Below are 288,358 nucleotides of genomic sequence, written 5' to 3'. Positions count from 1 at the left end.
TCTTTACTTATTTGAGCAGTTCTTGACATAATACTGTATGGATTACTACAGTTGTGGTGTTGAATAGGGATAATTACTGTATTTTTATTATTTACTGTTTGATCCTAGACGCATTAAGAAGGCAAGAAATTGCACTAATTACCTTTTGACGAGACACCTGTAAATCGAAAAGCATTCCAGGTGACGACCTCATGAAGCCGGTTAAGATAATGCCAATAGTGTGTAAAGCGTCATCAAGGTAAAAGCTGGATACGTTGAAAAATCTCAAATATGAAACACATTTTGATTTTTTAACACGTTTTTTTGTTACCACATAAACAAAACACGTCTATCTATCCATCTATCCATGTTTCAAATTTCAGATGTCAGATTTTTCACACAGTCATACAGTAATTGTTCAGTTTTAATAGGGAATGCCTTTCAGACAACCTTGGCCCATCAGTCCTGAGCTGCTGAGAGACCGGAGGAGAGGATGGATAGGTAGAAGGGGCTGTGCTTGATTGTGCCTTGATGTATGCATGGTGACTGGGAGTACATGACAGCTGAAATACAAGCAGTGGGGGATTCTGGGTAAAAAAAAAAAGAGAGAGAGAGGGGGATATCCATAGATGTTGCGTTCTGGGAGACCCAGTGACAGTAATAGTGGGTCACTGACCTGTGAAGGACTATTTCTGCATCCTTGAGAGAAAAGGAAAGGAAAAGTGAGCAAGAGAGGACAGAGTTGTGTAAACTATTCAAATAGGTGAACTATTTTATTTCACATTTCAGTTAACATTTTAATACATTTATCTATCATTGCCATAACTCTGAGTAATTTTTCAATTCAGAAAAATTCTTTAAAAAAAAAAAAGGATTTTTCCCCAACCGTCACATAAATCAATTGCTGAAATCAAGCAAACGGCCTTCAACCCAAACACAGCCGCAGAAGAATGTTATTCTTGAAAATATATACACTTCAAACCGCAACATAAATGACTGAAAGTATAACTGCCTGGAAGCAGCAATTTGCCTCGAGTCAGTTGAGTCATCCTTACCTCACAAGTGTTCGAAGAGATTTGAGAGTGGGTTGAAAAGGTCAGGGATGGACTTGATGTGTGGTGGTGAATCTGAAAACGCTTGTGGTGGGACAGCAACCAGCCAGGATTGTTTGTTTCCATGCCAATGTGATTGAAAGCACAAGGCGGGAGGCTGATCGGACACTGCAGTGTTAATCTACCCCTGCAGGCAAGATGGAGTGCGAGACACTGGTGGTGATTCGCCAAGATGGAGTATTTACACCTAGAGGCAAGGTCCACTGGGTCGGTGCTAAACTCTAATCATGCAGTATAGAGCTTAGAGCACGCTTGGGCAAACTATGGCCCGCCAGCTGGTTTAATTCAGCCTGTCAATACAGGTACAGTATACTGTCTTGCAGCAAGTCGATAGTTCCACTTAGCATAAGCGAGATTTAAGCCCATACACTCAAAGTGGTATTCGCTTCAAATGTGCACAAAGCATCAGAATCAGAAAAGGCTTTATTGCCAAGTAATTGCTGCAACTACAAGGAATTTGGCATTGAGTTAAGGTGCTCAATAAATAAATGCTAAATAAAGACAGTATTCTAAGATGTTAAGAAATAAGAACTAAATAAACAAGATAAGCTAAGATAAAATAAATAAACAACTGCAGATAAACAAATGTGCAAATTAGGTAAACAATAAGATAAAGTAAACAAATGTGACCCCTCACCGAATCCAGGGACGCATGTCGGCCGAAACGAATCCGAGATAATCTCAAAAGAAGCATTTTTTTTTTTAAATTTGTGATTTTTGTTTTTTTCCATCATGTGCAAGTTGAGATCTTGAAGAATGCAATCAGTATTTCAGATAATAAATTGTTTTGTTGGAAAAGCATACATTTTTTGTTGCAAATTGTCTCGTTTTTGTCAGGACTGTAGCCTGCTGGGGGGTGTGGGTAAATTACCATATGGGCCATTCACATGATGATTTAAGTCATTTGGTTTTTTTTTTCCGCGAATCAGCTGTATGATCCGAGCTGAGCGCATGGCTACTTAACTGCATACAGGCGTGTGATTTCACTATGGAATGAGTTACTAAACAGAGCGCAGAGGAGGTGACACACCGCGAAGCAAACAGACACACGGTATTTACATCGGAGATAACCATTTCTAGCAAAAAAAACCGCAGCCTCGTTTTCCAGATTGAATGGAATACTTGAATGATCGGATGATACACGGACCGTTCTAGGATTAAATTCCATCGGAGGCATTGGTGTGTGCAAGGCGCCGTTTCTCTTTCTGATGGGGTGAGTTTATTAATCTAAGGGTGTGTGGTTATTTTTGCATGTAACGGAGAGTGTTGTGGTTTGGTTAAGCCTAGGTCACAACCGGACGTACAATTTTTTGGCCGTGTGATTTTTGGCGTTTCCCAAATCGCTGCGGTTTTTTTTGTTTGTTCACGGAGAAAGACGCGCGTTGGCCGTAAGTTTGTCTTGCAACCTGAAAAAAACGTAAGCGCCCGTAGAGTTTGTTTGACATGACAAAGAACCTCTGCGGCCGGTCTGCGGCTCGAAAATCAGCACATCACACGCGCGCTCTCGTGCTTTTCACACACGCGCTCTCGTGCATTTCATGCGCGCTCTCCGTGTGTTTCTTGCGTTTTTGGCATGTAGACCGGCCGTAGGAGCACATACGGCCGGTTGTGACCGAGGCTTTACATGAAACTAGTGTTGTGTTAGTTGTGTTATCATCGTGCTATCTTTCTTTCTTACGGTGTGAGTAATTTTTCAACCACAAAATGTTAAAGTATACTTTAGGACTTATTTTTGTACTTCATAATTGTGTTGGGCATACTTTGCATGGAAGGAAAATTGACGTGGTGATCTTTGTTTACATGAAAGTAGTATCGTGCTAGCTCGTAGGGGGTAGGGCTTTCCTTAATGTCATGCAAATGAGCATCATTATGTGCCCGCCCTACACCCAGAGTAGCTGAGATGGAAAACTTTGAGGGCGATTTTCTCCCTTTTCTGTTTTAAGAGGTATGCATTTTCAAAAGGCCACACATTCTTCAAATATTGTCAGATCTCCACATGGAAGGCATCACTGGAAAGCTTAGCAACTGTACTTTCTGAATCTGTCAATAACTCAAAATGCCCCCGGGCCGACATGTGTCCCTGGATTCTGTGATCTGCCACAATTGTGCAAATCAGGTAAACAACTGGGGGGCAGAGTAAATGGGGTCTCTGGTCTTGTTTATTGAGGTGGGGGGCCAGAGTGGGTCAGGAGTCTGAGGTATGAGGTTATGAGGCCAGCAGCAGTAGGAAAGAAACTGTTTCTGTGGTGTGAGCTTTTGGCCTTGATGGACCGCAGCCTCCTACCGGAGGGGAGTGTCTCAAAGAGTTTATGTCCGGGGTGGGAGGGATCAGCCACAATCTTTCCTACCTGCCTCAGTGTCCTGGCGGCGAAGAGGTCCTTAAGTGAAGGCAGGCTGCAGCTGATCACCTTCTCTGCCGAGCGAATGATACCCTGCAGTCTACAGTACCCTTGTCCCTGGCAGTGGTGGCAGTGTACCAGATGGTGATGGAGGAGGTGAGAATGGACTCAGTGATGGCTGTGTAGAAGTACACCATCATTGTCTTTGGCAGGTTGAACTTCTTTAACTGCCGCAGGAAGTACATCCTCTGCTGTGCTTTTGAGATGAGGGAGCTGATGTTCAGTTCCCACTTCAGGTCCTGGGTGATTATGGTGCCCAGGAAGCAGAAGGACTCCATAGTGTCCACTAATGAGCCACGCAGGGTGATGGGGGGGGGGGGGGGGGGGGAGGGGGGGGGGGGGGGGCTGGGTTCTTCCTGAAGTCCACAATCATTTCCATTGTTTTTGCAGCATTTAGCTCCAGGTTGTTTTGGTTGTACCAGGTCACCAAATAGTTGATCTCCCACCTGTAGGCAGGCTCGTCCTCACCAGAGATGAGTCCAAAGAGGGTAGTGTCATCCGCAAACTTCATGAGCTTGACAGACTGGTGGGTGGAGGTGCAGCTGTTTGTATACAGGGTTGTATACTGCAGTAGAGCTGGAATGAGCAGAGAAGAAAGAATGCAGCCTTGGGGGGATCCGGTACTGATTGTCTGAATGTTGGATACATGCTTCCCCAACCTCACTTGTTGCTTCTTGTCAGTCAGGAAGTCAGTGATCCACCTGCAGGTGGGGTCAGGCACATTTAGCTGGGACAGTTTGTCCTGTAGTAGAGCTGGAATGATGGTATTGAACGCAGAGCTGAAGTTCACACACAGGATCCTAGCGTAGGTTCCTGGGGAATCCAGGTGCTGAAGGATAAAGTGGAGGGCTGTGTTGACGGCATCGTAGGGTGTCCAGAAGGGGGTCTGTGATGGCTTTGAGGTGGGAGAGAACAAGGCGCTCAAAGGACTTCACCACCACAGAGGTGAGGGCGATGGGTCTGTAGTCATTTAGTCCTGTGGTTCTTGCTTTTTTGGGGATGGGTATGATGGTGGAGGACTTGAAACAAGCTGGCATGTGGCATGTCTCCAGTGAGGTGTTGAAAATGTCTGTGAACACTGGAGACAACTGGTCGGCACAGTTTCTCAGGGTGGATGGAGAGACAGAGTCAGGTCCAGCTGATTTACAGAGGTTCTGTCTCTTGAACAGTCTATTGACATCCCTTTCCAGAATGGTGAGAGGCGCGATGGGGGAGGAGGCCTTTGATGTGGACAGAGATGAGGAGGAGCAGGCTCCTGAAGAGAGGGAGGAGGTGGGGTGTTGGGGTGGAGGTAGTGATTGTGGGGGGAGGTATCAGGACTGTCCCATTGTTTTCCAAAAGAATGGGACAAGCGTATTTTCATTTCTGCCACAAACAGCATGGGTATGATTTTTATCTATGAACACTACAAAGTATAATAATCATACTTTACTTTGCAGCATATGCCCATCATTAGTTGTGGATATGCCTCATAGTGAAAACACACACATGCGCATACACGCACACACACACCAAAAGGAAGTCTATTCATTTTTATGTGAAAATGGAATATTTAGGATTTCACAATGTTTCAGGCATTACATAAGCTTATCATGTTATTATGATAATAAGGGTCCCAATGTGTGCCAAGAAAACATTCCCCACAACATTACACCACCACCAGCCTGAACTGTTGTCACACACGAGGGTGAGTCCATGGATTCATGCCCTCATGCCAATTCTGATCCTGCCATCTGCATGTCACAGGTGATATTGAGATTCATCAGACCATGTGATATTTGGGTTTTGTTTTTGTTTGTTTGGTTATTAGCTCATCCGACCAATAGGTGATGAGTTTGTGCCGTCCATCTGGTGTCATCCACAGTTCATGAAAATCGCTTCTTCTCTCTCAATTCTTCACCGATTTTTATTCTTTTTGGCAAGAAGGTTGGTCTCCCTGGGGTGCATATAGCTTCTACCCAAATTTGCATAATTGCAATTAATAATGAAGATATGGATTAATTAATCGATCCCTAACGAGCAGTTTCCACACAAATCGCTTCTTCTCCCTCCATTCTTCTCCGATTTTGATTCTTTCTGGCATGAAGGTAGGGGTACCTAGGGTGCATATAACTTCTACCCAGATTTGCTTAATTACAATTATTAATGAAGTTATGGACTAATTAAGCATTAATGAGCAGTTCAACAAAAATCACTTTTTCTCGGTCAATTCCTCGCCGTTTTGGATTCTTTCTGGTAAATAGGTCAGTATTCCTAGGGTGGATATAGCTTCTATACATAGCTTGTATATAGTGTTTATAGCTTGCAACATTTATTGCGTCACGTGGCCCACTTTAGATCGTTCCTTCTGGACTAGACGGGGCTGGACTGAGCTATACTGTCATTGATGGTCTCATCTCAACTCATCTCATCGCATTATCTCTAGCCGCTTTATCCTGTTCTACAGGGTCGCAGGCAAGCTGGAGCCTATCCCAGCTGACTACGGGCGAAAGGCGGGGTACACCCTGGACAAGTCGCCAGGTCATCACAGGGCTGACACATAGACACAGACAACCATTCACACCTACGGTCAATTTAGAGTTACCAGTTAACCTAACCTGCATGTCTTTGGACTGTGGGGGAAACCGGAGCACCCGGAGGAAACCCACGCGGACACGGGGAGAACATGCAAACTCCACACAGAAAGGCCCTCGCCGGCCACGGGGCTCGAACCCAGGACCTTCTTGCTGTGAGGCGACGGCGCTAACCACTACACTACCGTGCCACCCTACTGATGGTCTCATTTTTTTTTTTTTTAATCTTCTCCAGTCCAGTTTTGGTGAGATTTTGCTGCATCCATTGTAGCCTCGGATTCCTGTCCTTGGCTGAGTAGTGGAACTCAATGTGCATGGTCTTCTGCTGTTGTATCCCAGACACCTGAATATCTGATGCATTGTGGATTGTGACATGCCTTTCTCTTCACCACTGTTGTAAAGAGTGCTTATTGGAGTTTTTTTGAGTTGCCATAGACTTTCTATCAACTTGAACCAGTTTGGCCTTTCTCCTCTGACCTCTCTCATCAACAAATCATTTCCATCCACAGAACTAATTCATGCACAATGGAGGTGTTTTTTTTTCCCCCAGCACCATTATAGAGAACATTCTGAACCATTTCAGAAATAGTCAGAACTGTAGTCAGTGTCTGGCACCCAGTCAAAGGAACTGAAATCACATTTTCTCCATTCTGATGCCTGAAGTCAACATTAACTGGAACCTTTACCTGAATCTGCATAATTGTATGCATTGCACTGCTGCCACATGATTGATTGGGCAATGACATGAACAAGCAGGTATTCCGATGAAAGTGGCTGGTGAGTGTGTGGATGTGCTATAAATATCAAAGGATGTTTTCAAACTGAGAAAAAAAGGAAATTGTATTCCATTCATCCATCCATCCATTATCTGTAGCCGCTTATCCTGTACAGGGTCGCAGGCAAGCTGGCGCCTATCCCAGCTGATTATGGGCGAGAGGCGGGGTACACGGGCAGGCGGCACGGTGGTGTAGTGGTTAGCACTGTCGCCTCACAGCAAGAAGGTTCTGGGTTTGATCCCAGCGGCCGGCAAGGGCCTTTCTGTGTGGAGTTTGCATGTTCTCCCCGTGTTTGCGTGGGTTTCCTCCGGGTGCTCCGGTTTCCCCCACAGTCCAAAGACATGCGGTTAGGTTAATATGGGACGGCCTTGAGCTGAGGTGCCCTTGAGTGAGGCACTGAACTCCCAACTGCTCCCCGGGCGCTGTTAGCATGGCTCCCCACTGCTCTGGGTGTGTGTGTGTGTGTTCACTGCTTCAGATGGGTTAAATGCAGAGAGGACATTTCACAAGTGTGTGATGAATAAAGTTGTGCTTTCTTTCTTACACCCTGGGCAAGTCACCAGGTCATCACAGGGCTGACAAACAACCATTCACACTCACATTCACACCTACGGTCAATTTAGAGTCACCAGTTAACCTAACCTGCATGTCTTTGGACTGTGGGGGAAACCGGAGCACCCGGAGGAAACCCATGCGGACACGGGGAGAACATGCAAACTCCACACAGAAAGGCCCTCGCCGGCCACGGGGCTCGAACCCGGGCCTTCTTGCTGTGAGGCGACAGCGCTAACCGCTACACCAATAATACAAAAATTGTATTATTGTTTTAAATTAATTTGTGAAAAACCATTTTTCTCCATGTTCATACAGCATTACCATCCTTTTCAACTATGTACAAAAAAAAGAACACTTTTGCCACCTAATTTGCAGTCTGCATGCATATAAAAAAAAAACATCTTACTCACCAACGCTTTCCAAATGCTTTGTTACCTTTGAATTATCCACAGAAATGCATTCTGGTGCCTTTGATAGTGAGCAGTGAAAACAGAATCCAAGAGTAACCTGAGCTATGTAAAAAAAAAAAAAGAAATATTATGTGCTTCCGTGATTTATGAATGCACTTTGTGTGAATACAAACGTTGCCAAATCTCTTCTTTGTTATTCCCTGTGTGTCTGGAAATTGAGGAACAAATCAAACTGGTGCAGGATACACCAATGTTTACTATTGCAATATACATATATAATTCGGGGTACATTTTGCGTCTCTGAGATAAACCGTTTGTTATTTTCCACAAAAGAAATCTGTATTGAATCAGTTTTGGACAGTAATGCAAATTATGACAAACTTTCACCAATAGTGATGCTGAATGTACATTTTTGACCCAATTTATCCATAAAACATTAATTAAACGACTCCCACCCCTCCACCCATATTATTGGCTGTCTTTGACTCCTGATTCATCCATTCAACTCCAATAAACAGGAAGTGACTCAGTCGAACAATCTGGGTTTTTTTTTTTTTTGGAGCTTATTCTATTAACTGTTATAAAATCAATTGCATAGAAAGTCTATTTTCTGTATTATGTGAAATTTCAGTAATTATATATATATATATATATATATATATATATATATATATATATATATATATATATATCAGGGCTTTGAACCGGTTCAAGGAACGAAAACGAAAACCGGGAACTTTTTCTATTTCACATGGAACAGAAACGAAACCAGAAACTTTATTATTTTTTATGTTCCGGAACAGAAACGCTTATTAAAAATAATGGTAACCGGTTAATACCGGTTTTTATTTCGTTCCTCAAAGTTTCCGTAGCCTACAAATAAAAAAGCCATTCTTCTCCTGCGCAAGTTTCTATGACCCGCTGGGGTTCACTTCCTGTGTGACGTTCACTGACTGAATGGAGAGCGCGGGAGGGTGGACTACTATCACGTCTCCATGTGATAATAAGTGAATTACTGAGTGTCTGAGCAAAGAAGAGCCTGAACGATGCAACCTCCCTATTGGCTGTTTGTAAAAATGTATCAGTTGTTGCCCTTCCCACGGGAATCATCGCGGGCTCGAGAGACGAGACCTGACGAGTTAGTTCGTTGGTAGCAGAACAAAATGTCTGGACACAAATCGGGTTTTCAGAAAAGGAAAGAAAATAAACGGAGGGTCGAAAATACAAAAAAGGAGGCAGAAAATGCAAAACGAGTTTTAAGGTAGGACAAATGGTTACTTTTCTGAGGCAGCCCGCCGTGGCTGCCTGCAGGCTTATTTATTATAGCCCATTTAGTTAAAATAGTTGATATAAAATGTTTATAGTTATAGTTATGTGATGGTTGTCCTGATTTAGACTGGTGTTTTTTTTTTTGGGGGGGGGGGGTTGCGCGATGTTGCACCCGGGTCCAGATTAGGGCAGAACCGGCCCTGGCTACATTTCAGGTGTAGTTTGTTTTATGAATGTATGTACTTGCATAGATGTGTACTTGGTCTTCCAATATGGCGCCTAACAAAATCTCGCGGCACGGTGACGTCATGCGGTAGCCCTGTATAGGGCCTGACTAGCCTTTGGTAACACACTAAACGAATTATCTTTCATTTTTGGCACTTTTTCTGTTTGTGTAGATGGGAAGACATACTGAGAATCCAAATCACCAACATTTGAAATAATAATTGTTTTGAATTATTTCTTGTCTTATTTAATGAAGGTTGTAATAGAATTAGCCTACATTTGGCTTAAGCTGGATGAGACAGAGACATAACTTTATAGCCATTTGTTAAACAGCTGACAGGGAACGTAATTAACCGTTCCGGGAACGAAATTTTTTTGTTCTAACCGGTTCGGGAACGTCTATTTAATGGTGGAACCCAAAACCGGAAACGTTAAAATTCCGTTTCTGTTCGGAACGAACCAATAGGAAAAAAATTCTGGTTCAAAGCCCTGATATATATATATAATCCATCCCAGTGTTCTTGTCAACTCTGTTAACTCTTATAAAACCACATAAAATCTACAAAGAATTAATAATACGCATGACACCTACACCGAGTGATGTCACTTCCTCTGGTGGGAAACTTCAGAAAGGCAGTGAGGTATGTTCTGTTCTGTTTCTTCTGTCATTAATCTGAACAAAATGTTGAGGATTTTACACCAATACTAGATTAATTACTTGTCAAATATGTTATTGTGATATCAGAGTGACGCTCTCACTCACTCATTTAAAAAAAAAAAACAATAATATGATTAAAATCCATAAAGTTCTGTTTTTATACATGCCGTGTGGTAGCTAGTTTAAGGTTAGCGTGTGGAGTTAAGACAAAACGGTGGGGAAGGTCAACTCTGTTATCGCCAATTCTGTTAATGGATTGCCTGGTTTAAGGACAACAGAGTTGACAATGACGAACAGAGTCAACACTTGAAATGTACTCGCAATTATAGAACGGGCCGTATACATTAAGAAAGAATGTAAAGCCTCCTCTCCAAACCAAAAAAAAAAAAAATGCACACTACACAGAATAATAGTAAATAATAATGACATAAGTAGTGCAATGACAAACTAATTAGTGCGGTTGTATGCAGTTTTGTATTTATGACTGTCTGTAGTGAATTATCTGCCTCCATTACCTCAGGATAACCGAACCACCATGAGAACATTAATGAGCATCAGGAAAAGAATAAAATAACTCTAGCTAGCTTTCTAAAATACAATGCAGGAAACAAAACAGTTTGTGTTTTTATTCCCAAAGATTCAGAACTGCCACAAGTGTGATAGTGTTAGCATGCTAGCAAAAACAAAGCGCAAACAATATACACAGATGGTAAGCAGATACCTTGGATGAAGCACTCTTTCGACATGTGATAGTGTTTGAAATTTAAAAAAGAGAGGAAAAAAAACAGAAAACGCTCCTGTTCGTCACACGGCTGCTCTCTTGATTTCTCTTGTAAATTTCACAATTGGGTAACAATTTAAATTTCACAATCAAGATAAATTGTCTTACTATCATTCACTAGCTTCGTACTAAATTATAGAATAAATACAGTGCCGGGCGGCACGGTGGTGTAGTGGTTAGTGCTGTCGCCTCACAGCAAGAAGGTCCTGGGTTCGAGCCCCGTGGCCGGCGAGGGCCTTTCTGTGCGGAGTTTGCATGTTCTCCCCGTGTCCGCGTGGGTTTCCTCCGGGTGCTCCGGTTTCCCCCACAGTCCAAAGACATGCAGGTTAGGTTAACTGGTGACTCTAAATTGAGCGTAGGTGTGAATGAGAGTGTGAATGGTTGTCTGTGTCTGTGTCAGCCCTGTGATGACCTGGCGACTTGTCCAGGGTGAACCCCGCCTTTCGCCCATAGTCAGCTGGGATAGGCTCCAGCTTGCCTGCGACCCTGTAGAACAGGATAAAGTGGCTAGAGATAATGAGATGAAATACAGTGCCCTCCACAATTATTGGCACCCCTTGTAAAGATTAGTAAAAAGGTTTAGAAAAAAAAATCACCTTTTGGTGAAGATACTTTATCTCATAATGAAAAAAAAAAAATAGAAAAATCCAACCTTTAATTGAAAGATTTATTCAGAGAAAAACAAATTCCTCATCAAGAAATAATTATTTTCAACATTAAGACACCACTATTATTGGCACCCCTATAATTTATAATGAACACAATGTAACTGAAGCGTGTTTCCCATTTCAATTGTACAGCATGTTTGAGTTGATTGGAGTGTGTAGGAACTTTCAAGCTCTAATCCATGACTTCCTGATTCTTCTTCTTCTTCTTCTTCTTCTTCTTCTTTTTATTCGACCTCAGCCAAGATGCCCTGCTTAACCCTTCGCCACACCTCTCTATCAGCTATTGCGTTTGGCAGGTCATTCGCATAGATCCCAGTATCCTTCAACTTCTTTTGACGATAACAGAGTTGACGATGACTAACGCTTGAAATGTACCCGCCATTATAGAATGGGCCGTATATTTTTCATGTTGCTTTTCCATGCACCTGAATGCCAATGCATTCAAGTAACAGCTTCTTTCAGTGAACTCTCGCTGGTTGGTCACAGTAATATTTGACATCGGTTGATGAGTTGTCTAAGCAAGATCAAGGTTTCGTTCTGAATTACAATTCTGTTTTATTGCTGAAAATATGTTTTACTCTACACCCTGGAATGTTGCATTGGTAATTATTTATGAGAGAGAGAGAGAGAGAGAGAGAGAGAGAGAGGGAGGGAAGAAGACAACACCAAAACTAGTGTTAGCCAAGAAGAGAGCAGCTGATACAGCTCTGTGAAAAATAACAAAGCAAGGTAAGGCCAGCAGCTGGATATCAGGTAACCCGAACGCTAGCTGAGGTGCAGTGTATTCTTCTAATGAGGTCTCTGTAGGATGGGCTCTCAGTGAAGATGGAGTTTCGGCACATTGCCCTACCTCAGACTCCTGTACTGCATGTACCGCAGTTAATTATGACCTGAAGTACAATCCCTGAAACATGACCTGGGAACTGTATTGCTGTGGGACTGAAGCCTTTGCTAGCACTTATGAAGAAAAGTTAATTCAAATATACTAAAAGTTTGCTTGAGTTTATACGAAGTTACACACTGAGAGAGCGCTTTAGACTAAATATCAAGACTACTTTTATTCTTTTTATTTATCGAGTAAACTGATAGATACTAATATCTGTCATGCAGTAGTGTGCAAAAGTCTTAGGCACAGGTAAAGAAATGCTGTTGACCAAAAATGGCTTAAAAATAATGAAATGAAATGTTTCAACATTAAACAAATACTATAAATAGTAACCAGTAAGCCATAATAAATGAAACAAAATCAGTATTTGGTGTGAGATAATTAAATAATTATTATAAATAATTTATAATATAAATAATTTGGTGTGAGCTGTTAAATAATTAATATTGTCTTCTTTTTTATAATTTTTACTTTCTCTGCATGTTTTAAATGTACTTTAATTTTAACTTTATTCTATTTTATTCTTTATTCTATTCTGCTGGTTTCTTTTTTTTCCTCCTCCTATTTCTACTTTATTTTATTATTTTATTTCTACTATTGTTTAATTCTTATTTTCTTTTAATTCTTTTAGAATAAAAATAAAATTAGTTTATGTAATTTTATTTCTCTACTGTTTACTGTTTTTGTTTTTACTTCTGTAAAGCACATTGAACTGCCATTGTGTATGAAATGTGCTATATAAATAAACTTGCCTTGCCTTGAGATGAAATTCCCTTTGCTTTAAAATAAATAAATAAATAAATAAATAAATGTAGTTTCAGGTCCAGTGAGGTCAGTTTTATGTGGAAATGATCTGTAGGTTTTCCTGAGCATCTTACAGAACCAGCCACAGTTCTTCTGGACACTTTGACTGTCACACTCACTTCTTCATTTTACACCAAAACCCAGCAGCCTTCATTATGCTTTCTTTTTTCATCTGAAAAGTGTCTCTTATGGAAGATGCTGCTCAGATACAAACTTTTTTTTCTGTAACATTTAATTTTGAGCTGGAAAACGAACGTTTGGAACTCTAAAATGTTTTTGTAATGTTTTGACTCGATAACGTAGAAGTCATAGAATAGAAATCAATAACCAAGTTTGTATGAAAAAAATAGGGTGCCTCAGACTTTTGCACATGTACAACGAGATTGAGTGGAATAACTGTTTTATTCTATCCGCACTCACTGGATTTTGAGAAACGGAGCATTTTTATTTTTATGTTTTGTAAATTTGATAAATAAAAATTATACAAAACATCTGACAAAATCATTTCAGCTTAGGCAGACTTCTTAAAAACCTATTGATGGCTGCACAAATTGACTTTAGTGTTTTTTTTATTTTTATTTTTTATTTTTTTTTGCAGAAAGTGCCGTCTTGCTGTCGTGCCATGGTATAGAATAGCTTTAGACATTTTTTTAATTCTTCCTTGGATATTTCAGTTCTGTAATTTTCAAACTTTGAGCTTTTGAACCAGTCAAAAATAAATTTAACAAATTTTAATACTTAAAGATAAAGAATGTAAACAAACTGGCAAAATGACAGGAGCAATTTGTGAAAAATACAATAATAATTACTGAAAAAAAGATATGTTCTTCCAATCAAATACTTTCATTCCATATTTTGTTGCTTTTTGTATTTTGGGGCTTTTGTTTTTGAGTAAAGTTTTTATTTCGTCCTCGGTTGGTTCAGCAAAACACTCTGCCATTTTGTTTTTCTCTGCTCATGGTATATGAGCTGATAGCCTAGTAGTAGAGTAGCCAATCAGAGCACATGATTGCTTATATCCAGTGAATGTGGATAGAATAATACCTAATGCTCTTGCAGTGTGTTATTAAAAATGTACTACAGAATAAATAATACATGGGAAAATAGTGAACAGGGTCGTTGTTGAGATCGTTTATATGTCAGATGCTTTTCATATGTCACTTCTGCAAATGAATTGGTGTCACGTTTCATGAGGAGGCTTCGGCTACGGTCACACTACAGCTCATGATGCTTTGTGATGGGTTATGGATGAAAATGAGGTGTTTGGTGGCCCACGCTTCGGGACGGATCCCCAAACCCAAACATCTGTGAGTATTCATTGCTTAGTTTGCTGACGAAAACATCACCACCAAGTTTCAGTGCATACAAAAAAAAAAAAAACCTCACGAAGCTCAGAGAACATTCGCTGTGCATCGCATGATTAGTGATAATGCTACCAATTTTTCATTGCCAAGTATTCTCAAACCCATCACAAGCTGTAGTGTGACCAGGGCCTTAGGGCTGGATGATGTGAGGATTTTGCACTTTCTTGCAGAGTATTGTTTGTATGGAGTAAGTTGAATGTGTCATTCTGCTGAATTCAGCTGCCAAAAAGAAATTAGAACTCAGTAAACTCATCTCATCTCATCTCATTATCTGTAGCCGCTTTATCCTGTTTTACAGGGTCGCAGGCAAGCTGGAGCCTATCCCAGCTGACTACGGGCGAAAGGCGGGGTACACCCTGGACAAGTCGCCAGGTCATCACAGGGCTGACACATAGACACAGACAACCATTCACACTCACATTCACACCTACGCTCAATTTAGAGTCACCAGTTAACCTAACCTGCATGTCTTTGGACTGTGGGGGAAACCGGAGCACCCGGAGGAAACCCACGCGGACACGGGGAGAACATGCAAACTCCACACAGAAAGGCCCTCGCCGACCACGGGGCTCGAACCCGGACCTTCTTGCTGTGAGGCGACAGCGCTAACCACTACACCACCGTGCCGCCCTCTCTCAGTAAACTCGTATGGAATTTTTTTTCTTTTTCATCCTGCCTTTAATACCATTAAAGTACATTATAATGTCAGTCTTATTACTTCTGTTTCGTGAAATCTGTCAAAGATGTGTTCTTGTGCTCATTTTCTTGGTAAGTGAGAGAGAGAGAGAGAGAGAGAGAGAGTGCAATGTAATTAACAAGAAGGAGGACAAGACCAGATTTTGGTTGAGTCAGAACCAGTCATGGACTGTAATTTAATAATGTCCAGCGTATAATGTACTAAAACCCTGTTTACAGTTCTTTATGATCAATGAGCTTACCTCTGCGCTGTACGGATGATGTAGTCCTGCTAGGAAACAGTTTATTAAGAAATGTGAGGTGGTATTCAACAAGGCCTTCAGAATTACTCATAAGAAATGTCCTCGAAGTGACTCCCTTTCCCAGTTCAAAGTAGGACCCAGGAGTCACGTTATAAAACGTCTCACCTAGACTGTAGTTAAAGCAGATACGCAGAGCCATGACCACACTTTCATTTATAAATGCCTTGAGACCTCAAGAATGGCACAGGAATAGTTTTAAGCGTTAACAATAAATCTAATATAGTAATTTTTACGATTAAAGTGATTCATATACACTACCGTTCAAAAGTTTGGGGTCACTTTGAAATGTCCTTATTTTTGAAAGAAAAGCACTGTTCTTTTCAATGAAGATCACTTTAAACTAATCAGAAATCCACTCTATACATTGCTAATGTGGTAAATGACTATGCTAGCTGCAAATGTCTGGTTTTTGGTGCAATATCTCCATAGGTGTATAGAGGCCCATTTCCAGCAACTCTCACTCCAGTGTTCTAATGGTACAATGTGTTTGCTCATTGCCTCAGAAGGCTAATGGATGATTAGAAAACCCTTGTACAATCATGTTAGCACAGCTGAAAACAGTTGAGCTCTTTAGAGAAGCTATAAAACTGACCTTCCTTTGAGCAGATTGAGTTTCTGGAGCATCACATTTGTGGGGTCGATTAAATGCTCAAAATGGCCAGAAAAATGTCTTGACTATATTTTCTATTCATTTTACAACTTATGGTGGGAAATAAAAGTGTGACTTTTCATGGAAAACACAAAATTGTCTGGGTGACCCCAAACTTTTGAACGGTAGTGTAGGTAGCGGTCTGAGTGAATGACGTTGACGTCCGTAATGTCACAGCAGGAAGTCTATCGTCTCATCGCCATTTCCGCTATACTAAAACACAGAGCTGACTGCAAGTCCGATCCTCTGTTTTGAGCTAATTTATCACCATGCCATGTAGATGTGTTGCTGCACCTGCCAGCAACACGACAGAAGGTGGATTAACGTTGCATTCATGGCCCAAGAATGTTCAAACTGCAAAGATTTGGACGCGTTTTGTGAGAAATTCATGGACACATTGGGCGTCTACGAAGTGGTCTCTCCTCTGCTCTGCACATTTTACTGAAGACTCGTACGAGACCTCTGATCTGTTGAGGAGTGTTGGCTATAAGCCCGTATTGAAAGAGAGTGCAAGTATCAAACTACAAGAAAAGTAAAGTATTTATTTTATTTATTTATTTTTAAAAGCAAAGTTCAGTTGCACCAGTTCTCCCGGAGTGAGCCGAGGGTTGTTGCTAAAACCCGGGACGGAACGGGACGTGACATATCGCTCGGGCAGTGACCTCCCCACGGTTGTTGCTAAAACCGGTGATGTCTCGTTCCGTCCCGGGTTTTGGTAATTGCCTGAGCCGAGCAGTAATGCCGGAGTACTCAATAGGGACAAAATAAAGAATGAGTGGAGCAGCCGTCTTATTACTAAACTGGATATCGCTGCCATCTCGCTCTTACGTGGAAGAAGTGAATGAACAGAGAACTGAACAAACAACTGAAAGTCTCAAAACAATCAGCCACAAGATTGGCCTTCAAGAAGCAAGAACACAGACGGGTAAGCTCCGACTCTCATCTCATCTCATCTCATCTCATTATCTGTAGCCGCTTTATCCTTCTACAGGGTTGCAGGCAAGCTGGAGCCTATCCCAGCTGACTACGGGCGAAAGGCGGGGTACACCCTGGACAAGTCGCCAGGTCATCACAGGGCTGCTCCGACTCTCATTTGGATAAAAAAACAACAAAAACATCAACACGTTGTTTACCTGCATTTAGATTAATACATGTAACTTGTATTGTGTGTTTAAGTTACCGGTATAAGATTATTTAATTTGCTTCAGAATGTGATTGTCTCAGTTCATCTGATTATTTAATTAGCCTTTTACGTTTTATCAGTGAAAATGCATGCATGTACATGTATGTTGCATAAGTTATAACACCCATCCTGTTTTAATGAGAGTCAACCCACAATCAGTGAAGTCAAATCAGTCTTAGTTGAGCAAGTCGGTAACGCTATTTCTTACTTTCACCATAAATTTTTATTTATATGACTTTGGTCTATAGCTGTCAAAGGCCTCGGCCTTAAAACCGGTTACCACAGTGACATCACGCGCTCAGGGCTGGCTGGCTCAGCAGGGCAGCTCCAAGGCCAACTTTGCGATCGATTTTAACTCCCAAAAATATATATTTTTTTATTCCCATCTATGCAGCATACAAGAGTCAAGGATGGAGATACTATCCACTCAGAAATTTATTTAAAAATAAAGGTTCTGCGTATCTGCTTTAAGCAGTTGTACTGATGGTCTCCAAGTAGCTCCGCCTACAGAGTTTGTATTGCGAAGTTGCCACTTGTAATTCCCTGCTTACAGCCAGTAAAACTGGTCCCCTATGTGTACATGTGGCTTCTGCTTATAAATAAAATAGTTTTCTGATCCCATGTCCAGACAGTGAATATAGCAGATATACATGTTATCAATTCTACTCGCCTCATCTCTTCTAAGCATCACCAAGCTGTGAGCAGCATCAGGGTTTGGAGTATTTTGGTTAACAATTTAGTTTACTGTGTTTTGTTCAAAATGCAGTGCTGTGAACTCGATCTGTTTTCAAAATAGTAAGAAAGCACTTGTTCATTAATTGTCTTGGAAGCGTTATTTAGTACTAATGAGCACATTTTGTTTCACAAGTGTAGTGTAAATATTCTAAAATTAAAAAATAAATTAAAAAAATTAAAGCGAATAGCAGAAGTTTGATATCGGCTTCTCAATTTATATCTGCCAAAAAGCTCAAAAAAACTTACAAAACCTTTCATTTGACCTTTCAGAAGGACCAAACAAAAGCTGTCATAATCAAAAGGTCAATTTTCTTAAAATAAACACCACTTACTTGATATCGAATCAGCAGCCTCGGCGAACCACGAGGTGACTTTCGTTTATATTTTTATCTGCTGATTATCTTCCGATACTACAAAGTTATAACAAGGTTTCTCTTATTCCGTTTCTGGTTCTGATTGGTTCCGAAGTTTATCAAGAAGTAGAACGGGTAATCGAACTTGATCAGGATGAGTGCTGATTAATTATGAAGTTTCGCTGTTGTTACAGTCATTCTTATAACATGATGACATCATGGCTTCGCCACTCGTTCTTGTGTACCTTTGATAACGCCAGATCAACTGTTCGTATTGTGAGATCACGATTCACCGTTCTGGTGGTTAAAATGCTTGTGCGTATGCGCAGTGCGCTATTATTACACTCATTCTTGCAACACGATGACATAGTGGCTGCTGCCTCACTTCGTCTCGATGAGGCAGTAGCCACAAAAATCCACCGAAAACACCCCTCAACTTGAAATTTCAACTCGTCAATTTAGGATATTCTTGTCAACAACTAGCTTCTTCCCCATTTACAGACTGATGTCAAATCAACATGGCCACACACACTGTAAACAGAGTAAAGTCCCATTTTGCTACTCTATAATCGTTTTCGACAGTATAGACTTTATATCCGTTATTATTCTATCCACATTCACTGGATATGAGCAATCGTGCGCTCTGATTGGCTACACTACTACTAGGATATCAGCTCATATACCGTGAGTCAAGAAAAACAAAATGGCGGAGCGTGTTACTGAACCAACTGAGAATTAAATTAAAAAACTCTCCTCGAAAACAACCCCCCCCAAAAAAAAATACAAAACAAAACAACAAAATATGGAATGAAAGTATGTGATGGTAAGAACGTATCTTTTTTTTATTTTTCAAGAATTAATATTGCTCCTAGGCGGCACGGTGGTGTAGTGGTTAGCGCTGTCGCCTCACAGCAAGAAGGTCCGGGTTCGAGCCCCGGGGCCGGCGAGGGCCTTTCTGTGTGGAGTTTGCATGTTCTCCCCGTGTCCGTGTGGGTTTCCTCCGGGTGCTCCGGTTTCCCCCACAGTCCAAAGACATGCAGGTTAGGTTAACTGGTGACTCTAAATTGAGCGTAGGTGTGAATGTGAGTGTGAATGGTTGTCTGTGTCTATGTGTCAGCCCTGTGATGACCTGGCGACTTGTCCAGGGTGTACCCCGCCTTTCACCCGTAGTCAGCTGGGATAGGCTCCAGCTTGCCTGCGACCCTGTAGAAGGATAAAGCGGCTAGAGATAATGAGATGAGATGAGTAATATTGCTCCTGTCATTTTGTTGGTTTGTTTACAATCATGATTTTGTCGGACGTTTTGTATAAAGTTTTTTATTGATTGAATTTGCAAAAAATTAAAATAAAAATGCTCTGTTTCTCAAAATCCAGTGAATGTGGATAGAATAAAACAGTTATTCCACTCAATCTCGTCATACATGGCTTATAGCCAACTTGGTGCTACGGTACATGCCTCATCAGCTATCAGCTCATGTACGACTCGATTTCATGGAATAACTGTTAAATACAGATGCAGTACTTGGTTAAATCTATAACACTGACCCTACTAATCACTGTTTTTAGAAGGTAATTATCAACATTAGAGTTATCACTAACATTAACCTGCTAGCTTGTTGTCTGCTGGCTAGCTTGTTGCTAAGTTAGTCACTGTTGTCTGACGTCGTAGCTGTGCTGCAATTTACATCCAAAATGTTACATGAAGGTGACTATAGTAGAACAACACCAGTAACCACTCAGACCTGTACGTGTGAAAGTGCAGTTAAAGGTAGACGGCCTTTCAGATTTTTCAAGTTTAAGTCATAAAAATAATTTTCCCGACACCCAATTATTTTTGTTTAGTGGATGAAAAGCTACTTGATTTGAATCACAGACTTCCAATTTTATTATTATTATTATTTTTTTTTTTTTTTTAAGAGAACAATTAATGAATTTATCTCCACGTGGCCCTGAATTCTCCGCAATTTTTTCCTGCTTCACCATGACCCAATTCAAGATACTACATCATGCATCATGTGGTGGGCTTTCCCCGTTCACGCAAGGCATTGTGGGATACACATTTGAAACAGGAGAGAAAAATGGAGGACGTGAGTGTGCGAATGAAACGGGAAAGAGCGACTACAGTAAGAGAAAGAAAGCGAGAAGAAAAGACGTTATGTTATATACGAAGGAAAGGAAACACAGGACCAAACTAATAAATATCGGCGCTCAGCGAGCACCTCGGTGTGATCAGCTGTTTGTTTAGCGACAGAATGATGGAACTGTCAGTGCATGGTTAAAGGGCACATCTTGGGTATATTTAGGAGCAAGATCAATGTAATTCTCTTATTTTATATTAAACTTTGGTCAAATATCTGTCACATTTTTTCATTTTGTGAAATTTTTTTACCTTGTGCAGTACCAGAAAAATTCAGTTGAAATCAAGCCATTTGAGGTGAATTGGTCCGCCTCTGAAGAAACTTAGCATTTGGATTTCCCGGCAAACGCTGATTTTCGTGACATCACGTACGGGACGCCTCGTTCTGAATCCTACGTCAGCACTGGTTTATACTATTTATGAGAAAACGACCTGGTGGTTTTCTGCAAATTCTTCAATGTTATCATGTAATTATTAAAATGGTTAACAGATGTATCATAGGAGGGTGTAGCAACACCAAGCTTGATGGGATTAGTACTCATCGTTTTCCAAAAGACCGGACAATGAGAGAGAAATGGGAGCGCTTCGTGCGAGGCACCCGGAAAAACTGGCAACATGCAACAGACCACAGCATCATATGCGGGGCTCGCTTCATAAAGCCCGACGACTTTGAGAACTATTTGCTTGGAAATGGGCTTCAAGAAGCAATATTCTTATGCGGCTATTGAAAAAACATATGGTCCAACAAAGGGGGGGGGGGGGGGGGGGCTCACGGGCACCCCAAGACAACCCCCCCCCCACGCCCTGACAAGTTTATTTACAAAAACCAAGATCTCCCTGACACTTTCCAAAATTTCTTTACCTACACATCAGATGTCCATTCATATCGCACAAGACATAGTACCAATAATAATCTAGTACATCACACCATCAGTTCAGCATGTCTTATAGAGGCCCTCAGCTATGGAATGAACTACCTCTCCCATTAAGATCCATATCTTTCCTCTCACTCTCTTCAAAAAACAGCTTAAAATACATTTTACCTTTTCATGGATCCTCCAGTCATCGCATCTACTCTCTGCCCTCTCCATTGCCTCACTTCTTCACTTTCGTTTATTTATTTTTTTGTTTTTTGTGTGTCCTTTTCCCATGATTATTATCCCTCCTTGATGTTTCTTTTCATTATGTACCTTGTCTCCTTATTATCCACTTACATTGTTTTTGTTTTGCATCTTGTTTCTATATTTTTCATTCTACAATGACTATTTTGTACGTTGTCTCCTTACTTTTCAAAGTTCATTTGTTAGCCATCATCATATTTATTGATGGGGTGGAACTCTTGTACAAGCACTTCGGGGTTCGTTCCCTACTTGCACCATCGTTCTTATGAGCGCTAAACAAAAAAAAAAAAAAACAGAGCTAAATAAAATGTTCCTTGACATCCCTGATTGATTCAGACTGAGTAGGTTACTAATTTCAATATCGGGAACAAACAGTACAGGTTTTAAAAAAAAATAAAGGCATCAATGCACCTCTAATTATTTTACATCTCTGTGGTCTCATGCATGTGTTCACAGAAGAAAAAAGGAAACTTTCTCCTGTTACTTCTATCCATCCATCCATCCATTATCTGTAGCCGCTTATCCTGTTCTACAGGGTCGCAGGCAAGATGGAGCCTCTTCCTGTTACTTCTATTTTTGTGTAAAATCATTCCCAGGCTTATTCATTTTAGATTCCATCAGTTACTACCGTCAGCCCTGGCAAACTGACATGCATGCGGGCATATTGTTTATTATTTCCTGCTGAGCGTTGGGGAAATAAATGTGTAAAAAGATATGAGCTGTTCATAAGTGCGAACAGTGTTTGATTTATCTTCCTGATCTATCTCATTTCTCAGGAGCACAATGTGGCAGTAACTGTAACTTCTGCCAACAACATGTATGAATGAATGAATGAATTGAATTTATTTTATTTTGAACATGTATAAAAAAATTTAACTATTTGTACATACGAAAGAAAGAAAATGAGAAAGTGACAAAAAAAATTAATAAATAAAATACATAAAGAGCTAAGACATTACAAAACACCGCACATTGTTCGAAAAAGGAGTGAGAAGAAGTACAATACTTTTTTAATTTCCCACCCCTTTTTAACTACCCCGAAATCCAAACTACATTAATACACCTATAAAAATATATATCATATATACACTTCATGAATATCTATATAAATATATAATTACACAAATAAATATATACTACATACCATATATATATATATATATATATATATATATATATATATATATATATATACTTCATAAATATTTATATAAATATTTAATTACAAAATAAATATATACCACATTCCATATATACACTTCACAAATATCTATATAAATATATAATTACAAAAAATATATACTATATACATATATACACTTCATAAATATCTATATAAATATATAATTACAAAAATAAATATCTACTACATACCTATCCCTGTAAATATGAATATAAATATATAAACTATCCCCATAAATAAATATATACCATATACTAAGTTCTAATATAACAATCAACCCTATTCTATTTATCCCTCATCATCCTCCGTTGACATACTTCCTCTTCTATATACGTGTTTAAAAATATTTTTTGTACCTTTTTTTTTAAACAGATTTATATTTGCACTTTGTTTTATTTCTGTCTCCAGTCTGTTCCATAAAGTCGCCCCACAGCTCGATACGCATATGCTTTTCATATTTGTTCGAACCTTTGGTTTTTTAAAATTTAGGTCTCCCCTTAGATTATATCCCCCCTCTCTCTCACTAAACATTCCTTGTATATTTTTTGGCAATAGGTTATTTCTCGCTTTGTACATTATTTGTGCTGTTCTGAATTTGACCAGATCCATAAATTTCAACATGTGTGATTTTATGAATAGTGAGTTTGTGTGATCTCTGTATCCTGTTTTGTTTATTGTCCTTATTGCTCTTTTCTGTATTGTACATATCGGCTGCAGAGTGGTTTTGTAGGTGTTTCCCCAGACTTCGACACAGTAAGTCAGATATGGCAAAAATAATGAGTAATATAGAGTACGCAAAGATTTGCAATCAAGAATGTTTTGTTTTCCACAGTATTGCCGAGCACTTTGCCAGTTTTGCTCGTACATATCCTACCTGAGGTTTCCAGCAGACTTTATGATCCAAAATCACACCAAGAAATTTAATTTCCTGTACCATTTCTATCTTAGTATTGTCTATTATCATATAAATATAAAATCATATCAGAAAAACAGTATCTCATTTCTAGCTAAATGTTTGCCAAAGCCGTTCATTATCATTTAGGTGGTTTATATAATTTTGATTTTGACTGTAAGGTGTACACTTTGAATCTGGCTGATCACTACACTATCTTTCTGATCAAAACTCTTACAGCGATAGGAGTACTCGTACGTCCTGTGTGCATCTATGTGTATGAGTCGAACCAAAATTATGACACACTCTGAATTTTTGAATTCTGAAGTGAACGCCTCTGAGAGTCCGGATGAATAGGAAACTGGTCTATTTCCAGAACATTCCTTTATATATATTTTTTTTCTCTCCAATTTGGTCACTCAATTCCAGTGTTGGGTGAGTTACTCGAGAAGAGTAATTAAGTACTTTTGCAAATTCCTGCCTTTAAAAAGTAATCAAATTACTTTACTGATTACGTGGTATCAAAATTACATTGCTTGTTCCATTACTTTTGATACCCCCATTTGGAAAAAGTGAAAGCTTTTGTTGTTAGCTGTCAAAAGTCAAGTCAAAGTCCCTCTCACACCAGGATCTGGTCTTCCCAGGCAGTCTCCTGTCCCAGTACTAACCAACTCTTTCAGTGCGGCGTCAATCTCCGTTTCCATAGCCCTCGACCTATTGCCTATACAGCTAGGGTTACAGTGGGGGGCAGGTTCTCTGGTAGCCGCAAGAGTTTGACTTCCCCACTCCCACCTCTATGGCAGTATGCCTTGCCAGACGGTAGTAGGTACTATTTTTATGATTGTCTTTGGTATGACCTGACCACAAGTAGAACTCGTGAGCTCCCGGTTGAGAAGTGGACACGCTAACCACTAGGCCAACTCACAGTAGATGTAAGCTGTGGTGGACACAAAGTTTACTGCTCTGAGTGTGGCCTTCAAATGAGATTCCATCATCGCATATTCGCTCTTGAGGTCGTCATCCAACATCTTTCTCTGGAGCAGCTTAGCACTGCTCTCCGTGGGTATGTTCTCTCTAGTGCATCGAAATGTGGGCGAGTCTACAGTGGAAACAGGTAATCTTCTATGATATTGTCAGTGATGAGCTTATTCACATCCTTTCCACTTAACTTCTCTCTACCACCGTTTTCTGTTCTGAAGACCAGTTATTGTTGTTTAGCCGGACTGCATGCATCTCTATCAGTGCCTGTGAAAGTGTTTTGTTGCTAGACTGATAGTTTACAACAGACGACAATGTTCTTTGCATCTCTGGTTGTCACAAATTCAAAATACAGGGTTAGTCAAAATTATGTTAACACTAATGGATTATTTTTCTCCAGAATGTGCCATGACCACTGCTGGTGTAATTGGACTCTACTTTTTGACACCCCAACAGTGATGTCAGACGTCTACTTACAGATGGTGCAGCAGTATGCCATTGATGAACTTCCACTACAGATCCGATTGGTTTCTACCATTTAAGTGTTAACATAATTTTGACTAACCCTGTAATGGCAGTACTTCCAACTTTGGAAAGCAAATTTCTCTTCCACAAGACAAGCTCATCCTCTATCATTGTGTGTCTGACCTGCTGCATATTCATGTCATAGTAAGATAGGCTATCTCGGACAAAATTCAAATCCTGTTCAGGTATCGAGGTGAGACTTGGATTAGTAACTGCAATATAATTACTGTTTTAGAAATTGTAATCCATTACATTACTCATTACTGCGGAAAGTATTCAAATTACAGTAACGAGTTACTGCCAACACTGCCCAATTCCCAGCCACCTGACAACTTTCCCCGTATCATCCAACAGCTACTAACCAAAGAGTGAGAAGGCTAATTAATGCATGCTTCCTCTGAGACATCTGAAGCCATCTCCGCCACCCCTAGAGAGCATGGCCAATTTTCCTGTCCTGACTCCTGACCACAGATGGCTGAATGTTTTGATTTCTTAACTTTTTTTCATTTGTTCATCTTCCGTAAATGTTTTATCTGGAGCCTATTCTAGGTACATGGGCAAAGGTGGGAGAATTCACCCTGTATGTGATGCCAGTCCTTTGTAGTTCTTCTCACACACACACAGACATTCGCACCTAGGAGCAATTTAGCATAGGCAATCCTTCTGTCAGTGTATTTTTGGGGAGGTGGGAGGAAATCAATCAGAGAACCCAGAGTAAACCCACGTGGAGGACATGTGAAGCTTCACACAGAGAGTAACCACAGGATCAAGATCAAAGCAGTGAGAGGGCAGTGCTATTTGTTACCCCACCATGTCACCATTTTCAAACATTCATTAAATAAAATTTAAAAAATATATATATATAATATATACACATACACACGCACGCACTACCGTTCAAAAGTTTGGGGTCACTTTGAAATGTCCTTATTTTTGAAAGAAAAGCACTGTTCTTTTCAATGAAGATCACTTTAAACTAATCAGAAATCCACTCTATACATTGCTAATGTGGGTGGCACGGTGGTGTAGTGGTTAGCGCTGTTGCCTCACAGCAAGAAGGTCCGGGTTCGAGCCCCGTGGCCAGCGAGGGCCTTTCTGTGTGGAGTTGGCATGTTCTCCCCGTGTCCGCGTGGGTTTCCTCCGGGTGCTCCGGTTTCCCCCACAGTCCAAAGACATGCAGGTTAGGTTAACTGGTGACTCTAAATTGAGCGTAGGTGTGAATGTGAGTGTGAATGGTTGTCTGTGTCTGTGTCAGCCCTGTGATGACCTGACGACTTGTCCAGGGTGTACCCCGCCTTTCGCCCGTAGTCAGCTGGGATAGGATCCAGCTTGCCTGTGACCCTGTAGAACAGGATAAAGCGGCTACAGATAATGAGATGAGATGAGGCATTGCTAATGTGGTAAATGACTATTCTAGCTGCAAATGTCTGGTTTTTGGTGCAATATCTCCATAGGTGTATAGAGGCCCATTTCCAGCAACTCTCACTCCAGTGTTCTAATGGTACAATGTGTTTGCTCATTGCCTCAGAAGGCTAATGGATGATTAGAAAACCCTTGTACAATCATGTTAGCACAGCTGAAAACAGTTGAGCTCTTTAGAGAAGCTATAAAACTGACCTTCCTTTGAGCAGATTGAGTTTCTGGAGCATCACATTTGTGGGGTCGATTAAATGCTCAAAATGGCCAGAAAAATGTCTTGACTATATTTTCTATTCATTTTACAACTTATGGTGGGAAATAAAAGTGTGACTTTTCATGGAAAACACAAAATTGTCTGGGTGACCCCAAACTTTTGAACGGTAGTATACAGAGAATGTTTTCTTTGTTGTTAAATAAACATAACACAAAGTAATAGATCATGACATCATGAACACTGTAGATTCTACCCATGGAAAAAAGCAGACACCAGTAACGGGAATATTATGCAAAAAACTAAGGAAAATTGCTTATCCAAGATCCTTGTAACACCCAACTAGCCACTTTTATCAACTGTTTTTATAACAAACCTATGGTGTGCCTGAGAGAACCGATACAATTTTAAATGGTGCTCATATGAAACTTTTACTGTGTTAAGTCCCGTATATAGTCCCCTATTGGAAACATGCAGGACCAAAGTATTGGAACAGCAAATTTATAACGGGCCATGTCTCAACAGACTAAGAAGTTATTTCAATGACATTTAATAACATTTTGTTTATCCTGAGGACTGAAAGTAAATGAAAATGTGAACAAACCTTAGCTGTAATAAGATGGCGACCACCGGCTCCAGGGACGACCCGCTGATGTAGGCATGTTACCCAGCCTGACACAAAATATTTGTAGGTATCCAAACTCTTATACGCTTTCAGATCAATACCTGTGTATGGCGATGGGTTTTTAACGACATAGGTATACAGATCATGTGGGCCGAAGTCAGGTAAAGACGAGGGCTTCGTGTACTTCCGTACGTCAGTGAACAATCCTGGTGGAAGCAGGTAAACGTCGTTCTCTAAGCCTGCTAACCTCAATTTTTGCAAATACCTCTCCCTCTGCCCGCCCTGTAAATGCCCTACGTCGCTCGATAGTGAAGGTGTTTTCTGCATCTCGCTCCTTTTTCTTTTATGTTTTTCGTTTGTCGCCTTCCTCGCATTCAAACTGATTCGAGCCGTGCCATCCAAAATGGCAGCATCACATGACTTGGTCACGTGGGTGAAATACCTCAATAGTGTGAGGTACATTGTGCACCCGAGCCACAGGTGGCGCTACACGCCCCATCGTGTTGGTACACTTCCGATTGTCGTCATGAAGAAGAGCTATTCAAGAGTATAAACAAAGTTATCAGCAGTGTTGCCAGATACTGCTGACGTTTTCCATCCCAAAACATGTTCAAATCCGCCAAAATGCACTTAAAACCGCCCAATCTGGCAACACTGGCAGTTCCGTGTTCACAAGTTCCGTGCTCAAGCTGTTAGGCTTGCTCGAACAGACTGTATGGCTACAAACTGTCCTGCGCAGACTGCTGTTTGTAAGACAACTTATTTTGCACAATTGTATATTTTTCTAAAGTCCATTTTTTGCTTACAAAAAAAAATTTTTTTTTCTTACAAAAATATTTTTCTAAAGTCCATTTTTTGCTTACAATTTAACTTATGTCTTAATAAACACACAAAAAGTTCAATTGTTTTGTTTTTATTGACATTCTTCAGATGTTGGACATCTATATATACACACACACACACAAATACAGTGACTTGTTTATGTACACAATTCACAGCTATGCAACAGCTGTACAGATGTACTTGGTGATACAGTAAGTGAGCTAAATTTTAACAGTGCAAACAATGCCACAAAAAGAAAAGATTCATGCCGTTGTCATGCCGACCGAGGCTGTTGTGTTTCCCGCTTGTGGTCTCGTCACTCGTCACTTCCGGAAGGGGCAGTGCTGAAGTAAGTAGCTCGAATATGTAGCTCAATAGGGTTTACATGCACTAAGTAGGTCGGCAGAAATCGCATAATCTAGGTCGTGTAGCTCGATTCCGAGAAATCAAGTTCGGTTCAATTTCAGCCGAATTAAGGTGTATACATGGCATTTTGAACTTCGATTTCAGTCGAGCAACGGCAGAAATTCGATTCTCTCTATGTGCATGTAAACGCACTGACTGTAACCCTAGCTGTATAGGCAAGAGGCCAAGGGCTATCAAAATGGAGATTGGTGCTGCACCCATACGCCTTAAAGAGTTGGTACTGGGACAGGAGACTGCCTGGGAAGACCAGATTCTGGCGTGAGAGGGACTTTGACTTGACTTGACACTGAAGATATTTGGGTTTGATGAGTGTTTCTGTGAATACTGAGAAATTTGTATGTTGGGTTTTGGTATAAATACTACCAAATGATAGTACCACATCCCAAGTGAAAGGTCCACAGCAGAGCTGCAATCAAATGCTTTTATATTTTTCAATATATTTCAGTATACAACACTAATCACATATATCCTTTTGTGAGACGTCAACTATGTGACAGATAGACCAGCTACAATGTGTTCCTGTAATACAATCCTGGTGGCTGTAATCCTTATGTATTCTGATCAAATGGCTTGTTGTCTGGAATTTGGCTTAATCAGTCGACATTGTTAGTGGAATTGTAGTCTTCAATGCACACTGCAGTATGCAACAGCATTAGCAATGCTAAATCTACCTTAAATTAGACGTCACATAGTTGTCAAATTTGGGGCTTTTTGGCTTGCCATGTCCATTGGTATCAACCAATTATTGTCCAGGGTCATGTGCATGAAGGGAGTGGGCTGCCATTTTGTTTCATCATACTGACTACTTACCACAGTTAATCACGCAAATGTAATCACTGTCACAGAGTTGACCCATAAAAAAGGTACGCTTCAGTTTTTACACATACCAAAAACATACCAAAAGCAGTACACACGATCGTGTGTATGAGATGATGTTCTCCCTGCCAGATAACATAAGGCAGGCGAATATTGTATCTGAGTAACCATTGCAACACTGGAGCTGAATTCAGCACCATCGCAGAGTTGACCACAAGTCCGTGGAACACCTGCTTTGGCTGAACTGCAGTTAAAATGATGAAATGCTGCATCAAGTTTAGTTTTATTTTCTTTCAACACACTCATATCCATGACATGCACAGAGGGTAATCTTGTCTGCTGGCTTTCAGTAGAGAAATAACACTGTTAGTTCAAACCATGGTTGCAGGTGGGATAAGCCAAGTTGGCCATTTTCATTCTTATTTCGATTTTTTCCAACAACTAAGAAATGTCAGAGGTCTGCTGATATTTTTTCTTTCTCCCCACAGTAGGCCCCAGGGACTTCTTGCTGTATGTAGAGGGTTTAGATCTCACCACATTACACAGGCCTAGAGATGGATCTGGGACACAAATTTCTCAGTATTCATAGAAATGTTCAAATATGAGTAGATAGATCAGAATTTCAGCATTTATTGTGACAAAGGATAAACCAACATGAAGACCAGAGAGCTGGAAAGCAAGACATTTTGAAGCTGAGAAAAGAGGGGGGAAAAATCAGAGCCACTGCACAAGCATTGGGCATAGCTAATAGAACAACTTGGAATGTCCTGAAAAAGAAAAAAAAATGGTAACAGCAAGACCTCAAACATATCAGCAAAGGAAAACAACAGCAGTTGATGACAGAAACATTGTAAGAGCTGTGGAGTAAAACCCAAAACCTCAGTCAGTGACATCACCAACAACCTCCACAGGGCAGGAATGAAGGTATAACAATCCATCATTTGAAGACTTTGAGAGCAGAAATTTTGAGTCTATGCTACAAGATGCAAACCGCTCATCAGCAGCAAGAATCAGAAGGATGGATTTGCAAAGAAATACAAAGAAGAGCCACAAAAGTTCTAGAAGCAAGATTAACCTCTACCAGCATGATGGAAAGGTTGACAGATGGAGAAAGAAAAGATCTGCTCATGAGGCAAACAATGCAAGCATATTGGTCAAGCAGGGTGGAGGTAGTGCCATGGTTGCTTCTGGAATGGACTCATAAATCTTTATTGATGATGGATAGTACTGTGCAAAAGTCTTTGCACATGCAAAGAAAATCTGTAGAGCAAAGATGCCTTGAATGAAATTAAATGTTTCTACATTAAACATACTATCAAGAACAGTGAACAGTAATAAATGCAACAAAGTGAGTACTTGGTGTGATGACCCTTTAAAAATAAATAAATATTCCATCCATCCATCCATCCATCCATCCATTTTCTTCTGCTTATCCAAAGTTGGGTCGTGGTGGCAGCAGGCTAAGCAGGGTATTCCAGGCGTCCATCTCCCCAACAACGCTTTCCAGTTACTCCTGGGGGATCCCAAGGCACTCCCAGGCCAGATGAGATATATAATCTCTCCAGCATGTTCTGGGTCTACCCCAAGGTTTCCTCCCAGTTGGATATGCCTGGTAAACCTCCAAAGGAAGGCACCCAGGAGGCATCCTAATCAGATGCCTGAACCACCTCAGCTGACTCCTTTCGATATTGAAGGAGCAGCGGCTCTACTCTGAGATCCCTCTGGATGTCTGAGCTCCTCACTCTGTCTCTAAGGATGAGCCCAGCCACCCTAAGGAGAAAGCTCATTTCAGCTGCTTGTATCTGCGATCTCATCCTTTCGGTCACTACCCAAAGCGCATGACCATAGGTGAGGGTTGGAACCTAGATTAACTGTTCGGACTGGGACTGTTTTGGCCTCTAGAGGCCGCTGTTTTTTCCTTTTCTGGTCATGTTTGTTTTGGCCTCTAGAGGTCACCACTGTGTTCTGTGTTTTGTTTTTGTCTTATTGCCTGTTTCCTGCCCCGCCCTGTCCTTAATTAGTTTGTGTATTTATACCCCTGAGTTCAGTCCTCTTGTCACGGAGTCTTTGTGCTGTTATGTTTAGCTCCAGTTTCCTCTGTACCGTGTTCCTTGTCTTTTTGGTTTTGCACTTTGCTTTTCTTTTTGGACCTAGTATTTACTGTCTTTTTGGATCTTCTGAGCGTTGGTATTTTTGCCTTTTCTTTTCTGTTTTTTTGTACTTTTGGATATTTTATTTTTCCCTTTGTCTTCTCAGCTTTGGATTATACTTTTTGTTTCTTTTGCCCTGGACTGTATATAGTGTATATAGTATAAATAAACTGTTTTTGCTACTTTCGCCTCACGCCTCTGCACTTGAGTCATTCCCCTGGTGGCCTAGTGGGGGTTTGCTGGATCATTACACCAGGGACCCAGGTTCAATTCCCAGCAAAACCCTAACATTAACTGGTAAAACGAAAGCTTTGCCTTCCGGCTCAGCTCCCTCTTCACCACGATGGACCGGTACAACACCCGCATTACTTCTGACGCTGCTCCAATCCACCTATCCATGGATCTCACACTCCATTTTACCATCATTTGTGAACAAGACCCCGAGTACTTGATCTCCTTCACTATGAAAGAGTGAAGGAAGAATAAATAATTAATAAAATGAGGAATCACAGGTACAATGAGTGCAGTTTTATAAGGAAATGAGCTGTAAGTTTTACTGAGCATCTTGCAGAACCAGCAAGTTCTTCTGAACACTTTGACTGTCACACATGCTTCTTATGTTTACCATGTAAAACCCAGCAGTCTTCATTATGTTTTTGGAAAAAGCAAATTAAAAAAATAAAACATTAACAACAGAAGAATACCAACTAGTAATGTGTCACTTGTCAAACCTGTGAACTCAAAGAAAGTGGGCCAGGATTCATCCATCCCTTCATTATCCATAACCGCTTATCCTGTGCAGGGTCACGGACACGCTGGAGCCTATCTGGGCCAGCTCTGGAACAAACACAACTCTGAGGGAAGGAAGCATTTGAGAGACGATCAGATACAGATAAACCTATGAGCTGATTGGCTGCAGGATGACACAAGGCCTGTTGTTCAAGTTTTTAATGCCTACCAAAATAAAAATACGATATGTGGGCCGAGAGTGGGAAATAAATGTATTTTCTTGTGGGAGAAAAGTATTATGTGATCTCTGCACCTATGGAGATGTCAAAATACTTTTTTTAAAATGTAAATCCTGACAGCCTGACACACAGTCACTCTGAAAGATATGGGAAAACGCATTTCAGGGTTGCTTTATATTGCAAATGCTTTGTGCTTGCCTTAGGCAGGATGAACAGCGATATGAGACATCACACTGTATATCATTTAGATGAAATGAAACTGGGAAAGGGTGAACGGTTCCTGACTGTTATCTGGAGTGAAAGACATAGACGAATGGGTTGGATCACAGGATGCCCAGTGATTTTAATCCACTCCTGAGCCAAAAAAAAAAAAATCTGAAAACCCACTAAAGATGACCAGTCTAAAGAGGAAAGCCAAAGAGGAATATATTTTCCTCTGAATGTCTGATTATATTGAGCTTCATAGTTTCTGTTGGGCATGGATTCGTTAAAGGCGTTTATTCTTTATTCAGTACGTGCTGAAGCCACAGGGTGTTGTGCGAGGAGCCGGAGGGAAACAGTAATTAAGGAAATACAAATAATTAAAAGAACACCGTGACCTTCAGGTAAATGTCACGACTCTGTGTCATATTAAAAAAAAAGAAAGAAAGAATGAAACAAAACGAACACTGTACACATTCACCAAACACTCCAGGTTGCTTCCTTGAACATCTTACCTCATTGAGTAGCTACTTAAAAAAAATAGACTTATTGAGAGAAATTATTATATAATATGAGTGAAGATGAAATTAACATACCATGACACTCCTTTACAGCATTTTCCCCCTTCTTTTGTGTGTTTTTTTTTTATTTGTAATTAATTGGCATGTGTATATTCTATATTTATTAGCTCATCTGGCCGACAGGTGATGAGTTTATGCCATAATGTGTTGTCCAGCGTCTGTCTGGCGTTGTCCACATTTCACAAAAATCACTTCTTCTCCCTCAATTCTTCACCGATGTTGATTCTTTCTGGCATGAAGGTGGGGTACCTAGGGTGCATAGAACTTCTACCCAGATTTGCTTAATCACAATTATTAATGAAGTTATGGACTAATTAAGCCTTAATGAGCAGTTCAACAAAAATCACTTCTTCTCGGTCAATTCCTCACCGTTTTGGATTCTTTCTGGTAAATAGGTCGGTGTTCCTAGGGTGGGTATCACTTCTATATATAGCTTGTATATAGTGTATATAGCTTGCAACATTTATTGTGCAAAGTGGCCCACTGTAGATCGTTCCTTCTGGACTAGACGGGGCCGGAGTGAGCTACGGTCTTGTTATAAAAAAGTAGTAATAATAAGAGAATATTGTAGACCACATTGGTAAAGGCTCTATTCAGGCACACAGCTTATCAAATGTCAAATAAGGTAGTTTTTTTTTTTTTTTACACAGATCTGGCCATAGACTGTATTTAAAAGAGTGTGCATATAGTATCTTATCTTCTGGGTGGGAATGAGGACTGAAGAGGCATGCTTAAGGGAAAGAAATGCTGAAATCTTTCTTTCTTTCTTTCTTGAGCTCCATGCTTTCAGCCCAGTGTGTGCCAACATAAAAATATGTCACTAGAAACTGAAATCACTGATAAACACACACACACACACACACACACACACGACATCATGCTGCTTAACATTGTCAGATTTTTGGCGAAATGCCATCTCTTTCTCTCTCTCTCTCTCTCTCTCTCTCTCTGGTATTCCACCTCTCACTAAAAAAACAACACATACACACACACTGGTGTAAACACTCACTTGTTACTCGCTCATTCTCCTCTACTCATCCTCTCACTCACAGCTGATATTTTACCACGCCTGTGTGTTATGATAGAAGTAAGGACTAACCAGGAGGATTAAGGAAAAAGAACGAAAGTAAGAAGAGATGAAAAGGGGAAAAACAGAAGAGAAAGAAAGAAAGAAAGAACAGACTAATGAATAAGCACAAAAAGAAAAGATGAAAGAAAAACAAGAGAAAGAAAGAAACTAGAGGAAGAAACACAAAAAGAAGAGATGAAATGAAAAATCCCAGAAGAGAGGGAGAGAGAAAGAAAGAAAGAATAGATTAAGGAATAAGCACAAAAAGAAGACGAGGTGAAAGAAAAAACAAGAGTGAGAAAGGTAGAAAGAAAGAAACTTGGCATCAAGAGAAAAATGAAGGATGTGAGTATGCGAATGAAACATGAAAGACCGACTACAGTAACGGAAAGAAAGCGAGAAGAAAAGGCGTTATGTTATATACGAAGGAAAGGAAATGCAGGACTAAACTAATAAATATGGGCGCTCAGCGAGCACCTCGGTGTGATCAGCTGTTCGTTTAGCGACAGAATGATGGAACTGTCAGTGCACGCTCAAAGGGAAACCTGTAGATGGCAGTAATGCAACACTGTGGATGCCAGCTGCCGTAAAACCCAAAAGAAGAAGAAGAAGGTAAATCTGCGCATGCGCACACGGACTTCCTCTGTCTGCTTGACTGCGCGAAGCGAGCGATTTCATGCACATTATTTGCTTTAATCCCCTCAAATTAAATAACTTCCACAATATCACAATGACCAAATTTCAGAGGGAACTAAATTTCACTGATTTTATGAAATCGAAAGGCCGTCTAGCTTTAATATGTACAGCTAAATTGGTATGGAATCAATTTTGTGCCAAAATGTTCATACAATACTTTTGAAATATCAAACAAAAACGACAAATCAAAATACAAAAAAAGTATTTTTTTTTTTAGACTGGCAAACAAATTATTCGTGTAATCGTGCAAAATATCAGTCTATTACTCTTCAGAAACCTTTTATTTTTGTTCCGCGTCTTTCTCAGTTTTGTTTGATGTAATTTATTTTGGTTGCGATTCCAGCTTTCCCGTTTGCGCTCCCTGACTTTTTGCTTGCAGTTTTGGCACAAACTTCCCGTGTGGGCGGGCTGTCCAGGAACGCATTCCCATTGGCTAACTTGTGTTTGACTGACAGCTACGCTCAGCCATTCCCTACTCGGATTTTGGCGGACTGTTTGACGAGTGACCGATCCATTGACGGTAAACAAGGATTGAGTGGACTTCAGTGGCGACTATGATCTCATCTCATCTCATTATCTCTAGCCGCTTTATCCTGTTCTACAGGGTCGCAGGCAAGCTGGAGCCTATCCCAGCTGACTACGGGCGAAAGGCGGGGTACACCCTGGACAAGTCGCCAGGTCATCACAGGGCTGACACATAGACACAGACAACCATTCACACTCACATTCACACCTACGCTCAATTTAGAGTCACCAGTTAACCTAACCTGCATGTCTTTGGACTGTGGGGGAAACCGGAGCACCCGGAGGAAACCCACGCGGACACGGGGAGAACATGCAAACTCCACACAGAAAGGCCCTCGCCGGCCACGGGGCTCGAACCCGGATCTTCTTGCTGTGAGGCGACAGCGCTAACCACTACACCACCGTGCCGCCGGCGACTATGATATTGAATTAATTCAACAAAGTGTAAATTCAATATCATAGTCGCCACTGAAGTCCACTCGATCCTTGTTTACCGTCAATGGATCGGTCACTCGTCAAACAGTCCGCCAGAATCCGAGTAGGGAATGGCTGAGCGTAGCTGTCAGTCAAACACAAGTTACCCAATGGGAATGCGTTCCTGGACAGCCCACCCACACGTGAAGTTTGTGCCAAAACTGCAAGCAAAAAGTCAGGGAGCGCAAACGAGAAAGCTGGAATCGCAACCAAAATAAATTACGTCAAACAAAACTGAGAAAGACGCAGAACAAAAATAAAAGGTTTCTGAAGAGTAATAGACTGATATTTTGCACGATTACATGAATAATTTGTTTTCCAGTCTAAAAAAAATTGACTTTTTTTGTTTTTTTGTATTTTGATTTGTCGTTTTTGTTTGATATTTCAAAAGTATTGTATGAACATTTTGGCACAAAATTGATTCCATAAATTGGCACGGAACAAAAAAAAAAGAAGGAAAAATCTGTACAAGTTCTTCATATCAGTGTGTGTAATTTGCATCTGAGTATCAGTGCTGTTGTTATGCCTGATGCAGTAAAAATCCAAAATAATCAACCCGAAGACAATAGTTTAGAGCAAATTGCTGGTATCTGATGTGGACGGTGAAAATAAAGCCATTATGTTATTGTCTTTTTTTATCTTTGAAAGATAGTGGCGTAACCTTGCTGGCACATTTCTGTCAGAAACGCCTGTGCAACGCTTATTGTATGGAAACAGATGTATGCAATTTGTGTGTGTGTGTGTGATTTATTTAACACGAATCCTGTTGTTTTGCTCTTCACTCAAGCCCAGAATGTGGGCTGGAAACTTCAAACTGCTTTGATGAATTTAATTAATCTGACACCGACTGAGAGGAGATTTACACCTGCGTGAAACAAGAGTGTTTCCTTCTGTAATTGTGCAGCACAGAAAAAATATGGTGTTCGGATGCAATTATGATAAGGATGAGAAGAAGAAAAAGCAGAACAGATGGAGAACTGGTGGAGTTACTTTTGAGAATTCTATAAATCTGAATCGTCAGGTTGATAAAACTTGTTCATGGTTTCATGTAAACTGAAATTAGAAATCAATAAGCACATGTTTAGATCAGGTGAGTTTTGCATAATTTTAATCAGAAACAGACGTTGTCCCGGTTCATATAAAACAGAACGTCCTGATCATGTCTGGTGGTCGAATGACTAAATCTAAAATTGCAGCAGTAAATATACAAGTCATGCTTCGTCCTGTGCTGCCGCTTTCTCTTGCGGCCCAGATACGTTGCAGAACCAATTACAGATATAATACGATTAGCTCTGCTGCTGTGACGCTTCCCAGGAGATTTAAAATAAACCCTCTGTGTTCATTGTTGTGTCTCTGCACACATACCCCTACACCCCCCCCCACCACCACCACACACACACACACACACACACACACAGGGAGCTTTCTGCACTTGTGAGTCACCTTCTGCTTGTATTTATGGTCTCACATAGAAGATCACGTCCCAAAAACAGTTTCTGCTCAAGTCTCGTGCTTGCTTCAGTGGATAATCTCACCGGGATGCTGTAGATTTATACCAAAGAGCTGTTACTGTAATCATAAAGACTGTGCTGAGGTCATCCCAAATCTCATAAAGTGTATTCGAGTCAAGAAGCACAAAGAAAGAAGGGCAAAAAATAAGTTGAAGAAAGAAAGAAAGAAAGAAAGAAAGAAAGAAAGAAAGAAAGAAAGAAAGAATGGAGGACTAAGTAAGAATCACAAAAAGAAGAGATATTAAAACAGAAAAGAAAGAAAGAAGGCAAAAAGAGGATTAATGAAGAATCATAAAAAGAAGGTGAAGAAGAGATGAAAGGGGAAAAACAGAATTATGGGAAAGAAAGAAAGAAAGAAAGAAAGAAAGAAAGAAAGAAAGAAAGAAAGAAGACAAAAAGGAGGATTAATGAAGGACGAAATGAAGATGAAGAAGAGATTAAAGGAAAAAAAACAGAAGAAAGTTCAATTTAAGAAAGTACAAAAAGAAGAAAAAGAGATGAAAGAAAAAAACAACAGTGAGAAAGAAAGAAAGAAAGAAAGAAAGAAAGAAAGAAAGAATCACAAAAAGAAGAGATTTAAAAACAGAAAAGAAAGAAAGAAGGCAAAAAGAGGATTAATGAAGAATCATAAAAAGAAGGTGAAGAAGAGATGAAAGGAGAAAAACAGAATTGTGGAAAAGAAAGAAAGAAGACAAAAAGGAGGATCAATGAAGCATGAAATGAAGATGAAGAAGAGATTAAAGGAAAAAACAGAAGAAAGAAAGAAAGAAAGAAAGAAAGAAAGAAAGAAAGAAAGATCAGATTAAGAAAGTACAAAAAGAAGGAAAAGAGATGAAAGAAAAAACAACAGTGAGAAAGAAAGAAAGAAAGAAAGAAAGAAAGAAGAGATAAAATGAAAAAAAAACAGAAGAGTAAGAAAGAAAGAAGGTAAAAAGAGGATTAATGAAGAATCATAAAAAGAAGGTGAAGAAGAGATGAAAGGGAAAAACAGAAGAGTCGAAAAGAAAGAAAGAAGACAAAAAAGGATTAATGAAGCACGAAATGAAGATGAAGAAGAGATTAAAGGAAAAAAACAGAAGAGAAAGAAATAAAGAAAGAACACAAAAGGGATGCTTAAGGAAAAAGAACAAAGAAGAGATGAAAGAAAAAACAGAAGCGTAAGAAAGAAAGAGCAGATTAAGAAAGTACAAAAAGAAGAAAGAGATGAAAGAAAAAAACAAGTAAGAAAGAAAGAAAGAAAGAAAGAAAGAAAGAAAGAAAGAAAGAAAGAAAGAAGAGATAAAATGGAAAAAACAGAAGAGTCAGAAAGAAAGAAGGTAAAAAGAGGATTAATGAAGAAACATAAAAAGAAGGTGAAGAAGAGATGAAAGGAAAAAAACAGAGTGGAAAAGAAAGAAAGAAAGAAAGAAAGAAAGAAAGAAAGAAAGAAGACAAAAGGGATGATTAGGGGAAAAAGAACAAAAAAGAAGAGATGAAAGAAAAAACAAGTGTGAAAAATAAAGAAAAAGAAAGCGAGGAAGGGAGGAAAGAAGGAAAGGGTGGATAAGAAATAAGTGCAAAAAGAAGAAAAAGAGATGAAAGAAAAAACAACAGTAAGAGAAAGAAAGAAATTGTGATGGTTTGGTCATTTATTTATTTTCCCTGCTGATGAAATGAAGTGTTTGATTCACACCTGTAGAAATCATCAGCCACTGCCGTCTCTCTAACGCTTTTCATTTATTTACTGCCGTTAAAATTTCACCTCACTACAAAATTAAGTAATCATCCAATTACAGACTACACCTCCTTCTCCTCCTTTTCCTCCTTTTCCAACTTTCCCTCGTTCCCCTCTCAGGTCCTGCTGTGTTGGAAATGTTGAGCTGGATAAATAAATAAGGGGGCGTAATCAGGGCCGATACCAGAATGTGCCATTTTTCCCATTTCTTTGAGGTTGTTTGTTGTTTCTTTTGTGTGTGTGTGTTTTTCTTTCTTTCATCCTTCATAAGAAATAACTGAAGGCTTAACGTTGCTTTCTTTTCCCTGGCAATAATTTGCCTCGGATCACGAGCATGAGCTACAAGCGCTGTGTTGTTACCTCGACCCCACTGGGAGCATTAGTTATAATTTAATTTTTTTATTTAGCTTTTGCCATAGGAAGATCTATCTATCTATATATCTATATATATGTACATACATCATGGCATGGGAAACCACAACAGCTTGCGCCAATTACAGTGGCCCCATTGTACCGAATCTGCATGTCTTTAAACTGTGGGGGAAACCGGAGCACCCGGAGGAAACCCACGCGGACAACATGCAAACTCTGCACAGAAAGGCCCCTGTCGGCCGTGAGGTTCGAACCCGGAACCTTCTTGCTGTGAGGCGACAGTGCTAACCACTACACCACCGTGCCGCCCAGTTAGTGCACTGTGGAGTCACACATGTTGTTCCAAGGTAAGTTTCCACACAGATACGCTACGGCGTTGGTTAATTGCACTGGGGAAATGCTAGAAAGCAAAACAAAACAAATGTGTATATTGAGGTTGAAGGCTTTTATTCAAGGTTCATGTTCAAGGTATTCCATGATATTATTTCATATATTCAGGAGAACCAACACAACACACTGTTTATTATTTTCCTGCTTTTTTTTTTTGAATATGTGCTTTAATGTAACTAAGACCCCATTCACACCTGGCATTAACATGCCTCCTGGGTGATTGGATCATAAGTGGACTGTCAAGTTAATAAAATCTGATCAATCAAAGCACACAGGCAGTGTTTATAACAGCAGATACACAAGCAGTTTCTTTCCATGTTGTAGCTTCATTCACCATCTCATCTACCTCTCAATCGTTTATCGGTCTTGTGAACAGATCACATGATTAAAACATTTAAAATATAAAGTGGAGGAGGATGGATAACATGGCAGTGTGGCATCAAGTACTGTTCAAAATGGTTCAAACCCTCATTTCCTGTCTTCTGAGATGCCTTCAATCTGCCCCAGTTGTTGCATCCTCAATGCTGCCTATTACCCATAAATCTGTACGGCAGCTCCCTCAAGCAACAAAATAAATAATTTAAAAAAAAAAGTCAGATGAAAGTTAAACAGAAAAGCAGATCCATAACAAATAAAGAGTTTGATTCCAAAACGCGATTTCAAAAAGATCAAGTTCCTGCCAAAAGAAGTTTGGCATTTGATCACTATTTGAAGTTCCATCATCTATTTTATGCACAATGTGATACGATCCGCCATGTTTCTCTGCATTGTATATCCCCTTTCTTTCCAAAACGCGACAAACGCCACTACTGGTTTTCATCAAAATCTGATATATCCGCTCGACCAATCACAGCGCACCATTCAAATACAGAAACAGTCATAGCAAGTGCTGCAGTCAAGACCAACTAAACCGAGACCAAGGTCATGACCAAGACCAGAGTGTATCAAGACCAAGACAAAACCAATTAATGCCGTAAAACCCAAAAGAAGAAGATAAACCTGCGCATGCGCACACGGACTTCCTCTGTCTGCTTGACTGTGCGAAGCGAGCGATTTCATGCACATTATTTGCTTTAATCCCCTCAAATTAAATAACTTCCCAGCCACAGAATGGCCTGATATTTTGTGAGATATTACAGAAATAAACATATATCACAATCACCACATTTCAAACGGAACTAAATTTCACCGATTTTATGAAATCGAAAGGCCGTCTAGCTTTTATATTATTATTATTATTATTATTATTATTATTATTCCAGTAGAGAATGTAGCCTAATGTTATTTCCCACTTTGAAGGCACCTGATTCAGAAACAGAAATCAGAAACACTTTTAATTGCCAGGTATGTGGACACACACGAGGAATTTGACTCCGGTTTCACTTAGCTCTCATAGTACAAAACAGATAAAAAGCGTGTACACAAAACAAACAAAAAAAGGTGCAATAGGTGCATTGTGCAAACTAATCCAGGTAAGTCAAGTATGAAATAGATAAATAAATATAAAGTATACAGTGTGCACAGAATGATGGTATACTGTAAGTGTTCAGATATTTTACGTGATATTACTGATATATGAATCTGGATTTTAGCTGTTCATCACAGAAAGGATTTCCCTTTTGGTGCAATATGGTGCATCGTGCAAAGATGAAATAGTAAATATAAGTATAAATATAATATAAGTAACAGTGAGCACAGAATGACAATATGAGTGTGCAGATATTTTACAAGTGATATTACTGATATATGAATCCGGATTGTAGCTGTTCATCACAGAGACAGCCTGAGGGAAGAAACTATTCTTGTGTCTGGTTGTTTTTGCATACAGTGATCTATATCCTTATATTCCTCCTGGGATCTAGATATGCCACTTATGAATTTAACTCTACATGCTGTACAATGTGTCCAAACTTCTAAATGTATTGTTTAGAATGAAAGATTTGTCCTTAAAAAAAAAAGTTTCCATGTAAAAATCTTACTGGGCCGAGTAACATTCCTCAGAGTTTTGTGTGTAAAATAGGGCTTATAGACAACAAGATGAATGTAATTTTGAAAAATTTGTGGTCCAATATCAGACATGGTCCAAGTTCAGATATCATCTGTGTAGAGCAACTTTCCATCTTGTTTCTAGTTATATTTCACACAGATACAAAAGAAATCAGGGGCGGCACGGTGGTGTAGTGGTTAGCACTGTTGCCTCACAGCAAGAAGGTCCGGGTTCGAGCTCCATGGCCGGCGAGGGCCTTTCTGTGTGGAGTTTGCATGTTCTCCCCGTGTCCGCGTGGGTTTCTTCCGGGTGCTCCGGTTTCCCCCACAGTCCAAAGACATGCAGGTTAGGTTAACTGGTGACTCTAAGGCCCAATCCCAATTCTAATTTCTACCCCTCCCCCTTCCCCTCCCCCTTCCCCTTGGCCCTTCCCCTTGAAACTGAGCTACAAGGGATAGGGCTTGAAATTCAACCCTTACGTATTGGGATAGCCCTTCAACGATCGCATACGTCATCGCGTACCTCCGTCAGCGTTTACGTTAGCAAAACGCGACCAAATGCGTCATTGGCTGCGACCAGCCACTACAGTCAGAGCCAGAGGCAGAACCAGAAATCTCTGCTGGCAGGGTGTGATTTGTTAACTAACACCACTGAATGGGATATCTTTGGCGCTTCGTGCACCACATCCGACAGAATGAGGTGTCAGAACACTCATGTAAACAATAAAAGCGAGAATAACAGAACAAAACGTACACAGTCAAGCAACCGAAAATAATACTCACTCCCAAAGCTTTTTAGCAGCAGCTTGGATTTCAGAAATCGCTGCTCATTCTCAGCTCGAAAGCGAATCAAGCGGCGTGTTTCCTCTGGATAACAACTTAAAACACGTAAATAATGGAGAAAATACATTTATGACAATCTTTCGCCGCAGGAACCGCCATCTTTCTGAAATCCGCATGAAATCTCGCTGAAATCCGCATGGCATTGTGGGAAATCACTCAAACCCCTTCGTTCGGAGTCAGCTCCAGGAAAATCTCCGTTTGGAGGGGTACAGAAGCCCTACCCCTTCCCCTACCCCTCCGCGTTAACTGGGATTGGGATACCCCTACCCCTTCATGTGAACGCGCAAAATGGAGGGGAAGGGCCAAGGGGTTGGTCCAAGGGGTGAAATGGGATTCGGCCTAAATTGACCGTAGGTGTGAATGTGAGTGTGAATGGTTGTCTGTGTCTATGTGTCAGCCCTGTGATGACCTGGCGACTTGTCCAGGGTGTACCCCGCCTTTCGCCCGTAGTCAGCTGGGATAGGCTCCAGCTTGCCTGTGACCCTGTAGAACAGGATAAAGCGGCTAGAGATAATGAGATGAGATGAGACAAAAGAAATCAGGGGCGGCATGGTGGTGTAGTGGTTAGCGCTGTCGCCTCACAGTGGCAGACAACACACTGTGGCAGTGGAGCATCTTCAGATCCAGTCCATGAAAATCCAAACTTTAAATAATCGTGCTCATACTTCCTTCTTTTTTTGTTTGGCCCAGACTCTGTCTCCTCACTCACTGTAGCTTTAGGTACTAAAAATCGATCCATTTTGTCTCTTGCAAAGGCTAGCTGAAGTTCGCTAAATGTCCGCAATAGTAACTTATTCTGGTTTATTTTTCCTCTCGTTGCGCCCCCCCTGAAGAACTCTGGTGCCCCCTAGGGGAGGTGCATCCCACACTTTGAAAAAGCCCTGGCGTAGCTAATACAGTCCTACCAGGTGCACGAAGATAAATCCTACACCGCCTGAACAGCCTCTGTGACAACGCTGGGATACATTGCTCCGAACACTGTACCATGGATCCACAAAGTGAGCACAGAAGCCATACATGTCAACCTATACGGAATGTCCGTATTTTATACGGATTTGATTCAATAAATGTAGTATACGGGCGTACAAATAAAGTTATACGGATTCTTTAAAAAAACGTCAATATTTATTTAGAGCTATAATCAATTCCCATGATAATAAAAGAGCGCATAACATTTACAAACGTACTGTACACCACAGACAGCCAGTAAAGAGTCTTATGAAATCGCGCGTTATCTTGTGGTAGCGAGACTTCGTTCCACTTCTGATCATGCGCACACCGCATTGCGAGAATCCCGCCAACCAGGAAGTAACATTTTGTTTGAAAAGCGTATTTCCACCTGAGCGACTTTCAACAGCGACTGAAAAGATTCTGAATGGGCACTCCGGCAAGATCAACACAGACACTTGCTGTGACATGCAGCCTCGTGAGGTATTGGTGCAGAGCGCTAAAAAAGCTGTCATGGAGTACAATTCAGAACATTAGAGTGACACTTTGTGTTTTTGTCAAACATTGGAGCTTTGTATTCATTCTGAAGGTTGATTGTTATTAATATTGAATAAAAAGTAACTGGGATATATCATTGTTAATTATCGTTCAGATTTTAGGTAAATTATTTTAATTTGCATCTTATACAGATTTTATAAGGGAAATACGGATTTTGGAGGTTGGTTATACAGGTTTGATTGACCAAAAGTTGACATGTATGAGAAGCACCACCACACAGAGTGCCAGTATGTCCAAAACCACCTGCACAACCACCACGACGCCACCGAGCTACATTGCTCGGAGCATCGCACCAAGCACAAAAGCAACACTGCACAGAGCACTGGACGACCCCAATGTTAAAAAGAGCAGCGACATCACTGCAGTCCATAGCGAGGAGCATAGGCATCACCCCCGGTGAACCAAGGCCTGAAGGGAACCAACGCCAAAACTGGGTTTTGCGCCACAAACAGCAGACAAAACACTCAAACAAAAAACAAACATCAAACTACACAAACACACAAAAAAGAAAAACAAAAGGAAAAAAAAGAAAAATGAAAAGCTCAGGTGAGAAGCGTCAGCCAAAATGCGCACAGTGTACTCTCAACCAGAAATGGGTTCTTTCTGTTAAAGGCTGTCGCTCTTCCCTGTCACCCTTCACACACACTGGTCTGGTTCTGGCCTTGACTTGATCTCGCCCTGCCATGGTCTTGGTCTTGACTTGATCTCAACCCCTGAAAGTCTTGGTCTTGTCTTGGTCTCGATACACTTTTGTCTTGGTCATGACTCGGTCTCAGTTTATGTGCTCTTGACTACAACCCTAGTTATGAATGAGCTGTATATTACAGCAGCATGGCAACAAGGCAGCAACTTTCTGTTTCGAACACACCAATGATTTGCAGGAAATTTCCAACATGAATGAAATCCAATCACATACAGTCACTGGAGATGCCTTCATCATGCCAGGTGTGAACAGGAATGAAACATGCCCTGATTTTTGAAGTTACACAGGTAACAGAACATGTGCTGTTCTGTTTGTTTGAATAGCTTCCGTTTGACGCGTCAGGTTTATCAGCTGTGAGATCTCATCACCATTTGTAAATCAAAATCGGTATCGCACAAATGATGGGTTTGTTCTTTTAATCTCAGGGCCTTCCTTCCTTCCTTCCTTCCTTGTGGATCAGAATTCAAAGAGTTTCTCGCGTGCACACACCCACACGGTACATGCATTTAGTACCAAAACATCTCTAACAGAGTCAAGGCTACTCTGTCGCTTTTGTTTTGCACGAACATTTTCATAAAGATGTTTGATAAGATGGCAGTGTCAGTTTCCCTCATGCAAGCAGTTAGCATGTAAATCATGTTCATGCACCGTAGTCAAGGCTAAGGAGATAAATTTAACTGTCACTAACACACACACACACACACACAGTTGATTCATTGTAGAGAATTAGCAGCTGTAAAAACCTCATTCACTCACATCTGATAAGGAAAATGCTGCGGATTATGTAAATATAAGATTCAAAAGGTGATGAGATGGAGCCCAACATAACGCAAACTTAACATCAGTGGCTTGTTTTATTAGAACACCACACTCCGAAAGGTTTTATTCCTCTTAAACCACAGCAGTTTGCAAATGCTGACATCTTTAATTGTTAAGCAATGACACATTTGTACATTTTATTCATTTATAGTTGCAGTTAATGTTGTGGAACTTGCAAGAGACAAGTTACGTCTTTCATTCACATGACCGCTATAAACAGTTCCAGACTCACTTTTATTCTCTCTCATGAAGTGAATCAGGAAAAACATGACAGAAAACACCACCAGATCAGCAATTAAACACATTTCCTTTTTAGTATGTTTGAATGGAGCGTCATATACAGTATAATCGTCCTTCCATAAATTGTTGCTATAGTGATTTGTCTTGCAGCTGACACTAGTGTCAGAGCTGCAGCTTTGCACCATCACGTCATCACGTGATCCCCATAGCAACAGTAACTACGCCGCCATGGCAGGGGACACGCTTGTAGTGCTTCATTCGGCCAAGTTAGTTGTTATTGATCAGTATAGGAAGGTTTTGCTGCGTTTTTGAATGTGCAATCATTTGGGATGAGAGTCAGCACCTCCAAGTCTGAGGCCATGGTTCTTTTGTCCGAAAATGGTAGCGTGCTCCCTCTGGGTTGGGAGTGAGTCATACATGTCAACCTATACGGAATGTCCGTATTTTATACGGATTTGAGTCAATAAACGTAGTATACGGGCGTACAAATAAAGTTATACGGATTCTTTAAAAAAAACTTCAATATTTATTTAGAGCTATAATCAATTCTCACGATGATAAAAGAGCACGTAACATTTACAAACGTACTGTACACCACAGACAGCCAGTAAAGAGTCTTATGAAATCGCACGTTATCTTGTGGTAGCGAGACTTCGTTCCACTTTTGATCATGCGCACACCGCATTGCGAGAATCCTGCCAACCGTGAAGTCATAGACATATAAACATAGACGCCGGCTTCTGCGTAGAATCATATGTCATCCTCGCCGCCATACTGGATGCGGCAAAGTAGCCGAGAATAAAGATGCCTCATTCATGTGCTGCGTTTAACTGTACCAACAGGTTTACCGTCCAAACGAGATCACATGGGATTACCTTTCACAGGTGAGACTGGAAAAATACTTTTCATTGTATTTGGTCATTATAACGTAATTTTACGAACAGATTTTCCTGACTTTGTGGCTAATATGAAGTCTCGTGCATAATAGCTGCTCGGTGAAACCTGTCTCCAAACAACGAAGTATTTCCTTCGTAACTACGCTGATAACACTTTGTGTTTTTGTCAAACATTGGAGCTTTGTATTCATTCTGAAGGTTTATTGTTATTAATATTGAATAAAAAGTAACTGGGATATATCATTGTTAATTATCATTCAAATTTTAGGTCAATTATTTTAATTTGCATCTTATACGGATTTTATAAGGGAAATACGGATTTTGGAGGTTGGTTATACAGGTTTGATTGACCAAAGGTTGACATGTATGGTGAGTTGCTGCCCCAAGTAATGGAGTTCAAGTATCTCAGGGTCTTGTTCATGAGTGATGGTAAATGGAGTGTGAGATGGACAGGCAGATTGGGGCGGCGTCAGCAGTAATGCAGGAGTTGTCCGTCATGGTGAAGAGAGAGCTGAGTTGACACAGGAGTTGTCTGTCCGTCATAGTGAAGAGAGAGCTGAGCCGGAAGGCAAAGTTTTGATTTACCAGTCAATCTATGTTCCAACCCTCACCTCTGGTTATGAGCTTTGGGTAGTGAAAAGGATGAGATCGCGGATACAGGCAGCTGAAATGAGCTTTCTCCGTAGGGTGGCTGGGCTCAGCCTTAGAGACAGGGTGAGGAGCTCAGACATCCAGAGGGATCTTGGAGTAGAGCCGTGGCTCCTTCATATTGAAAGTAGTCAGCTGAGGTGGTTCAGGAATCTGATGAGGATGCCTCCTGGACGCCTTCCTTTGGAGGTTTTCCGGGCATGTCCAACTGGGAGGAGATCTCAAGGTAGACCCAGAACATGCTGGAGAGATTATATATCTCATCTGGCCTGGTAGTGCCTTGGAATCCCCCAGGAGGAACTGGAAAGCATTGCTGGGTAGAGAGACGCCTGGAATACCCTGCTTAGCCTGCTGCCACTGCGACCCGACTTCAGATAAGTGGAATAAAATGGATGGATGGAAATCATTTTGAATTAAACAAAGACAGATTTTTTTTATTTGCCAAAAGTAATTCATCATCAGGGGGAAAAAAAACGAGAGATTTCGAAATGTAGAAGAGAAAAATGGCTCGCAAACATTTAGTGGGACTCTGTGTCAAATGGAGAGGTCAAAAACCCCATGGTATGCTCACTTCATTTCCATGAAGGCTATAATTAAAAATTCTTATACAGTGAAGTGAACATGAGCATCAACACAGCGGCTCGGCATTGCCTAACCTTCCCCAAAATTTAAAAAGTGCATTTATATTCAGGGATCCTTCGGCGCACGTCGTGCATGCACTTGGGACCCAGTCATTATGGGAAACACCTGATACTGATTTGAGTGCAGTCAGCATGCTGTTTTCACAGAGTCTTTGCAAGTATTGTGTCAGGTCTGCGGCGATAGACGGCTCTAAGTGCAAGAAGAGTGTTTATTAGCAGGCGTGATATTTACAAAAATAAAATGAAACCAAAAGCAGAGCCATAAATATGGATAGAAACAAACATGACAGTGATAATCATAATACTTCCCAAAGCCTCTGTGTCCTTATATGCATGTGCTGATTGCGCTCAAATCAGCATCAGGTGTTTTCCATAATGGCTTGGTCTTGTAAGCAAGCATGGCCGCTTGAGCGTGCAAAGGCATGACAGTCAAGTGTTCACCTGCTGTGTGACCACAACTTTTAGCTCGCCTGTATATCGCCATGCATCACCACCAAAACGCCTCATTATCATCAATAACCCATCACAAAGCATCGCACGCACTAGTGTGACCGTAGCCCATGTTCACTTCACTATATAAGAATGAGCACCTTGTTACACTTTGTACGTTTGTGTGCCATTTTTCACTTCTATGTTTAGAAATCTCTCCAGTTTATTTTTCCCCAATGATGAATTACTTTTGGTAAATGAAAAAATCTGATGTCTTTGTTTCATCCATACTGATCAATAACAACTAACTCGGCTGAATGAAGCACTACAAGTTGCCTCCTGTCATGGCGGGATATTCACTGTTGCTATGGGGGTCATGTGATGCTGCAAAGCCTCTATAGAAAAAAAATACAAGCGTTTAGCAGACACTCTTATCCAGAGCAATATACAACAAGTCTAACAATTTTTACCTAACTGCATGTCTTTGGACTGTGGGGGAAACCGGAGCACCTGGAGGAAACCCATGCAGATACAAGGAGAACATGCAAACTCCGCACAGAAAGGCCCGCGTTGGCCGTGAGGTTCAAACCCGGGACCTTATTGCTATGAGGCAATAGTGCTAATCACTACACCACTATGAAATGAAAATGAAAATCAATCAGATTTGAGAGTTCAGTCGCATTGTGGTTATGACAGAATACAACGATTCAGAGCAAGAAATCTATTGAATGGGTTAACACTGTTGTTGTAATGGATAATATGTGTGTGTGTGTTTGCGTGTGAAGTAGGCATATCAACCGTCCATCCATTATCCGTAACCGCTTATCCTATGCAGGGTCGCGGGCAAGCTGGAGCCTATCCCAGCTGACTACGGGCGAAAGGCGGGGTACACCCTGGACAAGTCGCCAGGTCATCACAGGGCTGACACATAGACACAGACAACCATTCACACTCACATTCACACCTACGCTCAATTTAGAGTCACCAGTTAACCTAACCTGCATGTCTTTGGACTGTGGGGGAAACCGGAGCACCCGGAGGAAACCCACGCGGACACGGGGAGAACATGCAAACTCCGCACAGAAAGGCCCCCGTTGGGCACTGGGCTCAAACCCAGAACCTTCTTGCTGTGAGGTTACAGCGCTAACCACTACACCACCGTGCCACCCATATGATAACCATGAAAGTACAAATGTGCTTTCATGTGTATTTTATCCAACCAACTTTCATAAAATAAATCAAAAGGAAATGAAGTGCTGATCAGCATGGACACCAGGCAGTCGTTTTGTCTGTAGGTGTGTTATTACTGCACAGCTGCCTGTAGTGGAGCAGATCAGCACACTAATTGCATCCATTATCACTAATTTTGGGAGACAAACCAAATGGGAAGTCATTAGCAAAGGCAATATTGTATAAAAGTCCTAAGGATTTCATATCTTCAGCACCAGTTCAGTACCTGGCCATGTGACAACATTTCAGTACATATTCAGTCATCAGACTTTCGAACTTATTTCCAGAAAGCTGATAATCAGCCTGCAAAAAAGTTATCAGTAAAACACTGTGTTTATAAAATCTCTCTCACACACACACAAACCAAACTTTTCTTCTTTTTCTTCACCCATCCAGTGTGTTCTGGGTTGGGTCCCTTTCCTAGAGTTTCTTGGATTAGTAAGTCCAGCTGGCTGGACACTCATCTGCTGCACTTGTTTTGGTCATGGACAATTTAGAGTAGCCAGTTAGCCTAATTGCATGTTTTTGGACTGCGGGGGAAACCGGAGCACCCGGAGGAAATCCATGCAGACACGAGGAGAACATGCAAACTCCACACAGAAAGGCCCCATCTGCCACTGAGCTCAAACCCAGAACCTTCTTGCTGTGAGGCAACAGTGATAACCACTACACCACCATGCAGCCCACTTGAGCCTAGGATAATACTAAATCTATACACCAAATTTCATCCAAATCCGTTCACTACTTTTTGAGTTACATTGGAAACAGACAGACTCCACACAGAAAGGCCCCTCATCAACAGTGAGGTTCAAACCCAGAACCTACACAAACTTCATCTCATCATCTCTAGCCGCTTTATCCTTCTACAGGGTCGCAGGCAAGCTGGAGCCTATCCCAGCTGACTACGGGCGAAAGGCGGGGTACACCCTGGACAAGTCGCCAGGTCATCACAGGGCTGACACATAGACACAGACAACCATTCACACTCACATTCACACCTACGGTCAATTTAGAGTCACCAGTTAACCTAACCTGCATGTCTTTGGACTGTGGGGGAAACCGGAGCACCCGGAGGAAACCCACGCGGACACGGGGAGAACATGCAAACTCCACACAGAAAGGCCCTCGCCGGCCCCGGGGCTCGAACCCGGACCTTCTTGCTGTGAGGCGACAGTGCTAACCACTACACCACCGTGCCGCCCCCTACACAAACTTTTAGCTTCATAAACATCTTATCAAGACTAGAGTCCCTAAATTGGAAAGGACGTATCTTAATTGTGTGTCAGTGTAAATTGTTCAAAGTAAATTTTTTGCTTGAAAATTTAATGTCTGGTTTCATTTTCTGGCCAAACAAATTATAAACCGGTATGTTATTAATTATCATTGTCCATGACATTGTAAAATTATTTATATTCCATAATATTAATGTATTACATTTCACAGTTATTCCACAAAATCGAGTCAGACATGAGATTTATACGTGTACGACGAGACTGAGTGGAATACCTGTTTTTATTCTATCCACATTCACTGGATTTTGAGAAATGGAGCATATTTCCTTTTATTTTTTGCAAATTCGATAAATAAAAACTGCATACAAAACGTCCGACAAAATCATTTCCGCTTAGAATGTAAACAAACTGGCGAAATGACAGGAGCAATTTGTGAAAAATGCAATAATAATAATTCTTGAAAAGAATTACCATCAAATACTTCAATTCCCTATTTTGTTGCCTTTTTTGTGTTTTTTGGGGTTTTGTTTTCAAGTACAGTTTTTATTTCGTCCTCGTTTGGTTCAGCAACATGCTCCACCATTTTGTTTTTTCTCTACTCACTGTATATGAGCGGATATCCTAATAATAGAGTAGCCAGTCAGAGTGTCTGATTGCTCATATCCAGTGAATGTGGATAGAATAATAACAATTAGCATGTTGTTAAGTAGGCATGCAACGATATATCATGCAACAATAAATCACAATCGAAATAAAAAAAGAATCACAATTATTATCAGGCTGCATATTTTTTGTTTTTTCCAAGCTGTAACTGTGTTATTTAGGCCCTTTCCACACGGCAACGGATTCAGGTGAATCCGATACAATTGTTTATCGTTTCGGCCTGGCGTCCACACGGCACCGGCGTTTTGGGTGCCCCAAAATGCAATCTTTTGAGAACGGGTCCCAGAGTGGAAAGATCTGGCAACGTTACCGTTGCGAAGTCGTCTGGATGAGTAGAACAGATTTGTTTATGATGACGTCACAACGACATGACTGTCAGTGCTTCACACCGGGTAGAAGTGTAACGAACTCGATGCGAGTTGTCAACAAATCCTATAACTTGGTTCATGAAACGCGCTTACAAAATATTTTCACTGTGAATATTTATTGTGTAATGGTGCAAAGTGAGAGAAAGAGAGAGAGAGAGAGACTCTACCCTTAGGGCAGAGTCAATCCCGCCAGCAAAAATAGGGAAAAAAAGGAGCGATCTCACCTCTTCAGATGTTGGTTTAAGTCCTACAATATATTCCTCAAAAAGGGCGTAGAAGAACAAATTAATCCATCAACGTGTAGCATTCAATTTATTCCGGACCATTAAAGATGCTGCCTTCCGCGTAGAATCATACGTCATCCTCGCCGCCATATTGGATGGGTCAAAGCCGAGAATAAAGATGCCTCATTCATGTGCTGCGTTTAACTGTACCAACAGGTTTACCGTCCAAACGAGATCACATGGGATTACCTTTCACAGATGAGACTGGAAAAATACTTTTCATTGTATTTGGTCATTATAATGTAATTTTACGAACAGATTTTTCTGACTTTGTGGCTAATATGAAGTCTCGCGCATAATAGTTTATGCGCATGCGTCCTTACTTCTTCTGTTGTTCTGGTGTCTCCGAAGGGACCGTCTTACAGTGCCCCTAGAGGTGTGGCATGTGTATTACATCGTTTTCAGCAAGCGTTGCGTTGCCATATGGACCTGATATTTTACTGATCGTTGCCCATGTGGACGCGATATTTTTTTAAATAACATCTCATTGCCGTTGTCGTGTGGATGTAGCCTTAGACAGCAGTGGACACAGTAAGGTTCAATGGCAGGAATGCACATGAGTTCACAGTAGGCGGAAGTAGCACAGCTCTAATGTCATGAAAAAACAGATCTAAAATGGGAAAGAGCTGTCTTTACAAATTATTGTTGGTCTCATCTCATCTCATCTCATTATCTCTAGCCGCTTTATCCTTCTACAGGGTCGCAGGCAAGCTGGAGCCTATCCCAGCTGACTACGGGCGAAAGGCGGGGTACACCCTGGACAAGTCGCCAGGTCATCACAGGGCTGACACATAGACACAGACAACCATTCACACTCACATTCACACCTACACTCAATTTAGAGTCACCAGTTAACCAAACCTGCATGTCTTTGGACTGTGGGGGAAACCGGAGCACCCGGAGGAAACCCACGCGGACACGGGGAGAACATGCAAACTCCACACAGAAAGGCCCTCGCCGGCCCCGGGGCTCGAACCCAGGACCTTCTTGCTGTGAGGCGACAGCGCTAACCACTACACCACCGTGCCGCCCTATTATTGTTGGTTGTTAAGAAAATGTAAAAAAAAAACAGGTTTTTTAATTATTATTTTTAAAAAAGGAATATTTAAGCTGATAAAGTATAGGGAAATAAATGTTGCATTTTTTGGTAATACATTTTTATTCATTTAATGTTTTTTTTTTAAATATCATGAATCAAATCGAATCATGAATTGGGTGAATTGTTTGTGTGCATATCATTCATTCTTCATTGTGAGAGTCAAATCTTCAGGGGATGAAATTTGTCCAGTTTAACCCTTTGGTGACTGACCCCTTGAAAATGGTTCCTCCAGGAACGATGACGTTTCAGTTGTCAAGACAACGGAAAAACTAAAATACAAGAGCATTTTGTTTTGTGCACAAGAGCATTGTGACGTATCTTTCTGTTTTTGTATTTTAGTTTTTCCGTTGTCTTGACAACTGAAAAGTCATCATTCCTGGAGGAACCATTTTCAAGGGGTCAGTCACCAAAGGATTTAACTCCACTGACAATCCTATTTATGCTGAAGTTAACATGTTACAAAAAACTTTATGTAAGGAATCAAACACTTGGGAATGTGCTGTTATAGGAAAATAATCACCAGTGGGGTGGGGTGATACAGCTTGATGTGACATGGAGTTAAAGCTAGACTGCCTTTCAGATATTTCAAGTTTAAGTCATAAAAAGAGTTTTCCACGACACCCAATTTTTTTTGTTTAATGGACCGAAAGCTACTGAATTCGAATCACAGACTTCCAATTTTATTAGATTGGGGACACTGGAATGTGGCTGTGGTAGTGGCTGATGATTTTTTTTTTTTTTAAACAGAACAATGAATGACTTTAGAGCCATGTGGCCCTAAATTCTCCGATAATTTTTCCTGCTTGACCATGACCCAGTTCAAGATACTATGTCGTGCATCACATGATGGGCTTTCCCCGTTCACGCAAGGCATTGTGGGATACAAATTTGAAACAGGAGAGAAAAATGGAGGACGTGAGTGTGCAAATGAAACATGAATGAGTGACTACAGTAACGGAAAGAAAGCGAGAAGAAAAGACGTTATGTTATATACGAAGGAAAGGAAACGCAGGACCAAACTAATAAATATGGGCGCTCAGCGAGCACCTCGGTGTGATCAGCTGTTCGTTTAGCGACAGAATGATGGAACTGTCAGTGCACGCTCAAAGGGAAACCTGTAGATGGCAGTAATGCAACACTGTGGATGCCAGCTGCCGTAAAACCCAAAAGAAGAAGAAGAAGAAGGTAAACCTGCGCATGCGCACACGGACTTCCTCTGTCTGCTTGACTGCACCAAGTGAGCGATTTCATGCACATTATTTGCTTTAATCCCCTCAAATTAAATAACTTCCCAGCCACAGAATGGCCTGATATTTTGTGAAATATTATAGAAATAAACAGATATCACAATGACCACATTTCAGACGGAACTAAATTTCACCGGTTTTATTAAAACAAAAGGCCGTCTAGCTTTAATATTACCACGGATAAATGGATTGTTTTCCAATAACAGCACATATTAAGTATTTAAATTTTCTTACAGTTTGCCAATTGTTTTGTTTGACATTTATTTACCATACTAACAATGCTAAGTATCAGAGTTCTTTTCACTTCAATGGGGCTAAAGTGTGGAACGCACTTCCGAGTAGTTTTAGAAAGGAAGTATCATTCCCTAAATTCCCTGATTGTTATAAAGCACTGACACTGTTGACTCCTTCCATAAATACTAAGAAAAAACCCCGTCTCCATTCACCTGGTGCGTCGTCTTTACAGGTCTCCATGTAAGTTGTGACTGTAGAAATGATCAGGTATCAGAATGAAAGCATTAATATAAACTTCAGCAGTCAGCACTACTGTTCATGTTGTTCTGTTCAAGGAAATTAATCAGCACTTTCTGACCAATTAGAATTAAGATTTTAACAACGCTGTCGTATAATCGATTTCAGCAATCGAGTGTAAAATTCAAAGACCATTCAGTAAAAGATGAACATTGTGTTTGTGTTTTGAGTTTCGCTTGCCAATCAATTACAGTAAATTGGCATTCAAATATACCGTAAATGAACCCTTGCATAAACAAGAACGTACTTCAGAGTGACTGCTATGACCTTGAATATTGAGGTCTAACCCAAACAAAACATGGCCCATCTGTAGCGTCCAAAGGAGATTAACCAAATTTGAAACAGTTGATAAACCCTGCGGCCCAGACGCCGCTCTGTTCGTGCTCAGGAACTGAATGGTGTTATTAGATAATGGATGAGCGTTTTATCAAAACACACACCACGTAAAGAACAGGGCAGGATGCCTCACCTCAAATCAGGACGTGAATGACAATGTGAATCTTAATGAAGAGTAGTAGCAGGAGCAATGCTTAGTAACAGACACAAGGAAGATTTTTTTTCTTTTAACTGAAGCACTTAACACGTAATGTCTCTCACACTAATTACATATATTATAGCCAAGTTTCTTTATAAGGAAACATTTCCAGTCCAAAAAATACATTTCTTTCCCAAATCCACTTCCAATCCTTGGATTTGTTTCAGGATCCATTAATGTAAATGTAATTGAACATATATCTGAACTAGTGCTGTCAAGCGATTAAAATATTTAATCGCGATTAATGTCGCAACAGTCATAGTTAACTCGCGATTAATCGCAATTTAATCGCACATTTTTGTCACATAAAAAAAACATTGTAATTATCTTATCAGCATAAAAAAGTGAATGGGCTTGCTTTGTACCAATGTTTTTTTTTTATTGCAAAGCATAACACATCTTGACACAGCCACTGCAAAGTGAAACCTAAGCTGAGCACCGGCGCGGGGCTAGCAAGAGAACCATGAGTGAAATGATCTACTGCTTGAGTTAGTCTACAACTCTAATCAGAGAGATAGGTTACACAGTGACGGTAGGCTTGACATGCTTGATTATAATATAAAGTACACTATTATATTAAGTTTAATTTGCTCGTTGATAAATATTGCATTGAATCTGATCTTTACTGTTTCAGCTCACTTAACACATTTTGTACTTTTACACTTTCTGCCTGTTGATGCGTCGCGCTGTCCAATCAGAGGCGGCCAAATTTGCATATTACAGGAAGGATTTCTGGGATAGCATTGAGTTTACAGTTCAGAGGGATCTGGCTTCTTTAGACGCTGTCTTCTTAAAACTGAATAAATATTTAAAAAGAGCCAAATGAGCCAGTCTTTTGAACGGCTGTTTTCAAAGAACGGATCACAAAGATGCGGATCCCATCAAAGAGCCATAAATCCCATCTCTACTAGCACGCCCTGCCCGTGCTGGTTCTTTGGGGAGGGCAGAGGACTCTGGCTGTGCGGGGCGTGGCATTACAGTCTAGCTGCTATCAGTTTTCTAAGCAAAGTCTCTGTTCCAAGTTCCTGGCAGTTTCAAAAGCTTATGAAAAACCTACATCATGTCACAGAGCGTTAATCTCGCGATAAAAAAATTATCGCCGTTAAAATTGAGTCAAGTTAACGCGTTAATAACGCGACATTTTTGACAGCACTAATCTGAACATACACGGTACTGTACAGAAGTCTTCGGCACGCTTTTTTTTTCATACACTTTGTTATTGATTTCTATTTTATGACGTCTACATTATTGAGTCAAAACATTACAAAAACATTTTAGAGTTCCAAACATTTGCTGGTTTTCCACCTTGTCGGCTACTGGGCTTGAACCCAGAACCTTCTTGCTGTGAGGTGACAGGGTTAACAACACCGTGCCGCCCTGTGAAAAATCAAATAAACTTAAATTTGAAATATATTTGGTTCTATGGGAATGTTGCATGTTAGTAATATAGGAAAGAGACATGATAACGTTAAAAATTAAATCTAGAAATCAAAGCTATTTTTTTTAACTACCAAACTGATCCAATTCATACAGTGTATAATACCAGTCAAAACTGTGGACACCCCTTGTAATTCAATAGTTCTAATTTATTTTTATTCAGTCAATGACACGTCATAGCTTATGATACTTCAAGCCATTTTTCTAACACTTTTTGTCTACTGCATAATTCCAGATGTTACTTCATAGTTCTGATGTCTTCAGTATTGTTCTACAATGTAGAAAATAGTCAAAACACAGAAAAACCTATGAATGAGTAGGGGGGTACAAACTTTTGACTTGTACATATAGACTTTTATTTATAATGTAGATACTATTACTACTACTACTAATCATCATCATCGACATCTGTCTTGTTTGTATCTACATCTGGTTAGCTAATCCAGCTGTAGGTCAGGCCGGATGAGCTTATGTGATCATCCATCCATTGTCCGTTGTCGTCTTCGTTGTCCGTCCAGAATTCACAAAACTCGCTACCTCCTACAGGATTGATCGGATTTCAATCAAACTCACATCCAGTGTTCCCCAGGTGGATGGGCATAAAAGTTGTCAAGATGGTGGTGCCACCTGTCATACTTACAATTTTATGGGCGTCTTGGCCGGTATGAGCTACAGCCTCATTGAGGCAGATTTTTTTTTTCCCTCCCATATTGTAATTGAAGCAGCGCTGTAACTGTCAGTGTTGTTTGTTAAACCATAATTTACTGTGTTGTATTTTTCTGCCTATGTCTTTTTTCTGCATTCATGGAGATTGGCATGTTTTACATAATGATTACTTTTTGAAACTTTTGCTTCTTTTATTTAGGCTTCCAATTTTTCCAGGAAGTACAGATGAAAATTTGCCTTTTGGATAATTCTGGTAAATTTACAGTAATGTCCATTAATGTGCATTGCTCCTGAGAAAGAAAACAAACAAACAAATAAATAAACAAAAAAAATAATTGAGTCATCTTTATTGTGTAAATTGGCCTTGGGTTTGTGAAAGGCACTATATAAATTATTATTATCGTTGTTGTTGCAGTATGAAAAATGCCATTAAATATTCTTGCACTATATTTTTCGGTAGATTGAACTTGTAGATAAAAACAGTTATTCCATGAAATCGAGTCGTACATGAGCTGATAGCCGATGAGGCACGTAGCCCCGAGTTAGCTATAATCCATGTACGACGAGATTGAGTGAAATACCTGTTTTATTTTATCCACATTCACTGGATTTTGAGAAACATAACATTTTATTTTAATTTTTTGCAAATTCGATTAATAAAAAACTTTATACAAAATGTCCGACAAAATCATTTCCGCTTAGAATGTAAACAAACCTATGAAATGACAGGAGCAATTTGTGAAAAATGCTATAATAATAATAATAATAATAATAATAATAATAATAATAATAATTCTTGAAAAATAAAAAAAAGATATGTTCTTACCATCAAATACTTTTATTCCATATTTTATTGCGTTTTTTTTTTGGGGGGGGGGTCTTCTTCTTTAGGGTTTTTTGCCATTTGGCAAACCAACTTAAAGGTCCATTACTGGGCTGGAGAGCGGAACAGGAGCTATTGGTGGTTGGGGAGGGACTATATTCTTTTAGCTATTTCTGTTTCTTTTAAATACTGGAGAACAATTTTTGGGTTTTTTTTTTGAGTGGAGTTTTTATTTCATCCTTGGTTGGTTCAGCAACATGAGCCGCCATTTTATTTTTTTTTCTACTCACAGTGTGTGTGTGTGTGTATATATATATATATATATATATATATATATAGTGTGTGTGTGTGGTCTATGTTTAGCCTCACAGTACAGTAGTCATGACATTATGGCAGCTGAGGCCATTGAAATGTCATCCTAATCAACATGCATTTAGTATTATATCAGTTCATATGCATTACGCCTCATCTAATTCATCAGTAAAATCACATTTATGATAAAAAGCAGAAGGAAATGTAATGATTGAAACAATGAAATTAGCTCTTGGTGCTTCATTACTTATGAGGTTGGATATAACATTGAGCAGAAGCTCGCTCTCTTACTGAATCCCTTTCTCAAGTCTGAGAACTGACCGAGGAAGGGTGTTTTTTTTTTTGTACTACTCCAGTCACAGGGGTTTAACAGCAACAGCTTCAACATCAAAAGAGCTCACATGCACAAACACTTCACGTACTCGTAATGAAACTCTTTCTCCAGTCACGTTACTGCTGCAATAGCTCACTAATATGTCATGAATGGTGTTCCCATTCATTGAAATGCCCAGGTCCTGATTTATATGCAGCCAGTTTAAGTTTAAGTGTTGCCACTTTGCATGAAATCTGTCTCCGTCTGCACTTTTATTTGGAACAACTGCAGCCTGGAGATGTCGTTTTGTCATGCTTCTCAGATCTAATTCACACTGAGTGAATCAGATGTCACTGTAAATCCTATGCGAAGATTAGAGGCCTGCTAACAAGCGTACAAACCCCCGCCAGCCAGGTGAGGAGGAGAAAGGGGTGGAGATGGTCAGGAAGGAGGGAGGGTCGGAGAGAAAGTGAAGAGAGAGAGAGAGAGAGAGAGAGAGTGCTATGGTGAGAGGGAGGGAATGATGAATGAGATAAGAAAAGTCATTGGTTTGTAGCCCAAAGGCAAAATGAAATCTATTCAATTTGCTTAATAAAATTAGCCTGGGCACTGACTGACTACATTATGACAGGCAATGTTTGGCTAGGCTCTCAGAAGCCAGATCACTGAGCAAGCACCTCTCCACCTGTCCATACATACACTCACGTCCTCTCACATCCACTGTACCGGAGCCGCTGCTCAAATAGCGCATGTGTGATACGGAAAGAGAACCTAAAATGGCTGAGGGAGTGGGCTTGGTGTCAGACAGCCAAGCTTCACCCTCTGCTAGCTCCCCAAAGATGACTGAACTGACCCAGGGAGAAGAAGAAGGGTACTCAGGGCCTGCTCTGACCCCGAACAGGTCTACTTCGTTTCTTCGCCGACCTTTCTGTCTGCTCCTGATGCTCATCTTGCTGGTTTTATCTTTCCTTGGCAGCTGGGCAGTGGTGCATCTCAGCCTGGGAGCTCGAGGAACACCGTTCAGGATCTCATCCGGTTACGACCAACCTGGAGAGCTAGAGACGGCGACTTACGACCCGCTCTTCATCACCAACTGCACCATGGGTAAGAAAGCTGGTTTATACTGCATGAGATTCTTGCGTTTCATCAGTTATCCTCAAGTGATTATTTTTTTTTTTTAATTGAAGCACCCAGTCATAACCTTTAACATCTTTATTATTTTAAATCTTAATGCATGCTGGAAATCATACCCAGGCTATTACTATCTATAAAGGTTAGATCTACAGTACACCATGTGGTCTTTACATTATAATGAAGAGTAACTTCATGTTTTCTTTTTAAATCTGAAAAGTGCTCTCTTCTGGAATATGCTGCTCAGATACAAACTTCTTTTTTTTTCTTTAACATTTAATTTTGTGCTGGAAAAAAAAAAAAACCCCGAACGTTTGGAACTCTGAAATGTTTTTGTACTGACTTGATAATGTTGAAGTCATAAAATAGAAATCTATAACAAAGTTTGTATGAAAAAAAATAGGAAATAGGGTGCCTAAGACTTAAACATTTTGTTTGTTTGTTTGTTTGTTTATAATATTACTCTTCTTTCCAATCATAAACATGAGAGATTATAAGCACGATTATGATGAATTATGAATATAGGCTTCATAGAAATGTTTCACGTTCTTATTGAATAAAAGCCGTCACGGTAGTGATGTAAAAACTTAATAGCACCCAGTGGACAGTAGTTCTAGCTGTAATTTAAATGGCAGGTTCATATTAATGCACTTGTTCTAATACACTAATGTTTCTAAAGTAAGAGCTAATTCAGAGACCTGCACTGGATGGAGGCCACTTTATAAGATCTAAAGCTAATAGTAATAAACCGATGGTGAAGTTTTGTGGAAGGAGATGTTTATTTAATATTTAGGTAAAAAAGTCCTGGGTGGCAACACTTTGTAACAGTCAGTAACTTTTCAGCCATTGGAGAGTCTTTAGGACTGAGGACCTTCATAGTCACCTTTTTTAGCTTGTTTTTATTCACTTCAAGCGTTTGAAAAAAGAGGCTGGTCAGGAGATGTCTCTTTATCGCTGCTATACAATAACTGATAACTGACGTAGACATGACCGTTATTTTCCTATAACAGAATTCACCATTGTGTTTTATTTCTTCCCTACTCATATAACTAATAATAATCAGTTTTCATATAAATACACGAGTTTGAAATGACAGCATGATGGCACAGTGGGTAGCTCGGGTTACTGTGTACGTTTCACATGTTCTCCTCATGTCTGCATGGTTCTGCTTCAGGTTCTCTAGTTTCCTCCACAACCTCCGAAAAACATCCCATGCAGGATTTATTCCTGCCTCAGTGCCCAGTGTCCCTGTAGACGCAAACACCATCACGATAATGAGATTGCTGAATATGATTTAAGGAATAAATACATGCTATTTTGAAGCAAGAAATGATCATGGCTCCTTTTATAAATCTTAAAAAAAAAAAAATCCATCATGTGCTTATTCATGGCTTGATACCATGTCTCTCAGACTACTGTATAAAGGAAGTCGAGACAGTGACTTGTTCTGTGACTTGCATGCCTCTGAGTACTACACTAAACACACTGAGATTATGATATTGAGTCAGTAACAAATCATGGGATTTCTCAACCAATAATTCAGCAGTTTTATTTTTACCAGTTATGAAAAACAAATATACCCAGCTGCTCTGGTTGCACAAGCCAGTCTATGCTTAGTGCCAATCCCAAGCCTGGAGAGATTGGGGAGGGTTGCGTCAGGAAGGGCATCCGGTGTAAAAAGCTATGCCAAATCAAATATGCGGATCATGATCCACTGTGGCAACCCCTAACTGGAGCAGCTGAAAGAAGAAGAAGAAGAAGAAATACAAAACCATCCTACTGAATGATTTCAAGATACTGAGCTTCAAAGTTTCAATTCAACTCTGCCTAATTGAAACTGATACAACATGTTCAGGGTTGTTTGTTTGTTTGTTTGTTTGTTTGTTTACAAAGGCTTTCACATGTAGTCATGTGCCAAATATTAAATGCATATATTTTCTTCTTTATTGAATTGCAACAGTACAATACAATGGGGGCGGCATGGTGGTGTAGTGGTTAGCGCTGTCGCCTCACAGCAAGAAGGTCCGTGTTCGAGCCCCGTGGCCGGCGAGGGCCTTTCTGTGCGGAGTTTGCATGTTCTCCCCGTGTCCGCGTGGGTTTCCTCCGGGTGCTCCGGTTTCCCCCACAGTCCAAAGACATGCAGGTCAGGTTAACTGGTGACTCTAAATTGAGCGTAGGTGTGAGTGTGAATGGTTGTCTGTGTCTATGTGTCAGCCCTGTGATGACCTGGCGACTTGTCCAGGGTGAACCCCGCCTTTCGCCCGTAGTCAGCTGGGATAGGCTCCAGCTTGCCTGCGACCCTGTAGAACAGGATAAAGCGGCTACAGATAATGAGATGAGATGAGATGAGACAATACAATGGACAGCCCAGGCAGCGATGCTGATTTCGGGTGCCATAAACACACATCGGGTCAACATTAACTTAACTTATACTTTAAGAAGAACTTGCTTACACTCAGAGTTCCAATTTCAAAGTAACACAATAATACATAAAAAAAAAAGAAAAGCCACATATCAAACATATTTATGAAACCAAACTTCACAATAGATAACATAGAAAAACATAGACATCATAACCCAATATTCACAATAAGTAACATAGACTTAGACTTTAAATGCATATATTTAGGGTCCTATATACTGTAAATTCATGGCTATCAGAAATTAAACTTTCTTAAATACACATTTTAGGGAGCGGGATTACTGGAAAGAAGAGCAATATTATAAACAAACAAACAAACTGGCAACTAAACAAACGAAACAAATAAAATGTTTAAGTCTTAGGCACCCTATTTCCTATTTTTTTTTTCATACAAACTTTGTTATAGAGTTCTGTTTTATGACTTATACATTATCGAGTCAGTACTAAAACATTTTAGAGTCCAAACGTTCGGGGGGTTCCAGCGCAAAATTAAATGTTGCAAAAAAAAAAATTGTATCCGAGCAGCGTATTCCATAAGAGAGCACTTTTCAGATTTAAAAATAAAGCATAATGAAGCCTGCTGGGTTTTGGTGTAAAATGAAGAAGTGAGTGTGACAGTCAAAGTGTCCAGAAGAACTGTGGCTGGTTCTGGAAGATGCTCAGGAAAACCTACAGATCATTTCCGCATAAAACTGCACACACTGGACCTGAGACTATAATTTTTTTTAAATTTTTTTAAAGCAAAGGGAATTTCATCTCACACCAAATACTGACTTTGATTCATTTATTATGGCTCACTGATTACGTACTGTTTACAGTATTATTTTAATGTTGAAACATTTCATTTCATTATTTTTAAGCTGTTTTTGGTCAACAGCATTTATTTACATGTGCCTAACACTTTTGCACACTACTGTATATCTGATTTTTTTTTTTCCCCAATATGCAGTCCACCATTTTGTGTTAGTAATGGGCTGAAAATGATTGCGGGTTTCGGAGTAGTGCCGGCTCTAATTATAAGCAGATTTGTAATTCTGTAATTATTTTTATTGCTGAAAAATATTGGTTGTGTTAAAAAAATTGCTGTTGATTTCAGAATTCTTGGAGGTGCATGTTTTCTTTAATTACATCGACAAATATTATACTGAAATCGGAGCTAGCAGTGTCACCTCACAGCAAGAAGGTTCCAGGTTCGAACCTCATGGCTGACGGGGGCCTTTGTGTGTGTAAGACATAAAAAATAATTATACAAATAGACAGCGAATAAATAAACAAACTCGCAAGTTTATTTATTTATTTGTTTAAACTGTATTCCATGGTTGGTTGTGGTGGCCTCCCACTCTTGAGTCAACCCTATAAAAATACAGTAGCAGTCAAAAGTCTGGACACACCTTCTAATCCAATGCTTTTCTTTATTTTTATTAATTAAAAGACACTTCTTCATGTCTTAAAGTAATGACGGATGTTGTTTCTCTTTACTTAGTTGAGCAGTTCTTGACATAATACTGTATGGATTACTACAGTTGTGGTGTTGAATAGGGATAATTACTGTATTTTTTATTATTTACTATTTACTGTTTGATCGCAAACGCATTAAGAAGGCAAGAAATTGCACTAATTAACTTTTGACGAAGCACACCTGTTAACTAAAAAGTATTCCAGGTGACAATCTCATGAAGCTGGTTAAGATAACGCCAGTAGTGTGCAAAGCATCATCAAGGGAAATGGTGGATATGACGAAGAATCTAAAACATGAAACATTTTTAACACTTCGTTGTTTACCACATAATTCCATATATGTTCCAGATGTTAGTTCATAGTTTTTATGTTTTCAGTATTGTAGTCAAAATACAGTAAAACTTACGAATGTGTAATTGTGGCCAAGCTTTTTTGACTGGTACTGTATATACTAAAGCCTCAGTCACAACCAGCCGTACGTGCTCCTACGGCCGGTCTACGTGCAAAAAACGCAAGAAACGCACGGAGGGCACACGTGAAACGTACGGAGGGCGTGCGTGTGACGTGCTGATTTTCGAGCCGTAGACTGGCCGCAGACCGGCCACAGAGGCTCTTTGTCATGTCATACAAACTCTACGGGCGCTTACGTTTTTTTTTCAGGTTGCAAGACAAACTTAGGGCCACCGTGCGTCTTTCTCCACGAACAAAAAAAAATGCAGCGATTTGGGAAACGCCAAAAATCGCACGGCCAAAAAGTCGTACGTCCGGTTGTGACCTAGGCTTAAGATAACCATAAACCCCAAAACTAACATAAGAAAAGAAATAATTCATTGCAAAACAAACAACCATTAAACATACAAACTCACAAGTACATTTCTTTCTGTTTGGATGTATCCATTTAAAATAAATTCCATACTTGGTAGTGGTGGACTCTCTCTCTCTCTCTCTCTCTCTCTCTCTCTCTATATATATATATATATATATATATATATATATATATATATATATATATATATATATATATATATATATATATTGTGGGCGGCACAGTGGTGTAGTGGTTAGCGCCGTCGCCTCACAGCAAGAAGGTCCGGGTTCGAGCCCCGTGGCTGGCGAGGGCCTTTCTGTGCGGAGTTTGCATGTTCTCCCCGTGTCCGCGTGGGTTTCCTCCGGGTGCTCCGGTTTCCCCCCCAGTCCAAAGACATGCAGGTTAGGTTAACTGGTGACTCTAAATTGAGCGTAGGTGTGAATGTGAGTGTGAATGGTTGTCTGTGTCTATGTGTCAGCCCTGTGATGACCTGGCGACTTGTCCAGGGTGTACCCCGCCTTTCGCCCGTAGTCAGCTGGGATAGGCTCCAGCTTGCCTGCGACCCTGTAGAACAGGATAAAGCGGCTAGAGATAATGAGATATATAATAAATTGTATTTAATTGGAATCGAGTCTATTATATGCTTCATCGCAGTGCTGGGTCCATTTGGTTATCTGACGGAATATTTGCAAGAGAGATCTATTATCTGTCATCCAATCATGATGAAACACTCAGTGCTTTGTCTGTGACTTGAGATACCTGAATTAAACATAACTGCTTCTGTGTCACTTCCCCATTTATTGTCTGACAAGCGCAGCTCAACATTCAAGCTCAAAGCCCCTCCATGCAAACACAGGCAAGATTTTTTTGTGTGTTTTTTCCCCCATTTTGCTTACCTTCTGCTTCTGATTCAGTAAAACACTCTATATAAAGCATCCCTTCAGACAAACCATGAAGTGCACCGTTTATGAGGCGTAAGTACACAAATGTATTGCTATAAATACTGCTAATTAAGAGCAACTTAATTTAAAGCTGTAGTAATAAAACTTTGTTGAAAAGTACACACGAGAGGCCACAGAGAAAAAAGAAGCCAAAAAAGCAAAAACAACACACACACACACACACACACACACACACACACACACAGTCATGCAAATCTCTAATTGTTCCAGGAATCTGGAGCCCATCCAGTTCTCCGTATTTGGATAATCAAATCCCACATGTCACTCTTCAGACAGTATGTACTTCCCAGAAGCACGTTGTGTACCTGCATGTCCTGGATGTTGTCCTTTTCGACTCGTCAGCATCCTGCATCAGATCGTAACAGATTGACATGCTTTATCCCTCAAGCACCTGCCACTGGAGCTCAAATTACATGTCACACAGCATGTGCTTGATGGACTGAATCTCAAAGCTCAGTCTTTAGGGGAGTAGGTACTGTATGTGTGTGTGTGTGTGTGTGTGTGTGTGTGTGTGTGTGTGTGTGTGTGTGTGTGTGTGTGTGTGATGAGGAAAGATGAGAAGTGTCGGTTCTGGTTGTTTTCTAAATTTAATGAAGTGCATATTGCATCAAGCTTTGCAGCGAAGATATGTCATCACTGTTTTGATACCATGGCTGAATTCATTAATTAAGCCTTTAATTCAGAGCATCTGATTCAATATGTTTGGGTTTGAGATATTAGCAAAGGTCCGTACACTGATCAGCCATAACATGATGACCACTGACAGGTGAAGAAGTGAATTACATTGATGATCTCATTACAGTGGCACCTGTCAAGGGGCGGGGTATATTAGGCAGCAAGAGAAGAAAACAGTTGGTTCTTGAAGTTGATGTGTTGGAAGCAGGAAAAATGAACAAGTGTAACGATCTGAGTGACTTTGACAAGGGCCAAATAGTGATGGTGAGATGACTGGGTCTGAGCATCTCCAAAATGGCACATCTTGTGGGGTGTTCCTGGTATGCAGTGGTTAGTACCGACCAAAAGTGGTCCAAGGAAGGACAACCGGTGAACCAGCAACAGGGTCGTGGGTGTCAAAGGTGCATTGATTGATTTGCATGGGGCATGAAGGCAAGCCCATATGGTCCAATCCCACAGAAGAGCTACTGTAGCACAAACTGCTAAAAAAGTTAACACTGACACTTTTCTGTTTTAGCCAATATTAACTTTTTCAGCAGTTTGGCCACATAGTGGATGATAATAACATTTACTGCTTTAAATACCGTGTGTGTACTAGTTCTATATTCACTTGGACTAAATTAATCTGAGAGATTGCTGATATCTGAACTCCTGATAGTTTTACTGGTGGAGAAGCCATGACCTAATGGTTAGAGAAGCAACTTTGGGACCAAAATATCACCGGTTTGATTCCCTGGACCAGCAGGAACGGTGTAAATGCCCTTGAGCAAGGCATCTAACCCCAAACTGCTCCCCCAGCTGTTTTGGTTATGTCGTACATCGTTCTGGATAAGAGCATTTGCTAAATGCCATTAACATAATGTAATGTAATGAACACACAGTAGAACAAAACTCATTCATCCATTACCTCTGCCAACTTTGTTGGAGGAGGTTATGGATTTGTCTTAATTTCTTTGTTTGTTTGGTGTTTGCCTGTTCCCAATGTAACTCAAAAAGTACTAGTGAACAGATTTTGATTAAATTTAGAGGACAGGTGAGCCATGGGCCAAGGAACAACTGATTAGATTTTGATGCAAATCCGGATATGTATGCAGATGCAGGATTTTTTTTTTTTTGTCTGTTTCCAACGTAACTCAAAAAGTAGTGAACGGATTGGGATGAATTTTGGTGTACAGCTTTAGTATTATCCTAGGCTCAAGTGGGTGTCATGGTGGTATAGTGGTTGGCACTGTTGCCTCACAGCAAGAAGGTTCTGGGTTCAAGCCCAGTGGCAGATGGGGCCTTTCTGTGTGGAGTTTGCATGTTCTTCCCGTGTCTGTGTGGGTTTGCTCTGGGTACTCTGGTTTCTCCCACAGTCCAAAGACATGCAGTTAGGTTAACTGGCTACTCTAAATTCTGATCAAGTTTGGAGAGTGATGGGCTCTGCCAAGTTTAAATGACCTCGACACACCAATGATGACATTTTAATAGTCCATCAGTGGTGCCCCTATGGCCCTTCCTGGCTTTGGGAAGAAGAGGTTCAAGTGATTGGATTTTAAGGTTGATAATATGTAGCTTAGCAGAGGTATGCACTCTTTGCCCCATGGGAAATTTAATATAGCCAGTTCACCTGCCAGCATGTTTTGGGAAGTGTGAAGAAACTGGACAACCAAAAAGAAACCCACACTGATCATGGATGTGGATGCAAACCTTCACACAGGCAGTAACCCGAGCTCAGGCTTGAACTAGAAACCCTATAGCTCTGAGTCAACAGTGCTACCTACCTCTGTGCCACCCAGAACAAATCTCTAGAGAGCAACATTTAAAGGTACCCAGTGACAGCCAAAACCACAAGTTGGCCTAGTGGTTAGTGTATCCACCTCTTGACCGGGAGGTTGCGAGTTCTACTTGCGGTTGGATCATACCAAAGACCATCGTAAAAATGGTACCTACTACCGTATGGCAAGGCATGCTGCAATACAGATGTGAGTGGGGAAGTCAAACTCTCATGGTTACCAGAGGGCCTGCCCTCCACTGTATAGGCGAGAGGCCGAAGGCTATAGAAATAGAGATCGGTGCCGCGCCCATAGACCTTAAAGAATTGGTTAGTACTGGAACAGGAGACTGCCTGGGAAGACCAGAGTCTGGCGTGAGAGGGACTTTGACTTTTTGAGTGACAGCCAAAGTGATTCACAATAAATAAAGTTATTCACTCATTAAATGCTTTATTAAAACACACTCTAAGTGAATATATACTTGGTTCAAACTGAAAATTGATTATTTTCCTGGAAGAGTATGTTCTGAAATACTTGACCTGACTTTATTTGGATCCACAATTAGCTTGACATTTCTGTTAGCTATTCTCCCTGTGGTCCTATACATGAAATACAATACAATATCACATGACAGACAGGGAAACTACAGAACAATCACACTAAAATACATAAAATACATAATCATACTGCAGAAATAAAAGAAAAATACAAGTTCATTCATTAACTCTCCTGTCGTGTGTTGTATTCCATTGATGAAACATACCGTAGAGGAAGCATTTCCTTTCAGCATTGGTTTTAGGTTTTGGCAGTTTGATGGAGTTTGTTGTTGTTGATCGAGTTTGGTACCGACTGTTGTTTGACTGGAAGGTGAGTTGGTTGTACAATGTTTTCGGCACTCCAGTGTGTACTATCCTACAAAATGTGGCAAAGCTCCTGTGTTGGATTCTCTCACTCACCGGTAACCAGCCTAAGATGTGTAGCATTGTTGCACTGTCTGTCTTGGTATCACATCCTAGGGCAAACCTTGCTGCTCTATTTTGCGCTACTTGGAGGCATTTGATGTTTTTAGCTGTTGTGTTTCCCCATACGGGAGAGCAGTAATCCAAGTGAGAGAGTACCAGGGTTTGTGCCAGGTCCTTTCTTATCTTAGGAGGTAGTTTGTTTCTAATCCTGTTTAGCTGACTCATGCTTGCATTACACTTCTTCACTATGTGACAGTCCCAGGTCAGGTGCTGATCTACATGTACTCCTAATAGCTTTACGGCTGGGACCTGCTCCAACTGTTGTCCCCTGAGCTCTAGTTCTAGCGGTGGTACTTTCCCTGTTCGCTTGGTTGTTCCCACTAGCATCGATTTTGTTTTCCCATTGTTCAACTTAAGCAAGTTGTTGTCGGACCATTTCGCGACATTCTCTAGGTCAAGTCCAAGTCCCTAATGTTCGAGTCCAAGTCAAGTCCAAGTCATGAAGAAAATTTCGAGTCGTGTCCAAGAACAGGACTCCAACCGCACCATTTGACGGTGGCTGTTGCTGCCTTTATGTGAAAGCGTCTCTGCTACTGTGTTGGACTAACGTTCCTGCTTGACTGCGCTATTTTAGTTAATAGGCTACAGATAAAAAGCTTGTTCATCACTCAGCAAGCCCCGCCCACTATCAACAGGGCAAATAACATGAGAGAGGATTAACACTAGCTAGTTCATCGCTCAGCAAGCAAGCCCCGCCCACTATCAACAGGGTAATGAACATAGCGTGTCACTTCCTTCTCTGGGTGGAGTCTTACCAAATGACAATTGAAGTTCAAGGTTGTCCCCGTCATCTCCTCGATAGTTCTTCTACATACCGTATGGAACACATAGCAGTGCATTTTCCCCCACTGCACGAGAATCTGTATAAACAAAGCGGACAATCCTAGGGGCGTCTCTCCAGGCATTTTAGCGCCATTAACGTTAGTTTGTTCCTGAACATGACGTATGAACAGGTGAATGTGCATTCTCTTGCACAAAATTAGTATAAAAATTAATGTAGATATAAATATCTTATGCCAAATTATTATGGCATGTTACAAAAAATAATGAAAAAATCCGAGTCCTCGTCTCCAATTTATGAGTCCGAATGCAATTAATGCACGAGTCCGAGTCCAAGTCCGAGTCATCAGTGCTCAAGTCCAAGTCAAATCACAAGTCCTTAAATTAGGGCACGAGTCGGACTTGAGTACTACAAGCCTGCTTCAACCCTTAGCAGAGGTTTAGTTTGGTTTACTTGAGCTGAAATATCCCCTTGGTAATATTAGAAAATACCCTTTTGTCTCAGTTAACCAATGTAGTATTTAGTGCCATTGTCTCTTGAAGTTTTCTTTTTCCTTAGGTTCTGGATTGTTTCATTTTACGATTCAGGTACTGATCAACTATTCATGAAATGTTAAATGACTCACCGTTTGTTTCTGTGAGTCAGGTGCATTAATACCCCCAGACAACCCTGATTTTTATCAAACTGACACCATGAAAACCATATCTGGAAGCCCGAGTCAAGTTCTGTGTGAGTTTGATGAGATCCATTTATATTCACAAGATCTCCACTCATTCTGAAGTGCATGAGTGACTGCAGTTAGCACACACAGATCCCTGATGGTGAGAAGAATGGAGAGACATTTAATCACTAATTTATGCTCCCTATTGGCCTCCTGGCTAAAGCAGGAGTGTCCCTGTGAAGTGTTTCTTCTTCTCATTTATTCAACTTGTCTTTATAATTAATCTGTCTTGTATGAAGCAAAAGGTTAAACACGTTCAACAGAAAGGATGAAGTTATACAACACAGCAGTGATTGAATAGGTTATTCTATTAGCAGTTTGGCAAAGCTGGATTTTGGAGAATGGAGATATCCAGCATAAAATATACATCATATACAAAATATACAAAATCAGAAAAAGTTGGAATCTCATCTCATTATCTCTAGCAGCTTTATCCTGTTCTACAGGGTCGCAGGCAAGCTGGAGCCTATCCCAGCTGACTACGGGCGAAAGGCGGGGTACACCCTGGACAAGTCGCCAGGTCATCACAGGGCTGACACATAGACACAGACAACCATTCACACTCACATTCACACCTACGGTCAATTTAGAGTCACCAGTTAACCTAACCTGCATGTCTTTGGACTGTGGGGGAAACCGGAGCACCCGGAGGAAACCCACGCGGACACGGGGAGAACATGCAAACTCCGCACAGAAAGGCCCTCGCCGGCCACGGGGCTCGAACCCGGACCTTCTTGCTGTGAGGCGACGGCGCTAACCACTACACCTCCTCGTTATTGTCTTTGCTTGACAAAATGACCATTTTCAATCAAATAAAATCATAGCCATGGTAATAATTTTCTTCATGAAAACATAAAAAAACCTTTCAGTCATTAAAATGTAAATGCAACTTCAAAGTACCCAGTTTCAATTTTCACTCTGAACATTTTAGTTAAGACACAGGCGCTTTATTGTTTCGGCTTAATCTGTAAGCAAAAAAAGTTACTTTGAGTTTCGAGGAAAATAATTAATGTGTGATTTTTTTTTAATTTTATGTAATTTTATTTAATTGTTATTTATTTATTTATTTATTTAATGTGTAGTTTTATTTGTACCCCAAGTCTCGTTTTTCATAGCCTGTCAGATAAAAATATTTATAGTTTGCATATACTACAGGTATGAATGTGGGCAGTACGGTGGTGTAGTGGTTAGTACCGTTGCCTCACAGCAAGAAGGTTCTGGGTTCAAGCCCAGTGGCTGATAGGGGCATTTCTGTTCTCCCTGTGGGTTTGCTCCGGTTTCCCCCACAATCCAAAGACATGTAGGTTAGACTAATTGGTGGATCTAAATTGACCGTAGATGTGAATGGTTGTTTGTCTCTATGTGTCAGTCCTGTGATGACTTGTCCAGGGTGTACCCCGCCTCTCGCCCATAGTCAGCTGGAATAGGCTCCAGCTTGCCTGTGACCTTGCACAGCATAAGTGGCTACAAATAATGGATGGATGGATGGATGGATGGATATACTATGAACGTATTAGTGTAGCCAAAAAAAGTTCTCATAAGAATTGCAAGACTTTTGGTTATTGTTCCATAATTACACCCTGTGAGCACTTCACAGTGATTTATGGATTAGATTTCTCGCCTTTTTTCTCTTAGAAACATTTACCCTTTTCAAAAAATGATAACATGAAATGAAGAAACATTGAGAATCCTAATAGTGCTCGGCTGTCGGTCAATCAGAGTCTAGCACCCTTGTAATGTATGGGTGTCAAGCGCTCTTGAAATATATGGGTGTCAAGGGCATGGTAATCGTATCTGAGAGCACCATTCACCATTCACACCTCGTTCACTCCTGCCATCAGTACAGTTTTTTTTTCCTTCTGTTGAATCTCTAGCACGTCTGGGTATAAGCCTTGAGCTTGTTGGATCTGATTTTCTACAGGGCAACCAATCTATATTCAAAAGCGTATTAGTATCTTGCAAAATGATGTGTAATATAGAGATGTATACATTTTTCAAATGCACGAGAATCATAGAAGCATGGAAAGTGTCAAAGGTAGTAATTTACCACATACCCAACAATGAATTGTGACTGGCTTTATAGGAATATCTAAAATCCGTGTTGCATATGTGTGTATTCACAGTCAACCACTAGGTTTGGACATACATTGTGCCAGCTGCCTACATGAATAACCTTCTTCATCACTTAGCCATACAGCAGAGTACATACATTTATCGGTGGCGGCAACGTCCTCCTTGTGAGAATTGAACCCCTAACCTCATGCTTCCTCATCTATTTCCCTGCCTACTAAATCAAGCAGCTCCCAGAGTCTAATACAGTGTTACACCACTGCTTCCCACCCTCACTTAGGGTACACAAGCATGGCGAGCTTTCCCCTAGCCATCAATCATCGTGCCGCAGGAGACGGTGGGAAATGAGCTGTGCCGAGGATGGACGAGCAGAGAACAGGGGTGCAAAGAAAGTCCAGTAGGGACAGCACTTAGTGGGTCTTGAGCAAAACTTGTGCAGTACTTGCTCAAGGCAATCGACAAAGGATTCACAATAAGTATTGCACAGTGAACAACCTTCTGAAACTGTGAATGATCCAGTTTCACCCCACTGCAGAATTACCCTGGCCCATTAAATAGATCGAGCTTCTTCTTAATGATGCTGTTTTTTTTTTTTTTTAAATTTGTAGACTGCTTTTAACGTTTAACTTTGACTGTTTATCGTATTCATCTTATTCTTTTTTTATGCCTTCAACCAAGTTTCAGCCGACCAAAGTTTCATTGTACTATGCGTAATGACAATAAAGGTTCATTCATTAAAGGTGCAGTCAGTGATTTTAGCAAATGTTGGATGAAACTAGTCATTTTGAAACTTACAATTCAGACAAATATAAAAGAAGAAGAAGCCTTTATTTGTCACATGTACGCTCAAGCACAGTGAGATTCCTCCTCTGCATTTAACCTATCTGAAGTAGTGAACACTTGCTCAAGGGCACTTCAGCCATGATGACAGAGGGAGGGGGAAGTGCTGTTCATTCGTTCAACTCCACTCATGTTTTTCTTGCTGGTCATGGGAATCAAACCAATGACCCTTTGAGCCCAAGGCTGCATCTCTAACCTGCAGTCCGTATAGCCCCTCCCTTTACTATTCAAAGTCAACAGTAAATGTGCAAAGTGAATGCAAGAAAATTTTTTTTTTTCAGTTGACCAGCAATATGATTAACAGACCAACACGGAGATTCTTCCTTGTCCTGATTGGTTGAATAATGGTGGTCCTCATCATTGTTTTTGTTTGAATTTTTTTTTCCTTCTGGCTTATAGATCCTATGCCACCAGATGTTTGAGATAGATAGATAGATAGATAGATAGATAGATAGATAGATAGATAGATAGATAGATAGATAGATAGATAGATAGATAGATAGATAACTTTGTCATTCACTTGTACATTCAGAATGTACATTTGAACAAAATTTCATGCCACTGGCTTCAGGCTTGTAGTTCTCGAGTCTGACTCGTGCCCTAATTTCAAGGATTTGTGACTTGACTTGGACTTGAGCACTGATGACTCAGACTTGGACTCGGACTCGCACATTAACTGCATTAGGACTCGGAAAATGGAGACGAGGACTCGGATTTTTTCTTTATTTTTTGTAACATGCCATAATAATTTGGCATAAGATATTTATATCTACATTAATTTTGTACTAATTTTGTACAAGACTGTCACACCTGTGCGCGTTGGCGCATGCATCAAATAGACTCTCAGGCGCGCTCCGGACAGCGTGCGTGCCAAGTGGACTCTCACACGCACGCCATAAACGACTCGCACTTACACAGGCTTAAGGCGCAATCAGCGTGCCGATATAAAACCTGTGAAAACACACTTACTTTGCAAAGTATTGAGTAGCATTGCTGACACATTACCGAGCCTTATTTCCTTGTTTGGTTTACTGAGCCCTGATTTCCTGTTTCTTGTCTTTGATTCTGCCGAGTCTACAATAGCCTGTTTGTGTCTCACTCGACCTACTGCCTCTTTCATCGTTTTACGATTTTGCCTGCCGTTCTGGAGTGTTTACCGTCTTCACTTGTATTAATAAACACACCTTCTGCACTTACATCCGTCTCCCAACCATCTCTGACAGAATAATTCACACTCCCTGATAAAGAGAAGCACATTCACCTGTTCATACGGCATGGTCAAGAACAAACTAATGTTAATGGCGCTGAAACAGACACCGTCAAATGGTGCGGGTGGAGTCTTGTTCTCAGACTTGACTCAGCTCAATAGTGGATTAAACTCAGATTTGACTCAGTTTTTTTTTAATGACTCAGACTTGAACACTGGGGACTCGAGACTGGACTTGGACTCGAGGTTTAGTGACTTGACTACAACACTGAGAAGAACTATCAAGAAGATGATGGGGACAACCTCGAACTTCAATCGTCATTTGGTAAGACTCCACCCAGAGAAGGAAGTGACACGCTATGTTCATTGCCCTGTTGATAGCGGGGCTTGCTTGCTGAGTGATGAACTAGCTAGTGTTAACCCTCTCTCATGTTATTTGCCCTATTGATAGTGGGCGGGGCTTGCTGAGTGATGAACAAGCTTTTTATCTGTAGCCTGTTAACTAAAATGGGGCAGTCGAGCAGGAACGTTAGTCCAACACAGTAGCAGAGATGCTTTCACATAAAGGCAGCAACAGCCACCGTCAGTGTTCACAGCGAAAGCGAGTTTTACTACCCTGAGGAAGACAAAATAAAATAAAACATTTTGGGAGAAAGCTAAAAACCTCTAACTTGCTAACGCCGAGCAAAAACATGGCTGAATCCTGAATGACTCCTATTTGTATAAATAGGGGACTACATAGGCAGCAAAATGTAGGTTTTTTTTTTCCTGCCATGGAAGTGCACTTGTATACCGAGGAGGAAGCAATTTGCATTACAGCCGTGAATGAGGATTCAAAATGGCGGCTCAGCTCGGTTTTCCCTTTCGGGCGCTCTCGTTTTCTGTTAGAATTTGGTAAAGAAAAAAATAAATATATTATTTACCAGCTTAAGGTCGGTCCATATGGTGAAATACTGTGATCTCGGCCTTGAATACTGACCTCGGCCCAGAGGGCCTCGCTGAGTACTTTCAAGACCTTGGTCACGGTATTTCACCATACGGACCTCCCAGCTGGTAAATGACATATATATATATATATATATATATATATATATATATATATATATATATATATATATATATATTGCCCACCCAAATCACTTTATAATTGGAGTCCAAAAACCTCTGAATATTAGTATACAATAGTTTGGTGGACAACAACTGGATTCTAGCAGCTGTTTATATGATGGTTAGATCTCCATCCATCCATTATCTGTAGCTGCTTATCCTGTGCAGGGTCGCAGACAAGCTGGAGCCTATCCCAGCTGACTATGGGCAAGAGGCAGGGTACACCCTGGACAAGTCGCCAGGTCATCGAAGGGCTATGGTTAGTTCTCATCTCATCTCATTATCTCTAGCCGCTTTATCCTTCTACAGGGTCGCAGGCAAGCTGGAGCCTATCCCAGCTGACTACGGGCGAAAGGCGGGGTACACCCTGGACAAGTCGCCAGGTCATCACAGGGCTGACACATAGACACAGACAACCATTCACACTCACATTCACACCTACGGCCAATTTAGAGTCACCAGGTAACCTAACCTGCATGTCTTTGGACTGTGGGGGAAACCGGAGCACCCGGAGGAAACCCACGCGGACACGGGGAGAACATGCAAACTCCACACAGAAAGGCCCTCACCGGCCACGGGGCTTGAACCCGGACCTTCTTGCTGTGAGGCAACAGCGCTAACCACTACACCACCGTGCCACCCATGGTTAGTTCTGATCCAGTAATTTTATTGGACAAGTGGCGTTCCATGAGTATAATCACACTGGGATAGTTCACTGTTTGTTTCATGCTGTTTGTCTGTGTTTGCCACATAACATCCCAATTATACTAATAGTCTGCAACACTGAAACTGTTCCTACAGTAGTGTTAGCAACATCATCATCATCATCATAGGGGAAGCCATGGCCTAATGGTTAGAGAAGCAGCTTTGGGGCCAAAACATTGTTGGTATAATTCCCTGGACTAGCAGGAATGGCTGAAGTGCCTTTAAGCAAGGCACCTAGCCCCCAAGCATAACTATGGCATCACTTGTTTTCCGCAATGCATTATGGGGGATAGCCGGGGTCGGTAGTTGAGCGATATGAAGGATGTCAGATTAATTTTATGTGAGATGAATGATTTTTCCGTGCTCTGTCATGGAAGACAATGAAATTGGTGATTTAAAGAGGTGGATAACATGTTGAGGGTTTACAGCAGGGAAATTAGAATCCAAATCAAGCTTGGTGAGAAGGTAAGAGTCTAGACCGAGTCTACCACACTGTACAACAGCAAGAAATCTCAGAATGTCTTATTTCTGAGGACATATATTACACCAGCTAAACTTTATCGAGAAAACAAGTCGATCTGAATATGGTGAATTGGCGTGGAGCAGCGCTCTTGTGGGGGATTCATGGGTGAATAATGGTCCGAGTGATAAACGAGTGATTAGTTAAATAAAACTTGATATCAGGAAACATTATAGAAAAAAAAATCTTTGGAAATCAGCTGATCTGCCTTGTCATGTTCAGTATAAATGCATTTACTTCAATAAATGCTGCTAGTGAGGTACACTGAACATTATACATACCCGAAAGAGAACCTTTGGTGGTTTGGGAGTTTTATCGGTCCGACAGGCTCGTTCGGCTGCCGAGTGCTTCAGTATGTCGAGAGGCAAAGGCCGAAGAATGCTTGTTTGTTTTATAGGCTTTGGAATATCGCTAGTTTCAAACGATGTACAGTGTTGATTGTTATAATCTTCTATAACCAAAGGCCGTTCTGCAGACCATGGAAATATTGCTGGGTCACAGTTTAAGTACGTCTTTTCCTCACCAGAGAAATGTAAGCTACAAACACTTGTCTATTTCGATTCAGTTTGAAGGTTTCCATTGCAGATTAAAATTATCCATTTCTTTCTTCTCTTCTCCTCGACTGGCAGTTGATAAAAGCTCAAATTAGGTGTTCTCTTTGTTGTGGAGACGCAGTAAGGCACACAGCAGTTCACTTTAGGTGGCATGGTTAAAACCGGTTGGACAGAACAATGTAGTGTTTAACAAAGGTGAAAGTAAACAATACGGCGGAGCTGATCCCAGGTATTGCCCATAATGCATTGCGGTAAACAAGCGATGACGTAGTTATGGGTTAGGGTCACTGCTCCCCAGGCTGCTCTAGATATGTTGTACACCACTCTGGATAACAGTGTCTGCTAAATGCCTGTAATGTAATCATCAGTGGACATGACAAACAATATATATATATATATATATATATATATATATATATATAATTTTAAATACTGTATAACTTTTGACTTAAAACATGAAAGCTCATCGGATGAAGATAAAAAGGAAGAAGAGAAGCCAATTTTACTGGAAGTAGCTTTAACAGGAATGTACAAATAGCCAGCTAGCCACATAGCTATAAAGTGACTGCAGCTTCCCTTATCAAAAAGAAGTATAGTTCAAGTTCATTTTATTAAGTATACTTAAGTAAAGTTAAAGTATATTTCCTTAAGTATACTTTTGTATACCAAGTATACTGAATGTACTTACAGTATACTTGTAAGTAAACAATCTAATACTTCGTCTCGTCTCGTCTCGTCTCGTCTTCTTCCGCTTTATCCGGGACCGGGTCGCGGAGGCAGCAGTCTAAGCAGGGAAGCCCAAACTTCCCTTTCCCCGGACACCTCGGCCAGCTCCTCGGGAAGAACACCGAGGCGTTCCCAGGCCAGCCGAGAGACATAGTCCCTCCAGCGTGTCCTGGGTCTTCCCCGGGGCCTCCTCCCGGGGGGACATGCCTGGAACACCTCCCCAGGGAGGCGTCCAGGAGGCATCCGAAAAAGATGCCCGAGCCACCTCAGCTGATTCCTCTCGATGTGGAGCAGCAGCGGCTCTACTCCGAGCTCCTCCCGAGTGACTGTGCTTCTCACCCTATCTCTAAGGGAGCGCCCAGCCACCCTGCGAAGGAAACTCATTTCGGCCGCTTGTATCCGCGATCTTGTCCTTTCGGTCATTACCCAAAGCTCATGACCATAGGTGAGAGTCGGAACGTAGATCGACCGGTAAATTGAGAGCTTCGCCTTTTGGCTCAGCTCCTTCTTCACCACAACGGACCGGTAAAGCGACCGCATCACTGCGGAGGCTGCACCGATCCGCCTGTCGATCTCACGCTCCATCCTTCCCTCACTCGTGAACAAGATCCCGAGATACTTAAACTCCTCCACTTGAGGCAGAACTTCTCCACCAACCTGGAGAGGGCAAGCCACCCTTTTCCGGTCGAGAACCATGGCCTCGGACTTGGAGGTGCTGATTCTCATCCCAGCCGCTTCACACTCGACTGCAAACCGCCCCAGTGCATGCTGAAGGTCCTGGTTTGAAGAAGCCAACAGGACAACATCATCCGCAAAAAGCAGAGATGAAATCCTGTGGTTCCCAAACAGGATTCCTTCTGGCCCCTGGCTGCGCCTAGAAATTCTGTCCATAAAAATTATGAACAGAACCGGTGACAAAGGGCAGCCCTGCCGGAGTCCAACATGCACTGGGAACAGGTCTGACTTACTGCCGGCAATGCGAACCAGACTCCTGCTCCGTTCGTATAGGGACCGGACAGCCCTTAGCAAAGAGCCCCGAACCCCATACTCCCGAAGCACCCCCCACAGAATACTACGGGGGACACGGTCGAATGCCTTCTCCAGATCCACAAAGCACATGTGGACTGGTTGGGCAAACTCCCATGAACCCTCGAGCACCCTATGAAGGGTATAGAGCTGGTCCAGTGTTCCGCGACCAGGACGAAAACCGCATTGTTCCTCCTGGATCCGAGGTTCGACTATTGGTCGAATTCTCCTCTCCAGTACCCTGGAGTAAACCTTCCCTGGGAGGCTGAGAAGTGTGATTCCCCTATAATTGGGGCACACTCTCCGGTCCCCTTTCTTAAAAAGAGGGACCACCACCCCAGTCTGCCACTCCAGAGGCACTGTCCCTGACCGCCACGCGATGTTGCAGAGGCGTGTCAACCATGACAGCCCCACAACATCCAGAGACTTGAGATACTCAGGGCGGATCTCATCCACCCCCGGTGCCTTGCCACCGAGGAGCTTGCAAACCACCTCAGTGACTTCGGCTTGGGTAATGGACGAGTCCACCTCTGAGTCATCAGCCTCAGTCTCCTCAGTGGAAGACATGACGGTGGGATTGAGGAGATCCTCAAAGTATTCCTTCCACCGCCCGACAATGTCCCCAGTCGAGGTCAACAGCTCCCCACCCGCACTGTAAACAGTGTTGGCAGAGTACTGCTTCCCCCTCCTGAGGCGCCGGACGGTTTGCCAGAATTTCTTCGAGGCCGACCGATAGTCCTTCTCCATGGCCTCCCCGAACTCCTCCCAGTTCCGAGTTTTTGCCTCCGCAACTGCCCGAGCTGCAGCACGCCTGGCCTGCCGATACCCGTCAGCTGCCTCGGGAGTCCTGGAGGTTAACATGGCCCGATAGGACTCCTTCTTCAGCTTGACGGCATCCCTTACTTCCGGTGTCCACCACCGGGTTCGGGGATTGCCGCCACGACAGGCACCGGAGACCTTGCGGCCACAGCTCCGAACAGCTGCGTCCACAATGGAGGTAGAGAACATGGTCCACTCAGACTCAATGTCCCCCGCCTCCCTCGGAAGCTGGGAAAAGCTCTCCCGGAGGTGGGAGTTAAAGACCTCCCCGACAGAGTGCTCGGCCAGACGTTCCCAGCAGACCCTCACCATACGTTTGGGCCCGCCAGGTCTGTCCAGCTTCCTCCTCCGCCAGCGGATCCAACTCACCACCAGGTGGTGATCAGTTGACAGCTCAGCCCCTCTCTTCACCCGAGTGTCCAAGACATAGGGCCGGAGATCAGATGAAACGACTACAAAGTCTATCATTGACCTCCGACCTAAGGTGTCCTGGTGCCACGTGCACTTATGGACACCCCTATGCTCGAACATGGTGTTCGTTATGGACAAACCGTGACTAGCACAGAAGTCCAATAACAAAACACCACTCGGGTTCAGATCGGGGAGGCCGTTCCTCCCAACCACGCCCCTCCAGGTGTCACTGTCATCTCCCACGTGAGCATTGAAGTCCCCCAGTAACACAATGGAGTCCCCAGTCTGAGCACTCCTCAGTACCTCTCCCAGGGACTCCAAGAAGGCCGGATACTCTATACTGCTATTTGGGCCATAGGCACAAACAACAGCAAGAGCCCTCTCCCCAATCCGAAGGCGCAGCGAGGCGACCCTCTCGTTCACTGGGGTAAACTCCAACACATGGCGGCTGAGCTGGGGAGCTATAAGCAAGCCCACACCAGCCCGCCGCCGCTCACCACGGGCGACTCCAGAGAAGTGGAGAGTCCAGCCCCTCTCGAGGAGCTGGGTTCCAGAGCCCAAGCTGTGCGTGGAGGTGAGCCCGACTATCTCTAGCCGGTACCTCTCAACCTCCCGCACAAGCTCAGGCTCTTTCCCCCCCAGCGAAGTGACATTCCATGTCCCAACAGCCAGCTGCTGTGTCCGGGGATCAGGTCGTCGAGGCCCCTGCCTTCGACTGCCACCCAATCCACATTGCACCAGTCCCCTACTGCTACCTCTGTGGGTGGTGAACCCACAGGAGGTCGGGCCCACGTCACCTCTTCGGGCTGAGCCCGGCCGGGCCCCATGGGCAAAGGCCCGGCCACCAAGCGCTCGCATACGAGCCCCAACCCCGGGCCTGGCTCCAGGGTGGGGCCCCGGCTGCGTCATCCCGGGCGACGTCACGGTCCTCGGATTTTTCTCCATAGGGGTTTTGGTGAACTGCTCTTAGTCTGGCCTGTCACCTAGGACCTGTCTGCCTTGGGAAACCCTGACAGGGGCATAATGCCCCCGACAACATAGCTCCTAGGATCATTCAAGCACACAAACCCCTCCACCACAATAAGGTGGCAGTTCAAGGAGGGGCAATCTAATACTTCTTGGGACTAAATTGGCCCATGTTTAGTTTATAAAACGTATACTTTAAGTCTAAGAGAAGTAAACTCTGAGTATACAACTAGTATTTTTTTATTTTGTACTGCAAGTATACCACAAGTAAACTTATATACTAATAGTTTACTAGTTCTATACTTGTAGTCCACTCTTTAGTTTACAAAAGCATACTTCATAGTATACTGGAAATATACTATGGGTTTACTTGTTTTATACTTCTAGTCCACTTTTTAGTTTACTAAAGTATACTCTGTAGTATACTGGAAATTTTGTTTGAATTTTTTTGAATTTATTTATTTATTTCGAACATGTATAAAAAATGTATGTAACTATTTGTACATACAAAAAAAAGAAAATGAGAAATTAAAAAATAAAATAACGTAAAGAGCTAAGACATTACAAAATACCACACATTGTTCGAAAAAGGAGTGGGAAGAAGTACAATACTTTTTTAATTTCCCACCCCTTTTTAACTACCCCAAAATCCAAACTACATTAATACACCTATAAAAATATATACCATATATACACTTCATGAATATCTATATAAATCTATGACATACCATATATACACTTCATAAATATCTATATAAATATTTAATTACGGCGGCACGTTGGTGTAGTGGTTAGCGCTGTCGCCTCACAGCAAGAAGGTCCGGGTTCGAGCCCTGTGGCCGGTGAGGGCCTTTCTGTGTGGAGTTTGCATGTTCTCCCCGTGTCCGCGTGGGTTTCCTCTGGGTGCTCCGGTTTCCCCCACAGTCCAAAGACATGCAGGTTAGGTTAACTGGTGACTCTAAATTGAGCGTAGGTGTGAATGTGAGTGTGAATGGTTGTCTGTGTCTATGTGTCAGCCCTGTGATGACCTGGCGACTTGTCCAGGGTGTACCCCGCCTTTCGCCCATAGTCAGCTGGGATAGGATCCAGCTTGCCTGCGACCCTGTAGAACAGGATAAAGCGGCTAGAGATAATGAGATGAGATGAGATATTTAATTACAAAAATAAATATCTACTACATACCTATCCCTGTAAATATAAATATAAATATATAAACTATCCCCATAAATAAATATATACCATATATACCATATACTTAGTTCTAATATAACAATCAACCCTATTCTATTTATAGATTTATCCCTCATCATCCTCCGTTGACATACTTCCTCTTCCATGTACTTGTTTAAAAATATTTTTTGTACCTTTTTTAAAGCAGATTTATATTTGCACTTTGTTTTATTTCTGTCTCCAGTCTGTTCCATAAAGTCACCCCACTGCTCGATACGCACATGCTTTTCATATTTGTTCGAACCTTTTCATTTTTTAAAATTTAGGTCTCCCCTTAGATTATATCCCCCCTCTCTCTCACTAAACATTCCTTGTATATTTTTTGGCAATAGATTATTTCTCGCTTTGTACATTATTTGTGCTGTTCTGAATTTGACCAGATCCATAAATTTCAACATGTGTGATTTTATGAATAGTGGGTTTGTGTGATCTCTGTATCCTGTTTTGTTTATTGTCCTTATTGCTCTTTTCTGTATTGTACATATCGGCTGCAGAGTGGTTTTGTAGGTGTTTCCCCAGACTTCGACACAGTAAATCAGATATGGCAAAAACAATGAGTAATATAGAGTACGCATAGATTTGCAATCGAGAATATGTTTTGTTTTCCACAGTATTGCTGAGCACTTTGCCAGTTTTGCTCGTATGTATCCTACATGAGGTTTCCAGCAGACTTTATGATCCAAAATCACACCAAGAAATTTAATTTCCTGTACCATTTCTATCTTAGTATTGTCTATTATCAATTCTACATTACAATCTATTTTGTGTCTCCCAAACAACATGATCTTTGTTTTGCTTAGATTTAATGATAATTTATTTTTGTCAAACCATAGTTTTAGTTTATTTATTTCAGTTGTGATTGTCTCCAAAGTGTGCTGCAAATTCTCACCGGAACAAAAAATATTGGTGTCGTCTGCAAACAAAACAAATTTCAGTACTTGCGAAACTCTACATGTCATTGATATATAATATGAATAACTTCGGACCTAATATTGACCCCTGTGGTACCCCACATGTAATGTTCATGAAATCAGATTTATGGTCACCTATCTGCACAAACTGTTGCCTGTTTCTTAGATAGCTCAACAGCCAGCTCCACCCAACTCCCCTAACACCACACTTTTCTAGTTTACTTAATAATATACTGTGATCAATGGTATCGAATGCTTTTTTTAGGTCCACAAATACTCCAGTTGCTATTTTTTATTGTCTATACAGTTTGTGATTTCCTCTATTCGTTCCATTTGTGCCATTGATGTTGATCTGTCCATTCTGAATTCATATTGACTGTCCATAAGGAGGTTGTGTTTTTCAATGAATTTGTCCAGTCTATCTGAAAAAAGTTTTTCGAGTATTTTGGAGAATTGGGGGAGTAAAGAAACAGGCCTGTAATTTGTGAAATGGTGTCTATCTCCGGTTTTAAACAATGGTATCACTTTTGCAATTTTCATTTTGTCTGGAAATGTACCTGATTGAAAAGATAAATTGCAGATGTGGGTGAGTGGTTTCACAATTCCCTCAATAACTGTTTTTACTGTTAACATGTCTATATCATTCCAGTCTGCAGAGGTTTTGTTTTTACATTTTCTTACAATTTGCATAATTTCTTCATCATCAGTTGCAGTTAGAAAAATTGTACTTGGATTTCTGTCCCCCATATCTTCTATGTGTTGTCTCGGGTTCCTTTATTTTTGCCGCTAAATCTGGTCCCACATTTACAAAGAATTGGTTAAAACCATTCACCACATCCTCCATATTATTTATGGTCTTGTCATTTTCAGTGTAGTATTCCGGGTAATTTGTAGTTTTGGATCCATTTCTCACAATACCATTTACCATTTACTATTGGTTTACTCGTTACACACTTCTAGTCCACTTTTTAGTTTATAAACCTATACTTTATAGCATATTGGAAATATACTATTAGTTACTGGTTATATACATCTAGTCCACTTTTTAGTTTTGAAGTTTACTGCAATTACCCTTCTAGGTCTACTGTTAGTTTTCTAGCCCGAACCCTTACCTCATACACACTACCAGTAGACAACTTAAGTGTTTTGTACCTTAAGTTACAATGAAGTTATAAAGGTAAGAATTCACAGATATATTCACAGAAGTATATCTTGATCAAAAGTTTAAGTATAAGCTTAATATACTTAGACTTTTCTATATACTTTTCAGTATAAGCCAAGTATACTTACCGTACATATAACTTTATTAACTATATCTTTGATAAGCAAATACAAAGTAAACTGAAAGTATACGCTCTTATTTTTAGTTTAAAAGAAGTATACTAGAAGCACAGTTGAATAAACTTCTTTTTTGTAAGGGTTCTCTTTGGGATTTATTTCTGTTCAGCAAAAATGAACAAAACATGACGCCATATTGTCAGTTACTTGATATCAATTTCTTGTTTAGAGAAGGATTTTGCATTCACAATCATGCTACTAAATACTAAATATCGTCATGGATGTGATTAGCTCGAGCTGAATCACAGCCATGCTGATATTCACAATAACTGCACTCTTGCTTGTGTGATATTACTTAATTAGCAGGATGTGGTATTGTGCTAGATAACGTCTGAAAGGGGAAGCATGATTAAATATTCATCAGGAGGGATTATGCATGGAGCAGGAATGAAAGGCGTTATGTTAATGCAAACAAAACCTTTAGGGACATTTCAGTGTTCTAAAGCCCCTTGACTAGATATTGGCCCCTTGGTTAAAGCCAAGTCTCTGTATACTCATGGAAATACAACCAACATTGGTTCACTATAAAAACCCAGTTCATTGATAAATAAAGACATCTGGTTTGTTAAATAGTTGGATCTGTGCCCCAGTATCACATTCAGGCTGGAAATGCCCCCGGGTTTTACAACCATTATGAAATGGCACACTTTATTGTCCTTTTGCTTTATGAGCCGTACATTTGGCTCTCATGAATTTCACAGTGAAATAATCCTTAATCCAAAACTCGCTGCACAGCTGTCATGCATATTTACCAAAACATTTTTGCTCACTGGGACAATATAAACACTGCATTTTACATGATTAAACCCTGGAGAGCCCAGTTTTTATTTGACACTTTTGCAGTCGGGCTGGAAACTAAATCGCTTGCAGCATAACACACATGATCCAGCCAAATGGTTCTTGTAAGAGCAGCCTACAAACAAATCATGATGAATTTAATTGCACGCCAAGTCGAAGTGTCTGTGATATATTTTTTATTTGCTTGTTTTTAAAATGCCACCCTCATAATTGTTAAACCTGTTGTCCCACAGTACTTAAAATAAATCAGTAGGAGCAGATCGTATGGGAAAGAACTTGGCCTGGGTGTTATGTGTTCTATGATGTGAAGAAAAACAGCCTGGAGAAACACACAAAAAAAAGCATGCCAATAAACAGGCAGAGCCATTAAACTCAACCCTTCTTTTTAACAGCTGTCGCAGCACATACGTTTACTACGTCTGTAGACACCGATGCCTTTTGGTCACCGTTTATTAGGCATCCATTTGCACGACTGGTGTTTTATTTCTTTATTTATTGTACCATTTACTCCCATGCCAAAATAACGTCGCTGTTACTAGAGATGAGGAAAAAACAATTCTGAGCATGATGCATGATTCAAAGACTTATTCACTCTTCATATAAATAAATAAATAAAGCAGTCTTAATTAGCAGGGAATGCAGGAACATCCCTGATTATTTTGCCTCTGATTTCCCCCTGCATCTTTCTCTCTTGCTCGCTCGTACTTGCTGTTCCCTTAAGCGACTCCCATGAATCATTTGCGAACCCTTCATTCTGTTTTTTATGAAGAGCAAACCATTTTCAGAAGGCAACCTTTATCTCTCTCTGTCATTACAGGTTCTGTATGATGATACTGAATATTGAAGAAGTCTAGAATGGCTCAGAGAGAATTATTAAACGCAGATGAAGCCGAAGGAGACAATTTATAGAAAGACTGTTATGGTGCGTACCACAGCTCCACATTTTTCTGTAAAATCATCAAGCGAGCTTTTTGCCTGAGATTGCTGTGCTTTAGTAACAGCGTTTAGCTGCCAATAAAGTCTCAAATTTCTTTATTTCTTTGCTCATCCGGCCGATAGGTGATGAGCTTATGCCATCGTGTGTTGTTTGTCGTCCGTCCAGCGTCGTTCATGCTTCACGAAAATCGCTTCTTCTCTCTCAATTCTTCACCGATTTTTATTCTTTTTGGCAGGATGGTGGGTCTGCTTGGGGTGCATATGGCTTCTACCCAAATTTGCATAATTGCAATTAATAATGAAGATATGGAGTAATTAATCAATTCCTAATAAGCAGTTTCCACACAAATCGCTTCTTCTCCTTCAATTCTTCACTGATTTTGATTCATTCTGGCATGAGGGTAGGGTGCATAGAACTTCTACCCAGATTTGCTTCATTACAATCATTAATGAAGTTATGGACTAATTAAGCCTTAATGCCTTAAGCAGTTCAACAAAAAAGCAGGTCAATTCCGCGCTGTTTTGGATTCTTTCTGGTAAATAGGTCCATATTCCTAGGGTGGATATCGCTTCTATATATAGCTTATATATAGTGTACAGTGGTGCTTGAAAGTTTTTGAACCCTTTAGAATTTTCTACGGTATATTTCTCCATAAATATGATCTAAAACATCATCAGATTTCCACATAAGTCCTAAAAGTAGATAAAGAGAACCCAGTTAAACAAATGAGACAAAAATATTATACTTGGTTGTTTATTTATTGAGGAAAATGATCCAATATTACATATCTGGGAGTGGCAACAGTATGTGAACCTCTAGGATTAGCAGTTAATTTGAAGGTGAAATTAGAGTCAGGTGTTTTCAATCACTGGGATGACAATCAGGTGTGAGTGGGCACCCTGTTTTATTTAAAGAACAGGAATCTATCAAAGTCTGATCTTCACAACACATGTTTGTGGAAGTGTATCATGGCACGAACAAAGGAGATTTCTGAGGACCTCAGAAAAAGCATTGTTGATGCTCATCAGGCTGGAAAAGGTTACAAAACCATCTCTAAAGAGTTTGGACTCCACCAATCCACAGTCAGACAGATTGTGTACAAATGGAGGAAATTCAAGACCATTGTTACCCTCCGCAGGAGTGGTCAACCAACAAAGATCACTCCACGAGCAAGGCGTGTAATAGTCGGCGAGGTCACACAGGACCCCAGGGTAACTTCTAAGCAACTGAAGGCCTCTCTCACATTGGCTAATGTTAATGTTCATGAGTCCACCATCAGGAGAACACTGAACAATAATGGTGTGCATGGCAGGGTTGCAAGGAGAAAGCCACTGCTCTCCAAAAAGAACATTGCTGCTGGTCTGCAGTTTGCTAAAGATCACATGGACAAGCCAGAAGGCTATTGGAAAAATGTTTTATGGATGGATGAGACCAAAATAGAACTTTTTGGTTTAAATGAGAAGCGTTATGTTTGCAGAAAGGAAAACACTGCAATCCAGCTTAAGAACCTTATCCCATCTGTGAAACATGGTGGTAGTAGTATCATGGATTGGGCCTGTTTTGCTGCATCTGGGCCAGGACGGCTTGCCATCATTGATGGAACAATGAATTCTGAATTATACCGGCGAATTCTAAAGGAAAATGTCAGGACATCTGTCCATGAACTGAATCTCAAGAGAAGGTGGGTCATGCAGCAAGACAACGACCCTAAGCACACAAGTCAATTCAAGTTTGTTTGTATAGTGCTTTTAACAATAAACATTGTTACAAAGCAGCTTTACAGAATTTGAAAGACTTAAAACATGAGCTAATTTTATCCCTACTCTATCCCCAATGAGCAAGCCTGTGCTGACGGTGGCAAGGAAAAACTCCCTCAAACGGCATGAGGAAGAAACCTCGAGAGGAACCAGACTCAAAAGGGAACCCATCCTCATTTGGGCAACAACAGACAACATGACTATAACATTAACAGTTTTAACATGAAGTCAGTTTCATTGATGTTATAAACTCTTCATTGATGGAAACTTGAGTGCAAAATAGTTCATGACAACTGCAGTCCTAAAATTAGCAAGTCAACTGTAGTCCTCAGCCATAAAAGCATTACTGTAAGTGTCCAGAGCGTCCTCCAGGTGTGACTTTCAACTGTCCACATGGGGCCGTCCTCCACAGGAGCGATGCGATGAGACTCCAACCAGACACAGGGCACCAGGATGGATCAAGCAGGTCCGAGGAGTAGAAGAGGTCAGCATCTCGATCCCAGGACTGACATGTAACTCAGAGGGACAGATTGGGGGGGGGGGAGAAAACACAGGTTGTTAGGTATGCCCAATGTCACCTGAATAATTAGGAATAGTATACATATTGCACTGAGTACAAGCAGGGACTCTGGCAACTAACTATGACAGCATAACTAAAAGGATCAAGTCAAGTTTATTTGTATAGCGCTTTTAACAATAAACATTGTCGCAAAGCAGCTTTACAGAATTTGAACGACTTAAAACATGAGCTAATTTTCTCCCTAATCTATCCCCAATGAGCAAGCCTGTGGCGACGGTGGCAAGGAAAAACTCCCTCAGACGACATGAGGAAGAAACCTCGAGAGGAACCAGACTCAAAAGGGAACCCATCCTCATTTGGGCAACAACAGACAGCCTGACTATATAATATTAACAGTTTTAACAGGTATAACCCTCAACTGGGTTACAAAAAAACAAAAGGGGAGAGCCAGAAGGTAACACAGGCATGAGGGGCCCCGGGACATAAAGCAGCAGCCACTACACCGTCAACAAACTCGAGTGAGCAAGCGAGTGGGCGACTGACAGCATCCATACATCCCAAGTCATACTACAAAAGAATGGTTAAAGAAGAATAAAGTTAATGTTTTGGAATGGCCAAGTCAAAGTCCTGACCTTAATCCAATGGAAATGTTGTGGAAGGACCTGAAGTGAGCAGTTCATGTGAGGAAACCCACCAACATCCCAGAGTTGAAGCTGTTCTGTACAGAGGAATGGGCTAAAATTCCTCCAAGCCGGTGTGCAGGACTGATCAACAGTTACTGGAAACATTTAGTTGCAGTTATTGCTGCACAAGGGGGTCACACCAGATACTGAAAGCAAAGGTTCACATACTTTTGCCACTCACAGATATGTAATATTGGATCATTTTCCTCAATAAATTAATGACCAAGTATCATATTTTTGTCTCATTTGTTTAACTGGGTTCTCTTTATCTACTTTTAGGACTTGTGTGAAAATCTGATGATGTTTTAGGTCATATTTATGCAGAACTATAGAACATTCTAAAGGGTTCACAAACTTTCAAGCACCACCGTATGTAACTTGCAACATTTATTGCACCAGGTGGCCCACTTTAGATCGTTCCTTCTGGACTAGACGGGGCCGGAGTGAGCTACACCGTCATTGACGGTCTTGTTTACTTACTTACGTTTTTATTAATCTCACTGAGCAAACACAGGCAATATCCAAGTAGCAAAGCTAAACAAAGACAGGTAAGATTTGGTACACATGCATTTAAGTTGTTTTCCTACTTAGTTTGTTTGCTCAACTCTGCACCAAGGTTCGATTTTTTTTTGTGTGTGTGACATTGTTCCTTTTCACTTTGGTTTGCTTGGTTGCACATTGTATTGATTTGTGTGAGTGTTCATTGACTCAAACATATGTGATCTCCCAAGTCCTTTTGCTTCTCATCCAGTCATCGAGACCGCCAAACCTTCAGATGGTTCACCTGACAAGGGAAATTGCACAGGCTGGCACCCCAGAGCACATTGAAGTGGGGGCTGACACTTGTGTATGTTTAAATAATGTTCTACATACTCTTCACAGGGATGGAATCAGCTCCATTCTCCATCATTTGGTTAGTCTTTCTACTTGGCCACTGGATTGTGGGTGGTAGCCAGAAAACAGGCTGATTTGAATGTTCAGCAGATTGTATAATTTGTTCCACACATGGGAAGTGACTTTGACTACCCTATCTAAGTGTGATTTGCTCTGGACATCTGTACCATTTGAAAACTTAATTGAATAGAACTGCAGATATTTCCATTGCAGTTGACAGTTTAGGCAAGGGAATTAGCCAACAGGCATGGTGAAACCTCTCAGAACTGGCAGATCAGGAACAGTCTGGTGCAATATGTGACCACAGTCTCTAGAGTACTGGCCAAGTGTTAAATGTTGCAACAGGTAAATGCCTGTATGTATATAGCCAGAAATGTTCCAGGAATTTACATACCTCTCTCAGTCTCTGCATATTAATGGCTACCAGAAAACATTTCTCATCAACACCATTGGTCTTTGGCTGCCTGCAAGTCTAGAAGACAAAGGGATATGGACCCACTGGATTATGTGCATCCTATGAGTGCTTAGTATCCTAGCATAACCAATTCTCAATAGCGTAAGGCGTTCTGCCGAACCAAAAATAAAAGACTGCCAACTTTTGCGCTTGTATTTGGACACAACATAATAAATGTTTAGATGGGTGAACTGACCAAATTTCTGCAAATTCTGGCTATATTTGAAAGTGACATTGCCACCTATGCAAACACTATCTTTCCAGTAGCTAAGAAAATGGCGTACCGAGTTCTTGATAGTTACAAGTATGTCATAGCTGCAGTGGTGAACCATGACTATTAGAGATGGGACTTCAGCTCAGCCAAAACTTAGCCAGATACCAAAAAAGCAACAGGTCAAAGGATTTTGCAAGGGATTAGTGGCAGGCTGCCAGGTCACTCTGTTGTGCGTAGCTGTCAATGTTGATTTTAAAAGTAACCAAGTAAATTACACAGGGAAATTAATACTTACGGTAAGTCCGAGTAAAAAATACTGTTGCAAGCATGCAGCATGGAAGAAGAGTCTGGAGACAGAAATCTTTGTTTCTTGGTCATTAGCCTGTGCTACTTGCTCTCAATAGATAGCCATGGCTTGACAGCTTTATTAGCATTCGCTAACACTACTGATGAATGCTACACTGGCTGGAAGGTGACTTCACTGCTGCACTGATGGCACTGACTCATGGTTAAGCTCACGCTGGCCTTCAAGCAGGCCAAGGGCGATACATTTTTGGTCCCTCCCACTATCAAGCAAAATCTGATTGGATAATTCATCTGTCACTTCCTACATAAAACACACACTGCCATGGCCTTCTGTCTTGGCAATGAAGTCCTAACCAATGAGTGAGCAGCTCTAAACTCTTCTCAGCCTAGACACAACAAACAAAACAATGTCACTGGATACCTCGATTTTAATATTTTCAGGACAGTAACCCTTTCATTTCTGTAGCAAATTTGATAGAAAATGAGGTCAAATTAGAATTAGATGAAAGAAAGAAAAAAAAAGAAAGAAATTAAAGATAACGTTTGAAATGCTGATGTTTGGGCCTTTTCAATGTAATTAAGTTTTTCAAGAAATTTTCAGGTGAAAGTATTTTTTTTCCCAGAAATCATTTTATTTTCCAGCTTCAATCACTTTTGCTGATAATCACTTTCCAAATTCAATTCAAAACACAAACGTTCAGTGCAAGAAAAATTGAAAGCTGTCAAAAACTTTCAGACGTATGGAAGCCGCGACAGGCCCTTCATATAATCTTTTTTTATTCACCTTGTTATTCCGAGATAACGACATAATTAATTCAGGATCTCGAGAAAACAACACAACTAATTTGAGATCTCGAGAAAACAAAACCGTTATTTCGAGATCTCGAGAAAACAAAACAATTATTTCATGATCTCAGCTGGATCACTGTATCTCCATTGGTAGAGACGAAGCCGGGCCAGTCTTCTGCGGCGGTGCCGCGGACTAATTTTGAAATGATCCCTTATTAAAAGACTTAATGCAATCTCTCCCTGCGTCAACCCCTGATCAAAATATTGCCTTATTAGGTGATCGATTATTCCAGACATTCTAATGACCAAAGTTGCGTCTATACAGAATGAGAAATAGCCCCAAAGTCAGCATATCACAAGTCTCTTGGCGCACCTGAATGAACCATTTCTCAGCTGTTTACTCGAGATCATGAAATAATTGTTTTGTTTTCTCGAGATCACAGAATAATTGTTTTGTTTTCTCGAGATCTCGAAATAACGGTTTTGTTTTCTCGAGATCTCGAATTAGTTGTTTTGTTTTCTCGAGATCCTGAATTAATTATGTCGTTATCTCGGGATAACAAGGTGAATAAAAAAAAGGATTATATGAAGGGCCTCTCTCGGCTTCCGTACAGACGACATGCACTGCAGTGATGAATCACTTTGAACAAAGATGTGATGAACATTGATGTTAGCAGGCAAAAAAGAAATGGTGGAAAAGTAAATGGCTTCATCTAAACCTTAGTTCAGTGAAAAAAACTCCCTTTCATAATGGAACATTTTTCATTAAAAAAATATGTTTTTATGATTGGAGATATGAAGTACCTCTGACCAGTGCAGAGTTAATCTGTGATGTCAAACAACTGAAGCAGTACCGAAATAAAACCCTATCGAGAACATGGTTCGACCGAGAACAGGTTATGTGACGATACATACGGTACATATGCCATCTCTGAAAGGAAGTCTGGTGGTGGGGTTTCATTTTGTTTGGCTTGTCTGATGTCTTCCAATGACCAGTGGGTACCAAACACACAGCACGCAGGAATTATGATTACAAGAAAAACAATTTATCATTTTCAAATTGATCAGAAAGTGCATTGTGCTTTTGTGTTTTGTTGTACTCGTTCAGTGTGGGCTTCACAGTGTCTAGTTCTCTGTCTACCAACATCAATTTCTTTGCGTTGAATTTGCTTAGAAGAAAAGAGGGCACAAGGTAACATCTTATACTCTTACAGGCTTAAAAGGAAAGTGTAGAAAAATTACACAAAGTATGTGCAGCACTCTAGTTTATACTCGGTTTCATTTTGTCAGCTGTTTTACACGTAGTCATGTATAGTTTTAAAATGAACACATTACATTACAGGCATTTAGCAGATGCTCTTATCCAGAGTGACATAGGCCTACAGCCAGGCTTGTAGTACTCGAGTCCGACTCATGCCCTAATTTTAAGGACTCGTGACTTGACTTGGACTTGAGCACTGATGACTCGGACTTGGACTCAGACTCGTGCATTAACTGCATTCAGACCTGTAAATTTGAGATGAGGACTCAAATTTTTTTATTTATTTTTTTGTAACATGCCATAATAATTTGGTGTAAAATATTTATATCTACATTATTTTTTATACTAATTTAGTGCAAGAGAATGCACATTCACCTGTTCATACGTCATGTTCAGGAACAAACTAACGTTAATGGCGCTAAAATGCCTGGAGAGACGCCCCTAGGATTGTCCGCTTTGCTTATACAGACTTCTCGTGCAGTGGGAAAAAATGCACTGCTATGTGTTCCATACTGTATGTAGAAGAACTATCGAGGAGACGACGGGGACAACCTCGGACTTCAATCGTCATTTGGTAAGACTCCACCCAGAGAAGGAAGTGACACGCTATGTTGATTGCACTGTTGATAGTGGGCGGGGCTTGCTGAGCGATGAACTAGCTAGTGTTAACCCTCTCTCATGTTATTTGTCCTGGTGATAGTGGGCGGGGCTTGCTGAGTGATGAACAAGCTTTTTATCTGTAGCCTATTAACTAAAATGGGGCAGTTGAGCAGGAACGTTAGTCCAACACAGTAGCAGAGACGCTTTCACATAAAGGCAGCAACAGCCACCATCAAATGGTGCAGTTGGAGTCTTGTTCTCAGGCTTGACTCAAAATTTTCTTTCATGACTTGACTTGGACTTGAACACTGGGGACTCAAGACTATACTTGGACTTGAGGTTTCGTGACTTGACTACAACACTGCATCCATGTCTGTGAAGATTCTCAGTCATCCAGGTCATGGTAAACTGTGGGTGGTAAAAGAGAGCAACTGGACTTGCTTGAAGATTCTTGAAGACGTTTCACCTCTCATCCGAAAGGCTTCTTCAGTTCTGTCTGACTGGTAGGGAGCATCAGGTATTTATCCTCTCATGGATGAAAAGCTCATCTAAGGTGTCATTGAGTCATCCTGTTGGTGTGGGTCAACTGGGGGCTGGTTGTGAACGGCCTCGAGAGTCGTTAGGATGATCAATGGATTGCCCGTTAGGGTGATCAATGGAATGCTGATTCTCTCTGTCCTCCTGTGAGTCACTGAAAACAGCTGGGTTTTGGTGTGCATTCAGTTGTCTGGGAAGTGCGCCAAGGACTGCATTGTAGGTGGCTGATAAATTATGTCTTAGACCCCCACCTCTGTTCAGTGATGGCCGTTCCAGGTTGACAAAAATGGCTTCTTTAACTCCTTGCTCATACCAACGATCCTCTCTGGCTAAAATGCGTACATTGCAATCCTGAAATGAGTGTCCTTTGTTGTTGAGATGAAGGTAGACAGCAGAGTCCTGGCCTGAGGAACTGGCTCTCCTGTGTTGAGCCATGCGCCTGTGAAGCGGTTGCTTTGTCTCCCCAATATACGAGTCTGTACATTCCTCACTGCACTGAATGGCATACACTACGTTGTCCTGTTTGTGTCTGGGTAGAGGGATAGAGAAGGAGCAGAATCACATCAAGAAAGCACTTCAGAACTGTGGGTATCCCAACTGGTCTTTCCTCAAGAGCAGAAAAAGGAACAGAACGGACAAGGAGGATAACAGGAACAAACGCAAGAACATTGTCATTCCCTACATTTCTGGTCTATCTGAGAAACTCAGGAGGATCTTCTACAAACACAACATTCCGGTACATTTCAGACCCAGTAACACTGAAGCAGAAACTGGTCCACCCTGAGGACAGAATACCCAGACACAAACAGGACAACGTAGTGTATGCCATTCAGTGCAGTGAGGAATGTACAGACTCGTATATTGGGGAGACAAAGCAACTGCTTCACAGGCGCATGGCTCAACACAGGAGAGCCAGTTCCTCAGGCCAGGACTCTGCTGTCTACCTTCATCTCAACAACAAAGGACACTCATTTCAGGATTGCAATGTACGCATTTTAGCCAGAGAGGATCGTCGGTATGAGCGAGGAGTTAAAGAAGCCATTTTTGTCAACCTGGAACGGCCATCACTGAACAGAGGTGGGGGTCTAAGACATAATTTATCAGCCACTTACAATGCAGTCCTTGGCACACTTCCCAGACAACTGAATGCACACCAAAACCCAACTGTTTTCAGTGACTCACAGGAGGACAGAGAGAATCAGCATTCCATTGATCACCCTAACAGGCAATCCATTGATCATCCTAACGACTCTCGAGGCCATTCACAACCAGCCCCCAGTTGACCCACACCAACAGGATGATTCAATGACACCTTAGATGAGCTTTTCATCCATGAGAGGATAAATACCTGATGCTCCCTACCAGTCAGACAGAACTGAAGAAGCCTTTCGGATGAGAGGTGAAACGTCTTCAAGAATCTTCAAGCAAGTCCAGTTGCTCTCTTTTACCACCCACAGTTTAACACTGCATCCAGTATACCCAGATCAACCTGCGGGAGCAGTTGGGGGTTAGGTGCTTTGCTCAAGGGCACTTCAGCCATTCCTGCTGGTCCAGGGAATCAAAGCAGTGACCTTTTGGTCCCACAGCTACTGCTCTAACCATTAGGCCATGGCTTCCCCATGGTTTGTTTGTTCACAATGTTCAACACAATGTGTGTAAACTGATTTCCTTTACGTAGCACACAATGTGTTAATATTATAAGTTTACACATATTTGTGTAAACCTTCCTGACACATTCACTGTATTAAAATCAGTAACTAAGTGAATGTGTCAAAATTAACTCAACAAGCGCTGTCCCAAAACTCTGACACAGTTTGTTTCCATTTTAGCACATCCTTTCTAAAAGTGTACCAAAGTGTGCAGTTCTTTGGGATATTACAGCTCCAGTTCCTTTTTTTAGGTATCCACTTCTCCAGTGGTGTGCTGTAGAGTGCTATCCGAGTGTGTGAAAATGTTTGCACTGGTGAACCATGGTTTTTGAATGGTTTAAAAGCCAGTAGTAGCTCATAGTTTATTTTCAGGATTTGTAGTTCGCTGTTCGAAATGGATGTTAGTGGGTCTGTTACTGTAACTGAAATTTCTGATGAATATTCTATAAACATTAGCACCCCTCCCCCAACCATATGTTGATCCAGTCAATGATGTATCCAAGAAAACCAATAGTCGTCTTCTGGAACTTGTAGTTTTCAAATTTGACATACTTTGTTCCTCAGCAACCTTCTGAGCACAGGACAGACATGTTGACTGTTTTCCCTGATATCTTTGTGGTGTAGCGGCACGGTGGTGTAGTGGTTAGCGCTGTCGCCTCACAGCAAGAAGGTCCGGGTTCAAGCCCCGTGGCTGGCGAGGGCCTTTCTGTGCGGAGTTTGCATGTTCTCCCCGTGTCCACGTGGGCTTGCTCCGGTTTCCCCCACAGTCCAAAGACATGCAGGTTAGGTTAACTGGTGACTCTAATGGCCCTTTTCCACTACCCTTTTTCAGCTCACTTCAGCCCGACACGGCTCGCGTTTCGACTACCTTAGAGCAGCACGACTCAGCTCGCTTCAGCCCTGCTTAGCACCCAAAACTCGCACGGTTTTGCAGTAGGGCTGAAGCGAGCCAAACCGAGCCGAGTGGGGCTAGGGGCGTGAGGAGACACTCCCCTGTGCACTGATTGGTGAGGAGGAGTGTCCTCACATGCCCACACATGCCCCGCGAGCACGCTGGGATCTGTAAACACCGTAAACCCAGAAGAAGAAGAATTACGAATTACGAGAATTTCTGAAGCCTTATGCGCCTCGCCTCATCTATACGCTCTTGCCAGTATCTGTTGGCGTTGTCGGTGACAACAAGCCACAGCACCAAGACCAGCAACACTAACGACTCCATGTTTATTGTTTACTATCCGGGTCATGAGACTACCGCTTAAAAGGTCACTGATGTCACTGTTTGCGCCGCCTAACGACATCACGTGACGTCCACCCACTTTCGCTAACTTCACCCAATGTGTCCACCCACTTCCAGCCAGCACGGTTCAGCGCGGTTGTAGTCGAAATGCAGCTCCAACAGTCCCACTCAGCTCGACTCAGCCCAACTCAGCACGGCACGGCTCAGCCCGACTCAGCCGCGTTGGTAGTGGAAAAGCGGCATAAATTGAGCGTAGGTGTGAATGTGAGTGTGAATGGTTGTCTGTGTCTATGTGTCAGCCCTGTGATGACCTGGCGACTTGTCCAGGGTGTACCCCGCCTTTCGCCCGTAGTCAGCTGGGATAGGCTCCAGCTTGCCTGCGACCCTGTAGAACAGGATAAAGCGGCTAGAGATAATGAGATGAGATCTTTGTGGTGCATCACTGATGAAGGATTTGTAAACATTGTGTTCACTGACCAGGCCATAAGTCATTATCAGATACCCATGATGCCCAGCATCATTGCGAATGCAGTTTTCCATTTGTCCCCCATTTTTATTTATGAAACAGATTTGTAGTTAGTATTTCTGAGGTTCAATTTTAATGAAGTACCTGTCCTCTCAACCCTGTTCTAAAGATGCTGGTACCAGTAGCAAGGGATACCCATGATATGGATAACCATGACATGACCATGATGTTGTTCAGTTTACTGGAATTAGTTCAAGGAGAGACAATGGATAGGTATTGCTCTGAGGAAATGTATAAGCTGATAACAAGCCTACTGCAGATTCCTAAGGTCGATGAGCATGAAAGCTTTATTTTGCTGAAAGCACCTGCCAGATTCTTGCATTCAGAAGGAATTTTCAGGACCAGGTTCACAACAGGGCTCTCGATGTGTTTTATGCAGCATAAGAGTACTAAACATGATTCATGATACATTTTGCTTCAGGCAGCATTTTCTCCTTGGACCCAAGAAATGGTGGGGTTGTGTTGCCTCAACAAAGGGAACGATGTTATTTTTTGTAGCTGTGGCGATCATGAATGACATACTATCTGAATAAAACAGGCTTGTTTTTATATTCATTTGGCTGACACACTCAGTAATCCTGCCGGAATTAAGCCTTGCAAGGTTCTTGTCATTAAAGTTGCTAGAAGCAACTGAGTCACCTGCTGCTGTTTCCCTTTCGGTCGAGGTCTGCGACCTTTTTCTCCACAATACACACAGTATCCTTTAAGCCTTTGCTCTTTTTTTCTTTCTCCCCTGTTTGATCCAGCCCACTTGCATGGCACTTTGTCGATTTCCACAGAACTTTTCCAAAATGACACCCTGCATGACTACAGATGTCAATACGAATGGCCACTTTAATGCATTATGCCAGCGTTTGGTAACAATCTTGAAATGCCATTTCTGCATGCACCTTTTTATTTAGATTTCTGTTGAAAAGTGTTTTGAGTGCTTACTCATCCCCAAAACAGCCTGCTCGTAAGGAAGGTTGGTGGCTCATTGGTGGTGCAATGCACAATGCATTCAAACCCTTTTACATTTTCCAGGTGCTCTATGATATTTCTCAATCTTTGCAATTTTGTAGATTACATTACTGGCATTTTGCAGACACTCTTATCCAGAGCGACATACAACATACCCAGAGCAGCCTAGGGGGGTCATGTGCCTTGCTCAAGGGCATTTCAGCCATTCCTGCTTTTCCAGGGAATCAAACTGGCTACCTTTTGGTTCCAAAGCTGCTTCACTAACCATTAAGCCATGGTTTCGCCCTTGAGAGCTTGTTTAGAAGGAATGCTCTGAATTCTGAGCATTGTCAGCCATGTTAAGTGCTTTCAGTGACATACTGACCCAAAGATTAAGATGTCCAGATTGTTTCACAGCACAGTTGAACTAGCTGCTCTACCTTGGATGCCATTACTTGACACTGTTAGGAGTGTATTTCAAGTTGTTGAGTCTGTATTGAAACCACAGATTACAAATGACAGACCTCTGCTTAATCCACAATGGGTGGTAAAGACACAGATTGATAATCACAGCACAGCAAACAGGAACAAAGGGAATATTCAAATAGCAAAAGTAAACAAAGGCATACAAGAGAAACAGCAATCAAAACACAACCCAGAACTTACAAAATACATTTATCAAGACTTTACAAAGTCTGTAGGCAAGTATGAGTCCTTAGATAGTAGTTGAGGTGCAGGTGTGAGTGAGCTTGAATACAGTGTCACTATTCAAGTGACAGTGCCACCTGGCAGTTTGAAGGTGTTACTGCATTCCGGCATGGATGTTAGATCTGTGTTGCGCAGTTATTTTGGATGATGATTGATTAACTGAGAGAACCTTCGAAAACTGAGGTCACAATAAATGTACAAATAGTTAGTTGAGAAACTGATGGACTTGCAGAATCTCCAGGCCTGTAATCTAGACCGTAAACTGTTTCTATTTTTTATGTTACATTTTTTGCCCATAGTTGCTTAGGCTTCACAGTGGTGTAGTGGTTAGCACTGTCGCCTCACAGCAAGAAGGTCCTGGGCTTGAGCCCAACGGCCGGCGAGGGCTTTTCTGTGTGGAGTTTGCATGTTTTCCTCATGTATGCATGGGTTTCCTCTGGGTGCTCCGGTTTCCCCCACAGTCCAAAGACATGCATCCATCCATTATCTATAGCAGCTTATCCTGTTCTGCAGGGTCGCAGGCAAGCTGGAGCCTATCCCAGCTGACTATGGGCAAGAGGTGGGGTACACCCTGGACAAGTCGCCAGGTTATCACAGGGCTAACAAAGAGACAAACAACCATTCACACTCACATTCACACCTATGGTCAATTTAGACCGTAGAACCACCAATTAATCTAACCTGCAGTGCTCTGGTTTCCTGTGGGGGAAACTGGAGCACCTGGAGGTCCTGGCTCGAACCCAAGACCTTCTTGCTGTGAGGCAACAGTGCTAACCACTACACCACCGTGCTGTCCCAAAGACATGCAGGTTAGGTTAATTGGTGGCTCTAAATTGACCATAGGTGTGAATGTGAGTGTGAATGGTTGTTTGTCTCTGTGTCAGCCCTGCGATGACCTGGCGACTTGTCCAGGGTGTACCCCGCCTCTCACCCATAGTCAGCTGGGATAGGCTCCAGCTTGCCTGCGACCCTGTAGAACAGGATAAGCGGCTACAGATAATGGATGGATGGATGGATATATCATTGCTTTTGGCAATAACATTTTCAGATTTCTAGTTTTAATCAAAACAAGTACCTTCAGTGCCTTCAATAACTACATCCTCCAAAATTGTTTTCCATCACTTTCTCTCACTTGTGCAATGTTTAGCTAAATAAATTGTCTCTCAAAATAAAATCATGTCCCCTTTGAAAGATTGGATACAATATCTCTTCACAGTAAGCTCTTCCTTTAAATCATTCCTCCTTTATCAGAGCCACAGTGGAACATTCTCTAGTGATTGTAATGATGCTATGGCTGTTTGCTGGCCAATGAACCATGGCTTGGTACAGTTAATTGAATTCCTATTTGTATTCAATCAGTTGTCCTGAGGGAGAGTGTGATCCATAGTCATTTATCTTCAACCTTTCTCCACTGTGGCTGTCTGTAGTCTTGCTTCCCCTACTCCGATATTTCCACAAATTGGAAAGCCACATAGATATTTCAGAGTGCTTTGTTAATGTGTCCATGTTTTATGCCCTCTACTGGATGTCACTTGTTACCTTTTTTCAGACATATGAAGCAGGAAATCTTTACTTATTAATATGTTAAAGTTTATTTCCTTTCTATATGGTAGACTGGGGTGGGATGGTGGTGTAGTGGTGGTGCATTGTGGTGCACTGTCGCCTCACAGCAAGAAGGTTCTGGGTTTGAGCCCAGTGGCCAACAGGGGCTTTTCTGTGCGGAGTTTGCATGTTCTCCCCGTATCCGCGTGGGTTTCCTCCGGGTGCTCCGGTTTCCCCCACAGTCCAAAGACATGCAGGTTAGGTTAACTGGTGGCTCTAAGTTGACCGTAGGTGTGAATGTGAGTGTGAATGGTTGTTTGTCTCTATGTATCAGCCCTGCGATGACCTGGTGACTTGTCCAGGGTGTACCCTGCCTCTTGCCCATAGTCAGCTGAGATAGGCTCCAGCTTGCCTGCGACCCTGCACAGGATAAGCGCTTACGGATAATGGATGGATGGATATATGGTAGACTGAGGAAAAAAATAAATTACTATGATTTATCCATTGCACACATGCGAATCTGGGTATGGTGATCTTGGTTTGCAAAAACAGATCCATCCTTTAGTTTGGCTTAGGTGAAGAGGCTACACTCTCAAAATAAAGTAGATTACTGTACCTTTAGGAGTACAATGGCTTATCACTGAATCAGTACCCTCTAAGGTATGTATTTGTACTCTTTATATACTGCCTGGGAACATATATGTACCATTTTGGCCCTAAAAAGGTACAACTAGTTACTTTGAGGTCAAATAATGAGCCATAGGGGGTACATTAGTGTAGACTGTACCTTGGGGGATGGAAATGGACTCCTACCGTACCCCTATTTCTGATAGTGTAGATGAGGCATTAACAACAAATAGGCTAATCAAGCTTCAATTCAGCAAGATGAGGTATTGATATTAGCGTGTAAAAACAGATTATAGAAATGGGATAGAATATTAAAGTTAACACTGAAATCTGCATTTATGTAGTGTACATAGACTAGTACTATAGAGTCACTTTGAAAACCTACAATCTAGCACATACGTTCTTAGAAAAACAGGTTCCATCTCGCAACAATGCTTTCACATTTGGTTTTTCTCAACCACTGCAGTTTGTTTTTTTTTTTTTTTTGACATGCAATCTTATGGGAGGTGGCCACAAGACAGGCGGAATGCCAGCGCTTAATAAAACCACTGCTACCGGAGTCTTTATGGCCACAGCGGAGTGTTTCTAAGGTTAAAAATAAGTTCAGCATTTCAAAAAAGTGATGCCAGGTCACAAGTTGGGGGGCAAGTAAGAAATAACAATGTGGATAACAGAATTATGTTAGCGAGTGAATATAAAGAGATCGAAACCATATTAAAATATTTCATTGCCAATATTCCAGTGCTGAAATATAGCTAAAGATAACAGCTTAGCTTTTTTTTTTTAGACATTTACTGGTACATGATATGACTTTTATGATAGAAGAAGAAACCTTTAAGAAGAAACCTTTATTTGTCACATGCACACTTCAAGCACAGTGAAATTCATCCTCTGCATTTAACCCATCTGAAGCAGTGAACACACACACACACCCAGAGCAGTGGGCAGCCACACCAGAGCGCCCGGGGAGCAGTCAGGGGTTCAGTACCTCGCTCAAGGGCACCTCAGCCCAAGGCCACCCCACGTCAACCTAACTGCATGTCTTTGGACTGTGGGGGAAACCGGAGCACCCGGAGGAAACCCACACAGACATGGGGAGAACATGCAAACTCCACACAGAAAGGCCCTCTCCGGCCGCTGGGTTCGAATCCGGAACCTTCTTGCTGTGAGGCGACCGTGCTAACCACTACACCACCGTGCCGCGTAGACAATACTTTAACTATGACTTTGGGTTATCTAGATATCAATCAGTTTTCTGCCTCCAAAGCGACAACAACAGCAAACTACCTCCTCATCTGTAAACCAATCTGTACTTAATCTTTATTACTGATAATAGCCATATACCGCCAGTTGGCCTACGGGTTAGTGTGTCCACCTCTTGACTGAGTTCTACTTGCGGTCAGGTCATACCAATGACCAACATAAAAACGGGACCTACTGTCCTCTGGTGAGGCACGCTGCAATAGAGATGTGAGTAGGGAGTTAAACTCTTGCAGTTGCCAGAGGACCAGCTCCCTACTGTAACCCTAGCGATGTAATAGGTGAGAGGCCGAGGGTTATAGAAATGGAGATTGGCACTGCCCAATGTGACTTAAGGGCCTGGTTAGTGCTGGGAATACCAGGTCCTAGCACAGGAAGGACTTTGACTTTTTTGACTGATTATTATCAGTCTAATCTAGGTAGCAAGTTAGGCTAGGTGCACTAGCCAGACATTTTTCAGGATAAAAAAGAACAGCACATCATGCTTTTTAATACATAGTTATGTTTATAATTGTGGAATGTCCAGGAAATATTAGTTATCACGTATATTATAGCAGTGATAAACAGGCATTTCCTCACTAGCCTCTCTCTCTCTCTCTCACATTACCATGCAGGTTCGCATGTTCGCAAACTACTTTGGAGTCTTCCATCATGAAGACTTGTGTAGGGAAAAAATTCTTAAACATGTTTACCTCTGGGTGGCACGGTTGTGTAGTGGTTAGCACTGTCGCCTCACAGCAAGAAGGTTCTGGGTTTGAGCACAGTGGCTGATGGGAGTTTGGAGTTTGCATGTTCTCCCCGTGTCCGCGTGGGTTTCCTCCGGGTGCTCCGGTTTCCCCCACAGTCCAAAGACATGCAGGTTAGGTTAACTGGTGACTCTAAATTGAGCGTAGGTGTGAATGTGAGTGTGAATGGTTGTCTGTGTCTATGTGTCAGCCCTGTGATGACCTGGCGACTTGTCCAGGGTGTACCCCGCGTCTCGCCCATAGTCAGCTGGGATAGGCTCCAGCTTGCCCGTGACACTGCACAGAATAAGCGGTTACAGATAATGGATGGATGGATGTTTACCTCTGACTCGTCCAAATCACTGACACTGGACACTCTTTCCATAAATATTTCATATATTCAGTAGCATTTTGGTATAGTTTTGTTTAATGGATTTTACTTTTTCCTTAATCCATGAAGAGCCATTCGAAGATTTTTTCCCCCCATCCAATTATCATAATGGCACCAATCACATTGCAAATTGTCGGGTAAGAAAGAAAAAAAAAACATGGATGATGATAAATGTGGGTCTTGTTACTGAGTTGAATCCATATCGATGTACGGCGCCACAACCTGGACTCCAACAAAATCACTTGAATCAAAGCTCGATGGGACATACAGTACACGCGCATGCTGCGAGCCATATTAAACATCTCATGGCGTGACCACACCACCAAAGCGCAGCTATATGGAGATTTACCCATGTGGGTCGTCCTGCGACAACATATATTAATCAACTCTGTTCAGACACGGGGTGCCAACCAACCTGTCTCCCAGCAATGATAACGGATTGTGATGGATGGCATTGGACGGGTCAAGTTTATCCAAGTTTGCTCGACCAGTGATGATGATAAGAAGGTGATTTATGATTGAGGAATCAAAAATATTTCATTGATAACATTCCAAGACTGACCTATAACTTAAGATAACTATTTATGGTATGGTATGTAATGTGACATTGCACTTTAACTGTGGCTGCATGGTTACATGAGATAATCAGTTTCTCTCACGGTTTTTGGATTATTGCTTCCTTATATAAGATGATGGGAGATATAGTGTGTGAGAATGTCTTTTGGAGAGATGAGAGAGATTTGGTAAAAGAGATAGTGTGTGTTTGTGTATGTGTCAGAAAATACACAGCGTTCAGCTTTTGTATTTACTTCTAATGAAATCTGTTATCACTGGGGTCAAGGACACTGTGGTCGACTCGAGTGTCATGATAAAATCACCTCACTATTTTTTCAAGACTTCAGGAAGTAAAAATTATCTGTGAGTTTGTTTTTCTTTTCTTTTTTCCCCTGGGTTTCCTTTATCTCATTTAGCGGTAGATGAATCTGGGTCTAAGTGCAGTTCATTTTTACAGCTACAGACGGCTGGCTAGCGTTTGCATAGATATGCAAAGCACCGGCTCTGTCTCATTGTGCTCAGTGATGCTATCAGTCACCAAAGCACATAAATCCAGGCACCTCGCTTTACCGATCTGGTTCACTGTACACAGTTTTCCTTTTGTGTCTAATATCACATGGCTAATGTAGCATTATGCAAAAATTTTAAAAACTCCTCCTTTAAAAGAGTTCTCTGTCTGGTACTGCTCTGTTATTAATGCCACACTACGGTATGCTTGCGTTACCTTTAAAGTTTGTCTCACCTTCACATAAATATGGTATAATTTGTAGTATATGGTGTATAGGACAGGAAAAGTTTTACTTCTCTCTCTCTCTCTCTCTCTCTCTGGCATTACTTAGTTGCCAGCACTTGGCAAGTAACCTTTGCTGTCATCTGTAGCTATAAAGAACCAGTGACTTTGCTTTTAAGTGCTTTTATGTTCCATTTCAATGGTGTTTCAGCTTAAGATAATGGTTGTGTATCCAGAGGCTTTTACCAATGGTGTCTGATTTACTGTATGCTTTGGCGCAGATGCTGTTGGTCAGAGAAAGCCTCGACACACTCATTTCTTACCCTTTTCTCATCACCTGCTTTTACAAGCAGTTATAAAAGCTAAATAGTGTCTCTTACGATTTTAGATTCCACAACCTTTTTTTTTTTTTCATTTTAATTTGTGTTCATATTAAATGCGGCTTAGTTATGTTGTGATATTGAGTTATGAGGGTCTCGACTGATTTTTCCCGTTTATTTATGTATTATATAATTATTTAATTCAGTGATCTACATTTATTTATTTATGTATTGATTTATTTATTATAGAAGTGCACAATTATTTTATTAATCATGTTATCTACCGGGTGGCACGGTGGTGTAGTGGTTAGCACTGTCGCCTCACAGCAAGAAGGTCCGGGTTCGAGCCCAGTGGCCGGCGAGGGCCTTTCTGTGCGGAGTTTGCATGTTCTCCCCGTGTCTGCGTGGGTTTCCTCCGGGTGCTCCGGTTTCCCCCACAGTCCAAAGACATGCAGGTTAGGTTAACTGGTGACTCTAAATTGACCGTAGGTGTGAATGTGAGTGTGAATGGTTGTCTGTGTCTATGTGTCAGCCCTGTGATGACCTGGCGACTTGTCCAGGGTGTACCCCACCTTTCGCCCGTAGTCAGCTGGGATAGGCTCCAGCTTGCCTGCGACCCTGTAGAACGGGATAAAGCGGCTAGAGATAATGAGATGAGATGTTATCTACCGACATATATATATTTACAGTGTTCTCCCCAGAGTGCTTTTGCATGTCGGGCCCGACACGCTTTAAATTTGCCGACACGCTGTGTTTTTGCTCTGACACTCGCTGAAAAATCACATCAGATTTCTACCTTGCAATGTTTGGGGCATATTTTGAAGGAAAATCAGTGTCTTGGGCTGGTTTGTTGCCATGATGCACTCAGGCAGACCGGAAATACCTCTGGGAAATCCCCAATCGTAACAAACGCACTCAATCACTTTTTTGCTGAACTGATATCCTGACACTTCAGTGCACGGGTGGGCACCCTTACACTGACGTCACATTTACTTTAGCAACCGTCGCTACCCTATGCCTGGGGGACAAGCAAACTTTGTTTGCATACTGTTCAAATACTGAAGCCAAGCGAAGATGTCTGGTGTCTGTTGCTGTTGTCTGAAGAAAGCTACAACTAAAAAAGCTCTCCTACCGGATTACTTGGATAATCTTAGTCAGAAAGAAGCAAAGAATAGATATACACAGAAATTAGAGTTTATTCGTGATTATGATCTGTATAAAATTCCTCGAAACGACTGGAGTGACGGTGCAGATTTGTGGCCTAGCATTAGCGTTCGCTACATATTGGAATATACCTTCTTTTTCCTGAAAAGTCCCAACACAGAAGAACAGTTAAAAAAAATTACAAAAGCAAGAAAACCTTCTTTGCGTAAAGAAATTTTCCCGACATCAGCTTTTGGGAACAGAATGTTGCGAAAGCCAAAGCATTTACTCTCAGAGGACTCCGACCTGAACTGTGGGCTGGATGGTATTCCCTCCCAGTCCTCCATGTCTCAACAACACCAAAGACATCTAGTTACACAGCTGTCTGCACTCCATCATTTATACAGTGATACTTATTATTGCTAAAACAATATCTGAAGTGTTTTTTTTTTGTAAAATAACAAAATATCTTGTTCTAGACTTTCAAACAACCTTGTAAGATTTTATTTTAATTTTATCTAACAGTGGATGTTACAATAATTACATTATTAATTAATAAATGCAACTAGAAAAGCACTCGGAGAGCGCAGACCTCCGCCAAGAGTCCTTTAAAAAAATTCGGGATCCAGAAGGTGATCCGGATCACCGCCAAAATTTAATGGATTGTTACTTGTGCCCAGTCACACCTCTGGAAAAAATGTCAGAGCAATCCGTTCATTACTTTTTCTGTAATGTTGCTAACAGACAAACCAACAAACAAACCAACGCTACCGAAAACATAACCTCCTTGGCGGAGGTAATAATACTCTTGACTTCTGTCTTACTGAAGCATGCTGCTTAATCAGTGTGATGATGATGATTATTATTATTAGTAGTAGTAGTCGTCGTATTTGTCTTTCCTTGCAGCTTTATCAGCCACTTCATTTCCCTTGATTTCCCTGACTCCCTTGATGTGCTGGTACCCATAAAAAAATACTGTAAGTTCCATCATTTTAATTTTATACTAGAAAAGCACTCGGAGAGCGCAGACCTCCGCCAAGAATCCTTTAAAAAAATCCAGGATCCAGATGGTGATCCGGATCACCCCCAAAATTTAATGGATTGTTACTTGTGCCCAGTCACACCTCTGGAAAAAATTCAGAGCAACCCATTCATAACTTTTTCCGTAATGTTGCTAACAAACAAACCAACGCTACCGAAAACATAACCTCCTTGGCGGAGGTAATAATTGCAGGTACTATAGTAGCAGTATTATTGCTCAAATATGTTAATTCTAAGGTGCGTTTGGTGTTTGAAGTATTAAGTAAGCGGAAGTATAAAGGGCATTTCTGCGGGAAATGCAGTCTGCAGGGGGTATTATTATTATTATTATTATTATTATTATTATTATTTTCTAACTGCAGCAGAACTCATTTAAATGTTTGGTTTGTGGTGTTCTGGCAATCGTTCAGGTAATAAAACAACATTCTTATATAATACGTTATTGTCAGATGATGACTTTATTTATTGCTCATGTGAACCCCAGGCTACAAACCACAGCATCACAGATCTCACCTTGTTGTAGCAACATTTTCAAGCATGTTAACAGTAAAAAGTGACAGTGTTCAGTCAAGACAAAACTCAGAGTCCCTCTCACGCCAGAATCTAGTCTTCCCAGGCAGTCTCCTCTCCCAGTACTAACCAACTCTTTAAGGCGTATGGGTGTGGCGCCAATCTCCGTTTCGATAGCCCTCGGCCTCTCACCTATACAACTAGGGTTACAGTGGGGGGCGAGTCCTCTGGTAACCCCAAGAGTTTGACTTTCCCAAAGCAATGGGGAGTCCCATATACGATTCGTACATTGGGGGAGTGCCTGTTAGAGAGCGCACTTGTCCTGGGCCGTCGGCATAGTGAGGTAGGGTGGCCAGTTCCTTTCCTCGCCGCCTTTAACTTCCCCAGTGTTTCCACCAGGTCCCCATTCACTGCTGGGTGGACAGGGAGCGAGCCCCAGATCCCCGTCGAGCCGAGGCTCGAACCAGGGACCATTCGCTTAGCGGTCAAGCGCTCTAACCACTTGGCCACCTGCGCTCCTTGACTTTCCCACTCACATCTGTATTGCAGCATGCCTTGCCAGACGGTAGTAGGTACCATTTTTATGAAGGTCTTTGATATGACCCGACCGCGAGTAGAACTCATGATCTCCCGGTCGAGAGGCAGACACGCTAACCACTTGCATGGTTAACTTGCGATCGACAGTGTCAGTACCACCATAAAATGCTCCTAAAAGTCATCAGATGCCACCAAATGGGCTCCCTTTTATCAAAATCTTACAGGGGAGGTCCCTCCATCAGGGTCATAGGGGAAGCTGAAGCCAATCCCAGCTGTCTTTGGGCAAGAGGCGGGGTCCACCCTGGGCAGGTCCCTAATCTATCACAGGGCTAACACAGAGATAAACAGCGATAGAGATCTTGCAGTCACATGACCGGAAAGTACACAGCCGCCATCTTGTCGGTAAAAAACACAGCTGAATACTGCTGCACTCGTGTACAGAATGGATCAATTTCAACCGACGGACTACACGGCTCATTTTTCTAATGAACAGATAACTAGATACTGTATATGTCTAAAATAAACGACCTACAGATTAGTGACCCTTATGGCTTACCGGACGTAGTTTTCACGATGATGTCAGTGGATGTTGAACTGCCAGAGGTGGAATACCCAGACATGTATAATTACCTCATTAACTTTCCCTCGCTGTTCAGTGGTGAAGCACTGTGTGCTTATAAATCTCTGGACAGTTTTCTTTACAGAAATTCAGGATTTGTCAGCGACTCAGATGTGGCATCTTGTAAACAAGAAAATAATCCTCATTGGACGGGTAAGTCACTTAAGTATTGAGTATAGCACTGACCAGCCGATTATAGAATAGAATAAGGTAATTCCAGCTGTAATTCCAAATCGACTGTCTTGTTTACCATGGATCTGGCGTTGGAGAGGTAGAGGCTTAGCAGTGGAGGTTTGAGTGGCTGTTTTCTGAGCTTAGTCAACAGGCCGGCTCTGCAGCCTCGCTTTTGCTTCCGCTCCCGGCGCCGCCTCCTTCGCTTTGCTTCTGATAACAATCCACGGAGACCCTGCTGGTCTCGCTATCTCGTCCGGAATGTTGTGCATGCGATGGAAATCGCTACAAACTGTCATTTTCTGCTGGAAACCAATGTCCAGTAAGTCCATACGGTTGTAGTGGATATTGAAGTCCGGTACAGACGAACAACACACAAAAATACACACAAAAAACATGCACAGGTAGGGAGAGCTTGTAGCCGCAGCCGTTGTAGTAGAATTGTATATAGTAGGGTTTTCCAGAAGAAAAGGTAGAAGTAAAAGCAGAAGTAGAACCAGAAGTAGAAGGTGGAAATATGGCGTTTGACCGACAAGATGGCGTCTGTCACAATCTGGATCGGCTGTGACGTCACATGCAAGTGCTCATTACGGGGAATGTAGTGTAGCCAGTTGACCTAATCTGCATGTCTTTGGACTGTAGAAGGAAACCTACTGTATGCAGGCACGACGAGAACATGCAAACTTCACACAGAAAGGCCCCAGTCAGCCGTGAGGTTTGAAGTGAGAACCTTCTTGCTTTGAAGCAACAGCACTAACCACTGCATCACCATGCCACCCTGAACTTTCATTCATTCATTCTAAATTAAATCAAATCAATGAATTGAAAATTTTATCTTGATGATGTGGATCACAAAAGCCATTTTGTAAAATCTTGTGTTTGTTTGTGTGTGTGTGCTTCTGTCTCTCTCACCATTCAGAGACCTTTCGAAACGTGACCTTTGAAGGTCGCTACCACTGCAGGCAGGGTCAGGAGATTAGTCTGGAGCGCCTGTGTGACTTCACTCCTGATTGTGCTCAAGGAGACGATGAAGGAGAGCCATGCCGTGAGTATTACAGTGACATACAGGGACTATGGCATATAGAGAGAAACAGACAGTGGAGGGCAGAGAGCAGCATATCTCTAATGAACATGCCATGGATCATCCTTATAAACACCAAGACCTGGGAGCTGTAGATGCAGCTACTCTGCATGAAGCACAGATCATCACTCACACTTTCTGGGTGAAATCTATTACCTTTTCACCTCTGAAAATAGCTGCCCTCAAGGTTCTCTCTTTCTCTCTCTCTCTCTCTCTCTCTCTCTTATTGTCTCACTTTCTTTCTTCTTCTTTTAGGCAAGAATTAGCATACTATTTCTGCCTGCTTACCTATTATGGATTCTTGAGACTTGTCTTTTTTTCCATCTATACTTTCTGCCAGGCAAACTATACATATGCATGAACAACCCTGCTTGTCACTGATACGTTATTCGAAAGGGTACGTCTCTTGCAATTTTAGCATGTATCTTTTTTCCCCCTCAATGTAATATAAATGCATTGTTCCTTTAAAAAGTCATTTAAGATCAATATTTTGATCTGAAGGAGCCTTAAATGAGCTTTCAATGCATAGTTACTTTCTCAGGTGAAATATTATCTATACTATATGCACAGCAGATATAACATTGAGGGTTCTTCCCCAATGTCAAGCAATCGTCCAAATTTCAATATATCTATGAAATCTATAAAAATGTACATACCTGTCTAGTAGGCATATAACGATACATTGTGTGGCAATAAATTGCGATACAAATTTATTATGAATCGAATAAATGAAATTAAAAATGAGGCACAGTTATCAGCCTGCATAATCTATTAGTTTTTCTGAGCTGTAATTGCATTGTTTAGACAGCAGAGGGCACAATAATGTGCAATAGCAAAAATGCACATGACTTCACCCTAGGCTGAAGTAACATAGCTCTAATGTCATGAAAACACACACACACACACATCTAAAATGGAAAAGAGCTGTTTTGCAATTGAATGTACAAATAGATTTAACAAGAAAGCTAAAGGAAAGAGAAGCAAATAGACGTAGTACAAATGTTCATAAAAGTTTATTATGAAAAGGCTTATATTTTGTTTGCAATAGACGTCACTTCTGGTAGTGATCTGCCTCATGATGTATTCAGATTTCCAGCTAACGGGCAGGCATATTTGTTTACAGTCACTTCGCAGTAGTTTCTTGTGTTTCGCCTTCAAATACGCCAGATTGTTGCTCCGTATTTGGATGTTCAAACCGATCAAATTGACAAAAAGACAAAAGGTATTATGGGATACCAAAAGAAGTTGTGCACAAGGGTGAAAGAATGAAAACTATCTCAAAAAGATGCCATGAGAAATGGCTCGCAAACCTTTCATTATGCTCGAAAGGAATCGAGAGTCCACACGCTCGTGTTTGCAGTGATCATTTTGTTAAAGGTACATACATCAACTTTATGGATCTAAAATCAAAACTTCTAATGTTAAATGAGTTTTTCTTACATTTCGAATGTCGTAAAACAAACCGTTGATGAAACGATGAAAACAGTTTGTTGCTGTAGAGATATAAACATACAATATTCCAGTGTCATACTGCCACCAAGTATAACAACATTTATTATTATTAACTCAGGCACAAAAAGAAAAGAATTGTGTATTTTTATTAGCCTACCCAGCCATACAACAGCAGTGACCTGTTATCACTTCGCCATCATCTTTAAGAATCACCCAAGTCTTCAAAGGAGTGACTGTAGATCGTTGTGAATGGTTGACCTTACTTAAAAGAAAGATGTCAATTCATAACTGAGCTATGTTTGAAACGTCATGAAATAAAACCTAAGTTATCGTTGCAAAAACACCTACAGCAGCTCCGACTCAAATCACATACGACACTTCGGCTTACATTAATCACACTCGCAAAAATAAGACGATTATTGTCCTTTGGAAGTCTTATTCCAAGCCACCAACAAAAAAGTTATCGGCTTCAAGACTTGTGAAAGCTTTCATTTGATTCTTCATTTAAAATGATGTTTGGACGACCAGATAATTAGAAAAGTCCGGAAACTGTATGTTTGGAAAGTTATTGAAATCGCTTGAAAAGTCCGTCTTTTTTAAGCTGCAGGGATACAATCCATCGCATAAATATATATTTTCTTGATATCTCAGTTTTGCTTTTGGTTCTTGTCCATTAACAGTCAGATGTAGAATGTTTTCCATAAGATGACGACAGACGGGTACTTGGCTTGGACGCCATCTTTGATTATTGCCTGTCACTTGGAAACTGGAAATGAACTAGGAGGCAAAAAGTCACATGACTGCAAACAAAGAGTTTCTTATTAACTTTTTAATTTTTAATAAAAGGAATATTTTAGTTGATAGGCTGTGCTGTTATGTTTTATCCAAGTTTCACAAATGTGGGTAAATAATTATTGTTGGTTATTAAGAAAATGTAACAAAAGTTGCTGTTGTTGTTTTAACAAAAGGAATATTTAAGTTGATAAAGAATAGGAAAATAGATGTTGCAATTTTTTTTAAGAAAATTTTCTTCTTTTTTTTCCAAAATATCACAGGCAAATCAAACTGTGAACCCGTTTTTAATTTTTTTATTTGTTTTATTTTTTAGTAACATTACAATACAGTGAATTAACGTTACGACTTAGTAACTTAGTAACTTGGAAACTGGAAATGAACTAGGAGGCAAAAAGTCACATGACTGCAAACAAAGAATTTGTTATTAACTTTTTAATTTTTAATAAAAGGAATATTTTAGTTGATAGGCTGTGCTGTTATGGTTTATCCACGTTTCACAAATGTGGGTAAATAATTATTGTGTTATGTATGACCATACCATAATGTTACCAAAGCATATCCTCATTAATTACTACCCACTGTACTAAACTACTGTGTTAATTGAAGTGATGAACTCATGATTTATTACTTATTATTATATAGCATGCTTACAGAACAATAACAACTTGTGATCCACATTTGGACCACTATTTTCTTGACATGTATCAGTTCCGTACACTGTCCTTTCTTTGTCATCACATAAAGCATTAAAGCATAAATACTGAGAAAGAAGTTCCACCATAAGAAAAGTTTTTTTAAAAAAAGGTTATATCTTAACCTTAATATTAAAACACTAGTAACTAGCAGTGTTGTAGTCGAGTCACTAAACCTTGAGTCCGAGTCCAGTCTCGAGTCCCCAGTGTTCAAGTCCGTGTCAAGTCCAAGTCATAAAAAAAAAAATTTGAGTCGAGTCCACTATCGATCCGAGTCGAGTCCGAGAACAAGACTCCACCCGCGCCATTTGACGGTGTCTGTTTCAGCGCCATTAACATTAGTTTGTTCCTGAACATGCCGTATGAACAGGTGACTGTGCTTTTCTTTGTCAGGGAGTGTGAAGTATTCTGTCAGAGATGGTTGGGAGACGGATGTAAGTGCAGGTGTGTTTATCAATACAAGTGAAGACGGTAAACAATCCAGAACGGCAGGCAAAATCGTAAAATGGTGAAACGGGTGATAGGTCAAGCAAGACACAAACAGGCCATCATAGACTCGGCAGGATCAAAGACGAGAAACAGGAAATCAGGGATCAGGAAACCAGACAAGGAAATAAGGCTCAGTAATGTGTCAGCAACATAACTCAATACTTTGCAAAGTAAGTGAGTTTTCACAGTTTTTTATTGGCGTGCTGATTGCACCTTAATCCTGTGCAGGTAGGAGTCGTTTATGGTGCACATGCGAGAGTCCGCTTGGTGCGCGTGCTGTCCGGAGCACGCCCAAGAGTCTATCTGATGCATGCGCCAAGGCACACAGGTGTGACATTTTTGCACAAAATTAATACAAAAATTAATGTAGATATAAATATCTTACGCCAAATTATTATGACGTTACAAAAAGTAAAGAAAAAAATCAGAGTCCTCGTCTCCAATTTACGAGTCCGAATGCAGTTAATGCATGAGTCTGAGTCCAAGTCCGAGTCATCAGTGCTCAAGTCCAAGTCGAGTCACCAGTCCTGAAAATTAGGGCACGAGTCGGACTCGGGTACTACAAGCCTGGTAACTAGTATCCAGTATCAGACATTAAAGCATTACAGATTTGTCAGCATGGTAAGTTACTAATTCATTACACTTTAGTCAACATAGTAGTTCATTATAGTGACTCAGAGGCGACCCTTCAGGGCCTTCAAGTCCTTCAGAGAAGCCAAAACATATCAGCATTCCAAATGTTACCTTGAATTTCTTTCATTCTTTCATAATTTCATGATAATTATTCTCTTTTGATTCTAATTTGGCCTCATTTTCTATCAAATGTTTTCCTGAAATGAAAGGGTTACTGTCCTGAAAACATTAAAATCCAGTTATCCAATGAAATTGTTTTGTTCGTTATCTCTAGGCTGAGAAGAGTTTCGAGCTGCTCACTCACTGGTTAGGACTTCATTGCCGGGACAGAAGGCCATGGCAGTGTATGTTTATGTAGGAAGTGACAGATGAATTAATTAACCAATCAGATTTTGATTTATAGTGGGAGGGACCAAAAATGTATCGCCATCAACCTTCTCAAAGGCTAACACGAGCTTATCTGCAAGTTGTTCATCAGTAGTGTTAACGAATGCTAATAAAGCGGTCAAGCCAGTGCTATCTATTGAGAGCAAGTAGCACAGGCTAACGACCGAGAAACTAAGATTTCTGTCTCCAGACTCTTCTTCCACGCTGCACGCTCGCGACAGAATTTTTTACTCAGACTTAAGTATTCATTTCCCTGTCTAATTTAGTGAGTTACTTTTCAAATCTGTTTGGCCATTAATGCATTTACATACAAAGATTAGAGACTTAGTCTCATCTCATTATCTCTAGCCTCTTTATCCTGTTCTACAGGGTCGCAGGCGAGCTGGAGCCTATCCCAGCTGACTACGGGCGAAAGGCGGAGTACACCCTGGACAAGTCGCCAGGTCATCACAGGGCTGACACATAGACACAGACAACCATTCACACTCACATTCACACTTACGGTCAATTTAGAGTCACCAGTTAACCTAACCTGCATGTCTTTGGACTGTGGGGGAAACCGGAGCACCCGGAGGAAACCCACGCGGACACGGGGAGAACATGCGAACTCCACACAGAAAGGCCCTCGCCGGCCACGGGGCTCGAACCCAGACCTTCTTGCTGTGAGGCGACGGCGCTAACCACTACACCACCGTGCCGCCCCACAGACTTGGTCTTTGTATATAAATGCATTAATGGCCAAATAGATTTGAACATAAACCTCTACGTGTCTTTTATAACTCATGACCGGTCTAGGGCCCAAAATCCGAAATTAATTTTAAAACCTGCACACTGCAGAACTTCAACTTATCAGGCCTCATTCTTCAATAGGATTGTCAAACCATGGAACTATGTATGTAAATATTTTTCCCCAGATAAATTCCGTAGCCTCCCTGTTTTCAAATCATCCCTGTTAGAGCTGTACTTTGAATTACTGACCTCCACCTATAATACGGACTTTTCATGTACTTGGTCTCAGGGTTGTCCCGATCCGATATTAGGATCGGATCGGCCGCCGATATCAGCAAAAAATGCGCATCGGGATCGGATCGGCAGGCGCGGAAAAATTCCGATCCAGACTCCCGATCCATTTTTTAAAAAAAATCCGCTCCGGGTTTTCCAGCGCACCGATTTAGATAATCCATTCCAGTTTTTTGCTCTGGTTTCCCCAAAATCCGGTCCGCATTTTCCAGCACACCTTCAGCACCAGCATTAGCGCCTTACAATTTACCTCAGTGGCATCTTCTACATTATCACGGCGATGTAAATTTAGCAGTAGTTTAACGGTAAAGATGTCAGCTGTGTGGGATCATTTTACCCTAAAGGACGACAAAGACGAAGAGGTGGAGTGCAACATATGCCACAATAAAGTCAGGCGTGGTGGTAAAGCTGTAAGAAGTTTTAATACAACCAACTTAATAAAGCATTTAGCAAAATACCACCATAAAGAACACGAAGAGTATCTTAAAAAAACTGCAGACAAAAAGAAAGGTCCTACACAACTAACACTAGCAGATTGGGGAGTAGAAGGCATTTTTGTTTTTAAATAGTTTACAGTATTATTTGCACTGATTTTTAAAGCCTTGGTTTACACTTGTTCAAGAGAAGAGTACTGATGCTGAGTTAATAGACTATATTATAGATACAGATAAGGTTGTTTATGTGCTTTGCTTTTTTGATACAGTTTACAGTCTTATTTGCACTTTTTACTGACCACTGATGCCATTTCTGTTTTTTTATTTATAATGCTGTCTATTTTGTGTTTATCCCTGAATAAACAGGTCAGTTTCTTGTTATCAACCATTGTGTATTATTCAAACTCACCTAATTCAGCTGGCTAGCTGTTCTCAAGAGTACTAAAACCCTTTTCAACATGAGTCTGACAACTAGGTAAGGAAGGTAAATAACTTTGAACTTTAATACATGCTCGGATAGGCCGGTATCGTATCGGCCAGTATCGGTATCGGATCGGAAGTGAAAAAAAATATCGGTATCGGATCGGAAGTGCAAAAACCTGGATCGGGACATCTCTACTTGGTCTGTGTACCGTGACTGTGGTTGCCACAGATCAATGTAGTCTAATTTTAATTGTATGATTTTTCTCTTTTATACCTTCGGGGAAACGTCTTGCATGGGTCGCCCGTTCGCATTCTCCCCTTTGGGCTGACTTACTTTATTATGTTTATTTTTATGTTTATTTCTTTTTTTCATGTTTATTTTGTAACAGTCCAATAAAGTTGGAAAAATAAAATAAATTAAATAAAAATAAAATCTACGCACAACAGAGCAACCTGGCAGTCTGCCACTAATCCCTTGCAAAATCCTTTGCCATGTTGCTTTTTCGGTGTTTGGCTAAGTTTTGGCTGAGCTGAAGTCCCAGCACTAATAGTAACGGTTCACCACTGTAGTGGTTAGTAATTACTGATGAACTCATCTCATCTCATCTCATCTCATTATCTCTAGCTGCTTTATCCTGTTCTACAGGGTCGCAGGCAAGCTGGAGCCTATCCCAGCTGACTACGGGCGAAAGGCGGGGTACACCCTGGACAAGTCGCCAGGTCATCACAGGGCTGACACATAGACACAGACAACCATTCACACTCACATTCACACCTACGCTCAATTTAGAGTCACCAGTTAACCTAACCTGCATGTCTTTGGACTGTGGGGGAAACCGGAGCACCCGGAGGAAACCCACGCAGACACGGGGAGAACATGCAAACTCCGCACAGAAAGGCCCTCGCTGGCCACTGGGCTCGAACCCAGGACCTTCTTGCTGTGAGGCAACAGTGCTAACCACTACACCACCATGCCACCCACTGATGAACTCCTTTGGTAAAACTTGGTTACATACTGCTAAGTTACTACTGAAGCATTAAATAAGGAAGCATATTGTAAAGTGTTACCAAAATCCATCCATCCATTATCCATAACCTATGGGTGAGAGGCGGGGTATATCCTGGACAAGCCGCCAGATCACTGCAGGGCTGACACATAGAAACAACCATTCACTCTCACATTCACACCAACGGTCAATTTAGAGCCACCAGTTACTGTAACCTAACCTGCATGTCTTTGGATTGTGGAGGAAACTGGAGTACCCAGAGGAAACCCACACAGACAACGTGCAAACTCTACATAGAAAGGCCCCCGTTGGCCATGGGGCTCGAACTCAGAACCTTCTTGCTGTGAGGCGACAGTGCTAACCACTACACCACCGTGCCGCCTGTTACAAAAACGAGATAGCAAAAAGCCATCTACGTGGACTATATTTATAAACTTTTTTTTTATTATTTATTTTGAAAGCTGTTTTTTTCTTTGGGACCATTCCAAATTTACAATTTTCCACAGCATCTTGTAGAAGTCTTACATCTTCTGTGCTTCTGCAGCTGTCATAGATTTACCACAGCCAGATCATGGCACAGCGACTTACTGCCTCTCTGCATGCCATTTTCTCTGTAGTTCTGTATTCTATTCTGCACCACCTTTCTGTCAAAAGTGTCAGTCACGTCATGCATCGTACAGCAAACTTGCAGCATTCAGAACATTTGTAGGTGTTTTTATGAGACCAAAAAATAACCATAATAGAGCCAAGTATTGGCACTTTTTTTTAACTTATAGTTGAATGTTTTGAATGATTGAGTCAAAGTCAGTCAATACAAAATTGACTGACTTTGACTCAATCAATCAAAAAATAAAAAAATAAAAAAAAAATAAAAATCAGTCAGCTGAGCCATAATGTTTACGCTTTTCTCCGGTGTCGATGTGTTTAACAGACTGGACCTCACCCAACACTGCATATGCTCTGAATACAGAAGGCTTACCAGCTTATAGTATATAGCACATTTGCTACACAGACACATTTAATGAATGACTAATAATAATAATAATAAATTTCATTGACATCTACAAACCCTTACAGCAGCTTCTGCCAACTTACTTATATTAGATCTGCCAGAGGAGACCATTTTCTAATAAACTCTTGTTACAGTCACTTCTTATTCACATCTCAGTGCGTGATGAGCTTTGTTTTGTAAGATTTTATTGTTCCAAAGGCCACTTTCTCCATGGCACAAAAAACGTGTTCTATTCCCTTCTACTGGGTTTATTGATGGCATGCAATATTATTATCACATCGCTTATCCTACAGTGGTGCTTGAACGTTTGTGAACCCTTTAGAATTTTCTATATTTCTGCATAAATATGACCAAAAACAACATCAGATTTTCACACAAGTCCTAAAAGTAGATAAAGAGAATCAAATGAGACAAAAATATTATACTTGGTCATTTATTTATTGAGGAAAATGATCCAATATTACATATCTGTGAGTGGCAAAAGTATGTGAACCTTTGCTTTCAGTATCTGGTGTGACCCCCTTGTGCAGCAATAACTGCAACTTAAACGTTTGCGGTAACTGTTGATCAGTCCTGCACACCGGCTTGGAGGCATTTTAGCCCGTTCCTCTGTACAGAACAGCTTCAACTCTGGGATGTTGGTGGGTTTCCTCATGTGAACTGCTCGCTTCAGGTCCTTCCACAACATTTTGATTGGATTAAAGTGCATATCCGGGACCAATTTCTTTTTTTTTTTATATGAAAGTATGTCCCTTTACACACTCATCCAGAAGGGTAATTTTGCACAAGGCCATCTGTCTACAGCAGAAAAAAATAATAATAATAATAATAAAACACGTCTGGAAAAATCCCAAGGGGAGCCAGATTCGTGATGTCACTTGCGGAAGCGCCAACAGGCTGCGAGAGCTTACACGGTTTCAGTGCACAGCCTGTGTAGACCAAGTTTAGCAGCTAGCGATTTTGCATTGAAATATGAAATTGTCACCTGAGCGCAATGTTAGTTCACCTTTGGATGAAGAATATAATGAAATGTCAGAATTATTTCTTACCCTGGCAACAGTCAACTTGTGAATTGCCAATTTTCTTGTTCTTTTTCTCGGCTCTGCTTGGTCCTCGGCTTCGAGGGCCTCAGTGGATGCGACACTTCGCCTTCTGTCAGGGGAGACGAACACGGCTGGCTCCTTTGGTGACGCTGACATAGATGGAGACGGTGTTGCTTTGGGCATTCTGACAGATGGAACTGCATCTTTTTTCAGATCAAGTTGCCTCACGAAGCCCATTTCCCACTGCAAATAGTTCTCAAAGTTGTCGGGCCTTGTGAAGTGAGCACCACAAATAATGCTGTAGTCTGTAACATGTACCCAATTTTTCTGGGTGCCTCGCACGAAGCGCTCCCATTTCTCTCTCATGGTCCGGTCTTTTGGAAAACGATGAGTACTAATCCCATCAAGATTGGTGTTGCTACACCCTCTTACGATACATCTGTTAATCATTTTAATAATTACGTGATAGCGTTGAAGAAATTTGCAGAAAACCACCAGGTCGTTTTCTCATAAACAAACCAGTGCTGATGTAGGATTCAGAAGGAGGCGTCCCGCACGTGATGTCACGAAAATCAGTGTTTGCCAGGAAATCCAAATGCCAAGTTTTTTCAGAGGCGGACCAATTCACCTCAAATGGCTTGATTTCAACTGAATTTTTTCTGGTATTGTGCAAGGTAAAAAAAAAAATGCACAAAATGCAAAATGTGACAGATATTTGACCAAAGTTTAATATAAAATAGGAGAATTACATTGATTTTGCTCCTGAATTTACCTGTGATATGTACTTTAAGGTCAGGACTTTGACTTGGCCATTCCAAAACATTACCTTTATTCTTCTTTAACCATTCTTTGGTAGAACGACTTGTGTGCTTAGGGTCGTTGTCTTGCTGCATGACCCACCTTCTCTTGAGATTCAGTTCATGGACAGATGTCCTGACATTTTCCTTTAGAATTCGCTGGTATAATTCAGAATTCATTGTTCCATCAATGATGGCAAGCCATCCTGGCCCAGATGCAGCAAAACAGGCCCAAACCATGATACTACCACCACCATGTTTCACAGATGGGATAAGGGTCTTATGCTGGAATGCAGTGTTTTCCTTTCTCCAAACATAACGCTTCTCATTGAAACCAAAACGTTCTATTTTGGTCTCATCTGTCCACAAAACATTTTTCCAATAGCCTTCTGGCTTGTCCACGTGATCTTTAGCAAACTGCAGATGAGCAGCAATGTTCTTTTTGGAGAGCAGTGGCTTTCTCCTTGCAACCCTGCATACCATTGTTGTTGTAATGACTCGCCGTTCACACCCAGCCTCCAGTGACCCACACCAACATGAGGCTTCAATGACACCTTAGATGAGCTGGTCATCAGAATTCTGATTCTGATCCAGGAGAAGATAAATATCTGATACTCCCTATTAGTCAGACAGAACTGAGGAAGCCTTTTGGACGAGAGGTGAAATGTTTTCAAGAATTTTCAAGCAAGTCCAGTTGCCCATTTCTACCACCCACAGTTTACTATGACCTGGATGATTGAGAATCTTCACAGACACATTGTTGTTCAGTGTTCTCCTGATGGTGGACTCATGAACATTAACATTAGCCAATGTGAGAGAGGCCTTCAGTTGCTTAGAAATTACCCTGGGGTCCTTTGTGACCTCGCTGACTATTACACGCCTTGCTCTTGGAGTGATCTTTGTTGGTCGACCACTCCTGGGGAGCGTAACAATGCTCTTGAATTAACTCCATTTGTACACAATCTGTCTGACTGTGGATTGGTGGAGTCCAAACTCTTTAGACATGGTTTTATAACCCTTTCCAGCCTGATGAGCATCAACAAGGCTTTTTCTGAGGTCCTCAGAAATCTCCTTTGTTCGTGCCATGATACACTTCCACGAACATGTGTTGTGAAACTCAGACTTTGATAGATCCCTGTTCTTTAAAAAAAGGGTGCCCACTCACACCTGATTGTCATCCCATTGATTGAAAACACCTGACTCTAATTTCACCTTCAAATTAACTGCTAATCCTAGAGGTTCACATACTTTTGCCACTCACAGATATGTAATATTGGATCATTTTCCTCAATAAATAAATGACCAAGTATAATATTTTTGTCTCATTTGTTTAACTGGGTTATCTACTTTTAGGACTTGTGTGAAAATCTGATGACGTTTTAGATCATATTTATGCAGAAATATAGAAAATTCTAAAGGGTTCACAAAATTTCAAGCACCACTGTACCCGCATATGTACAAATTGTAGTTAAAAAAAAAAATATATATATATATATATGTTATTTACCAGCTGGGAGGTCCGTATCATGAAATACCGTGACCGAGGTCTTGAAAGTACTGAGCGAGGCCCTCTGGGCCGAGGTCAGTATTCAAGGCCGAGGTCACGGTATTTCACCAGACGGACCGACCTTAAGCTAGTAAATAATATGGTTTTTTTTCTTTACCAAATTCTAACAGAAAACGAGAGCGCCTGAAAGGGAAAACCGAGCCGAGCCGAGGCAAGCCACCATTTTTAATCCTCATTCACGGCTGTAATGCAAATTTTTTCCTCCTCGGTATACAAGTGCACTTCCATGGCAGGAAAAAACAAAAACATTTTGTCAACTATGTAGTCCCCTATTTATACAAAATTGAGTCATTCAGGATTCAGCCATGTTTTTGCTCGGCATGAGCAAGTTACAGGTTTTTAGCTTTCTCCTGAAATGTTTTCTTTTATTTCTTCTTCCTCAGGGTAGTAAAACTCGCTTTCACTGTGAACACTGTCGTTATCACTATCCATGATGTAAAATTAATGCTATTCTCCTGAGAAATGCTGGCAAAAATTTATAAGATTTTAGATAATCTTATAAATAAATCTTATTTAAAAAAGATAAATGTTGACAAAAAAATTCTACTATGTTTGTTGTTGTTGTGAACGAGCGAGTCACCAGAGGTCCATAACTGGGGTCCGTACTGTAGGATACGGACCCACTAGCCAGCCAACCAGAGCACGGGATTTGATGGAAACCACACTGTGAAAAAAATAAAAATCTTATTAACTAAAATATTCTTTTTATTAAAAGTTTAAAAAAGTTAATAACAAATCTTTTCTTCTTTAGCTTTCAGCAGTCTGTAAAAAGAGAGCACTGATTTCTTCTTCAATTTATTTGTACAGTCAATCACACAACAGCTCTTTCCTCTTTTAGATTTATTTATTTTTTTGGTGTGTGTTTGGGACATTCGAGCTGTGTTACTTCAGCCTAAGGTGAAGTCATGTGTTTTCCTGCTATTTTTTGTTATTGAACTCTCTGCCATCTAAACAACAAAATTGTAGCTCGGCAAACCTAAGAGATTACACACTATAATAATAATAATAATAATAATAATAGTGATTCATCCATCATAAATTTGTATCATGATTTATCGTCAGACGATATATCATTACATGCCTAGTTACAGTGGGGCAAAAAAGTATTTAGTCAGCCACCAATTGTGCAAGTTCTCCCACTTAAAAAGATGAGAGAGGCCTGTAATTTTCATCATAGGTATACCTCAACCATGAGAGACAGAATGGGGGAAAGAATCCAGGAAATCACATTGTAGGATTTTTAATGAATTAATTGGTAAATTCCTCGGTAAAATAAGTATTTGGTCACCTACAAACAAGCAAGATTTCTGGCTCTCACAGACCTGTAACAACTTCTTTAAGAGGCTCCTCTGTCCTCCACTCGTTACCTGTATTAATGGCACCTGTTTGAACTCGTTATCAGTATAAAAGACACCTGTCCACAATCTCAAACAGTCACACTCCAAACTCCACTATGGCCAAGACGAAAGAGCTGTCAAAGGACACCAGAAACAAAATTGTAGACCTGCACCAGGCTGGGAAGACTGAATCTGCAATAGGTAAGCAGCTTGGTGTGAAGAAATCAACTGTGGGAGCAATTATTAGAAAATGGAAGACATACAAGACCACTGATAATCTCCCTCGATCTGGGGCTCCATGCAAGATCTCACCCCATAAGGTCAAAATGATCACAAGAACGGTGAGCAAAAATCCCAGAACCACACGGGGGGACCTAGTGAATGACCTGCAGAGAGCTGGGACCAAAGTAACAAAGGCTACCATCAGTAACACACTACGCCGCCAGGGACTCAAATCCTGCAGTGCCAGACGTGTCCCCCTGCTTAAGCCAGTACATGTCCAGACCCGTCTGAAGTTTGCTAGAGAGCATTTGGATGATCCAGAAGAGGATTGGGAGAATGTCATATGGTCAGATGAAACCAAAATAGAACTTTTTGGTAAAAACTCAACTTGTCGTGTTTGGAGAAAGAATGCTGAGTTGCATCCAAAGAACACCATACCTACTGTGAAGCATGGGGGTGGAAACATCATGCTTTGGGGCTGTTTTTCTGCAAAGGGACCAGGGCGACTAATCCGTGTAAAGGAAAGAATGAATGGGGCCATGTATCGTGAGATTTTGAGTGAAAACCTCCTTCCATCAGCAAGGGCATTGAAGATGAAACATGGCTGGGTCTTTCAGCATGACAATGATCCCAAACACACCACCCGGGCAATGAAGGAGTGGCTTCGTAAGAAACTGTGGGTGGTAGAAATGGGCAACTGGACTTGCTTGAAGATTCTTGAAAACGTTTCACCTCTCGTCCGAAAGGCTTCCTCAGTTCTGTCTAACTAATAGGGAGTATCAGATATTTATCCTCTTCTGGATCAGAATCAGAATCAGAATTAGAATTCTGATGACCAGCTCATCTAAGGTGTCATTGAGGCATCATGTTGGTGTGGGTCACTGGAGGCTGGGTGTGAACGGCGAGTCATTAGGGTGATCAAAGGATTGCCCGTTAGGGTGATCAATGGCAAGCTGACTCTCTCTGTCCTCCTGTGAGTCACCGAAAACAGCTGGGTCCTGTCGTACGCCCAGCCATCTGGGAAGCGTGTCCAAGACCGCATTGCAGATGGTTGATAAATGATGTCTTAGACCCCCACCTCTGTTCAGTGATGGCCGTTCCAGATTGACAAAAATGGCTTCTTTAACTCCTCGCTCATACCAACGATCCTCTCTGGCTAAAATGCGTATGTTACAATCCTGAAATGAGTGTCCTTTGTTGTTAAGATGAATGTAGACAGCCGAGTCCTGGCCTGAGGAGCTGGCTCTCCTGTGTTGAGCCAAGCGCCTGTATAGCGGTTGTTTTGTTTCCCCAATATATGAATCCGTGCAATCCTCACTGCACTGAATTGCATACACTACGTTGTCCTGTTTGTGTCTGGGTATTCTGTCCTTAGGGTGGACCAGTTTCTGCTTCAGGGTGTTACTGGGTCTGAAATGTACCGGAATGTTGTGTTTGCAGAAGATCCTCCTGAGTTTCTCAGATAGACCAGAAATGTAGGGAATGACAATGTTCTTGTGTTTGTTCCTGTTATCATCCTTGTCAGTTATGTTCCTTTTTATGCTCTTTAGGAAAGCCCAGTTGGGATAACCACAATTCTGAAGTGCTTTCTTGATATGATTCTGCTCCTTCTCTTTTCCCTCTAATGTTGTAGGAATGTTCTGAGCCCTGTGTTGCAAGGTCCTAATGACCCCCAATTTATGTTCCAGTGGGTGGTGAGAGTCGAAAAGTAGGTACTCGTCTGTGTGTGTGGGTTTCCGGTAGACCTCGATACTAAGGCTTCTGTCTTGTCTAATGTGTACATCACAATCCAAGAAGGCTAGATTATTCCCACTGACATCTTCCCGAGTGAAGTTGATGTTGCTATCCACTGCATTGATGTGTTTCGAGAAAGCTTCCACCTCATGGATTTTGATTTTAACCCAGGTATCATCCACGTATCTAAACCAGGGCCATCGACAGGGGGGGACAACCGGGTATTTTGTCCCGGGCCCAGGCATGAGGGGGGCCCAGAACTGGTCCCTCATGAAGATGCCATTAATCATTCTGTTTCATTTCAAAATGTGTTGATTTGGGGGAGAAAAATGTGCTATATTTGCATTCAATTAATGATTTCTGGTTCTTTTGCCTTTATTGTCTTCGAAAATAGATTCAAGAACCCACCTACCACCCCTAATGCAGAAATGGTTTGGTCTTTGATTAAGGCGCCAAATAACACGGCACTATTCCATCATAACGCTTCGACAATAAGCGTGTGAGCCCGTTTGCCAACATGCACAAGTCAGGAGCAAAGAAAAGAAAAGAGAAAAAGAGATGAAGAAGCCAAGAGCCTCAGGGGCTCACTGCAGACCCGGCGCCAGACACGGACTGACGGACGGGCCTTGAATTGCTTTGGGGGGGCACACATTTTATACGCCAAGCCAGGGCAACACAACTGTTTCTAGCAACCCAGGAGAGCAGCACAGACGTGACGAGTTAAATATTCTAAGAAACCTATAAAGCAACCAAAACAACTTTCCAAAATGTATCAAACATTGCTCAGCATATTAAAAGTTTTTTTTTTTTTTTTTGCTCCGCTGGCCTCACAATACACAAAGCTGATTTCGGGTATCTACCGGAAGATGTCGTGATATGATCCCGTCCAGCAATAAAATGTGATTGGCTGAGACAGCTGCTCATTTACCCAGATACCATTTGAAGGAAAAATGCGATTGGTCGGTTGGTTCATTCCATTACATTAACCCATTGGTTCCCAAGAAATATTAGTCCACGTTTATAGCAATGATCCAGAAATTATTACTAGTGTTTCTGTACTCACGGATAATAATGAATGAACCGATCAGCCGATTTTGAATAGTTTCAATACATTTTAAATTGAGCACATTTTTCTTTATTATTGTTATACTGAAAAACTTTGACTTGTAGTTTACATTTTTTTTTTTGAGGGGGAAAAAAAAACAGAAGAAGAAGAAGAAGCTGTGACGGGCTCCTATCAGGCCAAGTGCGGTCACTCGCCGGCCACTTTCAGGCATCTTTTTCGGATTAGTGAGACCAGACCCTCTGAACATGAATGGGGAGATATCAATACTGGACTCTGTGAAAACTAACGGTCGCGAAGAGCATATGATTGAAATCGCCATGAAAAGTTGATTATACTTGAGTGTTAGGTTGGTTCTCATGACTCAGAAAAAGCTTTAAAATCCACTTTTCTCGTGGATTATTTCGACACTGCGCAGGCGCAGTACTTCTATAACGGCAGGAGAGGGACAGCGGAGCACGAAGCTGCAAGATGATTGGAAAGCTGTTGGTTCAGATCGACATATGATTGGTTGTTGGCAGCAGAACAGGTGGGATATTTGCAGACCCGTACTGCCGTCAGAGACGGTTGATTAGAATGTTTGCTGCCGTTACGAACTGTCCCCATTCATTTCTATGGACGATTTCTTCAGTGACCTGTCTCCTATGAAAAAAAAGTCTCTGCTCTGGGTTCCAGCAGGGCGGGCCCACATAAGTCTCAGGGCGGGCACGGCCCCCTAAGGCCCGCCCATGGCGCCGGGCCTGGCTCACTGCATAGATATTTTAGAAAAGATTCAGATGATGCAGCAGGTGGTGAAGGCAGTGGGGCAGCTTAGCCAGGTAAGACACAGATAACTTTTTTCCAGCCCCGTAATGTAACCCCAGCATGCGCGACGCGCCATTCATATTGACGACTTTGCCACAGCAAAAGTCCGGCGCATTGCATTTCGCACCTGAATAGTTGCAGACTAAGGAAATGTTCAAACTGTAAATATGTTGAAATGTTGAAATAAAATGGTTGACTGTTATAATGGGCTTGGAATACCTGTTATTTAAGGGTTGGAGTGAATGGAGACTGTGAAAAGAGGGGTTGGGTGTGGGTGGTTGCTGTGTGGCGATGTGCGTGCGCACGTATGTGTGTGTGTGTGGGGGGGCACTCAGATTATTTGGGGGGGGGGGCCCACTCAGATTATTTTGTCCCGGGCCCAGCCAAAGCTGTCAACGGCCCTGATCTAAACCAATGGCTGGGAGCAACTCCTGCAAAAGTGGTCAAAGCTATATGTTCCACTTCCTCCATGTATAAATTGGCCACAATAGGGGACACAGGTGATCCCATGGTGCATCCATGCTTCTGTCTGTAGAAACTTTCATTAAACTGGAAATAAGTGGTAGTCAGGCAGAGGTCAAGCAGGGTGCAAATCTGATCCGTGGTGAGTTTCATGGTGAGTGGCTTCGGAAGAAGCATTTCAAGATCCTGGAGTGGCCTAGCCAGTCTCCAGATCTCAACCCCATAGAAAATCTTTGGAGGGAGTTGAAAGTCCGTGTTGCCCAGCGACAGCCCCAAAACATCACTGCTCTAGAGGAGATCTGCATGGAGGAATGGACCAAAATGCCAGCAACAGTGTGTGAAAACCTTGTGAAGACTTACAGAAAACGTTTGACCTCTGTCATTGCCAACAAAGGGTATATAACAAAGTATTGAGATGAACTTTTGTTATTGACCAAATACTTATTTTCCACCATAATTTGCAAATAAATTCTTTAAAAATCAGACAATGTGATTTTCTGGATTTTTTTTTCTCATCCTGTCTCTCATAGTTGAGGTATACCTATGATGAAAATTACAGGCCTCTCTCATCTTTTTAAGTGGGAGAACTTGCACAATTGGTAACTGACTAAATACTTTTTTGCCCCACTGTATAACTAAGTACAGGAGTATTTTTTGGAAAACATTATACATTTCTGCTGAAATACTGCGCAGGTATTTTATAGACAGTCCTTTTGGTGTTACCTCCTCTGATGGTGTCACCTGGTGCAGTCCACACCCTCCACACCCCCGAGTGATGCCACTGATCACCTGTACTGAGTGCTCTTCCTTGTTTTGATGATGCTATAACAGCACAGATGCAATGTGTTTTGACAGCTTGTTCAAATCCTTACATTCAATACATCAGATTACATGATGTGATCTTTGCTGGTAGGCATCTAAGGCAAGGTTAAAAATTCGCATGAAAACACATATACATTATTTAGGCCAAATATATTTTTGCTTCCAGAAGATCAGAATTCAGCCACAGTGATGTCAAATGGGTTTTCCTGGACAGCTACACATAAATTATGAAAAAAAAAACCTTGATGGACCCAGACTTTTGTCCCCACTATATTCTGTATAATTGTCAAGATTCAGTCCTTCGACTAAAAACCAGCAGAAATATCCTCAGATCCACCCAGTTCTGTTTCAGCTTCCTGCGCTGATCGACTCTTTCCCTCTCCTTTTTCTCCTGGTGAGCTCTGTGCTGAAGGATGACACTGAGCTGGTCAGTATGTGTACACTGTCCCAGTTAATGGTAATCACCCTCATTCTGCCTCGCCTCACCTCAGTGGCTGATTGGATGCTTTTGAATCCTACCTCGCTGATCACTGATGTGCAACAGAAGTAAACTTCCTTCAGCTACATTAGAGGACAGAATTCGAGTTACAAAGTTAAAGATTTCAGGCTCTCAAGCTTACGTATTGATCATTCTAAAATATATCGAGATGAAAAAAAAAAACCTGGTACTGGTTTAATAAATCAGTTTGAATCTAATTTTCCAAACTCACTCCAATCTGATTCAGAGTCATAAAATATACAGAGTTCATGAATGAATGCTTTGGATGAATAAATGGAGTAACAGTGCAACAGATCTTGTAAGATTTATTATTCAGATAATTCATATCTATCTGTCTGTCTGTCTGTCTGTCTGTCTGTCTGTCTGTGTCCGTCTGCCCATCCATCCATCCATCTATCTGTCTGTCTGTCTGTGTCCGTCCGCCCATCCATCCATCCATTTATCTGTCTGTCTGTCTGTGTCCGTCCGCCCATTCATCCATCCATCCATCCGTCTGTCTGTCTGTTCATCCATCCATCCATCCATCCATCCATCCATCTATCTGTCTGTCTGTCTGTGTGTGTCCGTCCGCCCATCCATCCATCCATCCATCCATCCATCCATCCGTCTGTCTGTGTCCATCCATCCATCCATCCATCCATCCATCCATCCATCCATCCATCCATCCGTTTGTCTGTCTGTCTGTCTGTCTGTGTCCGTCCGCCCATCCATCCATCCATCCATCCGTCTGTCTGTCTGTGTCCGTCCGCCCATCCATCCATCTATCTGTCTGTCTGTCTGTCTGTGTCCATCCGCCCATCCATCCATCTATCTGTCTGTCTGTCTGTGTCCGTCCGCCCATCCATCCATCCATCTGTCTGTCTGTCTGTCTGTCTGTGTCCGTCCGCCCATCCATTCGTCCGTCTGTCTGTATATTTGTCCGTCTGTCCGTCCATCTATCTATCTGTCTGTCTGTATATTTGTCTGTCTGTCTCTCTGTCTGTCCATTTGTCTATCTATCTAATCTAATCTATCTATCTATCTGTCTGTCTGTCTGTATATCTATCTATCTATCTATCTATCTATCTATCTATCTATCTATCTATCTATCTATCTGTCTGTATATTTGTCTCTGTCTCTATCTATCTATCTATCTATCTATCTATCTATCTATCTATCTATCTATCTATCTATCTATCTATCTGTCTGTCTGTCTGTCTGTCTGTCTGTCTGTATATCTATCTATCTATCTATCTATCTATCTATCTATCTATCTATCTATCTATCTATCTATCTATCTATCTATCTCCTTAAATATTATTTAAAGACTACAAATAAATAAAAAAGGTTTTGTCTCCCCTGTTGGATTATTTATCTGTTTTTCTTCTTTTTAATGAAACGCATATCAATCGTAACAGCATTACACAAGTTCACAAGGATTTCCTGATGGAGAGGATGATCACTAATAGGGCTTTCTTTTTCCGTCAGTTCATCCTTCTTGCTTTACCAACTCCAATAAAAAAATCTTCATCCGCATGCTGTCTTTATTGTCTCAGACTTCCTCACTTCTCCAAAAATGCAAGTGTCCAAAACGCTCTCATCAAAGCACACAGGCTCCTGTGCCTCAGGATCAAGCTGTTCTTTCTTCTTCTTCTTCTTCTTCTTTTTCTTTAATTTGTACTTGTCATCTTGTCCTTTTCACTTGTCTCTGTGTTTGTCTCTGTGTTCCTCGCCCTGCAGGTCAGTTCCTTAACGGAAGCTACTGCTCTTTTGAAGAGGATGACTGTGGGTGGCAGATGGTCTCAAGCAAAAGTCTGTACAAAGGAGTCCATCTTTCTCTGCCCAAAAGACTTGCAAACACCTGTCCATCCTCGGGTAGGTTCCCAAAATTTCAGCAACGTTCAAGTTTCTATAATCCTTTAACAGGCTGCTTAATCACACAGACATATTTATCATTTGTAATTCCAATATATAGTGATCATAAATTCATCTCCAACTTTTGCCTTTATCTCACGGGATTACAATGAGTGTTTTTGACAGGATACATTCACAAGTGGATGCTTTCAGTTTTTGCAATATAGCTTTGAAATCAGCATGAAAACTGGCTGTCATATCACCACAACTGCTCTTTATTCATCATGCCACTGAGTTAAAATGTCAAAAGTTAAAACACATATCTTGTTTTTGACTTTCTACTCTTGACATTGTGAAGGTATAATATTATATTCCTGGCCCTGTATTTATAGTGGATATAAAAAGTCTGCACACCGCTGCTAAAATGAGAAACCAAGATAAATCCTGTCAGAACTTATTCCACTTGTAGTGCATAATCGCAGTCTGTACAAAGAAGGTGAAAACAAATCAGAAACTAATGAGGGTTAAAAAAAAAAGAGAATAAAGCCGTCCAAAAATCTGGCTGTATTAATAATCAAAGATGTGGCTGTATTCAGAATCAACCAATCACATCCAGTCTCATCTTACATAGCAATTAGAACATGTGTTGTCCGTCATCTGTCCAGCGTCATCCACATTTCACGAAAATTGCTTCTTCTCTCTCAATTCTTTTATTCTTTTTGGCAGGAAGGTACAGTGGTGCTTGAAAGTTTGTGAACCCTTTAGAATTTTCTATATTTCTGCATAAATATGACCGAGAACATCATCAGATTTTCACACAAGTCCTAAAAGTAGATAAAGAGAACCCAGTTAAACAAATGAGACAAAAATATTATCCTTGGTCATTTATTTATTGAGGAAAATGATCCAATATTACATATCTGAGAGTGGCAAAAGTATGTGAACCTCTAGGATTAGCAGTTAATTTGAGGTGAAATTAGAGTCAGGTGTTTCCAGTCAATCAATGGGATGACAATCAGGTGTGAGTGGGCACCCTGTTTTATTTAAAGAACAGGGATCTATCAAAGGCTGATCTTCACAACATGTTTGTGGAAGTGTATCATAGCACGAACAAAGGAGATTTCTAAGGACCTCAGAAAAAGCACTGTTGATGCTGATCAGGCTGGAAAAGGTTATAAAGCCATCTCTAAAGAGTTTGGACTCCACCAATCCACAGTCAGACAGATTGTGTACAAATGGAGGAAATTCAAGACCGTTGTTACCCTCCACAGGAGTGGTCGACCAATAAAGATCACTCCAAGAGCAAGGCTTGGAATAGTTGGCGAGGTCAGAAAGGACCCCAGGGTAACTTCTAAGCAACTGAAGGCCTCTCTCACATTGGCTAATGTTAATGTTCATGAGTCCACCATCAGGAGAACACTGAACAACAATGGTGTGCATGGCAGGGTTGCAAGGAGAAAGCCACTGCTCTCCAAAAAGAACATTGCTGCACGTCTGCAGTTTGCTGCCAGAAGGCTATTGGAAAAATGTTTTGTGGACAGATGAGACCAAAATTTTAAATGAGAAGCGTTATGTTTGGAGAAAGGGAAACACTGCATTCCAGCATAAGAACCTTATCCCATCTGTGAAACATGGTGGTGGTAGTATCATAGTTTGGGCCTGTTTTGCTGCATCTGGGCCAGGATGGCTTGCCATCATTGATGGAACAATGAATTCTGAATTATACCCGCAAATTCTAAAGGAAAATGTCAGGACATCTGTCCATAAACTGAATCTCAAGAGAAGGTGGGTCATGCAGCAAGACAACGACCCTAAGCACACAAGTCGTTCTACCAAAGAATGGTTAAAGAAGAATAAAGTTAATGTTTTGGAATGGCCAAGCCAAAGTCCTGACCTTAATCCAATGGAAATGTTGTGGAAGGACCTGAAGCGAGCAGTTCATGTGAAGAAACCCACCAACATCCCAGAGTTGAAGCTGTTCTGTACGGACGAACGGGCTAAAATTCCTCCAAGCCGGTGTGCAGGACTGATCAACAGTTACCGCAAACGTTTAGTTGCAGTTATTGCTGCACAAGGGGGTCACACCAGATACTGAAAGCAAAGGTTCACATATTTTTGCCACTCACAGATATGTAATATTGGATCATTTTCCTCAATAAATAAATGACCAAGTATAATATTTTTGTCTCATTTGTTTAACTGGGTTCTCTTTATCTACTTTTAGGACTTGTTTGAAAATCTGATGAGGTTTTAGGTCATATTTATGCAGAAATATACAAAATTCTAAAGGGTTCGCACATTTTCAAGCACCACTGTACTTCACATAGAATCGGCTTAGAAACAAGAAAGAGATTATTGAAGTGTTACGTTTGGTCTACACTTTTATATGGAGCTGAAACATGGACAATAAATAACCAAATGTAAAAAAGACTTGAGGCCTTTGAGATGGGCTTACAGATGTATGGATAATATTTCTTGGACTGAAAAAGGAACAAATGAGGATATGCTAAAGAAGGTAGGTGCTAAGTGAATGCTTCTGAAAGTAATTAAAGAGAGAAAACTCAAGTATTTTGGTCATATAGTTAGACATGACAGCCTCCATCGTACTCTACTGGAAGGCCAGATAAACAGCACGTGAGGTTGAGGCCGACCCAGAATATTATGGGTTATGAACATCAGAGAATGGACTGGCATGACTTACACAGAGGCAGTACAAAACGCACAAAACTGGAAAGAATGGCGTTTCATCGCATCCCACCCTCGACCAGAGGAAGGAATGTGAAGAAGAAGAAGATGTAAAGCGAACTTGAGTTTGAAAATGGTGCTATATAAATATAACTTTTTATTATTCTTTGGCTAGAGATAATGAGATGAGATGAGATTGCAATTTTACCATAAAGGTGGAATAAGTTCTGACAAGATGCATCTTATTTTCTTTTTTTATCACAAAAAAAATGCTACCATTTTAACAGGGGTGTGTACAACATTACCGTCCAGTCAGTAAGTTGCTAAACTGAAGAGATGATGCATCGAAAACATATCAGTATGCTATTAAAGGAAGCTAGTTCCATTAACTCCACTTCACACCATCTTTTAGTTTTCCTATAACAGCATGCCAAAGTGTTTTATTCCTGCTGAGAGAATGCAATTGGATATCAGTGACTCCTAAACACTCTCAAGTACATTGTAATTGCAATATTTAAAAAAAAAGTGATTGAATGTTTGTCAGATTTGGATGGAATTATTATTGTAACCAGCAGGTGAAATGATTCTGATCCAAATAGAGTCAGAAACACTGTAGTTTGTCTTCAGTAGCTTCCTTCCTGTTTGAAGTATATTTTAAGGGTATTTCATGCATACAAATAAATAACAAAAAGGACTCGGCTTGTTGGCGGTGAAGGAAACCGTGTCATCCCTGAATACTATTAGTTGAAATAATGAAGCGTATCTTTCTCTAATCACACTTTTATGCTCTAGTATTTTTTATCCAGTTTATTTTCTGTATAATATATAATCATGACAGGAAGATACAGCTTTTACAACAAGGTCCACTGTGTAAATGATAATTTGAAGCCCAATGTCACATTTGTGCAACTTTAATGCTACTAATTTGTGTATGTAGTGTACAAATTTCATTTACAAGCTGTATTTTAGAAAAAAAAATATTGTACTTTCATGGAAGACTGGTAAAGTTAGTTTTAAGTACAAGATTGTAGTCTGTACAAGGCCATGTTGTTGACTTGAACTGAATTGCATTATTATGGTCCAGCCACAAATAATAATTAACAGTTATTCCACAAAATCGAGTCGTACATGAGCTGATAAGTCATGTACAACGAGAGCATTTTCATTCTAATTTTTTGCAAATTCGATAAATAAAAACTTTATACTAAACATCTGACAAAATCATTTCCGCTTAGAATGTAAACAAACCGGCAAAACGACAGGAACAATTTGTGAAAAATGCGATAATAATCATTCTTGACAAATAAAAACAAAGGATACGTTCTTACCATCAAATACTTTTATTCCATATTTTGTTGCTTTTTTGGTCATTTTATTTTCGAGTAGAGTTTTTATTTCGTCCTCGGTTGGTTCAGCAACACGCTCCGCCATTTTATTTTTCTCTGCTCACGGTATATGAGCTGATATCCTAGTAGCAGAGTAACCAATCAGAGCGCACGATTGCTCATATCCAGTGAATGTGGAGAGAATAATTAAAATATACAGGTGATTCTTAAAAAAATAATTTAAAAAATTCATATTTAAAAATGATGTATTTCAAACTTCAAAAGCATCATGCAAATGTAATAAAGGTGCGGTGCAGGCTCACGGGCGCAGATAGAGGGTGGGACAGGTGGGATTCGTCCCACCCAGATTTAAATTCACCTCGTTCGGTCCCCCCCACTTATAGGGAGGAAAAAATGTCTATGCTGTCTTTCTTTGCATAAGGCAAACCTCACAGAAAAATCTAAAGACTAATTACCATTCGGTTTATTGAGGTGCACAGCAGTACATACATAGTTGCAACAACTCACATAAAACATATTGATATTGATATGAAAGACTGATATTCGGTTGGTTGAGCTGCGCAGACTGCACAGGTTGCAAGCTCGAGCTTGGTTGCTATGGTTACCCACAACAAGTTTGACAGGCATATCGGGGACAGCTCTTAGTTCAGGACCCCAACACGGCATGATGAAGGGTGCCAAACCGAAAAGGCAGAAAACGATTGCATCGTTTTTTCAAAAAACAACGACTGTAAGTAAACTGTGCCTTACTTTATCATATCACCTTGCAATTTTTTGAAAGTCTGTTCAAAGTAATGTCGTAGTGAAAGTAAAATCGTACGGAGTAGAGATGCCTTTCTGGTAGCCTCCTTCTTTCGGTGGTAGCCTGTAGATACAGTGCTCAGAAGGCAGTTTTAATGTTTAATCTGGCGTTCCTTCATCCCTGCAAGCTAACGGTTGCAGGGATGAAGGAGTGATTTTTTTTTGTCTTAGCTGAGTAATGTCGCCGCCCTGAGGGCATCAGAGTATATTCCTCGCACAACACATGTTGGGGGTGGGATTGGTTTGCTGGCAGCTTTGTCCCCCCCAGTTCAAAAAACGTATCTGCGCCCCTGTGCAGGCTTGTGTCACTTATCTATGCCGAGTCACATAAAATACTTTGTTTTGAAATCGATAAAATAAATCACAATCCCACCTTACATTTGAATAGTTTTAGACCAAGCTTCATCGCATCTTTAGTGTTTTTATTTCAGGAACAGCATTTTCTTTCATCATTTGTAATTCTTCCTCACTTAGAGTGGCAAAGCGATCAGCCGCCATTTTGCCGAGTCGCTCAAAGTGATTATTGAGAAATAGTGCAAATTTCTCGACCAATCAGTGCATGTGATTTTCTATAATCACCTCTGTATTTAGAGTATAAAGTATAATATAGCTAAGAATAAGCTAATAAACTAAGATATGTAGTTTTGGGCCACCTTTATTCACAAGAAGTGTTTCAAACAATTGTTGCAATTTTCTCTGTTGTCCATCATCCATGTCCTGGGTTCATTTCATGAGATGTGTATTCTATCTTGCTTTCTCATTTTCTGACAGGTTCTGTTTTGGCTCTGGAAAGTCAATCCAAAGGCCAACGGGGGTCAGTAGTTGTACGGAGTCCACTGTTCCTCTACCCTCTGCGCAACGCTCCGTGCATGGTAAGAGAGCAGAAATTCTGCATTCTGCCCGTGAAGCCGAGCGAGCGCGCTGTGTGTCTGAGCATTCAGCTTTATTTGGATCTCAGAGGAAATTATGTTAAGAGCATTTTTCATCAGACCCGCTTTCATATTTCCAGCAAATGTATTCCACTCTCATTTGAGTACACGGGCAACAAAAGATGCGGCCATTAGCAAGGCACTGCATACTGATAAGAGATCCAGATCTACACGGGGAGGGTTTGTTCAGCAAAGACAAGAGGGATATGTAATTAATATGCCAACTTCCTTCCTGATAAAATGTCAGAGCTAAATCAAAACTTGGTGATTAATTGAATCTCCTTATAATATGGTGCGATGATGTGCTTTTAATTTTGTTTTATGCTAATTCCTCCAAGTTATAATTTCACTTTACTTTAAGGTTACAGGTATTTTGCATATTCTAAAGATCGCGCTCCAAGTTTACCGTCATCTTTTCTTTATAAATTGAATGAAAAAAAAAGATGATTAAGTACTATAATGAATACTGCCAACATTTGATCCAGGGAAGAAATTATGATTAAACACTAATGCAATTAGATGCAATTTCAGTGTGCATTAAAATGACAAATTAGCATGGCACCTTTAGGAAAATACAATGTAGAGTTTGCCCTAGAAAAACTGGAAAGAGTAGTGGCCCCCCGAGTGCAGCGAGGTGCAAAGAGCACACTGCCACAGGTGGCGTGTAATCTAGAAGAAGAAGCCTTTATTCGTCACATGCACATTCAAGCACAGTGAAATTCATCCTCTGCATTTAACCCATCTAAAGCAGTGAACACACGCACACACACTCAGAGCAGTGGGCAGCCACACTACAGCGCCCGGGGAGCAGTCAGGGGTTCGGTACCTTGCTCAAGGGCACCTCAGCCCAAGGCCACCCCATGCTCTCACGGAAGGCAGTCGCATCTTTGCTCTCCTCTCCTCTCCTCTCCTTTTTTTTTCCTGCTTGTGCTCTTTGTTTCATCTCGTCTGCCTATACTTTTTTTTTTGAGAGACTCTCTCCGCATTGAATTTCTAAACTAAAAAAGCATGGATTTGATAAACTGGTCTCCTAACGAAATTGACACAGTTTCTGGGTTCGGGGGAACCCACCTGTCCTGCCAGAACGTCTGTGGAGGACATTGAAGATATCTACCTATTCGGAACCATGATTACAGGACTTTTGCTGATTGGATTAGGCATTGCCCTGGTATATCGAGGAAATCAGACAACGGTGACAGCTGTTCAAAGCCCCACAAAGCTGCCCGATATGATTGGAGTGGTGGGCAAAGCTGTTGGCACTCGGACTGTGGACATTCAGAACTTTAACCACAAAATGGTTGTTATCTTGGAGCAGCTTTCAGCTTTGCAAGGAATACGTATTTCGGAGACCAAATGGAATTGAATTGAACAGAATGGACAAAATGGACAGATATGGACGAGTGGTGTGGACGTGTAAAGACTGTGTCTGTTCGAAAGACCAAACAATCTCTATCTTATCAACATTCGGCTCCCTGAACAGCACTGGCCTCGATCAAGGCCGTTGCTGGGAAAACATTTCCCCCAGAAGGTCACTGCTGGGAGACACTCTCGCATTCTTCGCATTCCTTCCCCAATTTTCCGTGGTCGTCGTTTTTCACCCCCAGTGTGACAAGCGGGTGCGTGACCAGCACCGTTTGCATGGCTGCAGGAGCGGACGGCTGCTTGCTTGCGCTGGGTTACCTCTACCTCCTCCCCTCCTACCCCCTTACCCCTTACCCCCACCCCTGATTGCCCCCCCTTTCCCCCCCTCAAGTCCCATGTTTTAAAGTGTACTTGTGTTATTGTGTGCTTGTGCGGAGGTTTTTAAATGCTCCCACACTATACTCCTGATAGGAGCATAGTGGGGGGGGGGGGGTGTTCTTTTTTCCTCATCTTTCCTCATGTTACTACTGTGTTTCTTTTTCTTTTATCCCTGTCTTCCTTTCCTGTTCCCCCTCTGTAAGGACAGGTTGATGGTCAATTTCACTGGTAACAGTGACAATAAAGGGTTCATTCATTAACCTAACCGCATGTCTTTGAATATCTTTAGAGGGGTCCAGGGGCATGCTTTCCTGGAAAATTTTAAAATATAAGGGTTCATTTTGTGGCTTCTGGTGACATCTACTGTAGAGCTGATTTTTACCAGTTCAACATGTTGGAGTAAAGGCTATACTTTTACTTATAATTTTACTGAATTTCCACCCTAAAAACAGAAAAAAACAAAGTCAGTACAATACAATACTCACTTACATCTCACAAGCAGTGTCCTGTTCCAAAGGAGGCTGCAGTTTATTTCATACAAACAAAGTAGATGGTGATGCAATATGACACGAGTTGTTCAAAATACTGATCATTAAATTTTGGCAATAGTGCGGATGACTAAATAATCTCGCTGTCAGACTCAAGCTGATCAGCAACATGCAGCGAACTGGCCGTCGCAGACTCACAGCTACAATCTGCCACTGTTGCTGAGGTGTTTTCTGCAGTTTTCTTTGTGAAAAACTCCGTAATTAAGCTGCAACCTGTCAGCGTTTTGCTCACTTGTGCCCGGCTTGAAGGTGCCGCCATTTTTGCATAAGTTACCTATGAATATTAATTGTGCATCACTCGTCCAATCAACGCGGGATACCACACACACTCAGCCAGCCAATACGCTATAGGAAAACCCTTCTCTGACATCAGCTGTGAACTTTGGTCAAGTTCAGGGCCATGGGCTTGCATGGACTGTATTGATTACCTGCTCAAAGGCTCCAAGACAGACAGACAGACAGACAGACTACTAGACAGCTACGTGCATGTTGCTTCTAGCTTTATACAGTAGGCCTAGACTGTAACCATTGCGGCGGCAGTTTAATGGGTAGCGGCATGTCACGAAGCATATCGGTCAATAAATTAAGTGTAGCGGGAATGCCATGCTATGATGGTTTAGGGGAAAACCTGCAATGTCACAATGAACAAACAAATGCACAAACAAAGAAATCTAATTATGTTTAATTAAATTTTAACTAAAATCACCAAAACATGGTTACAAATATGAAGAGTTTGGTTCCAAAATGCGATAAACACCAAATTTGAAAAATTGAAACTCCTGCCACCAAACCATCAGCAATTATCATATCTTACTCATACCAGATTCAGTTTTCACCAAAATGCGATATCTGGATATCTGCCACTGATTTACACACTGCATTACGGCCTTTTATTCCAAAACGCAACAAGCGTCATCACTGTTTTTTCTCAAACCCAGACATAACCATTTGGCCAACCAGAGGCCGCCATTGGCATGAAGTCTTCTAAGATGGCTGCGCCCATGAAGTAGGAAATCGCTTCATCACTTCTCGCATTTATTGGACAATTTCACACTGAATTATGAATAATTTCAATAAAATAATCTAAAAAAATCTATAAAGTAAAATAATCTGTCATGAAAGAACACGGGGCGGCACGGTGGTGTAGTGGTTAGTGCTGTCGCCTCACAGCAAGAAGGTCCTGGGTTTGAGCCCCGGGGCCGGCGAGGGCCTTTCTGTGTGGAGTTTGCATGTTCTCCCCGTGTCCGCATGGGTTTCCTCCGGGTGCTCCGGTTTCCCCCACAGTCCAAAGACATGCAGGTTAGGTTAACTGGTGACTCTAAATTGACCGTAGGTGTGAGTGTGAATGGTTGTCTGTGTCTATGTGTCAGCCCTGTGATGACCTGGCGACTTGTCCAGGGTGTACCCCGCCTTTCGCCTGTAGTCAGCTGGGATAGGCTCCAGCTTGCCTGCGACCCTGTAGAAGGATAAAGCGGTTAGAGATAATGAGATGAGATGAAAGAACACGGTTAAATGAACTTTAAATAGAAAGGGATATGTAGCATTTTGGGGGGAAATGCCATGGCGTGGATATGTAGCGACTTGACAAAGAAATAATTACTTGGTTCAGTTAAAAGCTGTTAATTAGTTCTGGATTTCGTTTTTGAAGTTTATTATTATTAAGGAGTTAGTCAATAAATTTTAAAACAAGATACAGTGGTTTTCCTTTGATCACTTCCCGTAATCATAAAAAGTGATGTTTTTTCTCATAACAATGGAATTGGAATATATAATGTTTTGGAACCAAACTCTTCATATGTTTTAACCTGAGGATCAAAAGTTCAGAAGTGTGGTTCGATCTTAAAATCACCATATTTTCAGGTAAAACCTTATAATTCCAAGGTCATGATACACACACACGACTCCAGTATTTAAACCACATGTGATAACACATTTGTAAAATTTCCTCCTCTATCTGGAAAGCACAAACAAGCAAATAACAAGCAAATCCAATCTCTAGTCCCTGCCTTCTTCAAGAGCTTTGACAGGCAGTACGGTATTTTATTGATATTCTGAACGCAAAGTACTTGAGTCCTTCAGTACTATAGACTTAATGAGGTCAAAGAGCAGCTGAGAGAGACAGACAGGTAGAACAGAGTAAGAGACAGACATAGAGGTAAGTGTAAGTCCAAAATGCAGAGACAGAAAGCAAGACATGCAAAGCCGAAAAAGTCAAAAGGAAAAGAAAGTCAAGAAGTCAACGCAATCAAGTAGAAACAGACTCAGATGGAAGTGGCGGACTCATCTGGTCAGAGTTTCTGATTGACAGCTCCTGATAGATGGGAGGCAAGGGCTCTTTGTTGTACATATGGAACTGAGAGCAGGGTGCAAGCACAGCAGGGCACGGCAGCAACTTGGCTCCAGTCCCAGAAATGAGGAAGGACTGTAGATGAGAATTTCTGTCTCGCTCACCTTGTCTCACACTCCCTGTCTGAGCACAAGTGCTGGATAAAACTTCAATTGCTCTAACAGCTGGTGATGTCGTCCTCCACAGTGCAGTGCCTCAAATGCTGTAGGAGGAGCAGGAGCAGGAAATGTGGACTTGATATCACACTGCATTACCTTGCTGGGTGAAATCAGTAGATGGGAACAGATAGCCATCATGTCTTGTCCATCATCTGTCGTCCATCATCCGTGATCCGTCCGGTGTCGTCCACATTTCATGAAAATCACTTCTTCTCTCTCAATTCTTCACCGATTTTGATTCTTTCTGGCGTGAAGGTAGGGGTACCTAGGGTGCATATAACTTCTACCCAGATTTGCTTCATTACAATTATTAATGAAGTTATGGACTAATTAAGCCTTAATGAGCAGTTCAACAAAAATCGCTTCTTCTCGGTCAATACCTCGTCATTTTGGATTCTTTCTGGCAAATAGGTTGGTATTCTATTGCTTCTATAATATATAGCTTGTATATAGCTTGCAACATTTATTGCACAAGGCGACCCACTTTAGATCGTTCCTTCTGGACTAGACGGGGCCGGAGTGTGCTACACCGTCATTAACAGCCTCGTTAGTATTATTAACAAGAAGAAGAAACCAGTAAGCAAATATACCATACCTCTGCTGGGGAAACAAAATAAACTGTCTGGCCTTTCTACCTAAGAGCAACAGGGGAAAAAAAAATCTTTAAATCAATGCTACTGAAGCATCATTTATCACAATTATTTGATATTTACAAAATGGGGAATTTTAGAATGTTTAATTTAGCTTTTGGAAATAAAAAAAAAACCTGTCAAATCTTCAATATGCAAATCACAAGAGGCTATTAAATTTAAACATATCACACAAGAGGAAGTGCAGTTGTACTGAATAATCGCAGCCGTACTGATATTCAGTACAACGGCACGACCTCGAGTGTAATATTGCTTTTACATAACACAAGTTTTAAAAACAAGAAATTAATATGAAGTGATGCTTTGGACACAATATGGCCAATTTTTACACTCTGTTTATTCCCGTACGAGCCTCAGTAACTTTAAAGCATGTCGGACAGCTGGGTAGTACATATTACATTCCCATTAAAAGTGCTTCTGGTAAAATTACCAACCCTTCCTCCGTTCATCTTCATCTGATGAGCTTTCATATTTTAAGTCAAAAGTTATATGCCATGTCTGCTAGTAATGTTGCTTTCAACTAGGAAGTGGAATTTTAGGTGCAGAACCAAGATGAGCAGAGTGATGTACACAGTCAGACGTCCCAGTGCCATTATCAGCGTCTGTAATTATATCTGAAGTCTTAATACTCCATCCATCCATTATCTATCCCGCTTATTCTTGAGTTTCAGTTACGTGACTTTTCTTAGCGATTTCACTTCCGGTAAAACAGCTGGTCGTCTAGCAGACCAAAACGGCTGTTGTAGTGCAAACAACTAGCGATAACTTATCAGAGTACGCTCATAATCTTCAAGCCACTGCTGGCTTTAGATACAGTATATTCAGAAGATTGCTGTGTGCAATGGAATCGACCCCTACAGTCTGGGAAAGAAGGATTTGTCATATGATCTCGAAAACTACCCTTCAGTCGAGTTCCCCGACATCTCGAACTATCTGGTGTTGCAGACGTCCTTCGACACCGCAAAACAGATGAAAGCGTGGAAGAGTATGGAGGCTTACAACTTTTTTCTGTATGCGGCTGGGTAAAGGACCTCAGGATCAAGTCGCTGCCGAATGAATCCTATATTGCTTTTGCCCATTTAAGTATTTTTTTTTTTTAAGCTTTTCGTTTGCATCTTTACAACGAAGCACTGCAAGTTGAAGTGTAAACAAACAACAGTTCGTTTGATTCTCACTTGTGTTGGCTCTTATCTCTCAGCTAAATCATTCACAAAGATCATCAGAAACCCCTTTAAAGACCTGGATCTTAGTTAAACAAGACGGAGAAGTGATCAAGGCGTATTGTAACTGTACGGCTGGGGAAGAATTTTGTTGCAACCTTCATGCCTATGGACTTTGTGAGGAGTAAACAAAGAAACAGCCAGGGACTTCAGCGCTTCGCAAATAAAAAAGTACCGTAAAATAATGACACATAGCAAGAAAAGTCCTTGGAAAACACTAAGGACAGAGCTGAGAGGGAAATACAAACCTTTCACCAAGTGAAACTCGAGCATGCTTTGACTTGGCTCCCTTTGATTTCAGTGAGAGGTTCAAAAGCCACTTTTCTCGACTTCTTTTTGTGAAATCCTGTGTTTGTTCACCCTTCTTTATTAGTTCACACGGAACCCTGAAGAAACTTTTATCAGTTTCACAGTTTGATCGAGGGCGGCACGGTGGTGTAGTGGTTAGCGCTTTCGCCTCACAGCAAGAAGGTCCTGGGTTCGAGCCCCGTGGCCGGCAAGGGCCTTTCTGTGTGGAGTTTGCATGTTCTCCCCGTGTCCGCGTGGGTTTCCTCCGGGTGCTCCGGTTTCCCCCACAGTCCAAAGACATGCAGGTTAGGTTAACTGGTGACTCTAAATTGAGCGTGGGTGTGAATGTGAGTGTGAATGGTTGTCTGTGTGTCAGCCCTGTGATGACCTGGCGACTTGTCCAGGGTGTACCCCGCCTTTCGCCCGTAGTCAGCTGGGATAGGCTCCAGCTTGCCTGCGACCCTGTAGAAGGATAAAGCAGCTAGAGATAATGAGATGAGATGACAGTTTGATCGATTCGAACAACCTAAAACAACACAAGTGTAAAGCATTTTTCATGCAAGCAATGCACCTTCTCCGTACAAACGCTTTGTCAACTGAGCTTTGGTAGACCACCAGATAAAGTTTTGAATAACTAATGAGGCGGATGTGACGTTACGTGAAACCCAAGAATCCATCACAGTCATGGGGGAAGCTGGAACCAATCCCAGCTGACTTTAGTAACACAGAGACAAACAACCTTTCACACTCACATGGGCAATTTAGAGTAGCCAGTTGATGTAATCTGTACGTCTTTGGGCTGTGGAAGGAAACTGGATCACCCAGAGGAAACTATACTAGAAGGATGTAGTTGTAAAACTGAAAGTTGTTATAAAAAAGTATGTTGGCTGCAAACACTGAATAAGACATGAAGAGGCTCTCAGGTGTGCCGCTATAAAAACCACACAGTAGAATGAGTTCAAGGATAGATGTTCGATTCTACACTTACTACAAATGTGTCGGGAAAACGATTATATCCAACACATTGAAACATTCTCTGGTTTGGCAGTTGTTAGTTTCTGTAGGTTCTGTGAAAGAGTGTAATTCATAAAGTTGTAATGTGGCTTGTCCAAAATAGGTATAATGTACAGAAAGAATGCAAAGTAACATGATGTAAGAAGCAAGATCATTCATTAATTCATTCACTTGTCTTCAGTAACTTCCTTCTCCTGGCCAGGGAAAGGATGGATCTGGGGCCTATCCGAGGAACACTGATCACAAAGTGGGAATAGGTTGTATTCAGCCACGTGACTTTTGCTTGCACGGCACGGTGGTGTAGTGGTTAGCGCTGTCGCCTCACAGCAAGAAGGTCCTGGGTTCGAGCCCCGTGGGCGGCGAGGGCCTTTCTGTGTGGATTTGCATGTTCTCCCCGTGTCCGCGTGGGTTTCCTCCGGGTGCTCCGGTTTCCCCCACAGTCCAAAGACATGCAGGTTTGGTTAACTGGTGACTCTAAATTGACCGTAGGTGTGAATGTGAGTGTGAATGGTTGTCTGTGTCTATGTGTCAGCCCTGTGATGACCTGGTGACTTGTCCAGGGTGAACCCCGCCTTTCGCCCGTAGTCAGCTGGGATAGGCTCCAGCTTGCCTGCGACCCTGTAGAAGGATAAAGCGGCTACAGATAATGAGATGAGATGAGACTTTTGCTTGCGAGTTAACTTCCAGTGAATGAAGTGGTGGTCAAACAAACCAGTTTTCTCTACCATTACGAGAAGAGTTAGTGAAACCATCTCTGAGTATTTTTGCAGTTTAGAGGCCAATGCACGGTCAAGATTCCTTCAGAAAGTTGCCGTCGATATGGGATAAATCCTTACATGTTAACAAAGAAGGATTTTTCCTACAAGTTGGAAAATTATCCCTCTGTTGAGTTCCCCGACATCTCAAACTACCTGGTGCTTCAGGCATTGTTCTACATGGACAAAGAGATGAAAACCTGGAAGAACATGGAGGAATACAAGTTTTTATATCTGGGGATCAGGGCACTACAAGATAAATCCTGTATCGTTTATGCCTGAGTAAGTAGGAAGTTCTGGGCTTTTTGCACGCGGATGGAAACAGGATGGAGAATTTATCACAGCTCACTGGAACTGCATGGTCAGGGAAGCAGTTTCGTGCTGTTAACTCGTGAGCTCTGCTTTTGTATTTCCGTGGATCGTCTCAATTATCTTATCTATCTAGTTCAGTGTAGGAGCCCGATCTACATCATCATCATTGTCCTTGTAAAGATTATTAGGACATCCTGATAAACAAAGTGGAAACATATGTGTTAGTTTACAATATGGTGACCACAATTAACCAGTAAACAAAACCACATGACAACTTAAATGTCTCCTGAACTTCAAAACAGCAGGAAATAACAGAACATGGTGAGAAAAGTGATTTGAGAATCCAAACGGAATAAATCAGAGGAATTTATAAACCTTTCCCGAAGTGATCACTGCAAACTCAAGCGTTTTTCAACTGCACTCTATTTGAGGTTCAAAGCCATCTTTCTCATCATGTTTTGGTAAAATCCTTTGCTCTTACACCTTTTTTTTTATCACTTCACAGGAAACCTGGAAGAAACTTTTATCAGTTTCATGGTTTGTTTGATTCAAACAGTGCAAAAGAACACAAGCATAGGGCATTTTAATGACTAGCAAGGCGCCTCAGCATTAGTAACGCTTTGTGAACAGTGAGCTCAGCTGACCACCACTTCATGTCTTGGTTATCTAATGAGATGGATGTGGCGTCGGATGCAACCCACCTTACCTTGTGAATGGGATGTCAATCTATTGCAGGGCATGACATATATTCACACACTCATCAATCTAGTACAACCCCGATTCCAAAAAAGTTGGGACAAAGTATAAATTGTAAATAAAAACTGAATGCAGCAATTTACAAATCTCAAAGACTGATATTGTATTCACAATAGAACATAGACAACATATCAAATGTCAAAAGTGAGACATTTTGAAATTTCCTGCCAAATATTGGCTCATTTGAAATTTCATGACAGCAACACATCTCAAAAAAGTTGGGACAGGGGCAATAAGAAGCTGTAAAAGTTAAAGGTACAAAAAAGGAACAGCTGGAGGACCAAATTGCAACTCATTAGGTCAATTGGCAATAGGTCATTAACATGACTGGGTATAAAAAGAGCATCTTGGAGTGGCAGCGGCTCTCAGAAGTAAAGATGGGAAGAGGATCACCAATCCCCCTAATTCTGCGCCGACAAATAGTGGAGCAATATCAGAAAGGAGTTCGACAGTGTAAAATTGCAAAGAGTTTGAACATATCATCATCTACAGTGCATAATATCATCAAAAGATTCAGAGAATCTGGAAGAATCTCTGTGCGTAAGGGTCAAGGCCGGAAAACCATACTGGGTGCCCGTGATCTTCGGGCCCTTAGACGGCACTGCATCACATACAGGCATGCTTCTGTATTGGAAATCACAAAATGGGCTCAGGAATATTTCCAGAGAACATCATCTGTGAACACAATTCACCGTGCCATCCGCCGTTGCCAGCTAAATCTCTAGTTCAAAGAAGAAGCCGTATCTAAACATGATCCAGAAGCGCAGACGTCTTCTCTGGGCCAAGGCTCATTTAAAATGGACTGTGGCAAAGTGGAAAACTGTTCTGTGGTCAGACGAATCAAAATTTGAAGTTCTTTATGGAAATCAGGGACGCCGTGTCATTCGGACTAAAGAGGAGAAGGACGACCTGAGTTATTATCAGCGCTCAGTTCAGAAGCCTGCATCTCTGATGGTATGGGGTTGCATTAGTGCGTGTGGCATGGGCAGCTTACACATCTGGAAAGGCACCATCAATGCTGAAAGGTATATCCAGGTTCTAGAGCAACATATGCTCCCATCCAGACGACGTCTCTTTCAGGGAAGACCTTGCATTTTCCAACATGGCAATGCCAAACCACATACTGCATCAATTACAGCATCATGGCTGCGTAGAAGAAGGGTCCGGGTACTGAACTGGCCAGCCTGCAGTCCAGATCTTTCACCCATAGAAAACATTTGGCGCATCATAAAACGGAAGATATGACAAAAAAGACCTAAGACAGTTGAGCAACTAGAATCCTACATTAGACAAGAATGGGTTAACATTCCTATCCCTAAACTTGAGCAACTTGTCTCCTCAGTCCCCAGACGTTTACAGACTGTTGTAAAGAGAAAAGGGGATGTCTCACAGTGGTAAACATGGCCTTGTCCCAACTTTTTTGAGATGTGTTGTTGTCATGAAATTTAAAATCACCTAATTTTTCTCTTTAAATGATACATTTTCTCAGTTTAAACATTTGATATGTCATCTATGTTCTATTCTGAATTGAATATGGAATTTTGAAAATTCCACATCATTGCATTCCATTTTTATTTACAATTTGTACTTTGTCCCAACTTTTTTGGAATTGGGGTTGTAGAACTAATACATACACAAGCATGTTTGTGGGATGTGTGGGTGGGGCATCACAAGGATTTCACTGTGTACCAGCCAGTGAGGCTTCCTACTACAAATAAAGAATGAAACAATCTGACAAGATGATCTGTTTATTAAAAGTAAATACTGTGTATGACAGATGCAGCACTGTGTGTAATGTGATGTGATGTGATCTGCAGGTACGGTTCCAGGTATGTGGAAGCCCAAACAGTCTTCTTTCTCTCTGGATCATTGAAAACAGCACAGGACCTGAGGGCCAAAGAAGTCTATGGAACTCCAGCAGTGAGACCAAAATGGACAATGGATGGCGACTTGTCACTTTCCCACTGTTCGGATTAGTTGACTCGTAAGTATCTAGGAAGTAGATACTTAAAGTGACACAGGTCGACATGCTGGTTCAGGAATCATTTAATCCACTCCTCTTTCTGAATGGTTTGAGCTGATACCCATCCCCATAGCTGGTACGCAGCATCTTGTTTCAATACATTTTATTTCCTAATACGGGGCGTCCTAACCACATGTTAGTCTGTTTACAAACCACTTGCTCAGCGGCCACATGAGGTCATGCATGGGTCAGAGGTCGTTACCGTGGAGCCACAGCAAATATAGTGGATCGCCCAGATTGTACGAAGACTCCTAAATCGAGACAAAAAACCCTGACAATTTTAAGGAAGTATCTGACATTGTCAGAGGCAAAATGCACCAGAAAAGAAAGGGAAAAAACACGGCAGACAAGCCGTTTCCGTACCCAAGTGTAAACATTAGCACGTGGTGTTTTTCCAGCTCATTCTCCTTCATAGACATGAGGCAGCAGGTAATACAGCATGTGATTCAAGTACCTAGGGGTTATTCTAGCTCCACAGGGTACTACTCATCTTTTTAATACATTGACCTTTGTCACGTTACCGAATACAAATTCAATGTTTGAATTAAAAAAAAAAAGTTTATTATATGGAAATAAATCAAGATACAAAGACTAGCGCTGATTTAATCATTCTTAATCACTTCCTGGTCAGGGTTGTGATAGTTTAAATATGGCTACAGCTTTGTTTATATTTTTGAGAAATAGACCCAATTAAATTTGTTTGAAAATTTTGCAAGCAATAATAAGAATAAGGAGAAGAATGGTGCACACACTGCAAAAAAATGGCCTTTCAAAAAATAAGAAATAAAAGATTAAAACAAAGCATATTTGCTTGAATCAGGTGAAAAAAATCTGCCAATGGAACTAGTCAAATTTGACTTGGTAAGATTTCTTAAAGTAAGATGAAAAATCTAACCTGTTTTTAGATGAAATAATTCCAAAATAAGAATGGGGAACTTATTATGCGAGATCTGATTAACTGAAAATAATCAAAATAGTTCTTATAACAAGATCATACTTCTTACATTTAGCCATTCAAGTCATTTTTATTTATTTCATTTTAAGGGTATTTCACTTAAATTCATGACAAAGTCTTAGCAGTAAAAACTGAATTTAAGATAAATATACTAATATTAGGATTGTTAAATTCTACAACTAAGCATTGCTAGCTTAAAAGATTCTCCTTTTGTGACCTGTAATTAGTAAAATACTCTAGATATGAGACCAGAGCACGGGCGATTGCTCTAAGACAACGAGGGAGGCTCAGCCTCCTCTAAAAATGACGAACATCGTGTAGGATGAATTGCGCTAGGCTTATGTTATAGCCGACCTTATAACATTGCTATTTCAGATCCAGAATCATAGAAATATATGTGCTCAACCCAACTACAGTGCAAAATCATTCCGTTATAACTTTCCCCAGTTCGCCTAATGTGTGCGTGAGTTTTTCCCCCTCGTGACAGCGCGATGCAGCCCAGCCTCAGTGCACTTCAATGGCATTTGGGAGCTCTGCGCTTTCAATATCAAAATGCAAGACGGTTATTGGACAAATACTGTGAAAACGCCCGCCCACGGACTCCCAGCCTCACAGTGGGAGGGACATGGCAGTTTCCGCGAGCAGACTGGTGATTGGTGAAAGCGGCCGGATATTTTCTTTGATTGACAGCTCGTTTCAAATATAGACAGGCAGCGGTGAATTTCAGTTCAGTCCCATGCGGATTCGCAAGTGCTGTGGTGTATTGTAAGAGATCAGCTTACATTTCGATTTCATTCATTACATATGGTTTCTACCAGCTTTTTTAGTTTGTATATATTTTCATTATAAATAAAGTGTAAATATAGTGTTGTCAAGTTTGCTATCTTAGTTCCAGAAATTTCGTTTATTTGAGTGACTGAACTTGAACTTGAGGGGGCTAGTCAGCTAGCAAGAAAGCTGCGCACGGATGCCAAGCATTGCTGATTTAATTTTGGCAAAGCCATTTGCCAGTCTTCCTTTCAAGGAAAACATTAAAATTAAAGAGCAGGGTAGACCAACGCCTCAAATTGACTTGGTGAAAAAGGTAGGGAATAATACTCGTTCCTTTCAGCTCTCCTGGTACGAGAAAGTGAATTGGCTAACAGCAAGTGACCCACATCAACAACAGTAAATAGGCTACTTTAGTAATATGTCATGGATGGACCAAAAATATAGAATCTATTTAAAATGTTTATGCTGAGTATATTATATTGGAATATATATTTTTCTGGATATGAATTAAACACAGCTACAATTTGGAAAACATTTTTAAACAAAAACACAGCCGAGAACATTTCACACTACAGACCTGGATTAAAAGTGAAGGGTTATCAGAATTGTCAATAAAACATTTCTCAGTCAAAATAAGTAAAATATAGGGAAAGTGTCATTGAATGAAATGTGTGGCCCCCAGCTCTATGTTTGGCTCCCCAAGGTCAGTGCTTGTGCCGATTCCAGAACACTCTGCTGTTACTGCTGAGGTTCCTGACAAAGAGCTGCTTTCAATAATGATGAATTTTTAAACAACATGCCACAATTTTAAAATATAAAATGTTAAAATTTACCCCCCCCCCCCCAACACCACCATCATGTATATTGGACAGTAGGCTAATGGGCCAAAAGAACCTGTTATTTCACAGTTTGTGACCCTGCCAACAATCAGCCAGATCAGAGGCAAGAGTATGGGCAAAATTGATGTGTTTTTTCTTTTAAAATCTGGAAATATCGTAACCGACCAGCCTCCCCTGTTTGAAAGACTACCAGCCGCCACTGGACCAGAGACTATCTTGAATCAAGTTGACGACACGTGTAGCATTGCAACAAGTTTTTTTTTTTTTCCCCATTTCAACATTCAAACATTAAAACATCTCTTAAGATTCCACTTCCCCAGGACCTCAGGCACCAAAAAAAAAAAGTCTACGCATTTTGACTTACAGTGCTTACACAACGCCAAAGCAACAGTGCATTTTGGGGGCACCGACTATTCATGTGTACGAGGGGTTTACAAGATCAGGCACAAAAAAAAAACACTGAACTTAACTCACAGCATTCCAAAAAGACCTCACTAAAACACCCTCCACTCACTCATAGCCTTTTTGAAGGCACTTGTCTGGTCTAGAGTCTGTACAGCATCTAGAAGGAGCTCACTCTGAATGACTGAGAAAACAGTCGCAGTAAACTTAGGATCTGTGAGGTGGAGTTGAATTGTAATGAAAGATTCAAAGATTTCAGTAAAGTTCATTTATTCCCAAAACAAGCATACTTTTGTTTTTTTTTTCTTGAAACAAGATGAACCGCATTTGACAGATGTCCAAAATGTACTTACTTGTTTTTAAAAAAAAACCTTTTATTTTCAAAGGTGCTCCAAATAAGACTTTTTCAAGACATTTTGTCTATACAAGATTTTCAAGATGGACTGTCTAAAAACTAGCCTTTCTAGCTAAATGAGGTTTTGCTTGTTGGGCAATTATGTCTTATAATAAGGGTCGCTAGATGTTTTGACTTGAAAATAGACACATAAACTTCCTAATATTTTTATTTTTTGCAGTGCAAATGTGAAGAAAACAGTCCCTCACATATCATTAGTTGAAATCATAAACTTGAGTGATGTAGCTGAGTTTGAGGAACTGTCACGGGCGGAATTCACACACCATGTTGACAGTTCTGGTATTTCTACCCCTGTTTGGTTTCCAGTGCTTTCTATTGTTCATGGGGATGTAGTGGTAGGATACTTCTTTGATTTAAAAAAAAAAAGTTCTTGTTCAGGTCATGCCCACTTCAGCTTTAAATCTGTAAACAGCTATGGACATTTGGAGAACTAAGCAAATACGGATACATATGGTTTCGCTGTTACATACGCCAACTACGTAATGTGTATTTTGACTTCCAACTTTATACCATCATTCACAGGGTGATCTTTTCCCTTGGTGCCAGGTCAGGGTCCATTTGGACCCTATTGATCCACACGTCATATTAATTGGAGCATAGTTTTACGCCATATGCCCTTCCTGCCACAACCCTCCCATTTCTGGGCTTGAGAAACAACCATTCACACCTATGGACAATTCTGAGTAGTCAGTTAACCTAACTGCATGTCTTCGGACTATGGAGGAAACCTATGCAGACATGGGGAGAACATGCAAACTCCACTGTCCCTGTCAGCCACTGAGCTTGAACCCAGAACCTTCTTGTTGTGAAACGACATTGCTAACCACTACACCACCGTGCCACCATCAACTTTATACTCTCTCTCTCTGAACTAAAATAGGTGGAAAAAACAACACAGTTATTCCTACATGCTACATAAATGCCTGAATAGTTTCCTGCTTTTTAGAATGCACAGTTGTGTAATTTGCATTCCGTTTTGTACTAAATCCCATATTCACCCTAAAATCTTAATGAATCCCACTGAGCTCAGGCCTATTCTTTGGTCTCGCACCATCATATCATTTGCTCATTCAGAAAGGAGGGAGAGCGAAGAAATCAATGTACAGAACATTCGCATTCATCCACACTTTCGCTCCAATTAGCAACTGCACTTGACTTGCGAGATAGAAGAGCGGAGAGAAAAACCGTGCACCGGGTTGTCTCCGTGTTCTTGATTGGACTCCTTCGAATGTTCTTGCTTTGCAAATGCCCATCCTTAGAGAATGATTAAGATTTCAGTTTTTGCCTTTTTCTTGTACTTTGGCCTCATTTTACATCTTTCCACTTTTGCTTTTTTGTGAATTCTTTATTGCCTTTTCTTTTTTAATTCTACAATGATGCTTCAAAGTTCACAATGATGCCCTTTAGCATATGACAAGAGAAGCCCTCTGATGAGCATCCAGCCAGGTTAGATTTGACTTTCATGCTCAAATTAGAGCGATGGGAATTTTCAAGGTTACAGTGGTGCTTGAAAGTTTGTGAACCCTTGAGAATTGTCTATATTTCTGAATAAATATGACCAAAAACATCATCTGATTTTCACACAAGTCCTACAAGTAGATAAAGAAAACCCAGTTAAACAAACGAAACAAACATATTATACTTGGTCATTTATTTATTGAGGAAAATGATCCAATATTACATATCTGTGAGTGGCAAAAGTATGTGAACCTTTGCTTTCAGTATCTGGTGTGACCCCCTTGTGCAGCAATAACTGCAACTAAACGTTTACGGTGACTGATGATCAGTCCTGCACACCGGCTTGGAGGAATTTTAGCCCGTTCCTCCGTACAGAACAGCTTCAACTCTGGGATGTTGGTGGGTTTCCTCACATGAACTGCTCGCTTCAGGTCCTTCCACAACATTTCGATTGGATTAAGGTCAGGACTTTGACTTGGCCATTCCAAAACATTAACTTTATTCTTCTTTAACCATTCTTTGGTAGAACGACTTGTGTGCTTAGGGTCGTTGTCTTGCTGCATGACCCACCTTCTCTTGAGATTCAGTTCATGGACAGATGTCCTGACATTTTCCTTTAGAATTTGCTGGTATAATTCAGAATTCAGCATTCCATTGACGATGGCAGCCATCCTGGACCAGATGCAACAAAACAGGCCCAAATCATGATACTACCACCACCATGTTTCACAGATGGGTTAAGGTTCTTATGCTGGAATGCAGTGTTTTCCTTTCTCCAAACATAACGCTTCTCATTTAAACCAAAAGTTCTATTTAGGTCTCATCCGTCCACAAAACATTTTTCCAATAGCCTTCTGGCTCGTCCACATGACCTTTAGCAAACTGCAAACGAGCAGCAGTGCTCTTTTTGGAGAGCAGTGGCTTTCTCCTTGCAACCCTGACATGCACACCATTGTTGTTCAGTGTTCTCCTGATGGTGGACTCATGAACATTAGCCAATGTGAGAGAGGCCTTCAGTTGCTTAGAAGTTACCCTGGGGTCCTTTGTGACCTCGCCGACTATTACACGCCTTGCTCTTGGAGTGATCTTTGTTGGTCAACCACTCCTGGGGAGGGTAACGATGGTCTTAAATTTCCTCCATTTGTACACAATCTGTCTGACTGTGGATTGGTGGAGTCCAAACTCTTTAGAGATGGTTTTGTAACCTTTTCCAGCCTGATGAGCATCAACAATGCTTTTTCTGAGGTCCTCAGAAATCTCCTTTGTTCGTGCCATGATATGCTTCCACAAACATGTGTTGTGAAGATCAGACTTTGATAGATCCCTGCTCTTTAAATAAAACAGCGTGCCCACTCACACCTGATTGTCATCCCATTGATTGAGAACACCTGACTCTAATTTCACCTTCAAATTAACTGCTAATCCTAGAGGTTCACATACTTTTGCCACTCACAGATATGTAATATTGGATCATTTTCCTCAATCAATAAATGACCAAATATAATATTTTTGTCTCATTTGTTTAACTGGGTTCTCTTTATCTACTTTTAGGACTTGTGTGAAAATCCGATGATGTTTTAGGTCATATTTATGCAGAAATATAGAAAATTCTCAAGGGTTCACAAACTTTCAAGCACCACTGTATATAAAATTCTGAGTTATAACCACAGGTACTGTGGACATAACAGTAATCATTTTTGACCATTTTCAGCCCTGTTAAACCTCTTAGGTCGAATCTTTTTGAAGAATGACCAGGTCAGAATCTGTCTGAAAGCTTGCTGCCTTTCAAGTGTTCTTAAATTTTGCATGTAGTCAAATAATAACAGATAGGCTCAGAACATAGCGCTACGCTGTTGGTTCAAATCGTTGGATTAAGCCCTTGTAGGCAGAGCGGTGATGTGATTCCTATAGCCAGGATAGAAAGTGTTTAATGTAGAACCCTAACTGGATGATCTCTCCCGTTCTTCTATTCTGTGTAGGTTCTACCTCCAGTTCACAGCAGAGAGTTCTTCTGGTTCTGAAGCGACGTTTGCTGTGGATAACTTCACTCTGACTATGAACTGTTTCCTTGAAAGTGAGTTGACTTTTTTTCTTCTTCTTCTTCTTCTTCTTCTTCTTCTTCTAATTGTGTCCTGAGGGCAATTTTGGGAAATAATGGCTCCTTTTTATATTTCAGTTGGAGATATTTATTTGGTTGGTTTGTTGATTGATTGGTTGTTTGTTTTTCCCTCCTTTGCTTGTTTTTCTGTTTAATTATCTATCTAAACTTCCATCGTTTAATTTTTAGTAAATTGTTAGAGTAGATAAAGTAGGTTTGTGGATTAATTATAATAGTTGGTGTGTTTATTTAATTGTATTTTATTGAGGTTTGATCTAGAATATTCCATTCCATGACACTTTTGATACGCATTTATAAAGCAAGATGTATGGGTTTGTTTGTTTGTTTGCTTGCTTGCTGACTTACTTTCACAGCAATTATAATTAGTTAATTATAGTAATACAGTATTATTTACGTCACTGATTATGTTAGAAATTTTCACCAAAATAGTTGAAAAACGCACTGAAAAACTGAGAAAAATCTAACCTTTAATTGAAATGAAAAACAACATTAAGCAATTATTATTTTCAACAAAAACACTATTGTCCCACTATTATTGGCACCCCTTGAATTTATAGTGCACACAATGTAACTGAAGCGTGTTTCCCATTTCGATCGAACATGTTTGAGTTGATTGGAGTGTGTAGGAACTTTCACGCTGTAGTCCATGACTTCCTGATTAACTTGGGAACAAATATGAGGTGACACAGGGGCCAAATTCCCTTACCCTGTGTCTGAAATCACTCCCTACTCATAATATAGTGGACTAGATAGTGAGGTCGCCATTTTGTAGTGCTGTTCAAATGTATACTGAGAATTATTACACCCTATATAATGCGCTCAAAGTATCCCGCAATGCATCACAAAAAGTAGTGTACAACCGATGGTCACTAAACAAGCAATATATACCATCATGCATTGTGGTCGCGCTGAAAGAAAAAAAAGTGTGTTGGGGTGAACGGACAGAGGAAGAAACACATTATAAACCGACATTCAAGTACAGTTAAAAATAGTAAGAGAATACAAAATAAGGTAAAATAGAATAAGACAGATAAAATACAAGAATAAAAGTGACAGTGCAGAGCGAGGAATGGACCGAATCGATCAGATGATTCACTGCCATTGAATCATCAAATTTGATTTAATTAAAAAAAAGCCTCAAATTTGATTTAATAAAAGGCAGCACATTATAAATGTGTATCCAAAGTATTCAGCCTTGATTTAAAAGAACTGAAAGATGCAGGTACTTTGTATTGATTAATGTGGGGAATACGCTCAGTATAATATGGATTTATCACAAAAATACATGCGTGTATTTATTATTTTGAAAACCCACCAGCCGACTGATCTGACATGTTTTAATTGCATGACAGTAATGACGTAAATACCAGCGTGATGGAGTAGTGTCCGGAAATGTTTTTACATCTTACCAGTGAGCTCACTATGTAGTCCTCTATATAGTAATTCCCTATGTAGTGAGTAGGGAGTAGTGAGCGAGTGAGTGGTTTCAGACACAGGGTTGGTCTTCCATCAACATGGGAAAGATAAGAGACACACAAAGCAAATGAGGGAGAAATGTGTTGACCTTCATAAATCAGGGAATGGTGATTAAAAAAATAATTAAAAAATCTAGCTACTCATCTGAAAATGCCCATTTCTACTGTTAGGGCAATAATAAAAAAAGTGGACACCAACTGGAACTGTTACAAACTCGCCTGGAAGAGAACCCAAGTTTATTTCGCTCCACATATGGTACAAGGAGGAGGAGGGTAAGAGAGGCAAAAATCCCCAAGGATCACTGTTGGTGAATTACAAGAAAAAGTAAACTCTTGAGATTTCCAAATCTCCAAACCCACCATCAGACTTCACCTCCATGCCAACAGATTATTTGAAAGGTTTCCTAGAAAAAAAAAGCCTTTTCTGTCAGTTAACCACAAACATAACCACCTGAAGTTTACAAAACGCTGCTACAACTTTGACTGGAACCTTGTTCTCTGGTCTGATGGAACACAAATTGAGCTTTTTGGCGATAAACACTTGCGGTGGGTTTGGTGTAAAAAGAAGGATGGCTATAATGAAAAAAAACCTGATCCCAACTGTAAAATATGGTGGAAGTTCTGTGATGTTTTGGGGCTGTTTTTCATCCAAAGACCTGGAAACCTTGTTAGGGTCCGTGGCATCATGGACTCCATGACATATCAGGACATTTTAAATCAGAATCTGGCTCCTCTGTCAGGAAACTAAAACTGGGTCATGATTGGAGCTTCCAGAAGGACAATGATCTGAAGAGTATGTCCAGATCAAAACAGAAATGGTTCAGTGAGCACAGAATCAAGTTTCTGCCCTGGCCATCTCAGTCCCCTGAGCTGAACCCCAGTGAAAGCCTGTGGGGTGAGCTGAAGAGGAGAGAGCACAAGAGAGGGTCGAGGACCTCAATGCGCTACTCTGTATCTCCAACCTTATAAAATGTTATAGGAGAAGACTCAGTGCTGTTTTCAAGTCAAGTTTATTTGTATAGCACTTTTAACAACAGACATTGTTGCAAAGCAGCTTTACAGAAAATTAAAGACTTTAAACATGAGCTAATTTTATCCCTAATCTATCCCCAATGAGCAAGTCTGTGGCGACGGTGGCAAGGAAAAACTCCCTCAGACGACATGAGGAAGAAACCTCGAGGGGAACCAGACTCAAAAGGGAACCCATCCTCATTTGGGTGATAACAGACAATGTGATTATAAATCACTTGCTTCTATAACAGTGTCCTATAGAGTCACAAAATATAACTGTGAAACCAGGAAATTCATTATAGTTTTAACAGGAAGTGTGTTTTGTTGAAGTTATAAACTGTTCATTGATGGAAACTTGAGTGCAAAACTGTTCATGACACCTGCAGTCCTAAGGTTAGCAAGTTAACTGTAGTCCTCAGCCATAAAGGCATTACTGTAAGTGTCCAGAACCATCTTCCAAGTGCGAATTTCGACTGTCCATATGAAGCCGTCCTCCACAGGAGCGATGTGATGAGACTCCAGCCAGAAGTAGGGCATCAGGATGGATCAGGCAGGTCTGAGGAGCAGAAGAGGTCAGCATCTCAGTCTCAGGACTGGCATGTAACTCAGAGGGACAGACAGAGTGAATGGGGGGGTAAAAAGAGAGAGAGAAAACACAGGTTGTTAGGTATGTCCAATGTCACCTGATGAGTAAGAACAGGATACATTTTGCACTGAGTGCAAGCAGGGACTCGGGCAAGACTAAATATGACAGCATAACTAAAAGGGGAGAGCCAGAAGGTAACACAGGCATGAGGGAGCCCTGGGACATAAAACATCCAGCCACTACACTGCCAACAAACCCGAGTGAGTGGGGGTTTGACAGCATCCATTTTACCAAAACACTCTATGCCTGAGGATCCCCCAGATCTTATCCTTTATCTAATAAAACTCATTATCTCTAGCTGCTTTATCCTGTTCTACAGGGTCGCAGGCAAGCTGGAGCCTATCCCAGCTGACTACGGGCAAAAGGCGGGGTACACCCTGGACAAGTCGCCAGGTCATCACAGGGCTGACACATAGACACAGACAACCATTCACACTCACATTCACACCTATGCTCAATTTAGAGTCACCAGTTAACCTAACCTGCATGTCTTTGGACTGTGGGGGAAACCGGAGCACCTGGAGGAAACCCACACGGACACGGGGAGAACATGCAAACTCCGCACAGAAAGGCCCTCGCCGGCCACGGGGCTCAAACCCGGACCTTCTTGCTGTGAGGCAACAGCGCTAACCACTACACCACCGTGCCGCCCCCTAATAAAACTATTAACAAAATAACTTACAAAAGAAGAAAATAAATTTTGGGGTGCCAATAATAGTAGCACATAAAAAGTCCAGGATAAAGTCATCTGCAGGCATCCATTTACAAAAAATATATACCAAAAGGACCCCAAGGAAAACATCCTACTTCATTGTGTTCAAACTTCTTTTCCTCAATGCCAGGAGCACTTACAGTGATTGTGACTGTTGGTGAAAAAAACATCAGCGTGAAAAAGCTTCCTTTTAGAAAAGACCAAAACTCTGCTTGTGCTCTAAATGGTTCAAGAACAGCTTTCAATTGATTTTGGGTATGTCTTGGATCAGCGTTTTAGGCTCATTTAAGCTAATTTCAAAGTCATGTTATGTCATGTTGCATTGAATCAAGAAAAAAAAAAAGTTAATTAAGCCTGTCTTATAAACTGATTTGCTCCTTGGGGCAGATTGATATAACATTACCCTGCCACTCAACTGTCACCTGAATTCACACTCATGCACTGATGATCAATATACTGTATTGATATACCTATTGCTAATACTCAACCAACATGATTTATAGGCAACCATACAGTCTAATTTCTCAATAATGCAAATTCTACAAGCGCAATCATACTATTCGAGTGGCTCGGCCAAGAGTTCTGAGCACCGAGTTCCCATTTGCAGCTGTGAACAGAATAATAATCACGCTGAACAGGATTTTCTGGACTCAATCAGAGGAGCCTCTGTGTGAATACGGTGCAGCTGAGAGACGAAACAGAAGTGCTGCTCATTAATGCAAAAGTGTTGCATTAAGAGACTAAGCCCATTTATATGTACAATTCATATTAAAAGCGAGCTCTTTGGTCCGACCCATAAACCGGATTTCCTTCCCGATCTAATTTTCAGAACATAACACTCAGCTCAGAACTGAATCAATAAAAAGTACGTAAGATGAATGCGAAGCTGTTATAAGATTACAACACACTTTATTATTTTTACCAAGTCTCTTATGGTCTGTTTATGTTCTTATGCATTATTCATATGTCAGATCATCTACTGTATGCATGACAATAAGATTCCATGCCGTTGGGTTTACATTTAGTTGGGTAACAAGTGTTATATTTTCAATCACAATTTTTTACGTCTACAATCGTAAAAAAAAAATCGAAGTGCTTTTGGGCTCGTTTAGAGGTTTTAAATTCAAGAATTCCATGCTGCAAGCTATTATACCGAAACATCAAACTGCCACTTTAGTTTGATGAATTCAGCACATCGTCAGACTTGATATCAATCTTCGAAAGAACATTCCAAGAGAGGCATCGTTGCAATCATAATTCCTCATCATTGATGGGCAAGAACAGAGCGTTGAGGCAAATGGATGACACTCACTGTGAAATATTTCCCTTGCAATTTGGATTCAATGGTATTTGCCAGCTTGCATTGATTTGACACGGAGGCACTGGGATACCATTCATCGCCAGGGTCCACAGATGGCTCCTTTTAATTCCAAATATGTATGGATTATGCCACAAATGAAATAGTCTGATGTGCCATATTTTACCCCACATCAATCAGCGAGAACACCGTCAGAGCATTATTGGTGAAAGTTAAGAGTGTGTGTTATTCACAACACAGCCCAAGTCATGCCATATGCAGATGAAAAGCATGCCATCATTCTGTGTCGTGCCACATGCCTATTAGTTTGCGGTGTATATATGTGTGTGTGTGTGTGTGTGTGTGTGTGTGTCTTCTGAAATCCATCTCTGTCTTGTCTGCATTGTTCTCCAGCTCAAACAGATGGCTTCGGATTCACCATGTGGGTGTTATTTTTATTTTTTTATCACCTTTTCACATGTCAGCAGGCTTTCTTTTATATATATATATATATATATATATATATATATATATATATATTTTTTTTTTTTTCAGCTTTGCTCTCATACGATGCTCTGGACAAGGAGCTGTATTAATAATAAATGGAGGATAGAGGGCACAAGAGACAATAGCAAATGAGAACAAAACTAACAAAAAGGAATCAGAAAAAGGCTAAAATCCCCTTTTTGTCTCTGAGGGCCAAGGCATGACTCTTCAGTGGCTTTTGTGATCTCAGAACCCTTTTTAGTGGCAATGCACAGCAGTAGAGAAACATCTCATTAACGGATGACCAGACGCAGATCTCTGTTTCTGTCTCTACAGTGGCCATTCCTATTTTTGTTTTGTTTGGGGTTTTTTTTTGGTTGTTTTTTAGCTGGACAGACTAGAATTAGACCAAAATGTGCAGTGTGTTATGTTGCTGGAGAGACACTGGACCGTATTCAGAGTCCGTGACCAAAATTTCAAAAGTCAAAAAAATTCGTCAGTATATTTGCAGGGAAAGTTACAGGTATTCAGACACATGTTATGCAGTTACTCTGGTTAATTTTCTGGGCTAATCATTCATTACGAAAATTACTAGTACTGTATGTAGTTCATGCCACTGCAGTTGCCAGATTTCCTTTGTTTACTGTTAAATGGAATTCAGTATAACACGAGGCAATTTAAAAATTGAAAAACAAAGGAATTTAAAGTTATACCGCCTTTCAGATTTTTCAAGTGTAGGTCATAAAAAGAATTTTCCCCGACACCCAATTATTTTTGTTTAGTGGACCGAAAGCTGTTGAATTCGAATCACAGACTTCCAATTTTATTAGTTTTTTTTAAATAGAACAATTAATGAATTTAAGGCCACATGGCCCTAAATTATCCGCTATTTTTTCCTGCTTCACCATGACCCAATTCAAGATACTACATCATGCATCCCGTGGTGGGCTTTCCCCGTTCGCTCAAGGCATTGTGGGATACAAATTTGAAACAGGAGAGAAAAATGGAGTACGTGAGTGTGCGAATGAAACGTAAAAGAGTGACTACAGTAACAGAAAGAAAGTGAGAAGAAAAGACGTTATGTTATATACGAAGGAAAGGAAATGCAGGACCAAACTAATAAATATGGGCGCTCAGCGAGCACCTCGGTGTGATCAGCTGTTCGTTTAGCGACAGAATGATGGAACTGTCAGTGCACGCTCAAAGGGAAACCTGTAGATGGCAGTAATGCAACACTGTGGATGCCAGCTGCCGTAAAACCCAAAAGAAGAAGAAGAAGGTAAACCTGCGCATGCGCACACGGACTTCCTCTGTCTGCCTGACTGCACCAAGCGAGCGATTTCATGCACATTATTTACTTTAATCCCCTCAAATTAAATAACTTCCTAGCGACAGAGTGGCCTGATATTCTGTGAGATATTACAGAAATAAACAGATATCACAATCACCACATTTCAGAGGGAACTAAATTTCACCAATTTTATGAAATCGAAAGGCCGTCTAGCTTTAATACCTTTACTCCAGACCATGTTTATTTTGTAAACAGCAATTGTGCATGCATACACTATTATCCCATACACCACACCTCTGTTACATTTTTTTATTCCGATTGGTTAGAAGGTACAGATTCATTTTCTATAACAGCATGACAATAATTCAGGCTGCACGGTTTACATTAACATGTTCATTCAAGTCAATTTTATTTGTGTAGTGCTTTTAACAATAGACATTGTCACAAAGCAGCTTTATAGAAATATATACAATATGGATATACATTTTAAACATACTATGAATTTATAAATTTATCCCTAATGAGCAAGTCTGAGGTGACGGTGGCATGGAAGAACTCCCTGAGTCAACATGAGGAAGGAACCTCGAGAGGAACCAGACTCAAAAGGGGACCCATCCTCATTTGGTGGATAACAGATAGCATGCTTGTCAATAACTCACTTTTAAAACTGTGTCATATACAGTGGGGCAAAAAAGTATTTAGTCAGCCACCAATTGTGCAAGTTCTCCCACTTAAAAAGATGAGAGAGGCCTGTAATTTTCATCATAGGTACACTTCAACTATGAGAGACAGAATGGGGGGAAAGAATCCAGGAAATCACATTGTAGGATTTTTAATGAATTAATTGGTAAATTCCTCTGTAAAATAAGTATTTGGTCACCTACAAACAAGCAAGATTTCTGGCTCTCACAGACCTGTAACTTCTTCTTTAAGAGGCTCCTCTGTCCTCCACTCGTTACCTGTATTAATGGCACCTGTTTGAACTCGTTATCAGTATAAAAGACACCTGTCCACAACCTCAAACAGTCACACTCCAAACTCCACTATGGCCAAGACCAAAGAGCTGTCAAAGGACACCAGAAACAAAATTGTAGACCTGCACCAGGCTGGGAAGACTGAATCTGCAATAGGTAAGCAGCTTGGTGTGAAGAAATCAACTGTGGGAGCAATTATTAGAAAATGGAAGACATACAAGACCACTGATAATCTCCCTCGATCTGGGGCTCCACGCAAGATCTCACCCCGTGGGGTCAAAATGATCACAAGAATGGTGAGGAAAAATCCCAGAACCACACGGGGGGACCTAGTGAATGACCTGCAGAGAGCTGGGACCAAAGTAACAAAGGCTACCATCAGTAACACACTACACTGCCAGGGACTCAAATCCTGCAGTGCCAGACGTGTCCCTCTGCTTAAGCCAGTACATGTCCAGGCCCGTCTGAAGTTTGCTAGAGAGCATTTGGATGATCCAGAAGAGGATTGGGAGAATGTCATATGGTCAGATGAAACCAAAATAGAACTTTTTGGTAAAAACTCAACTTGTCGTGTTTGGAGGAGAAAGAAAGCTGAGTTGCATCCAAAGAACACCATACCTACTGTGAAGCATGGGGGTGGAAACATCATGCTTTGGGGCTGTTTTTCTGCAAAGGGACCAGGACGACTGATCCGTGTAAAGGAAAGAATGAATGGGGCCATGTATCGTGAGATTTTGAGTGAAAACCTCCTTCCATCAGCAAGGGCATTGAAGATTAAATGTGGCTGGGTCTTTCAGCATGACAATGATCCCAAACACACCGCCCGGGCAACAAAGGAGTGGCTTCGTAAGAAGCATTTCAAGGTCCTGGAGTGGCCTAGCCAGTCTCCAGATCTCAACCCCATAGAAAATCTTTGGAGGGAGTTGAAAGTCCGTGTTGCCCAGCGACAGCCCCAAAACATCACTGCTCTAGAGGAGATCTTCATGGAGGAATGGGCCAAAATACCAGCAACAGTGTGTGAAAACCTTGTGAAGACTTACAGAAAACGTTTGACCTCTGTCATTGCCAACAAAGGGTATATAACAAAGTATTGAGCTGAACTTTTGTTATTGACTTATTTTCCACCATAATTTGCAAATAAATTCTTTAAAAATCAGACAATGTGATTCTCTGGATTTTTTTTTCTCATTTTGTCTCTCATAGTTGAAGTGTACCTATGATGAAAATTACAGGCCTCTCTCATCTTTTTAAGTGGGAGAACTTGCACAATTGGTGATGACTAAATACTTTTTTGCCCCACTGTATGGTCAAAAAGTTTTTGGTTGGAAACGATGTACGACGGCGTATTAGGGGCAGAGCTGCAGCGAGAACAAAAAACAATTCTCAGAATTTCCAAGTTGTACATTTACAAGAAAAAAAACATAGATATTCATAATGTCTTTTCTTCTCACTTTTCGTTACTGTAGTCGCTCTTTCACGTTTCATTCGCACACTCACATTCTCCATTTTTCTCTCCTGTTTCAAATTTGTATCCCACAATGCCTTGCGTGAATGGGGAAAGCCCACCACGTGATGCATGACTTAGAATCTTGTATTGGGTCAGGGCCGTTGACAGCTTTGGCTGGGCCCGGGACAAAATAATCTGAGTGGGCCCCCCCCAAAATAATCTGAGTGCCCCCCCCACACACACACACACATACGCGCGCGCGCACATCGCCACACAGCAACCACCCACACCCAACCCCTCTTTTCACAGTCTCCATTCACTCCAACCCTTAAATAACAGGTATTCCAAGCCCATTATAACAGTCAACCATTTTATTTCAACATTTCAACATATTTACAGTTTGAACATTTCCTTAGTCTGCAACTATTCAGGTGCGAAATGCAATGCGCCGGACTTTTGCTGTGGCAAAGTCGTCAATAAGGTCATTGAAGTCCAGCTTCTTTGCAAGTTCGCGCTCTATAGAGTGCATAGCCAGCCCATTGAGCCTCTCCTGTGACATGTTTGAGCGCAGGTAGTTGATAAACCAAAATGATTGTTTACGGGATGGAACTGGGCCTCAATGAGAACGGAGTTATGGCTTTCCCAAAATCTGAACATAGAAGCATCACCACTAGTGATGTGTACAGTGAGTTTTTCAGTGTATTTTTTTGTCTTGTTTTTCATAAACGTCCTTTCCGTACTCAATTTAGAATGTTACAAAAAAAATGGACACCCTCCCAACCACGTAACATTAGCCTATCTGACCTGGGGGCTGACACGTTTATTACGGATAAACCAAAAGGATTACAACATTCCCTGGATATAGAACTGGACCGAGAAGATTTCAAAATCTTAACGTGTAAGCAACAACAATAAAACAGAGGTTGTTTAATTCATTTAGGGCTTATTAGGCTACTTTCATTAATTGCGCTTTTCATACAGGCCTATCATTTTTCACTTGAGCAAGGGAATTGTTTGAAGAGTATCCAGTGTAAGTGAAAGTTTAATGTTTTGCAACAGGCTAACCTCAAAACACCCCTGTAGCTTTCCCTAGGTGTGGGTGGAGCACAGAGGACGGCAGGACAGAGATCAGGTTCAACAAATAGTTTTATTGTTCCACTTTTCAGGGGACACAATAGGTTTGACGCAGACACACGCACACACACACATCAGGTGTCTGGTTCGGGAGAGATCTCCTCTGCTCTCGCTCTCCCTCCCTAAATAGGGCGCGGTCCCTGGGAAGACACACAAACACAGGTTAATTGCTCTCAGGTGAAGTGAATCTGCCACTTACCTTCCCTGACTCCGCCCTCCTGTCACAGACCGGTGCTTGACCACGCCCCCGCTGCCACATACCCCCACCGCCCGACTCAGGCCGGGCAGCCGTCCGGCCCGCAGCCGACTCCCCCCCCCCCTTGACGGGAGAGGAAGTCCGCCACGACCATCTGCGCCCCCGGCCTGTGGACCACCTTGAAATTAAAGGGTTGGAGCGCCAGATACCAACGGGTGATCCGCGCGTTGGCATCTTTCATGCGGTGGAGCCACTGGAGGGGCGCGTGGTCCGAACAGAGGGTGAAAGAGCGCCCCAGCAGGTAGTACCGGAGGGCGAGGACCGCCCATTTGATCGCCAGGCACTCCTTCTCAATCGTGCTGTAGCGCCCCTCACGCACTGACAGCTTCCGGCTGATGTATAGGACCGGGCGATCCTCCCCCTCCACCTGCTGGGACAAAACGGCCCCCAGCCCTCTGTCCGACGCATCCGTCTGTAACATAAAAGGGAGAGAGAAGTCAGGGGAGTGTAAAAGTGGCCCCCCACACAGTGCAGCCTTTACCTCAGAGAAAGCCCGCTGGCACTGCTCCGTCCACTGGACCGGATCTGGCGCCCCCTTTTTAGTGAGGTCAGTCAGCGGGCTGGTGACGTCCGAATAATTAGGTATAAACCTACGATAGTAGCCAGCCAGCCCCAGGAACTGTCTCACCCCCTTTTTGGTCTTGGGCCTCGGGCAGGCCGCAATCGCTGCTGTCTTATTAATTTGGGGACGCACCTGCCCGTTGCCCAAGTGGAAGCCCAGATACCGTACTTCCACCCGCCCAATCGCACACTTCTTTGGGTTGGCCGTGAGTCCCGCCCGTCTCAGCGACCTAAGGACGGCCCTTAGGTGTTGCAGGTGCCGCTGCCAGTCGTTACTATAAACGATAATGTCGTCCAGGTAGGCGGCCGCATAGGTGGCGTGGGGCCGGAGGACCCGGTCCATCAGCCGCTGAAACGTAGCGGGCGCCCCAAACAGCCCAAACGGAAGTGTGACGAACTGGTGTAAGCCGAACGGTGTGGAAAAGGCCGTTTTCTCCCGGGATAATGGAGTCAAGGGGATCTGCCAATATCCCTTCGTTAAATCCAGTGTCGAGTAAAAGCGAGCCGTGCCTAGTCGATCGAGCAGCTCATCAATACGAGGCATTGGGTACGCATCGAATTTAGACACCGCGTTGACTTTTCTATAGTCCACACAGAACCGGACTGAGCCGTCGGCCTTGGGAACCAAGACCACCGGGCTGCTCCAGTCGCTGTGGGACTCCTCGACGATGCCCATTTCGAGCATGGCCTGAAGTTCTTCCCGAACCACCTTTTTTTTGTGTTCGGGTAGTCTATAAGGGCAGCTACGCACTACCACCCCCGGGGGTGTCTCTATGTGGTGTTCTATGAGGTTAGTGCGACCGGGCAGGGGCGAGAACACATCCGAAAACTCGGCCTGCAACTGGGCGACCTCCGTGAGTTGGGTCGGGGAGAGGTGGTCTCCACAGGGGACCGGAGAGGTACGTGATGCCAAATTCCCTTTTTGAACCTCCGGCCCCAGCTCCGCCTTCTCCGGAACTACCGACACCAACGCCACGGGGACCTCCTCGTTCCAGAGTTTGAGCAGATTGAGGTGGTAAATCTGTAGCGCCCCACCCCTGTCTGTTCGCCTCACCTCATAGTCGACGTCCCCGACTCGCCGTGTGACCTCAAAGGGTCCTTGCCACTTGGCGATTAATTTGGAGCTCGACGTGGGCAAGAGTACGAGTACTTTATCTCCCGGTGTGAACTCTCTAAGGCGCGTACCCTTGTTGTACAGGCGGGCTTGCCGTTCCTGGGCCCGCCGCAAATTCTCCTGAGTTAGGTGGGTGAGCGTGTGGAGTTTTGCGCGCAGGTCCATAACGTACTGAATTTCATTCTTACTTTGTGAAGGTCCCTCCTCCCAATTTTCCCGCAGCACGTCCAGGATGCCGCGCGGCTTACGCCCATATAATAATTCGAACGGGGAGAACCCCGTGGAGGCTTGAGGGACCTCTCGCACTGAGAACAGCAAGGGTTCGAGCCACTTATCCCAATTACGTGCGTCCTCACTTACGAATTTTTTTGAGGGTGCGGTTGAACCGTTCTACTAAACCGTCCGTTTGTGGGTGATATACACTGGTGCGGATCGGCTTAATCCCCAATAACCCATACAGTTCGCGTAGTGTTCGTGACATAAACGTAGTGCCTTGATCAGTCAGAATCTCTTTCGGGATTCCAACTCGGGAGATGACGCGGAAGAGTGCCTCTGCAATACTGCGTGCTGAGATATTGCGCAGAGGCACTGCTTCCGGGTATCGCGTTGCATAGTCCACTAGAACTAATATAAAGCGGTACCCTCGTGCTGACCGATCTAATGGCCCGACGAGATCCATCCCAATTCTTTCAAACGGGGTCTCGATTAACGGTAGAGGGCGCAATGGCGCTTTTGGAATGGCCGCTGGATTTACTAACTGGCATTCGCGGCATGCCGTACACCACCTACGGACATCGCCGCGAATCCCCGGCCAATAGAATCGGGCCATTATTCGGGCTAGTGTTTTATCCTGCCCTAAGTGTCCAGCCATGGGATTAAAGTGAGCCGCCTGGAATACCAATTCCCGGCGGCTCTTTGGAATCAAAAGCTGCGTGACTCGCTCTTTAGTTTGAGTGTCCTGCGTCACTCGGTATAATCTATCCTTCATAATCGCGAAGTAGGGGAAGGACGGGGTGGCGTTCGGCGGGAGCGTTTGACCATCGATTACTCTCACTTGGTCAAACGCATGCCGCAGAGTCTCGTCTCGCGACTGCTCTAATGGGAAATCCGCGAGGGATTCCCCAATAGAGAGAGGAGGAGCCGGTGGCTCCTCACCCTGACGCGGAGATGACGTAGACGGCTCCGCGACAGCTGCTCCCGCCAAAACGACACCGGGACCTCCCCCTGTCAACTGGCAGGACCCACTCTCTACTAGGCGCGTCATTAAACCCCGAAATCCCAGCCAATCCGTCCCCAAAATTAACGAGTGGGTAAGGCGAGGATTAACCGCCGCCTTCACTATAAATTTTTCCCCTCTGAAAATAATATGGACCGACACCAAAGGGTAGCTGTGAACATCCCCGTGCACACACAAAACCTTCACCCCTTGTGCTCCCCCCAATGCCTCGTTTTGAACCAGGCTTTGGCGAATTGAGGTCTGATTACAACCAGAATCCACCAATGCCTGATATGTAGCCCCTTGGATACTCACCGGTATGCGATACGCTCCGGCCCGATCGAGGGCGGCCTCTGGCGCGTCGGGGATCCGAACCACCGCGCCCACTTCCATTGCTGTGCACTGCTGTTGAAGGTGGTCCGGTTCCCCGCAGCGCCAGCAAACCGGCCCAGGCTTCCCCTCTGCACCGGTGCTCTGGGGCTCACTCACCTGAGGTGGGGGAGAGACAGACACAGAAGGGAGAAACGGGAGGGCACCGCGGGTGCGGCGGGCCGGCAGGGGTGGTGCCGGCCCCCGCCTCCGCGGTGGGGGAATGGGGCGAGGACGGGACACAGAAGGAGGGGAGAGAGAGAGAGAAAGAGAAGAGGAGAGAAGAGATGTCGACATCTGCTGTCCTGCCGCCGAGACAGCCGCCAGATGATCCTCCGCCAGCTCGACTGCCTGATCCAGCGACGCCGGGCGGTGGCACTGGACCCACTCCGCGGCTCCTGCTGGTAAGCGGGCGATGAACTGTTCCAGTACCACCTGATCGACGATTCCCTCGGCGTCGCGATCTTCGGCCCTCAGCCACCGCCAGCAGGCGTCCCGGAGCTGCTGGCCGAACGCGAACGGGCTGCCGACTTCCTCCATCCGCAGCGCGCGGAAGCGCTGGCGCTGCTGCTCCGGCGTGCGCCCCACGCGCTGAAGGACAGCCCGGCGAAGGTCGGCGTAGGCCAGCCGGCGATCGGCGGGGAGCTGTAGTGCAGCCAGCTGCGCCTCTCCCGTCAGGAGGGGGAGGAGGCGCGCCGCGCGCTGCTCCATCGGCCACCCCGAGGCTTCAGCGACCTGCTCGAATAACGTGAAGAAAGCCTCGGGGTCATCCTGCGGGCCCATCTTAGTTAAGGTGAAGGGAGACGGGCCCGCGGCCGGAGCGCTGGTGGGCCCCGCCGACGCGAGGAGACGCCGGAACGCCTTGCGATCTTCTTGCTGGGCCAGCACCAGGGCATCGAAGCGCCGCTCTTGTTCCTTTCGGAGGGTGACGAGCGCCTGGTGCTGGCTTTGCTGAGCCGTGGCGAGGGCGTGGACCAGGTCGGTGAACGGGGAGGATTCCATGGGGCTGCTGGGTTGGTGCTCCATTTCCTGGGTTCCGGCCCCACTGTAGCTTTCCCTAGGTGTGGGTGGAGCACAGAGGACGGCAGGACAGAGATCAGGTTCAACAAATGGTTTTATTGTTCCACTTTTCAGGGGACACAATAGGTTTGACGCAGACACACGCACACACACACATCAGGTGTCTGGTTCGGGAGAGATCTCCTCTGCTCTCGCTCTCCCTCCCTAAATAGGGCGCGGTCCCTGGGAAGACACACAAACACAGGTTAATTGCTCTCAGGTGAAGTGAATCTGCCACTTACCTTCCCTGACTCCGCCCTCCTGTCACAGACCGGTGCTTGACCACGCCCCCGCTGCCACAACCCCATTTATAGCCCATTCGTTACATTAAACTCTATCTAGCTGGCAATTTCACATGCCGTCGTATCTACACGGGATGATTTCCAACAAAATAAGGTTTAATTAACAAGAGGCAGCGTTCCACGGGCTTTCAGCTAACCGGAGTCCAGCTCAGCGCAGCTCAGCAAGCGTGCCTAAAACATTTGGATATGATTGCCACATACATATACACATACAAACAGCCACTCAAATCTCCACTGCCAAGCCTCTATCTCTCCAACGCCAGATCCATGTAAACAACACGGACGATTTGGAATTATCTTATTCTATTCTATAATCGGCTGGTCAGTGCTATACTCAATACTTAAGTGACTTACCCATCCAGTGAGGATTATTTTGTTTACAAGATGCCACATCTGAGTCGCTGACAAATCCTGAATTTCTGTAAAGATAACTGTGCAGAGGTTTATAAGCAGGCAGTGCTTCACCACTGAACAGCGAGGGAAAGTTAATGAGGTAATTATACACGTCCGGGTATTCCGCTGGCAGTTCAAAATCCGGTCGTGAAAACTCCGTCCGGTAAGCCATAAGGGTCACTAATCTGTAGATCGTTTATTTTAGACATATGTCTAGTTATCTGTTCATTAGAAAAATGAGCCGTGTAGTCCGTCGGTTGAAATTGATCCATTCTGTACACGAGTGCAGCAGTATTCAGCGGTGTTTTTGACTGACAAGATGGCGGTTGTGTACTTTCCGGTCACGTGACTGCAAGATCTCTATAGTGTCGTGTTATTTGGCGCCTTAATCAAAGACCAAACCATTTCTGCATTAGGGGTGGTACGTGGGTTCTTGAATCTATTTTCGAAGACAATAAAGGCAAAAGAACCAGAAATCATTCATTGAATGCAAATATAGCACATTTTTCTCCCCCAAATCAACACATTTTGAAATGAAACAGAATGATTAATGGCATCTTCATGAGGGACCAGTTCTGGGCCCCCCCTCATGCCTGGGCCCGGGACAAAATACCCGGTTGTCCCCCCCTGTCGACGGCCCTGTATTGGGTCATGGTGAAGCAGAAAAAAATAGCGGAGAGTTGAGGGCCACGTGGAGATAAATTAATTAATTGTTCTATTTTTAAAAGACGAATAAAATCGGAAGTCCGTGATTTGAATTCAGTAGCTCCCGGTCCACGAAACAAAAATAATTGGGTGTCGGGGAAAATTCTTTTTATGACCTACACTTGAAAAATCTGAAAGGCAATCTAGCTTTAATGGGAAATAAAAAGCAGGTGTTTGTAGTTGTAGTTCTATGCAAATTGTGGCTCTTGCTGACATGATGTCAGTGGCATCACCATTAACTAGGATCTAGTGTAAAATTGAAAAATTTCCTGAATATTCAGAATGCTCATTGAATCTTTACAAGGTTATGAGTAAGTACTAATGTATTCCTTCATCTAACGACATAACTGCAAATAAGTTTTAATACCGCACGTAATTATAAATTTGATAGATCAGAGAAAGAGAGCGTCCATTGAATGAATTCTAAAAGCTTTCCAAATGGCTTTTGTAGCTCTTTTGTGTCTGGGCCAATAACTCAGGAAATGGTCATGATTAAAATCCGGCTCACGTTTCTTCCCACTCTGATTCTTGATGTTAAAATTGCACCATCTCAATAACTACAGAAGGATGCCTTGTTATGTCTTAATAAAATATTAAATCATTTTAAACAAATATTGTTTATTCAGTCATTGTGACTAAGCGGGTCCAGGAGTAAATAATAGTCTGAACAATGGTGCCAAGGATTTGAAAGGATTGAGAGTTTTAATCATTTAGCAGAAGAAAAAAGTGTTTCGCTAATCATCAAGAGATCACAAGTTCCTGATGGAATCCTGATACTAACACAGCCGTCTGTGGCTGAGAGAGCAAAATCGGCTGTGTTCTCTGTGGGGGGTGGAGGGTGCTGTTACTCTCTGCCCTGTCAATCAAAGCAACACTAACCAATGATTGGTATCTGTGAGCTGGTGTATGCAGAAGAGTGCAGTTCTCTGAGAGTGTTCGCTGCCCAGTGGTGTACTGTATGAGTAGCAGTTTGAAAACATGTGACGGCGAGCATGTGCTCGCCTTCACCCTCCCTAGTTGGTCGCTGTCATTTGACCAAATTAGGAGGGAAAAAAATCTTTCAAACAAAACCCAGATAAATAAACGGATTGCGTTGTACGTGGCTTCCTACAGACTCCAGAATATTTTCTGATTTAAATTATAAATACTGTCAATGAGGGCGGCACAGTGGTGTAGTGGTTAGCGCTGTCGCCTCACAGCAAGAAGGTCCGGGTTCGAGCCCCGTGGCCGGTGAGGGCCTTTCTGTGTGGAGTTTGCATGTTCTCCCCGTGTCCGCGTGGGTTTCCTCCGGGTGCTCCGGTTTCCCCCACAGTCCAAAGACATGCAGGTTAGGTTAACTGGTGACTCTAAATTGAGCGTAGGTGTGAATGTGAGTGTGAATGGTTGTCTGTGTCTATGTGTCAGCCCTGTGATGACCTGGCGACTTGTCCAGGGTGAACCCCGCCTTTCGCCCGTAGTCAGCTGGGATAGGCTCCAGCTTGCCTGCGACCCTGTAGAACAGGATAAAGCGGCTACAGATAATGAGATGAGATACTGTCAATGATGTAATAGGATAACAATCAATGATGGGGTGGTGTAATGAAGCAGGGTTAGTTATCAACTGTTATCAGAGCTGATAATTAATTTATATACAGTACCAGTCAAAAGTTTGGAAACACCTTCAAATTCGATGTTTTTATTTTTTAATTTTTTTCCCTACATTGTAGAACAATACTGAACTCATCAAAACTATGAAATAACATATGGAATTATATGGTAAACAAAAAAGTGTTAAAAAAAAAGACGTTTCATCTTTTGGATTCTTCAGAGTCGTCACTATTTACCTTGATAACAGCTTTGCACACTATTGGCATTATCTGAACCAGCTTCATGAGGGAGTCACCTGGAATGCTTCTCAATTAACAGGTGTGTCTTGTCAAAAATGGAATTTCTTGCCTTCTTAATGCATTTGACACCGTCAACCAGTAAAGAGTAAATAATAAAAATACAGTAAATAGCCCTGTTCGACAACTGTAGTAATCCATATTATGTCAAGAACTGGTCAACTAAGTAAAGAGAAATAACAGTCAGTCATTACTTTAAGACACGAAATGCCTTTTAGTTAATTAAAATAAAGAAAAAACATCGAATTTGAAGGTGTTTCCAAATTTTTGACTGGTACTATATATATAATTATTATTATTATTTTCACAGTTATTCCATGAAATTGAGTTGTACATGACCTGATAGCCGATCAGGCACATAGCATCGAGTTGTCTATCAGCCATGTATGACGAGAATGAGTGGAATAACTGTTTTATTCTATCCACATTCGCTGGATTTTGATAAAGCAGAGCATTTTTATTTTTATTTTTTGCCAATTCAGTAAATAAAAACTTTATCCAAAACATCCGACAAAACCATTTCCCCTTAGAATGTAAGTGAACCAGTGAAATGAAAGTAGCGTTTTGTGAAAAGTGAGATAATAATAATAATAATAATAATAATAATAATTTTTTTAAAAAGAAAAAGATACGTTCTTACCATGAAATACTTTTATTCCATATGTTGTTGCTTTTTTGCATTTTTTTGTGGTTTTGTTTTCAAGTAGTTTTTATTTCATCATTGGTTGGTTCAGCAACATGGTTTGTTTATCTCTACTCATGGTATATGAGCTGATATCCTCGTAGTAGAGTAGCCAATCAGAGCGCACGATTGCTCATATCCAGTGAATGTGGATAGAATATGAAAACAGCTAGTTCCTGTTATCCCTTATGGTATGGCAGGTATAAACAATCATTCCATCTGTAAAGATGAAAAAAAAAAAACCACAGCTTTGTGACTGAGAAATTGAAAAGCTGTCTCTCCTGAAAACCTGCCAATGGTGGAAAACTTACTGACTCCTACAAAGGGCTGGAAATAAACATTCCATTACAGAAAGGTGTACCATATTGTTAGGTTAGTGCCAGTAACAGTGCAGGATCACAGCACCCATCAGCTACTACCACTGAACACGTGTTCACATCACACACCAAGTCATATGACCATCACGGACACTTGAATCACCTTTATACACAATGAGCACTTGTATTGTTGTTTATTGTCCCATCTATGCCATGTTTATGTTGATTCCATGCTTGTGATTCCATATGTAGTTATGTTGCAAAGCCCTAGTCCTTGTTCTTGGGTGTTTTGCAATTCATAAAAGACCCTGCATCCATTTTCAAGCCATCCATAAGACATATCTATCTATCTATCTATCTATCTATCTATCTATCTATCTATCTATCTATCTATCTATCTATTGATCGATGCCCCTTTTTCATTTCTTTATTACCTCACCCGCGACGGAGTAAGTGGGGTGAGGTAATCAGTGCGGTTTGTGTGTCTGCTGTTAACAATCTAGCATCTAGACGGTTGCACTGATTGACTTCAAATTTTCAGGGTAGATGGGCAATGGTCCATAGATTACCTGATTAAATTTTGGGGTAATCGGGTCAAGGTGAAGGTCAAGGTCACCAGAAAGGTCAAGCTTTCAGTCAAAATAACATATTTTCCATTATAACTCAAAAACGTTTGCCGATAGACAGATGTTTACTATTATGAGCATATACCATAGGAACTCCCATATGGCCTTTCATTTGGTACCATGATCTTTAACCTTGAGTGACTCTGAAAGGTCAAACTCTCAAGGTCACAGATTTTCAGAAAACTATACCTTGAAAATGGTTGATGGTAGACAGATATTTACCATCATCAACTTATAGGAAGTGCCATATGGGCTTTCATTTGGCACTGTGATCTTTGACCTTGAGTGACTTTGAAATGTCAAACTCAAGGTAATGGATTTTCATAGGACTATAACCTGACAGCTGATGATTGAGAAATATTACCATCATCAACATATAGGTATAAAATACAGTGGCATGCAAAAGTTTGGGCACCCTTACTGAAAATGTCTGTTACTGTGAATAGTTAAGTGAGCAGAAGACAAACTGATCACCAAAAGGCATAAAGGTAAAGACGACACATTTTTCTCAGTGTTTTCTGCAAGATTTGTGTATTATTTTTGTTTTGTACAATTGGAGAGTGAAAAAAGAAAAGGAACACCATGTGAAAGTTTGGGCACCCCAATACATTTGAGTTCTCAGGTAACTTTTACCAAGCTTCCAGACCTTAATTAGCTTATTGAGCTGTGGCTTGTTCAAATTCTTCGTTAGGAAAGGTCAGATGATGCAGATTTCAAAGCTGTATAAATTCTCTGACTCCTCAAACTTGTCCCTAAAATCAACAGCCATGGGCTCCTCTCAGCAACTCCCTCGCATTCTGAATAATAAAATAATTGATGCTCACAAAGCAGGAGAAGGCTACAAGAACATAGCAAAGTGTTTTCAGGTAGCTGTTTCCTCAGATTGTAATGTTTTTAAGAAATGGCAGTTAACAGAAACAGTGGAGATCAAGGTGAGGTCTGGAAGATGAAGAAAACTTTCTGAAAGAACTGCTTGTTGGATTGCTAGAAAGGCAAATAAAAACCCCTGTTTGACTGAAAAAGACCTTCAGAAAGATTTAGCAGACCCTGGAGTGGTGGTGCACTGTTCTACTATGCAGCGACACCTGAACAAATATGACCTGCATGGGAGAGTCATCAGAAGAAAACCGTTCCTGTGTCCTAGCCACAAAATTCAGTGTCTGAAGTTTGCAAATGAACATCTAAGCAAGCCTGATGCATTTTGGAAATGAGTCCTGTGGACTGATGAAATCAAAATAGAACTTTTTGGCCACAATGTGCAAAGGTATGTTTGGAGAAAAAAGGGTGCCAAATTCCAGGAAAAGAACACCTCTCCAACTCTGAAGCATGGGTGTGGATCGATCATCCTTTGGGGTTGGTTGCAGCCAGTGGCACAGGGCACATTTCATTGGTCGAGGGAAGCATGGATTCGAATAAATACCAGCAAACTCTGGAAGCAAACATCACACCATCTGTAAAAAAGTTGAAGTTAAAAAGAGGATGGGTCCTACAATAAGACGATGATCCAAAACACACCTCAAAATCTACAATGGAATACCTGAAGAGGCACAAGCTGAAGGTTTTGCCCTGGCTCTCACAGTCCCCTGACCTAAACATCATTGAAAATCTGTGGATAGATCTCAAAAGAGCAGTGCATGCAAGACAGCCCAAGAAACTTGTCGAACTGGAAGTTCAACAAAAAGTGTTTACAAGCTGTGATACTTGCCAAAGCGGGTGTTACTAGGTACTAACCATGCAGGGTGCCCAAACTTTTGCTTTGGGCCCTTTTCCTTTTTTGTCATTTTGAAAATGTAAAAGATGAAAATTAAAAAAAAAAATGTTTTTGCTTAAAATATAAAGGGAATGAGTCATCTTTAACTTTATGCCTTTTGGAGATCATTTCATCTTCAACTTGCTTAACTGTTCACAGTAACAGCAATTTTGACCGGGGTGCCCAAACTTTTGCATACCACTGTAAGTGCTGCCAGGCGAGGTTTGTTTTGCCTGGCAACACTTGTTATTAGTCTTGGATGATTTGCAGCATCCACCATACAAGTTGCTATGAGAGCTGTTTCTGAAGAAAACAGAATTGTTTTGAAAAATACATTAAGATTGCGAATTGAATTATCCCTGTCACTTCAGTCAGAGCAGCTGTTTATTCATGATTCAAATTATTAAAATTAATCCACACCTTCTAACCAATCAGATTAAAGATAGTATAAAACATAATACTGGCCCCTAATTGAGACAGGACATTCTGAGAACAACGTCTACATCTGAAGGCACATCTAAGGTCCTTTTCCTGATGAGGATGTTGCTGGTCTGTTAGAATTAAGAATTAGGCCAGGAAAAGTGGAGGCCATGCTTTGAACCAGTCACATACTCCACCAGTGATGTCTCAAATGGGAGGACTGATAATAGCTTTGGTGGCAGTGTGCACCATGAAAAGTGGTGAGCAGTAGGGAGCACAGCCAGATGATGAATATGATGAATGGTGCCAGCCCAGGCTGAAATGGCGTGGGAGTTGCTTTCATGTCAGTATTTTTCTTCTTCTTCTTCTTCACAATGAGATTTTCCACATAGTCCCAGTACTGTTAGTTGGACTGTATTTGGGGTGAAGGGGTGATCTGTCTTCTGAGGAAACTGGCAAATGGAACAATTGCTAGAGCTTGTGTGGCTTGACATTGTAATTAAGACACAAGCAAATGTGCCCTCACCTTTTCACCATAAGCTGAGTGAAGAACCAACCACCTGTACTATGTTCTCTAAAATATTTTCCATCTTTTGATTTTTTTACACAGTGATATATATATACACACAGTGCCTTGCACAAGTATTCATCCCCCTTGGTGTTTGTCCTGTTTTGTTGCATTACAAGCTGAAATTAAAATGGATTTTTGGGGGTTAGCACGATTTGATTTACACAACATGCCTACAACTTTAAAGGTGCACTTTTTTTTTTTTTATTGTGACACAAACAATAATTAAGATGAAAAAAAACAGAAATCTGGAGTGTGTATAGGTATTCACCCCCAAGTCAATACTTTATAGAGCCACCTTTTGCGACAATTACCGCTGCAAGTGTCTTGGGGTATATCTCTATTAGCTTAGCACATCTAGCCACTGGGATTTTTGCCCATTCCTCAAGGCAAAACTGCTCCAACTCCTTCAAGTTAGATGGGTTGCGTTGGTGTACAGCAATCTTCAAGTTATGCCACACACAGATTCTCAATTGGATTGAGGTCTGGGCTTTGATTAGGCCATTCCAAGACATTTAAATGTTTCCCTTTAAACCACCCCAGTGTAGCTTTAGCAGTATGTTTAGCATCATTGTCCTGCTGGAACGTGAACCTTCGTCCCAGTCTCAAACCTCTGGCCGACTCAAACAGGTTTTCCTCCAGAATTGCCCTGTATTTAGTGCCATCCATCGTTCCTTCAGTCCTGACCAGCTTTCCTGTCCCTGCAGATGAAAAACATCCCCACAGCATGATGCTGCCACCACCATGCTTCACTATAGAAATGGTGTTCTCAGGGTGTTGGGTTTGCACCACACGTGGCATTTCCCATGATGGCCAACAAAGTTCAATTTTTGTCTCATTTGACCAGAGAATCTTCTTCCATATGTTTGGGGAGTCTGCCACATGCTGTTGGGCAAACTCCAAACGTGATTTTTTTAAGCAATGACTTTTTTCTGGCCACTCTTCCATAAAGCCCCGCCCACTCTGCAGAGTGTATGGCTTAAAGTGGTCCTATGGACAGATACTCCCATCTCTGCTGTGGATCTTTGCAGCTCCTTCAGTGTTATCTTTGGTGTCTTTGTTGCATCTCTGATTAATGCCCTCCTTGCACGTCTGTGAGTTTTGGTGGGCGGGGCCTTCTCTTGTCAGGTTTGTAGTGGTGCCATATTATTTCCATTTTACTATAATGGATTTAATGGAGCTCTGGGGGATATTCAAAGTTTGGGATATTTTTTATAACCCAACCCTGATCTATACTTCTCCACAACTTTGTCTCTGACCTGTTTGGAGGCTCCTTGGTTTTCATGTTGCTTGCTTAGTCGTGTTACAGACTCAGGGTCCTTCCAGAACAGTTTGATTTCTACAGACATCATGTGACAGATCATGTGACACTTTGATTGCACACAGGTGGATCTTAATCAACTAATTATGTGACTTTTGAAGTGAATTGATTGGACCAGCTCTTATTTAGGGGGTTCATATAAAAGGGGGTGAATACTTATGCACACTCCAGATTTCTGTTTTTTTCATCTTAATTATTGTTTGTTTCACAGTTTAAAAAAAAAATAAATAAATAAAATGTTCACCTTTAAAGTGGTCGGCATGTTGTGTAAATCAAATGGTGCTAACCCTCCAAAATCCATTTTAATTCCAGCTTGTAATGCAACAAAACAGGACAAACACCAAGGGGGATGAATACTTTTGCAAGGCACTGTATATTTGTACTTGGATAAAGTGTTCATCAGAGAGTGTCAGGCAATATCTATCTTAGTAGATAATGTTATTAAAGGTTATTAAAGGTTACATACTAAAAATGAATCCTTGTTTTTTGATTCATACCTTTATTAGGGCTTATATGTAAAAATAATCAGGAAATATTTTCATTTTCTTTTCAGCTAATGGAGAATTCCCACCAGTGGCTCCTACAAGTGTAACACCGGCGCACTTCAGACCGACACAGCACGTTACGCCCATGGCACCATTAGATGAAGGTATGCTGACCCTCCCTCCCATGTCTGCAGACAGTGAGTCTCATCTTCTTCACTATGGACTCAGTGTTGGAAACTTACTTCAGTACTTGGACTCGGAATGTTCTGTATTAAGACTCGTCTTACAGTTATACTGAACATAAATTTCTGGGCAGACAAATCAGGGGTGGGTTTCCCAAAGCATCGTAGCACAAGGATCACTGTTAAATGGTACAGTGAGCATCACAATGAACATATCCTAGTTAAGATGCTCTTAGCGTTAAGAGGCTTATGAGAAACCCACTGGACAATCGCCTTCAAGGAAAAATATTTTCCTTTCAACACACACAGACACAGACATTTTACATACACATTCACTGTGAGCAATGAACAATATCGCATGCTCTGATTGGCTACTCTACTACTAGGATATCAGCTCATATACCATGAGTAGAGAAAAAACAAACCAAATGGCAGAGCATGTTGCTGAATCAACCCAGGACAAAATAAAAAACTCTACTTGAAAACAAAACCTGCCGAAATACAAAAAAAGACAACAAAATATGGAATAAAAGTATTTCATGGTAAGAATATATCCTTTTTATTTTTCAAGGATTATTATTATCGCGTTTTTTTACAAATTGCTCCTGTCATTTCACCAGTTTGTTTACATTCTAAGGGGAAATGATTTTGTCAGATGTTTTGTGTAAAGTTTTTATTTATCAAATTCGCAAAAAAAAGCTCTGTTTCTCAAAATCCAGTGAATGTGGATAGAATAAAACAGTTATTCCACTCAATCCCGTCGTACATGGATTATAGACAACTCAGTGCTACGCGCCTCGTCAACTATCAGCTCATGTACGACTCGATTTCGTGGAATAATTGTTTTATTTATATATATATATATATATATATATATATATACAGTAGACCCCCGCCTATTCGCGGTTCAGTATTCGCGAATTCACATATTCGCGGGATTTTATATAGAACATATCTCCTATACATTCGCGGAAATCTCAGCGATTCGTGGTCATTTGCGGTGAACATATCGAACGTTTACGCACTGCTACATTCTTGGAGCCGAATGGTCGCTCGCTATTGGCTGAAGTTTGAATGGCGGGCTGCTGCTCATTGACTGATACGAATGAACGCATTGTACAGTACAGTCTCGCGGTTCCCGTAGTTCAGACTTGTTTACGTGTTGTGCGTTCTTGGTATTTTTGAATAATTTTACGCCCTACAATGGCTCCTAAACGCTCTGCATCTTCTAAGGCTCCTGCCAAGGAACCTAAGCGCCAGAAGAAGGTAATGACGCTGCAGGAGAAGGTAGGACTTCTCGATATGCTTCTCAATAGACATCAAAATAAGCATTTGTGAGCAGTTTTATGGGGGGGGGGTTACAAGTATTCACGATTTTGGCTTATTCGCGGCCATGTTCGGTCCCTAACCCTCGCGAATACTGAGGGCTTACTGTATATATATATATATTCCATTTAGATGAAGAAGTGAGACTTTCGAACTCTAGCTAGCTCACATTGATTTGTACATTCCTGTTAAAGGTGTCCCTTCTTCCTTTTCATCTTGAGATTTCATATTTTAAGTCAAAATTTATGTTCCTTATATTTGCTGGCCGCTGATGGATATCCACTGATGATGTCACTAACATTACCTTAGTAACCAATAAAGACATAAGACTTGTGCCTTGAACAGGCTGTGCAAAAGGGGCTATAGTCACTCTTGGAATGTCACTCAACAAATCCAATTAGTGGATGGGAATTAACTGTTGTATAATATGTTTCCTAATCCGTGTTAATATTCTCCCTGCTGCATTTTGAAAGTTGTAGCTTGTTTGGTATAGGAATAGAGAAGTGCATTACAGTAGTCAAGATGAGGGGCAAAAAGGATAAATATCTTGATATCTTGCAACTGGAGATTGGGGCTTATCTGTGCTATATTGATCATAAAATAACATGCAGTTATAGAAATGTTAGAAATGTCAAAATATCTTTTTTTTTTTTTACTTTTTAACAGTTCTTGTCTGTATGAATTTTTAAATCTGTCTTCAAAAATTCATACAGATCTTTTTTTGTTCTTTGCTTCACTACAAATGACCAGTATTTCTGTCTTGCCTTTGAGACAGAATGGATCACTTACTGAATTATGAAACAGTCCGGTTACAATCCTAGAAAACTGTAATCAGCAATTCTGTCCTCTGAAGCATCAGCATAAGTTTTCGTTTTAGGATTCTTTTTGCATCTCTATGGCCTTGAAATTAGGCAATGCAAGAAATTATCATCTGGTGTACAGCGGATATAAAAAGTGTACACACCCCATTAAAATAATAGGTTTTTCTGATGTAAAAAAAAAAAAGAGACCACGATAAATAATTTCAAAACTTTTCCCACCTTGAATGTGACCTATAACATGTACAATTCAACTAAAAAAAAAAAACCAATCTGTTAGGCGGAAAAACAAAAAAAGTATAATAAGCTGGTTGCATAAGTGTACACACCCTTACATTAATACTTTGTTGAAGCACCTTTTGATTTAATTACAGCATTCAGTCTTTTTGGCTCGGAGTCTATTAGTCTGCCACATCTAGACTTGGCAATATTTGCCCACTCTTCCTTGCAGAAGCGCTCCATATCTGTCAGATTGCGAGGGCGTCTCTTGTGCACAGCCCTCTTCAGGTCACCCCACAGATTTTCAATTGGATTTAGGTCTGGGCTCTGGCTGGGCCGTTCCAAAACTTTTTTGGGGTCACTGTCATGCTGAGAGATGAAATTCCTCTTCATCTTCAGTTTTCTCGCAGACACTTGAAGGTTTTGGGACAAAATTGACTGGTATTTAGAACTGTTCATAATTCCCTCCACCTTGACTAAAGCCCCTGTTCCAGCTGAAGAAAAACAACCCCAAAACATGATGCTGCCACCACCATGCTTCACCGTGGGTATGGTGTTCTTTTGGCAATGCGCGGTGTTGTTTTTGCGCCAAACATACCTTTTGGAATTGTGGCCAAAAAGTTCATCCTTGGTTTCATCAGACCATAACACATTTTCCCACATGCTTTTGGGAGAGTTGATGTATTTTTTTTGCAAAATTTACCCAGGCCTGGATGTTTTTCCTTTGACCCTACCTCATAGTCCAGACATATGGAGAATACGAGAGATTGTTGTTACATGTAGTACACAACCGGTACTTGCCAGAAATTCCTGCAGCTCCTCCCGGCAGCCTCCCTGACCAGTTTTCGTCTTGTCTTTTAATCAATTTTGGAGGGACGTCCAGTTCTCGGTAATGTCACTGTTGTCCCATAGTTTCTCCACTTCTTGATGACTGTCCTCACTGTGCTCCATGGTATATCTAATGCCGTGGAAATGTTTTTGTACCCTTCTCCTGACTGATACCTTTCAACAATGAGATCCCTTTGACGCTTTGTAAGCTCTCTGTGAACCCTGGCTTTTGCTGGACGATGCAACTGAGTAAATGTCTGAACTTTATTTGGGGTTAATCAGTCACTTTAATTGAAGGCAGGTGTGAACCCAAAAAGACTGAATGCTGTAATTAAATCAAAAGGTGCTTCAGCAAAGTATTAGTTTAAGGGTGTGCACACTTAAGCAACCAGCTTATTGTACATTTTTATTTTTTATGTTTTTCCCCTGAACAGATTTGTTTGTTTTTCAATTGAATTCTACAGGTTATAGGTCACATTAAAGGTGGGAAAAGTTTTGAAATTATTTATTGTGGTCTTGTTTTTTTACATCAGAAAAAACGATCATTTTAACGGGGTGTGTACACTTATTATAGCCACTGTACATATTTCCATGTGACTGTAGAATCGCAGTAGACTGCTTCGGCTAGTTGTAAAGTGTTTTCACAGTTATTCTGACCGAACACACATTCATTTTTGGTGCTTCAAGCTTAGAAAATAACAGAATTACTAGTTTTGCTTTTTATTTTGGGAATAAAGGAGTGCAATAGAAAAAGCACAAGTAGCTAAATAGCATTATAAATTTAGTAGTAGTAGTACTATTACTACTACTACTACTACTACTAATAATAATAATAATAATAAAAATAATGAGGTCATCAATTATGGCGTAGCTCACTCTGGCTCCATCTAGTTCAGAAGGAATGATCTAAAGTGGGCCACCTTGCACAATAAATGTTGCAAGCTATATACACTATATCCATCCATCCATCCATCCATCCATTTTCTGCTGCTTATCCAGGTCACGGGGGTAGCAGCCTCCTTAGCAGAGTACCCCAGACTTCCCTCTCCCCAGCCACCTCCACCAGCTCCTCTTGGGGCTGTAATGTAGATGTAATCTCTCCAGCGTGTCCTGGGTTTGCCCCGGGGTCTCCTCTCGGTGGGGCATGCCCAGAGAACCTCCCCTGGGAGGCATCCAGGGGGCATCCTAACAAGGTGCCCGAACCACCTCAACTGACTCCTTTCGATGTGGAGGAGCAGCGGTTCTACTCTGAGTCTCTCCCAAATGACCAAGCTTCTCACCCTGTCTCTAAGGGAGAGCCCAGCCACCTTGCAGAGAAAACTCATTTCGACCGCTTGTATCTGCGATCTCATTCTTTCAGTCACTACCCACAGCTCATGACCATAGGTAAGAATGGGAACATAGATGGATCAGTAAATTGAGAGCTTTGCGTTTTGGCTCAGCTCTCTATCACAACAGACTGGTTTAGCATCCGCATCACTGCTGACGCTGCCCCGATCCATCTGTCCAGCTCTCGCTCCCCCTACGCTCACTCATGAACAAGACCCCAAGATACTTAAACTCCTCCACTTGAGGTAGCAATTCCCCCTGACCCGAAGTAAGCACTCCACCCGTTTCCGGCTGAGCGCCATGGCTACAGACTTGGAGGTGCTGATCCTCATCCCAGCCACTTCACACTTGGCTGCTTGTATATATACACTATATACAAGCGATATACACCCTAGGAATACTGACCTATTTGCCAGAAAGAATCCAAAATGGCGAGGAATTGACTGAGAAGAAGCGATTTTTGTTGAACTGCTTAAGGCATTAAGGCTTAATTAGTCCATAACTTCATTAATAATTGTAATTAAACAAATCTGGGTAGAACTGGTGAAGAATTGAGGGAGAAGTGATTTGTGTGGAAACTGCTCATTTGGGCTTAATTACTCCATATCGTCATTATTAATTGCAATTATGCAAATTTGGGTGGAAGCTATGTGCACCCCAGGCAGACCTACCTTCCTGCCAAAAAGAATCAAAATCGGTGAAGAATTGAGAGAGAAGAAGCGATTTACGTGAAATGTGGACGACGACGGACAGACGATGGACAAGACATGCTGGCATAAACTCGTCACCTGTTGGCCGGATGAGCTAATGTACATAAATACTAAAGGACTTTAAGGAACAAAAAATATATACATTTACTGACATAGGCATAATGCTAAATAAAAAACTAGCAAACTAACAAGTTGTATTATCTTATACACATCGTAAATAAATTGGCTCAGGAGAACCGGTACCTTGTACATTTTTCCGTAGCTATAAACTGCAATAATAGCCATGAACTTTATTGTTGTTTTATCAACACTGCTCTTCACATTTTGTTTTTCAAAGTCAAATATATAAAATACACTGTGGGATGCACCAGGAACACACCTCAGGCTGCATACTTGGAAAATTCATGGCAGTTTCATCACCTGGGCATTTTTGACTTGCAGGAAATATCCGTTTTGTTCCTGCGTAGTCTGTATTGCATTTGGTGAGCAATCAGTGTGAGTAGTGTGCTATAGTTTCAACAGAAGGAATGAGAGGAAAGGAGGTGGTTTGTCAGTGTTTTGATTGCTAAACTGCTTTATTACATTTTACCTCACAGACTGGAGAGAGCTTGAAAAATCTGCCTCTACCTGCCTACTCAACTCCACAATGTTTAACTGAGATTTTCTTCCATATTTCTTTTAAAATGTCACCTAAGGTCTGGGGGAAAATGAGTGAAAGTCATCTCCGTGATACGCTAGACAGATTTATCCCTGTATATAGTTTGAAGATGTCCTTTAGATTCATTTAGCTCCTGGTTAGTGAAGCTGAATGGAAGCACCACACTGCATATTATTTTTTTTTATATCTCTGCAAGTCAGGTCTTTTTTTTTTTTTTTTAATTCTGATTTATAGACTTTGGGCAAGGATTTACTCTCATCCAACTAACTGCATTCATCAGTACTTTTGGCAAGGACCCAGGTGATGTTTGTGACATGGCTCACATGCAATCGCAGTCATAATAAATCTGAATGGGATCCTAATCTGCAATTCGTTAAGACCTGTTAGAGGAAGGCAGCTCAATCAGATACAGTCCCCGGTGGCACAATGTGTTGATGGCAGCCTGCCCAATTAAAAGTGCTTACTAGTTTGACAGGCTACTGGAATGGGAAATGATGTTGCATTTGCTAATTGTGCCTGGAAATCCTGAAATTCAAGAAATGCTTCTGCTTTGTAGGCCAACATGTAATATTTGGTAACTTTCTGTTGGGAGATCACTATGCTAGAAACACCTCATGGATGCACTGGGACGCATCCTCAGTGATGTATCCTGGGGTCCTCGGGTGTTTCGGGTCTCGCAACATCATACACCCTCACCCAGGCGACCCAGCCGGGGTTGATCAAGCCCCGACTTGTGTCCCAGTAGCAGTCCACGGATCACCCCTTTTAATCCAAAGCCACCGTGTGGCTTTCTCTGCGGCTTTGCTTACGGATGCAATGGCCCTCTTCTTAGCTGCTCCTACAATGCCCAAGCGGCTCAGGACTTTGCAGAGGGAGTGCCCTGCAAAACCCCTACAGCCGACTTCTATGGGCTCGTAGAAGGTTCTCCAACCTCTCTCCCTGCACTCCTCCACCAGCTCCTGGTACTTGGCTCTTTTCCTCTCACTGGCCTCCTCAAGACGCTCTTCCCAGGGAACTGTTAGTTCCAGAATGATGAGGTGTTTTGAAGCCTCAGATGTTATCACCACGTCTGGACAGAGAGTTGTTGCTGCCACATGTTGGGGAAACCTCAGCTGCTTTCCCAGGTCGGCCTGCAGCTGCCAGTCATTTGCCGTGTGGAGGAGGCCTGTTGTTATACAGTATGTTGGCGTGCTCGGGGTTTCTCTCCAGCTTTTACGAAGGAGACTGCCTTCTTTGGGGCATGATGGTGCTTGCAGGAGCTGATGGCAGAGGTTAAGCTTTCAGCAACTGCTGAAACACCTGGTCATGGCGCCACCGGTAGCGGCCATCAGCCAGGGCCTTTGGGCAGCAGCTGAGGATTCAACTTCAGGGTAGACTGTTACTAAAATGAATACTATGACAACTGCAATATTTTCACCCATGGTAGCTAGACGGTAAACTTGGGAATTTGGATCTGCACGAGCTTGTTTAAAAACGCTTCTTCAGTGTGCTTTTGTAACATATCAGTCTCAGAGAGACTCCATGCACAGAGGAACTTTAACGCCTAATCCAGGCATACAAAATGAAATCCAGATCAAAGTCGGCGAACAGGAAGTAGTCTGAACAAGAGATATCAGAGTGCAAACAGACCAAAACATTATCCAAAGAACATGATGAAAATGGGGAAAGCAAGCACAGCTAATCAATCAGCGGAATACAAAGGCTTATAACTTACACTACCAGAACGGTTAGCAAGACTTTGCAATGAATGAATATTCACTGCATTTTTAATCATTTTTATATACTTCTGTAGTGATTCTCAGGGTTCTCAGTTATTTGTGAAGAATAGTCAAAGGGACTTTTTTTTTTAAATAGTGGTGGAAATCACAAAGCAAACATTATCGGAAAAATATTATGCTTATTTGTGGGCTCTTATAATTATTAACCTGTTTTATGGGTAACTTATTTGCTTGATTAGTTTAATCCAAACCTCAGCTACTCAGAAACTCAGTTAGTTAAAGCTAGACTGCCTTTCAGATTTTTCAAGTGTAGGCCATAAAAAGAATTTTCCCAACACCCAATTATTTTTGTTTCGTGGCCCGAGAGCTGCTGAATTCAAATCACAGACTTCCAATTTTATTAGCTTTTTATTTTTAACAGAATAATTCATGAATTTAAGGCAATGTGGTCCTAAATTCTCCGCTATTTTTTCCTGCTTCACCATGACCCAATTCAAGATACTACGTCATGCATCACGTGGTCGGCTTTCCCCGTTCGCGCAAGGCATTGTGGGATACAAATTTGAAACAGGAGAGAAAAATGGAGGATGTGAGTGTGTGAATGAAACGTGAAAGACCAACTACAGTAACGGAAAGAAAGCGAGAAGAAAAGATGTGATGTTATATACGAAGGAAAGGAAACGCAGGACCAAACTAATAAATATGGGCGCTCAGCGAGCACCTCGGTGTGATCAGCTGTTCGTTTAGCGACAGAATGATGGAACTGTCAGTGCACGCTCAAAGGGAAACCTGTAGATGGCAGTAATGCAGCACTGTGGATGCCAGCTGCCCTAAAACCCAAAAGAAGAAGAAGAAGAAGGTAAACCTGCGCATGCACACACGGACTTCCTCTGTCTGCTCGACTGCACAAAGCGAGCGATTTCATGCACATTATTTGCTTTAATCCCCTCAAATTAAATAACTTCCCAGCCACAGAATGGCCTGATATTTTGTGAGATATTACAGAAATAAACATACATCACAATCACCACATTTCAGACAGAACTAAATTTCACAGACTTCATTAAATTGATAGGCCATCTACTTTTCGAATAATATTATAAAAATATTAACTTGGACCTCATGTGTTATGCCTGTGGAAAGTTCCCGAATAAAAAAGCTGTATGGCGCGAAGAAATAGATACATAACCAAAATATTAATGTACAAGTTAATGAGAAATTTGTACTGAGGGGGTATGTGGTCTTTCGTTTAAAATTAAAAAGGTCCCTGTCTACAAAAAGATTTTAAAGCACTTGTACAAGAAAATAAGGAAGTGAACCTGAAGTAGAACCAGAGAGGATGATAGAATTCCAGACATGGTGACCTCCGCTGTTGGGGAGGGGAAATCTCGGGTTGGTGTTAGAATTATAGTACAACAAGTCATGTGATAAAGAATTGTGTCAATCTGATTTTGTTCAGTTTATGGTAGGTTTAAGCACTTTATTTATTCCTTAGTTAATGCAATTTATCTCATCTCATTATCTCTAGCCGCTTTATCCTGTTCTACAGGGTCGCAGGCAAGCTGGAGCCTATCCCAGCTGACTACAGGCGAAAGGCGGGGTACACCCTGGACAAGTCACCAGGTCATCACAGGGCTGACACATAGACACAGACAACCATTCACACTCACATTCACACCTACGCTCAATTTAGGCCATGTTTACATTAGACCGTATCTGTCTCATTTTCTTCGCGGATGCACTGTCCGTTTACATTAAAACGCCTGGAAACGCCGGGAAACGGGAATCCGCCAGGGTCCACGTATTCAATCCAGATCGTGTCTGGTCCGGTGCTGTGTAAACATTGAGATACGCGGATACGCTGTGCTGAGCTCTAGCTGGCGTCGTCATTGGACAACGTCACTGTGACATCCACCTTCCTGATTCACTGGTGTTGGTCATGTGACACGACTGCTGAAAAACGGCGCGGACTTCCACCTTGTATCACCTTTCATTAAAGAGTATAAAAGTATGAAAATACTGCAAATACTGATGCAAATACTGCCCATTGTGTAGTTATGATTGTCTTTAGGCTTGCCATCCTTCCACTTGCGAGTGGTAAGTGATCTGCGCTGGGATCACACACACAGCGGCTCAGTCCCGAATCACTGCTTGTGCACTTCACTCGCGTGCTCTGTGAGCTGCGCAGGGCCGGAGTGTGCACCCTCCAGAGGGCACTCGCTGTTCAGGGCGGAGTGATTTGGAGCGCAGGATGCCTGCAGAGCCGAGCGTATCCGTGTATTGGTGTTGCTGTGTGCACGTGAATCGTGTATTGGTGTTGCTGTGTGCACACTAATCGTTTTAAAAACGTTAATCTGATGATCCGCTGATACGGTCTAATGTAAACCCCACCTTAGAGTCACCAGTTAACCTAACCTGCATGTCTTTGGACTGTGGGGGAAACCGGAGCACCCGGAGGAAACCCACGCGGACACGGGGAGAACATGCAAACTCCACACAGAAAGGCCCTCGCCGGCCACGGGGCTCGAACCCGGACCTTCTTGCTGTGAGGCGACAGCGCTAACCACTACACCACCATGCCACCCTAGTTAATGGAATTGAAACTGAAAATATTTTTCTTATACTTTTTTGTTTGTTGTTTTTTGTTTTTTGTCCAGAAATACAGTTGAATCTTTCACCCGAGGCACTCTGAAAAAGTGGTTTTGAATGTTTGCTTAAATGCTTGTGGGTTTTTTCCTTTATTTTATTTATTTGTTATTTTTATTTCTTACTAATTTATTTTATTTTGGAGATCTTGCAAATAGACAAGTCTCCAGTGTTTAATTAACACCTACATTGTTCACCGTAGTGTTAAAGCCCAGCTGGAGACAAATGAGCTGTTAGGGTTTTGCTGGGATTCGAACCTGGTTCGTTGGTGTGATAATCCAGCAAACCCCCACTAGGCCACCAGGGGGATGACTCAAATGCAGAGGCGTGAGGCGGAAGTAGAAAAAGAATCAAAAGGTTTATTTAAACTATATACACTATATACAGGGCAAAACAAAAGACAAAAAAAAAACCAAAGAGTAAAATCCAAAAGAAAAGCAAAGTGCAAAAATACAAAAGCTAAGAAGATCAAAAAACACAGTACAAAGGAAACTGGAGATAAACATAACAGCACAAAGACTCCGTGACAAGAGGACTGAACTCAGGGGTATAAATAGACAAACTAATTAAGGACACAGGTGAAGATAATTAGGCAATTAACACAAACACAAAACACAGGAACAGTGGCGGCCTCTAGAGGCCAAAATAAACACGACATGAAAAGGAAATAACAGCGGCCTCTAGAGGCCAAAACAGTCCTAGTCCTAACAGGACCCCCCCCTCTAGGAGCGTCTCCTGACGTTCCCAGGGCGATCCGGATGGGCCGAATGGAAGTCCCGACATAGTTCTTTATCAAGGACATCCCGAGCAGGAACCCAGCAGCGCTCCTCAGGACCATAGCCCTCCCAGTCCACCAGATATTGCAACCCGCCGCGGACCCGGCGGGAGTCAAGCAGGCGATTCACAGTGAACACAGTCTGCCCCTGGAAGATGCGGGGGGGTGGGGGGTTCCTAGGGGCAGGGGCATACGTAGACGTCAGTACGGGCCGTAACAGGGAAACATGGAAAGTGGGGTTGATCCTCAGAGTCCGGGGCAACTGGAGCCGGTAGGAGACAGGGTTCACCCTGCGCACCACCTTGAAGGGGCCAATGTAGCGAGGAGCAAGCTTGCGGTTCTCCACCCGCAGTGGAAGGTCCTTAGTGGACAGCCAAACACGCTGCCCAGGGCGGAAAGCGTGTGCAGGTCTTCTATGGCGGTTGGCCTGAGTCTGGTTGGTTCTGGAGGTCTGTATGAGGGTCTTCCTGACCTTGCTCCAGGTCTTGCGACACCGTCTCACATATTGGTTGACCGAGGGCACCCCCGCGTCCTCCTCCTGGTCCGGGAACAGAGGTGGCTGGAACCCGAATTGGCACTGGAATGGCGACAGCTTGGTGGCCGATGACTGCAGGGTGTTGTGGGCGTACTCCGCCCATGGCAGCCAGGTGCTCCACGATGTCGGGTTATCCATAGCCAGGCCTCGCAGGGTGGTTTCCAGGTCCTGGTTGAGCCTCTCCGTCTGACCATTGGACTGTGGGTGAAACCCAGAGGAGAGGCTGGCAGTGGCTCCGATGACCTTGCAGAACCCGTGCCACACTCGGGAGGAGAACTGGGGCCCTCGGTCTGAGACGATGTCCTGTGGAAGACCAAAGACTCGGAAGACATGATTAAACAAAAGTTTCGCAGTTTCAAGAGCAGAGGGGAGTTTGCACAGTGGTATGAAGCGGCAGGCCTTGGAGAATCTGTCAACTAAGACCAAAATGACCGTGTTACCTTGTGACTCAGGGAGACCCGTGATAAAGTCGACTGCCACGTGGGACCAGGGACGCCGGGGAATGGTCAGAGGATGCAGGAGACCCTGGGGACGCTGTCGTGGGTTCTTGGTTCTGGTGCAAACCTCACAGGACAGGACAAATGACCTTACTTCCTTCTCCATGTTAGGCCACCAGAAGCGTCTTTTCAGGAAGTCCAGGGTCCTCCGAGCTCCCGGGTGGGCGGTGAGAGGGGAAGAGTGACCCCACTGGAGAACCTTGGCCCGGGCTTGATGTGGGACGTACAAGAGGCCTGGTGGCCCCGTCCCAGGACCGGGGTCCTGGCGTTGGGCTCGTCGGACAGCCTCCTCAATACCCCAGCGGACAGGGGCCACAATCCGGGACACAGGGATAATAGGCCCGACTTCATTCTCCCTGTTAGTGGCAGAGAACAGTCTGGACAGTGCGTCAGGTTTGGTGTTCTTGGAGCCGGGGCGGTATGAGAGGGTGAAGTCAAACCGACTGAAAAACAGGGCCCACCTAGCCTGTCGAGGGTTCAGTCTCTTGGCTTGCTGGAGGTACTCCAGGTTCTTGTGGTCAGTCCAAACCAGGAATGGATGTTGTGCTCCCTCCAGCCAGTGCCTCCACTCCTCAAGGGCCAGTTTGACCGCTAGCAGTTCTCGATCCCCCACATCGTACCGGGACTCAGCAGGACTCAGGCGGTGGGAGAAGTAAGCGCAGGGGTGCAGCTTTCCTTCCGAACGTTGAGAGAGCACTGCGCCGACACCACTGTCCGAGGCGTCCACCTCCACGATGAATGGTTGGGAGGTGTCCGGGAGAACCAGAATGGGTGCCGTGCAGAAGCGGTCCTTGAGGTCTTTGAACGCCTTTTCTGCCTGAGGAGACCAGCCATAAGATCCACCTGTCCCTTTGGTGAGGTCTGACATGGGTGCTGCCACAGAACTGAAGTTCCTGATGAACTTGCGGTAGAAGTTAGCGAATCCTAAGAACCGCTGAACCTCCTTAACGGACTTGGGAGTAGGCCAGTCCCGGACGGCCAGGGTCTTGGCAGGGTCCATTTGGAGTTGGCCTGTCCGTACAATAAATCCCAGAAAGGAGACCTCGGGAACATGAAATTCGCATTTCTGGGCCTTGGCGAACAGATTGTTCTGTAGCAGCCTCTGGAGAACCTGGCGGACATGGTGGCGGTGCTCCTGCACGGTCTTGGAAAAGATAAGGATGTCGTCGAGGTAGACAAAAACGTATAGGTTAATCATGTCCCTTAAGACGTCGTTGATTAGGGCCTGAAAAACAGCTGGTGCGTTGGTGAGTCCGAAGGGCATCACCTGGTATTCGTAGTGCCCAGACGGGGTGTTAAAGGCAGTCTTCCACTCGTCTCCCTGTCGGATACGGATGAGGTGGTATGCGTTCCGTAGGTCCAACTTGGTGAAGACGGTGGCGCCTTGGAGCAGGTCGAAAGCTGTGGACATCAGCGGAAGGGGATATCGGTTGCGCACAGTGATCTTATTCAGGCCCCTGTAATCAATACATGGTCGGAGCCCCCCATCCTTCTTGCCGACAAAGAAGAAGCCGGCTCCAGCAGGTGAAGTGGAGGGTCGAATAAACCCAGAGACCAGGGCATCTTTGAGGTATTCCTCCATGGCCTTGCGTTCTGGCTGAGAGAGTGAAAACAGTCTGCCACGAGGAGGGGTAGTCCCAGGGAGCAAGTCGATGGCACAGTCGTAGGCCCGGTGCGGAGGAAGAACGGCGGCCCTGCTCTTGCTGAATACCTCCTTGAGATCCCAGTACTCTGTGGGAACTTGAGATAACTCGGTGAGATCAGGGGGCTCGGCAGGAGACACAGGAGAGCTAGAGAGCAGACAAGAGGCATGGCATGCAGGGCCCCATTCCACAACCTGGCTTGTTACCCAGTCTATGCGAGGGTTGTGGCGAGTAAGCCAAGGAAGGCCTAGAATAACTGGGAACTCAGGTGAAGGAATCAGGTGCAGGGATATTTCTTCCTTGTGACCTTGAGACTGGAGGAAAACTGGAGAAGTAACTTGGGTGACTCTTCCATCACCTAACGCTTGGCCATCGAGGGCAGACACAGACAGAGGGACTTCAAGAGGTGCAGTCGGAATATTGATGCTTTGGGCGAAGTGAATATCCATAAAGTTCCCAGCCGCCCCTGAGTCTATCAAAGCTTGACAAGAGTGGACAGACTCACCCCAGGAGATGGAGACCGGGATGTAGATTCCTTGGCCAGGGAGTCCGGGAGAGAGGGTAGGCCCCGTCACAACCCTCCCTCGGCTGGACGGGGCGGTCCTTTTCCCAAGAGTTCGGGACATGATGCTCGGAAGTGACCAGGCTTGCCACAGTAGATGCAGCACTTGTCCCTCCTTCTGCGCTCCCTCTCAGATGCGGAGAGGCGAGTACGACCCACTTGCATGGGTTCTGGACAGTCACTGAAGGAGGTAGACGGTCTCCAGGTAGAGGTAGGGAGGCTGGGGGGGCTCAAGGCTTGGTGGCGTTCTCTCATCCTGTTGTCCAGACGAATAGCATGTGAGATGAGGGTTTCGAGGTCACTTGGGCATCCAATAGAGGCCAGACCGTCCTTGATGGGGTCAGACAGACCATGGTGGAAGGCTGACACCAGGGCAGTCTCGTTCCATCCACTTACTGCTGCGAGTGTTCGGAACGAGATGGCGTAATCTGCGACGCTTCCTCCTTGCCGGATGGACATGAGCTTTCGGGCTGCGTCGGTACTGATGTCTGCCTGATCGAAGACCCGAAGCATCTCTTCAGAAAACAGCTGGAAATCAAAGCACTCAGGTCCCTGTCTTTGCCAGATAGCAGTAGCCCAGGCTCGCGCCTTACCAGCTAATAAGGTGATCACAAAGGCAATCTTGCGGCGATCCGTAGTGTAGGTGGTAGGCTGAAGCTCAAAGGTGAGTTGACACTGGGTAAGGAACTCTCGGCACTCACTGTGCTTGCCGTCATACCTCTGTGGTGCAGGAAGGCTGGGTTCGCGAGGTGAAGAAGGCAGCATTGCAGGAGGCACTGGAGCAGGAGCTGGATCAGGAGCAGGAACTGGATCAGGAGATGCAGGCAGAGATGTCAGCTGTGCCAGGGTTTTCCCAATTTGCTGAAGCAGTTCCTCGTGGCGAGCAAGGGCCTCACGTTGGCTGGTGAGCGTACGTCCATGAGCGTCCATGGTCGCTCCGAAGCGTGTCAAAGCTGCCATAATTCCCTGAAGGTTGGCCGGGTAGACAGTTGAAGCAGCCTCTGCTGAGTCGGTCATGACGGAGTCTTTCTGTTAGGGTTTTGCTGGGATTCGAACCTGGTTCGTTGGTGTGATAATCCAGCAAACCCCCACTAGGCCACCAGGGGGATGACTCAAATGCAGAGGCGTGAGGCGGAAGTAGAAAAAGAATCAAAAGGTTTATTTAAACTATATACACTATATACAGGGCAAAACAAAAGACAAAAAAAAAACCAAAGAGTAAAATCCAAAAGAAAAGCAAAGTGCAAAAATACAAAAGCTAAGAAGATCAAAAAACACAGTACAAAGGAAACTGGAGATAAACATAACAGCACAAAGACTCCGTGACAAGAGGACTGAACTCAGGGGTATAAATAGACAAACTAATTAAGGACACAGGTGAAGATAATTAGGCAATTAACACAAACACAAAACACAGGAACAGTGGCGGCCTCTAGAGGCCAAAATAAACACGACATGAAAAGGAAATAACAGCGGCCTCTAGAGGCCAAAACAGTCCTAGTCCTAACATGAGCACCGCGCTTGTTAATGCGATGCTGGGTGTTTTGCTTTGTAGGTGGTTAGTTTGAAACGTTAATGGCATTTTCTGTTTTGAAAGAAGGCACACTGTGATTTCATGATATATAACAGACTGTATTGTAAATTCAAACTGGCAAAAAAAAAAAGACAATCAGGCTGTCAAATGATGCATACAGTTCATTTCTATAGCTGAATTTTAACACAGTTAATGAGTAAATTTTTTTGAGTGCATCAGTTCACACACCTACGTCTCCACACACCAGCGGTCTGGTTTTTCAGACTCTTTCTATTTCCTCAGTCGATTTGCTGGTTTACTGCAGAAACCGAGCTGAACTCTGGATAAGAACAGAGGACAATGCACTGTAAGATCCTGTCATCTCGACAGGTTTTTTTTTTTTCAGCCTTTTTCTGCTTGATTACTTTGATGTGGAAAAATGTGTGCATCATTAACCTTGTGACGCTCTGTGCTCTCTGTGACCCAGGTCTAAACTAAGCACTTTTTAACAATGGAAGATTGAGATGAAAACTGTTCTGTGGCTTGGTTTTGATCAAAATGATCTCATTTCCTTGGTTCATTTTACTCCAGGAATTTGCTCTTCTCACCTGAACTTTACTTCTGGCAATTACTGACATCCTATTGGTTGGTGTTGTGTGTCAGTCAAGGCTATAGATCATCTCATCTCATCTCATCTCATTATGTCTAGCCGCTTTATCCTGTTCTACAGGGTCGCAGGCGAGCTGGAGCCTATGCCAGCTGACTACGGGCGAAAGGCGGGGTACACCCTGGACAAGTCGCCAGGTCATCACAGGGCTGACACATAGACACAGACAACCATTCACACTCACATTCACACCTACGGTCAATTTAGAGTCACCAGTTAACCTAACCTGCATGTCTTTGGACTGTGGGGGAAACCGGAGCACCCGGAGGAAACCCACACGGACACGGGGAGAACATGCAAACTCCGCACAGAAAGGCCCTCGCCGGCCACGGGGCTCGAACCCGGACCTTCTTGCTGTGAGGCGATAGCGCTAACCACTACACCACCGTGCCGCCGGCTATAGATCAGAGGACAATAATTGGCCACCAACAGTCTGTATGCAAAGTATTTTTCCAAAACATTTGAATACTGTATTTGTACTGGAAAAAAAAATTCTCATGCAGAGTTGATCAATTTATGAAAACGAGATTGTCAATGATGGTGTAGCTCACTCCAGTCCCGTCTAGTCCAGAAGGAATGATCTAAAGTGGGCCACCTTGCGCAGTTCTACTGTCAACCAGTCCAGTTCAAATATTTGCCAGAAAGAATCCAAAATGGTGAGGAATTGACTGAGAAGAAGCGATTTTTGTTGAACTGCTCATTAAGGCTTAATTAGTCCATAATTTCATGAATAATTGTAATTAAGCAAATCTGGGTAGAAGGTATATGCGCCCTAGGTACCCCTACCTTCATCCCAGAAAGAATCAAAATCACTGAAGAATTGAAAGAGAAAAAGCGATTTGTGTGGAATATGGACGACGACAGACGGACGACGGACAACGCATGATGGCATAAGCTCATCGCTCGTTGGCTGCACTTCAAAAACTCTAGTTTTCTAAAAATGAACCAGCTCAGCTTTGATAGCAGAAGCATCTCTGTTGTAGTTTATCACATGCATTTGGGTAAATTATGTAGTTCACTGAATGGCTCATCAGATCAGTAACTAGCTACACTGCCACAGCCTCTTAGGTCAGAAAAGAGAGAGTCGATTTTTCATTTTTATTTACTCTCTCTGCACTGACTTGCAAACTGATGATGTGGCTTTTTGTGGCTTATCTGTTTACTACTGTGGTGCGAAACACATTAACAAACCAAAACTACAACAGCAAATCAGAAAACACAACAACAAAACCTTAATAATAGCAAATTTGCAAAAAACAAAAAGAAAAAAGTGTTGGTGTTTGTATAAATCTGTTGCGATGCTCTTGGTTTCTGAGAGCTGTTGCGTTTTTAGTTTGTTAATGTGTTTTGCACTAATGGGCCAATGTAGTTCAGTGCATTAGTGCAACTGCAAAACAAAGCATATCCATTTTAAACTGTCTTATTCAGAGCTATTGATTAATCATTCATGTTTGAAGGTGTAAGAGTTTAAGTTTAAAACATTTAAAAAATTGACTAAAATTATCAACAGAATGTCAAAGGCATCTACAAATGATGTTGCAGAGATCTCATCTCATCTCATTATCTCTAGCCGATTTATCCTGTTCTACAGGGTCGCAGGCAAGCTGGAGCCTATCCCAGCTGACTACGGGCGAAAGGCGAGGTACACCCTGGACAAGTCGCCAGGTCATCACAGGGCTGACACATAGACACAGACAACCATTCACACTCACATTCACACCTACGGTTAATTTAGAGTCACCAGTTAACCTAACCTGCATGTCTTTGGACTGTGGGGGAAACCGGAGCACCCGGAGGAAACCCACGCGGACACGGGGAGAACATGCAAACTCCGCACAGAAAGGCCCTCGCCGGCCACGGGGCTCGAACCCGGACCTTCTTGCTGTGAGGCGACAGCGCTAACCACTACACCACCGTGCCGCCCCATTATAGAGATATCTCCTGAAATTAGCATGCTAACCACCTAGCCCCAAGTCTGTCTCATAATACCACTTTGTACCTCAAGAGGCAATAGTGAGTCACTGCAGCGTCCAGACTGCCCTCAGTCCAAAATGAGAGACTGTAGAAGTAGGAATGTGTAAATGACTGAAGAAATTAGTAAAGATATTACTTTGCAGAAGTTTGATCTGTCTTTATATCTTGATTACTCTGGTATGTACAAATATTATGTGACAAAGCTCGGGTTCCACTCTTTCTTGTGATATGTGTTTCATATCTACAACCCCCAATCAGAAAAGTTGGGATGGTTTGGAAAAAAAAAAAAAATATATATATATATATATATATATATATATATATATATATATATATATATATATACACACTTTGACTTGTATGTCATTGCAGGCAGAAAGAACCCAAGATTCTTCGCGTTTTATCTAGTCAGCTTCATTTCATTTGTTAATATACATCCATTCCTGTCTTTCAGGCCTGCAACAAATTCCAAAAAATGTAGGAACAGGGCAATTTAGGGCTAGTAATGAAATTAAACAATTCAAAAATGGTGTGACGTCAATAAGTGACTTTAAGCATGATCTGATACAACATCAGTATCCAGGAAAGGCCTAGTCTTTGAGGAACATAGTTGGGCTGAGGGGCTTTAACTTGTCAACAAATGCATGAGAAAATTATTGAAATGTTTAAAAACAATATTCCACAAAGAAATATAGGAAGGGATTTAGATATTTCACCCTCTGTGGTGCACAATATCATTAAACGATTCAAGGAATCTGGAGGAATTTCAGTCCATAAAGGGCAAAGGGCTCAAGCCTAATCTGAATCCCCGTGATCTCTGATCCCTCAGACGGCACTGCATCAAGAACCATCACTCATCTACAGCTGATATAACCACATGAGCTAAGGATTACTTTGGCAAACCTTTGTCAAGCACGACAATACAGAGTTACAGACAGTTACTGTACAGAGTTACTGTGCAAAAAAGGAAGACAGTGGAAACGTGCATTGTGGTCAGATGAATCAGTGTTCCAGGTCTTTTTTTTCTAAGTAATGGACACCGTGTGCTCCAGACCAAAGACAAAAAGAACCATCCAGACTGTTACCAGGAACAAGTCCAAAAGCCAGGGACAGCACACGGTTTTTGGTATGGGGTTGTGTCCGTGGCCTTGGCAAAGGTAACTTAGTAATACCTTAATAATAGCAAATAGTTAGCAATACTTCTGTGATGGAGCATTAATGCAGAAAAGGACACTGAGATTTTGGAGCAACATCTGCTGCCTTCAAGACGACATCTTTTCCAGGGAGATTTCAACAAGACAATGCAACACCACATTCTGCACACATTACAAAGGCGTGGCTGTGGAAGAAGAGGGTGTGGCCCCTCTGTCCCCAATCATGAAAGTGTGGTGAATTTTGAAACGAAAAATACGACAGTGACGACCCCGTACTGTTCCACACCTTAACACCTGTTTGCAGGAAGAACGGGACAAAATAACATCTGAAACACTTCATCACTTGGTGTCTTCAGTCCCTGAACATCTTTTAAGTGTTGTGAGAAGGAATGGAAACATTATGAAGTGGTAAATACTTTAGAGTCACGACTTTTTTAAATGTGTTGTAAGGATTAAAATTAATGTGTTTATTTTGAAAGAAAAAAAAAGATTCATGAAGTAAAATATCAAACTTTTTCTGATTTGGCCTTGCATGCATAGACAAGCAACTCGCATCGTTGGAAGGTTGTGCCGTTTCATGTGAAATGCACATGCAGGTCCTTGTTTCTTACAACAGGAGTGGACACCCCAAGTTTCTGGTGATATACTGCCCCCTGTTTGTTTGAAGTGAGTATGAATTCACCAGGTGACCTATTCCAATACTTTTGTAAGCAATAAATGTTATATGGCTGGAACTTTATAAATTTGGAAAACCCCTGGTGTAAAGAGAGGGTTGTGCATTTGCTTTAGATCTGAGTGAGAGAGTTATTTAGTAGCTTGGTCCTGTGGGTCACAGAAGCCTGAACACCATCAGTTTTTACATGGGTCAACACTTTTGTGCACTAGAGAAACACAGCCTTTTTTTTTTTTTTTAACCTTTTTAGTAACCGCTCCAGAGTTATGACCTGTGTTCAGCCATTCTGTCTCTTCCACACACAGCCTTGAGTCCTTTTGTATAGCTGATTTAAAACCGTAAGGCAGAATCACAGGTTATGTTGAATACCCCTTGGGTTGTATGCAGAATATAAAAAAGTAAAACTTTTGTTATGTGAAACAGTCTGCTGCACTTCTGCAGTGCTTTCTGATGTTTTTTGTACCAAATGCCAATGCCCTCTGTGTGTGCGTTTGTGGCTGAGAAAGAAAGAAAGAAAGAAAGAAAGAAAGAAAGAAAGAAAGAAAGAAAGAAAGAAAGAGTTTCATTTACAAAGTTTGTGAGTAATTGAGAAATGGGACATGTCAATCATCACTGAAGGGGAAATAAGGTGTGTGTGTGTGTGTGTGTGTGTGTGTGTGTGTAGTATGAGATAAAACTTTTGTTATTTATGAAGCAAAGAGCAAAGAGTATGTGATCATTAATTTTGGTATAGAAAACACATTTAGTGCAATGAACATTTCAAACAGTAAAGGACTCGATTAAATTTCCATTTTTTTAACAAGCTTTCAAAAGCTAGATTTAAAAAATAAAAAAAACTCTGTTAATTGCATTGAAAGAACAGCCACCCACCATTGTTCGGACTATTTCTGTCCTTTTATGGAATATGTAATAAAGAAAACTCAATGGCACATACTGTTTCAAGAAAATAATCAGGGATGGGGTGATGTGAAGCAATGTGAAGATGCTGGAGGGAGGATTTGTTCAAAAGAGCGACACTGATGAGCTTTATTATATTGAAAATGGTGCTTGTTTCCACATGAAGAAAAAAACAATTCCAAAAATGAACCTCATCTCATCTCATCTCATCTCATTATCTCAAGCCGCTTTATCCTTCTACAGGGTCGCAGGCAAGCTGGAGCCTATCCCAGCTGACTACGGGCGAAAGGCGGGGTTCACCCTGGACAAGTCGCCAGGTCATCACAGGGCTGACACATAGACACAGACAACCATTCACACTCACATTCACACCTACAGTCAATTTAGAGTCACCAGTTAACCTAACCTGCATGTCTTTGGACTGTGGGGGAAACCGGAGCACCCGGAGGAAACCCACGCGGACACGGGGAGAACATGCAAACTCCGCACAGAAAGGCCCTTGCCAGCCCCGGGGCTCGAACCCAGGACCTTCTTGCTGTGAGGCGACAGCGCGAACCACTACACCACCGTGCCGCCCAAAAATGAACCTAGTCAACGTATCTCCACTTTTATCTCTAAGACTTGAGTTCTTTCTCACTCGGTGAAACACCAGACCATAGAAATAAGCTTTCATTAACTGTACACTTATTCTCCATGACTCCTCCCCTTGCTTCACAACTGACACATGACCACACCCATGCTGCGACGTTCCACTAGAATATTAATGTGAAATATGTATGTTAAAATGACATTGTGTTGTATATCATTGCAAAAATATCACCATCTGTTTACACTCAGTTTAAAAGGATTAAGAGGATCAGAGTTCATTGGATATTTTTGAAAATGTAGTTTTTATCCCGTTTAAAAAAAAAAAACTACCATCCATCCACACAAAAATGTTTTTAATGAATTAATTTTATTAATTTTTTTAAATATATTTCCGAAGCTCAAAAAAAATCTGAATACTACAGCCAATTAAACGTAGACGGCCTTTCGATTTCATAAAATCGGTGAAATTTAGTTCCGTCTGAAATGTGGTGATTGTGATATCTGTTTATTTCTGTAATATCTCACAAAATATCAGGCCATTCTGTGGCTGGGAAGTTATTTAATTTGAGGGGATTAAAGCAAATAATGTGCATGAAATCGCTCGCTTGGCGCAGTCAAGCAGACAGAGGAAGTCCGTGTGCGCATACGCAGGTTTACCTTCTTCTTCTTCTTTTGGGTTTTACGGCAGCTGGCATCCACAGTGTCGCATTACTGCCATCCACAGGTTTCCCTTTGAGTGTGCACTGACAGTTCCATCATTCTGTCACTAAACGAACAGCTGATCACACCGAGGTGCTCGCTGAGCGCCCATATTTATTAGTTTGGTCCTGCGTTTCCTTTCCTTCGTATAGAACATAACGTCTTTTCTTCTCACTTTCTTTCCATTACTGTAGTCACTCTTTCACGTTTCATTTGCATACTCACGTCCTTCATTTTTCTCTCCTGTTTCAAATTTGTATCCCACAATGCCTTGCGTGAACGGGGAAAGCCCATTACGTGATGCATGATGTAGTATCTTGAATTGGTTCATGGTGAAGCAAGAAAAAATAGTGGAGAATTTAGGACCACGTGGAGATAAATTCATTAATTGTTCTTTCGGTCCGCTCAACAAAAAATAATTGGGTGTCAGGGAAAATTCTTTCTATGACCTAAACATGAAAAATCTGAAAGGCGGTCTACCTTTAAGTGGCTATAGTATTTCGTAAGCTGTTATTTCAGATGCCACAAGGATAACATTAAAAGCTGCACATTGAGGGGTTGAGACTGAGAAACACTGACAAAAAGCCTCATTAGTGAATCTTCAGTTCCCATTTTATCCTGGTCAAGGTCACAGTTGGCCAAAAGAAATAAAGCAAAAAATGACAAATGCAAGGATTCATATTTGTGGTCTGACAATAATGTGGAACTACAAACATGTTGTTATCCTATGAGTAATTAAACATGAACATAAACCGAAATAAAAACATGCAAAAATGGTGGTTTTGAAATCCAGTTTCAAAAATATCCATGTATGTGTGGATGGAGCCTACATAATTCAGCGACTTTTTTTTTTTCTGGTGGTATCATGATCATGAAAATAGTTCGCAGTTATTCCATGACATCGAGTTGTACAGTACATGAGCTGATAGCTGACGAGACTCGTAGCACCGAGTTAGCTATTATCCATGTACAATGAGACTGAGTGGAATAACTGTTTTATTCTATCCACAATTACTGGATTTTGAGAAACACAGCATTTTTATTTTTATTTTTTGCAAATTTGATAAATAAAATTTTTATACAAAACATGCAATAAAATAATGCCCCCTTAGAATGTAAACAAACTGGTGAAATGACGGGAGCAATTTGTGAAAAATGCTGTAATAATAATTCTTGAAAAATAAAAAAATAAGATACGTTCTTACCATCAAATACATTCATTCCGGGTTTTTATTGTTGTTGCTTTTTTTTTTGTATTTTTTGGCGTTTTGTTTTCAAGTAGAGTTTTTATTTCGTCCTTAGTTGATTCAGCAACACGCTCCGCCGTTATGTTTTTCTCTACTCACGGTATATGAGCTGATAGCCTCGTAGTAGAGTAGCCAATCAGAGCACGCAATTCCTCATATCCAGTGAATGTGGAAAGAATAATGTCCATTGTCCACTGTCGTATAATAGAAAATCTTCCTCCCATGCTTGTGCTATAGTTTAGATGCAGCAGGAGCTCTTTGGCTCATAAAAATGAATAAATGCAGCTCCTCTTGGCTGATGTTCGAAGAACTTGATTCCAAGTCTAGACTGTAGCTCAGAGCAGTGCCACTGTGCCCATCTGACAAGAGTAATCTCCCGGCTAATGGCAAATGCGGCAAATGCTGTCAGGCTTCCACATGGGCCATTACAGCCCTAATGAGGAAAAATATCTGGTCCTTGTCTGTGCCACTTTTGTAAGACATTGGCAATGTTCAAATGGGTCAACATCTACATGTGTGGGTTTTTTTTGTTGTTGTTGTTTGTTTTTTAACTGAGTGACAGTATCAAGATCTAGAGTCTCTTACCCCTGGAACTTAACTGGCACCATATAAGCATCTCATCTGTAGCAGGCTTGTAGTATTCGAGTTCAGGACTCGGACTCAAGTCCAACTCATGCCCTAATTTTAAGGACTTGTGATTTGACTTCAGCTTGAGCACTGATGACTCGGACTTGGACTCGGACTCGTGCATTAACTGCGTTCGGACTCATAAATTAGAGATGAGGACTCTGATTTTTTCTTTATGTTTTGTAACATGCCATAATAATTTGGCATAAGATATTTATCTCTTATATAATACATTAATTTTATACAAATTTTATGCAAGAGAATACACATTCATCTGTTCATACATCATGTTCAGGAACAAACTAACGTTAATGGCGCTAAAATGCCTGGAGAGACGCCCCTAGGATTGTCCGCTTTGCTTATATAGACTTCTCATGCAGTGGGAAAAAATGCACTGCTACATATGTGTTCCATATGTAGAAGAACTATCGAGGAGACGACGGGGACAACCTCGAACTTCGGTCGTCATTTGGCGAGACTCCACCCAGAGAAGGAAGTGACACGCTATGTTCATTGCCCTGTTGATAGTGGGCGTGGCTTGCTTGCCGAGCAATGAACTAGCGAGTGTTAACCCTCTCTCATGTTATTTGCCCTGTTGATAGCAGGGCTTGTGTCAGACTCAAGATCAATAGTGGACTCGACTCAGACTCGACTCAAAATTTTCTTTAATGACTTGGACTTGACTCAGACTTGAACACTGGCGACTCAAGACTGGACTCAGACTCGAGGTTTAGTGACTCGACCACAACACTGATCTGTAGTGAACTAGTCTCTAAGTTTATGATGAAAATAATTGACCAGTTGGAAAATCAAACCTTTATAATGAGAAATGTTTCAAACTTAACCCGAAAGCTAATATAAATGAATGATTTGATTAGATCAGCTTTGGAATGTCCATCCAACCAACAGCTCTATGAGTGTGTGTATGTGTCTTTGCAGCCAAGTGGTTTTTCCACACCTGTGGGGCTACAGGGCCGACTGGTCCTACTCCCACTCAGTGTAGCAGTTCCTACCAGAAGAGCAATGTGAACGTGACTGTAGGAATAAAGGGAGCACTCAAGGGCATCCAGATGTGGAGGGTTCCTGAAACAGGATTATACAGGTACTGGGGAAAAAATGGGATGATAACTGGGGGGGGGATACGATTTTACTTTGAGATTTGATTTGACATGGCTTTCTTTACTTTGGGACTCATAGGATCATGGCTTATGGTGCAGCAGGTGGACGCAGTGTTCTCAATATGTTCAGATCACATGGAATCTGTATCGCTGGAGATTTTAAGCTGCAAAAAGATGAGGTGCTGTACATTCTGGTGGGACAGCAGGGAGAAGATGCCTGTTCGAAGGTGATACGCTTTCTCTTATATTTACAGGAATCAATATGAAACTAATCCAGTAGTTTCGTTTTAGTATTTTGTTTGCAGTTTTTAGTACAGTTTCCCAGTGTAGCATACAGCACAGGATCCCAGTGTAGAGTACAGCACAGCAGCCCAGTGTAGAGTACAGCACAACAGCCCAGTGTAGAGTATGGTATCGGTACAGTGTCCCAGTGTAGTGTACAGCACAGTACCCAAATGTAGAGAACAGTACAGTATCCCAGTGTATAGTACAGTACTGTAGACCAGTGTAGAGTACAGCACAGTACCCCGGTGTAGAGTACAGTACTGGAGACCAGTGTAGAGTGCAGCACAGTATCCCAGTGTAGAGTACAGTACTGTAGACCAGCATAGAGTACAGTACTCCACCCACTGTAGAGTATAGTACAGTATTCCAGTGTAGAGTTTCATACTATGGCCTAGTGTAGAGTTTAGTGCAGTATCCCAGTGTAGAGCACAGTACTGTAGACCAGTGTAGAGTACAGCACTCTACCCACTGTAGAGTATAGTAGAGTATTTCAGTGTAGAGTTTCATACTATGGCCTAGTGTAGAGTACAGTGCAGTACCCCAGTGTAAAGTGCAGTACTGCAGCCGAATGTAGAGTTTAGTACAGTAGCCCAATATAGAGCTTCGTACTGTATCCTAGTCTAGAGTTTAGTACTATAGCCCTATACTGTATAGAGCACAGTACCATAGCCTAGTGTAGAGTACAGTACAGAAACCCAATGTAGAGTTTGGTACAATAGCCCAGTATGAAGCTTAGTACTGTAACCTAGCACAGAATACAGTACTATACCATAGTGTAGAGTACATCATGTAGCACAGTGCAGAGTTTAGTATAGTGGCCTAGTGTAAAGTACGGTACTGTAGCCTACTGCAGAGTATAGTACAGTCACCTACAGTAGTATAGTGTTTAGTACAGTAGCCCAGTGTAGAGTACAGTACAGTATTCCAGTGTATATTATAGAAGCTTTTGCCTAGTGTAGCTAAGTACAGGTCGTAAACCAGCCATCTGTTATCTTAAGAGCATTTAATTGTAAAAATGCTTAGTGACAGAATTAGAGATGAAATAATTACCTGCTGGATCTTCGCTCTGCTCTCATGCAGCCTGAGGAGCCGCTGCAGAAGATCTGCCTTGAGCAGAAAGGGCCTCCAGACAGCAAGAGCACGTTGAAGGGAGGAGGTGGAGGAGGAGGGGGTGCGACCTACATCTTCAAGGTAAGACTTCCATGATATTTCAGAAACAAAATGCACAGTTGAATAAATCAGGGGATGAGTGTATTTCGACTGGAAATGTGTGTAAGCGGGCACACATATCAATGATGACGATCTGGGTCAACTACCAATTTCAGCTCTTTTTAATCAAAAATAAAGATAATCACAAACTTTAGTCACTTGACAGTTAACAGCTGTACCATTTAAAGCGTATACACTCTCCGGTCACTTTATTAGGAACACCCATCCACCTGTTGTTTGATGATGCGGTTCTCTAATCAGCCGATCCCTTGACAGCAGCACGATGCATCAAATCATGCAGATACAAATCAAGTTAATGTTCACAATGTTCAAACATCAGAACGGGAAAAATCGTGATCTCAAAGTGTGACTTTCTTTCACTGTGGCATCATGGGTGTTGGTTTGAGCCAGATGGACTGGTTTGAGTATTTCAGAAACTGCTGATCTCCTGGGGTTTTCACACAGCAAACAGTCTCTAGGGTTTACGCAGAATGGTGCGAAAAACAAAAAACACTGAGTGAGTGAGTGAGTGAGTGAGTGACAGTTCTGTGGGTGGAAACGAACACTTTGTTGATAAGAGAGGGTCAGAGGAAAATGGACAGATTGGTTTGAGCTTTTTTGCCAGGAAAGATATAGTAACTCATAGCAACTCTTTACAACCGTGGTGAACAAAAAAGCATCTCAGCATGCAACAGCAGAAGAACATAATTGGGTTCCACTCCTGCAGCCAAGAACAGGGATCTTAAAACCAAGAACAAGTTTCTAATAAAGTGGCCGGTGTGTGTACTTTGCAGGTATTGACAGCACTAGATATATCCACCCAAGAATGCCTTCTTTGTACATTATTGATTTACTTTTGTTGTGTTGTGATATCCGACACATTCGGTATTAGCTTAGCAATACAATCCTGATATTAATTACAACTGGATTGGTCTTTTTTTTTCCCCCCGATTTTGTCAAGTGTCATTGGGGAAATTTGCAGCCTGGAATGGTTAAGTGATCATTGATCCAGTTTGTATAATGAACTCAAACTCAAGACAACTGTATGCTTTCAGGTGGAGAAGGGAGTTTATATCCCTCTGCTAATTGCTGCCGGAGGTGGGGGTCGAGGCTACAACGGCCACTCAGAGAGCCAGATGGAGCTTGTGGACGATAATTTCAGTATTCCCGGCCTCAATGGCATGTCAGGAACTGCAGGTGAGGGAGGCTTCATCAGAAATGCCATCATCGGACCTTTGAGTTTGAATCTACAGTATATATTGTAAATGAATCCATAATCTACATCTATGCCAAAATCTGTAAATAGTTTTCGGAAGGGAAGAAGAAAGAATATAAATATGGCTTTACAGATGTTCAACACTGTGCCTGCTATTGATTGATCGTATTTACTGTATACTGAAGCAGTTTTAGGTCAAAAACCTGGAGAGACTAGATATGAAACTATTGGTTCTTGAATTAGATGTTTGTGTTGTGGTTCCTGCTCTGCTGAGAGTTTTACACTGCAAAAAATGATCTCTTGTTGAGAGAAAATATCTTTAATATGGGTGAATTTATCTATTATTTCTTATTAGAAGTTTACTAGAACTCAAATATAAGATTATTTAGCTTACTTTGAGATGCTTTTACTAATTTCAAGCCTTAAATTTTCTTATTCTATTGGCAGATAATTTTGCTCATTTTAAGCATTCAATTCTAGAAAGAAGCAAAATTATCTGCCAATAGAATAAGAAAATTTAAGGCTTGAAATTAGTAAAAGCGTCTCAAAGTAAGCTAAATAATCTTATATTTGAGTTCTAGTAAACTTCTAATAAGAAATAATAGATAATTCACCCATATTAAAGATACTTTCTCTCAACAAGAGATCATTTTTTGCAGCGTAGGATGTTCATTTTGGAATGTAAGGGTGGGCAATCTTTCTGTGTGGATATTTTGAGAGTTTTAAAATTGGAGCAACAAAATATAGTGTGCGACAGCATGTGTTCACTTTTTGAGTTTTTTTTTTCTGCACACACATTTGAGAGAGAGAGATAGAGAGAGAGAGAGAGAGAGAGAGAGAGAGAGAGAAAAGAGTGTCTGTTTGTGCCTGCATATGGTCCCATGGTCCTCTCTTGCTGCGTACGCTGTATGACTTCTATCAGCGCCTTGGTTTTCAAAGGCCAGCTTCCCCATTGTGTTCTATTTACTGCTGCTGGGAGTCAGTGCAAGAGGCCAGGGCATGGCCCATTCACAATCTTTCTTCTTCTTCATTCGCTGCTCCCTTGCAGACATTTATTTCAGATTTCTACATTGCCACATGAGGTATGCCTAGAAGATATAGAGGCTGATATTTCAGTTGTGTTAAATCTTATGTAAGCCACTATTTCTGGCTGTGGATTTATATGTTGTATACTGCAGTTAGTAATTCATAATACAGCTAGAATAAGGAGCAACACACTGCAAAAAATTGAAAACTGAATTTGAGGAGAAATGTACTTAATACTAGTGAAATTATCTTGCTGCATGGACAGATAATTTTATTTGACAAGACATCTTGGAATAAGTTGGTTGCAATCTAGAATCTATTAGGTTTAATAATCTCAGCATTGGTGTCTTGTATTCTTCTAATAGGAAATGCTAGATCGTTTCAACTATTTTCAAGATATTTTCACTTGCCAAGACATCATTTTTTGCAGTGCACAAAGATGGTTGTGAAATGTTATGAGCAGTGCTTAATTTGTGAAGTGGGGGGTCCTGGAACGCAGGAGGTGGGTGGGTCCGGCAACTCAAAAAAAAAAAGGCGGGGGGTGGTTTACTATAACTTTACGCACACACGCCTATTGTGTGTGTAAAAAAATAATAATAATAATATCAGACATTATGATCTTAGAAAACGCTTTAGTGACGAACAGTTACAGACAGTAATATGTCGTGATATTATGTTATAAAATATTATTTTTATTAGGCTATATATTAAATTATATATTAAATTTATCTTCTAAAATAACAGACTGTACTCATATCACAACTGATTTATTTCACCATTGGAGATCAGATCACACAAGACATGAGTTAAATGAAATGCCAGCGGGATTTCGTGGCTCAGGTGGATAAGGCGCCGTACCATAAATCCAAGGACCTGGGTTCAATTCCGACCTGCGGGCATTTTCCGAGCCCTCCCTGTTTTTAAAGCAGTGCCAGCAAACATAAGTGCAATCAATTCAAGTAATAGTTAAGAAATAAAGGGTTTACAAAACAAGTTGGAAAATTCATTTTAAAAATTTTAGTAAGCTTTCTTGGTTTTTTGCCATTTTTTCCACAGCGCAAGCTAACGGCTACAAAAAACCCGGTGTTCTATTGAGCGGAAGTATACACCTCATGTCCCTCCCTCTTCCCCTTTTGCATAGATTTTGTGGATGTCATAGGAGAGAAATCAACAACAGATATCAAAATCAAAACCGAACACTAAACAAATTTTTATTTACTTATTTAATTTATTGTTTGATTTTTTCCCCTTTGTGATGGTCACGGAGGTGATCTGATCCATTTAAATAGTTGCCGGAACACCGAATGAAATGAAAATAGCTGCCGGATCCGACAACGGAGGTTACGGATCTTGTTCCATCGTGTTCCGGCTCAAATTAAGCCCTGGTTATGAGGTGATTTCATTCCAAACTAATGTCATCCCAAGCACTATTTGATATGCTTGTTTTTGTCCATACCACATTTTAAAAGTTTCAAAGTCAAAATCCCTCCTGTGCCAGGACCTGGGCTTCCCAGGCAGTCTCCCGTCCAAGTACTAACCAGTCTCTTGAGGCGCATTGGGCGACGCCAGTCTCCATTTCTATTGCTGGGTTTCAGTCATGTGAATTTTCTTAGCGGTTTTACCGGAAGTGAAATAGCTGGTGGTCTGAACAGCTGCCGTAGTGCAAACAAGATGGCGCCGCAAGAGTGGCAGCTAGTTGCAGTAGCTCCGAGCGTGTTTGTGTTTTGGTATGTTTTGTACTTTTCTCGTGTTTCTTTCTGCACTACTCTCAGTCGGAAGTGGGCACCTATGGATGTACTTCTCGTGAGACTATGCATTTGTATTTTTCTCTTTTTCTTTCTGGGGCTACTTAAATCGGCATCAGCGGACCCTTTTAGCCATGGCTCCATTGTTTACACTCGGGAGCAGCTGTTAGCACTGCGCAACACCAAGGTACTCCCCGTGGAAAGACCGGTGATTCCCGCGGAATTAAGGAAAAGGAGAAGGGGATGCAGAGCTGGATTGAAGTGCCGGGAGAAGAAAAGACGGTATACTAGTAAACCATGCATATCTGTCATCATGGGAAACGTAAGATCTCTCCCTAATAAGATGGATGAGCTAACGGCGCTAACCAGGCTGCAGAGGGAGTACCGGGAGTGTAGCCTTACTGTATGTGCTTCACAGAGACTTGGCTGAATGAACTCTCACCTGACTCACACGTCACTCTGGATGGATTTCAACTCGTGAGAGCAGACAGGAAAGCCAAGGAGAGTGGTAAGAGGAAAGGAGGGGTATAGCGATGTTTGTGAATTACAGATGGTGTAACCCGGGGCACATCAGGGTAAAGGAGCAGTATTGCAGTAAAAACACTGAACTGCTAGCGGTTAGCATTCGGCCATATTACCTCCTGAGGGAATTCTCGCACGTTATCACGATAACTGTGTACATCCCCCCGGCGGCCGACGCTGCTGCAGCCTGTGAGCTCTTACACACTACAGTGTCAAAGCTTCAGACATCGCACCCCCAGTCCCTGCTACTAATCTCTGGTGACTTCAATCATGCTTTCCTGTCCTCCACTCTCCCAACCTTCACTCAGTATGTGAAATGCCACACCAGAGACAATAGAACTTTGGATTTAATGTATGTGAACACCAAGGATGCATATAGCTCATCACCCCTCCCCCCACTGGGCCGTTCTGACCACAATCTGGTTCACTTGTCCCCTATGTACATACCTATGGTGAATAAACAACCACCCACCAAGAGGTATGTAAGGAGCTGGTCTGAGGAGACCAGTATGGCACTGAGGGACTGCTTTGACACCACGGACTGGGATGTGTTGTGTGAACCTTACAGGAATGACATTGATAGCCTGACAACCTGCATCACGGATTACATTAATTTCTGTGTTGAAAACACTGTGCCAGTCAGGAAGGTACGGTGTTTTCCCAACAATAAACCTTGGGTGACCTCTGAACTAAAAGCCCTATTAAACAAGAAGAAGAGGGTTTTTAAATCTGGCAACAAGGAGGAGATGAGGAGAGTGTAGAGGGAGTTGAAGAGGGGGATAAGGAGAGGCAAGGACAGCTACAGGAGGAAGCTGGAGGAGCGCCTCAAGGGAAGCAACACCGGAGAGGTATGGAGAGGCCTGAAAACCATCTCTGGCCACACAAAGGACAGTGGGAGGGGCCCTGTATCTGGGGGCCAGGACTGGGGAAATGAGTTGAATCTCTTTTTCAACAGATTTGACTGTGCCACCCCACCCTCCCCCACTCGCCATAGTCCTGACCTGTCTGTGATATCACTCCACCCCCCTCCCCTCATAATACCTCTGACACCAACAGCTCCCTCCTCACACCACATCACCCCCCTCCGCTCCCTGCCAGACCAATCCACACAATCCACCCCCGACCTCACTCTACAGGACTCACACCTCGGCTACACCCCTCGCCTCTCCATAACAGCTGATCAGGTGTTGAAGGAGCTGAGGAGGATCAAGATGAGGAAAGCTGCTGGCCCTGATGGTATCAACTCCAGACTGCTTAAGGACTGTGCAGATCAGCTCTGTGGGATTCTTCTGTACATTTTCAACCTGAGCCTCAGTCTGGAGAAAGTTCCACTTCTGTGGAAAACATCATGTGTGGTTCCAGTTCCCAAGACTGTGCACCCCAGGGAGCTCAACCACTTTCGGCCAGTAGCTCTAACGTCTCACCTAATGAAAATCATGGAGAGCATTGTTCTCTCCCACCTCCGACACCTGGTGAACAGTGAGATGGACCCCCTGCAGTTTGCATATCGACGGGGCATTGGTGTGGATGACGCTGTTATTTACCTGCTACACCGGTCACTTTTGCACCTGGAGGGCACTGGGAGCAATGTGAGAATCATGTTTTTTGAATTCTCCAGTGCTTTCAACACAATCCAGCCATCACTGCTTAGGGGGAAGCTGGAGGGAGCTGGTGTCGACTGCCACCTGGCTGCATGGATCATCGACTACCTCATTAACAGGCCGCAGTATGTGAGGCTCCGCAACTGTGTGTCTGATGTGGTAGTCTGCAGCACAGGGGCTCCACAGGGTACAGTGCTCTCTTCTTTCCTCTTTACACTTTACACATCTGACTTCAGCTACAACACGGACAGCTGCCACCTCCAGAAGTTCTCAGATGATACAGCCATCGTTGGACGTGTGTCAGAGGGGGACGATCTGGAGTACAGAGAGGTCATCACCAACTTTGTCGCCTGGTGCAAACTGAACCACCTACGCATCAACGCCAGCAAGACAAAGGAGATGGTGATCGATTTCAGAAGGACGGTTCCTCAAATTGCATCAGTGAACATCCAGGGTTTGGACATTGAGCTCGTGGAGGAGGACAAATACCTGGGTGTTCACCTCAACAACAAACTGGACTGGACTAACAACACAGATGTCCTGTACAAGAAGGGCCAAAGTCATCTCCACCTGTTGAGAAGACTGAGGTCTTTTGGTGTGTGTAGGACACTGCTTAGGACTTTTTATGACTCTGTGGTAGCATCAGCGATTTTCTACGCTGTGGTCTGCTGGGGCTGTGGAAGCTCAGAGAGGGACAGGAAGAAACTTAATAAACTGGTCAGAAGGGCTGGCTCAGTCTTGGACTGTCCTCTGGACTCCATTGAGGTGGTGGGTGAGAGGAGGACGTTAGCCCCTACATGAGGCTACGGGGGCTTTAAGCAGCTCTTTTAGTAGTAGACTGCTACACCCACGGTGTAAGAAGGAGAGATACCGCAGGTCATTCATACCTGCTGCTGTCAGACTGTATAACACCCACAACTTGTAATGTAGCACCAATAACCTGTTTGTCGTTATATTTGCACTACTTCACCACTACTACCTCTGCCATCTCTCATCGATGCAATTATTATGTGCAACAATATAGGCCTTAAACTATTTTATGCATACTTTATATTTATAGATATAAATATTATTTACAGTATGTATAGATGTGTGTGTATATATACAGAGTCTACCTGTAATGTGCAATTTTTCCGAGCCTCTCAATAAGGCAATTTTTCTATACTTTTTCATGGTAGATAATGCAAATAGCCCTCTGTATTTAATCTTTTGTTTGTCTAATTTTTATTTCAGTTTTATTTGTTATCTGTATGACATTTTCTTGCTACTGTAACACATGAATTTCCCGATGTGGGATGAATAAAGTGAATCTAATCTAATCTAATCTAATCTAAACAACTAGCAATAACTTATCAGAGTACGCTTGTAATCTAGAAGCCACTGCTGGCTTTAGATATATTCAGAAGATTGCTATGTGCAATGGAATCGACCCCTACAGTCTGGGAAAGAAGGATTTGTCATACGATCTCGAAAACTACCCTTCAGTCGAGTTCCCCGACATCTCGAACTATCTGGTGTTGCAGACGTTTTTCTACACCACAAAACAGGTGGAAGAGTATGGAGGCTTACAACTTTTTGTTTTTTTCTGTATGTGGCTGGGTAAAGGACCTTGGGATCAAGTCGCTCCCGAATGAATCCTGTATTGTTTTTGCCCGTGTAAGTTTTTTTTTTTTTTTTACTTTTCGTTCACATCTTTACAACGAAGCGCTGCAAGTTGAAGTGTAAACAAAAACAACAGTTGGCTTGATTCTCACTTGTGTTGGCTGTTATCTCTCAGGTAAATCATTCACAAAAATCATCAGAAACCCCTTTAAAGACCTGGATCTTAGTTAAACAAGACGGAGAAGTGATCACGGTGCATTGTAACTGTACGCCTGGGGAAGAATTTTGTCGCGACCTTCATGCATATGGACTTTGTGAGGAGTAAACAAAGAAACAGCCGGGGACTTTAGTGCTTCGTGACTAAAAAATGTACCGTAAAATAATGACACATAGCAAGAAAAGTACTTGGAAAACACTAAGGACAGAGCTGAGAGGGAAATACAAACCTTTCACCAAGTGATCACTGCAAACTCGAGCTCCCTTCAATTTCAGTCAGAGGTTCAAAAGCCACCTTTCTCGACGTCTTTTTGTGAAATCCTGTGTTCGTTCACCCTTTTTTATTACAACCCCAATTCCAAAAATGTTGGGACAAAGTACAAATTGTAAATAAAAATGGAATGCAATAATTTACAAATCTCAAAAACTGATATTGTATTCACAATAGAACATAGACAACATATCAAATGTCGAAAGTGAGACATTTTGAAATTTCATGCCAAATATTGGCTCATTTGAAATTTCATGACAGCAACACATCTCAAAAAAGTTGGGACAGGGGCAATAAGAGGCTGGAAAAGTTAAAGGTACAAAAAAGGAACAGCTGGAGGACCAAATTGCAACTCATTAGGTCAATTGGCAATAGGTCATTAACATGACTGGGTATAAAAAGAGCATCTTGGAGTGGCAGCGGCTCTCAGAAGTAAAGATGGGAAGAGGATCACCAATCCCCCTAATTCTGCACCGACAAATAGTGGAGCAATATCAGAAAGGAGTTCGACAGTGTAAAATTGCAAAGAGTTTGAACATATCATCATCTCCAGTGCATAATATCATCAAAAGATTCAGAGAATCTGGAAGAATCTCTGCGCGTAAGGGTCAAGGCCGGAAAACCATACTGGGTGCCCGTGATCTTCGGGCCCTTAGACGGCACTGCATCACATACAGGCATGCTTCTGTATTGGAAATCACAAAATGGGCTCAGGAATATTTCCAGAGAACATCATCTGTGAACACAATTCACTGTGCCAGCCGCTGTTGCCAGCTAAAACTCTATAGTTCGAAGAAGAAGCCGTATCTAAACATGATCCAGACGCGCAGACGTCTTCTCTGGGCCAAGGCTCATTTAAAATGGACTGTGGCAAAGTGGAAAACTGTTCTGTGGTCAGACGAATCAAAATTTGAAGTTCTTTATGGAAATCAGGGACGCCGTGTCATTCGGACTAAAGAGGAGAAGGACGACCCAAGTTGTTATCAGCGCTCAGTTCAGAAGCCTGCATCTCTGATGGTATGGGGTTGCATTAGTGCGTGTGGCACGGGCAGCTTACACATCTGGAAAGACACCATCAATGCTGAAAATACCTTTCAGCATTGATGGTGTCTTTCCAGATGTGTAAGCTGCCCGTGCCACACGCACTAATGCAACCCCATACCATACCCCCATCCAGGTTCTAGAGCAACATATGCTCCCATCCAGACGACGTCTCTTTCAGGGAAGACCTTGCATTTTCCAGCATGACAATGCCAAACCACATACTGCATCAATTACAGCATCATGGCTGCATAGAAGAAGGGTCCGGGTACTGAACTGGCCAGCCTGCAGTCCAGATCTTTCACCCATAGAAAACATTTGGCGCATCATAAAACGGAAGATACGACAAAAAAGACCTAAGACAGTTGAGCAACTAGAATCCTACATTAGACAAGAATGGGTTAACATTCCTATCCCTAAACTTGAGCAACTTGTCTCCTCAGTCCCCAGACGTTTACAGACTGTTGTAAAGAGAAAAGGGGATGTCTCACAGTGGTAAACATGGCCTTGTCCCAACTTTTTTGAGATGTGTTGTTATCATGAAATTTAAAATCACCTAATTTTTCTCTTTAAATGATACATTTTCTCAGTTTAAACATTTGATATGTCATCTATGTTCTATTCTGAATAAATATGGAATTTTGAAACTTCCACATCATTGCGTTCCGTTTTTATTTACAATTTGTACTTTGTCCCAACTTTTTTGGAATCGGGGTTGTAGTTCACGGGGAACCCTGAAGAAATTTTTATCAGTTTCACGATTTGATCAATTCAAACAACCTAAAACAACGCAAGCGTAAGGCATTTTTCATGCAAGCAATGCATCTTCTCCGTACAAACGCTTTGTTAACTGAGCTTTGGTAGACCACCAGGTAAAGTTTTGAATAACTAATGAGGCGGATGTGACATCATGTGAAACCCAGCAATAGCCCTCGGCTTCTTGCCTATTATATAGGTAGGGTTACAGTATGGGGCTGGTCCTTTGGTAACCACGAGAGTTTGACTCCCTACTCACCAGATGGCAGTAGGTACCATTTTTACGATGGTCTTTCATATGATCCAACTTTTGATCTCCCAGTCGAGAGGCAGACACGCTACCTTCTCAGCCAGCTCGTGGTCTTAAAAGTTAAAAAAATGTTTTAGATACCGTAATATCTCATGGCAGAAACTAATGAAAAATCCTTGATAAAAATATCAGTTTAGCTGTATCCATGCTTCTTCTTACTCACAATGAAGTCTATCACATGATTCCTCAATAATATACCTAGAAACAGGATCTGAGCAGCTATAAATTAAAAGCATGCACAAATTTCATTTGCTGTGTTTCCTGTTTGCATCACACACTGTGATATCATCACGTTGTAGTTAGTATCGCACATTTATTTACAGAAACCTATCATATGAGTGTGAGGCTTTATTCCAGTTTTGGCTGTCATTATAATGACCAATTTAATCAGCCTGCAAGATTAAACTGTCTGCTTCACTTTACTTTTTCTTCTAATGGGCTCCCAGTAAAGGCACAACATTGGTGATGTAACCTCCTTAGTAACTGGGGCTTATAATAACACTAAAGCTTGTGTGAATTGAAACATGATTTTAAAAGTTACCAAGTTGTATACATGGTTGATTTGCATCATAATTACAACTTGAAATTACATCCTTAATATATTTACAATTTACAGTCTTTGACTTCAAAATTCATCGCCTTTTCATGGTAGCGCTTTACATTAAGGTTTACATATTAACAATTTATTGTATTATTAATGTTGATGATTATACTATTGATATACACTACCGTTCAAAAGTTTGGGGTCACCCAGACAATTTTGTGTTTTCCATGAAAAGTCACACTTTTATTTACCACCATAAGTTGTAAAATGAATAGAAAATATAGTCAAGACATTTTTCTGGCCATTTTGAGCATTTAATCGACCCCACAAATGTGATGCTCCAGAAACTCAATCTGCTCAAAGGAAGGTCAGTTTTATAGCTTCTCTAAAGAGCTCAACTGTTTTCAGCTGTGCTAACATGATTGTACAAGGGTTTTCTAATCATCCATTAGCCTTCTGAGGCAATGAGCAAACACATTGTACCATTAGAACACTGGAGTGAGAGTTGCTGGAAATGGGCCTCTATACACCTATGGAGATATTGCACCAAAAACCAGACATTTGCAGCTAGAATAGTCATTTAGCACATTAGCAATGTATAGAGTGGATTTCTGATTAGTTTAAAGTGATCTTCATTGAAAAGAACAGTGCTTTTCTTTCAAAAATAAGGACATTTCAAAGTGACCCCAAACTTTTGAACGGTAGTGTATTAACTAATCGGTAGTTAATTAGTTTATTGGTATGCATGTAATGATTCAGCCAATTCACAATTTGATTCGATTCACAATATTTGGTTCATGATTAAATTTTCCCATGACGTGTCGCGCCATGGGATTTTTGTCCCGGATGCTCTGTTTACAGAATGTGTAGAAATGGCATTGAAAAGCATGCAATATTTTGCAGCATTTTCACTGTCTGATCCAGTAACAATCAACAAATAATCACCTCAATAGCGCCCCTTTGGGATACATTTACCACTTTTAACATCACCCACGAGGGCGGTACGGTGGTGTAGTGGTTAGCGCTGTCGCCTCACAGCAAGAAGGTCCGGGTTCGAGCCCCGTGGCCGGCGAGGGCCTTTCTGTGCGGAGTGTGCATGTTCTCCCCGTGTCCGCGTGGGTTTCCTCCGGGTGCTCCGGTTTCCCCCACAGTCCAAAGACATGCAGGTTAGGTTAACTGGTGACTCTAAATTGAGCGTAGGTGTGAATGTGAGTGTGAATGGTTGTCTGTGTCTATGTATCAGCCCTGTGATGACCTGGCGACTTGTCCAGGGTGTACCCCGCCTTTCGCCCGTAGTCAGCTGGGATAGGCTCCAGCTTGCCTGCGACCCTGTAGAACAGGATAAAGCGGCTAGAGATAATGAGATGAGATGAACATCACCCACGACTGTGTTGTACTGAGGCTGGTTCTAGAGGACTTGAGACAGGGACTTATTTTAAATGACTACCATGTAGTGACTGTCCAGAACCAGAAATGAGTCAACACTAGACAGTGTCCATTCATTGTACATGTCTTGACTGATTCTGAGTCTGAGGTTAAAGTTGGTCCCATGTTAGAGTATCGGCGACTAATTTTCTGACATAATTGGTAGAATTAAATGAATTTGGCATGGTGCCAGCCAATCAATGAGGCATCAAATTAAATTATCTATAGCTGTTTTGTGGGTGGCATGATGGTGTAGTGGTTAGCACTGTCACCTCACAGCAAGAAGTTTCCGGGTTCAAGCCCAGTGGCCGACAGGGGCCTTTCTGTGTGGAGTTTGCATGTTCTCCCCGTGTCTGCGTGGGTTTCCTCCGGGTGCTCCGGTTTCCCCCACAGTCCAAAGACATGCAGGTTAGAATAATTGGTGGCTCTAAATTGAGCGTAGGTGTGAATGTGAGTGTGAATGGTTGTCTGTGTCTGTGTATCAGCCCTGTGATGACCTGGCGACTTGTCCAGGGTGAACCCCGCCTTTCGCCCATAGTCAGCTGGGATAGGCTCCAGCTTGCCTGCAACTCTGTACAGGATAAGCAGTTACAGATAATGGATGGATAGCTGGTTTGCAAATCCACAGTAAAAGTAGTGTCATTCTGGTCCAGAAATACACTTTAGACCTCCGAGCTGAAACATCATGGACATTTGTGAAGGCTTTCTGACTGGAAGGTGGACCATTTTGGGTTGCATGCACATGATTTCACATCAGATTTACAGTCACTTCCTTCGGTCCAATTTCACTTTGGTTTATATTTCCTGCATACAGAGTCTTGGTAGTGTCATGCAGCAGCTAGAACTCAAAATCCATAATCTGAGCATTTGGGATGAAAATCTGGTGGACTGACACACATATGGAAGTTTAAAAAAATGTTATTACCATAAAAGCAACATTTATTTTCCTATTCTTTATCAACTAAAAATTTGTTTTGTTAAATAAAAAACCCTTTTGTTTCATTTGCTTAATAACAATAATGATTTACCCATATTTGTAAAAGTTGTAATAATACATAAATAAATATAAAATATAACAGCCAATTAACCAAAACATTCCTTTTTAAAAATGAAAAACGTTAATAACAAATAGGCCTTTTCTTCATAAAGTTTTATGAACATTTGTACTACTTCCATTTGCTTCTCTTTTCTTTATCTTTCAGCAGCCTGTAAAAAGAGAGCTCTGATGTCTTCTTAAATTTGTACCATCAGTCACACAACAGCTCTTTCCCATTTTAGATCTGTTTGTGTTGTTTTCACAGCTTTAGAGCTGTGATACTTCTGCTTAGGGTGAAGTCAAGTGCATTGCCGCTATTGTACATTATTGTGCCCTCCGCTATATAAACAACGCAATTACAGCGAGGAATAAAATCGCTTCAATGAGGCTGTAGCTCGTACCGGCCACTGTTGTGTGTGAGTTTGAAATCTCATCACTCCTGTAGGAGGAGTAGCGATTTTTGTGAAATTGCACGTGACCCCTCTGTAGCCTCGTCCATGGCAGGTGGAGCCACCTGGTGAACAATTCTTGTTGGAATATGTCTTTAGAGTCTTCTGGGTGAGTTTCAGTGAAAATGTCCCAGCAGTTTACAAGGAGTAGCGTTTAATGTGATGAGTCACTCAAAAATTTCAGACGCCCATAAAATCGTAAATATGACAGATGGCGCCACCATCTTGACAACTTTTATGCACACCCACATGGGGAACATTGGATGTGAGTTTGATCGAAATCTGATCAATCCTATAGGAGGAGTAGCGATTTTTGTAAATTGTGGACGGATAACGGACGACGCATGATCACATAAACTCATCCGGCCTGACCTACAGCTGGATGAGCTAATAAAAACTATGAGGTTACACTGCCCGATAATAACCACAATTAATTTTTTTAACTTAATTGTTTCAAATCATCATAAATTTGTATCATGATTTACCATTACACAGTATATTATTACATGCTTATTTATGAGTTACTACTCTTAAATAATTAAAGTATTCAGCAATGATTTCTTAAGGACATTGATAAATATTTTAAAAAAGATCACAAGAGACAAAACACACTATAAATGTTCGTTCATTCATTCATTCATTCATTCATTCATTTATTTTCATGCTGTTTTAGTATTAGTTAAAGGCACCTAATTTTATAAAACATCCAAATTATGACTATATGATGTCTGATTGCACAAACGTTGCATTTATACCTTTATTGTTCTGATAAATTACAATCTGGATATAATCTTGATGCATCACCAATCCGAGCCAGTTTTCACAGTCCAAATTAAAACAGGTTCAAACATACAAAAACAATACTGAACACAAGTACTATTGACTTCATATCTATATTTCGAGCTGTCTGGTAAGCTTTAGATCTCTCCTGCTGACTGTGGTCTTGTTCATAACTCTCCATGTAGTACTGTAAAGCTGAAAGGAAAATGGGAGGGTCTGGCCTGGCTTGCAGAATAACTATTTGTATTTTCTTGGTTTAAAAATAATGGTCTGTGTTTGGAAGCTGAAGGAAGGCTATAGATAAGCTCAAGACAATCTGACATCGTCAGACTCCTCAATATGTGCTCTGCTTCTAGACATTCTCTGAAATGCACGAACCAGTGTGTCATAACATCTTCTCGAAGATAGGATGATGAGAACAACCAAAAAACCTAATTCTGAAACCAGAAAGCAAAGGACATGAAGTTGATAAGGTGTAAAGAGTCGACCTGCTCATTGCAAATTCTCAGTCAGACAACGAGTGGGGTGAAATAAGAAGATAAATAAACATGCTTCAAAGACCCTTATTTCTAAAACCTGTTGCCCTCTTTTATGTTCAGGTGGTGGTGGAGGTTGGAATGATACTGCTCCTGTGCCTCAAGGTGGGAAACCCCTCAATTTAGGAGGTCAGGGAGGAGATCCGTGCCGTACGATGGGCTGGAAGACTCATGGTGGCTTCGGAGGAGGCGGAGGAGCTTGCACCAGCGGGGGTGGAGGAGGTGGCTATAGAGGTTCGACATCATTTCCTGGATCCTTTATGCCACATCATACAGACCTGAACTGCTTGCAGTGTGTTATATCTTATTCTAGCATTTGGAACCTGTTACATCACATTGCATCAGCGCTGTTTTGCTCCTCTGTGGTTCATAGGTGGCAGCACTTCCGTAGACAATGACCCTGAGCAGGATGGAGAGGACGGATCCTCCTTTATCAGCCCAGATGGAGAGATATACACAGATGCACTTAAAGGTAACACAGTCAGTGTAGTGTGGTGTCTCCAGGCATGTGAGATCTTACATCATTTTGGTGTCTAACATTCTGGCCATATGTGGCGTTGATGTCAGGCATGGAGGGTGATGGTGAGGTGATCATCAACCCAGTGCAGAACTGCAGTCACTGTGAGTCAGGAGAGTGCCACAAGACTTCAGAGGGAATGGAATGTTACTGTGAAAATGATCTCGTCCTCGCTGCAGACCGTGTCTCCTGTGTCAACTCTACAAACCAAGGTAGAGTGAGTTAAATAAATAAGTAAATTTTATGATCAAACTGGATGTAACAAGATGAATCATTCTTATTTTTTAATTGGTTATATTAAGGAAAGAGTAGATGTGTCTGACTCCTTTTAAATTGTTCTCCAAATTTGATTTGCTTCAAATGTTTTTTTTTTTTTAAATGTTTAGTTTTTCAGTTTTATATACTGTATAGAGCGGCGGCTACAATTATCAACAGTCCATAATTATCGACATCTTTTCAGATTTACCAAAGAAAAACAATTTTACAAAGGTGAGTTTCAGTTCCAACAGTTATTATTGGTTAATTAATCAACCAGAAGACCCCCCTTGCCCTTTGATCTTGTTGTCTGATGACACAGCTTGTTACCGGAGATGGAATTTTTTTAGCACGATCAGCAATTTGAAGAAAACCCAGACGTTATCGTCGCAGGTAAGCTTGGTGGAAAGATCATGGACATGTTTTTACTGATCTGTCAGGGTGCAGGCACTTACACTTACTTAGGTGCAGATGAAGGCGGGAAGCAAACTGTCAACAAAGCCAAAACGAGAGACTGGAATCGTGGTCAGTAAACTAGCGAGGGTCAGGTGATCAGCGAACAACGTAGAAGAGAGAAAACAAAAGGGTGAAAACGTGAAGGGGAAGGCAAAGAGTCAGTAATCGAGAGATAGTCAGAAATAACAAGGCTTGGTAAGAACTGGTAGAGCAGAATGATACTTCATACTGGAGTAGTGCAGGAAAGTGGCTTAAGTGGGGAGAGTGGTGATTAGGAGAATGAGTGTCAGCTGTACTCAGTAATTGGGAGACAGAGGGCACGGTGAACCTTGGGGATTGTAGTTTGAGGTGTCCATGTTTGTAGTCAGAGCATTCTCAGCAAGTTTATTGACAAACACACACCCCACCCCCAGGAGCTACAGTCTTCCTAGGACACCCCCTACCTCTGGGTGCTGGTTTGTCGGGATGAGGAGCATGGAATTCTTGCTTGAGGAGTGGGTCTAGTATGTCCTTGGCGGCAACCCAGCTCTGTTCTTCAGGGCCATACCCTTCCCAATCTACCAGGTATTCGACTTGCCCTCCTCTTCGTCTAGAGTTGAGGATCTTGTTTACCTGGTAGATGGGTTCACCTTCTGTGTCAAGAGCTGGGTACTCCTGGACCAGTGTGTTCTCAGCAAGGGGGCCTGGAATGGCAGGTTTTAGACTGGAGATGTGAAATGTGGGTGCCAATCTGCTGTGAGGGGGGAGTTCCACATGATACGAGACCTCGTTTATGCGACGAATCTGATATATCATGGCTGAAGTATTTTGCAGGTGTTGGGTTCTCTCAGGTTCCTAGTTGCTACCCATACTCTGTTGCCCGGGGAAAAGTTTGGATTGTCTGCCGGATGTTTGTCTGCATGTTCCTTATACCAAGCATTGACGGTTTCGAGACATCTTCCCATATTGTCTGGCTGCATGAAAACCAATCTTCGACGGCTTGTACCTGGCTTGGCGTGTCATCCCAGGGGAACAAGGGTGACTGGTAGCCGAGTATGCACTGAAATGGTGTCAACTGGGTTGCGGAGTGTCTAAGGGAATTCTGTGCATACTCGGCCCATGGGAGGAAGCGTGCCCAGTCCCCCTGATTACGCATGCAGAATATCCTTAAGAAACACCCAGTTTCTTGATTAACTCTTTCTAATTGGCCATTTGACTGGGGGTGATACCCTGACATGAGACTTACTGATGCCCCCAGTCTGTCCATAAAGCATGTCCAAAAGTGTGAGATGAACTGAGAGCCCCGGTTGCTAACAATTTGCCTCGCATGTCCCATAGAACACCGTTAATCAGGCACTGGAACACGCTAGGCGCCAAAGAAAGGCCATACGGCATTACCCGGTACTCAAAGTGGCCGGTGGTAGTGCTGAAGGCAGTTTTCCACTCATCACCCCTCTTGATTCTGATAAGGTTGTAGGCACTGCATAGGTCGAATTTCGAAAAGATCTTGGCTGACCTGAGTTGCTCCAAGGCTGCCAGGACCAGAGGAAGTGGACATGGGTACTTGATGAACACCTCATTCAGTCCCCTATAGTCAATACATGGCTGGAGACCACCACCCCGTTTCTCCACAAAGAAGAGACATACAGAAGCTGGAGATCTGGAAGGGCAGATATAGCCCTGCATGAGGGTTTCTTGAATGTATTCCTCCATAGCTGCATGCTCCTTTTGGGAGAGTAGGTATATATGCCCTTGTGGCGGGGACATACCTGGCAGTAGGTCAATTGTGCAGTCATATGGACAATGAGGTGGTAGCCCACAGGCCTTTCCCTTGTTAAACACCTCCTTGAAAGCCAGATAACATTCAGGGACATTGTCAAGGGAGTCCGGGTGCGGGCTTTCCACAGAGGTAGATGAGATGTTGACTTGTGATCAGGCTATGCAACCCTGGAAGCATGCTGGTGACCATTGGAGGATTTCTTTACTTTGCCAGGAGCTCAAGGGGTCGTGAAGTTGAAGCCAAGGGTAACCAAGAATTATATTGTTATTTTCCGTTGTAGTGACATAGAGGGAGATGAATTCTGAGTGCAGCGCCCCCACCTGGATGTGAAGGGGGTGGCGCACATGGTGACTAGACCCTCTCCAATGGGTCCTCCATCAATAGCTTGAATGCTGAGTGCACTTTGGAGAGGGGTTGTAGGCAGGTTGAACCTCTGAGTGACTGAGCCACTGATAAAGTTCCCCTCTGCCCCTGAATCGATAAAAGCAGAAAGGATGTGTGTGGAATTTGCCAGCTATAACAGCACTGGAACCTTAAATGACCTGGAATTGAATGTTCGTGCTGGATTCACATGATGCGCTGGACCTGCTATGGGAGCTGCGCAAGACAGACGGATGGGACACTGGTTGAGCTGGTGTTCGGCACTCCCGCGGTAAAAGCACAAGCCCTCCCTCTTCCTCCTAAGATGTTCAGAGCATGTTAACCGGGTGCATGATACCTCCATGGGTGAGCTGCCCTCTGAGGTTTGAGCTGGCTTAACACTTTCCTGAATGGATGGACAGTGAGTCAACAGATGATCCAGGCGAATGGCTAGGACCTTTGACCTGGATTTTCATGTGGTTACAATGTCAATTGCCTGTTGACATTTATTGGTAAACTACAAAACTAGAAATTAATACAAACAACAACGAACAATTACCAAAATGTAATCTATGAAAATACTGAGAAAGTGGGTAGAAAGTGGAACAAAAAGATTTTCTGATGCAGGTTAAACATTATCAGTTCATTTGTTTACAAGCATTAGAATCACTACCTCATTTACATAAGCACCGACATGGATCTATTTATATAAAAGATAGTTTGTACTAAATATAAGTCTATGTGAAACAAATTTGAAATAAAAACTATGTTTTGTTAACGTAATACAACATACCAATTATTTTTTTTTATAAATAATCATCTGGATGTCGATAATTGTGGAACGGTGTCGATAACTGTGGACAAAGGTATTGATAATTGTGGAACGGTGTCACGTGATCTGATACACTCAGTAATCGGGAATCAACTCTTTTTTTTTTTTCCAGTGGAAGTTTGAGTAATTATTCATGCCCAATTTATGTATTGAACGTCTTCTCTACTTTTGCAACGGCCAAAAAACCATTAAGGTATCGATAATTGTAACTGCCGCTCAGTATATTTTTTTGATTATTATTACATTTAGATGGTACATTACTTATTAATTCCACAATAACACCAGACCTCAGAGATCTAGACAAATAAATGTTCTGTGCCAGAAGCAGAAAGCCTTCTGAGATTTGGCCCAAACTGTGTCTCCACAGCTTGCACCCAATCATGAAGAACGTGCTCTAACACTGTGTTTTATTAATGATATGGGGATTAAAGAGCAATTAATAATATCCTGCAACACCAAATATATACTGTGCACATTCCTCAGGGGTCTGGATCTACTCCATTTGTCTGATATTGCATGAATGACTATCTATAAGAAGTACAGATGATTGCTGGTAATCCCACAGCATTAATAAAGCTATACTTCATAGAGATACACACATTTTGCTGCCTGATTTTGAGCGTTATTATTCTTGACAGTGGAAAGTCACTCAGATAGTAAATTGACTTACCTGGCTACAGTCTCACTGATATCTATTGGCTTTAATAATGTAATCCCCTATACCTGAGACTATAACAAAAAAATGAAGTATTTGTCAATGATGCATTAGATACAGTACAGCCTGGTAAATGATACACGGCCAAATATGATGAGGAAATTGAAAATGTTGTGTGAGTAAAATAGGAAATAGATAAATGACTAAACATAACGGAATCGATAAAACAGGAAAAGAGTAAGAAAGTGAAAAATTAAAAGGGACATTCCATGATAGATGCGGAAGGTAACACGAAATTATTTTTACTTTCAAAGAACTAAAGAAAATCTTTCATTTAAATATGAAATAACAACTAAAATATATAATAAGAAATAATCCCAAAATATCAAATATATTTTGTCATTTTGGGGATTCCTACAGAACACAAAACATCTAAGAGAAAATAGTTTGAGATTCAGACCCAGAAAAAGAGCAACTACATTAAATATCTACTTGTATGTAATATAATTGCAGTGCAAATGTTTTCTTCGTATTAGCTATAGATTTGAAAGCCACCATTATCTGGAGAGGGTAATGCAGTGATGGCTATTATGAGTGAAGCCTATAAAAAGAAGAATGAGAAAATAATTTCCAACAGAAACCAGGGCCTTCAGAAACAGAACGGGAATAACATGGGATCCATTAAAACAAAATGGGAGAAAGAACTAAACATAAACAGAGAAAGATCACAGGAGGATTGGAGTTCAGTGTGGCGCACACAGCATTCTTCCACAGGTTCAAAGAAGTGTCGAGAATTCGGCTGGAAAAAAAAAATTGATCTGTTTCTTCATTACACCAGATTTTAAAAGTAAACTACCATATCTCAGTCACAGGAACAGTGTTGGAGGCGGTGCGGAAACATGGTCGCCAATCTCAACGACATCTTTTGGTCATGCGCAAAAATCCAAATATTTTGGGGAAATACGTATATGTCTAACTCGAAGAAAGATTTTGGGATATGAAATTCCTAATAATGTTGAGGTCTTCAGTGTTCTCCCCAGAATTAAAATAAAGCCCTAGCTTTTGCGTGGCCCATAGGGTGGCGAGTACATAGGCGTGTGGGGGGAGAGTATGGGGGATGGGGGTTACATGAGTTCTGTTGCAGTCAGAGTTGGACAAAGTACCCAAAGTACTTCATTACTTAAGTCAAAGTACAAATCCCACTGGTCAAATGTTACTCCGATACAAGTGAAAGTTCTGCAGTCAAATTTTTGCTTAAGTTAAAGTAACCTTCAGTACTTGCTTTTAAAAATACTTAAGTATTAAAAGTACATTTTCTGTCAACGCATCATTGTATCATTGCCACAACGATTACAAAACCTAATGCCGTTACCAAAGACAGAAATGTGAATTCACAAAATGAATGCATGCTGTGCCTCATGGTGGTTTAACGTTAAGCGAGCTAGTCAGTGAAATTCCTCCTGACATGCTAGCAAACTCTTTTCAAACTCGAAATCATATTGGGTAGCTAATGCTACTAGAAAAGAAAGATTTCTACATTCTGTTTATTTGGCAAGATTATGCTAAAACATATTTCTGAAAGGACTTCAGATAAGTTAACGTTATTCATGTTAGCGTAACTTCATTTTCATATGCTAACTAACAGTGTCCAAGTTAACTAGCTATGTGTTAACATTAGCCGTGGACAAGGCGATGGCAACTTGGCAGGCAAATCCATAAAAAGTCGTGTTAGAAAAGAAAAGAAAAAAACATCCACTTTCAAACCTGCTTCATAGTAACACGTAAAGAGGACCTTGGCAGAAATGTAGTGGAGTAAAAAGTACAATATTTGTCTTTCAAATGTAGTGAAGTTAGTCATAAGTTCCCCCCCCCCCCAAAAAAAAAAAAAAATACCCAAGTACAGATATTCAAAAAGTGTACTTAAGTATAGTACTCAAGTAAATGTATTTTGTTACTGTTCACTTCTGGTTGCAGTTAGAAAATAAAAAATACATTTAAAAAATACTAATAATAATACCCCTACAGACTGCGTTTCCTGCACAAATGCCCTTTATACTTCAGCCTACTTAATACTTCAAACACCAAAAGCACCTTAGAATTAACAACGTTTGAGCAATAATACTGCTACTATAGTGCATGTAATTATTGTATTAATTAATTAATAATATAATTATTGTAACATCCAATATTAGATAAAATTAAAATAAAATCTTACAATATTGGTTGAAAGTCTAGAGCAAGATATTTTGTTATTTTACAAAAATAACGCTTCAGATATTGCTTTAGCAATAATAAGCGTCACTGTATAAATGATGGAGTGCAGATAGCTGTGTAACTAGATGTCTTTGGTGTTGTTGAGACATGGAGGGCCGGGAGGGAATACCATCCAGCCCACAGTTCAGGTCGGAGTCCTCTGAGAGTAAATGCTTTGGCTTTCGCAACATTCTGTTTCCAAAAGCTGATGTCGGGAAAATTTCTTTACGCAAAGAAAGTTTTCTTGCTTTTGTAGTTTTTTAAACTGTTCTTCCATGTCGGAAATCTTCAGGAAAACAAAGGTATATTCCAACGTGTAGCTAATGCTAACGCTAGGCCACGAATCTGCACCGTCACTCCAGTCATTTCGAGGAGTTTTATACGGATCATAATCACTAATAAGCTCTAATTTCTGCGTATATCTATCCTTCGCTTCTTTCTGACTAAGATTATCCAAGTAATCCGGTAGCAGAGCTTTTTTAGCTGTAGTTTTCTTCAGGCAACAGCAACAGACGTCCCCCAGGCATACTACTGTATAGGGCAGCAACGGTTGCTAAGGTAAATGTGACATCAGTGCAAGGGTGCTCACCTGCCGCGCTTACCCAGGGTATTTCCGGTCTGCCTGAGTGCATCATGGCAGCAAATCGGCCCAAAACACTGATTTTCCTTCAAAATATGCCCCAAACATCGCAAGGCAGAAATCTGACGTGATTTTTCAGTGAGTGTCAGAGGAAAAAATAAAATGTGCTGGCAAATTTAAAGTGTGTCGGCATGAAATTAAAATGTGTCGGGCCCGACACGCAAAAGTGCTCTGGGGAGAACATTGGTCTTGTACTTGTGTGTTTTAAAAGATGATGTGTTTTTTTTTTAAAGACTGGTATCTACAGTATATAAAATACTGCTAATGGCCTGTTAAAAAATTATAAAGAATTGGTTGAGTCCCCAAGCATCAATCAGTGAATGGACAGAGTTAAAGAAACCTATGCAGTGGAGATGATGTCATCCTGCCTGAGGTCCAGAGGAACAATCTTCCCCAGAAAATGGGAGGAATGGACTGCCGATATCAAAGGGGTAGAGGACACTTCCTGAACATGGGACACAATGGACAATTAAGGACACTGGTCACGATTGTTTTTCTTTGTCAGTCTGTTATTGTTTGCTTGTTCCATACTGTATTATGCTGAAAATACTGAATAAAAAGTTATAAAAAAAAAAAGAAATTTGATAGACGACTTCAAATTAGAGCCCTGCACTCCCGTGGGATCCGCGGGACCCGACGCAAAGCAGTGTGGCGCGGGACAAATTTTGAAAGCTCATTGCGGGCGCGGGCGGGAGGGGGAGTGCACAATGTGGGAGTGGGCGGGAGAGGTGATAAGCTGCAGTCCCGCTAACTAAAAACGTGTTTAAAATACAACCCCAGAATGCAATAATTTACAAATCTCAAAAACTGATATTGTATTCACAATAGAACATAAACAACATATCAAATGTCGAAAGTGAGACATTTTGAAATTTCATGCCAAATATTGGCTCATTTGAAATTTCATGACAGCAACACATCTCAAAAAAGTTGGAACAGGGGCAATAAGAGGCTGGAAAAGTTAAAGGTACAAAAAAGGAACAGCTGGCGGACCAAATTGCAACTCATTAGGTCAATTGGCAATAGGTCATTAACATGACTGGGTATAAAAAGAGCATCTTGGAGTGGCAGCGGCTCTCAGAAGTAAAGATGGGAAGAGGATCACCAATCCCCCTAATTCTGCGCCGACAAATAGTGGAGCAATATCAGAAAGGAGTTCGACAGTGTAAAATTGCAAAGAGTTTGAACATATCATCATCTACAGTGCATAATATCATCAAAAGATTCAGAGAATCTGGAAGAATCTCTGTGCGTAAGGGTCAAGGCCGGAAAACCATACTGGGTGCCCGTGATCTTCGGGCCCTTAGACGGCACTGCATCACATACAGGCATGCTTCTGTATTGGAAATCACAAAATGGGCTCAGGAATATTTCCAGAGAACATTATCTGTGAACACAATTCACCGTGCCATCCGCCGTTGCCAGCTATAACTCTATAGTTCAAAGAAGAATCCGTATCTAAACATGATCCAGAAGCGCAGACGTCTTCTCTGGGCCAAGGCTCATTTAAAATGGACTGTGGCAAAGTGGAAAACTGTTCTGTGGTCAGACGAATCAAAATTTGAAGTTCTTTATGGAAATCAGGGACGCCACGTCATTCGGACTAAAGAGGAGAAGGACGACCCAAGTTGTTATCAGCGCTCAGTTCAGAAGCCTGCATCTCTGATGGTATGGGGTTGCATTAGTGCGTGTTGCATGGGCAGCTTACACATCTGGAAAGACACCATCAATGCTGAAAGGTATATCCAGGTTCTAGAGCAACATATGCTCCCATCCAGACGACGTCTCTTTCAGGGAAGACCTTGCATTTTCCAACATGACAATGCCAAACCACATACTGCATCAATTACAGCATCATGGCTGCGTAGAAGAAGGGTCCGGGTACTGAACTGGCCAGCCTGCAGTCCAGATCTTTCACCCATAGAAAACATTTGGCGCATCATAAAACGGAAGATACGACAAAAAAGACCTAAGACAGTTGAGCAACTAGAATCCTACATTAGACAAGAATGGGTTAACATTCCTATCCCTAAACTTGAGCAACTTGTCTCCTCAGTCCCCAGACGTTTACAGACTGTTGTAAAGAGAAAAGGGGATGTCTCACAGTGGTAAACATGGCCTTGTCCCAACTTTTTTGAGATGTGTTGTTGTCATGATATTTAAAATCACCTAATTTTTCTCTTTAAATGATACATTTTCTCAGTTTAAACATTTGATATGTCATCTATGTTCTATTCTGAATAAAATATGGAATTTTGAAACTTCCACATCATTGCATTCCGTTTTTATTTACAATTTGTACTTTGTCCCAACTTTTTTGGAATCGGGGTTGTAAAATGTATAAATTATTAATTTATGTCTATCATATATAATTTGTGCTGGATATTTTATTTGGCATTAATAAAAACATTTTAAGATGCCTAAATTTGCAGATGTGGTCTAATCTCACGTACGTTTCCGATTCCTTTCCGCTCTTCCGTGTTTGAGATCGCCGATCATGGCAGAAGAGCAGAGCTCCTCTAGTGAAGCTCACAATGGGTATCTCTGTAAACCGTCAGCTGCGCATGCCGCCTGGCAACGCGCACCCTCGCTATGTGCGCTAGGTGAAGGATCGGTCAGTGGAGAGCTCAGCTAAGCTCAGCATGTTTAATTCCCCAAGCCAATGACAAGAACTTTCGTGAGAAATAACGCGAACGTCTGCATCATGCGGGCGGGAGCGGGACAAAATATGGCAGGCACGGGTGGGAGCGGGACTGAAAATCATAATTCTTTGCGGGAGCGGGACTGAAAATTCTGTCCCGCGCAGACCTCTACTTCAAATCACAGGAAAATATGATAAAATCGCAAATTTTTTATGACGCCATTTCCCACATTGTGTGACAAGTTGCCAAAGTTTTAGGACAACTTTTTACAAAAATTTGGACGTCTGAATTTTTTTTTTTTAAACGTGAAAATATTCAGAAAATACAGATAGTTGTTGAACATGTGGGCACCACAATAGTACAACAGTGGCGAGAAATGACTAAACTTGGATATTGACCAACCGTGTGTGTGTGGTGTTCCAGATACATCATCAGTACTCCTTCAGCCCTCTCTCTCTCACCTGGCATTGGGGCTCTCTGTAGGAACCTCAGCACTCATTGCAGCTCTGTTGTTGGCAGTTTCTGGAGTCATGATCAGTAAGTTGCAACGTAATTCGGCTAAGTTTATTTGTGTAAACTTATTACACACACACACACACCCATATAGGAATCACCCTGTCCATCCGTCCATCCATCCGTTCATCTGTCTGTCCATGCGTCTTGTAAGCGCAACTCCTCCTAAATGGTTTGATAGATTTTGATGCAACTTTACAGAGTTGCAGTGTACCACCTGAAGATGTGCATGAAGGAAAATAATCCCAGTCTGATGTTTCAAAGGGGAGATAATTCAACTTATTCCCTTACATATGGCGATATATGTGGGCAGGCTCGTAAGCGGGGGATATTCTATAGTGAGTTTACTCACAGTTCTAGTTTAGTCTAATGGTTAGAGATGCAGCTTTGGGACTGAAAGGTTGCTGGTTTGATTCCCTGGACCAGCAGGAATGGCTGAAGTGCCTTTGAGCAAGGTACCTAACCCCTAACTGCTCCCCAGGCTGCTCTGGATAAGAGCGTCTGCTAAATGCCTGTTATGTAATGTATAGTGCTTTTATCTATAGACAAAGAAATTTGGGGTTAAATCTACTCGAAGTGACCGGGACAAAGAAAAACTTCCTGCGACAAAATGAGGAATCCATCCACTTCTAAGTAAACACTGGGTGGTCGGATTCTGTACATTATACTAAAAAAAAAAAGACAAATATTGTGAAAAAAAATCAACATATATATACAAGGTTTGGGGGAAACTGCAAGTCTTGAGAGAATTCAGGTGGGATTATTTTTTACTGTAGCAGAAAAGTGAATCAAGTGGAAATCAACTGTTAGATGAATAACCAGCAGGAACAGCTTCTCAGGAAGGTTACATCTGCATTTTCCTCATTAGAATGACATCTGCTACCAAAATAATGAATGTTATAATGGGTTTTGCATGTTTCCTAAATGACACCTGAATGTAGGATGCATACTCGGATTTTTTAAAATTATTTTGTGATGCATGATAGATGTTTTCAAAGCTTTTTACTGCAGACGTCATGGAAATCTTGAATCTCAATGCACTTCAAATTCCAAATGGATATCCAGAGACTTCAGAAACAGCATCTTCATTTTCATCTTCTATGGATATAAATATGTGCAGTGTCTGGGGATATCTAAGAAAACAAAAAAAAAACTGCCGGTGTAAGCATTTCAGTTCTGAACTAGGAGGATACATAAATGTCCAAGAAGGAAGGGGATAAATAGCACACTCGGATCTCCACACACATCCGCAGACACATGGACAAGATCCCTAACAAGCCCTCAAAATAAAAAATGATTGCACATGACATCTCTGCACAAGCTCTTATTTTTAATGAGTGCAGCTGGATGTCAGGTGGAACTGCACTAATCACTCACACCACATCATGTTGGTGTGTGTGTGTGTGCAGACGTGTGTTTCAGCACAGCCTTATCACACCTTCACACACATTGAGCCATCACATCACATCTGCCAGCGCTGTCCATGCAGCACACAGTAGCGATCAGCCATTGATGAATTAAACAGAGTGATGACGGATGGCCGGTTTGCCATCTTCTGACAAGCCTCGTCCATTACCAAACTGTGAATAAATCACTATTGCAGCTAGTGCTAATGTGTTTACAGCTGAGGGTCAGGGCCACCAAGGTTCCATTATGTGGATGAGTGTGAAGGTGTAGCACACACACATGCTTGTGTCTTTTTGTTTACACGTTTGTGTCAAGGTGTTTACAAGACTGCATAGTTTTGTACATGAGTTATGCTAATGCATGTCTTCCCTTCCCCTGTATTTCATTTAACTTACTGTTATTAACATTAGGGACAAAATATGTGGCCGAGCATGAGCTATTCGAAGAATATATCACACATTCTCCTTGTTATAATGACTTACAAAATGACTTACAGCTGAGCAGAACAGTTGACGGTTCGGACTTTTCTCAAGTGTCCAGAAGAGGTTATCTGGCAGACCTGAAATTTCTAATTATCAGCTCAGAACCGTAACCACAACCACGAAGCCATCAAGTAGGCACCAGGCTTGTAGTACTCGAGTCCGACTTGTGCCCTAATTTGAAGGACTCGTGACTCGACTTGGACTTGAGCACTGATGACTTGGACTTGGATTCATACATTAACTGCATTCGGACTCATAAATTGGAGACGAGGACTCGGATTTCTTCTTTATTTTTTGTAACATGCCATAATAATTTGGCATAAGATATTTATATCTACATTCATTTGTATACTGATTTGGTGCAAGAGAATGCACAGTCACCTGTTCATACGTCATGTTCAGGAACAAACTAACGTTCATGGTGCTAAAATGCCTGGAGAGACGCCGCTAGGATTGTCCGCTTTGCTTATACAGACTTCTTGTGCAGTGGGAAAAAATGCACTGCTATGTGTTCCATATGTAGAAGAACTATCGAGGAGACGACGGGGACAACCTCAAACTTCAATCATCATTTGGTAAGACTCCACCCAGAGAAGGAAGTGACACGCTATGTTCATTGCTCTGTTGATAGTGGGTGGGGCTTGCTAAGTGATGAACTAGCTAGTGTTAACCCTCTCTCATGTTATTTGCCCTGTTGATAGTGGGCGGGGCTTGCTGAGTGATGAACAAGCTTTTTATCTGTAGCCTGTTAACTAAAATGGGGCAGTCGAGCAGTAACGTTAGTCCAACACAGTAGCAGAGACGCTTTCACATAAAGGCAGCAACAGCCACCATCAGATGATGCAGTTAGAGTCTTGTTCTCAGGCTTGACTCTGATCAATAGTGGACTTGACTCGAAATTTCCTTTAATTGCTTGGACTTGACTCGGACTTGAACACTGGGGACTCGAAACTGGACTCAGACTCGAGGTTTAGTGACTCGACTACAACACTGGTAGGCACATGGTCCACTTCTAACCAAGCATATCTAATTGTTGTGTGCCATTTTAGCATTTAGCTCAGAATGATCCAGCTGTATGTCCAGCTAATGCATAGCATATGAGAAAATAGGGTTTTGTTTTTTGGGTTTTTTTCTAAAGCTAGCTGCTTTATTAACCTCACTGGGCAGCAGCATTACTTTTATTCATTTATTCATCTTCAGTAACTGCTTTATCCAGGTCAGGGTCATGGAGCCTATCCAAGAAAGGCTGGAATACACCTGGGATGGGACACAAGTCCATTTCAGGACACTATGCATACACACACACACACACACACACACACTCTCAACAAGAGGCAGTTTAGCTTAGCCAATCCACTTACCTGAATGAATTGGGAGATGAGAAGATACCGGAGAAACTGGAGAACATGGGGAGAACATGCAAAACCTGGCACCAAGATAGTAGCCCAAAGTCAAGATTGAACCCCAAACCTAGGATCTGTTGGATCACTTTTGGTCCTGTAAAACCACAAAAAGATTAGAGATTGAACATTATCAACATAGAACTCTGGTCTGATAACCATTCCATTTACAGCATTTAGCAGACACTCTTATCCAAAGCGACATACAACATACTGAGGGCAGCCTGGAGAGCAGCCAGGGGTTAGGTGCCTTGCTCAAGGGCGCTTCAGCCATTCCTACTGGTCCAGGGAATCAAACCAGCGACCTTTTGGTCCCAAAGCTGCTTCTCTAACCATTAGACCATGGCTTCCCCAAACCAAAATTGCCGAAATGCCTACCCAGAGAAGGGTATGAGTGAGGTCTTCAAATTAGGTCAGAATAAAGAGGGCGGCCACTTTCCACTTAGGACATTCCTTATTTCTGGATTGTGTAAATGCTGTCCAAGAATACTGTACTACCTACGTAGAAAACTACCTTCTGATGACATTACACTTGTTGTCCCATCAAACATGACTTGGTGCATATTTTTCTGCAACTTTCCAGGCCAACAATTGGCCATCACTCACTTGATATCTTGGGAATGTTTGTGTGTACAGTGTACAGACGCAAGCACACTGAGCTACAGTCCATTCAGCTGGAGCTTCAGAGTCCAGACTGCAAGCTGAGCAAGCTGAGAGCCTCCACCATCATGACTGATTACAATCCCAACTACTGCTTCGCTGGAAAGACAGCCTCTTTTAATGACCTGAAGGAAGTTCCACGCCGCAACATCTCACTCACAAGGTTAGCGAATGTTGAACTAGTGTTCAGTCCAAATACATGCTTTCTTTGTACAATATTAACCACTTTGCAAGGAAGGTGTGGTGGGCCTTGTCATCGTAGCTAGAAATATAACCTGTGGCTTGAAGTAGCTACTAGAGAATCAGTTTATTCAAAGATGTAGGGTAAAATGGATGAAAGGAAGTGCAAGGAAAGAAAAAGGCAAGGTCTGTCTTTAGCAGTTGAGGATTAAAATCCTTGCCTAAGGGTTCTTTGGTAGTCACTAGCATTGAATTTTAACATGTAAGCTTCTAAGGTTTGGTTGTTGTTATAGAAACATAGTTGAGGTTTAGCTAACATTTATTTGACTTTTGATTCAAATACTGTTTATATAAGTGCTGTTGTAAATCTGGTGGAATCTAGCTATGTAGATCAGCTGTAATGCATATGATGTGTGTACTGTAGGGGTTTGGGCCATGGTGCCTTTGGAGAGGTTTATGAGGGTCTCGCTGTGGGAATACCAGGAGAGCCCAGTCCCATGCAAGTAGCCGTCAAGGTAAGCTTGAATTATATGCAAAACTCTACCCTTTCTTGGAAAAAAAAACCCCGATAGCATTCATTTATGTAGAGTGAGCAAAAGACAGCAGGTGGTAGTGTTTTGAGGTGATTTCTGTTGGCATTTGTGTTTCTAATCAGACGCTTCCTGAGGTGTGCTCTGAGCAGGATGAACTAGATTTTTTGATGGAAGCGCTCATAATCAGGTACTCGTAAAGACACACTTCTTTGTCCAAAGACAAACAGTGTTCCTTTTATATGTTTTCATAACCTCCATTTCCTTTGGCAGTAAGTTCAGCCATCAGAACATTGTCCGGTGTATAGGAGTGAGTTTACAGGCTCTTCCTCGATTCATTCTGCTGGAGCTAATGGCTGGAGGAGACCTCAAAACATTTCTGAGGGAGACTAGACCCAGGCCGGTGAGCATGCATGCGCGCACACATGCACTTGTAGCCCTTGCTTGGTTGGTCAGCCTTATCCTTAGTTACACCATATGTCTTTATGCGAGTCTCACTACTAGGCCATCTGTTCAGTTTTCCTGTTTTGCTTTTTTGCTTCCAAGCTTTCTTTTTTTTTTTTCCTTCTCAGGAACCTCCTTCCAATCTGACTATGGTGGACCTTCTGAACATAGCCAGAGACATAGCACGTGGCTGCCAGTACCTAGAAGAGAATCAGTTCATTCACAGGTATAACACACACTCACGTACGCTGTTAGTCCATATGTAGCAGATGGCTTCCTTGCTATTCCAGAGACTCAGCAAATGTGTTCCTCTCAGTCACCTTTTTCTCTCAGCATGAGATGGTCCTTTCTAGCTGATACAGAAGTTCTGCTTCGTCTCCACGCCCTTGCTCAGGGGACCGTGACAAACGAGTCCAATTAGAGCTCATTTACACTACATGTACAGTCAAATCATTCACCTGGCTAATGTGGAGGCGAAGTGAGACACAAACAGCTTCATTTACAGCCTATTTCACTACTATTCTGCCATCACCGTGCCTCCATTCACATCGATTGAGTCCATAGAGCTTCACAAATCTGGCACTTTATCTGGCACAACTTTTGATTTTTCAGGAGCAGTGTATGTGAAATTCAAGACTGAAAACAATGTTTGTTCATTCTGAACTTAAAATTAAAAGCAAGGATATCATTCTAATAAAAGAGGATGTCAATAAAGGACCCTCTGTAATTTATATTATGCCACTTTAAGAGGAGGATGTCAATGAATCACAAACATGACAGGTTGTGTAGTAGTACCTATTTTTCTCATCTCATCTCATTATCTCTAGCCACTTTATCCTGTTCTACAGGGTCGCAGGCAAGCTGGAGCCTATCCCAGCTGACTACGGGTGAAAGGCAGGGTACACCCTGGACAAGTCGCCAGGTCATCACAGGGCTGACACATAGACACAGACAACCATTCACATTCACACCTACGGTCAATTTAGAGTCACCAGTTAACCTAACCTGCATGTCTTTGGACTGTGGGGGAAACCGGAGCACCCGGAGGAAACCCACGGGGAGAACATGCAAACTCCGCACAGAAAGGCCCTCGCCGGCCACGGGGCTCGAACCCAGACCTTCTTGCTGTGAGGTGACAGCGCTAACCACTACACCACCGTGCCGCCAGTACCTATTTTTACTACAAAAAAAAAAAGAAAAGGAGAGCAGCCCAAGTACAGAGAACATCCAAGGCACGGGGTTAACATATGACAAAATAACAGTCCTGGTATTATAGGTGCATGTATAGTTTAGCTAGAGAGTTAATAGAGACACTACATTTTCTCCGCTTCAGGACATAATTTAGTTCCTAAAGATTGCTCTCAGTGAATGACTTTATCCACCAAGTATATTGGCAACACATTTATAACTAACTGTGCTGAGAATAATTAAATGTGATGATAGTTCACAGCGGAATGAAAATTTTTTATTCTTTTGCTTTAAATGAAACAAACAACAAATTAATTAAACCAGAAATATAGCAAACGTTTACGCTAGTGCTGGATCAAAAAGTGTTAATTAATCAGCAGCTGTGACTGTAGTGCTTGCTGAATGGTAAGTCATTGGTTTGTATTAATGCACTAATTTTAAACTACGATCATTTCTATAACAACGACAAGTAATTCTCGGGGACTGGAATGTCAGAGGGGATTTTTTAATTATTTATTTATTTGTTTTAAATTTAATATGGCCTGACAAGAACCATATCTCAGAATGTTCTTTAACAAAGAATAAATATACTATATTATATTGACTATAGTTAAGATTTACTGTGAGTTGGCCTCGTGGTTAGCGTGTCTGCCCCTCCACCAGGAGATCATGACTTCTACTCACGGTCAGGTCATACCAAAGGCTGTTATCAAAATGGTTCGTACTGCCATCTGGCAAGGCACACCGCAATACAGATGCAAGTAGGGAGTCAAACTCTCGAGGTTACCAGAAGACTGGCCCCCACTGTAACTGTAACCCTAGCTATGTAATAACAGAGAGACTGAGGGTGATGTACAGTGGTGCTTGAAAGTTTGTGAACCCTTTAGAATTTTCTATATTTCTGCATAAATATGACCTAAAACATCAGATTTTCACACAAGTCTTAAAAGTAGATAAAGAGAACCCAGTTAAACAAATGAGACAAAAATATTATACTTGGTCATTTATTTATTGAGGAAAATGATCCAATATTCCATATCTGTGAGTGGCAAAAGTATGTGAACCTCTAGGATTAGCAGTTAATTTGAAGGTGAAATTAGAGTCAGGTGTTTTCAATCGATGGGATGACAATCAGGTGTGAGTGGGCACCCTGTTTTATTTAAAGAACAGGGATCTATCAAAGTCTGATCTTCACAACACATGTTTGTGGAAGTGTATCATGGCACGAACAAAGGAGATTTCTGAGGACCTCAGAAAGAGTGTTGTTGATGCTCATCAGGCTGGAAAAGGTTACAAAACCATCTCTAAAGAGTTTGGACTCCACCAATCCACAGTCAGACAGATTGTGTACAAATGGAGGAAATTCAACACCATTGTTACCCTCCCCAGAAGCGGTGGACCAACAAAGATCACTCCAAGAGTAAGGCGTGTAATAGTCGGTGAGGTCACAAAGGACCCCAGGGTAACTTCTAAGCAACTGAAGGCCTCTCTCACATTGGCTAATGTTAATGTTCATGAGTCCACCATCAGGAGAACACTGAACAACAATGGTGTGCATGGCAGGGTTGCAAGGAGAAAGCCACCGCTCTCCAAAAAGAACATTGCTGCTTGTCTGTAGTTTGCTAAAGATCACGTGGACAAGCCAGAAGGCTATTGGAAAAATGTTTTGTGGACGGATGAGACCAAAATAGAACTTTTTGGTTTAATTGAGAAGCGTTTTGTTTGGAGAAAGGAAAACACTGCATTCCAGCATAAGAACCTTATCCCATCTGTGAAACATGGTGGTGGTAGTATCATGGTTTGGGCCTGTTTTGCTGCATCTGGGCCAGGACGGTTTGCCATCATTGATGGAACAATGAATTCTGAATTATACCAGCGAATTCTAAAGGAAAATGTCAAGACATCTGTCCATGAACTGAATCTCAAGAGAAGGTGGGTCATGGAGCAAGACGACGACCCTAAGCACACAAGTCGTTCTACCAAAGAATGGTTAAAGAAGAATAAAGTAAATGTTTTGGAATGGCCAAGTCAAAGTCCTGACCTTAATCCAGTTGAAATGTTGTGGAAGGACCTGAAGCGAGCAGTTCATGTGAGGAAACCCACCAACATCCCAGAGTTGAAGCTGTTCTGTACAGAGGAATGGGCTAAAATTCCTCCAAGCCGGTGTGCAGGACTGATCAACAGTTACCGGAAACGTTTAGTTGCAGTTATTGCTGCACAAGGGGGTCACACCAGATACTGAAAGCAAAGGTTCACATACTTTTGCCACTCACAGATATGTAATATTGGATCATTTTCCTCAATAAATAAATGACCAAGTATAATATTTTTGTCTTGTTTGTTTAACTGGGTTCTCTTTATCTACTTTTACGACTTGTGTGAAAATTTGATGATGTTTTAGGTCATATTTATGCAGAAATATAGAAAATTCTAAAGGGTTCACAAACTTTCAAGCACCACTGTAAATGGAGATCGGCGCTGCCCAATGCACTAAGTGCCTGGTTAGTACTGGGACAGGAGACTGCCTGGGAAGATCAGGCCCTGGCACGGAACGGACTTTTGATAGTTAAGATTTATTGAAGAAGAAGATCTGTTTAAGATTTATGGAAGGAGTCTCCAGTGCCACCACTTAACAGTCAAATGTAAAATAGAGAGAGATGTTTAAAATGTAAGTGACAGGATAGTGATAGGAGTGACTGACTTGTTTTGTGGACATTCAACATTCAGTATGTATGTATATATAGATTACAATTATATTGTGTTGTTCTTTAACAAATAATGTCTGCCATTGTTGACAAGTAGACATGGTATATGAGGAATAATGCATCTGAGGCTTCCATCCATCCATTATCTGTAGCTGTTTATCCTGTGCAGGGTTGCAGGCAAGCTGGAGTCTTTCCCAGCTGACTATTGGTGAGAGGCGGGGTACACCCTGGACAAGTTGCCAGATCATCACAGGGCTGACACACAGAGACAAACAACCATTCACACTCACACCTACGGTCAATTTAGAGCCAGCAATTAACCTAACCTGCATGTCTTTGGACCGTGGGGGAAACCGGAGCACCCAGAGGAAACCCACGCGGACACAGGGAGAACATGCAAACTCCAAACTCCCATCAGCCACTGTGCTCGAACCCAGAACCTTCTTGCTGTGAGGCGACACTGCTAACCACTACACCACCGTGCCGCCCAATATACAACATTTCTTTATTAAAACAATCAGTATAAACTATGGGTAATTTTCATGCAATTATACAGTGGTGCTTGAAAGTTTGTGAACCCTTTAGATTTTTCTACATTTCTGCATAAATATGACCTAAAACATCATCAGATTTTCACACAAGTCCTAAAAGTAGATAAAGAGAACCCAGTTAAACAAATGAGACAAAATATGATACTTGGTCATTTATTTATTGAGGAAAATGATCCAATATTACATATCTGTGAGTGGCAAAAGTATGTGAACCTCTAGGATTAGCAGTTAATTTGAAGGTGAAATTAGAGTCAGGTGTTTTCAATCATTGGGATGACAAATCAGGTGTGAGTGGGCACCCTGTTTTATTTAAAGAACAGGGATCTATCAAAGTCTGATCTTCACAACACACGTTTGTGGAAGTGTATCATGGCACAAACAAAGGAGATTTCTGAGGACCTCAGAAAAAGCATTGTTGATGCTCATCAGGCTGGAAAAGGTTACTAAACCATCTCTAAAGAGTTTGGACTCCACCAATCCACAGTCAGACAGATTGTGTACAAATGGGGGAAATTCAAGACCATTGTTACCCTCCCCAGGAGTTGCCGACCACCAAAGATCATTCCAAGAGCAAGGTGTGTAATAGTCAGTGAGGTCAGAAAGGACCCCAGGGTAACTTCTAAGCAACTGAGGGCCTCTCTTACATTGGCTAATGTTAATGTTCATGAGTCCACCATCAGGAGAACACTGAACAACAATGGTGTGCATGGCAAGGTTGCAAGGCGAAAGCCACTGCTCTCCAAAAAGAACATTGCTGCTCATCTGCAGTTTGCTAAAGATCACGGGGACAAGCCAGAAGGCTATTGGAAAAATGTTTTGTGGATAGATGAGACCTAAATAGAACTTTTTGGTTTTAATGAGAAGCATTATGTTTGGAGAAAGGAAAACACTGCATTCCAGCATAAGAACCTTATCCCATCTGTGAAACATGGTGGTGGTAGTATCATGGTTTGGGCCTGTTTTGCTGCATCTGGGCCAGGATGGCTTGCCATCATTGATGGAACAATGAATTCTGAATTATACCAGCAAATTCTAAAGGAAAATGTCAGGACATCTGTCCATGAACTGAATCTCAAGAGAAGGTGGGTCATGCAGCAAGACAATGACCCTAAGCACACAAGTCATTCTACCAAAGAATAGTTAAAGAAGAATTAAGTTAATGTTTTGGAATGGCCAAGTCAAAGTCCTGACCTTAATCCAATGGAAATGTTGTGGAAGGACCTGAAGCGAGCAGTTCATGTGAGGAAACCCACCAACATCCCAGAGTTGAAGCTGTTCTGTATGGAGGAACGGGCTAAAATTCCTCCAAGCCGGTGTGCAGGACTGATCAACAGTTACCGGACACTTTTAGTTGCAGTTATTGCTGCACGAGGGGGTCACGCCAGATACAGAAAGCAAAGGTTAACATACTTTTGCCACTCACAGATATGTAATATTGGATCATTTTTCCTCAATAAATAAATGACCGAGTATAATATTTCTGTCTCTTTTGTTTAATTGGGTTCTCTTTATCTACTTTTAGGACTTGTGTGAAAATCTGATGATGTTTTAGGTCATATTTATGCAGAAATATAGAAAATTGTAAAGGGTTCACAAACTTTCAAGCACCACTGTACATTAAAGAAAAAAGTTAAAGATAGACTGTGAAAATAGTGTTATTCCACCTCCACACTATCATTTAATTTTTCACCCATTTCAAAGCCCTGCTTTATCACCACAATCACTATCAAAATTACACAATCTCCCAGTTCATTTCACGAGGCTGTCATCATTTCATCATTTGGGTGACTGGTTTTTGCTTGCCTCTTTGCTGATGAGATTAACTCAGCGTGAGTACAGTTCATCTGAGAGAGTAAATAACAAGAACATCATCCCAGAAACTGTGGAAGTAAACGTGCAAGTACTCATCAAAATAAACACTGTGGTAAAGTTGAATTGTCAATGTCATCAGACTAACTCAAGCAGAAAAGTATAAACTCTTCAACTGATTTAAAGTAGGGCGATGAAAGCAAAAATATTTTTCACAAAAGAAAAAAGTCTGACTCAGAATGGTGCCTCAAATTAGTTCCTTTTTCACAAAGGAAGGTGGAAAAGCATTAGTTAAACCTAACAACAGCTTCATTCCTAATCTCTCAAACGTTAGCTAGCATGGTAATAACTCTAAGGATACAGACTAGCTGAATGGCAATAGCAAGCCGATATTTGAGAGATTAAGAATTAGCCAAGACTAATTACAGATCTCTGATCTCTCAAATGTTAGCTAGCAGGACAATAACACTGACAAGCCACCTAGATGCCAATAGCTAGCTAATATTTGAGACATTGAGAATTAGCTAAGGCTAAAGGTTTGCTTCTAATCTCTCAAATGTAAGCTAGCATGTTAATAATGCCGATGATACAAACTAGCTAGCTAGCTAATATTTAAAATATAAAGACTCAAGACTCACTAACAATGGATTTCTATTCTTTCAAATGTTAGTTAGCATGATAACAAAGTACTCTGACAAACTACTGGAATGCCAATAACTAGCTAATGTTTGAGACATTAGGAATAAGCTAAGGCTAGATCTCAGCAAGTTTGCTCCTAACCTCTCAAATGTTAGCTAGTATGCTAATAACGCTGACGATACAAACTAGCTAGTTAACATTTGAAAGGTTTGGAATTATTTAAGATGAACTAACAGCAAATTTCTAAGTTCTCAAATATTAGCTAGCATGATAATAAGTCTACTGATACAGACTAGCTGAATGCCAATTGCTAACTAATTAGGAATTAACTGAGGCTAGTTAGCAACAGCTTTATTTCTCATCTCATCTCGTTATCTGTAGCCGCTTTATCCTGTTCTACAGGGTCGCAGGCAAGCTGGAGCCTATCCCAGCTGACTACGGGCGAAAGGCGGGGTACACCCTGGACAAGTCGCCAGGTCATCACAGGGCTGACACATAGACACAGACAACCATTCACACTCACATTCACACCTACGCTCAATTTAGAGTCACCAGTTAACCTAACCTGCATGTCTTTGGACTGTGGGGGAAACCGGAGCACCCGGAGGAAACCCACACGGACACGGGGAGAACATGCAAACTCCGCACAGAAAGGCCCTCGCCGGCCACGGGGCTCGAACCCGGACCTTCTTGCTGTGAGGCGACAGCGCTAACCACTACACCACCGTGCCGCCCAGCTTTATTTCTAATCTCTCAATTGTTAGCTCATTATGAATATATGATTACAAAGCAGTTTAGTGTTGTTCGAGTATGCAGTGTATGGAAAGTAAATATTTTTCTCTTTGGAATGTAGTGAGAAATAGTTAAAAGCATCAAACTCAAGTTAAATATAGATGTTTAAAACCCAGACTTAAACACAATTGCTTTGTTATTTTCCAAAGCTAGTTTTACTATAAGTCCTTCATCTGGCACTAAAGCTGTGTTTATCTTTCACAGGGACATTGCAGCGAGAAACTGCTTACTCACTTGTAAAGGTCCAGGAAGAGTGGCCAAAATTGGAGACTTCGGCATGGCCAGAGACATCTACAGGTACGTTGACCATGACCAAATGTCTTAAAGAAACCCAAGACCTTGAAATTATAGAGTTCTAGCTGACAAATATGTGATTTTAAGCTATTGAGCCATAGTGTTTACTTCTGAGCCCATAGTGTTTACTGACTTACTTCTCAATACTTCTGACTCATTTCGTGGCATCTATTTCTTTCTTATGTCATCACTACTCTATTTTTAGATGTGGTTCAATGGTAAAGTGGTAAATATATTCAATAAATGTAATGAGTTCTTTGGGGGTCTTTTCGAGGGTTCACTTGCACAAAGAATCCCTCAAACATTAACACTTTCATACATAAATTTAAAGTATTAAAAACATATCCAGATTATTTAGATATGCAATTTTATGTAACAAAAGACTATCATATGAATTTCATTCCTTCATCATCTACACTACTTATCCATTTTTTTTTTTCACGGGTAAGCTAGAGCCAATCCCAGCTGGCACTGGGTGAGAGGCAGGGTACACCCTGGACGGGTCGCCAGTCTATCACAGAGAGACATACAGCCATTCACACTCACCTTCATGCCTGTGGGAAATTAAATAAAATAAACTATTATCCATACAGGACACGTTTTCATCTCATCTCATCTCATTATCTCTAGCCGCTTTATCCTGTTCTACAGGGTCGCAGGCAAGCTGGAGCCTATCCCAGCTGACTACGGGCGAAAGGCGGGGTACACCCTGGACAAGTCGCCAGGTCATCACAGGGCTGACACATAGACACAGACAACCATTCACACTCACATTCACACCTACGCTCAATTTAGAGTCACCAGTTAACCTAACCTGCATGTCTTTGGACTGTGGGGGAAACCGGAGCACCCGGAGGAAACCCACGCGGACACGGGGAGAACATGCAAACTCCACACAGAAAGGCCCTCGCCGGCCACGGGGCTCGAACCCAGGACCTTCTTGCTGTGAGGCGACAACGCTAACCACTACACCACCGTGCCGCCCAGGACACGTTTTCAATGGAATAAAAACGTGTTCTATTCCCTTCTAGCAGGTTTCATTCATTTGATTCAGTAGCATGCAATATTGTCAGCATATTGCTTATCCTACATGTATTACGTCACTCTACCCAATGGAGAATGAGCGTTGAATATGGTTTACAATATTGCATGGTTGTCAAGACAACATGATGTCACACGTCGGAGCTGATATGGATATTCAGTGAGACAGTTTTCCGCTGCGTACGTGCAGAAGCATTTCTTTGTTCAACAGGAAAGACAAAGATGCATTGAACACCCAAAAGGTGACTGAAACTTCATTAGATATTCTTCACACATATTTACAAGAGAAAAACATACCAACGGACATTGAAAAACTGGAAAAGAGAGTGTATTATAATAATAATAATAATATAATAATGTCTGGCTTTTTTTGTGGTAGATCAGATGTATTCCATTCAGCTACGCGTCTTTGACCCATTCAGTATCATGCTATCTGAATGGAATACATCTGATATACCACGAAAAAAAGCCTGCCAATATTATTGAAATATTCAATAAAATATAACATATATTTCACACACACCAAATGAACACAGTCTAGGACTGTTGCATGATGAGCTGATTAAAAAAATCTTCAATTAAAATATACTTAAAAAATTCATGAGGTGTTGTCTAGAGTCTAAAACAAGCATGTGTATATATACGGTTTTGGTCAGAAGTTTACATACAGCATCAGTCAAAAGCCTGAACACACCTACTCTTTCATAGATTTTTCTGTATTTTGTATTTTCTATACTGTAGAACAATACTGAGACATCAAAATGATGAAATAACATCTGGAACATAGATGGAATTATGTAGTAAACTAAAAAAAAGTGTTAAAAAAAACCCTAAATGTTTCATATATATATATGTTATTTACCAGCTGGGAGGTCCGTATCATGAAATACTGTGACCAAGGTTTTGAAAGTACTCACTGAGGCCCTCTGGGCCGAGGTCAGTATTCAAGGCCGAAGTCACGGTATTTCACCATATGGACCGACCTTAAGCTGGTAAATACTATATTTTTTTCTTTACCAAATTCTAACAGAAAATGAGAGCGCCCGATAGGGAAAACCGAGCCAAGCCATTTTGAATCCTCATTCACGGCTGTAATGCAAATGGCTTCCTCCTCGGTATACAAGTGCACTTCCATGGCAGGAAAAAACTACATTTTGCCACCTATGTACAGTGCTCAGCGTAAATGAGTACACCCCCTTTGAAAAGTAACATTTTAAACAATATCTCAATGAACACAAACAATTTCCAAAATGTTGACAAGACAAAGTTTAATATAACATCTGTTTAACTTATAACGGGAAAGTAAGGTTAATAATATAAACTTAGATTACACATTTTTTCAGTTGTACTCAAATTAGGGTGGTGCAAAAATGAGTACACCCCACATCAAAAACTACTGCATCTAGTACTTTGTATGGCCTCCATGATTTTTTGACAGCACCGAGTCTTCTAGGCATGGAATGAACAAGTTGGCGACATTTTGCAACATCAATCTTTTTCCATTCTTCAACAATGACCTCTTTTAGTGACTGGATGCTGGATGGAGAGTGATGCTCAACTTGTCTCTTCAGAATTCTCCAAAGAAAATAATTTCTTTCCACCACAAAGGTGAAGGCTACAAGAAGATCAGCAAAGCTTTACTTATCAGTCAGAATACTGTAGCAAAAGTGGTACAAAAATTTAAGAAAGATGGAACTGCAACCATCTCACAGAGATGTCCAGGTCGTCCACGGAAGTTAACACCTCAACAGGAGCATCTTCTGATGAGAAGGGTTGAAGAAAATCGGCGTGCAAGTTCACTGCAGTTATCTAAAGAAATAGAAAGCCAAACTGGGGTGACTATTTCCCGTGACGCAATATGGCGTACACTGCAGAGGAATGGCATGCATGGATGCCGTCCACGAAAGAAGCCTCTCCTAAAGCTCAGGCACAAAAAAGTCCACCTAGAGTTTGCCAGGGCCCATGCTGACAAAGATGAAGACTACTGGGACTCTATACTCTGGAGTGATGAGACCAAGATAAATGTTTTTGGAACTGATGGCTTCAAAACTGTATGGCGTCACAAAGGTGAGGAATACAAAGAAAAATGCCTGGTGCCTACAGTGAAACATGGTGGTGGCAGCGTCCTTATGTGGGGCTGCATGAGTGCTGCTGGTGTCGGGGAGCTGCATTTCATTGATGGCATCATGAATTCACAGATGTATTGCTCTATACTGAAAGAGAAGATGCTACCATCACTCCATGCCCTTGGTCGTTGTGCACTTTTCCAACATGACTAAACACACATCTAAGGCCACTGTTGGATTTCTGAAGAAGAACAGGGTGAAAGTGATTCAGTGGCCAAGTATGTCTCCTGATCTGAACCCAGTCGAACACCTATGGGGAATTCTGAAGAGACAAGTTGAGCATCACTCTCCATCCAGCATCCAGTCACTAAAAGAGGTCACTGGTGAAGAATGGAAAAAGATTGATGTTGCAAAATGTCGCCAACTTGTTCATTCCATGCCTAGAAGACTTGGTGCTGTCATTAAAAATCATGGAGGCCATACAAAGTACTAGATGTAGTAGTTTTTGTTGTGGGGTGTACTTATTTTTGCATCGCCCTAATTTGAGTACAACTGAAAAATGTGTAATCTAAGTTTATCTTATTAACCTTACTTTCATGTTATAAGTTAAACAGATGTTATATTTAACTTTGTCTTGTCAACATTTTGGAAATTGTTTGTGTTCATTGAGATATTGTTTAAAATGTTACTTTTCAAAGGGGGTGCACTCATTTACGCTCAGCACTGTAGTCCCCTATTTATACAAATAGGAGTCATTCAGGATTCAGCCATGTTTTTGCTCGGCGTTGGCAAGTTAGAGGTTTTTAGCTTTCTCCTGAAATGTTTTATTTTATTTCTTCTTCCTCAGGGTAGTAAAACTCGCTTTCGCTGTGACGACTGTCGTTATCGCTATCCATGCTGTAAAATTAATGCTATTCTCCTGAGAAATGCTGGCAAAAATTTATAAGGTTTTTGATAATCTTCTAAATAAATCTTATAAAAAAAAAAGATAAATGTTGACAAAAAATTCTACTATGTTTGTTGATGTTGTGAACAAGCGAGTCGCCAGAGGTCCATAACCGGGGTCCGTAACCGGAGTCCGTACTGTAGGATACGGACCCGCTCGCCAGCCAATCAGAGCGCAGGATTTGATGGAAACTGCACCGCGAAAAAAATTATTTCAGTTATTCAGCGTATCCAATAGTGTTTACCCTGATGATGCTTTACACTCTATTGTCATTATCTTAACCAGCTTCATGAGGTAGTCATCTGGAATGCTTTTCAGTTAACAGGTGTGCCTTGTCAAAAAGTTCAGTAGCGCAATGTCTTGCCTTCTTAATGCATTTGAGATCAAACAGTAAATAATAAAAATACAGTAAACAGCCCTATTCAACACCACAACTGTAGTAATCCATACAGTATTATGTCAAGAACTGGACAACTAAGTAAAGAGAAATGATATCCATCATTGCTTTAAGACATGAAGTGTATTTTAATTAATAAAAATAAAGAAAAACTTTGAATTCGAAGGTTTCCTTGAAATTTAGTAAGTGTACATTGGTTAACAATTAGTCACTGCCACATTCTATAAATAATATTAGACAATGGGATAGTAAAATTGTTTATATTCACATTTAATAAGGTGTAATATGTCAATAACCATTCAGATAAATAAAGAGAAATGACATCCATCATTACTTTAAGATATGAAATGTCTCTTAACTAATAAAAATAAAGAAAAGCCATTGAATTTGAAGGCATATCCAAACTTTTGACTCGTACCAGGCTTGTAGTACTCGAGTCCCGGACTCGGACTTGAGTCCGACTCGTGCCCTAATTTTAAGGACTCATGACTCGACTTGAGCACTGATGACTCGGACTTGAACACTGGGGACTCGAGACTGGACTCTGACTCGAGGTTTAGTGACTCGACCACAACACTGACTGGTACCATATATGAACATGAATGTCATCATGGACATAAATGTCATGGCAATATTGAGCTTTCAGTGATTTTTGTTGAACTGTTCTTTTTTGGCAGCAGAATGAAGTGCATTATGAACAGAAAAAAAATGGTGCATGTTTTAATTTATTTTGGGTATTCTGAATTCAGCACAGGGTCATAATTACACAAAAAGGGTCAAAATAGACAGTACATACTGTATCCCTACTTAGATGATTAATTCAGTAGTGCTGAATGTTCTAAAATGTCTTTGAATTTATCAAAGCCAAGGCCTCTTAACTTCTTGTTTGTGAAACTGGTTCAGATGGTCAGGGCCAACCCAGGAACTGCCACAGCACAGGCCTGGCAGGAACTGGAAACTGCTAGAACATTGTTTATAGTCAAGCCAGTTTTACACTGCCATGAACTGACAGGCTGCTGTCCAAGAAAGAAGCCCCTGCTCCAAAACTGACACCTTCAAACTCGACTAACATTTGCAGCTGACCACATGGACAAAGAGAGAGCCTTCTGGCAGAATGTTTTATGGTCGGATGAGACAAAGATTGAGTTGTTTGCTCCGAGTGTGTTTTGCTGCCAGTGGAACTGGTGCATTGCACAAAGGGATGGAATAATGAAGAAGGAGAAGTACTTCAGAATTCTTCAGCATAACCTCAAACCATCAGTTAGACGGTAGAAACTTGGACACAAGTTGGTTGTTCTAACAGGGCTATGATCCAAAACAAACACCAGAGCTGGTTGTGGAATGGATAAAGCAGGTTAATATTAACCTTAAAACAAGTCCTGACCTCACCCCTATTGAAAATATATGGACTGGGCTTAAGACTCGGGTCCCTCCCAGGAAACACGCAAATTTCATTGAAGTCTACCAAGAAGGGTGGTCAAATATCTGGCCAGAATTCTCCCAGAAGCTTGTTGATGGCAAACAAAAACATCTGGTCAAGGTGAAATTTGTTAAGGGAAAATTTAACCAAATATTATTTATATATAAATTTAGCCACATATTATTGATGTAGGTTTATTTTTAACCTTGTATGTATAACTTTGGTCTTGTGTTGATTTCAGAAAACCCAGAATAAACTAAAACGTGCAAAAGTCTTGTTTTTTTTTTTGTCAGTATACGGTATGTTGTACAATCATTCTGTCACAGTAAAAGAACAGTTCAAAGAAATCATCGAGAACCCAATATTGCCATGACATTCATATCCATGTATGTAAACTTCTGACCGCAACTGTATGTGTCCGTATAAATATATACAGCGCCCTCCACAATTATTGGCACCCCTGGTTGAGATGTGTTAAAAGCCTTAAAATAAATTCAATTTTTATTGCACAAGCATAATCTCACACTGAAAATTGTAGAAAAATGTAACCCTTAACTCAAGTGAATTTAAAAAAAAATCCCTGACTAAGAAATAATATTATTTTTCATAAAATGACCTGTTCCACAATTATTGGCACCCATAACAATTCCTAGAAAATAAATGTAATTGAAGCATTTCTGTCATTTCTACTGTGGTTTATAAAGTTGGTCAGCATATCTAGGAACCTTTAATTAGTAATTCATCACATCCTGTTTCCCTGGGGTATAAATATGATGTGACACAGAGGCCTATTTCTCTTATCCACTCTTCAGCATGGGAAAGACAAGAGAACACACCATTCAGGTAAGGCAGATGTGTGTCGACCTTCATAAGCCAGGCAATGGCTACAAGAAAATAGCCACTCGCCGATGCAAGTTTATCTTGCCACCACGCACAGTGAGGAGGATGGTAAGAGAAGTAAAAAGGTCTCCAAAGCTCACTGTTAGAGAATTGCATCAAAGAGTAGCATCTTGAGGTCACAAAGTCTCCAAAACAACCATCAGGCGCTATCTACATGCCAACAAGCTGTTTGGGAAGCATGCACGGAAAAAGCCTTTTCTCACTTACAAGCATAAACGTACCGGTAAACGTCTGGAGTTCGTTAAGCGGTACTGGGACTTCAACTGGAACCACGTGCTTTGGTCAGGTGAGACCAAGATAGAGCTTTTTGGCAACAAACACTCTAATACATCACAAAAGATGAGTATGCGGAAAAGCACCTCATGCCCACTGTGAAGTATGGGGGAGGATCAGTGATGCTGTGGGCCTGTTTCTCTTCCAAAGGCCCCAGGAACCTTGTTAGGGTGCATGGCATCATGAACTCTTTGAAATACCAGGACATTTTAAATCAAAATCTGGTGGCCTCTGCCCGAAAGTTGAAGATGGGTCGTCACTGGGTCTTTCAGCAAGATAATAACCCTAAACATGTGGCCAAATCTACACAAAAATGGTTCACCAGACACAAAATCCAGCTCCTCCCATGGCCATCTCAGTCCCCAGACCTCAACCCAATTGAAAACCTGTGGGGTGAACTGAAGAGGAAAGTGCATAGGAGAGGACCCAGGACTCTGGACGATTTAGAGAGATTGTGCAAAGAGAAATGGTCGAAGATCCCTCTCTCTGTACTCTCCCATCTTGTGAAATGTTATAGGAGAATATTAAGTGCTGTCTTGTTGGCAAAAGGGAGTTGTACAAAGTATTAACATCAGGGGTGCCAATAATTGTGACACACATGATTTCATGTAAAATAATTATTTCTTAATGTGGGATTTTTTTTTTTCCACTGAATAAATGCACTTGAATTAAAGGTTGGATTTTTCTCATTTTTTGCATTGTTGTCCTATATTATTAAAAAAAAGAACTTATTAGAAGCCTAAGAACATATCTTAACGAGGGGTGCCAATAATTGTGGAGGGCAGAAAACATTAAGAGAGCAATTTTAATTTTTTCCACAGCTGTACTGTATATATTGTGGAAAAAGCTTGTAAGCACATGCAAAGACATGCTGCACTGATGATGGCAAAGTGTCTGAAGAGCAAAATAACTCAAGATTGAAAAAAGAGAGAGAGATAGAATGTATAATAGTTAATTTTTCAGTCTGAACAATGTTGCATTGAACAATAACATCACAAAATTAAAGAAAGCATTTATGCTATGCAAATGAGATTACAAATAATTACGACAGAACGTATTACAACATTGTAATTAAAAATAATGATGACTTATCCAGCACTTCTTCAAATTTAATTTATAGATAATCTGTTAATTTAGTTTAGTTTTTTTAACAAGTTTTAACACATGCATAGAATGAATTGTATGAGAAAATAAAATAACTGTGTTTATTCTATTCACATTCATTGGACATAAGCAGTTGCACACTCTGATTGGCTATTCTACTACTAGGCTATCAGCTCATATATCAGCTTCTAAGCGGAAATGATTTTGTCGGATGTTTTGTATAAAGTTTTTATTGATCAAATTTGCAAAAAATAAAAATGCTCTGTTTCTCAAAATCCAGTGAATGTGGATAGAATAAAACAGTTATTCCACTCAATCTCATCATACATGGATTATAGACAACTCGGTGCTACGCGTCTCGTCAGCTATCAGCTCATGTACGACTCGATTTCGTGGAATAATTGTGAATTATTTCTCTCTTTAAAAGTTCACATGAACAGAAACACGCATACTGTGTTAACTTACTTTTAAGCAAACAATTTGGCATGAAACTTTACACTTTTTCGTAGTGGTATACAAATAAGATTTGTGTTAGCATGAAATCACTTTTGCCACAAATGAATGAACAAACAAACAATATATAATAACATCATTTAATGAATTTAGTATTGTATATCAGGGTTTCTCAACCACTGGGCCGCGAAGCACCATCTGGTGGGCTGCAACTTTTTTTTCCAAGTTTGAAGCCAAATACTAAATAGTTCAGGATGTCGTCATGTCCCAAATCCGGTAGCTGGTTTGCCAAACACTTTTCAAGTGGAATAAATACATTTGTGGGTAAATTAAGAAGAACAAACCTTTATTTTTGTCACATTCCTCCTTTGCATTTAACCCACGCATGCATGCACACATGCAAACACACACAGAGACAGAGAGCGTGCACGCAGAATAAATAAATATGTTTGTGAGTAAATTATATGGATCTGTGATGCCTGCTGGAAAAGAAGAGTAGGGAGGATTGAGAATCGAGCAACCATGGTTTGTTTACACCCGATACTAAAACTTGTAGTGTCCGAGCAACCATCACAAAGACACGGACAAAAAGCCCAGAAATTCCTCCTTACCTAGGCAAAAACAATACAGGATTTATCTTGTAGTGTCCTGAGCTCCAGATCTTTAACCCAGTCACATATAAAAAAGTTGTTCTCCTCCATGCTCTTCCAAGTTTTCATCTGTGTGTCCGTGTAGAACGATGTCTGCAGCACCAGGTAGTCTGAGATGTCGGGAAACTCAATGGATGGAAAATTTTCCAACTCATAGGAAAAATCCTTCTTTGTTAGTGTGTAAGGATCTAATCCCATTGAGTGGTTTCTATATCCACTTCTTTTGAGTGAACTTCTTGGTGTTAATAACTTGCTTGTTTGCTGAACACAAACATGGCAACAAGTTCTTGTGTTAATGGACCAGACTCCACTTTTGGATCATTAATCTCTTTTGACTGAGAATGACCTGCGTGCATGGATTGGCTTCTGGTACATCCATACAGTTTTAAATACATCACCTACAATTAAAAAGAGTTTGTTTTTATTGCATTTATTTAATTCCTGGGCTCCCATTTGTAACAGGGAGTGATGTCACATCCCTTTAATACACTTTACAATAGATTATTAGGTTCTAATAGAATAGATGAGACAAAATAATTGGGGATCTTTTATAATGGGCTACAGGTCGCTACAGGTATGAACAGGTGGGGCTTAAAGCAGAAAAGGTTGAGAACCCCTGGAATATATGATAAATAAATAAACAAACAAACAAATAAATAAAAATCTATTCAAGCTTTATCCTTCGAAAGTCTTGAATGATCATTGCTTAATCATGTGCAGTAGTGGTTTGTTGTGTGTACACATGGTGTAACCAGTGGTGTAGTCTACTTTTTTTTTGCAGTGGGTATACTCAGTGCTTGCCATGCAACGCCCCCCCGGGAAAAAAATTTATACACACGTGTGTGTGTGTATATATATATATATATATATATATATATATATATACGGTATACGGGTGGCACGGTGGTGTAGTGGTTAGCGCTGTCGCCTCACAGCAAGAAGGTCCAGGTTCGAGCCCCGTGGCCGGCGAGGGCCTTTCTGTGTGGAGTTTGCATATTCTCCCCGTGTCCGCGTGGGTTTCCTCCGGGTGCTCCGGTTTCCCCCACAGTCCAAAGACATGCAGGTTAGGTTAACTGGTGACTCTAAATTGACCGTAGGTGTGAGTGTGAATGGTTGTCTGTGTCTATGTGTCAGCCCTGTGATGACCTGGAGACTTGTCCAGGGTGTACCCTGCCTTTCACCCGTAGTCAGCTGGGATAGGCTCCAGCTTGCCTGCGACCCTGTAGAACAGGATAAAGTGGCTAGAGATAATGAGATGAGATTATATATATATATATATATATATATGTGTGTGTTGTGGCTATACTGTTATATTTGTACTCATCCATCTTGTAACTGTCTGATAACCTGAAAGCAACACCTCATGAGCACCATCACTGCCTAATGCATAGTAATATGCATCTGGAAACTGGTTTTGTGTAGAGATCTACTGTATGCAAAACAAATGTGGTTTAAATGTACAAAATTTATAAAATTTTGATTCACCATTCAACTTAAGATAAGTGGGCTTTTCCATCATTGTTTTTTTATTTTTTTTATTTTTCATGTATCAAGAAAATTTGACATATTGACGTAAATTAAACACATATCACAATAATATATTTTTAACATATTAAATGCATTTCTTATTTCTTATCTATTCAGCACATCAGCTTAAATGAACAATAAAACATCCTAGATGTGCTAAAACAAATGTTTGCTTCAAAGAAGAAAAAAATAATTTAATTAACAAATACGCAATGCCCTTCAGTGTGTTAGTCCACAAGCCCTGCAAAAAAGGTCTACAGGACTTTCCAGGTGTTTTTATATTCTGGCATTTGAGGTCTGCATTGAAAACACTGAAATAGTGTCGTTTGTTTTCGTTTCATGATTTCGCATCAAGGCAACAGGCATCAAACTACGTAGCTTCGTACGACCTGTATGCTTTCCCCTCTATTCTGACCTCATTTGACTGGCTACATACACGACAAGTGCAGACGGCTGGCTTGACTGACATAGCAACAGTTGCTATGGGGGGCGGAGCTCCCGGAAGGGTCAATTCTCTGCTCTTGGATCAACTCGCAACGCCTTGAGTGCTGAGTCGGGCTCTGTCAGCGTCTTCTTAATGAAGCCCATAGGATTTGAATTGAATAGGCGCTTGTAGCGCTAAAGCGTGTTTGGTGGACACAGGCATCTAGGAATGGAACTGTGGAACATTCATCTGACAATGTTGACGTTGGTTTGGCCAGTTCAAATAACGAATATATTTTTCGGTAGGCGTATGCGCATACGCAAATCACTGAGCTCTTCAGTGAGTATACGGAAATCGCTGAGCTTTTCCAGTGGGCATACGGCGTATACCTGCGTATCATGTAGACTACACCACTAGTGAGCATTGTATGTTGTGTACACCCTTTGTGACGGTGTTACACCGTGTAACACCCTCACAAAGGGTGTACACAACATACAATGCTCACTAGTGCACTACTTTGACATGATCTTATGTGCAGTATTTATAAGATTCTAGTGATAAAAACATTCAATGTAATAATGGAATTGGCTTGTAGAGGTGTTCCTTTCTTCGCTTTTTTATTTTTATTTATTTGTTTATTTGATTTTTACCCTTTTTGTGTTGATATACAGTAGGGCTGTAGTGTAGTATCAGCTGACGATTTAGCCTAGCTTGCCAAATGTGGAGAACTAGATGAAACTGATGAGATTTATTAACATCAGTAGTTCTGGTAATGAGGGGATTGTTTGCCTTCATTGTATCTTCACAGGCAGAAAATGAAGAGAATTTGAGCTGCTTGTGCGACGCGACTGTTTGCAGCCACACAAAGTGGGACATCACATCATGTCCCAAAAATAGCCGTTATTATTTTTTGCAAAATTGGAATATTGCCGGGCGGCATGGTGGTGTAGTGGTTAGCGCTGTCGCCTCACAGCAAGAAGGTCCGGGTTCGAGCCCCGTGGCCGGCGAGGGCCTTTCTGTGCGGAGTTTGCATGTTCTCCCCGTGTCCGCGTGGGTTTCCTCCGGGTGCTCCGGTTTCCCCCACAGTCCAAAGACATGCAGGTTAGGTTAACTGGTGACTCTAAATTGACCGTAGGTTTGAATGTGAGTGTGAATGGTTGTCTGTGTCTATGTGTCAGCCCTGTGATGACCTGGCGACTTGTCCAGGGTGTACCCCGCCTTTCGTCCGTAGTCAGCTGGGATAGGCTCCAGCTTGCCTGCGACCCTGTAGAACAGGATAAAGCGGCTAGAGATAATGAGATGAGATGAGATGGAATATTGCCAGTGAAGTATTTCATGAGTCTGCTTATAGTCACTAACTAATGAATGAGACTAACAGTTTCTTTTCCACCACCACTCTCTCCTTAACGTATGTTTTTTTTTCTTACGTTCTCTTGAACTTGCGACCTGGTGGATCAGGAGGTACTAAAGTCCTTGGGTGCTTTTAAAAAAACCATGGAGTTTCATGTAAAACATATGAAGAAAATCGAGATGTGTGAAAGCACCATCAAGATTTTTTATTTTTTTTGACCTCCAAAAAGAATTTGCCCCTGTCATATTTGCAATTGCTTAGTAATGAGTATCTGGAATCCAAGGATTTAACTGATTCAGTAAATAATAAGCACCTTCATCTAAAAAAAAAAAAAAAGATCTCTGGCTGAACATTCATTAAATGCCTGGAAGATATGACATAAAAAAAATATTGCATATGTTAAGAAATAGGTTTCTAGGGTGCAATACAAAGAAAGTGTTCAGCGTCTGATCTTCAAATCTTGAGTTCAAATCCCGCCATCCTGCTATCCATGGCTAGGAGTCCAAGTGAACAAAACTGTCTGTGCTTTCAGGGATGGCAGGGTGGCATCCTCTCTGTTCCTTATCAATCACAGTGACACTAGTTGGTCATGGGCGTCTGTGAGCTCATGGATGCAGAAGTAGGAGGATAGAGCTTTCCACAAGTGTGTTACGTTACACAACTGGCAGTTAGAAATGATGTAGTTGGTTGACTTTGTGTGCCTCAGAGGAAGTGAAGAAACTTATTAAAATATCTTTTTTTTAGCATTCCAGGCTTGTAGTACTCGAGTCCGACTCGTGCCCTAATTTTAAGGACTCGTGACTTGACTTGGACTTGAGCACTGATGACTCGGACTTGGACTCAGACTCATGCGTTAACTGCATTCAGACTCGTAAATTGGAGACGAGGACTCAGATTTTTTATTTTCTGTAACATGCCATAAAAATTTGGCATAAGATATTTATATCTACATTAATTTTTATACTAATTTTGTGCAAGAGAATGCACATTCACCTGTTCATACATCATGTTCAGGAACAAACTAACATTAATGGCGCTAAAATGCCTGGAGAGACGCCCCTAGGATTGTCCACTTTGTTTATATAGACTTCTCATGCAGTGGGAAAAAATGCACTGCTATGTGTTCCATATGTAGAAGAACTATCAATGAGACGACGGGGACAACCTCGAACTTCAATCGTCATTTGGTAAGACTCCACCCAGAGAAGGAAGTGACATACTATGTTCATTGCTCTGTTGATAGTGGGCGGGGCTTGCTGAGCGATGAACTAGCCAGTGTTAACCCTCTCTCATGTTATTTGCCCTGTTGATAGTGGGCGGGGCTTGCTGAGCGATGAACAAGCTTTTTATCTGTAGCCTGTTAACTAAAACGGGGCAGTCGAGCAGGAACGTTAGTCCAACACAGTAGCAGAGACACTTTCACATAAAGGCAGCAACAGCCACCGTCAAATGTTGCGGTTGGAGTCTTGTTCTCAGACTCGACTCGGATCAATATTGGACTCGACTCAAAATTTTCTTTACTTGAACACTGGGGTCTCGAGACTGGACTCGAGGCTGAGTGACTTGACTACAACACTGCAGCATTCTCATGTAAAATGCTGAACCTTTACTACATCTTGCCAATATACATGCCAAGTCTTCAAGTCCTGAACTTTATGAGACTTATCTTTGCTCATATTTCATACCTTTCTCAGGACCATCAACAATTAATGAACCTTAACAGTGTCATAACATAACATTCTGTGACCAAAAATTGGTCACTTGACTGTGGCATTATGCCAACTTGACACCAAAATTGAATAAAGCAGTCCTCAGGTCAGTGGATATTCACTGGTATGCGTAAATGTACAAGAAAAAGTCATGCAGCCTTGTGAACACTGTCCTTGAGCAAAGTGTTTATGTCTTAGTCGTGCTGTTGAAATCTCAAATCTGGTTGCTCACAAGGTGATGCCTTTTTACAGCTCTGAAAATATTTCCAATTACGAGGCAACTCAAGGTCAAGGGTTTTTTATTTGTCATTTCAACCATATACAGTTGGTATAGTACACAGTTAAAACGAAACAACGTTTCTCCAGGACCATGGTGCTACACTAAAGGACTACAATCTATAATAGAACATAAAGTGCAAGAGTACAACACTGCAGACAATAAACGACACAAACAGCATAAAGTGCAGAGTTGAGTGTGCATATTGAGGTAGTATATGAAAAGAGAATAAAGAAATGTAAACCTTGTGTGTTTGCCACATTTCCGCCTCCTTGCACACCACTTCTGATGACTCCTCCCTGTGTCACTGGCCTCAGGCGAGGCCGAGGACTGGAGGCCTGTTCCTCGGAGCAGGCCGAAGTTGCATAGCTTCTCCAGCAGATCGTCTTTTATCATGTTTTCTGCATGGTATCTGTATTGAAGGAGTGTCTGGAGATGGTAGACATGAACGCCAGTTGATTCGATGTCCATGTGCTGTACAGGGTCGAGCAGAGGAACAAAATGAAACAAAAAAAGCACCATTTTGGATCCAGAGAGGCCGCTGCATGCTGCTGCCGCACTGCCATCTTGAACTAATATTTATATCAAAGGCAGCATTGGTAATTTTGGAGAAACCAGCAATGTATGCTAGATATTGAAAAATCCCACCCCTTCCTTTCAATCTTGCCTCCAAAACACATGAGCGCTACAATAGAGGACAGGGACTTGTATGGTGCTCCTCGGACCTGCCTGATCCATCCTGGTGCCCTACATCTGGCTGGAGTCTCATCACATCGCTCCTGTAGAGGACGGCCCCATATGGACAGTTGAAAGTCGCACTTGGAAGATGCTCTGGACCCTTACAGTAATGTTTTCTGCCCGAGGACTACAGTTGACTTGCTAACTTTAGGACTGCAGTTGTCATGAACAGTTTTGCACTCAAGTCTTCATCAATGAACAGTTTATAACTTCAACAAAATAGACTTCATATTAAAACTATAATGAATTTCCTGGTTTCACAGTTATACTTTGTGACTCTATAGGACACAGTTACAGAAGTGAATTATTTATAATCACGCTATCTGTTATCACCCAGATGAGGATGGGTTCCCTTTTGAGTCTGGTTCCTCTCGAGGTTTCTTCCTCATGTCATCTGAGGGAGTTTTTCCTCACCACCGTCACTACAGGCTTGCTCACTGGGGATAAATTAGGGATAAAATTAGCTCATGTTTAAAGTCATTACAGTTCTGCAAAGCTGCTTCGCGACAATGTCTGTTGTTAAAAGCGCTATACAAATAAACTTGACCTGACTTTACAAAAAGTGATTTAAAAAAAAGTGTAGTTGCTGATATAGTGATGTTTTCTGTGTGGGAGATTTAATTTAATTTAGTATTTTTGGAAGGAGTCTTCAGTGTCAGAGTTTTCTAAGAGTCAGAGTTAAAGGTGTCACGAGGAAAGTCTTCAGGAGAGATGACTTTGCAGTTTCTCAGTTATGTATCTTATTTAATTAAAGAGAGAGCAAAAAGGTGAGGCTGGTTTAAAAACAAACAAACAAAAAAACAGGAACTAGCTTGTTTAAGACATTCGACAGCCATGTCATGCTTTAATTAGTAATATATAGATTTAGGCACTGCCTAAAAGTGGAGCTCCCATCTGTTTCTGGGTTGTAGAATTTTCTTATATCATAGCCAGTCTCTTTTGTTTTATTTCTTTACTGGCTAACACTGGCCACTAGGCGGTGTGTATGACTGGTAATTACTAACACTGGCCACTAGGCGGTGTGTATGACTGGTAATTACTAACACTGGCCACTAGGCGGTGTGTATGACTGGTAATTACTAACACTGGCCACTAGGCGGTGTGTATGACTGGTAATTACTAACACTGGCCACTAGGTGGTTTGTCTCACCTCATCTCATCTCATTATCTGTAGCCGCTTTATCCTGTTCTACAGGGTCGCAGGCAAGCTGGAGCCTATCCCAGCTGACTACGGGCGAAAGGCGGGGTACACCCTGGACAAGTCGCCAGGTCATCACAGGGCTGACACAGACACAGACAACCATTCACACTCACATTCACACCTACGGTCAATTTAGAGTCACCAGTTAACCTAACCTGCATGTCTTTGGACTGTGGGGGAAACCGGAGCACCCGGAGGAAACCCACGCGGACACGGGGAGAACATGCAAACTCCACACAGAAAGGCCCTCACTGGCCACGGGGCTCGAACCCAGACCTTCTTGCTGTGAGGCGACAGCGCTAACCACTACACCACCGTGCCGCCCCTAGGCGGTGTGTATGACTGGTAATTACTAACACTGGCCACTAGGCGGTGTGTACGACTGGTAATTACTAACACTGGCCGCTAGGCGGTGTGTATGACTGGTAATTACTAACACTGGCCACTAGGCGGTGTGTATGACTGGTAATTACTAACACTGGCCACTAGGCGGTGTGTATGACTGGTAATTACTAACACTGGCCACTAGGCGGTGTGTATGACTGGTAATTACTAACACTGGCCACTAGGCGGTGTGTATGACTGGTAATTACTAACACTGGCCACTAGGCGGTGTGTATGACTGGTAATTACTAACACTGGCCGCTAGGCGGTGTGTACGACTGGTAATTACTAACACTGGCCGCTAGGCGGTGTGTACGACTGGTAATTACTAACACTGGCCGCTAGGCGGTGTGTATGACTGGTAATTACTAACACTGGCCACTAGGCGGTGTGTATGACTGGTAATTACTAACACTGGCCACATGGACAAACCACAAAAAGTCGACTCGATGGGTTTACCATTTTTTCTTAGGTATGGTGCTCCGCTGGGAGCTCCGCTAAAATTGTTCACCTTGGCAAACTGCTGTGCTCTAAGAGAAATAAAACAGTTCAGAATATGCTCTTATCGCAAAATGAACAACTTTGTGGTTGGAACTCTTGCTTCATGACCAGATACAGCACATTTCTCCCTGCTATTGCATGATATCTCTCTCTCTCTCTCTTTCTCACTAAACAATTCAAGATGCTCAGTATTGTTCCATTTGATCTTTGAGAGGAACTGGAGGTAGACCCTGACAGCTTCTATTGCAGTAGGAGATGTCTGAAGATGACTCAGTGAGCTGGAGAAAAGAAGCCTGCTGAGTGAGCAGAAGTGGTGTCGTGCTACAATAAAGCAGTTTTAATTGCTGAAGTAGATTTCTGCACATCCCTGCTAAACTTCAGGAGCTCAGAACTTTAGAAAACTTTCAAATTAGAGTTTTAAAATTCTTCTGTGCTTTCGAGACCAGTTGTTTTATGTAATACTGTCTGGGGAATTGCATCTGTATCTGCGTGAGAGAGAGACAAAGATAGATTGGTTTAATACATTTGATTAACCCCGAGTTGTTAGCTTATATTTCCTCTGTTTTTGTCTCACTAAGCCAGCAGTCTTTCAGTTCTTTGCTCACTTAGACAAATGTAATCCAATATAGAATAACTTAAGGCACCTTCTATTTGCATTGCATGAAGAAGGGCAGGATGCAATGTGCACCCAACTTTAAAACTTTAAAAAAGCAAGACTTACTAAGCATCATTTACTCCAAGTGCAAGTGCTGTTTGCACTTATTGCTGTTTTATATATTGCTTTATATATTTATATGCGTATATTTTGCTATTTGAATTTTCTATATGAATAATTTACTTATTGATACAGCATTGGTAGGTGTATGAGATACAGTAAACAGGTAAAATGTGTTATGTAAAAAAAAAAAAAAAAGATTGACCTCAAATATAAAGACAAAGGTTCTGACTGCAAAGTTGAATTCTGGGTAAAAATGCTCTATTTCTATTGCTGTTGGAGTTTCGAGATGTTTCGCACTGATCTGAAGTTGATTTGAGTTGAAATCGAGGAGTTGTGCTGCTGCACACACACACACCGTGTATCCTGTGTGGAAACGTTTTGCTGAGATAAAACGCATCCCACATTTTATGATTCCGGAGCTCGCCGAAGCAAGTGAGCAACAATATCACATGAGCACCATGGGGTGTGTTTGACCTGCTTTTAAGCAAAACATGTCGGCGTAGGTAAACATGGTGGACTCGGCTCTCCCGCCAGCTAAAATCCAGTGCAAAAGAAAAGGAAAATATACAGTTAGGTCCATATATATTTGGACACTGACACAAATTTTGTTTTTTTACCTGTTTACTGAAACATATTCAAATTTAGTTATATAATGGACATGGACATAAAGTCCAGACTTTCAGCTTTCATTTGAGGGTATCCACATTAAAATTGGATGAAGGGTTTAGGAGTTTCAGCTCCTTAACATGTGCCGCCCTGTTTTTAAAGGGACCAAAAGTAATTGGACAATTGACTCAAAGGCTATTTCATAGGCAGGTGTGGGCAATTCCTTCGTTATGTCATTCTCAATTAAGCAGATAAAAGGCCTGGAGTTGATTTGAGGTGTGGTGCTTGCATTTGCTGTGAAGAAAACATGCGGTCAAAGGAGCTCTCCATGCAGGTGAAACAAGCCATCCTTAAGCTGCGAAAACAGAAAAAACTCATCCGAGAAATTGCTACAATATTAGGAGTGGCAAAATCTACAGTTTGGTACATCCTGAGAAAGAAAGAAACCACTGGTGAACTCATCAATGCAAAAAGACCTGGACGCCCACAGAAGACAACAGTGGTGGATGATCGCAGAATAATTTCCATGGTGAAGAGAAACCCCTTCACAACAGCCAACCAAGTGAAAACACTCTCCAGGAGGTAGGCGTATCAATATCCAAATCTACCATAAAGAGAAGACTGCATGAAAGTAAATACAGGGGGCTCACTGCACGGTGCAAGCCACTCATAAGCCTCAAGAATAAAAAGGCTAGATTGGACTTTGCTAAAAAAACATCTAAAAAAGCCAGCACAGTTCTGGAAGAACATTCTTTGGACGGATGAAACCAAGATCAACCTCTACCAGAATGATGGAAAGAAAAAAGTATGGCGAAGGCGTGGTACAGCTCATGAGCCAAAGCATACCACATCATCTGTAAAACACGGTGGAGGCAGTGTAATGGCTTGGGCATGCATGGCTGCCAGTGGCACTGGGTCACTAGTGTTTATTGATGATGTGACACAGGACAGAAGCAGCCGGATGAATTCTGAGGTATTCAGAGACATACTGTGTGCTCAAATCCAGCCAAACTGATTGGTCGGCGTTTCATAATACAGATGGACAATGACCCAGAACATAAAGCCAAAGCAACCCAGGAGTTTATTAAAGCAAAGAAGTGGAATATTCTTTAATGGTCAAGTCAGTCACCTGATCTCAACCCAATTGAGCAGCATTTCACTTGTTAAAGACTAAACTTCAGACAGAAAGGCCCACAAACAAACAGCAACTGAAAACCGCTGCAGTAAAGGCCTGGCAGAGCATTAAAAAGGAGGAAACACAGCGTCTGGTGATGTCCATGAGTTCAAGACTTCAGGCAGTCATTGCCAACAAAGGGTTTTCAACCAAGTATTAGAAATGAACATTTTATTTACAATCATTTAATTTGTCCAATTACTTTTGAGCCCATGAAATGAAGGGATTGTGTTTAAAAAAATGCTTTAGTTCCTCACATTTTTATGCAATCATTTTGTTCAACCCACTGAATTAAAGCTGAAAGTCTGAACTTCAACTGCATCTGGATTGTTTTGTTCAAAATTCATTGTGGTAATGTACAGAACCAAAATTAGAAAAATGTTGCCTCTGTCCAAATATTTATGGACCTAACTGTAAAAGTGAATCAGCTAGAAAGCACACCAGGAAAGCGATGGAAACCAAAAGGTTGTCCACAAGAATTTTGGGGAAGGGACAGACCGACAGCTGGAATCGACTGAAGGATGAAACGGGTGTAAAATCCGATGAATTTGCAGCACTTGCCTTGGATTGGTGAGTCTGAGGATGGAGTTATACACCGAATGTTTTTGATTGGACAAAGAAAGAAAAGAGAACACAAAAGCAGGAACAGATAAAAGATATAACGTGTTCGTCTTTTGTTTTACGGATCTATTCAAGAACGTCAACCACAAATTATATCCCTGCAACTCAAAACTCTTCGAGGTCGACACAGAGTCATGGTGTTTTCCACGCGTCACCATCTTGGTGTGACGCAGTTCCATAATTATGCTAATCAGTTCAAGCTCCTTGCGTTCGGCTGTTTCCTGTTTCCATAGGGCCGTACTGTTTACCTCAGGAGGTAGGATATTCGGTCCCAAAATGGAGGAAAACGACCCTCAGCACATCAAAATGATCTCAACTTGTCCGCATGATATTGTTCTTGCGGAACATAAGAAAACGCCATGCACAAAATAAATAAATAAATAAATAAATAAATAATCACATGACTTTGCAGTCAGTACCTTTAAATCCATTTTGTAGATGTGTTTCCCCCCCTCTGTGTGTGTATTTTCATGGCATTTGAGCTGAATACTAATACCGCCACTCCATAAGTGAGGCATTCTGCCACTCAGTTGGTGTAACCACACATAGACTTCCAGACAGGTTGATGTCTCGTACATACCTTCTAGCAAGAGACAAAGTGGTTGGTCATACACCTCTACTGACGTTGAATCTACAATATGTTCAGACAAATGCTAAATAGATTCAATGTCATAGTGTACATTTAAAAATAAACTTAAAACCAAGATAATGGGTTTGAGTGAGACGCTAGGCTAATACAAGCCACCAGTAAAGCTATAATGTGTATTAGCAATGATTCTGCAAGACACTTGAACTGTACTGAAGGGATTAAATCCAAAAGATATTCCTTCAACTGGTGTTTTGATGATGGTGGGAGAGCACTGACTAACGTCAGTCCACAATCTCCTACAAACCTTAGCATGTGATTTGATCATTAATGCTCTTGTACCCTGTAGGTAAGTAGTGGGGTCATCCTGGAAGAGATCACTCCCGTCAAGATAAATAAAATATGATTACGTCGAAAGACAGGGACAAAATACCTAACATAACAGGAGCACCAGTTTGAGACACTATTCTTAAAGGAGAACTGAAGGCAATTTTTTTTATCAAAATTCTATTTCTCATTTTATCAAATATATAGGAATGCATTTTTGCTCGCTATTTTGTCACTACTATAGCACGTTGAGTGTTTGAAATACGCTATGTAATATATCAGTCCATATGTAAATCAAATCAAATCAAGTTTATTTGTATAGCGCTTTTAACAATAAACATTGTCGCAAAGCAGCTTTACAGAATTTGAATGACTTAAAACATGAACTAATTTTCTCTCTAATCTATCCCCAATGAGCAAGCCTGTGGCGACGGTGGCAAGGAAAAACTCCCTCAGACGACATGAGGAAGAAACCTCGAGAGGAACCAGACTCAAAAGGGAACCCATCCTCATTTGGGCAACAACAGACAGCCTGACTGTAATATTAACAGTTTAACAGGTATAACCCTCAACTGTCCTCATGGGGCCGTCCTTCACAGGAACGGTGCGATAAAACTCCGACCAGACATAGGGCACCGGGATGGATCAAGCAGGTCCGAGGGGCAGAAGAGGCCAGCATCTCAATCCCAGGATCAACATGTAACTCAGAGGGACAGATGGGGGGGGGGGGGAGAGAGAGAAAGAAAACACGTTGTTAGGTATGCCCTAAAAATGACAAGTATTAAATCTGTGTGGTAGGCTCGCAGAGACGAGAGTCTTTACATCAGGCATAACACACAACAATGGCATGTTAATATGGTAAAAAATATCATGACCTGCTCTGGCTGGATGCTTGACTGGGTGATGGGAGCACACTCCTCAGCAATGATGAGATGCAGATGGGATCCTTAGGGCTGGCCAAGACAATTCAGTTACATTTCACCGGGTCTGGGACATGCGACAGAATGTCTGACGGCCGATTCCCTGCAGGCTACGATAGCCAGTCGAGGTCTCCACCCTCTCCACCAAAAGATTTCCTGTTGACTCCATGTAACTCAGAGGGACAGATTTGGGGTGGGGGGGAGGGAAAGAAAACACAGGTGGTTAGGTATGCCCAATGTCACCTGAATAAGTAGGAACAGTATACATATTGCACCGAGTACAAGCAGGGACTCCGGCAACTAACTATGACAGCATAACTAAAAGGAGAGAGCCAGAAGGTAACACAGGCATGAGGGAGCCCCAGGACATAAAGCAGCCAGCCACTACACCGTCAACAAACTCGAGTGAGCAAGCAAGTGGGGACTGACAGCATCCATACATCCCAGTTTACCAAAACACTCTATGTCTGAGGACCCTCCATATCTACTCCTTTACCTCATAAACACCATTAACAAAAGGCTTGACTAAACAGATATGTTTTCAGCCGAGACTTAAACACTGAGACTGTGTCTGATTCCCGAACATTACTTGGAAGGCTGTTCCATAACAGTGGGGCTTTGTAAGAAAAGGCTCCGCCCCCTGATGTAGCCTTCACTATACGAGGTACCAGCAGATAGCCTGCACCTTTTGATCTAAGTAGGCGTGGCGGGTCATAGAGGAGCAGAAGTTCACTCAGGTACTGTGGTGCGAGACCATTTAGTGCTTTAAAGGTCAATAGTAGTATTTTATAATCAATACGAAATTTGATTGGGAGCCAATGCAGTGTGGATAAGACAGGCGTGATGTGGTCATATTTTCTAGTTCTAGTAAGGACTCTTGCTGCTGCATTTTGAACTAACTGGAGCTTGTTTATGCACTTATTGGAACATCCAGACAGTAAGGCATTATAATAATCCAACCTGGAGGTAACGAAAGCATGGACTAGTTTTTCTGCATCATGCAATGACATTAAATTTCTTATCTTTGCAACATTTCTGAGATGAAAGAAAGCTATCTGGGTGATGTTATCAATGTGAGTTTCGAATGAAAGACTGGGGTCAATAATCACTCCGAGGTCTTTTACTGCTGCATGTAAATGAGATTCGTTGAGACCTGTGCGAGACATCGTAGGACGGAAGTAAAACGTACAGCGGAAATCAAAGTGACCAACATCTGCCAACGTTGTCAAAAGACGCGCGCACCCTCTTTCGAATGCTGATGTAATCAAGCCGGACGTTTTGTTTGTTTTGATGGCAATCAGGACAGTTTGAAAAAAGTAGGCAGTAATCGTCATTTAAACTCATTTTTGTGCAATATTTCATTTGGAAAACAGTTTTCAAAATGGCAGCACTGACAACTGGCTGACACTTCACGTTTCGAAGTCTCGCACAAGTCTCGTGAAGATCGCGCGGATAAGCGACGCCTGCCGTGGACCAAACGAACTAAGGTGGTGTTTACATTAGACCGTATCAGTGGATCATCAGATTGTTTTTAAAACGATTCGCGTGCACACAGCAACGCCAATACACGGATACGCTCGGCTCCGCAGGCATCCTGCGCTCCAAATCACTCCGCCCTGAACAGCGAGTGCCCTCTGGAGGGTGCGCACTCCGGCCCTGCGCAGCTCACAGAGCGCACGAGTGAAGTGCACAAGCTGTGATTCGGGACAAATAGCAGCAAGTGAAAGTCCGCTCCGTTTTTCAGCAGTCGCGTCACATGACCAACGTGGCATGACCAACGCCAGCGAATCAGGAAGGTGGATGTCACAGTGACGTTGTCCAATGACGACGTCAGCTAGAGCTCAGCACAGTGTATCCTCGTTCCTCAATGTTTACACAGCACCGGATCAGATACGTAATGGATTGAATACGTGGGCCCTGGCGGATTCAAGTTGTTCCGCCTGTGGAGTCGTTTCCCAGCATTTTAATGTGAACGGACAGTGCATCCGCGACGAAAATGAGACGGATACAGTCTAATGTAAACACCACCTAAATTCAACACGGCTAAAAACCGAATAGGCCGATAAGTATAATATTTAATTACAATTAGTTGTCAATACGAGTCACGATATAAGGTTATTAAAACCGAAAACGTACCTGAATAACACGTTAATTAAGAAATAAAGCAAGGTTAAAAATGACCTCAGTTCTCCTTTAACACACCCTCTACTCACTATTCAGATAAGGTTTGATACAAGAGATAAATCTTATCAAAGTCTAGATTCCCATAGCGATACACAGCTGAGTGCTTTGCCCATGTTTTGCATGATCCCTTTCCATTTTAGCAAGGATTGTCTCGCTTTTTGTCCTGGAACGAGATCTGTTGCTCTCCCATGAGCAGGATTACACAAGGATGATATATATGTAAAGCCCTAGTAGAGTGATGTCTCTGAGTTGGTGTGGCTGCCAGTTATCTCAAAGCGCCACACATCAGCTCCTGCAGCAAAAAGACACGATAAGGCTGGCAATGCGCCGATTTTTGTCAGGACTGTGGACTAAATATGTCTTTGTTTGGAAGAGACGAGGCAATATGGCTCTGGCTTTCGGCTTCCTTTCATAATAAACAACTGGTTTAACTCCATTCTGTCCCACCAGCACTTAAGGACACAGTAATAATAAGGCACTTTGTGTGTGCCTTTCCCTGAAAGTCTCTCTTTTTTTTTTTTCCCTCACTCTTTGCAGGTGAGCTGAGATAAGCTATCACGAACAGATCTGATACAGGAGCACATCTGAGATAAGAGTCGCTCAGAAAGAGGAAAAGTGACTGAGAGTCTCTGTGACTCGTTTATAAGAGCCACTTTCAATGTAGCTCGCCAAGTAGAATTATAAGCACGTGGAAATTGAATCGTAATTCCCATTTATCAGTGTGAGTACGTGTGTGTCATTACAATTGCAAGCTTTCCTCCATAAGCCATTGGTACGACTTCATTTTTCACACTATTCTGCAGGAGTTTTGCAAGATTCAGCTTTTTACGAATAAAATGCTAAAAGTAGCATTGCTAACGGACCAAACAGAAATAAATAAATAAATAAATAAAAATATTTTTGTGAACATGAACTAATAAAAACCAACAAATTATTTCACTCACACGCAATACGTATTCTTTCATATAGCACTTGAATAAATTCTTGTTTTATTTTCTCATTTATAATACTATTCACATGACAAGTGCATAGTTTACAGTTTTATAGATGAAATGTTGCAAGTTGTTATTAATAGTTTGGGTAGTTTATTAATTTTGTCAAGGTGAACTAGTGAAACTTTTTGTTGACGTAGTACAATTATAGCCTAACACATACAGTATAGCTTAACACATTGTTTCTCAACCACTGGGACCGCGAAGCACCCTCTAGTGGGACATGATTTTTTTTTCCAAATTGAAGCTAATTTTTACTGATGCCCCTTTTCCACCAAAGCAGTTCCAGGGCTGGTTCGGGGCCAGTGCTTAGTTTGGAACCGGGTTTTCTGTTTCCACTGACAAAGAACTGGCTCTGGGGCCAGAAAAACCGGTTCCAGGCTAGCACCAACTCTCTGCTGGGCCAGAGGAAAGAACCGCTTACGTCAGCGGGGGGGCGGAGTTGTTAAGACCAACAACAATAACAAGACCGCAAAAGATCGCCATTTTTAAGCGACGAGAAGCAGCAGCTGTACAAACGCGAAGTCATCCATTATTATTACTGTTGTAGTTGTTGCTGCTGCTGCTTCTTCTGTGTTGTTTTTGCTTTGATATTCGTGCCAAGGTTGATGTAAACGTAGCGACATAACTGACGTATACAGTGACGTAATGACGTGGCTCCGCTTAGCACTGCGAGCTATGGAAAAGCAAACTGGTTCTCAGCTGGCTTTCAAGTTGAACGAGTTGTGAACCAGCACCAGTACTGGCTCCGAACCAGCCCTGGAACTGATTTGGTGGAAAAGGGGTATCATAGTAGGGTACAATTGCTGGGTTGCATTCGATGTCACATCCGCCTCATTAAGCAACAGTAACACGACAGCTTGCGATGCTTTGCGATGAGTTATCGATGAAAATGAGGCATTTTGGTGGTGATATACACGTGAGCTAAAAGTTGTGGTTACACAGGAGGTGAACACTTAACTGTCACTCCTTTGCGCGCTTGAGTCTGGTGCAGCTCGAGCGGCCGCGTGCGCTCACAGAGCACGTTGTGCCTGTGCTTGGGACCCAGTCATTATGGGAAACACCTGATACTGATTTGAGTGCAATCAGCAGATGCAGATACGGACGCTGTTTTCACGGAAGCTTTATGAAGTATCATGGTCACGTTTGTTTCTAGCCATGTTTATAACGCTGTTTAAATACTCTGCTTTATGATTCTGCTTTCTGTTTTGCGAATATCAAGCCTGCTAATAAACGCTTTTCTTGCACTTAGAGCCGTCTATCTTGTCGCATCCTGATCCCCAGATCTTTAACCCAGCCACATATAAAAAGTTGTTCTCCTCCATGCTCTTCCAAATTTTCATCTGTGTGTCCATGTAGAACGATGTCTGCAGCACAGATGGATAATTTTCCAACTCATAGGAAAAATCCTTCTTTGTTAGCGTGTAAGGCTCTAATCCCATTGAGTGGTTTCTATATCCACTTCTTTTGAGTGAACTTCTTGGTTTTAATAACTTGCTTGTTTGCTGAACACAAACATGGCAATAAGTTCTTGTGTTAATGGACCAGACTCCACTTTTGGATCATTAATCCCTTTTGACTGAGAATGACCTGCGTGCTTGGTTTGGCTTCTGGTACATCCATACAGTTTTAAATACAATACCTACAATTAAACACAGTTTGTTTTTATTGCATTTATTTAATTCCTGGGCTCCCATATGTAACAGGGAGTGATGTCGCATCCCATTAATACATTTTACAATAGATTATTAGATTCTAATAGAATAGATGAGCCAAAATAATTGGGGATCTTTTTTTAAGGGGCCCTGACTAGGTACAAGTAGGAATAGGTGGGCCTTAAAGTACGTAGAAATGGTTGAGAACCCCTGGCTTAGTACACTGAACACAAGTCATATCAAGAAAATAGCAAAGAAACACAATACCAGTGACCAGCGTAATCACCGTAAATTGATATCTTTCAGCATTCAGACTCATTATGACATCAAAAATAATGTCTCAACATGGACTATATGACTTGAGAAAATAAGCTTTATTTTCAAATATGATTGATTAAAATGAAAAGTACAAAATGATTTACATAGTTAATGGAGTTGGGGGTAGGAAAGTTATTGATGACAAATATCCAGAGATGAGAGTCTATACATATATTTATAGTCCTAAGACACATTATCTTTCTTTCATTATTGTTGAGAAGCAGAGCTTTATCTTGGTCAGGGTCACAGTGGATCCGGAGGCTGTCCTGGGAATACCGGAAGTGAGTTGGGAATGGAATGAATTTCAGTCATTCACAGGGCACTGCATAGAGATTCACACATTCATTTACAACTAGTAGCAATTTATCTGAGCCAATTCATCTACCGGTATATTTCCGGGTGAACGTGTGAGATCTTCAGCCTCTCTCTCTCTCTCTCTCTCATCTATATATATATATATATATATATATATATATATATATATATATATCAGGGCTTTACATTAGCACCCGCCAAATGCGGGTAAAATTCGGCTTTGGCGGGTAATGATTTTAGTCCCCCTAGCCACTTTGGCGGGTGGTTTATTCTGTGGTATGACAATATATTTTAATTGTAGTTTTCTCTGAAGGCATCTGATATAATAAATGCATTGCAATGTAATATTACGCGCCTACAACTCCCATGAGCACCTGCATAAACATTCTGACACAACATGTTAGAATTGTTTAGAACGTTCGTTAACGTCTCAGATAAAATCAATGATACGGTAACCTGCGGTTAATGAACGAAGCAACAAAGTTGCTGACGACTGACAAGCGCACTATGTGGCGGCATATAGCTGGAGTTTCAAACCCTGCTGCTCAGGGAAAAAGGGGCAGAGATGATCAGGGCTGGAGCAGCATTTTAAAATCACTGAGGTCCGTGACGCGCAAAGCGCGCGCTGAAAATGTTTCAACATATTTAAATGAGAGGGGTGAATTACACGCCACACAAGAGATCTATTCCTGAAATTACTTTTAATGGTGTTTGAACTGAATATCATCAGTTTTGAAAAAAAAAATAATGTATGTGGTAAGAGTAAGAATAATTTAAGCTTGTTTAATGGTTTGATCTGGCCCAAGCAATGAGGACAAAAGATACCCTAACCATGTAGCCTGTGGAACTAAGATACATTAACAATCTGGCATCCGATACACCTACACAAAAAAATTCTGGGAAAAAAATCAGTATACACCACCATGTTTTAGGCAAAGTTATCCAAGGCAAACATAAGTTGAAACTTTCCACTCTATTGCTTTGGCTTATTGAATGATTTATTTTTAAAATCACAAACAAGGTAGGCTACAACTGCGCTGCTTCGAAAATGTCAATTTAACAGCTTGATGAAAGTGCGCTGATGGTTACCATGGAAACCCCGTGTCTGCTGCACTGTGTTCCTCCCCCGAGTCGCGCGCTCATTCGGTTTTGTGTTCTTGGTCTCAGAGCTGCGTGCACCAAACAGACACAGAAGACAGAATCAACATTTAACATCATTAACAATGCACTTTTTACGGAGAAGTTTTAATGTTATTCTTTATTTTTTTATCCAGTTGAATATTTAGCGTACAAATGTATTTTCAGCTCTTAAAAATGACCAAGGTCCGGACCACGGGGGCCTCAGAACTGGCTACAGTCAGGAGATGAACAAGACACTAATAGGAAGATAAGACAGTTCAATGACAAATGGAAGTTCAGGCGAGATTGGCTAGTTCATAGCAAAACAGTGCATAGCAAAATACCATGTACTGCAAAGACTGTAGAAAGTCTGGCAAAGACAGGCGCCAGCAATTTTAAACTCGAAACTATAAAGGACCATGAAAAGTCAAATGCACACATCGGTACTATAACATCAAAACCGGTGAAGACGGCTGGTTCACTACAGGACAGCATTGCTTTCAAGTTCCTGGCTGTCATGAAGTCGGCTGAGCTGGAGAGGATGGAGCTGCTGTTTAGAAACGTTCACACAATTGCAAAGAAGTTGATCTCACCCCAGCTATCAACTTACGGCCTGCTGGAAGCCTCAGGTCATGAAGACCATTTTTCATGGACCATTCAGACTCGTTATATTCAGATGATGAATAATGAGGACATTTAATGTCTCTCTCTACACATGTTCACACACACACACACACACACACTATTAATAGATAATACATAATATACATAATAATACTTGATAATACACATAATACTTGCATATCAAAACATCAAATGTTTTTCAATGATAAATGTTTTGAATTGGACTTTTAATATTAGAATCAGTTCAGTTGTACTGAATGTTATTTTTCATATTATACGATATTTCATATTGTAAGGGGTTTGAATTTGAGTTCAATAAACAGAATACTCTGTTTATATTTTTGTCTGAATTGATTGCATGTTTTCATATAGGGAGCGACCTTAACAGCACTGAATACTTGAGTGCTACTGTAGAGATACATTATATGCTGCCATTTATAATTAAATCTAGATCTTCAGAACTTTAACGTATCATGGTGAAGAAAAAACTGCGATTTCCTGGCAACAAAATTGTGGCTAGTGAAAAGGCTGAATGGCTAGTGACTCGGGAAAACCACTAGCCACAGTGGCCGGTGAGCAAAAAAGTTAATGTAAAGCTCTGATATATGTATATATGTGGGTGGGTATGTGTATATAACAGTTATTCCATGAAATCGAGTCGTATATGAGCCGATAGCTGACGAGGCGCGTAGCTATACGACGAGATTGAGTGGAATAACTGTTTTATTCTATGCACATTCACTGGTATTGAGAAACAGAGCATTTTTTTCCCCAAGTATGATAAATAAAAACTTTATACAAAACTTAGAAGAAAATCATTTCCGCTTAGAATGTAAACAAACTGGTGAAATGACAGGAGCAGTTTGTGAAAATCACAATAATAATTCTTGAAAAATAAATTAGATATGTTCTTAAAATCAAATACTTTTATTCCGTGTATATATATATATATATATATATATATATATATATATATATATATATACACACACACCGGTATATAATTTTGGGGGGTATTTTGGGGGGGTTGTTCACAAGCAGAGTATTTATTTCTTCCTCGGTTGGCTCAGCAACACGCACAGTCATTTTCTTCTTCTTCAGGTTTTTTGGCAGTTAGCAAACCAACTTAAAGGTGCATTACTGCCACCGACTGGGCTGGAGGGTGGAACAGGAAATATTGGGTGAAAAAATACCCCCAAAAATATATTATTTTAGCTATTTCTGTTTCTTTTAAATACTTGATAAAGTGGGGCGGCACGGTGGTGTAGTGGTTAGCGCTGTCGCCTCACAGCAAGAAGGTCCTGGGTTCGAGCCCCGGGGCCGGCGAGGGCCTTTCTGTGTGGAGTTTGCATGTTCTCCCCGTGTCCATGTGGGTTTCCTCTGGGTGCTCCGGTTTCCCCCACAGTCCAAAGACATGCAGGTTAGGTTAACTGGTGACTCTAAATTGAGCGTAGGTGTGAATGTGAGTGTGAATGGTTGTCTGTGTCTATGTGTCAGCCCTGTGATGACCTGGCGACTTGTCCAGGGTGTACCCCGCCTTTCGCCCGTAGTCAGCTGGGATAGGCTCCAGCTTGCCTGCGACCCTGTAGAAGGATAAAGCGGCTACAGATAATGAGATGAGAGAATGAGACTTGATAAAGTGGTATATCTGACTTGATGCACTCCACCATCTTGTTTTTCTCCACTCATGGTATATGAGCTGATATCCTAGTAGTAGAGTAGCCAATCAGCGTGCACGATCGTTCATTTCCAGTGAATGTGGATTGAATGTGTACATCTCAGATGCATTTAAGATGCATTCAAGTGCAGTTTAATGAGAGCTTAACGAGAATATGGTCTTAAAAGACACTTTTCCCTCGTGAGAATCTTTTAGATTGTATTGAAGTATGAATGTATATGTTTTCCCACATTTGGCTGCCTTAGTGATGAATATGTCCATGTTTCCATGACTACAGTCACATATTTTCTCTTCTTCCTATTGGCCCCTACCTCTCTCTCTCACACCATTTCTCATTCTCTCACTTTTGTCTGTAATCTTGGAGCAGAGTTAATCAATTGTGCTGCTGTGCTGGGCTGCTGTGGGCGTGGAACCCAGCATATGGATGAAAAATCTACTCTGTGTCTATTTGTGTCTCCACAGAGCCAGCTACTACAGGAAAGGAGGCCGTGCCATGCTGCCAGTTAAATGGATGCCTCCAGAGGCCTTTTTGGAAGGAATCTTTACCTCCAAAACTGATACATGGTGAAATAAAACTATAGTGTCCTCTATAAAGTTTTCTTTTCAGTCTGTATTTTGGTTGCCATTTATTTATTCATACTTCTAGTCGATCTGATGACCATCAGTTTTCTTTCTCTCTGTATTGCTTTCCCTGATTACACGGCTCAGGTCTTTTGGAGTGCTCCTGTGGGAAATCTTCTCGATGGGATATATGCCGTACCCCAGCCGTAGTAATCAGGAGGTTCTGGATTTCGTCACTAATGGAGGCAGAATGGATCCTCCAAAGAACTGCCCAGGACCAGTGTGCGTGCCTTTATCACTACCATTTACTTTACTTTATACACATGATGTGTAAACAATATACAGGAAACATGCACACATGATATGAAGAGTCTATTCTCTCTTCTCTGGAGTGACCTGGTAACCATATGCAGTAATTATAGGAATATCAATTCAATTCAGTGCACTAGATATAGATTGAGATACCTAATGAGGAACAAATGGTAACAATGACATGTAAAATTTCCCCAAGAAGTTATGAGGAAGAAAACGTCATAGCAACCAGACTTAAAATGGAACCCAACCTGTTCTTGGTGAGACTTGGGTATAACCTGTTTCATAACCTGTCACAAATCTTTAGTGTATCCTTGCAGGACCAACCGCAATAGCAGAAATAAGCAATATATCATATCCTGGTCAAATATCCTGCTACTACATTACTCTGCCAAAACAACCAAAAAAAAATTCACACACTGTAATATTTGGTTGGACCGCCTTTACCTTCGATTACAGCATGCATTCGCTGTGGCACTGTTTCGAAAAACTTATTCGATGTCACAAGATTTATTTCAGTCCAGAACTGTATTAATTTTTCACCGAGAGCTTGTGTTGAGGATGGGAGAGTCAAACCACTGCATAAAGTCTTTTCCAGCACATCCCAAAGATTCTCAGTGGGGTTAAGGTCGAGACTCTGTGGTGGCCAATTCATGTGTGAAAATGATTCCTTATGCTTCCTGAACCACTTTTTCACAGTCTGAGCCCTAATTATATGTCCGTGCTATCAGGGAAGAAAAAAAATCCATTGATGTGATGATAACTGATCATTCAGGTCATCAGCTGACTTCACGTTTTTGCCCCATAACGTTGCTGAGCCTTGACCTGATCAACTGAAGCAACTACAGATCATAACACTGCCTCCAGAGGTTTGTACAGTGGCCACTATACCGGTACATGATGGGTGCATCGCTTCATGATCTTCCCTTCTTACCCTGGCACGCCCATCACTCAGGAATAGGGTCCATCTGGATTCATCAGACCACATGACCTCCTTCCATCGCTCCAGAGTCCAACCTTAATGCTCCTGAGTGAATTGACGCCTTTTCTTCTGATTAGTCTCACTAACAAGTGGTTTTCTAATGGACACACAGCTGTTTAATTCCAATTCCCTGAGTTGTCATCACACTATGAGTGGAAATGATCTTAATTTCAATACTAAACATAGCCGTGAGTTCAACTGTCGATTCTTTTTATGATTTGACTTTACCAAGTGCTTAAGGCCAAGTTTACATTAGACCGTATCTGTCTCGTTTTCTTCGCGGATGCACTGTCCGTTTACATTAAAACGCCTGGAAACGCCAGGAAACGGGAATCTGCCAGGGTCCACGTATTCAATCCAGATCGTGTCTGGTCCGGTGCTGTGTAAACATTGAGAATACGCGGATACGCTGTGCTGAGCTCTAGCTGGCGTCACCATTGGACAACGTCACTGTGACATCCACCTTCCTGATTCGCTGGCGTTGGTCATGTGACGCGACTGCTGAAAAACGGCGCGGACTTCCGCCTTGTATCACCTTTCATTAAAGAGTATAAAAGTATGAAAATACTGCAAATACTGATGCAAATACTGCCCATTGTGTAGTTATGATGGTCTTTAGGCTTGCCATCCTTCTACTTGCAAGTGGTAAGTGACGCGCATGCCTGATATGCACTGGGATCACACACACAGTGGCTCAGTCCCGAATCACTGCTCGTGCGCTTCACTCACGCGCTCTGTGAGCTGCGCAGGGCCGGAGTGCGCACCCTCCAGAGGGCACTCGCTGTTCAGGGCGGAGTCGAGCGTATCCGTGTATTGGCGTTGCTGTGTGCACGCGAATCGTGTATTGGTGTTGCTGTGTGCACGCTAATCGTTTTAAAAACGTTAATCTGATGATCCGCTGATACGGTCTAATGTAAACCCCACCTAAGTGATCTCTGATCATAGTCAGTCAGGATCTTTTTCCAACCAAATTTTTTTCCACGAAGTTGATGGTTCACTACAGGTTTTAATAATGTGCTAGATGGTTCTTAACCCAATTCCAGTCATTTCAGTAATCCCCTTTGTTGTTTTCTTTGCTTGATGCAGGCCAATAATTTGACCTTCTGAAACATATTGTAATAATATTTTTTTTCCATGAACTCGGATACGTTTTCTGACATGGTCGTTTAAGAAACAAGAAGCTACTCACTGAATCAGTTAGGGTTAAAAGAATTGTTGCCAGCTGAAACACATTAATCACTGTAGTAATTATCCTATCAAAGGCTCTTGTGTATTTGCTTATTTAAATCCAAATGGTGACTTTTTTTTCTTTTTTTTTTGGCTGGGCAGTATATTACACAATGCATGTGGGATTTTCTTTCTTTCTTTTTTTCTTTCTCAGTCAATATTCCTTCAGTCTGCCTCCATTAGTCCTCTCATTTGTATAAAATTCTAACTTAATCAGTTGAGACACTGATTTAGAATTAATAATGCAAAGCCTCACCAAATATAAGACAAAGCTCCAGAAGCTTGTTTGGAATTGTCTGATCAGATTTAAGTTCCACACTGAAATAAACCTTTAAATGACACATTTATATATTGTGCAGTGGATACAATGGAAAAAGAAGCATGCAACCGAAATGATAATTGTAATTAGCTGTTTAAAACAAAAAAAAAAAAAAAACAGGCTTGATTAAATCAAATCTCAGTTGGGTGCCTTTCACTCTAGTTTGGCTCTCAGCTATCCAAAGGCAATCACCCACACAGTAAATAGCCTGGCTTGGTAAGGGAGAAAATCCAGTAATGAGGAAACAAACAAAGCACAAAATTTTAATGAGTCAACTTTTTTTGTGTGTGTGTGTTTAACAGTTATCGGATAATGACGCAGAGCTGGCAACACCAACCTGAAGACAGGCCAAACTTCTCCACTATCCTAGAGCGGATTGACTATTGCTTGCAGGTGCAGTAGTGATTCTTACGAGGTTTCTTGAGCACCACATCTTGTAACTACAGATTCAGTCAAACTGTATTTAAGCAAAAAAAAAATAAACACTGTAGGATGAATCTGTTGTCTAATACACTTACAGAATCATTCGGTAAATGCTGTAATTATAATAGTTATTATTCTATCCACATTCACTGGGTATGAACAATCGCACGCTCTGATCAGCTACTCTACTACTAGGATATCAGCTCATATACTGTGAGTAGAGAAAAACAAAATGGCGGCACATGTTGCTCAACCAACCAAGGACGAAATAAAAACTACTCAAAAACAAAACCCCAAAAATGCAACAAAAAAAAGCAACAAAATATGTAATGAAAGTATTCAATGGTAAGAACGTATCTTTTTTTAATTTTTAAAGAATTATTATTATTACTATCGCATTATTCACAAATTGCTCCTGTCATTTCGCCGGTTTGTTTACATTCTAAGCGGAAATGATTTTGTCAGATGTTTTGTATAAAGTTTTTATTAATTAAATTTGCGAAAAATAAAAAATGCTCTGTTTCTGAAAATCCAGTGAATGTGGATAGAATAAAACAGTTATTCTACTCAATCTCATTGTACATGGATTATAGACAACTCGGTGCTAGGGGCCTCGTCGGCTATCAGCTCATGTACGACTCAATTTCATGGAATAATTGTTAAATATACTCAGTACTTTGCTAGAGTCATGGTTCTTGCTACATGGATAACTAGACCTTAAAGATGAGGTAATATACTCCTTTTCCATAAATTGACACAGTTCCCTGTGGTCTGTCAAACCGACTGATTTGAGTACCCGTTCCTTTAAATGATAACGAGTCACTGCTCACCCCACACCCCTTTTCCGCTGGCCAATCAGGAAGCATTTTCCTCATGAATATTCATTCACAAAGGCAGTTCTCAAGCCATGGGTGGAAATGCTCAGATGAGGGGCGGGATACTTCTAATTAGCTCCGTTTGTGACATAGAAAGTGGAGCCAAATCTGAATGGCTTGTTGAAGCACGTTTTCTGAAATAGGATCCCAAAAGAAACTGACTGGGTTGTTTTATTTCAAAGTTTGTGAGTTGGTAGGCACTCCAGATACCCAAATGTATGTGCACAAGCAGTGAAGTTGTGAGTTTTTTCCATATGTCCCCTTTAAAATTACATTTAGTCATTAATGCATGAGAATATTTAAAACTAATACTTTCTTACATTAGGGGAGCGAATGCCCTTATACTAAATAAACAGATGAGTCTATGAGTACCTTGGTGCCTTGGAAAGACACTTGAGTAAATCTCCATTTTGTACCTTCACATTCAGTGACTATGTTAAAGTTGGTAATTTTCCTATTTGTGATATCCTTCCCTTCCTCAGGATCCAGATGTGGTAAACGTACCCTTACCTGTTGAGTATGGCCCAATGCCTGAGGAGGAAGAGCAAGTGCCCATGCGTCCGGATGATCCTGCTGCACCCTCTTTACTAGCCGCCCCTCAGGGCACAGAGGAAACATCATCTTCCACCACTGTGACCCGCTCAGAGGAGGCCAAGAGAGCTGCTGAGGTTCTCCTGATGAGTGCTTGTTCCTCTGACAATAAACCTGTACCCAGTGCTGCCTCCCAGCTCCACTCTCATCCACCAGTGTCCTCAGCAACTGCGCTGCCAGCCTGCAGCAAGCCCTCCTCTCTTGTCCCTGATCCCCAGGATGGAGGCCATGTCAACCTGGGTTTTGCTCAGGCTCCTACAAGTGAGAAGGATAACCGTAATGGGAAGCCAACCAATTTGTGGAACCCTACGTATGGTTCGTGGTTCCTCCAGCAACAGCAAAAGAGGCAGCAGGCCCAGGCCCAAAGGCAGGCAGGAGGTCAAGGTCATGAGCTCTCTGGCCGGACTGGGAGTATGGCAGAAGCACTGGGCCTGCAGCACAAGCAACAGCAGATCCAGCAGCAGCAGAAGATACAGATCCAGCAACAGCAGAAACTTCAACAGCAACAACAGCAGCTCCAGATCCAGCAGCAGCAGAAGATCCAGCAGCAGCAGAAAATACAGCAACAACAACAAATTCAAATCCATCAACAGGGGCAGTGCAGGCCTCTCTTGCCTCCTCCTCCCCAAACTGCCCCTGCCCCTCTTTTGCTGGATTCAGCAGCCCTGCCCCCTGTACCACTTTACAGACTGCGCCGATTCCCTTGCGGCAACATTGGGTATGGCTACCAGGAGCAGGGTCTGCCTTTGGAGTCAATGTCTGGACCCCAGAATGCCATGCCACCTCCTGCTCTCGCCAACCAGCAGAGACCCATCTCACTAGGCCGGACTGGCACAACTGAGGACAGCCGCCCCCTGCTGGTGACAATGGGAACAGTTCAGGACTCCAGACTCCCTAAGATGGATGGGCACAATGCCACAGTGCTTTAACCCTCCACCTTCTCCTCGCTCCCCAGACTCTTTTATTCAGTGCCCGCTTGAAACACTGTGCCATCCGTCCTTGCCCACTTCAGCTCACAACCACCATGCATCCCCTGTCCCTCACCATGCTTCTCAGCCAGACAAACATTCACTCCTCATTACCAGCGACTTCTGGGATGAGACTGACTGTTTTAATATCGAAATCTTTAAGAAATCATGAGATGGAGGGAGCACTGGGAGTTTTGTCGAGGTTACAGGTTGAGAGATTCTGCTGGAGTTGCTCATTAGAACTTGAATACCTGCAAAATGCCCTCAACATTTCTCACATTCACAGGGAAAAACAAGTTTGTTGATGTTTGCTTGCCTGCTTGTTTATTTATTCATCTGTTAATTTATTATTTGGAGGCTGCGTAAATTATTAATGGGTGTGCTTCATAAGGCAAACTGCTCCACTCATTTATGCATCATTTTGTTCACTCTTGAATTTGGTTGGCTTTTAATCTCCAACAGTTTTCATCTGACTTGAAATTTAATGAATTAAATGAATCGTTAATGGTTTCTGTTTAGCAGATTGGTTGATGTCAAAGGTGCCTGACATCTGTTAGCAGGAAGGTAATTGGTTGCCTTGGGATTTGAAAAGGGGTTAAGTGGTCAAGGAAATTGTCATATCTGTGAATAATTTTACTGTTGTATGAACACTGCGAGGTTTTGTGTGACTCTTGTGAAAGAGATGTAAATTTGTGTATTTAACTCAAAGAGGAATTGAGGTACTGATCTCTCTCATTCCATCTATTTTCAGTTAACCTGTGGCTTCTGAAAGAAGCTTTTGTGTATATAAGAGCTGTATCCATCTTTGCAGAAAATTTAATTATTGCTCTTCGGTCTCTTTGTTTCAGTTCAAATGAATTCAATAAATGGTTAATTTTAAAAAATACTTAACAGGGCTATATCATTGAATAATAATGTTTTCTACTAACATTTAGGCCTGTTGTCCCATCTCTATGTATTTCTGTCATTTTGTTGTTTAAAATGCAGCTTGCATATATATATATATATATATATATATATATATATATATATATTATATGGACACGAGTGTATTACTGGGCAAGGCAAGTTTATTTATATAGCGCATTTCATACACAGTGGCAGTTCAATGTGCTTTACAGAGGTAAAGGCAAAACAGTAAACAATAGAAAATAAAAATTACATAAAATAAAGGGGGAAGAAGAGAGAAAAATATAAGAATTAAACAATAGTAGAAATAAAGTAATAAAATGAAGTAAAAGTTCAGTAAAAACAGCAGAATAAAATGGAATAAAAGTTAAGTTTAAAACATGCAAAGACTGTAAAAGTTAAGTAAAGTTTAAAACGTAAAGATAATGATATTTATCAGTTAGCAGAAAGCATCTGGGGCAGCACGGTGGTGTAGTGGTTAGCGCTGTTGCCTCACAGCAAGAAGGTCCTGGGTTCGAGCCCCGGGGCCGGCGAGGGCCTTTCTGTGTGGAGTTTGCATGTTCTCCCCGTGTCCGCGTGGGTTTCCTCTGGGTGCTCCAGTTTCCCCCACAGTCCAAAGACATACAGGTTAGGTTAACTGGTGACTCTAAATTGACCGTAGGTGTGAATGTGAGTGTGAATGGTTGTCTGTGTCTATGTGTCGGCCCTGTGATGACCTGGTGACTTGTCCAGGGTGTACCCCGCCTTTTGCCCGTAGTCAGCTGGGATAGGCTCCAGCTTGCCTGTGACCCTGTAGAAGGATAAAGCGGCTTGAGATAATGAGATGAGAAAGCATCTGAAAACAGCTTGGTCTTTAATCTAGATTTGAAGCTGCCAACAGCAGGAGCATTATGTCCTCTGGGAGTTGGTTCCATAGCTGTACTGCATAGTAGCTAAAAGCTGCTTCACCACACTTTGTTTTAACAACAGGTTTTACCAGTAAATGTTGCTGCTGCGATCTGGTAGATCTGATTGGGTTAGGCCGCTGCAACATATCAGAGAGGTAATTGGGCCCTGTACCATTTAGAGATTTGTACACCAGCAGCAATGCTTTAAAGTCAATTCTGTAGCTTACTGGAAGCCAGTGAAGGGACCTTAGAATTGGAGTAATGTGCTCTGTTCTTTTTGTTCGTGTGAGAACCCTCACCGCTGCATTTTGAACCAGCTGAAGTCGTTTGATGGTCTTTTTTGGCAGGCCTGTGAAAAGGCCATTGCAGTAATCAACCCTACTAGAGATGAAGGCATGGATACATTTTTCCAGATCATTTTTTGACACAAGTCCTCTTAGTTTGGAAATGTTTTTTAGGTGATAAAATGCCGTTTTAGTGATTGCTTTCATGTGACTGTCAAAGTTTAGCTCGATGTCAATGAAAACACCAAGATTTTTAACCATATCTTTTGTTTTAATCCCCTTTGTGTCAAGAATAGTGGTAATCCTAAGTCTTTCATCTTTTTTTTCCCCAAATAGAATTACTTCTGTTTTATCTGTGTTCAGCTGAAGAAAATTTTGTGACATCCAGTTGTTGATTTGGTCGATACACTGGTAGAGACATTCAAGGGGGGCATAATCATTAGGTGATAGAGCAAAATAAATTTGGGCATCATCTGCATAGCAGTGATACAAAATTGAGTTGTTCTTGATAATTTGTCCAAGTGGGAGCATATAAAGGTTGAATAGTAATGGTCCAAGGATCGACCCCTGGGGGACACCACAGGTCAAGGACATTGATGTTGAGGTACAATTTCCCATGGTAACAAAGAAGCTTCTATCTTTTAAGTATGATTTTAACCAATTGATAACTTTACCAGTCAACCCAACCCAGTATTCAAGTCGATATAGCAGTATGTTGTGATCAACAGTATCAAAAGCTGCACTGAGGTCCAGTAACACCAGGACCGATGTTTTGCCTGCATCAGTATTAAGACGTATGTCATTTATAACCTTAATCAGCGCTGTTTCAGTGCTGTGATTGGCATGAAATCCTGACTGAAAGTTAAACAGCTGTTTGATATCAAGAAGGCAGTTAATTGATTGAAGACAATTAAAATACACTGGGAAATACACTACTCATATTTTTCATACAAACTACAGGACATCTGGGACATGAAGAACCAAAACCGTGATATAAATCTCTCTATATATCACTCATGAGGAAATCAGTGAATTTTGTTTGCGAATGTGTCTATCCTTGACTTGCAAGTGACGTCAAAACAAAATAGAAACCCGGATGTCGGCCATGTTGGTGGATATACAAATGCAGAATCAAGCGACAGTCCATACAAAACATGGTCACGCGTGTGCAACTCTTTGTTTTTCCACTGCTTTAAGCGTTCTTTTAGCTCGGCTATATCTTTGTGCTGTATACGGTTGTGGTCACAACAGTACTCGCGACCGTGGCA

The 288,358-nt window shown here is 41.6% G+C and overlaps 1 protein-coding gene across 1 annotated transcript; it reads left to right on the top strand.

Annotated features, from left to right (window-relative positions):
* Positions 1-60,326: 60,326 nt before the first annotated feature.
* alk (ALK receptor tyrosine kinase) lies at positions 60,327-285,797 on the top strand. The gene is made up of 25 exons (XM_060934731.1): positions 60,327-60,738; positions 111,698-111,823; positions 132,273-132,407; positions 137,990-138,090; positions 149,753-149,919; positions 156,778-156,872; positions 181,486-181,581; positions 206,842-207,004; positions 207,100-207,247; positions 208,386-208,496; positions 209,570-209,711; positions 223,654-223,824; positions 223,964-224,062; positions 224,158-224,319; positions 234,383-234,496; positions 238,398-238,584; positions 239,026-239,116; positions 239,257-239,321; positions 239,405-239,534; positions 239,704-239,801; positions 247,464-247,556; positions 279,215-279,316; positions 279,461-279,595; positions 282,456-282,546; positions 283,934-285,797. The coding sequence occupies exons 1-25, from the start codon at positions 60,384-60,386 to the stop codon at positions 284,969-284,971; spliced, it is 4,215 nt and encodes a 1,404-aa protein (XP_060790714.1). The 5' UTR covers positions 60,327-60,383; the 3' UTR covers positions 284,972-285,797.
* The last annotated feature ends 2,561 nt before the right edge of the window (positions 285,798-288,358 follow it).

Source organism: Neoarius graeffei, chromosome 11, assembly GCF_027579695.1.
Source record: "Neoarius graeffei isolate fNeoGra1 chromosome 11, fNeoGra1.pri, whole genome shotgun sequence".
NCBI lineage: Eukaryota > Metazoa > Chordata > Actinopteri > Siluriformes > Ariidae > Neoarius > Neoarius graeffei.
This window is presented reverse-complemented; position numbering and strand designations above follow the sequence as displayed.

Excerpts from the sequence above, each read along its gene's own strand:
- alk (XM_060934731.1), top strand. The coding sequence starts at position 60,384 with ATGTGTGATACGGAAAGAGAACCTAAAATGGCTGAGGGAGTGGGCTTG. Across the intron at positions 149,920-156,777 it reads CTGTTCGGATTAGTTGACTC|GTTCTACCTCCAGTTCACAG; the intron begins GTAAGTATCTAG and ends TATTCTGTGTAG. Across the intron at positions 224,063-224,157 it reads ATACACAGATGCACTTAAAG|GCATGGAGGGTGATGGTGAG; the intron begins GTAACACAGTCA and ends CGTTGATGTCAG.